Raw genomic sequence first — 288,358 nt, forward strand, 5'->3', positions numbered from 1 at the left:
AGATTGTGTTTGCAGTGATCATTTTTATCTCAAGGGAGATTCAAAAGCTTTCTCAATAATATCATGGAAGAATTTTATTTCTTGTTGCTAGAATTTTGCTATAAAATGAGTGTTCTCTTGTCGTGGTTCATTCGGTCGTTGTTATAATTTTAACACATGTATTGCCATTTTGCTTCTAAAAGCACCAGCAAAATTGTACTTGAAATAAATTTAAATGTGATTTGTGAGCCATAAAGCTAGAGACTTGTCAGAATTTCACACTTCATCTGTTTACACATAGAAGTAAACTAAATGCAAAAGAAGCCCTAACTTACCCTTGCAAGTACAACTGGTTTGTCATCGTTGACTGGTTTAATTAATAAGGTATTTACCCATCCAGAGGCAAAAAAGTTATAGGCTTCCATGGACTTATAAGCCTTCATTTGAGATTTGTCGACCCACGAAGTCTGCCAAACCAGATAGAACGCGACATCTGGGTACTCGATGGTCGGTAGAAGCATCTTATCCTCAAAAAAATGCGACTTTTTAAAATAATATGGGCCAAAACCACACATATCTATCTTCTCTTTGTATCGAATCTTCGTTCGACTGTTCAAATTGTGGTAATACTAAGAAAATTCAGCATTGTTTACAGACACGCTTTCAGTGGCTGCCATTCTAGTTGCTTTGTATATCCACCATTGTGGCAGAAGCTCATGATGTAGCACATTTTGATCATGTGGTTGCAAGTCATCTATACAGTGTCCTATGGGTTAGGGTTAAAGGTTAGGCTTATAGGAAGAACTGGACCTGCTGGTGGATTATCTCAGTTTGTTGTTAACATTAAATTTGCACATCAAAGCATTACATTTAGTAGACGCTCTTATCCAGCACAACGTACAGTGAAAAAAACACACACACAGCACCTGGGGTTAGGCGCCTTGCTCAAGGACACTTCAGCCATGGATTTTCCTGCCAGTCCTGGGAATCAAACCAGCAACTCTTTGGACCCAAGGCTGCTTCTCTAACCTTTAGGCCATGGCTGCCCCAAAGCAAAACATTATGGAATGAAACTCTTGAAACTCTGCTATATTGAAATTCACTCATTCTTAATCTCTACTGCTTATCCTTTGCAGGTCATGGCTGAGCTGGAGCCAATCCCATCTGACGTTGGGTGAGAGGCGGGGTACACCCTGGGCAGGTCGCCAATCTATTGTAGAGCTAACACTGAGAGACAGACAACCATTCACACTCATTCTTAGAGTAAACAGTTGACCTAATCTACATGTCCTTGGACTGTGGGAGGAAACCGGAGGCACAAGGAGAACATGGGAACGCCACACAGAAAGGCTCATTCGATGAGCAAGTTTAAATGAAGGGCCTGTTTGTTGTGAGGCAACAGTATGAACCACTGCACCACTGTGATGCCCCTATGTTCGAACTGGGAGGACAAAACTGCTGTGCAATTTTTTTCATACAAGAGCTCCAGAAATCTTTAGCTCTTCAAAACAGCCTTAATAAAAATACATATTTTCTCAGTGTTATATCACCTACATGAGGCATACAAAGATTATACTGGACTGTTTTACTGAACTTCATTAATAAACATCTTTTTAAAAATTAATTTAACAGCTCCGTTCCAAATGCTTGAATTGAATTGAATCTTGAAGAGGTGTGTGTGTGTGGGGGGGACAAAATTTATAAATAATTAAAAGCATGTGTTCTGTCTCAAATAGGTACTTTATTACACTCACCGGCCACTTTAATAGGAACTTGTTCTTGATTCTAAGATTCATGTTCTTGGCTGCAGGAGTGGAACCCAGTGTGGTCTTCTGCTGTTGCATGCTGAGATGCTTTTCTGCTCACCAGGGTTGTAAAGAGTGATTATATGAGTTACTATATCCTTCCTGGCAGCTCGAACCAATCTGGCCATTTTCCTCTGACCTCTCTTATCAACAAGGCATTTGTTTCCACCCACAGAACTGTTGCTCACTCAGTGTCTTTTGTTTTTGTACCATTCTGTGTAAACTCTAGAGACTGTTGTGTGTGAAAACCCCAGGAGATCAGCAGTTTCTGAAATACTCAAACCAGTCCATCTGGCACCAACACCCATGCCACAGTGAAAGTCACACTTTGAGATCACAATTTTTCCCATGCTGATGTTTGAAGTGAACATTAACTGAAGCTCTTGATTTGTATCTGCATGATTTTATGCATTTTGCATAAAATTGAATAAAACTAGCCACTCAAAACTATATACAGTGTCCACTCTAATATTCTCAAGCATTAAAGAATACAAAGTAAACAATTTACCTCAAAAACAAAATAAAGCATATGAAAGTTATATAAAGACCTAAGAGCTCCCATTTGTAAGACATTTGTAAGCTCTTCCCCTTTTTCCGATCTTTGGAATAATCCTGTTTTTTTTTCTTCGTCTCTTATTTAAAGACAATCGCAGACATTACAATGTAGGAAATGAAACACAGGTTTGTTATGTTACTTTCAAAGGCAGAAGCAGAACGGCACGAAGAGAGGATGATGGAAAAGCAGTTATGACTCAGTAACTGAAAGCACAGCTTTTCATCAATTATAAACACATAATTACAGGAACTTATTGGTACTATAGCTGGGCTTTTTACTGAGCTTCTGGGACAAATCAGACAAGAAATGAATAACAGGAAAGGAATAAGTGTAATATGATCTGTTAAGTGATACATTAATAAAAATAATAAATAATACAAAAGCATAATAAAAATAAGTGTGGTCTTACTGCCACGTAGGCTAATCTGGGAAGAGCACTGATAATGAACTGCATCTGATGTCAGAGAGGACAGGAGGAAATAATGTAAGTAGACTGAAGGTCCAAATACTGGATGTGTGGAGGTATAAAAATTATTCATATTGATATAAATATTAGCAGGACTCTTTCTGGAGCGGCACATTGGTGTAGTGATTAGCACTGTCGCCTCACAACAAGAAGGTTCTAGGTTTGAGCTCAGTGGCTGACAAGGGTTTCTGTGTGGAGTTTGCATATTCTCCCCGTGTCTGCGTGGGTTTCCTCCAGCTGCTCCGGTTTCCCCCACAGTCCAAAGACATGCAGGTTAGGCTAATTGGTAGCTCTAAATTGACCGTAGATGTGAGTGTGAATTGTTGTTTGTCTCTATGTGTCAGCCCTGTGAATGGTTGTTTTTTTCTGTGTTAGCCTTGTGATGATCTGGCGACTTGTCCAGGGTGTACCCCACCTCTCACTCATAATCAGCTGGGACAGGCACCAGCTTGCCTGCGACCCTGCACAGGATAAGTGGCTACGGATAATGAATGGACTGTTTTTGGCATCTATGATGAGGTGCCTGTAGAAAAGTCTATAGTTCAGTATGATGAGGAGCTGTACGAGATTTGAAAGCTGTTTCTCTTCCAGCATGCTGTGTCTCCTCATCCTCCTCCTCCTTTTTGTCCACAGGCTTTGCTTTAAGGTGCTGCTGAGCTGCATAACCTGGAGCCTCTTCATCCATAATGGCCAGAAAGTCATAAAAAGGCGCAGGGGGACGCCATGCTTTATCGGGAATCACACCTAAAGAAAACAGAAGGGGAGAACTGTCAGAAAGCACTCTTGTTTAAAAAAAAAAAGTATATACATATACAACCCCGATTCCAAAAAAGTTGGGACAAAGTACAAATTGTAAATAAAAACGGAATGCAATGATGTGGAAGTTTCAAAATTCCATATTTTATTCAGAATAGAACACAGATGACATATCAAATGTTTAAACTGAGAAAATGTATCATTTAAAGAGAAAAATTAGGTGATTTTAAATTTCATGACAACAACACATCTCAAAAAAGTTGGGACAAGGCCATGTTTACCACTGTGAGACATCCCCTTTTCTCTTTACAACAGTCTGTAAACGTCTGGGGACTGAGGAGACAAGTTGCTCAAGTTTAGGGATAGGAATGTTAACCCATTCTTGTCTAATGTAGGATTCTAGTTGCTCAACTGTCTTAGGTCTTTTTTGTCGTATCTTCTGTTTTATGATGCGCCAAATGTTTTCTATGGGTGAAAGATCTGGACTGCAGGCTGGCCAGTTCAGTACCCGGACCCTTCTTCTACGCAGCCATGATGCTGTAATTGATGCAGTATGTGGTTTGGCATTGTCATGTTGGAAAATGCAAGGTCTTCCCTGAAAGAGACGTCGTCTGGATGGGAGCATACTGTATGTTGCTCTAGAACCTGGATATACCTTTCAGCATTGATGGTGTCTTTCCAGATGTGTAAGCTGCCCATGCCACACGCACTAATGCAACCCCATACCATCAGAGATGCAGGCTTCTGAACTGAGCGCTGATAACAACTTGGGTCGTCCTTCTCCTCTTTAATCCGAATGACACCGCGTCCCTGATTTCCATAAAGAACTTCAAATTTTGATTTGTCTACCCACAGAACAGTTTTCCACTTTGCCACAGTCCATTTTAAATGAGCCTTGGCCCAGAGAAGACGTCTGTGCTTCTGGATCATGTTTAGATACGGCTTCTTCTTTGAACTATAGAGTTTTAGCTGGCAACGGCGGATGGCACGGTGAATTGTGTTCAAAGATAATGTTCTCTGGAAATATTCCTGAGCCCATTTTGTGATTTCCAATACAGAAGCATGCCTGTATGTGATGCAGTGCCGTCTAAGGGCCCGAAGATCACGGGCACCCAGTATGGTTTTCCGGCCTTGACCCTTACGCACAGAGATGCTTCCAGATTCTCTGAATCTTTTGATGATATTATGCACTGTAGATGATGATATGTTCAAACTCTTTGCAATTTTACACTGTCGAACTCCTTTCTGATACTGCTCCACTATTTGTCGGCGCAGAATTAGGGGGATTGGTGATCCTCTTCCCATCTTTACTTCTGAGAGCCGCTGCCACTCCAAGATGCTCTTTTAATACCCAGTCATGTTAATGACCTATTGCCAATTGACCTAATGAGTTGCAATTTGGTCCTCCAGCTGTTCCTTTTTTTGTACCTTTAACTCTTCCAGCCTCTTATTGCCCCTGTCCCAACTTTTTTGAGATGTGTTGCTGTCATGAAATTTCAAATGAGCCAATATTTGGCATGAAATTTCAAAATGTCTCACTTTCGACATTTGATATGTTGTCTATGTTCTATTGTGAATACAATATCAGTTTTTGAGATTTGTGAATTATTGCATTCCGTTTTTATTTACAATTTGTACTTTGTCCCAACTTTTTTGGAATCGGGGTTGTATATATATATATATATATATATATATATATATATATATATATATATATATATATATATATATAAATAAAAAACACACAACTGAACAGCCCTGAGCCTGATAAAATATTGATTCATTGTGCAATACGTCCAGATAATAGATAAAATTACCTTACATGCAACTAGTCATGGTCCAGTGTTGGACATACAGTTAAACAGCAAGTACAACATGATAGACACAGACCAGATTGGGGAAAAAAACTGTAGAGACTAACTTTGTGGAAAACCTTCAGAGACTCATTAATATGAACCCCAACTGATTGACTTCAAATTGTATAATCACCAGTCACTTTATTAGGAACACCCATCCACCTGCTGTTTTATGCAGTTCTCTAATCAGCCAATCCCTTGACAGCAGCACAATGCATAAAATCATGCAGATACAAATCAAGAGCTTCAGTTAATGTTCACTTCAAACATCAAAATGGAAAAAAATTGTGATCTCTGTCACTTTCACTGTGGCATGGGTGTTGGTTTGAGCCAGATGGACTGGTTTGAGTATTTCAGAAACTGCTGATCTCCTGGGGTTTTCACACACAACAGTCTCTAGAGTTTACATAGAATGGTGCAAAAAACAAAAACATCGAGTGAGCGACAGTTCTGTGGGTGGAAACAAACACCTTGTTGATAAGAGAGGTCAGAGGAAAACAGCCAGATTCGAGGTGGTTAGAACTGCCAGGAAGGATATGGTAACTCATAGCAACTTTTTACAACTGTGTTGAGCAGAAAAGCATCTCAGCATGCAACAGCAGAAGAACACATTGGCTTCCACTACTGCAGCCAAGAACAGGAATCTTACAATCAAGAACAAGTTCCTATTAAAGTGGCCAGTGAGTGTAAATACTGTATTTATTCAATTGCACACACAAATCTAATGAACAGTTTTTGAAACTCAAAGTAATAACTTGTAAGAAAGAAATGCAAGACAAATAAGGCTAGACATTCAGTTAGGACAAAAGTAAAAGGAGTTAGTATGTGTAGCTGATGTGCTGCAGTGGCTGAGCTACATTACTGGAAAATTTAGAGCATGCTGCAGAAAGAGGATTGACTGTGCAGTTGATTGAAATTTATTAATTTGAAATACAAATAAACAAACAAACTGAAATTACTGTATATCATCATCAACTTTGGACCATGCCTCTTACCCGAGTCTGGCTGGTTCAGCTTTAGATTCAGCTAACAGTTAGCTCTGTTGCATTGTTTTTGTCTGTTTGCACAGATACATACGTGTCTGAAATAATGTACTATAAGTCGAGAAAAATTTGTTTATTGTGACATGGACATACAATTTAAAGAATGCTAAGCTGGGAACTTTCTTTACTTGTTATCTACATTAGTTATGAAGCTCCGGTGCAAAACTAATTAAACTAAATAAGCAAACTTTGCACACCAAACATGTCCTGACTCACTGCCTACATTTGGAGAAAGGAGGAAATGGTGTACTTTTGATTTGGGGTCAATTCTCCTGTAATACACTTTAAGTGAAAGACCTATAAGTAGGTCTTTCCTACTGTATTGTTTGGAAAACTCATCTGGAGCAAAGTTCCAGTCATTGAGTAAACTGGTCTCATCTCAATTCCTGTCAAGCTCATGAAGCCAAACATCTCATTATTGGAAACTAACTGCAATCTGGCAGGAGTAAGAATATGCCAGTAAGGTCACCGTGCTGCGGCACATGACTGGAAAATGTTGAGAGAGATGCAAACTGAATATCTGCATCCAAATGGCCTATGAAAGATGTAAATAAACAAGGAGAGTATGAAAGCCAGTAAGCCAGAACGAAATCTAAATTGGCACTAGATTTAAGGAGATGGGAAATCAAAACAAGTTCCCATGAGTTTTAGTGCTGCAAGTCGATTCTGATATGTTCAAGTTCATCAGCAAGAGCAAGATGGGTTGTGACTTAACCTCCTGGAACATGTGTGAGAGATGGCACTAGGACTGAGTGAAAGGAACATCCAGTGCTCATGTTAAACAAAAGGAGAGAAGGTCAATCGAAGACAGCATGTCTCTAAAATGTTTACCTGACATTAAAGCCATTCTGAAATGTCATGGTTCTGTGATATAAACCACACATGCACAGTGAGAGTGTGTGTGTGTGTGTGTGTGTGTGTGTGTGTGTGTGTGTGTGTGTGTGTGTGTGTGTGTGTGTGGTTTATCTTGCAATCATTTCTGGTCACTCTGTGGTCTTGCAATAATAGCATCATTGCCAGCTCATTTAAGAGTTCTGTGCTTATATTGGGCTCTGAGAATAAAGGAGATTGCAATAAAGATTGAGAATAAAGAAGACAGCACCTTGCATAAGTAACCTTTGCGTGCACACACACACACACACACACACACACACACACACACACACACACACACACACATATGGATATTTATAGTATATTTCTATTGCAAGTGCATCTTATTATAGTACTATATAACAGTTATTCCACAAAATCAAGTCATACATGAACTGATAGCCGACAAGGCGCATAGCACCGAGCAGGGCTCTCAAGCCTCACGCACTGAGAGTGAGACACACGCATTTCAACAAGTTCACACGTTCACACGCCACACATGGTATTTCTCACTCTGAGCTTCTCCAATAATCGCACAGAAATTCCTTCAAGCTATTTACAAATGCCACAGCCGTAGGTCACAGTGCTCCTGGGGCAAGTTCAACCACTGCAACGGTTTGCTACGTTTTTCTAATTGTTCCTTATTGATTGGCTGAAACGTGCACCGTTCTGCAACTGTGTTGAAACGTTTCATGTGTCTTGAACTCGCCCCGTGCTCGGAGCAGCATCAGCCAATCAGAAAATAGATTGTTCTGTTGTCGGGGAGACGTGAGTTTCAGCTACAAGCATGCGCTGCACCTGCAAAATTGTGAGTGAACTAGAGAACGACCTGGAGCGAACGAGAGAATTGAAAGAACTGGAGAACTGTCGGGACTCAGGACCATCAGGTAATAATTTATATCAATACTTACCTAGTTACTTTGTAGTTTTACTCTATAGACCAATATTTCTGGTCTACACCTTGTTCAGTATCGAAAACCTGTCCATTTCAAGCTATCGTAGATAACTGTCTAACTAGCAAGCTAGATGTAAACCAGCTAAAATAGCATACTGTGCTGACAACGATTTAAATGTTTGTTTAGTCAAAGACTGTTCTTCTGGGGATTATAGAATGAATAACTTTGGTTAAGTCGCCTAGGAGCTGTCATGAACAGAGAGGCGTTTTATTTTTTTTAATCGTTTGTGTCATTTATTTTAGCATGTCAGGGAAGAAACAGAAGAGCTTCCTTTCCTTCTGGGAAGCCAAGGCTCAGAAAACAAAGGCAGGGAGGTCAGTTGATGTGCCAGAGACTGAGAGGGAGACTGTGACATCAGGTGAGATAGTGAATGTGCAGGAAGTGACAGAAGAGGAGACAGGGGAGGTGGACAAAGAGACAGTGGAAGACGAAGAAAGAATGGAGGTGAATGCAGAAGGTGGAGTGCCAGAAGAGGACAGGGTGACGGAAGAAGGCAGGGTGACTGAGGAAGACAGTGCAGAGGTCAGGGTAGTGGTGAAAAAAAAGGCCTTAACTGGAGCTGCCACCTACCGATCCACATTCAAAAGTGCATGGACTGCAAAATGGCCATGTATAACTGTAGGCACCACCAACTCCTACTACTGGTGCTCAGTACTGTATGTAGGCAGGAAAATTCCTGTGGCCATTAAGGTGTCGCAGATGTGCAGCGACACATTAAGAGTAAAGCACACCAGTCTAAAGAGCAGGCACTTCAGTCCACAAGTAGGATTGGACAGTTTTATCCCCTAGTGACTGTTGGTGGCATGACTGCACAAGAATCCAAGGTATTGTCCTGGTCAAAAGGACTACATGAAGCTCAGATTCTTGCATGAAATCTTGTTTTTCATCATTTCCGAATATAAAAAAAATCGTCTCGTCTCGTCTTCTTCCGCTTATCCAGGACCGGGTCGCGGAGGCAGCAGTCTAAGCATGGAAGCCCAAACTTCCCTTTCCCCAGACACCTCGGCCAGCTCCTCGGGAAGAACACCGAGGCGTTCCCAGGCCAGCCGAGAGACATAGTCCCTCCACCGTGTCCTGGGTCTTCCCCGGGGCCTCCTCCCGGGGGGACATGCCTGGAACACCTCCCCAGGGAGGCGTCCAGGAGGCATCCGAAAAAGATGCCCGAGCCACCTCAGCTGGTTCCTCTCGATGTGGAGGAGCAGCGGCTCTACTCCGAGCTCCTCCCGAGTGACTGTGCTTCTCACCCTATCTCTAAGGGAGCGCCCAGCCACCCTGCGAAGGAAACTCATTTCAGCCGCTTGTATCCGCGATCTTGTTCTTTCTGTCATTACCCAAAGCTCATGACCATTTTTTTTTTTTTAATCCCCTCCTAGAACTGCCACCTTATTGTGGTGGAGGGGTTTGTGTGCTTGAATGATCCTAGGAGCTATGTTGTCGGGGGCATTATGCCCCTGTTAGGGTTTCCCAAGGCAGACAGGTCCTAGGTGACAGGCCAGACCAAGAGCAGTTCACCAAAAAACCCCTATGGAGAAAAAATCCAGGACCGTGACGTCGCCCGGTAGGACGCAGCTGGGGCCCCACCCTGGAGCCAGGCCCGGGGTTGGGGCTCGTATGCGAGCGCTTGGTGGCCGGGCCTTTGCCCATGGGGCCCGGCCGGGCTCAGCCCGAAGAGGTGACGTGGGCCCGACCTCCTGTGGGTTCACCACCCACAGAGGTAGCAGTAGGGTTTTGGTGCAGTGTGGATTGGGTGGCAGTCGAAGGCAGGGGCCTCGACGACCTGATCCCCGGACACAGCGGCTGGCTGTTGGGACATGGAATGTCACTTCGCTGGGGGGGAAGGAGCCTGAGCTTGTGCGGGAGGTTGAGAGGTACCGGCTAGAGATAGTCGGGCTCACCTCCACGCACAGCTTGGGCTCTGGAACCCAGCTCCTCGAGAGGGGCTGGACTTTCCACTTCTCTGGAGTCGCCCATGGTGAGCGGCGGCGGGCTGGTGTGGGCTTCCTTATAGCTCCCCAGCTCAGCCGCCATGTGTTGGAGTTTACCCCAGTGAACGAGAGGGTCGCCTCTCTGCGCCTTCGGATTGGGGAGAGGGCTCTTGCTGTTGTTTGTGCCTATGGGCCAAATAGCAGTATAGAGTATCCGGCCTTCTTGGAGTCCCTGGGAGAGGTACTGAGGGGTGCTCAGACTGGGGACTCCATTGTGCTACTGGGGGACTTCAATGCTCACGTGGGCGATGACAGTGACACCTGGAGGGGCGTGGTTGGGAGGAACAGCCTCCCCGATCTGAACCCGAGTGGTGTTTTGTTATTGGACTTCTGTGCTAGTCACAGTTTGTCCATAACGAACACCATGTTCGAGCATAGGGGTGTCCATAAGTGCACGTGGCACCAGGACACCTTAGGTCGGAGGTCGATGATCGACTTTGTAGTCGTGTCATCTGATCTCCGACCCTATGTCTTGGACACTCGGGTGAAGAGAGGGGCTGAGTTGTCAACTGATCACCACCTGGTGGTGAGTTGGATCCGCTGGCGGAGGAGGAAGCTGGACAGACCTGGCAGGCCCAAACGTATGGTGAGGGTCTGCTGGGAACGTCTGGCCGAGCACTCTGTTGGGGAGGTCTTTAACTCCCACCTCCGGGAGAGCTTTTCCCAGCTTCCGAGGGAGGCGGGGGACATTGAGTCTGAGTGGACCATGTTCTCTACCTCCATTGTGGACGCAGCTGTTCGGAGCTGTGGCCGCAAGGTCTCCGGTGCCTGTCGTGGCGGCAATCCCCGAACCCAGTGGTGGACACCGGAAGTAAGGGATGCTGTCAAGCTGAAGAAGGAGTCCTATCGGGCCATGTTGACCTCCGGGACTCCTGAGGCAGCCGACGGGTATCGGCAGGCCAGGCGTGCTGCAGCTCAGGCAGTTGCGGAGGCAAAAACTCGGAACTGGGAGGAGTTCGGGGAGGCCATGGAGAAGGACTATCGGTCGGCCTCAAAGAAATTCTGGCAAACCGTCCGGCGCCTCAGGAGGGGGAAGCAGTACTCTGCCAACACTGTTTACAGTGCGGGTGGGGAGCTGTTGACCTCGACTGGGGACATTGTCGGGCGGTGGAAAGAATACTTTGAGGATCTCCTCAATCCCACCGTCATGTCTTCCACTGAGGAGACTGAGGCTGATGACTCAGAGGTGGACTCGTCCATTACCCAAGCCGAAGTCACTGAGGTGGTTTGCAAGCTCCTCGGTGGCAAGGCACCGGGGGTGGATGAGATCCGCCCTGAGTATCTCAAGTCTCTGGATGTTGTGGGGCTGTCTTGGTTGACACGCCTCTGCAACATCGCGTGGCGGTCGGGGACAGTGCCTCTGGAGTGGCAGACTGGGGTGGTGGTCCCTCTTTTTAAGAAAGGGGACCAGAGAGTGTGCTCCAATTATAGGGGAATCACACTTCTCAGCCTCCCAGGGAAAGTTTACTCCAGGGTACTGGAGAGGAGAATTCGACCAATAGTCGAACCTCGGATCCAGGAGGAACAATGCGGTTTTCGTCCTGGTCGCGGAACACTGGACCAGCTCTATACCCTTCATAGGGTGCTCGAGGGTTCATGGGAGTTTGCCCAACCAGTCCACATGTGCTTTGTGGATCTGGAGAAGGCATTCGACCGTGTCCCCCGTCGTATTCTGTGGGGGGTGCTTCGGGAGTATGGGGTTCGGGGCTCTTTGCTAAGGGCTGTCCGGTCCCTGTACGAACGGAGCAGGAGTCTGGTTCGCATTGCCGGCAGTAAGTCAGACCTGTTCCCAGTGCATGTTGGACTCCGTCAGGGCTGCCCTTTGTCACCGGTTCTGTTCATAATTTATATGGACAGAATTTCTAGGCGCAGCCAGGGGCCGGAAGGAATCCTGTTTGGGAACCACAGGATTTCATCTCTGCTTTTTGCGGATGATGTTGTCCTGTTGGCTTCTTCAAACCAGGACCTTCAGCATGCACTGGGGCGGTTTGCAGTCGAGTGTGAAGCGGCTGGGATGAGAATCAGCACCTCCAAGTCCGAGGCCATGGTTCTCGACCGGAAAAGGGTGGCTTGCCCTCTCCAGGTTGGTGGAGAAGTCCTGCCTCAAGTGGAGGAGTTTAAGTATAAAAAAAATATTACCATATATTTTAAATAATTATGAACAATTACCCGGTAGCTGATTGAGTTGTGTCTGTGTTTACCATAAATTACCTCTACAAATAAATTTGTCTTGAATGTCCTTTCTGCTGATAACATGGTTATCATTCTTTTCTGTTTAAGACAAGGAGAGCTGAGGTGAAAGTGGCTGTGGCCATGGTGCAGCACAATATGCCATTTGCCACGGCAGAACATTTTATTCCTTTGTTAAGGAATTGCTTTAGCAACTCCCCCACAGCACAGCAATAAAGTGTGCCAGCACAAAAACAACTTGCATAATAAATGAAGCTATGGCACCGCATTTCAGAGAGGAGCTGGTCACCAAAATGAAGACCAGGCCCTTCACTCTCATAACAGACGGCTCAAATGATACAGGTGTTGTATTGACAACCAATTAAGACATCCTCATTTTCCAGTACACATTTTTTACACATGTCAGTGGTTTAGGCTATGTGTGTAATGTTTCTAATGTGATGCTTAAACCTTTACCTTGCAGGACATGAGAAAATGAACCCCCTCACTGTCAGGGTGTTTGACGGCAAGGTTGTTCACCGATTTCTGGACATGTGCACAACAAGCGGGCAACGCTGTGGCACTGCCGAAGCCATTTTCCAGAAGATCAATGATGTCCTCGAAAAACACAACATACCTTGGAGTAACTGTGTTGCTTTGTCTATTGACAATGCCCCAGTCAATACAGGGGCAAGAAACTCGATTGCCTCTAGGATACTGGCAGAGAATCCCAGCGTGTACATCCATGGGTGCCCATGCCATATTCTGCATAACACAGCAAAACATGCTGGGCAGGGTTTTTTGGAAGTAAGTTTGTATTCTGGGCGGCACGGTGGTGTAGTGGTTAGCGCTGTCGCCTCACAGCAAGAAGGTCCTGGGTTCGAGCCCCAGGGCCGGCGAGGGCCTTTCTGTGTGGAGTTTGCATGTTCTCCCCGTGTCCGCGTGGGTTTCCTCCGGGTGCTCCGGTTTCCCCCACAGTCCAAAGACATGCAGGTTAGGTTAACTGGTGACTCTAAATTGACCATAGGTGTGAATGTGAGTGTGAATGGTTGTCTGTGTCTATGTGTCAGCCCTGTGATGACCTGGCGACTTGTCCAGGGTGTACCCCGCCTTTCGCCCATAGTCAGCTGGGATAGGCTCCAGCTTGCCTGCGACCCTGTAGAAGGATAAAGCGGCTAGAGATAATGAGATGAGATGAAGTTTGTATTCTTTCAGTAACCTTTAGATAGCTTGTTGTGCTGTGCTGTAATGAATTTGTGACCAAATTGTAACATAATTGAATTGAATCCAATGCAAAAACTTTCATGACACTGAAATGTAATATTCACATTGCAGAATTCTGTGACTTGCACGAGTCGGAGTATATGGAGATACTTTCAAATATCTCCATCCGTTGGCTGAGCCTGGAACGCTGCTTGAATCGGATTCTGCAGCAATACAAGCCACTCTCCAGCTATTTCAAGTCAGCAAGTAAGTTGCATATTTTACTAACATGAATTTGAGGTTCTTTAAGAGATTGCCATGTGAATGAATACTATGTATAATTGTGTTTTCTTTCCTTTTCAGATGAGAAACAACCACGCTTCACACAGCTTGCGCATGCATTCTCCAACCCAATAACAGAAGTCTACCTGCTTTTCTATCGGGCAACGTTGCCAGCCTTCTCCTCCCTTAATCTCCTCCTTCAGAAAGAGAAATCATCCGTCTTCCTTCTCTATGAAGAGGTAAAATATATGAGGGTTCAGCTCTGTTTATGCCATTGGTTTTTCATCTGCTGTCACTAACATCTTCAGTGAATTTTTCCTTCATAACTACTAACCCTACTCATCTTCACTAGCCTTGTTACGCTTGTGTACTCGCTTGGGATAAAACCGTCTCTTCAATGTAATGTAATGAATTGCAACTTTGCAGATGACCAAGTTCATTCGCAAGTTGTGCGGAAGATTCCTGCAAGTTCAGGCACTGCAGAGCAGAGCGGTGGAGGACATCAATTACACAGATCCATCCAACCAACTGTCTGGTAATGCTCCCCAAGTTTCTCCCTATATATGCAAATACATAAACTCTCTGTTTACTGACCACAAATGACTTATTCAGTTTTGACAGTGAGGATGTCACCAATGTGAAAGCAGAGATACTTTATGATACTTTGTCTGTAAAGATTCTGTTAAAACTGTGGGAGGTGTTTGCCTTTGTGGTTTAAGTGTCTGATGTTTACTGTATATGTTTGCAGTCTATGTACAGTAGTTAGTAGTTTTATATATTTATGTGTGCACTTTATGGAGCAGCTTTAAATGTTTTTATACTCTGTATAATGTCAATAGGCGGCACGGTGGTGTAGTGGTTAGCGCTGTCGCCTCACAGCAAGAAGGTCCTGGGTTCGAGCCCCGGGGCCGGCGAGGGCCTTTCTGTGTGGAGTTTGCATGTTCTCCCCGTGTCCGCGTGGGTTTCCTCCGGGTGCTCCGGTTTCCCCCACAGTCCAAAGACATGCAGGTTAGGTTAACTGGTGACTCTGAATTGACCGTAGGTGTGAATGTGGGTGTGAATGGTTGTCTGTGTCTATGTGTCAGCCCTGTGATGACCTGGCGACTTGTCCAGGGTGTGCCCCGCCTTTCGCCCGTAGTCAGCTGGGATAGGCTCCAGCTTGCCTGCGACCCTGTAGAAGGATAAAGCGGCTAGAGATAATGAGATGAGATGAGATAATGTCAATAAAGGCTTTCTATCCTATTCTATCCTATTCTATTCTATTCATAACTCTAATAGGACAAAAGCTGAATGTGGGTTTTACAACCAGGGCAACCCTCAACCGGCTCCTAGAGGCTGGAGATGTCACTCCACAGCAGGTGGAGAGATTCCACCAGGCTGTCTTGGCGTTTTTGACAGGGGCAGTTGAATATGCCATGGCAAAACTGCCCCTTAAAGAGAGTCTCCTGAAACATGCCAGGTTTGTGGATGTGCAGCAGAGGGCAGACTGTGAAGTCAATGATGTTGCATACTTTGTGGATCGGTAAGGGTTTAACATTTCAAATCTATTGCAAAGTTTGATCACATTTGCTGAAAAATTAGCCCTTTGTTTCTCCTGGTTAAGTACACATTGTATTCTTTAGGTTCACCAAACTGCTTCCATATCATGAACCCCAAGACCAAGACCAACTTGCAGAGGAGTTTCAGGACTACCAGTTAATGGAGGTCCCAATGCCCGAACACCAAACGGAATTTGACGTTGAGGCTTTCTGGGAAGGCATGAGTTCACTTAAGAATAGGGTAATAAATATCCAGCGCACACACACTGACATGAGCAATTTAATAAGTGTAAAATATGTAGGGATGTAATTAGGCTTCCTTGTTTTTTTCCCCCCAAAGGTGACTGGAATGAGCAGATTTCCCAGGCTGTCTGCAATTGGCAAATTAGTTTTAATTCTCCCCCACTCCAATGCAGATGCTGAGAGGGTTTTTTCCATGGTGGGCTTGAACAAGACCAAAACAAGAAACGCCTTGGCCCTGGACGGAACCCTCTCAGCAATCATGACAGTGAAAATGGCTGGCATTGAGCCTCATTGCTTTAAATGGGAGCCCCCAATGTCAGTAATTAAGGCATCTAAATCTGCCACAAACACTTACAACACACAGCATCACTCATAAACACACACACACACACAATATCCACCATTGTTCAGTGGGGCCCTTTGGGGCTATATTTGTGTTTTTTGCCTTTATTTAATTTGAAGTGCAAATGTTTATGCACAATAAAGAACAAAACATATTTTACTGTATTATTATTTGTTATAGAATAAACAAACAGTGTAATTGATCTAATCGAATTTGTTCTTTTTTTAAGTAGCTGGGTTGATGGGACACTAGGAGGGAGGGAGGGTCAATGGGACACTGGGAGGGAGGGAGGGTCGATGGGACACTGGGAGGGAGGGAGGGTCGATGGGACACTGGGAGGGAGGGAGGGTCGATGGGACACTAGGAGGGACCCCCCACCCCACCAGAAAACAAAACAAAAAAAAAACTCACTCCGAGCAAACTTCAAAACTTGAGAGCCCTGGCACCGAGTTTGCTATAAACCATGTACGACGAGATTGAGTGGAATAACTGTTTTATTCTATCCACATTCACTGGATTTTGAGAAACAGAGCATTTTTATTTTTAGCAAATGCGATAAATAAAAACTTTGTACAAAACGTCTGACGAAATAATTTCCGCTTACAATGTAAACAAACTAGCAAAATAACAGTAGCAATTTGTGAAAAATGCTATAATAATAATTCTTGGAAAATAAAAAAAGATACGGTTTTACCATCAAATACTTTTATTCCATATTTTGTTGCTTTTTTTGTATTTTTTGGGGTTTACTTCTTTTTCTTCTTTAGTGTTTTTTTGGTGGTTGGCAAACCAACTTAAAGGTGCATTACTGCCACTGCCTGGGCTGGAGTGTGGAACATGAGATTTGGGGGTGGGGGGTGCTTATATTCTTTTCACTATTTCTGTTTCTTTGAAATACTTGATGCTAATTTTTAGGGTTTTGTTTTCGAGTAGAGTTTTTATTTCATCCTCAGTTGGTTCAGCAACATGCTCTGCCATTTTGTTTTTCTCTACTCACAGTATAGATAGTTTTCACATGACGTCACAGAGTCGGGGATTCCCTAGTGGCGGCCATCTTGCGGGTCAAGCTTACCGTACGGGTGACTGAGCACACATTGTAACGCGCGAGTACAAAGTCTTCAAAAGAACCCAAGGAGGCTATTTAAAGCTAGCAATGGTGCACACCTGTTGTATTTACGGTTGTCGTAATAGGTCAAATGATGAAGTCAAGCGGAGCTTTTATGGAATTCCCACTGTACGGGAGCACGAAGCCGAGCAAACAAAGAAACTCAGCATACAAAGCATACAAATCTATGGCTTGCAAGAATCAACCGCAAGGATTATCAGCCTTCCAAACACAGCAAAGTCTGCTCCGATCATTTTATAAGTGGTAAGTTGTTTAAATAAACAATCAATTGTGTTTAAGTTTGTTTTTGGAAACCAAAACATCATGTGAACAATCTCTGGAGAATGTCTAACTGGAACCACTGAGTGTACGTTTACATTGTAATGTACACTTAATATCGCTCGTTTGTCACGTTTCTATTTGAAACTTGTCACTTCACTCACACAAGGGTCATTTTTGAAAAACATTTTAGGTCTATTCTGTATGATTTGATTTGTGTTTGGGATGCAAACAGCGCGCCTTTTGGCAGATGCCGCCTGAATCACGCAGATCCGATTTTTTTTTTTAGGGGGGGTGTTGGAGTGTCTGATTATAATTTCAAAGTAAATTCTGTATTAAAATTACTAAATAAGCAAATCCGTTACAGTCCATAAAACAGGAAGTATAAGGATGAGAAAAAAAACAGTTTAAATCGGAAAGCTGCGCACATTTGCGCAGCCCGAGCGGTGTGCAGGACTGCACAAATGTGCGCAGCTTTCCGATTTAAACTGTTTTTTTCTCATCCTTATACTTCCTGTTTCATGGACTGTAACGGATTTGCTTATTTAGTAATTAATACAGAAATTACTTTGAAATTATAATCAGACACTCCAACGCCCCCCCTAAAAAAAAATCGGATCTGCGCGATTCAGCCGTGAAAAAGGCGGCATCCCCCAAAAGGCGTGCTGTAGAATATATAAAGTTGTATATATCAGACAGCCTTTAAAGTTTGATGAAGTCAGTTTCAGGCTTTGGAGCAGGCTTTGGCAGTTTCAGGCTTTGGCAGCCCTGCATAGTCACTTGAAAATGCATCTTTGTCCACTTCGTAGGGGTCAATTCCCCCAATCAAGGCCAGTTTGGCTGGATACCGTTGTCGTGAGATGTCATCTAATGTATCAATGGAGCACTTGCATGTGACGTCACAGCCGATCCAGATTGTGACAGACGCCATCTTGTCGGTCAAACGCCATATTCCGCCTTCTACTTCTACTCCTGGTTCTACTTCTGCTTTTACTTCTACCTTTTCTTCTGGAAAACCTTACTATATACAATTCTACTACAACGGCTGCGGCTACAAGCTCTCCCTACCTGTGCACATTTTTTATGTTTTTTGTGTGTATTTTTGCGTGTTGTTCGTCTGTACCGGACTTCAATATCCACTACAACCGTATGGACTTACTGGACATTGGTTTCCAGCAGAAAATGACGGTTTGTAGCGATTTCCATCGCATGCACAACATTCCGGACGAGAAAAAAAAAACATTCCGGACGAGATAGCGAGACCAGCGGGGTCTCCGTGGATTGTTATCGGAAGCAAAGCGAAGGAGGCAGCGCCGGGAGCGGAAGCAAAAGCGAGGCTGCAGGCAGAGCCGGCCTGTTGACTAAGCTCAGAAAACAGCTACTCAAATCTTCACTGCCAAGCCTCTACCTCTCCAACGCCAGATCCATGTAAACAAGACGGACGATTTGGAATTACAGCTGGAATTACCTTATTCTATTCTATAATTGGCTGGTCAGTGCTATACTCAATACTTAAGTGACTTACCCATCCAATGAGGATTCTTATTTACAAGATGCCACATCTGAGTCGCTGACAAATCCTGAATTTCTGTAAAGATAACTGTCCAGAGATTTATAAGCACGCAGTGCTTCACCACTGAACAGCGAGGGAAAGTTAATGAGGTAATTATACACGTCTGGGTATTCCGCTGGCAGTTCAAAATCCGGTCGTGAAAACTCCGTCCAGTAAGCCATAAGGGTCACAAATCTGTAGATCGTTTATTTTAGACATATATCTAGTTATCTGTTCATTAGAAAAATGAGCCGTGTAGTCCGTCGGTTGAAATTGATCCATTCTGTACACGAGTGCAGCAGTATTCAACTGTGTTTTTGACCGACAAGATGGCGGTTGTGTACTTTCCGGTCATGTGACTGCAAGATCTCTATATACTTCTGTTTGCTTGATTTTGCCGACATTGATCTTTATTTTAGAAAACTGACTATATAACTTCATAAATTCGTCCGAGATAACGTAGCCGGTAATGGCGATGGTCCGTTTTGTTTGCCCCACAAGATGGCGGCTGGAGGGCGTTCCCCGGAATGCCGTGACGTCAGTGAAAACTATCTATACAAGCTGATAGCTGAGTAGTAGGGTAGCCAATCAGAGCACGCGATATTGCTCATATCTAGTGAATATGGATAGAATTAATAAATAAAATTATATATTTATATTTATTATTATTATTATTATTTTTTATTCATATCCTCTGGCTGGCTGGCCGACAAGAACAGGCTTGGTAGGCTTGTTGGGGTGAACCAAGAACCAAGCTCAGCTCTCTGACGTTTATGATCAGCAGGTTATAAGGAAGACCCATGCCATATTGAATTATACTGACCCCCTTCCCCTTCAGAGAGAGTTTGAGCTTCTACTTCAGGAAGAAGATACAGAGTTCAAACTTATAGAAACAAAAATTTTGTCTGACCTGAAAGTAGTAGGATGAATTTGCACAAATGATGGCACTAATGAAGATTTTTGCAAATCAGAATCGTTTGTCTTCTTGTGAAGGCATCCTGCATTGTACTGCATTGTATTGATGTCTCAGTGTCCCGTGTGGTATATTGTCATTTATGTTGTATTTATGAATGGATTCAATGTGATTTTAACACCTGGCTGCAATCAGATTTCCCACTTGTGGGATAATAAAAATTGACTTGACTTGAAAGTCTGCAAGGGACTTATACTTGGCAGGAGGTTCATCTTCCAACAGTACAATGACCCTGAGTACAATATCAAAGCTATAGTGGAGTGGTTCTGTAGAACAGGATAAGCAGCTACAGATAATGGATGGATGGATGGATGGATAGTGGAGTGGTTCAAAACCAAGAACCTGAATGTGTTATTCAAAGCCCAGGCCTCATTTAAATTGAGAATTTGTACCATGACTTGATACGCACTGTTCAACACCAGATTCCATTCAATCTGACAGAGCTTGAGCAATTTTGGCAAGAACAAAAACATTAGGATCCAGATGTGAAAAGCTGATGGAGACACATCCAAGAAGACTTGCAGGCATAACTGCAGCCAAAGGTGGTTTTTGATCCTGGAGTAAACTTAACAATAACAAACATCAAATAACAAATATCTAATTTATTTGTGCCACAATAAAAATATTTGGTGCCTTCAAATTATCAACAAACTCTGTAAATCAAATGGTAAATATCCCAGTGACGTCAATTTCAGTTCCAGGATGTAACAGTGCAAAATGTGGAGAAGTACAAGATGGTTCATTGTGTATTTACAGAAGTATAATGCTCTGGTTAGCCACAATACACGACCCATTAACAGTTTGGGGAAACTGTAATAGAAGTAAAACCACTAGTATAGTGCAAGTCATTTTCCCTAATAGCAAATGAGTAATAGTCCAATGCTGGCTCGAACTTATCAGTTCATCTGACCCATACGCCACCACTGAATGATGATTAACAATATAGAGCTCTGGAAAAAAATTAAGAGACCACTGGAAAATTATCAGTTTCTCTGGTTTTACTATTTATAGGCACGTTTGAGGAATATGAACATTTTTGTTTTATTCCCTAAACTACTGACAACATTTCCCCAAAATTCCACATCAAAAATATCATCACTTAGAGCATTTAATTACAGAAAATGACAATTGGTCAAAATAACAAAAAAGATTAAGTGTTATCTGATTGTGAATAATGCATAGAAATCAAGATCATATTCAATTTTAAACAACACAATACTAATGTTTGAACTTAGGATGAGTTCAGAAATCAATATTTGGTGGAATAACTCTGACATTTAATCACAGCTTTCATGCATCTTGGCATGCTCTCCACCAGTCTTCCACGTTGCTTTTGGGTGACTTTATGCCACTCCTGGTGCAAAAATTCAATCAGCTCAGCTTTGTTTAATGGCTGGTGACCATCCATCTTCCTCTTGATCACATTCCAGAGGTTTTCAATGGGGTTTAGGTCTGGAGATTGGGTTGGCCATGGCAGGGTCTTGATCTTGTGGTCTTCCATCCACATCCTGACTGACCTGGCTGTGTGGCATGGAGCATTGTCCTGCTGGGAAACCCATTCCTCAGAGTTAGTGAACAGTGTCAGAGCAGAAGAAAGCAAGTTTTCTTCCAGGATAACCTTCTATATGGCTTGATTCATGTGTTCTTCACAAACAAAAATCTGCCCCATTCCAGCCTTGCTGAAGCACCCCCAGATCATCACCGATCCTCCACCAAATTTCACAATGGGTGCAAGACACTGTGGCTTGTAGGCCTCTCCAGGTGTCTGTCTAACCATTAGATGACCAGGTGATGGGAAAAGCTGAAAATTGGACTCAGAGAAGATGACCATACTCCAGTCTTTTATAGTCCAATCCTTATGGTCTTTAGCAAACCTCAGCCTGGTTCTTTTTTGCTTCTCATTGATGAAAGGCTTTTTTCTAGCTTTGCATGTCTTCAGCCCCGCCGAGAGGAGCTTGTTTCGAACTGTCCTTGCCATGCACTTAACCCCAGCTGCCATTTGCCATTATTTTTGTAGGTCACTTGATGTCATCCTAAGGTTGTTGAGTGACATTTGAAGGAGTTGACAATCATTCCGGTCAGTGGAGAGTCGTTTTCGCCCTCTGCCATTCTGTAACTTTGTTGTCCCCAATGTCTGCTGCTTGACCTTGGTCTTTTGAACCGCTGTCTTTGAAATTGAGGATGGAAGCAACCTGACGCTCACTGTATCCCTCTGCCATTAAAGTCAGAATTAAACCCTTCTTTTTACCACTCAATACTTTTCTTTTTAATTATTTTGGCATGAAGATTTGTATTCCAATTAAATTTAAGGTACTACTAGCACTGCTTTTGCCATCCAAACTGGTCCTACTGCAAGAGGATAGCAATGACCACAGCGCTGTTTTGTTTTTGTTTGTTTTTTTAAATACTTTTCCTTGTTCAATAAGATTTGATTGAGGTGATCACCTAATCAGTACCTCATCTCATCTCATTATCTCTAGCCGCTTTATCCTTCTACAGGGTCGCAGGCAAGCTGGAGCCTATCCCAGCTGACTACGGGCGAAAGGCAGGGTACACCCTGGACAAGTTGCCAGGTCATCACAGTAATCAGTACCTCATTAAGTAAAATGATGTGTGCTTGTGTTGGAATTCCAGCACAGACACTAGAATGAAATGGCTGCCTAATATAGAGATATTGATTTAAGAAAAAAACTGAAGTGGTCTCTTAATTTTTTCCAGAGCTCTATTTGGCTGCAACACAATGACAAACCACCTTGGAGAGACATTATGGTAACAGCCTTGTCACATTTTTGGCACGGATTCCAAATGTGGTGAAAAACCTTAAGTGTGACTTATTTAAACATTCTCAGTCCTTTCTAAAATATCTTGCACTTGTTCTTCGTCAGTTGGTGAAAGCTTCTTTCAGCAGCACTTATCACTGTGTTTAGTTTTACGCTGCCTCACTGACAAGCAGGCCGTGACTGAACTTTATACACTCTTTCCAAAAAATAGTCTCTTAAACATCCTAATATGACATTGCTCAGGGAGCCAAGTAATGTTAAGGTGTATGATTACTTCGTTCCACTGTGCCAGGATGCACACTCTCACCGAGAGTCATGACCAGGTTGCGATCATGTGTTTTTGAACAGACACTCATGGAAATATCAGCTGCCATTAGCCCAGAACATCTGGGACAAAGTACAGCACACAGTGGAGACAGCTGTTTGGATTTCAGCAGCAGGTAAAAGCAGAGACTATAGACAGACTGACTCAAGTACGGTGGTAAAACCACCATTTAAAATGACGGATGGGTGAAAGTATGCTCTTAAATTACTGAAAGTTGGCACACCAAAACCAAAATGACATGGTCACAGGAGCTGGAGGATTTCAGGAAAATGGCTGGAAATGATCAGACACAATTAAGGGATATAGCTACTCAAACCTCATAGGAAGCAGATGGAATGACACAGGAGGGCATCTTGGCATGTAATGGCCTTTTTTGGGTGGATGACAGAAGAAGAGTGCTATTTGGATCAGCAGAATGTTAGCATAGCTGAAGAGGAAAATTTTTTTTTGGCACAAGGAACAATGGTGATTGTATTAGCGAATGCACAAGGGATTGGAATGAATAGAGGGACTAAGAGAATGCCCGAGTGTGGTTCACACACTTTCTTATGAGCAGAAATGAGAAGAATAACTGTGGGGCAGCATATAAAGACTGGGTACTCTATTCAGAAATGTTTTCACTGAATCACTTATCAAGAACGAAGAGACTCTCTGCATATGTAAATTTAAACTATTAAAACGAACCCTGCAATAGATTTAAAGTTACTTTTTGATGTAAATACCAGGCTTGAAGCATGAATATACCATCTGAAAACACTCCCATGTCACCTAGTACTCCCACATAACATAACATATTAACATTAACAACCGTAGCTAACAGGTTAGTTAATTGCTAGCAAGCTAGCCTGTATTTGTCACAGGTCAACAAGTGTGGGATTTCAGTATCTCTTTTGATTTGTACCTTCATATTCAAAGTGATTTATTGAACAGCAACCAAAGCCTCCAAATATACAATACAAATTTGGTTTTATTTTTATATGTGGTTTAAAACATGGTCCGACCAGCTGAGCGATGACCTGCAGGCTGCTGGCCTCAACATTGCCACCGCCTGGGAGGCTGCCAGGAACAGACCCACTTGGAGAGCCATATGCAGAGGTGCCACGCTCCCTTCGGGAGCATGCGGAGCTGATCTGATGATGTGGTTTAAAATTAGCAAAGTTAGCAAAGCCTGGCAGCTCACCTGTAGCTTGCTCCTGGTTGTTCCCAATCTGCTGAAGCCAATGAATGATGTTTTCAGACAGTAATGGGCGCTCTGTGGGGAAGTGATACACCTTTCCACCTGAGCTCAGCTGTGAGAGCACTAAAGCGGGGAGTGGAGGAACATAGCTAAGATACGTCTCTAAGACAGCCCTTCCAGCAGGTGTGCGACCTCTGCAACAAAACACAATCGAGGAATTTGATTAACTGCATATTAACTGTAGTTTTAGGGTACAATTTTAAAAAAAAACCCACACACAAGGATGGAACATGGTGAGAAATAATAAATGTGGTTCATGTTTGTTTAACTTTACATACATTTGGTTTTACTAAAATTGACAAAAAATATTTTTCTACTGTACTTTAAACCCTCAGAAAGATAGAGCCCTCACAGATGGATCCAGCATGGCAGTGCTGAGTCTAGCTGTCCCATTCTCTCAGTTTTCTTCATCTCCTCTAGAGATTGCAAAGTCTCTGGACTTTCTTCTCCCCCAACAAACATGATCAGCAAAGGCTTCCTGAGCTCCAGGTACCACGGCAGGTTCTCTACTGTCAGTTCAGGCTGATTGAGGTGAGAAGAGAGAAGAAGAAAGGAAACCACTGATGCATGTGGGTGTTACTGTCACCTTTTTGCAGACAAACAGGAAATAAACAGGATGTTGTTAAATTGATGGACAGTTCATATAAAACAAAACCACACTAAATGATTTCAGATCTTTTTCCATTGTTATTGTGATATGTCAAACAATAAAATTCAAATGGAGACAAATAGAAAAAGAAAAACTTACAAAAGCTCGGTTTTGCAAGTGTGTACAATCTTTTATAAGTCTGTGAATCACATTCAAACTAATTTTCAAAAGTAATTATCATGCACCTGTCAACAATTAAATGATTCTGATTAACCTCACATAAGGATCAGCTGTTTCTTTATAAAATAGAAGGATTTTCTTGATATCATCTTGGTTTTATCCAACTGCTGGTCCACATATAGTTTGCAAAGTACAGAATTGCACATGATATCTATCAGAAGAGGGGTAAAAAACAATTTCCAAAACATTAGATGTACCATGGAACACCATGAAGGCCATGGACAAAAATAGGCACCACAGGGACATTACCAAGAACAGAAGGTCACTCCAAAACTGACAAAAATACAAAACAAAAACTTATCATCAGGGAGGCAGCCAAGAGATCTATGGCAACATTAAAGGAGCTGCAGGAATAACTGGAAAGTACTGGTCACTAACTGCACGTGACAACAATCTCATGGATTCTTTACTTGTTTGGACTGTGGGTATGGTGGCTAGACAGAGGCCATTTCTTATGATAAAACAAAACAAACAAAAAAAAACATCTGAGCCTACTTAAGGTTACAGTCACACTACAACTCACGATGGGTTATCGATGAAAATGAGGTGATTGTGGCGATGCTTCCCCGAGCTTTGGGAAGTTTTCCCAAACCCATCTGCGAGTATTCGCCACTTGGTTTGCCGATGAAAACATCCATCCATTATCTGTAGCCACTTATCCTGTACAGGGTTGCAGGCAAGCTGGAACCTAGCCCAGCTGACTATGGGCGAGAGGCGGGGTACACCCTGGACAAGTCGCCAGGTCATCACAGGGCTGACACATAGAGACAAACAATAATTCACACTCACATCTACGGTCAATTTAGAGCCACCAATTAGCCTAACCTGCATGTCTTTGGACTGTGGGGGAAACCAGAGCACCCGGAGGAAACCCATGCAGACTCAGGGAGAACATGCAAACTCCACACAGAAAGGCCCTTGTCAGCTGCTGGGCTCAAACCCAGGACCTTCTTGTTGTGAGGTGACAGCGCTAACCACTACACCACCGTGCCAGCCCCAATGAAAACATTGCCACCAAATTTCAATGCATGCATTGAAATTTTTCACAATGTTTTAGGCCACTCACGAGGTGGAGATACATCAAAAAACAACTTGCGAAGCTTGGAGAACATTCACATTGCATCGCATGATTGGTGGTGACGCTACCAATTTTTCATCACCAAGTATTTGCAAACCCATTGTGAGCTATAGTGTGACTAGGGCCTAAGTCACTGCAAACCATGTGACAAAATGTGTTATGATCTGATGAGATCAAGGCAGAACGTCTTGGCCATAATTCTAAAAGATATATTTGGAACAAAAATAAGACAGCTTATCACCCAGAGAACACCATACCAACAGTGAAGCGTGGTGGTGGCAACATCATGCTATGGAGTTGCTTCTGCTCTTTAGCTAGGACTGGAGCTCTAGTCAAGATAGAGGGACTCATGGATAGTACCAAATACCAATATATTTTTGGTACAAAACCTGCAGGCTTCTATTAGACAGCTGAAAATGAAGAAAAAAATCTCCTTCCAGCACAATAACAGCCCCTCAACAAAATCAACACAGGAATGGCTTCAGAAGAAGGTCAAAGATTTGGAATGGCCCAGTCAAAGCCCAGATCAAAATCCTACTGAAAACCTGTGGAATGACTTTGCACAAGCTGTGCACAGGAGATCGCTTTGTAATTTGATAGATCTGGAGCATTTTTGCAAGGAAGAGTGGAATAAAGCTGCCAAATCAAGATGTGCTAAGTCTCTTTCCCAAAAAGACTTGAATGCTGTATTACAAGCAAAATATTAACAGTTGTGCATGATTGTTCAACCAGGTACTTGAACGGTTTCTTTCTTTCTTTCTTTCTTTCTTTCTTTCTTTCTTTCTTTCTTTCCCAAAAATATTTGTTTTTACATTTTGTATTTTTTGGTTGCTCTATCAAAGGCGGAAAAAGCTCTGATGTGATTTATCTTGAGTTTTTTTTTTACACTACTTGCACAAAACCCTGCAATTTTAACAGGGGTGTGTAGAATATTTTTATCCACCATATAATGAAAAATCATGAGGGATTACATCAAAATGACAATAATAGTATCAGTGCTTCCATTTGCGTCATCAGTAGCATTTTGGCTTTTCACCATTTCTAGTAAATCAGCAGAGATCGCCTTCTTCAAAGTAGACTTAGTTTTCATTAAATTCCACAATAAAACAAGGATTTACGAAGAAATTCTCAAAGCAGTTCAAGCCCACTGGCTTTCCTATTAAATGCTGTAAAGTCGAGTAGTTTAATAGCAGCAAATGATCATGTATCAGCAGAGCAGTTTTTATTCAAAAGGTCAAAATGATTCAGAACAATGATGTGACTCACAAATAACTGGTTCTTACAAATGTATCAAGTGCAGCTCTCCTGATGTGTGAGATCATCTCCTGTAATGTGGATAAAAAAAGGGAATGAGCTTTTCTCTGAACTCCAGGGCCATGAGACACCAGGAGAGCGGGCAGCGTTACAGAGCGTTCCTGAGCCCTGGGGGGAAAAAAACCACATAATAACCCTTTTATTATTCACATTTCACATGGTCACAGTTGGCTTCATGCACTCTCACATCTGGAATCCAACACTCACATTCAGCACCTCTTGCAATTTCCCGCTTACCTTTGCAGCTCATATTCAGCACTTTCATCTCACATTCAGCACTCTTACATTTTATATTTAGTGCTTTCACATCTACTATTCAGCACTCACATTCTTTTCTCTCACATCTAATATTCAGCACTCTCACATCTAATATTCAGTATTCTCACATTCTACACTCTTTTCTTATTTTCAGAGCTCTCACATCTCACATTCAGCACTCTCACATCTCACATTCAGTACTCTCACATCTTATATTCAGCGTACTCACGTTATTTTCAGTTCTCTCGCATCTTAAATTCAGCACTCTCACATTCAGTGCTCTCATGTTATTTTCAGCACTCTCATGTCACATTCAGCATCATCACATTCAGCATCATCACATCTTATATTAATGCTCTCTAATATTCAACACTCTCACATGTTATTTTCGGTGCTCTTGCATCTTTTAGCACTCTCCCATCTTACATACAGCACTCACATCTTACATTCAGTACTCACATCTCATATCCAGCACTCTCACTTTCAGCATTCTCAAATCTTAGTCAACACTCCCACAACTCACATTCATTACACTCATCTCATATTCAGCACTCTCACATCTCACATTCAGCACTCTCACATCTCACAACCAGAACTCTCACATCTCACATTCAGTGCTCTCACATGTTATTTTCAGCACACTCACATGTCACATTCAGAATCATCACATCTTATATTAAGTGCTCTCTAATATTCAGCACTCTCTCATGTTATTTTCAGTGCTCTCACATCTTATATTTAGCACTCTCACATCTAGCACTCACATCTTACATTCAGCACACTCACATCCAGCACTCTCACTTTCAGCATTCTCACTTCACAACTCACATTCATTACACTCATATCTTATATTTAGCACTCTCACATCTTATATTCAGCACTCTCCCATCTCGCCTACAGTGTGCATATATGCAGTCCATACCATCTCTCTGCCTCCTTATGCTCAAACAGCCCGAGAATCATTTCTCCCCTTAGATATTTTGCTGCTTCTTCAAAAATGCCCACATCTGTAACAGTCAAGAGGATGTGAAAAATTTAGATATAAACAAGTTAAAATCTGCTGCACCACACTTTGTTCCATAACAACTTTGTATACAAAATCTGTTTAGTTTTGTTTTCCAAATCGATAAACATAGCAGTTGTAGGAAAATACATGTTCTTTGATAACAATCTAAAGTGCTGGGGAGCCGAAGCCTCAGAAATGATTTGATTAGTTGAATGAGGTATGTTAAATGAGGCAGCATGTTAACGAATCTTAAAAAAATAAAATAATAAAACACACAAGTCTCTTTCGTGTTAGTTTCATACCCGGATCTCCAGGTGTGAAAAGACCAAGCACTCGGATGGGCGAGAGAGAAGAGTGTCTGTTATACAGATCTCCTTCCAAGAACGACAGGACTTCATCCGAGGAGAACAGAGAGAGAGGGATGGAGAGATGACTTCTGTGGACATGAAGGAAAAAAAGAGACTGAGATGAAGAGCGTCAGCCCAAATCCAAACACAGTAATGTACACATGTACATGACGCATAATTAAACAGATAACAGCACAAACAAAAACATCCCTCTAGCCCAGTTAAGTGAGTCAAAAAGCCCACACACTCTCCAGTAAACACAGTGATGGATAAGAGAAACACATATTTAGAGATACATAAAAACACACAAGCACGTACATCCATCCATCTATTATCTGTAGCTGCTTATCCTGTCCTACAGGGTCGCAGGCAAGCTGGAGCCTATCCCGGCTAACTATGGCCAAGAGGCGGGGTACACCCTGGACAAGTCGCCAGGTCATCGCAGGGCTGACATATAGACAGACAACCATTCACGCTCACGCTCAAGGTCCCAGGACCTTCTTTCTGTGAGGCGATAGTGCTAACCACTACACCACCGTGCCGCCCACATGCACAATTAAACACTCAGGTTATAGAGCAGCACAATAAAAATCTCTCTAACCATTTTATGACCGTCAGTCCGATGCTGCGTTATAAAACTGTGGGTGTAATTTCATACAATGTTGATTCATTAGGTCATAATACTGCCATACATCTTGATAAGAGGCCTATCTGCTTTCAGAGCGCGAGTCTAGACTCAGCATCAACCTTCATTACAATGCTGTTAAAGGAAAGTGCATTAAGTAGCTTTTAAAAGGCCTTAACAGATAATTACATCAACTAAAATGATCAATTTAATGAAACATCATGTGATCAGAGCAGAGCACAGCGCTGTGGTTATAGGACTATGCCAGAAACATATCAAAGGGGCTTCAAAGCAGACACATTTCCATGAAATAGTGGTGTTTATTTGACAGAAGTAATGTTCTTATTATGTCCCTAAAAGCTGGTATGTTGACTTTAGACTTAAGTCTGGCGCCATGATGTCATCATGAAGTTGAGTCGTAGCATATTTGCTCAACAAGCTCTCAAGAGGTACCTCTGCACTTGTTCATTTGATGCAAGCTAATCAGAGATTAACAAAAAATAATCGACACGTACTGTTTGAGGGTTTAGATAATGGTATTACCAGTGTAGATAAGAAACCAGACAAAGCATGTAAAAGTAACTTGATGTATTTGTTTTAAGGCATAACTTGTTGCAAATGTTGCACATCCTGCAAGTTCTGATGGCTGTTTTTAAACCATTTTCTTTAATTATTCCATAAACAGAGCCATAACTTTGTGCAGGTCAGGCACTTTATTACAACCCCAATTCCAAAAAAGTTGGGACACTGTGTAAAACATAAATAAAAAACAGAATGTGATGGTTTGCGAATCATGGAAACCCTATATTTCATTGAAGACAGTACAAAAGATAACATATCAAATGTTCAAACTGAGAAATTGTATTGTTTTTTGAAAAACAATATATATGCTCATTTTGAATTTAGTGCCACCAACACATTTCAAAAAAGTTGGGACGGGGCAACAAAAGACCAAAAGAGCTGTGTAATGCTAAAAAAAACTAGTTTGGTTAATTGGCAACAGGTGAGTAATGTGATTGGGGATAAAAAAGAGCATCCCAGAGAGGTGGAATCTCTCAGAAGTAAAGATGAGGATGGGTTCACTGCTCTGTGAAAGGTTGCATGGGCAAACAGTGTAAAAATTTAAGAATAATGTTCCTCAATGGCGGCGTAGTGGTTAGCGCTGTCGCCTCACAGCAAGAAGGTCTGGGTTCGAGCCCCGTGGCTGGCGAGGGCCTTTCTGTGCGGAGTTTGCATGTTCTCCCCATGGGTTTCCTCCGCGTGTTCCGGTTTCCCCCAAAGACATGCAGGTTAGGTTAACTGGTGACTCTAAATTGACCGTAGGTGTGAGTGTGAATGGTTGTCTGTGTCTGTGTCAGCCCTGTGATGACCTGGTGACTTGTCCAGGGTGTACCCCGCCTCTTGCCCGTAGTCAGCTGGGATAGGCTCCAGCTTGCCTGCGACCCTGTAAAACAGGATAAAGCGGCTAGAGATAATGAGATGAGATGAGACGTCGTCCTGTTTGTATCTGGCTATTCTGTCCTTAGGGTGGACTTTTTCCAAGAGCAGAAAAAAGAACATAACGGACAAGGAGGATAACAGGAACTAATGCAAGAACATTGTCATTCCCTACATTTCTGGTCTATCTGAGAAACTCAGGAGGATCTTTTACAAACACAACATTCCGGTACATTTCAGACCCAGTAACACCCTGAAGCAGAAACTGGTCCACCCTAAGGACAGAATAGCCAGACACAAACAGGACAACGTAGTGTATGCAATTCAGTGCAGCGAGGAATGCACGGTCTCGTATATTGGGGAAACAAAATAACCGCTTCATAGGCGCATGGCTCAACACAGGAGAGCCAGTTCCTCAGGCCAGGACTCTGCTGTCTATCTTCATCTTAACAATCTCATTTCAGGATTGCAACGTATGCATTTTAGCCAGAGAGGATCATTAGTATGAGCGAGGAGTTAAAGAAGCCATTTTGGTCAACCTGGAACGGCCATCACTGAACAGAGGTGGTGGTCTAAGACATCATTTATCAGCCACCTACAATGCAGTCCTTAGCACACTTCCCAGACAACTGAATGCACACCAAAACCCAGCTGTTTTCAGTGACTCACAAGAGGACAGAGAGAACCAACTATCCATTGATCATCCCAATGACTCTCTAGGCCGTTCACACCCAGCCCCCAGTGACCCACACCAACAGGATGACTCAACGACACCTTAGGATTGCTTTTCATCCATGAGAGGATAAATACCTGATACTCCCTATTAGTCAGACAGAACTGAAGAAGCCTTTCGGATGAGAGGTGAAACGTCTTCAAGAATCTTCAAGCAAGTGCAGTTGCTCTCTTTTACCACCCACAGTTTACTGTTCTGAAGCCTGCTTCCAGTTCCTCTGTTCCCCCAAAAGTCTGAGAATTGTTACAAGCCTACACCCTAAGTTCTGTTTCTTCTTATTAATCTGTATTTGAGAAGCCAAATATAACATACCAACACTATCAGCCAACCTGAGTCTCCATAAATGTCACCATTTCAATTTCAAGCAACAAAAAAATAAATGAGGTCAACTCGGGTTAAAAACAACAAAGTACTTTACATGTCATTTATAAGCTATGAACATCACTCAGGAGAACTGTTTGTCTAAGTTTAGAGATTTCTCACATGCTGTGTTTCATGTCACGATTCAGAACATTCTCACGTCTTACTACTGTGATCAGACACGCAACTATTTATTATAGTAATACCCTGTTCTTTTTGTGGCTTGGAGATGGAGAAAATGGAGTCAGAGAACACCAAAGAGGTACTAACTATGCTGATGATATTATCTGCAAAAATGTGATTCATGCTAATGATACTGTACGCTTTCATCCTGTCTTCCACAACCATGCTGACTGGTTAAACTGAGAACTTGAGAATGAGTGAAGGAGCATGCGCGTGGTGCTCTGCCATGGACTGACTTCCTATTCAGGGTGTATCTCCATCTTACATCCAGTGTTCCCAAAATTCCATGATCAAGATCAATGAATCACTAAATAAATGAATTAATTAATTTTTGCCACATAATTAAGCATTACCACAAGAGCAAGAGTGCTGTTCTACTGAATATCAGCATGTTTATGATTCACCTAGAGGCACAGTATCACAGCATGACTGTGAGTGCCATGTTGCTTTTATACAACAGTTTTATGAACAAGAAATGAATATCAGATTACTGATATTTCAGACACAATCTGGCCAAATATACTGTTTATTTTTGCTTTGCCAACAAAAGTAATTCTCAAAGAAGCCGCAGCTGAAATTGTGTTGTATGTTGCCATGCCAACACACAGACTAACTGACAGCCCATACTAAGCATAGTGACATTTCATCAAAGATCTTAGAATATATACAAAAATAGAGCAACATAATTCATCTCTATGGAAGCAAAAGTGGAACAGTTCCAGTTTCATAAGTGGACGTGTCTGTTGCCTTACGTCACAAACGGACCTCCTCACTGATTTGAATTGAGTGCTGGGTCATTTTAGTCTGCATAAAGATGGACCAGTCTCCCTTCCACCTTTCAAACATCGAACAAGCCAATGGTCATACATCTGATCTGCGGCTCTTGCTCCACCTCAATTGTCTCTGAGTTCATCGTTAAGAAATATTGTTAGAATTGGAATTTTACGTATTGAGCACAAACAAATGGAGTGACACTTGGAACACTGCTTGTCCAATCAAATTACTTTCCCAGTACTAGCTGCTGTATAATTAATATCAACACATACATTCACCAGCCACTTTATTAGGAACACCCATCCACCTGCTGTTATATGCAGTTCTCTAATCTCTAATCCCTTGACAATGGCACAATGCATAAAATCATGCAGATACAAATCAATAGCTTCAGTTAATGTTCACTACAAACATCAGAATGGGAAAATTATTATCTCAAAGTGTGACTTTGAGTCCTGATAACATTCCTGGTTGTGTCCTGAGAGACTGTGCTGAGGAGCTCACAGATATCTTTACAGACATCTTCAACATCTCGTTGAGCCAGGCTGTTGTCCCCACGTGCCTCAAAACCACCACCATCATCTCAGTCCCAAAGAAACCATCTCCCTCCTGCTTCAATGACTACCGCCCTGTCACACTCACTCCCATCCTCATGAAGTGCTTCGAGCGGCTAGTCATGCGGCATATCAAGTCTGCCCTCCCCCCTGCCCTGGACCCTTTCCAGTTTGCATATCAGTCCAACCGTTCGACCGATGACGCCATCTCCACTGCCCTCCACTCAGCCCTCACCCACCTGGAGACAAAAGACTCGTATGTCAGAATGCTGTTCATAGACTTTAGCTCAGCATTCAACACAATCATTCCTCAGCAGCTCATTCATAAACTGGACCAGCTGGGACTCAACACCTCCCTGTGCAACTGGCTGCTGGACTTCCTGACGGGGAGACCACAGGCTGTACGGGTCGGCAGCAACTCCTCCAGCACCATCACATTGAACACGGGGGCCCCCCAAGGATGTGTGCTAAGCCCCCTCCTCTTCACTCTGCTGACCCATGACTGCACACCAACATCCAACTCTAATCTCTTCATTAAGTTTGCGGATGACACGACTGTGGTGGGTCTCATCAACAATGGCGATGAGACACTCTACAGGAGTGAGGTGAGCCGCTTGGCCATGTGGTGCAAGGACAACAATCTCTGTCTGAATGTGGAGAAGATGAAGGAGATTGTTGTGGACTTCAGGAGAGAGCACAACCAGCATGCTCCACTATCTATCGACGGTGCTGCAGTGGAGAGGGTGAGCAGCACCAAGTTTCTGGGTGTGCACATCTCTGAAGACCTGTCCTGGAGCAACAATACTGCATCACTGGCCAAAAAAGCCCAACAGCGTCTGTACTTCCACCGCAAACTGAGGAGAGCAAGAGCCCCGGCCCCCATCATGCACACTTTCTACAGAGGCACCATCGAGAACATCCTGACCAGCTGCATGACCGTGTCGTACGGCGCCTGCACCGTGTCCTGCTGCAAGACTCTGCAGCGCATCGTGAGAGCAGCTGAGAGGATCATTGGTGTCTCTCTCCCTTCTCTAATGGATATTTATAACTCCCGCCTCACCCGCAAAGCCATCAGAATTGCAGGTGACCCCACCCACCCACCCATCTCACAACCTCTTCAGTTTGCTGCCGTCGGGGAGGAGACTGCGGAGTCTCCGGGCCAAAACCAGCAAGCTCAAGAACAGTTTCTTTCACCAGGCAGTCAGGAGGCTCAACTCCCTCCTCCCTCTGCCCCTCCTCCTCCCCCCTCTGCCCCTTGCCACAGATTCTGCTCGCACACCCCCCTGCCCCCCCTTCAGCATCTGACATGTCATCCTCACAGTTTCCCCCCCCAAACACACATACATCTCATCGTTCATTAACACACTGAACTCAGGGACCGCACATCTCACTTTACCTCGCTCATTTGCACTATCTCACCTTAACAGCTGCTAGTTTGTTTATACTGCTTATTTCATGTTTACCTGCTATACCTCAAGTGCCCTTGACTGTTTGTTTATTTGCACCAATTTACGTGTGCGTGTGTGCGCGCCTGTATATATATATATATATATATATATATATATATATATATATGAGTGTTTAGTCTATGTCTAGTTCTTATCTAGTGTTTATATTGTCTGAGTGTTTAGTCTTTGTCGAGTTCTTATCTAGGATGTTTATACTGTTTATATTGTTTGTGTTAGGGATTCGCTGGTGTGATAATCCAGCAAACCCCCACTAGGCCACCAGGTGGATGACTCAAGTGCAGAGGCGTGAGGCGGAAGTAGAAAAGTATCAAAAAGTTTATTTACAAAAATATATACAATCCAAGGGAAAAAACAAAAAGAATAATCCAAAGCTCAGAAGAGATACAAAAATAAAAATATCCCAAGGTTCAATGTCCAAAATCCAACTAAGAAAAGAAGAGGCAAAAACTCAAACGCTAAGAAGATTCAAAGGTCAAAACAAAATCCACAAAGTCCAAAAGAAAGCAACAAAACCAAGAATACTAAGACACAGGCAAGGTACATGGGACAGAGGGAACTAGCACTAATAGCATAGGAAAAAGACTCCATGACAAGGGAACAAACAGAGGGGTATTTATACACAAAACAATTAAGGAACAAGGCGGGGCAGGAAACAGGCAATCAAGACAAACACAAAAACACAGTGGCGGCCTCTAGAGGCCAAAACAAACATGACAAGATGGAAATAACAGCGGCCTCTAGAGGCCAAAACAGTCCCAGTCCTAACAGTTTGAGTGTTTAGTCTTTGTCTAGTTCTTATCTAGAGTTACTGTAGAATACTGTTTATATTGTTTTTTTTGTTTTTTCAATTATTCTATTTTTATTTATTGCATTGCCTTTTTGCACCATGGGTCAGAGAGGACTGAAATTTCATTTGTGCTGTATGTCGAGCATGTATAGCATATTTGACAATAAAGTTGACTTGACTTGACTTTCACTCTGGCATGGGTGTTGGTTTGAGCCGGATGGGCTGGTTTGAGTATTTCAGAAACTACTGATCTCCTGGGGTTTGCACACATAACAGTCTCTAGAGTTTACACAGAATGGTACAAAAACAAAAAAACATTGAGTGAGCAACAGTTCTGTGGGTGGAAACATCTTGTTGATAAGAGAGGTCAGAGGAAAATGGATAGATTGGTTTGAGCTGCCAGGAAGGATATAGTAACTCATATAATCACGCTTTACAACTGTAGTGAGCAGAAAAGCATTTCAGCATGCAACAGCAGAAGATCACATTGGGTTCAACTCCTGCAGCCGAAAACAGGAATCTTAGAATTAAGAACACATTCCTAATAAAGTGGCTGGTGAGTGTACATATGTGGCAGTGTTCATCACATGACACAACTCATCCTGTTTGGATTCCAGAGTGATTCCTAAACTATTTTCCTCCATTTCTTTTTTTTGTTTTTTGAAAAGGCACACAAGTGATTCATTCATTTATTCATACAGGAACATACTTTTTACTGATCTCAACCTTAAAACATTCTGTGTTTCTCTTGCAATATTATCTGAAATGTTCTGCCAAGCCAAGTCATTAATGTATTGATTGGGGGAAACGAGATGCACTCAGTGCAGATGATGAGGAAAGCATATAGACATCTGTTATAAACACAGTAGTGAGATTGGATCACTTGTCCCGAGGCTGATTATGCACATAAGAGATTGTGTGTTTATCCACAGTGCAAATGGGCCCTGAAATTGTTTTCAGTGGCCCTAGACTGAAGTGGCACAGCTGAAGTAAAAGAAAAAATGGTTATTACCAAGTGACCAAAAACAAGTGGTGAGTTGCAAAAAAGAAAGAAAAAGATTTAGATAATTCAAGTAAAATGGATTCCTGAATGCACTTTCCTTGCCCTGCCCTGCTCAGATTTAAAAAAAAATTCCAAACCAAAACACAATGATTAAAACAATGTATATACCAAAAAAAAAAGGAAAAAGAAAAAGTGGTTCTATTTCCTTCTGTTCCAGACCACCAAGGTGGCTTCCTTTGGAACTGTTTGATATACAGTATGCCATTTCATTTATGAATTCCAGTCATAAAGTCATCAACTTGTGAGCACAATCATAAAAGGTGATGTTGTCTCGATATTTCGTGCTTATCCCATTCTGATTTCCCATTCTCTTCTTGTCAGTGAGTTAAGGAATGGATTCAAAACACTAAAAATTTTCTGTTAATTCTGACTTTTCTTCATGGTTGCGTTAAAGTGCATATTAGGGGTAAATTCAGGAGCAAGATCAATGTAATTCTCCCATTTTATATTAAACTTTGGTCAAATATCTGTCACATTTTGCATTTTGTGCAATTTTTTACCTTGTGCAATACCAGAAAAATTCAATTGAAATCAAGCCATTTGAGGCAAATTCGTCCGCCTCTGAAAAAACTTGCCATTTGGATTTCCCGGCAAACACTGATTTTCGTGACGTCACGTGTGGGATGCCTCCCTCTGAATCCTACATCAGAGCTGGTTTGTTTATGAGAAAACAACCTGATAGTTTTCTGCAAATTTCTTCAACGTTATCACGTAATTATTAAAATGGTTAACAGATGTATCGTAGGAGGGTGTAGCAACACCAATCTTGATGGGATTAGTACTCATCGTTTTCCAAAAGACCGGACAATGAGAGAGAAATGGGAGCACTTTGTGCGATGCTCCCAGAAGCCGAGGATCAAAGCAAAGCCGAGAAAAAGACCAAGAAAATCGGTGATTCACAAGTTGACTGTTGCCAAGGAAAGAAATAAGAGAGACTATACTCTAAATTAGGTGTTCCTGTGTTTGTGTGGTACACGGATAATGTTATTTATTGACACACACAAAAGTAAACAGCACGAAAGCGCTGGGCGATAATACACTTACTTAGATTAGATAGAACTTTATTGATCCCTTTCGGAGGGTTCCCTCAGGGAAATTAAAAAGATACCGTCCACAGCCTGGTAAAAAGCAGCCAAAGTAGAGTCCAAAGTAGCATTTTTTAAAGTCCCCAGAAATGATGATAAATGCCTCAGGGTGCTGTGTCTGCAGCCTTGCTGTGACAGAGTGAATCCCTTCACATGTAGCGGCTGCGTCTGCCCTTGGAGCGATGTAAACACAGATGGTGATGCTAGCAGCTCCAAATCCGGGCAACATAAGACTGTCTTTACAGAGAAATGTCCCGGGTTACACCAGCGGCTGTTCATGTAAATGATGAGTCCCCCACCTTTGCCTTTCCCGCATGCTTTAGTGTCTCTGTCGGCTCTCACAGCAGTGAATCCCCACAGGTCCACGTTAGCATCCGGTCCAAGGTGTATTAGCCATGTTTCAGTAAAAATAAATAAGCTGCTCTCCCGGTAAATCTGCTGGTTGTTCAGTGTGGATAGCTCGTCGACCTTATTCAGCAGCGAGTTCACATTCTCCATGATAACGGAGGGAATGGATGGTTTGTAGCGCCACTGGTTGTCCGCTAGCCTAGCCTTTAGCTTAGCCCCGGCTTTGCAGCTCCTGGGTTTCCTCCTTAGCTTGGCCAGGATGGGGTGTCGTATCCCGGCTCATCCCATTGTTTTCAGGGCCAGCAGCTCCTCTCTCGAATAAGCGAGAAAACTGGCTCCTGGTTGCATGTTAAAGTTAAAAATATCCATGGGATATGAAGAAAAACACACTATGTCTTCATAAGAAGAGCAGAAAAGTAAAAAGGTGGGAAAAAAGAGGTTTAAAAAGCTAAAAACTACAGAGCTACTGGAGAGGCAGCCGTCTTCCACAGCACCCAAGGTCACATTTTCTTTATATTTTACTTCACATGTATCAAGGGATATGCGTGTCAGGGCTTGAGATCTTGGGACCTGTCAAACACATTAAATGTATACATGTACAACCCTGCTTAGCCGATTCCATGTGTGTAGCTTATGAAATCTTTCTCCTACAGTAGCCAGTAATCTTCTAAATGAAGAAATATATAAATACATAATAGTAATTAGAAAAAAATATGATTTGTGTAACAATAGATAGATGAGGGCGGCACAGTGGTGTGGTGGTTAGCGCCGTCGCCTCACAGCAAGAAGGTCCGGGTTCTAGCCCCGTGGCCGGTGAGGGCCTTTCTGTGTGGAGTTTGCATGTTCTCCCCGTGTCCGCGTGGGTTTCCTCCGGGTGCTCCGGTTTCCCCCACAGTCCAAAGACATGCAGGTTAGGTTAACTGGTGACTCTAAATTGACCGTAGGTGTGAATGTGAGTGTGAATGGTTGTCTGTGTCTATGTGTCAGCCCTGTGATGACCTGGCAACTTGTCCAGGGTGTACCCCGCCTTTCGCCCGTAGTCAGCTGGGATAGGCTCCAGCTTGCCTGCGACCCTGTAGAACAGGATAAAGCAGCTACAGATAATGAGATGAGAATAGATAGATGAGCATTGATACAGGAATCCATGGGTTTAGAAGCTGAAGGTGACAATTCCATATTTCAATGCAAAATCGCTAACTGCTAAACTTGGTCTACACAGGCTGTGCGCTGAACCCATGCAAGCTCTTGCAGCCTGCTGGCGGTTCCGCAGGTGACGTCATGAATCTGGCTCCAGATTCCTTTGGGATTTTTCCAGACACGTTTTATTTTATTTTTTTCTGTTGTAGACAGATGGCCTTGTGCAAAATTACCCTTCTGGACGAGTGTGTACAGGGACATACACTACCGTTCAAAAGTTTGGGGTCACCCAGACAATTTTGTGTTTTTCATGAAAAGTCACACTTTTATTTACCACCATAAGTTGTAAAATGAATAGAAAATATAGTCAAGACATGTCTCCGGCCATTTTGAGCATTTAATCGACCCCACAAATGTGATGCTCCAGAAACTCAATCTGCTAAAAGGAAGGTCAGTTTTATAGGTTCTCTAAAGAGCCAAACTGTTTTCAGCTGTGCTAACATGATTGTACAAGGGTTTTCTAATCATCCATTAGCCTTCTGAGGCAATGAGCAAACACATTGTACCATTAGAACACTGGAGTGATAATTGCTGGAAATGGGCCTCTATACACCTATGTAGATATTGCACCAAAAATCAGACTGTCGCAGTTCGTATGGGTGGGTGGAGCACAGAAGGACGGCAGGCCAGAACTGAGTTCACAAAACTCTTTTATTTTCACTTTTCAGTGCAAAATGTCACTCTCTCAGCCACACACGCACGCACACACTCAAGTCGTCTGGTTGGGGAGAGAGACCCTCTCCTCTCGCTCTCTCTCCTTAAATAGGGCGCGGTAACTGGGAAGACACACACAAACAGGTTAATTCATGTCAGGTGTATTGATTCTGCCACTTACCTTCCCTGACTCTGCCCTCCTGTCACAGACCGGCGCTTGACCACGCCCCCGCTGCCACATACCCCACCGCCCGACTCAGGCCGGGCGGCCGTCCAGCCTGCAGCCGACTCCCCCCCCCTTGACGGGAGAGGAAGTCCGCCACGACCATCTGCGCCCCCGGCCTGTGGACCACCTTGAAATTAAAGGGCTGGAGTGCCAGATACCAACGGGTGATCCGCGCGTTGGCATCCTTCATGCGGTGGAGCCACTGGAGGGGCGCGTGGTCCGAACAGAGGGTGAAAGGGCGCCCCAGTAGGTAGTAACGGAGGGCAAGGACCGCCCACTTGATGGCCAGACACTCTTTTTCTATTGTGCTGTAGCGCCCCTCACGCACCGACAGCTTCCTGCTGATGTACAGGACAGGGCGGTCCTCCCCCTCCACCTCCTGGGACAAAACCGCCCCCAGCCCTCTGTCCAACGCATCAGTCTGCAACATAAAGGGAGAGAAAAGTCAGGGGAGTGTAAAAGTGGCCCCCCACACAGTGCAGCCTTTACCTCAGAAAACGCCCGCTGGCATTGCTACGTCCACTGGACCGGATCTGGTGCCCCCTTTTTAGTGAGATCAGTCAGCGGGCTGGTGACGTCCGAATAATTAGGTATAAACCTCCGATAATAGCCAGCCAGCCCCAGGAACTGTCTCACCCCCTTTTTGGTCTTGGGCCTCGGGCAGGCCGCGATTGCTGCGGTCTTATTAATTTGGGGACGCACCTGCCTGTTGCCCAAGTGGAAGCCCAGATACCGTACTTCCACCCGCCCAATCGCACACTTCTTCGGGTTGGCTGTGAGACCCGCTCGCCTCAGCGACCTAAGGACGGCCCTTAGGTGTTCAAGGTGCCTCGCCCAGTCATTACTATATATGATGATGTCGTCGAGATAGGCGGCCGCATAGGTGGCGTGGGGGCGGAGGACCCTGTCCATCAGCCGCTGAAATGTAGCGGGCGCCCCAAACAGCCCAAACGGAAGTGTGACGAATTGGTGTAAACCAAACGGTGTGGAAAAGGCCGTTTTCTCTCGGGATAGTGGAGTCAAGGGGATCTGCCAATATCCCTTTGTCAAATCCAGTGTCGAATAAAAGCAAGCCGTGCTGAGTCGATCGAGCAACTCATCAATACGAGGCATTGGGTACGCGTCAAATTTAGACACCGCGTTGACTTTTCTATAGTCCACACAGAACCGGACCGACCCGTCGGCCTTGGGTACCAAGACCACCGGGCTGCTCCAGTCACTGTGGGACTCCTCAACGATGCCCATTTTGAGCATGGTCTCAAGTTCTTCCCGAACCACCTTTTTTTTGTGTTCGGGTAGCCTGTAAGGGCGGCTACGCACTACCACCCCCGGGGGCATCTCTATGTGGTGCTCTATGAGGTTAGTGCGACCGGGCAGGGGCGAGAACACATCCGAAAACTCGGTCTGCAACTGGGCGACCTCCGTGAGTTGGGTTGGGGAGAGGTGGTCTCCACAGGGGACCGGAGAGGTACGGGATGCCAATGCCCCTTTTTGAACCTCCGGCCCCAGCTCCGCCTTCTCTGGAACCACTGACACCAACGCCACGGGGACCTCCTCATTCCAGAGTTTCAGCAGATTGAGGTGGTAAATTTGTAGCGCCCCACCCCTGTCCGTTCGCCTCACCTCGTAGTCGACGTCCCCGACTCGCCGTGTGACCTCAAAGGGACCTTGCCACTTGGCGACCAATTTGGAGCTCGAAGTGGGCAACAGTACGAGTACTTTATCTCCCTGGGTGAACTCCCTAAGGTGCGTACCCTTGTTGTACAGGCGGGCTTGCCGTTCCTGGGCCTGCCGCAAATTCTCCTGAGTTAGGTGGGTGAGCGTGTGGAGTTTTGCGCGCAGGTCCATAACGTATTGAATTTCGTTCTTGCTTTGTGAAGGTCCCTCCTCCCAATTTTCCCGCAGCACATCTAGGATGCCGCGCAGCTTATGCCCATATAATAATTCGAATGGGGAGAACCCCGTGGAGGCTTGGGGAACCTCTCGCACTAAGAACAACAAGGGCTCGAGCCACTTATCCCAATTACGTGCATCCTCACTTACGAATTTTTTAATGATATTTTTGAGGGTGCGATTGAACCGTTCCACTAAACCGTCCGTTTGTGGGTTATACACACTGGTGCGGATCGGCTTAATCCCCAGTAACCCATACAGTTCGCGCAGTGTCCGTGACATAAATGTAGTGCCCTGATCAGTCAGAATCTCTTTCAGGAGTCCGACTTGGGAGATAACACGGAAGAGTGCCTCTGCAATACTGCGTGCTGAGATACTGCTCAGAGGCACTGCTTCCAGGTATCGCGTTGCATAGTCCACCAGAACTAATATAAAGCGGTACCCTTGTGCTGACCGATCTAATGGCCCGACGAGATCCATCCCAATTCTCTCAAACGGGGTCTCGATCAACGGCAGAGGGCGCAAAGGCGCTTTTGGAATGGCCGCTGGATTTACTAACTGGCATTCGCGGCATGCCGTACACCACCTATGGACATCGCCGCGAATCCCCGGCCAATAGAATCGGGCCATTATTCGGGCTAGTGTCTTATCCTGCCCTAAATGTCCAGCCATGGGATTAAAGTGAGCCGCCTGGAATACCAATTCCCGGTGGCTCTTCGGAATCAAAAGCTGCGTGACTCGCTCTTTAGTTTGAGTGTCCTGCGTCACTCGGTATAACCTATCCTTCATAACCGCGAAGTAGGGGAAGGACGGGGTGGCGTTCGGCTGGAGTGTTTGACCATCGATTACTCTTACTTGGTCAAACGCATGTCGCAGAGTCTCGTCTCGCGATTGTTCTAATGGGAAATCCGCGAGGGATTCCCCAATAGAGAGAGGAGGAGCCGGCGGCTCCTCACTCTGATGCGGAGATGACGTAGACGGCTCTGTGACAGCTGCTCCCTCCAAAGCAACACCGGGACCTCCCCCTGTCAAATGGCAGGACCCACTCTTTACTAAGCGTGTCATTAAACCCCGAAATCCCGGCCAATCAGTCCCCAAAATTAAAGAGTGGGTAAGGCGAGGATTAACCGCCGCCTTCACTATAAATTTTTCCCCTCTGAAAAGAATGTGGACCGACACCAAAGAGTAGCTGTGAACATCCCCGTGCACACACAACACCTTCACCCCCTGTGCTCCCCCCAATGCCTCATTTTGCACCAGGCGTTGGTGAATTGAGGTCTGGTTACAACCAGAATCCACCAATGCCTGATATGTATCCCCTTGGATACTCACTGGTATGCGATACGCTCCGGCCCGATCGAGGGCGGCCTCTGGTGCATCGGGGATCCGAACCACCGCGCCCACTTCCATCGCCGTGCACTGCTGTTGAAGGTGGCCCGGCTCCCTGCAGCACCAGCAGACCGGCCCGGGCTTTCCCTCTGCACCGGTGTTCTGGGGCTCACTCACCTGAGGTGGGGGAGAGACAGACACAGAAGGGAGAAACCGGAGGGCACCGCGGGTGCGGCGGGCCGGCTGGGGTGGTGCCGGCCCCCGCCTCCGCGGTGGGGGAATGGGGCGAGGACGGGACACAGGAGGATGGGGAGAGAGAGAGAGAAGAGAAGATGCCATCCGCTGTCCTGCCGCCGGGACAGCCGCCAAATGGTCCTCCGCCAGCTCGACTGCCTGATCCAGCGACGCCGGGCGGTGGCACTGGACTCACTCCGCAGTTCCTGCTGGTAAGCGAGCGACGAACTGTTCCAGCACCACCTGGTCGATGATTCCCTCGGTGTCGCAGTGGTCGGCCCTCAACCACCGCCAGCAGGCGTTCCGGAGCTGCTGGCCAAACGCGAACGGCCGGCCGACTTCCTCCAAGCGCAACGCGTGGAAGCGCTGGTGCTGCTGCTCTGGGGTGCACCCCACGCGCTGGAGGACAGCCTGGCGGAGGTCCGCGTAGGCCAACCGGCGGTCGGCGGGGAGCTGTAACGCGACCAGCTGTGCCTCTCCCGTTAGCAGGGGGAGGAGGTGCGCCGCGCGCTGCTCCATCGGCCACCCCGAGGCTTCGGCGACTTGCTCGAAGAGCGTGATGAACGCCTCGGGGTCGTCCTGCGGGCCCATCTTGGTGACGGTGAGGGGAGACGGGCCCGCGGTAGGTGCGCTGGGGGACCCCGCCGACGTGAGGAGGTGCCGGAACGCCTCCCGATCTTCTTGTTGGGCCAGCACCAGGGCCTCGAAGCGTCGCTCTTGCTCCTTCCGGAGGGTGATGAGTGCCTGGTGCTGGCTTTGCTGGGCCGTGGCGAGGGCGTGGACCAGGTCGGCGAACGGGGAAGACTCCATGGGGCTGTTAGGCTGGTGCTCCACGATCCCGGGTTTCGGCACCACTGTCGCAGTTCGTATGGGTGGGCGGAGCACAGAAGAACGGCAGGCCAGAATTGAGTTCACAAAACTCTTTTATTTTCACTTTTCAGTCCAAAATGTCACTCTCTCAGCCACACACGCATGCACACACTCAAGTCGTCTGGTTGGGGAGAGAGACACTCTGCTCTCACTCTCTCTCCTTAAATAGGGCGCGGTCACTGGGAAGGCACACACAAACAGGTTAATTCATGTCAGGTGTAGTGATTCTGCCACTTACCTTCCCTGACTCCGCCCTCCTGTCACAGACCGGCGCTTGACCACGCCCCCACTGCCACACAGACATTTAGTAGAATTTAGCTAGAATAGTCATTTACCACATTAGCAATGTATAGAGTGTATTTCTGATTAGTTTAAAGTGATCTTCATTGAAAAGAACAGTGCTTTTCTTTCAAAAATAAGGAAATTTCAAAGTGACCCCAAACTTTTGAACGGTAGTGTACTTTCATATAAAAAAACCTGAAATTGGTCCAGAATATGCACTTTAAAGGAGTCCTTAGAACAGACACATAATCTAATATTTCTGTCAGCATCGTAGTACCCATCCTCTATTACTGCACAAATTGTTTAGGACAAGAGCAATGCTAATGATGTTCCAAGCTATGTAAATACTGCTAACTAGTCATTATCTTTCTTTGATACTATGCGGACACAGCAGAGGGAGAACTACGAGACAGCAGATATGGATTCAGAGCTCTCTAAGAAGAAAAAAGGTGAGCTCCTTTGCTGTGTTGTTGCAGAAGGAAGAGAAAGGCTTGCCTGCTGGAACAAGAATGCAACTGCCTTTATAACTTGAACTTAATACAGCTGATTAACATACAGAAACAGACTCTGATCTACTCTCAGTGATCGCTTCTAATTTGTTAAACTTGAATATTTGTTATCCTGATGATCGGAGTGCAATGAATGAGTGCGACTCAGTAGCAGTGAAACGCTCTGCAGACTTGTATAACGGATGCTTTAGTGAAACTTGAAGCTGATTGATGGTCTCATTCATTCTGTGGTATAGTCACTGTGTGATGGCCCCTGTGCTTCAGTTTGATTAAAGAGCTCTCATGTGCATTCAAAAGCAGACTAGAGCTGATAGAACGGTACGCATACTGGCTACAGTGGCAGATGTTAGATTGATGAGACTGAGATTAATACCTTTGCTAGAGACGCTAGTGGCAAATCATACACGTGGTAGATCACTGAGATTTTAAATGTAGCCTGAAATTCAACCCAATACTATTATTGCACACACTAAAATGCTGGAAATCTCCTGAACAGGACACACTGATGATACTGATTCATTAATTTTAGTGAGTCAAGAATCGTTCACAAATAAAACATATCTTGCCATCATGTAAGAAAGTGTAGAACCTGAGCTCAGTAACTCATATTATTTCCCTCTCATACCTCATTTGAGAATGTCTTTGTAAGAAATGTGTGTGTGTGTGTGTGTGAGAGAGAGAGAGAGAGAGAGAGAGAGAGATAGACTCACAGCAGGATGAATTTATACAGGCTCTCAGTTCCCATCATCCCTCTGTAGTATCGAGCGTCCTCACCCAGGTGGAACAGTAAGACAGAAGGGAAAGAGGAGACATTCTGTTCATGACACATACACGTCCACTCACCACAGTCTAGTGAGGCCAGTGTGATATCACTCATACCTAAATAGATACACACACACACACGCAATCAAATGTACCGGTAAGCTTAAATTGGTGACTGTGGCTTCACTTATCGATCTGTACCTTCTTTACCTTCAAGCACATCAGCAACCTCAACATATGACTGCAGAAAAGCCATGGATACGGCATCCCCTGTATAAGACAAAGAAAAAGATGTCCACTTATAGTACTGCTTTTGCAGGAATTATTTAATAATTAATATATACAGTGCCTTGCAAAAGTATTCATCCCCCTTGGTGTTTGTCCTGTTTTGTTGCATTACAAGCTGGAATTAAAATGGTTTTTTGGGGGGTGAGCACCATTTGATTTACACAACATGCCTACCACTTTAAATGTGCACATTGTTTTTTTATTGTGACACAAACAATAATTAAGATGAAAAAACAGAAATCTGGAGTGTGCATAGGTATTCACCCCCTTTCGTATGAAACCTCTAAATAAGAGCCGGTCCAACCAATTCACTTCATAAGTAACATGATTAATTGATTAAGATCCACCTGTGTGCAATCAAAGTGTCACATGATCTGTCACATGATGTCTGTATAAATCAACCTGTTCTGGAAGGACTCTGACTCTGCAACACTACTAAGCAAGCAACATGAGAACCAAGGAGGCTCCAAACAGGTCAGAGACAAAGTTGTGGAGAAGTATAGATCAGGGTTGGGTCATAAAATATATCTCAGACTTTGAATATCCCATGGAGCACCATTAAATCCATTACAGCAAAATGGAAAGAACATGGCACCGCTACAAACCTGACAAGAGAAGGCCGCCCACCAAAACTCACAGACCGAGCAGGGAGGGCATTAATCAGAGATGCAACAAAGACACCAAAGATAACACTGAAGGAGCGGCAAAGATCCACAGCGGAGATGGGAGTATCTGTCCATAGGACCACTTTAAGCTGTACACCCCACAGAGCGGGGCTTTATGGAAGAGTGGCCAGAAAAAAAAGTCATTGCTGAAGAAAACACATTTGGAGTTTACCCAACAGCATGTGGCAGACTCCCCAAACACATGGAAGAAGATTCTCTGGTCAAATAAGACAAAAATGTAACTTTTTGGCCATCATGGGAAATGCCATGTGTGGTGCAAACCCAACACCCTGAGAACACTATCCCTACAATGAAGCATGGTGGTGGCAGCATCATGCTGTGGGGATGTTTTTCATCTGTAGGGACAGGAAAGCTGGTCAAGACTGAAGGAAAGATGGATGGCACTAAATGCAGGGCAATTCTGGAGGAAAAACCTGTTTAAGTCAGCCAGAGGTTTCAGACTGGGATGAAGGTTCACGGTCTAGCAGGACAATGACCCTAAACATACTGCTAAAGTGACACTGGAGTGGTTTAAAGGGAAACATTTAAATGCCTTGGAATGGCCTAATCAAAGCCCAGACCTCAATACAATTGAGAATCTGTGGCATAACTTGAAGATTGCTGTACACCAACAAAACACACCTAACTTGAAGGAATTAGAGCAGTTTTGCCTTGAGGAATGGGCAAAAATCCCAGTGGCTAGATGTGCTAAGCTAATAGAGACATACCCCAAGAGACTTGGAGCTGTAATTGTAGCAAAAGGTGGCTCTACAAAGTATTGACTTTGAGGGGGGTGAATACCTATGCACATTCCAGATTTCTGTTTTTTTCATCTTAATTATTGTTTGTGTCACAATAAAAAAAAAACGATGTGCACCTTTAAAGTGGTAGGCATGTTGTGTAAATCAAATGGTGCTAACCCTCCAAAGATCTATTTTAATACCAGCTTGTAATGCAACAAAACAGGACAAACACCAAGGGGGATGAATACTTTTGCAAGGCACTGTAACTCTCAAACAGAGGACACTTTCCACAGCATGCTTTGATTCTGCCACAGAAGAAGCTGGAACATAAAACTCACATTTAACATAGAACAGCACCACCGTGAGGCTGTTCTGTGCTACTGCAACACTGAAAGTGTCAGCTGTAAGTTCTGAGACAGACTCCATGTCCAGTGGTACGCCGCGGTCTCTGTACACTGACTCTGCCACCTCATCATCCAAAACATCTGACAGGGAATACACACACCTCTAGTTCATGTACTGTACATACAACATAAAAAGTCCACAATGTCCCTCTTACATCAAATGTCAATCAACCAAACATTTGGTGTCTGATTGATTTGTTTTCCAATTAGACTTCCATCACAAATATGTCACCTAAAGAAGCCCAGTGATGCTCCTCTTCCTCCTCTTCTTCTTCTTCCTTCTCCTCTTGAAACAGTTGTCCTCGGATGAGGTTAACGACTTCTTCAACATTCTTCAAAGTAAAATACGTCACTTCCTGTTAGGCATAAGGAGAAAATCACACATACCTACATGCTGACTAGTTCTTAAGAGATACCATAGAACCCAAATCCAATATATTCACGGTTTATTTGTGTATTAGATTTCAGCTCAGTGAGATTTGACCTGGAATTAAATTCTGATCAATAGCAAATCTAGATCAGGTTTACACAGATTGTTGGAATTTTATTCAAATATCTTCACCCATCTATCTATCTATCTATCTATCTATCTATCTATCTATCTATTTAACTTGTATCCAAATTCTGTTTGCCAACCTCAGTTACCCATGTTGCATGACCACCAGCAGCCCACCAGCTCACCAACTCTAACCAGCTAAAATATAGCACAGAGAGGGAAATAAAATAATCTCTGGATGCTCCCTATGTGTGTATTTTTTTTACATAACCTTTGTTCTTTGTGTATTTTTCAAAGTCAAGGTTTTTTTATTGTCATTTCAACCATATACAGTTGGTACAGTACACGGTTAAAATGAAATGTTTCTCCAGGACCATGGTGCTACATTAAACATCACAGGACTATAAATCTACAATACAACAAAGTGCAAGAGTGCAACGAGTGCAAACATTGCAGACAATAAACTACACAAACAACAAAAGTACAGACAACAAGGACAGTGCAAAAATGACAACTAGCACAAACAATAGTATATTGCCAACCAGTACCAGTTTTGCCAACCTGCTACTGTTAATGTGCAGAAAGTTGAGTGTGCATATTGAGGTAGTATATGAAAAAGGAATAAATAAATGTAAACCTTATGCATGTGTGATAGACACTGTAAACATTGTAAAGTAATAGTGCATCATTGTTCACTGTGCAAAGACTGTTCACTAGATGTGACCTGGTAGTGTTAGCACACTAGTCAAAAGACTATTCAGAGAAATAAATACAAGTTAGACACCAAATGCTAGCAGATGATTTACCCTTTTCTGATATAACAACTTCAGAAAAAGAAAAAAAAAATCTCACAGTAGTCATTCCTTAGCCCATATGGGTAGGTGACTGTGGTGCAATGGATCACACACTAGACTGTTAATCAAACACTAGTGCAGTGATTCAAAGGTTATGGGTTCAAATCCCACCAGAGTTGACCTTTAGGAGCAGTGGTAGCTCAATAGTTAAAGCTCAGGGTTACTGATCAGAAGGACAGGGGTTCAAGCTGCCACTGCTGAGCTTTTGAGCAAGAACCTTAACCCTCTCTGACCCCAACTTCCTAACAAGGTGGGATATGCGAAGAAAATTATTTCACTGTGCTGTAATATGTATACGTGACAAATAAAGGTTTCTTCTTCCAGTGTGATTGGCTCATGTCTTTGTGATCAAGCCTCACAGAGTGAAATATTTGATCAGTGTGAAATTTTCTGCTCAGATGATATACTGACCTCATGTGAGAGTCGATATGCAGCGTTATATCGGAGTGGAGTTTTTACCCTGGGACTGTCCCTAGAGTGCACGCGCACACACACACACACACACATACCTTAATTTAACAAACGGAACAGTTCAGATTAAAAAAAAATCAAAATGTACACAATGTCCACTGAATGTTATCATTTAACCAAGACATGGCATTTGCTTTTATACTTTTCTACATGGAGAAACATTTAGCCCAAGACTATAGCTACTGGTTAAGCATAGTACAAACTGCCTGTGTATGTCAACACACACTCACCACTAGAGTCATTGTCTGAATCAATAATACAATTTGGTGTAACAGAAAATCAATGAAGAAAATTAGATTTTTACCATGATTCTTTTAGGTATTAGGACAAAGGGTGGAAGAAGTACTGAGAAATTATACTTCAGTGAAAATACACGAGTGCATCTCAAAAATATTAGAATATTGTGAAAAAGTTCATTTTTTAGTAATTTAATTAAAAAAGGTAAACTTTCATATTTTCTATATTCATTACATGTAAAGTGAAATATTTCAAGGCTTTTCTATTTTAATTTTGATGATTATGGCTCATAAGCTCATGAAAATCAGAAATGTAGTCTCTCAAATTATTAGACTATTTCATTTCGAGTTTGAGCAAAACAGCATAAATAGCATGTATCTCTCTGTCTAGTTCAGTACACACAACCACTGCCATGGGGAAGACTGCTGACTTGACAGTTGTCCAGAAGATGACCATTGACACCCTCCACAAGCAGGGTAAGCCACAGAAGGTCATTGCTGAAAAGGCTGGCTGGAAAAGGTGCACAAGCAACAGGGGTGATCACAGCCCTGAAAGGATTGTCAAGAAAAGTCGATTCAAGAACTTCAGGAAAGGGGCTAGGTGGTGTAGTGGTTAGCGCTGTTGCCTCACAGCAAGAAGGTCTGGGTTTGAGCCCCGTGGCTGGCAAGGACCTTTCTGTGCGGAGTTTGCATGTTGTCTGTGTGGGTTTCCTCCAAAGACATGCAGGTTAGGTTAACTGGTGACTCTAAATTGACTGTAGGTGTGAATGATTGTCTGTGTCTATGAGTCAGCCCTGTGATGACCTGGCGACTTGTCCAGGGTGTACCCTGCCTTTCACCTGTAGTCAGCTGGGATCGGCTCCAGCTTGCCTGTGACCCTGTAACAGGATAAAGTGGCTAGAGGAGATGAGGAAAGGGGCTACAACTGTCACATTCCTAATATCAAGCCACTCCAGAACCAAAGACAACATCAGAAGCGTCTTACCTGGGCTAAGGAGAGAAAGAACTGGACTGTTGCTCAGTGGTCCAAAGTCCTCTTTTCAGATGAAAGTAAATTTTGCATTTCATTTGGAAATCAAGGTCCTAAAGTCTGGAGGAAGAGTGGAGAGGCACAGAATCCAAGGTGTTTGAAGTCCAGTGTGACGTTTCTGCAGTCTGTGATGATTTGGGGTGCCATGTCATCTGCTGGTGTTGGTCCACTGTGTTTTATCAAGTCTACTGAGCAACAGTCCAGTTATTTCTTTCCTTATTAAATTATGGAAATAAGATAACTTTTTCACAATATTCCAATATTTTGAGATGCACTAGTATATAATGTGTCAAAATCTTACTCAAATTAAAATGAAAAATATTCAGCCAAAAATGTACTTAAGTGAAAGTAAGAAAAAGTTGCTACTTTTAAATGCAGTTAAGTATTAAAAAGTAAATGTTTTGAACTTATGAAATTACTGTACTTCATGTTTTCATGTGAAAAGTAAATTTTTGAAAGCACTTATCTAAAAAAAAGTGTTCATGCTTTTCATTTTGAAGCAGTTGCATAGTTTTGCCTGAAAACAAATTTTCTAATTAATGCTAATTCATTAAATCCAGAATAAATTATCATGCAAATAACCATGATACCATGAGCTAGAATTTGGCTTGCTGCCTAGGCAATTTATTTTAACTACTGGAATTAATGCTAATTAGTTTTATCGAGACATCACTTTTAAAGGCATCACATGTCAGGATTAGGACACCTGTGGATTAGGACAAGGCCAATTTCTCCTCGTAGCCTCCAGGCCAAAGTCTCAGCCGTGTTTCGATCCATGTGCAGTGTCTCGGTCTGAGCGAACAGGAATAGGACAGGGACGTTCAGGTAATTATAGATCACAACCACGTCATCAGGATCTACGTCTGCCTCCATCTGTCATCAACAAGACATGAATTTTAAAGTTTTCTAAAAATATGATTAAAACTTCAGTGGTTGTGTTTGACAGAGAGAAATTCAGGTTCCTCTCACCAGGACCGGTGCCTCCATCAGCTGAAGGAAGGTGTGTATGTTGATGGTGCTCAGTGGCTTTCTCATGAGTGTGTGTGGACACGGTTCAGATGACTGAGACAAACTGGCGCAGTGGAGGAACCAGAGACGTGCCTGGACAGAGGATGCATCAGCAATCCTGCAATAAGAACAGCTTTCTTCTTATTTATTTATAAGTATAACTACAGTATGTATATTTAAATGTTTAGGTATACATATTTATTTCTAGAATTTATAAGTCAGTGACTGGGTAAACACCATTCCCACCATGAAGCATGGCGGTGGTAGCATGCTGAGAATTATCATTGGTTTGATAGCTTGTTGGTTTTCATGATGTTCTGTTTAGATATGTTCTCTAGCAAACTCTGGAGCCATCTAACATGTCAATTTAGGGGGTTATCTATCTTTTTATCTGTTTAAGCTTCAAAAATTTTTATTACTCAAACAATTTATTACTAAAACTTTTTTAATTACTTTAATAACATAAGTGTTGGCTGTTTTAATAGTGTAAAGCTTTGTCTTGCTCACTTGTAGGCTGTTAGAATATATGTACTGGGGTGGGTTTACTGAAAGCCTCTTAAGGCTAAGAGGCAGTTAAAGATGCTCTTAAGATCCATCATTAAGCTAACGTGGTTTTCCAAAAGAATGTCATAGCCAAAGTAGTCCTTTAGTTCACTCTTAATTTACAATGGACCTGGATCACTCTTTCAAAACCAAGAGTGTCTCCTCACAGCTGAATACACAGAATGTGCTGCACCTCCAAGGGACTCTCACAGTCAACAAGTGGAAACTGGTGTTGAATCTGCTGCCAGTGTTCAATTATTTTTCTTGTACATTGCAAGTGCATCGTTATTGTTAAATAAATATACAAAAAAACATTATAACTATTTTAATATGTTATGGAATTACGTATGGTTTAATATGTTATGGAATTACGTAATGTCACATTGATATCGCCACATTTTAATCAAACTTAACTCCATTAGGCAAGAGATTATCTCATTTAGTGGTATAAATGAGACATTTCTGTACCTGTTACATTGTGTGCATGCGCGTGTGTGTATTATATAAGGGAAAACATTTACTGAATTATTTAGCTTATTATTTGCTCAATCTTTTGTGTGAACATTTGTTCATTTAATTAAAAATAAAAACACTTGGAATAAAAAATGTTATTGCCCAACAATGTAAAATAGCTTCCATTATCAATTACCACATTATATATTGTGGCAGTGGGGGCATGGTCAAGCGGTGGTCTGTGAACGGAGGGCGGAGTCAGGGAAGGTAAGTGGCAGAATCACTACACCTGATGGTAGTTAACCTGTGTTTGTCTGTCTTCCCCAGTGACCGCGCCCTATGAAAGGAGAGAGAGGGCAGAAGAAGGGAGCTCTCTCCCCAACCAGATGACTTGTGTGTGTGCGTGCATGTGTGGCTGGGAGAGTGAAAAGTAGTCACTGAAAAGTGCAAATAAAGAGTTTTTGGAACTCAGTTCTGGCCTGCTGTACTTCTGTGCTCCACCCACCCGCTCTCATTCCTACAGTGGTGCCGAAACCCGGGATCGGAGCACAGAGGAGAACAGCCCCATGGAGTCCTCCCCCTTCAAGGACCTGATCCATGCCCTCGCCATGGCCCAACAGAGCTAGCACCAGGCGCTGGTCACCCTCTGGAAGGAGCAGGAGCAAAGGTTCGAGGCCCTGGTGCTGGCGCAGCAGGAAGATCGTCAGGCGTTCCGGCACCTCCTCGTGTCAGCGGGGTCCACCACTTCCACCGCCGTGGGCCCTCCCTACCTCACCCTAACGAAGATGGGCCCGCACGATGACCCCGAGGCCTTCCTCGCGCCCTTTGAGCAGGAAGCAGAGGCCTGGGGCTGGCCGGTGGAACAGCGCGTGGCGCACCTCCTCCCCCTGCTAACGGGTGAGGCGCAGTTGGCCGCGCTACAGCTCCCCACCGACAGCCGGCTGGTCTACGCAGACCTCCGCCGGGCCGTCCTCCAACGTGTGGGGTGCACCCTGGAACAACAATGACAGCGCTTCCGCGCTCTGCGCCTAGAGGAGGTCGGCCGGCCGTTCGCGTTTAGCCAGCAACTCCGGGACGCCTGCCAGCGGTGGCTGAGGGCTGACAACCATGATGCCGAGGGAATCGTCGATCTGGTGGTAGTGGAACAGTTCATCGCCCGACTTCGTGAAGGAACCGCGGAGTGGGTCCAGTGCCATCACCTGGCATCGCTGGATCAGGCCATCGAGCTGGCGGAGGACCATTTGGCGGCTGTTCCGACGGCAGGACAGCATGTCTCCCCTCCTCCCCTCTCTCTCTCTCCCCCCCTCCCCTTCTGTTCCTTGTCCTTGCCCCGTTCCCCCACCGCGGAGGGGGGGGCCGGCTCCACCCCAGCCAGTCCGCCGCACCCGCGGTGCCCTCCCAGTTCCCACTTCCGTGTCTGTCTACCCCCCCCTCAGGTGAGTGAGCTCCAGAACGCCGGTGCAGAGAGAGAGCCCGGGCTGGTTTGCTGGCGCTGCGGGGAGCCGGGGCACCTCCAGCATCAGTGCTCGGCAATGGAGGTGGGCACGGTGGTCCAGATCCCCGACGCACCAGGGACCGCCCTCAATCGGGCCGGAGCGTATCGCATACCGGTGAGTATCCAAGGGGATACGTATCAGGCTTTGGTGGACTCCGGCTGTAAATCAGACCTCAATTCACCCAAGCCTGGTGCAAGATGAGGCATTGGGGAGAGCACAATAGGTGGTGTTGTGTGTGCACGGGGATGTTCACAACTACCCTTTAGTGTTGGTCCACATTCTATTTCGAGGGGAGAAATTTAGTGTAAAGGCGGTGGTTAATCCTCGCCTTACCCACTCGATAATTTTGGGGACTGATTGGCTGGGATTTCGGGAATTAATGACTCATTTAGTGAAGAGTGGGGCCTGCCATAGTTCAGCAGGGGGAGGTCCCAGCGTGGCGTTGGCGGGAGCAGCTGTCACAGAGCTGTCTACATCATCACCACGTCAGAGTGAGGAGCAGCAGGCTCCTCCTCCCTCTCTCGGGGAATCCCTCGCGGATTTCCCGTTAAAGCAGTCGTGAGACAAGGCTCTGCGGCATGCGTTTGACTAAGTGAGAGTAATCAATGGTCAAACGCTCCAGCCAAACACCACCCCGTCCTTCCCCTATTTTTCCATTATGAAGTATAGATTATACCAAGTGACTCAGGACACTCAGACTAAGGAGCTGATAACACAGCTTTTGATCCCAAAGAGCCACCAGGAATTGGTATTCCAGGCGGCTCACTTTAATCCCATGGCTGGACACTTGGGGCAGGATAAGACACTAGCCCGAATAATGGCCTGGTTCTATTGGCCAGGGATTCACGGTGATGTCCGTAGGTGGTGTACGGTGTGCCGCGAATGCCAGTTAGTAAATCCAGTGGCCATTCCAAAAGCGCCTTTGCGCCCTCTGCCATTAATTGAGACACCGTTCGAAAGAATTGGGATGGATCTCGTCAGGCCATTAGAGCAGTCAACATGAGCATATCGCTTTATTTTAGTTCTGGTGGATTATGCAACGCGATATCGGGAAGCAGTGCCGCTTTGCAATATCTCAGCACGTAGTATTGCGGAAGCACTCTTCCACGTCATCTCCCGAGTTGGAATCCCCAAAGAGATTCTGACTGATCAAGGCACTACGTTTATGTCACGCAGACTGCGCGAACTGTATGGGTTACTGGGAATTAAGCCGATCCATACCAGCGTTTATCACCCACAAATGGACGGCTTAGTCGAACGGTTTAATCACACCCTCAAAACCATAATTAAAAAATTTGTAAGCGAGGACGCACATAACTGGGATAAATGGCTCGAGCCCCTGCTATTCGCAGTGCAAGAGGTCCCACAAGCCTCCACGGGGTTCTCCCCGTTCGAATTATTATATGGGCGTAAGCTGCATGGCATCCTAGATGTGCTGTGGGAAAATTGGGAGGAGGGACCTTCAACAAGCAAAAATGAAATTTAATACGTTATTGACCTGCGCGCAAAACCACACACTCGCACACCTAACCCAGGAGAATTTGCGGCAGGCCCAAGAACGGCAAATCTGCCTGTATGACAGGGGCACGCACCTTAGGGAGTTCGCACCGGGAGATAAAGTGCTCGTGCTGTTGCCCACGTTGAGCTCCAAATTGATTGCCAAGTGGCAAGGACCCTTTGAGGTCACACGGCGAGTCGGGGATGTCGATTATGAGGTGAAGCGAATGGACAAGGGTGGGGCGTTACAGATTTACCACCCGTTAAAACTCTGGAACGAGGAGGTCCCTGTGGCGTTGGTATCGTTGGTTCCAGAGAAGGCGGAGCTGGGGCTGGAGGTTCAAAGGGGAACATTGGCATCGCTTACCACTCCGGTCCCCTGTGGAGACCACCTCTCCTTGACCCAACTCACGGAGGTTGCCCAGTTGCAAGACGAATTTTGGGACGTTTTCTCCCCTGCCCGGCCGCACCCGCCTTATAGAACACCACATTGAGATGCCCCCGGGGGTGGTAGTGCGCAGCCGCCCTTACAGGCTGCCCGAACACAAGAAAAAGATGGTTCGGGAAGAACTCGAGGCCATGCTCGACATGGGCATCGTCAAGGAGTCCCACTGTGACTGGAGCAGCCCGGTGGTCTTGGTTCCCAAGGCCGATGGGTCGGTCCGGTTCTGTGTGGACTATAGAAAAGTCAACGCGGTGTCTAAATTCGATGCGTACCCAATGCCTTGTATTGACGAGTTGCTTGATCGACTAGGCACGGCTCGTTTTTATTCGACACTGGATTTGACAAAGGGATATTGGCAGATCCCCTTGATTCCATTATCCCGAGAAAAAACAGCCTTTTCCACACCATTTGGCTTACACCAGTTTGTCACAGTTCCTTTTGGGCTGTTTGGGGCACCCGCTACATTCCAGCGGCTTATGGATAGGGTCCTCCGCCCCCACGCCACCTATGCGGCCGCATACCTGGATGATATTATAATCTATAGTAATGTAAGTGCTGCGGCCAGTCAACACCTGAGGGCCGTCCTTAGGTCGCTGAGGCGAGCGGGTCTCACAGCCAACCCAAAGAAGCGTGCGATTGGGCGGGTGGAAGTACGGTATCTGGGCTTCCACTTGGGCAATGGGCAGGTGCGTCCCCAAATTAATAAGACAGCAGCGATTGTGGCCTGCCCAAGGCCCAAGTCCAAAAAGGGGGTGAGACAGTTCCTGGAGCTGGCTGGCTACTATTGTAGGTTTATACCTAATTATTCGGATATCACCAGCCCACTGACTGATCTCACTAAACAGGGGGCACCAGATCCGGTCCAGTGGACGGAGCAATGCCAACGGGCTTTCTCTGAGGTAAAGGCTGCACTGTGTGGGGGGGCCACTGTTACACTCCCCTGACTTCGCTCTCCCCTTTGTTTTGCAGACGGACGCGTCAGACAGGGGGCTGGGGGCTGTTCTGTCCCAGGAGGTGGAGGGGGAGGATCGCCCAGTGCTGTACATCAGCAGGAAGCTGTCGGTGCATGAGGGCTGCTACAGCACTATAGAAAAGGAGTGCCTGGCCATCAAGTGGGCGGTCCTCACCCTTCACTACTACCTACTGGGAAGCCCTTTCACCCTCTGTTTGGACCATGCGCCCTTCCAGTGGCTCCACCACATGAAGGATGCCAACGTGCGGATCACCTGTTGGTATCTGGCACTCCAGCCGTTTAAGTTCAAGGTGATCCACAGGCCAGGGGCGCAGATTGTCGTGGCAGATTTCCTCTCCCGTCGGGGGGGGAGTCGGCTGCAGGCCAGACGGCTCCCCGGCCTGAGTCAGGCGGTGGGGGTATGTGGCAGCGGAGGCGTGGTCAAGCATCGATCTGTGAACGGAGGGAGGAGTCAGGGAAGGTAAGTGGCAGAATCACTACACCTGATGGTAGTTAACCTGTGTTTGTGTGTCTTCCCCAGTGACCGCGCCCTATAAAAGGAGAGAGAGAGAGAGCAGAGGAAGGGAGCTCTCTCCCCAACCAGACAACTTGTGTGTGTGTGTGTGTGTGTGTGTGTGTGTGCGCGTGCGTGCGTGGCTGGGAGAGTGAAAAGTAGTCACTGAAAAGTGCAACTAAAGAGTTTTTGGAACTCAGTTCTGGCCTGCTGTACTTCTGTGCTCCACCCACCCGCTCTCATTCCTACATATATGTAATGCTTAATGATGATCCAATATATTAACACATTTTAACACTTTATATTTCCTTCATATTTGGTTAAAAACTAAAACCATGTGACCTCATTGGCTGGATTAATAACGACAGTATGAATGCCTTTAGCAACTACTAATGCCTATATTGAGGACACGCACTGCACAGACACTCTTTGTAATGCTGCGCTTAAGACTCCTTCTTACAAGTGAGTTTGGGAAAACCATGTACAGAGACCTCATTGCTTAAACTCGCTCTTTAGCACTAAAGTACAACGTTATTGGGAAACCTACCTCAGCTCTGGAAAAAATTATCAGTTTCTCTGGTTTTATTATCTACAGGTATGTGTTTGGGGAATATGAACATGTTTGTTTTATTCCATAAACTAATAACATTTGTTTTCACCCTCTGCCAGTCTGTAACTTTGTCGTCCACAGTGTATGCTGCTTGACCTTGTTCTTCTGAACTGCCATCTTTGAAACTTTGAGGATGAAAGCAACCTAACACTCACTGTATCCCTCTGCCAATAAAGCCAGAACCCTTCTTTTCCTCACTCAAAACTTTTCTTTTTACAGCCCCAATTTCAAAAAAGGTGGGACACTGTGTAAAACATAAATAAAAACAGAATGTGAAGATTTCCAAATCATGGAAACCCTATATTTCATTGAAAATAGTACAAAGACAACATATCAAATGTACAAACTGAGAAATTTTATTTTCATCTCATCTCATCATCTCTAGCTACTTTATCTTGTTCTACAGGGTCACAGGCAAGCTGGAGCCTATCCCAGCTGACTACAGGTAAAAGGCAGGGTACACCTAGTCTGGCTAACGCGACTTCAAAGCTCTCCGAGCTATTGGTCTGGCCAAGATATTAAGCCCAACCGTTTCCCAGAGCCCGTGGTTGACCCGCCTCCCTGAAATGCCTCAGTTTGCTACTGGTCGAAGCCAGAAAAGGCTGTGACGAAGCTTAAACCAATCACGTCACTCTTTCCTCTGACGTATGCGACGCGACGGGGCTAACTGGTAGATTAAACTCTTACCGAAGCCGGTCGGGAGCAAGGCGAAAACGTCCTTCCTTTCAATAAATACCTCCAGGGCTGCTTTTTGCTCCGTTTTCAATGAGAACTTCCCGGTGAATGCTTTCAATACAGCATCTATGCATAATAGATGTGGAAGCATGAATGAAGCGCTTCCGGCATAGATTCTGTAAACAATCTATGGCTTCCAGTCGCAGTTCTACTACGTCAGTGCCTTGAACACGCCTCTACCCAGGGCCATTGGAGATGCTCAAAATTGATTGGTTCCCGATTTTTCGGGAGCTTGGAAGAGCTGTAGATAGCTTGCCTGGCCAGACTAGTCTCGCAACAGGCCCTCGTGTTGCGTCACGCTTAGGATGAGCGGGCCCAGGCTAGGGTACACCCTGGACAAGTCACCAGGTCATCACAGGGCTGACACATAGACAACCATTCACACTCACAGTCAATTTAGAGTCACCAGTTAATCTAATCTGCATGTCTCTGGACTGTGGGGGAAACCAGAGCATGCAGAGGAAACCCACGCAGACAACATGCAAACTCCACACAGAAAGGCCCTCGCTGGCCACAGGGCTCGAACCCGTACCTTCTTGCTGTGAGGCGACAGCGCTAACCACTACACCACCATGCCGCCAATGGGACAACAGTTCTCTTTCAAAACCACAGCAATTGGTCTCCTCAGTTCCCAAATGTTTACAGTGTGTTGTTAAAAGTAGAGGTGATGCAACACAATGGTAACCATGCCCCTGTCTCAACTTTATTTTTTAAACATGTTGCTGACATCAAATTCAAAATGAGCATATATTTTTCAAAAAACAATAACATTTCTCAGGTGGCACGGTGGTGTAGTGGTTAGTGCTGTTGCCTCACAGCAAGAAGGTCCGGGTTCGAGCCCCATGGCCGGCGAGGGCCTTTCTGTGCAGAATTTGCATGTTGTCTGTGTGGGTTTGCTCCGGTTTCCCCCAAAGACAAGCAGGTTAGGTTAACTGATGACTCTAAATTGACTGTAGGTGTGAATGGTTGTCTGTGTTTATGTGTCAGCCCTGTGATGACCTGGCAACTTGTCCAGGGTGTACCCCACCTTTTGCCTGTAGTCAGCTGGGATAGGCTCCAGCTTGCCTGTGACCCTGTAGAACAGGATAAAGTGGCTAGAGATAATGAGATGAGGATAACATTTCTCAGTTTCAACATTTGATATGCTGTTGTAAGAACTTTCTAGCTTAGGCAAACAGAGGAACGGGAAGCAGGCTTCAGAACAAGTGAGTCCTTTTATTTTCGTACACTTTTTAGTAACATGTCACCAAACAAACACACATGACAGGGTGTCACAGCTCTCTCTCTCTCTCTCTCTCTCATTCCTGACTGCCTAAAAGACACACAGAAACACAGGTTAATAGACAGCCAGTAATTTGACACAGGTACACCTCATCACGTTACCTGCTGGTTCAACCTTCCTCCTCGCCATTCACAGCCGACGCTCGACCACACCCCCGCTGCCACATACCCACACCGTCCGACTCAGGCCAGGGAGCCATCCGGTCTGTGGCTGACTCCCCCCCGGTGGGAGAGGTAATCCGCCACCACCATCTGCACCCCCGGCCTGTGGACCACCTCGAATTTAAAGGGCTGAAGGGCCAGATACCAACGAGTAACCTGCGCATTGGCATCCTCCATGCAGTGGAGCCACTGGAACGGGGCATGGTCAGAACAGAGGGTGAATGAGTGTCCTAGCAGGTAGTAGCAGAGAGTGAGGACCGCCCACTTGCAGTGTTGCCAGATATTGCTAACGTTTTCCACCCCAAAATATGTTCAAAACCAGCCAAAAAGCACCTAAACCTGCCCAATCTGGCAACACTGCCCACTTGATGGCCAGACACTCCTTTTCTATTGTGCTGTACTTTGACTCTTGCATGGAGAGCTTGCAGCTGATGTACAGCACCGGACGCTCCTCCCCCTCCACCACGTGGGACAAAACGGCCCCCAGCCCTCTGTCTGACGCATCGGTCTATAAAACAAAAGGGAGAAAAAAGTCAGGAGAATGCAACAGCCGGCCCCCACACAAAACTGCCTTTACCTGAGCAAAAGCCTGTTCGCACAGCTCCGTCCACTGGACCGGATCTGGTGCCCCCTTTTTACTGAGGTCAGTCAGCGGGCTGGTGATGTCTGAAAAGTTAGCCATGAACCGTCTAATAATAGCCAGCCAGCCCCAGGAATTGCCTCACCCCCTTTTTGGTCTAAGGTCTCAGGCAGGCCGCAATCGCTGCAGTCTTATCAATTTGGGGATGCACCTGCCCATGACCCAAGTGGAAGCCCAGATACCGTACTTCCACCTGTCCAGTTGCACACTTCTTTGGGTTTGCTGTGAGCCCAGCGCGCCTCAGCAATTTCAGAACCGCCCTCAGATGTTGTGTCCCTCCCAATCATTACTATAAATGATTATATCATCTAAGTAGACGGCCGCATATGCATTGTGGGGACGGAGAATTTGGTCCATGAGATGCTGAAACGTTGCAGGCGCCCCAAACAACCTGAAAGGAAGGGTGACAAATTGGTGTAAACCAAATGGAGTGGAAAACACAGTTTTTCGTGGGATAATGGAGTCAAGGGGATCTGCCAATATCCCTTTGTCAAATCCAGTGTTGAGTAAAAGCGAGCCACACCTAACTGATTGAGCAGTTCATCAATGTGGGGCATCAGATATGCGTCAAATTTAGACACCGCATTGACTTTTCTATAGTCCACACAGAACCAGACCGACCCGTTGGTCTAGGGAACCAAGATCACCGGGCTGCTCCAGTCATTGTGCAACTCCTCAATTATACCCATCACAAGCAGTCTGAAGTTCATCCTGAACCACATTTTTCTTGTGTTCAGGGAGCCGATACGGGCGGCTGCGCACCACCACCCCTGAGGGAGTCCGATTGTGGTGTTCTGTGAGGTTAGTGCGACTGGGGGGGCAAGAACACATCGGAGAATTCCTCCTGCAACCTCATTACCTGTTTTCTCTGGGACGGTGTGAGGTGGTCTCCACAGGGGACTGGGGTGAATCAGGCCACACTTTTTGGACTTACCTCCGGTCCCAGCTCCACCCTCTCTGGAACTACCGTCGCCAGAGATACAGGAACCTCCTCTCTCCACGGTTTCAGGAGATTGAGGTGGTAAATGACGTGTCGCCCCTATCTGGCCGTTTGACCTCGTAGTCAACTTCCCCAATTCATCGTGTGACCTCATAAGGGCCCTTGCCACTTGGCGAGTAATTTTGAGCTTGAGGTGGGCAGTAAAATGAGGACTTTATCTCCTGGTGCAAATTCCCTTAGCTGTGCCCCTCTGTTGTACAGGCAAGCTTGACGTTCTTCGGCCTGTAGCAAATTCTCCAGTGCATGGAGTTTTGCTCTCAGGTCAAGAATGTACTGAATTTCATTTTTACTTTGAGAAGGCCCCTTCTCCCAATTTTGTTTAATGATGTCTAAGACACCACGGGGCTTGCGCCCATACAGCAATTCAAATGGGGAAAACCTAGTGGAGGCTTGTGTGACCTCGCGCACTGCAAACAGAGGGTTGAGCCATCTGTCCCAATTTTTAGCATCCCCGTGAACGAACTTACGAATCATGTTCTTAAGCATTTGATTAAATTGTTCAACCAGCCCGTCCGTTTGCAGATGATAAACACTAGTACGAATTGATTTAATCCCTGGTAATTTGTATAATTTGCGCAGCGTGCGTGACATAAACGTAGTGCCTTGATCGGTCAGGATTTCCTTCAGAATCCGGACTCGGGAGATAATGCGGAAGAGTGCCTCTGCAACACTACGTGCTGAGATGTTGCGGAGAGGCACTGCTTTATCGTGTTGCATAATCCACAATGACTAATACAAAGTGATATCCGTGTGCAGATCGATCTAATGGCTCAATGAGATCCATAACAATTCTTTTGAAGGGGATCTCAATCAGTGGCAATGGGCGCAATGGTGCTTTTGGTGTGGCTGCTGGATTTACCAGCTGACATTTGCGACAAGCTACACACCACCTGCGGACATCGGCGCAAATCCCTGGCCAATAGAAATGGGCCATGAGACGCTTTAGTGTTTTATCCTGCCCCAAATGCCCAGCCATAGGATTATGATGAGCCGCATGGAATAAAAGTTCCCTGCGGCTCTTTGGGACCAGCAACTGTATCATCTTTTCTTTAGTTTGAATGTCCTGAGTCACTCTATAAAGCCTATCCTTAATAATAGAAAAATACGGAAAGCGGAACGTTAGGCTGGAGGATTTGACCATGAATTACTTTCACTTGGTCAAAGGCGTGTCTCAGAGACTCATCACGCGCCTGCTCCAATGGGAAGTCCCCAAGGGATTCCCCAGAGAGGGAGGAGGACTCTCCCCACTCTCTGTGTCATCATGACACGGAGCTGATGCACGCGTGCCTGAGACTGCCTCCCTAGCCAACATTGCAGCGGGATTCCCCTGTGATGTGCTACTGCAGGACTCCTCCACTATTATTTGTTTCATTAATGTTTTAAACCCTGGCCAATCAGTGGGTGAGAGAGACTCAGACTAACCACGGTCTCTACGCTATGCTTTTCTCCCCAGAAGTAGAAAGTGATGGGCATCAGCAGATATTTATGTACATCACCGTGCACACATTTAACCTTCACCAAACGTGCATTTCCCAGTGCCCCGCATTGAGTCAGGCTTTGATGTATGGAGGACTGATTACAACCTGAATCCACCAAAGCCTGATGTGTACCCCCTTGAATACTCACAGTTATCCGGTACGCCCCCGCTCAGTCAGGGGAAGCCTGAAGTGCATCAGGGACACAAACCAGTAGCCCTGCCTCCTTGCGGAAGCGCTGATTCCCCTTCCCTCTGCACTTACAGGCTAACTCGTGGTTCTGGTAGGCATGGAGGAGTTCATCTGTGGTGAGAGAGAGGGGGTTAATGGTGGTACAGACACAGAAGGGAGAGTGGAAACACAGGGATAGACATAGGTGTGGGGAGTGGGTTTTGGTGGAGTTGGCCCCCATTTCCACGGGGCTGGGATAGGGGAAGGGTGAGGAGAGAGAGACAGGGAGAAGGAGAAAGCGAAAAAGTGGTTGAGAGAGAGAGACAGAGCCTGCTTCCAGATATGCAGTCAGATGATGCTCAGCCAGTGGGACCGCCTCCTTCAGCGACATCGGTCAGTGACACCAGAGCCACGCTGACGTCCCACTCAGCATCTGAGCAACGAACTGCTCCAGTGTCACTTGCTCGATGATGGCTACAGTGTCACACTCACCAGCGAGAAGCCACTGTTGGCAGGCATCCCAGAGCTGTTGGGCGAACACGAACAGCTGGCCCACTTCGCCATAAGCCAGCATGTGGAAGCGCTGGCGCTGCTCTTCTGGGCCACGTACAACCCGCTGTAGGATGGCTCGCTTCAGGTGGGGGTACTCCAGCATGCTGGATGCCAGGAGCTGTCGAGCTGTGAGCTGGGCCTCCCCCAATAGTAGCGGCAGAAAAAGAGCCGCCCACTGAGAGGTTGGCCAGGAACTTGTCTCCGCGACATGCTCAAACAGCTCGATGAAGGCATTGGGGTCATTCTGTGGCCACATCTTCACCAGCTGGACAGGCACACTGGCTGCAGGAACACTGGCTGGAGCACCCGCAGCTTGGACCCAGCTCAAAATCGCCTGTTGATCCTCTGCCTGGGCTGCAAGCAGATCCTGGAGGCTCCCGTCCAGGTCGATGGAAAACGCAACAAGGGCATGCTGCTGGCGCTGGAGGAATTCTTGGACTGGTTTGGATCCCATGGCGGAGTTCGTTCCTCTGTCCTGGGTTTCGGCACCAGTGTAACAACTTTCTAGCTTTGGGAAACAGAGGAACGGGAAGCAGGCTTCAGAACAAGTGAGTTATTTTATTTTCATACACTTTTTAGTGACACTTCACCAAATAAACACACATGACAGGGTGTCACAGCTCTCTCTCTCTCATTCCTGACTGCCTAAAAGACACACAGAGACACAGGTTAATAGACAGCCAGTAATTTGACACAGGTGCACCTCATCACATGTTACCTGCTGGTTCAACCTGACTCCTCGCAGTTCAGAGCCGACGCTCGACCACGCACCCGTTGCCACAGTTGTCTTTGTACTATTTTCAATGTAATATTGGGTTTCCATGATTTGCAAATGTTCACATTTGGGCAGCATGGTGGTATAAGTGCTTAGCACAGTCGCCTCACAGCAAGAAGGTTCTGGGTTCCAGCCCAGCGGCTGGCGGGGGCCTTTATGTGTGGAGTTTGCATGTTCTCCCCCTGTCTGTGTGGGTTTCCTCCGGGTGCTCCGGTTTCCCCCACAGTCCAAAGACATGCGGTTAGGTTAATATGGGACAGCCTTGGGCTGAGGTGCTCTTGAGCGAGTCACCTAACTCCCAACTGCTCCCCCTGGAGCTGTTAGCATGGCTGCCCACTGCTCTGGGTATGTGTGTGCATGTTCACTGCTTCAGACGGGTTAAATGCAGAGAGGAATTTCACAAGTGTGTGATGAATAAAGTTGTGCTTTCTTTCATTCTGTTTTATGTAAACTGTAATTTTTACACAGTGTCCCAACTTTTTTTGGAATTGGGGTTGTAATTCTTTTGGCATAATGAATAATATATAGATTTAGGCACTGCCTAAAAGCGGAGCTCCCATCTGTTTCTGGGTTGTAGAATTTTCTTATATCATAGCCAGTCTCTTTTGTTTTACAGGTAGTCATCGACTTACGACTGCGTTTGGTTACGACTGACCGGTCGTAAACTGATCTGGTCGTAAGTCGGCCTATGTTAAATGAACGTAAGTATATTGTGATGTGTAATGATATTGTAATCAGCTTAAAGTCTTATTTTATCACATTTTCTTATTTCATTACCTTGGCTCATTATTTGGTACAAGTCAAACACTGCATACTACACTGCATACAATTCGTTTAATATGTGCAAAACAGGGCGGCACGGTGGTGTAGTGGTTAGCGCTGTCGCCTCACAGCAAGAAGGTCCGGGTTCGAGCCCCGTGGCCGGCGAGGGCCTTTCTGTGCGGAGTTTGCATGTTCTCCCCGTGTCCGCGTGGGTTTCCTCTGGGTGCTCCGGTTTCCCCCACAGTCCAAAGACATGCAAGTTAGGTTAACTGGTGACTCTAAATTGACCATAGGTGTGAATGGTTGTCTGTGTCTATGTGTCAGCCCTGTGATGACCTGGCGACTTGTCCAGGGTGGACCCCGCCTTTTGCCCGTAGTCAGCTGGGATAGGCTCCAGCTTGCCTGCGACCCTGTAGAACAGGATAAAGCGGCTAGAGATGATGAGATGGGATGTGCAAAACAAAAAATACGAAATACAGGTGTGAAAAATAGAAAACATTTTAGTTTGAAACATACCAAAATACAAATGTAAAACATAGCAAAATACAAAATTTAGTGACCGCTGGCATCACTGGTGCTTGGCTGTGGGTCGTCTACGTCATCAGCTGTTGCAGCGCTCGGGCTGGCGGGAGCATTTGCTCGTTTCATAAACCAGGAGCTGGGGCAGAAACTGTATGACGGCATGCGTGAGGGAGCGCAAGAGAGACTGCACATGTGCCTGGAGCTGGGGCGGAAACTGTATGACCGAGTGCACGAGGGAGCGCGAGAGAGACTGTGCATGTGCCTGGAGCTGGGGCGGAAACTGTTGTACGCGGCGAGAGGCGCTGCCGGAAGCTGGGGCGGAAACTGTCGTACGCGGCGAGAGGCGCTGCCGGGAGCTGGGGCGGAAACTGTCGTACACTCAGCTAGCTCAGCTGGGAAACATTTGCCAGTCATAACCAGACGGTCGTAAAATCGATCGGTCGTAAGTCAACAACTATCTGTATTTCTTTACTGGCTAGCACTGGCCACTAGGCGGTGTGTCTCATCTCATTATCTCTAGCCGCTTTATCCTGTTCTACAGGGACGCAGGCAAGCTGGAGCCTTGGAGGAAATCCGGAGCACCTGGAGGAAATCCATGCGGACATGGGGAGAACATGCAAACTCCGCACAGAAAGGCCCTCGCCGGCCACGGGGCTTGAACCTGGACCTTCTTGCTGTGAGGCGACAGCGCTAACCACTACACCGCCGTGCCGCCCCTAGGCGGTGTGTATGACTGGTAATTACTAACGCTAACCACTAGGCAGTGGGTATCAAGTCAAGTCAAGTCAACTTTATTGTCAAATATGCTATACATGCTCGACATACAGTACAGATGAAATATCAGTCCTCTCTGACCCACGGTGCAAACAGGCAATGCAATAAATAAAAAATAGAATAATTGAAAAAAACAATATAAACAGTATAAACACTCTAGATAGGAACGAGACATAGACTAAACACTCAAACAATATAAACAGTATAAAGAGTATAAACACTAGATAAGAACAAGACAGACTAAACACTCAGACAATATAAACAGTGTAAACACTAGATAAGAACTACGCACAGACTCATATACACACACACACACACACACACACACACACACACACACACACATAAATTGGTTCAAATAACCAGTCAAGGGCACTTGAGGTATAGCAAGTAAACATGAAACATGAAATAAGATGAAATAAGCAGTATAAACAAACTAGCAGCTGTTAAGATGAGGTAGTGCGGAATAGTGCAAATGAGCGAGCTAAAGTGAGATGTGCGGTCCCTGAGTTCAGTGTGTTAATGAACGATGAGATGTATGTACGTATGTGTGTGCACGCGCGCGTGCGCGTTGGGGGGGGGGACTGTGAGAATGACATGTCAGATGCTGAAGGGGGGTGTGCGAGCAGAATCTGTGGCAGGGGGCAGAGGTGGGAGGAGGGGCAGAACAGGGAGGGAGTTGAGCCTCCTGACTGCCTGGTGAAAGAAACTGTTCTTGAGCCTGCTGTTTTTGGCCCGGAGACTCCGCAGTCTCCTCCCCGACAGCAGCAGGCTGAAGAGGCTGTGAGATGGGTGGGTGGGTGGGTGGGGTCACCTGCAACCCTGATGGCTTTGCGGGTGAGGTGGGAGTTATAAATATCCATTAGAGAAGGGAGAGAGACACCAATGATCCTCTCAGCTGCTCTCACGATGCGCTGCAGAGACTTGCAGCAGGACACGGTGCAGGCGCCGTACCACACGGTGATGCAGCTGGTCAGAATGTTCTCGATGGTGCCTCAGTAGAAAGTGTGCATGATGGGGGCCGGGGCTCTTGCTCTCCTCAGTTTGCGGAGGAAGTACAGACACTGTTGGGCTTTTTTGGCCAGTGATGCGGTGTTGTTGCTCCAGGACAGGTCTTCAGAGATGTGCACACCCAGAAACTTGGTGCTGCTCACCCTCTCCACTGCAGCACCGTCGATAGATAGTGGAGCATGCTGGTTGTGCTCTCTCCTGAAGTCCACAACAATCTCCTTCATCTTCTCCACGTTCAGACAGAGATTGTTGTCTTTGCACCACATGGCCAAGCGGCTCACCTCACTCCTGTAGATTGTCTCATCGCCATTGTTGATGAGACCCACCACAGTCGTGTCATCCGCAAACTTAATGAAGAGATTTGAGCTGGATGTTGGTGTGCAGTCGTGGGTCAGCAGAGTGAAGAGGAGGGGGCTTAGCACACATCCTTGGGGGGCCCCCGTGTTCAGTGTGATGGTGCTGGAGGAGTTGCTGCCAATCCGGACAGTCTGTGGTCTCCCCGTCAGGAAGTCCAGCAGCCAGTTGCACAGGGAGGTGTTGAGTCCCAGCTGGTCCAATTTATGAATGAGCTGCTGAGGAATGATTGTGTTGAATGCTGAGCTAAAGTCTATGAACAGCATTCTGACATACGAGTCTTTTGTCTCCAGGTGGGTGAGGGCTGAGTGGAGGGCAGTGGAGATGGAGTCATCGGTCGAACGGTTGGCCTGATATGCAAACTGGAAAGGATCCAGGGCAGGGGGGGAGGGCAGACTTGATATGCCTCATGACTAGCCGCTTGAAGCACTTCATGAGGATGGGAGTGAGTGCAACAGGGCGGTAGTCATTGAAGCAGGAGGGAGACGGCTTCTTCGGGACCGGGATGATGGTGGTGGTTTTGAGGCACATGGGGACAACAGCCCGGCTCAACGAGATGTTGAAGATGTCTGTAAAGACATCTGTGAGCTCCTCGGCACAGTCTCTCAGGACACGACCAGGAACGTTATCAGGACCCGGGGCTTTTCGTGCATTTGTCGTCCTGAGAGCTCTCCTCACGCTGTCTGGGGACAGCGTCAACACCTGGTCGCCGGGAGGTGGTGGGGTCTTCTGTGCCGTGGTGCTGTTGTCTGCCTCAGAGCGAGCGAAGAAGTCATTCAACTGATTCAGCTGAGACGTGGAGTTGTCACTGTGATGGTCTGAATCCCCCACCACAGGTTCCTGGTGTCTCTGCTGTCGTTGAAATGGTCAGCAATGTGCCTGGAATACTGTCTCTTGGTCACCCTGATGCCTCGTGACAGATTGGCCCTAGCTGTCCTCAGGCCCACCTCGTCCCCAGCTCTGAAGGCGGCGTCCCGAGCCCACAGGAGCCTATAGACGTCCCCTGTCAGCCATGGCTTCTGATTGGCCCGAATGGAGATGGTTCTGGTGACTGTAACGTCATCCATGCACTTCCTCATGTAGGCAGTGACGGTCTCCATGTACTCCTGGAGATCTGTGGAGTTGTTGTAGGTGGTCGCCTGTCTAAACATGCTCCAGTCAGTGGTGGAAAAACAGTCCTGGAGTGCCTCTGAGGACCCCTCTGGCCACACATGTATCTGTTTTGTAGCTGGTTTGGTGACTTTAACCAGCTGCCTGTATGCTGGCATTAGCATAACCGTGGAGTGATCTGAGGCCCCAAGGTGGGGAAGGAGTAGGAATTTGTAGGCATTTTTATGCATGGTGTAAACATTGTCCAGAGTATTGTTTCCACGTGTAGGAAAGTTGATATGTCCATAGAGTTTTGGAAACACGCTTTTGGGGTTTCCATGATTGAAATCCCCAGCCAGGATGAGGAAAGCATCTGGGTGGGCTGTCTGCTGCTCACTGATGTGCTGATAGAGTTCATTCAGTGCTTCACTCCTGTTGTTATTGGAGCCGGGAGGGATGTACATTGCTCCCAGCAATATGGCTGTGAATTCCCTCGGCAGATAGAATGGCCGGCACTTAATAATCATAAACTCCACCAGAGGTGAGCAGTGTTTGCAGACCACAACAGCATCACGGCACCAGGCATCACTGATGTAAACACAGAGTCCTCTGCCGCGAGTCTTCCCTCCCCTCGACTAGCGCTCTGTCTGACCGGTAGCATGTTAGCCAGGCTAGCTGAATGGCACAGTCCGGGACGCTGTCATTAAGCCATGTTTCCACAAACACAAGGACACAGCACTCACTCACAGACTCAAAAGATGAGCGGAGCAGGCGGACATAATCCAGCTTGTTGTCCAGAGAGCGTACGTTGGCCAGAGTGATGGTAGGGATAGCTGACTGGTGAGGGCTAGCCGCTAGCCTAGCTCGGATACCTCCGCATTTGCCTCTCTTCTGTTTCCGCATGTTCCGCCTGTGGCGCTTCCACTGCGGGCTGGATGCAGGAGTGGGGGTCAGTGATTGAGCAGGCCTCCGGAGCAAACCGTAGCCGCATAGCACTTCCGCGTCCGCTGGATTTATATCTGTGAATATAGTTCTGCGAATGTCGAGCAGAAACTCACGGGAGTATGTGCGCCTTGAGACTAATGGACGCGACAAAGACGAACAGATACACACTGTTTTAAAACACAAAAAACACGAAAACACTGTTCTGTCGGGACAGAGAGGAGCCGCTGCGTGTGCGCGCGCCACCATCTTGGAAACCAAGTGTATGACTAGTAATTACTAACGCTGACCACTCGGCGGTGTGTATGACTGGTAATTACTAACACTGGCCACTAGGCGGTGTGTATGACTGGTAATTACTAACACTGGCCACTAGGCAGTGTGTATGACTGGTAATTACTAACGCTGACCACCAGGCGGTGTGTATGACAGGTAATTACTAACACTAGCCACTAGGCGGTGCGCATGACAGGTAATTACTAACACTGACCACTAGGTGGTGTGTATGAGTGGTGGTACACATACAGACAAACCACAAAAAATCGACTCGATGGGTTTACCATTTTTTCTTAGGTATGGTGCTCCGCTCGCGCGGGCCGAGCTCATCTCATCTCATTATCTCTAGCCGCTTTATCCTGTTCTACAGGGTCACAGGCAAGCTGGAGCCTATCCCAGCTGACTACAGGCGAAAGGTGGGGTACACCCTGGACAAGTCGCCAGGTCATCACAGGGCACGGGCCGAGCTCCGCTATTATATTTTTTATTCCAATTAAATTTAAGGTACTACCAGCACTGTTTTTGCCATCCAAACTGGTCCTACTGCAAGAGGATAGTGATGACCACAGTAGTGGTTTTTATACTTTTCCTTGTTAATTAAGATTTGGTTTAGGTGTGATCACCTAATCAGTACCTCATTAAGTAAAATGAGGTGTGCTTGTGTTGGAATTCCAGCACAGACACTGGAATGAAATGACTGCCATACATCAAGATCCTGATTTACGAAACAGTTGAAGTGGTCTCTTAATTTTTTCCAGAGCTGTATATTCTGAATGAATGCGTGTAAATGTAAGTCTGCTCACACTTACCCCATGTGTTTGAGCAGAGGTGCTCCAGTGGTCTGCACAAACTGGTACTTTCCTCCGTAAACAAATGCTGTCTCCATTAAAGCCCTGTGCTCTGCTCAGAAATATTTAACATTTACTTTACTATGCTGTCCCATCATTAGCATCTCAAACAAATAAATACAATATGTACAGATATCGAAGACCTAAATGATTTTCAAAGTCATAAGAAGAGTTTGGGCAAAAATTAAATGCACAGGAGACAATTTTCAATGCATGCTATGTGCCAAAGAAATATACACATGAATCGAACCTGGAAGGCCGAGTGCAGGTATGTGACCCATCACAATATCCGTCTTCCCCTTCGCCACTCTTTCAACACTGACCAACTCAGCTGGTGTGTGAATGTAGCGAACCTCATTGAAGAGCACTGTGCTGTACACAAAGAGCAAATGGTCTGCGTCATGGACTGAATTATTACAGCATTGCAAATTAATAAATAAGGCAACTCACAATAGCATATGAGACACGATAGCATTGACGTCAAAAATGGTGTCAGTCTCGAAACTTCTCAAGACATCAGCACCTCTGAGAAAAAAAAGAAGTAATTAGGATGGAGTTTTCCTTTAATCTGTTATTTTCTGAAACCATAAACAAATTGTGTTTCTGGTGCCTTTTAAAGTTAAAGTGAATTACTTATTATTACATACATAGAGACATGCAGTGTTCACTAGGCTAAACTGGTAGCTCTACGCGTACCTTACTTTAAACAACATTAAAGAAGCAAACAAATGATTCTGCTAAATGCCATGTAATGTAATTATTAGAAATGAGTGTTGGTGATAATATGGATTAGTTTAAACCTGAATAAATAAGCTTTCCGTGTCACTTCCTCCTCTGTGCAGTAATCTGCGACATTTTCTTTGGAGCAGTTTACCTGAAGAGACACATATTGGTCAGGTAATAAATAATACATGAATTATCTCAGATACATTTTCGAGCGTAGAAATTAACGCAGCACTTTAGTAATACATTATGCTTGAACTTTTTCACTTCCCTTAGTCTACTCTACATAAGGCATGGAATTTTCATACCATATATCATCTCATTATCTCTAGCCGCTTTATCCTGTTCTACAGGGTCGCAGGCAAGCTGGAGCCTATCCCAGCTGACTACAGGCGAAAGGCAGGGTACACCCTGGACAAGTCGCCAGGTCATCACAGGGCTGACACATAGACACAGACAACCATTCACACCTACGGTCAATTTAGAGTCACCAGTTAACCTAACCTGCATGTTTTTGGACTGTGGGGGAAACCGGAGCACCCAGAGGAAACCCACACGGACACGGGGAGAACAAGCAAACTGCGCACAGAAAGGCCCTCGCTGGCCACAGGGCTCGAACCTGGACCTTCTTGCTGTGAGGCGACAGCGCTAACCACTACACCACCATGCCGCCCCCACATATCATCATATCGTAATCCATTTTCATGTCATTCTTAATTATAATTCTGTAGTCTGCAGACATACAGTCGACTATAAACTACAGCCCAGACAATCAGAGATGAGTATTATTATGGTAAAGAATAAAAGCATGATTTAACTGACCATCGCCACCAATATGCCGTAGTCCTCCAATGCCACAGCGGACGTCTCTAACTGCTCTATAAACGTCTGAATGGCAGGATCAGCTGTAAATAAGCAGAAAAACTCATGCTCAATACATTCAGACATAAAAGAAAAAACAGTGACATTACTGACTGACTGATGCAACGAGAATCAATGCAAATCTGACAGGATGATACAAAAGCATGGGGAAGCCATGGCCTAAAGGTTAGAGAAGCAGCTTTGGGACCAAAAGGTCACTGGTACAATTCCCTGGACCAATAGGTATGGCTGAAGTGCCCTTAAAGGAACAGTCCACCGTACTTCCATAATGAAATATGCTCTTATCTGAATTGAGACGAGCTGCTCCGTACCTCTCCGAGCTTTGCGCGACCTCCCAGTCAGTCAGACGCAGTCAGACGCGCTGTCACTCCTGTTAGCAATGTAGCTAGGCTCAGCATGGCCAATGGTATTTTTTGGGGCTGTAGTTAGATGCGACCAAACTCTTCCGCGTTTTTCCTGTTTACATAGGTTTATATGACCAGTGATATGAAACAAGTTCAGTTACACAAATTGAAACGTAGCGATTTTCTATGCTATGGAAAGTCCGCACTATAATGACAGGCGTACTAACACCTTCTGCGCGCTTCAGCAGTGCATTGATACGGAGCTCAGATATCAATGCGCTGCCGAAGCGCGTAGAAGGTGTTAGTACGCCTGTCATTATAGTGCGGACTTTCCATAGCATAGAAAATCGCTATGTTTCAATTTGTGTAACTGAACTTGTTTCATGTCACTGGTCATATAAACCTATGTAAACAGGAAAAACGCGGAAGAGTTTGGTCGCATCTAACTACAGCCCCAAAAAATACCACTGGCCATGCTGAGCCTAGCTACATTGCTAACAGGAGTGACAGCGCGTCTGACTGCGTCTGACTGACTGGGAGGTCGCGCAAAGCTTGGAGAGGTACGGAGCAGCTCGTCTCAATTCAGATAAGAGCATATTTCATTATGGAAGTACGGTGGACTGTTCCTTTAAGCAAGGCACCTAAACCCCAACTGCTCCTCAGGCTGCCCACTGCTGTCAGGGTCTTGTTGTACGTCACTCTGGATAAGAGCGTCTGCTAAATATTTGTAATGTAATGTAAAATTTTTAAAAAGCTGTCTGAAAGGAATTTAGTAGTAAATACAAATACAGTGAAGGAAATGTGCATCATTTCATCTGTAATCATTACAGCCTTAAAAGTGTGTATTTTTTTTATATGATGCTACCACCACCATGCCAAACCTTGCACTTTTTCATTTCCTGTTGTGTGTGTATATTATATATGTATAAAATATACATGTACACACACACACACACACACACACACACACACACACACTGTACTGTGCAAAAGTCTTAGGCACCCCTTTTTTTAAATATAAACTTTTTGTTATAGATTTCTATTTTATGACTTCTACATTATCAAGTCAGTACAAAAACATTTTAGGGTCCAAACGTTCATTTTCCAGCATAAAATTAAATGTTACAGAAAAAAAAAACGTTTGTGTCTGAACAGCATATTACATAAGAGAGAACTTTTCAGATTAAAAAAGAAAACCTAATGAAGGCTACTGGGTTTTGGTGCAAAATCAAGACGCAAGTGTGACAAAGTGTCCAGAAGAACTGTGGCTGGTTCTGCAAGATGCTCAGTAAAACCTACAGCTCATTTCCTTATAAAACTGCACTCATTGTACCGGAGACTACTATTTTTTTTTAAAGCAAAGGGTCGTCTCACACCAAATATTGACTTTGTTTCATTTATTATGGCTTACTGCTGTTTATAGTATTTTTATAATGTTAAACCTTTCATTTCATTATCTTAAAGTCATTTTTGGTCTACAGCATTTCTTTACATGTGCCTAAGACTTTTGCACAGTACTGTAAAACATTTTTTGAAATGACTATTGTTATTATTATTATTAAAATTATTTTTTCTCTCTTATTTTAACCATAATTAACAGAAACATGCGTTAAGTTAATGAAAAGTGCATGACATCTCACCATATTTGCCAAAGTAAATGAGAGATGTTTTTCCAGCCTGCAGATGCTCTTTAAAGCCCTCAGCAGTGAGCTGCAGCAGCTTTGCAGGATTTCCACAAGCACATTGCTCTGATCCAAAACACAGCACAAGTGCAGCAACACAAAAAGTGCTCATGAGCCCAATGTGGTCCATTCTTACATCACTATTTTATAGGTCATTCAAACCTGATCAGTTTCTGAATTCATTAAAAAATTCCTCTTCTTGGAAACCTGAAAAATATACATATATTTTGCATAACAAAAATAATTTTACATCAGCCTTTCACTGCAGATAAATACAGCTAAGAAAGAAATACAATATAAAATCCTCCAGTGTGTAATTTGTGGTTCACTGTTACTTCCTGAAACAGAGGCTGAATCCCCAACACTTCCTTTACCACTACAGAAGTGCACAATCTAGGGAACACACTAAACTCCTTTTGCATCCTTTGTAGTAGACTCTTCATCTATCAAGATGGTTTGGGATGCCATCAAAAATCACAAACTCTTACAGCCAATCAGAGACAGCGGCGGGACTTAGGAATAACCAATGAAGGACACAGCGGGTGGAGCTTTAACGGGTAAAAATTGAACGAATGCGACATTTTGGTTCAAAACACAGAGGACTGACGTACAGTGCAGATGTACAGTTGTGTCCAGATCCAAAATGGCGTTCCAGCAAAGTCAGTTTCCTACTATTGGTAAAGAGGCGGGGCACAAGCAGGGGCACTCTTCTTTCTGATTGGGCAGGAGGTGGGGGTTTAGCTGGAGCGTGCCATACCTGATTGGATAAGGGGCGTGTCCTAAACTGCAGTCTAACCCCAGCTGATTGTGCTCCTTTATTTTTTTCAGCTGGAGTTGTTTTTTTTTCTTGCACCGAGCTCCTTCCCCCCCTCTCTGGAGATGTTTTTTTTTCGTTGTTTGTTTGCTTTGGCTTGCCCGTTTTTAATCTCTCAGCTCTGTTTATATGACTGATCTTTTTAAAACGAGGAGCTTTCACTGTTAGTTTTATGTGTAACTTTGTCATGAGTCTGGTCGTTCTCCAGCCCGCTCTATGAGGAGTTTGTGGGTGTTTTAATGATAACAGTGGGACACTAACACACGGCGCATCTTGTGCACTCAGTCCGGTTGGCAGTAGTTTGTCTGGTCGCCATGGTGTCCCTGGAGGCTCCTCTCCGGCGGCTCTGCGCTCTGGCGGCTGAGGATGAGGATGAAGGCTCTGTATTGGAGCTGGCGCTCACGGCCGTCCACACGCTGCTCTACTCGCTGCTCTTCCTCTTCATCTACTCACAGCTCTGGCTCATCCTGCACTACGGACACAAGCGCCTCAGCTACCGGAGTGTGTTCCTGTTCCTGTGTCTGCTCTGGTCGGCCCTCAGGACCACGCTCTTCTCCTTCTACTTCAACAACATGGCCCAGGCGAGCCGCCTGCAGCCGCTGCCCTTCTGGCTCTTCTTCTGCTGCCCCGTGTGCCTTCAGTTCTGCACCCTCTGCCTCCTCAACCTCTACTTCGCTCAGGTCAGACAGGTCCTCCTGCAGCTGCACTCAGTCCGGCCACTGGGCTTCCAGACACATCTCTCTCTCTCTCACACACACACACTAGTGTAGACTGTACCCTGGGAGACAGAAATGAACTCCTCCTGTACCCTTATTCCTGTATGTGTAGGAGGATTATTATTATTATGAGGAGGAGTAATTGGAGAAGTAGGAGGCATTTTAGCAAGAACATCATTAGTATTAATAGGAGTAGTAGTAATAATAATAAATAATAGGCATTGGAGTAGGAGGAGTACTAGTAGTTGTTCAAGTAGGATTGGGTCCCCAAAGCTCAGCTTTGGGACCAAAACGTTGCTGGTTCGATTCCCTGGACCAGCAGGAATGGCTGAGCAATCCCTTGAGCAAGGCACCAAACCCCCAACTGCTCCCTGGGCTGCTCTGGGTGTGTTGTACATCACTCTGGATACGAGCATCTGCTAAATGCCATTAATGGAATTATTAATAGGACCTGATATATATTTATTAGTAGTGGTTGTTGAGCAGGAATATATATATATATATATATATATATATATATATATATATATGAATGAATGAATGAGTGGTGATTCCACGCTTATGGGGACATGAACTTATTTTTAAAAATTCACCTAAAACCATTTCTTTTTTTACCATCAGGTCACAAAACATGTAATCTTTAATGAATGATATGTTAAAAGATAACTTTAATTTTCTGAGATGTAATAAAAACGTATTTATATGCCACAGTCAGAACGTAACAGAAGTGTTGTGGACATATATATATTCTCAATTTTAACAATATAGAATTACTTTTTGAAACATAGGAAGGTGATGTTTTAGCAAATATAATTAATAAACATGTGTAGTAGAATAAACATACACATTCTTTCAATAAGATTAACATGGTATATAGCTAGATTGTAATTTGTAACAGACGCGAGATGGACAATTGTAACAGAAGTAATGTAACAGACATCATTTTGGAACTCATAGGCTTGACTTTGGCATATAAATATGTTTTTATTACATCTCAGAAAATTAAAGTTATCTTTTAACATATCATTCATTAAAGATTACATGTTTTGTGACCTGATGGTAAAAAAAGAAATGGTTTTAGGTGAATTTTTAAAAATAAGTTCATGTCCCCATTTCAGTACCCATAAGCGTGGAATCACTCATATATAAAATTTATTTATATATATATATATATATATATATATATATATATATATATATATATATATATACAAATACAATTTTTCTATTAGTAGTAGTTGTTCCAGCAGGATTATTTATTAATATGTAGTATTAATAGTTGTTCCAGCAGGATTATTATTAGTAGTAATTGTTCTAGAGTATTAGTATTAGAGTAATATTAGTTGGAGTATTAGTAGAATTATTATTATTATTATTGTGGTGGTGGTAGTATCAGCACTACCTCATCATGAGGTCCTCATGGGACATTTAAACTGGCAGCTTTACGCTTTGTTGCGCAAGTGTGTTTAGTTTGTTTACTTTTTTGTATAGGTTCCCTCTCCGTAATACATTTTGAATAGATCATTTACCCCTTTGTGCTTCTTTATTGTACTTTTGTTTTTATTGTATTTATCTATTTATTTATTTATTCTCATCCAGACCTCTACATGCTGGTTATTTCGGCATGGATAGTTCATATCTGCATTATTTATTTTTGTTCTGTGCATTGCTCTCAAACGCAGGAGGTGTGATAACCTGCGCTTCTCAATCCTTTCAAATTGCTGCGAGGACAAAATGCAATAACAACCTAGACTTTCAGTAAGGGCTGAAAGAGCAACAACTTTTATTCATCACATGCTTGTGAAAATTCCTCTCTGCATTTAACCCATCTGAAGCAGTGATCACACACGTGCGTGAGCACACACACATACCCAGAGCAGTGGGCAGCCATGCTAACAGCACCTGGGGAGCAGTTGGGAGTTGGGTGCTTCGCTCAAGGGCACCTCAGCCCAAGACCATCCCATATTAACCTAATCGCATGTCTTTGAACTGTGGGGGAAACCGGAGCACCCGGGGGAAACCCACATGGCATGCTGTTATAGGAAAACCATCAACGCCATTACCGTTACCACCCAAAAGTTGATAATTTTCTTATAACAGCATGTACCAAAGTGTTTTATTGTTCTTGTGCCATAGAAGTTTGCCAGGGATTATACAGTTTTTTAGTTGTTAAAGAAAGGCATGCCGTACATAAATTACATTATATATTTAATATAAACTACCATCAGAGCTGCTGCTGTAGAGAATCAACAATAATACTCGGTTCTTACAAATAACCATGGTATAAGAGGAATAAAATACATTGTCATGCTGTTGTAGGAAAATAATCAACTTTACTGTTGTAACAACAGTAGCTCTATGTTGTCTCCAGATGCATCACATGACCCTGTCAGTGATTATAACCGCATGCCCCAAGTGTTTTCTTTTATTACCCTATATGAAATACAGTAGAGGAGTCGGAGGTTTCTTTTTGTTTGTTTGTCCCCCCCCCCAAACTGTTCATCTCCTCAGACTCAGATAGCCAAATTATAACTACTACTTTTATACTGTCTAGGCAAAAATTAAAAAAAATAATCGGGGATCAATTTTGACATTATACTACTCAGTACTTGGGAAGCTTCTGGCTTTTTGTCACTCATGCTTGGTTTACATCATGTCACGTGCACACACTTGAGTCAGCTTTCAGAAATTTCCATAGTGATAATTGTAACCTCAGAGAAAGAAAAAAAACCACCCTGCATTATTGCTTTTTATTAGTTGGAAACTTCCCGTCGTCCTGAACACATTAACAGCGTAAGTGTATCCATGGAACCTGGTTATTAGTGCGCACACAAGGAGTGAAATGTGGTTCAACTACCAGTAGCAAAGCTGACACTTGCAAGTATCCAATGCAACAAAACTTCCTCATGCAAAGGCATAAATAAAATACATTTTTGAAATGAGCACAGTCACTAAACTCAGGTGGCACAGTGGTGTAGTGGTTCGCACTGTCACCTCACAGCAAGAAGGTTCTGGGTTCAAGCCCAGTGGCTGACATGGGCCTTTCTGTGTGGAGTTTGGATGTTCTCCCCGTGTCTGTGTGGGTTTCCTCCGGGTGCTCTGGTTTCCTCCACAGTCCAAAGACATGCAGGTTAGGGTAATTGGTGGCTCTAAATTGACCATAGGTGTGAATGTGAGTGTGAATGGTTGTCTCTGTGTCAGCCCTGCAATGACCTGGCAACTCGGGGTGTACCCTGCCTCTTGCCCATAGTCAGCTGGGATAGGTTCCAGCTTGCCTGAGTCCCTGCACAGGATAAGTGGTTATGGATAATGGATGCATGGATGTTGCTAAACTGTTGGACACGTAGGCCAAGCTCGCACTGTGAAATTCGATCTCTTCAAGGCTGTTATTTATTCAAGGAGAGGAAAGGTGCATGCATTGTGTGTGTGGGGGACGGGATTTTTTTTCCCCCCTCTTGAACGTAGTTGCTAAATGATGACCTGGGATCCTTCAGTCCCTTGACCCAAACATCATACTGACTACGTTTACATGCACATCCAAATCGAGCTGCTGTTGGTAATCGAGCAAAGGGTCCCAGCAGGGGTGCCAGAGAAATCCAATCCTACATGCACAAGTGAAATCGGGCTATTGTGCAAGGTGCATTGTGCACCCGAGCCACACGTGGCGCTACACGCCCCATCGTGTTGGTACACTTCCGGTTGTCGTCATGAAGAAGAGCTATAGTGTTGCCAGATACTGCTGACGTTTTCCAGCCCAAAACATGTTCAAATCTGCTAAAATGCACTTGAAACCCCCAATCTGGCAACACTGGCAGTTCCGTGTTCAAGCTGTTAGGCTTGCTCTAACAGACTATGGCTACAAACTGTCCGGCGCAGACCACTGCTTACAAAAAAATTTTTTTTCTTACAATTTAACTTGTCTTAATAAACACACAAAGTTCAATTGTTTTGTTTTTATTGACATTCTTCAGATGTTGGGCATATATATATATATATATATATATATATATATATATATATATATATATATATATCTCCAAATACAATGACTTGTTTATGTACACAATTCACAGCTATGCAACAGCTGTACAGATGTATTTGGTGATACAGTAAGTGAGCTAAATTTTAACAGTGCAAACAATGCCACAAAAAGAAAAGATTCATGCCGTTGTCATGATTCGTTGTCATGCCGACCGAGGCTGTTGTGTTTCCCGCTTGTGGTCTCGTCACTTCCGGAAGTAGCTCGACAACTAGCTCGATAGGGTATACATGCACAAAGTAGCTCGGCAGAAATCGCATAATCTAGGTCGTGTAGCTCGATTCCGAGAAATCAAGTTCGGTTCAATTTCACCCGAATTAAGGTGTATACATGGCATTTTGAACTTCGATTTCAGTCAAGCAACGGCAGAAATTCGATTCTCTCTATGTGCATGTAAACGTAGTGACTGTTTAGAGCAGGACTCAAGAGCTCTTGAGCTGTATGATAAATCACTATAAATTGATGGCTCTTACTCATCTGATGGTTCGAGCATTTTATTCTTTAACCTTCCGCTGACTTGAGCACATTAGATTTCAGTTGACTTGTTTGAGTTTTCGATGTCTGGGTTAAACCCATTTAACACGAGGCTAGTCAAATAGACGAACAATTATACCTATACTCAAAGTAGTTGGATGTCATTTGCGCTGCTGTAATTGAATGACTAAAGAAAATTACAGACTCCATTTTGAATACCACCAACGTAGAAAGCGTGCTTTATGGCCTGTTTTGTTGGTAATCCATTGTACTGACATTTAGTAAAGACCAAAGGTGTGATCTATAAATTAAGTGATTCCTTATGATTGCTCGTACGTTTAGGGAGTATGAACTTGTAGACATACAGTACCAGTCAGAAGTTTGGACACCTTCTAATTTAATTTTTCTTTATCATTAAGAAAGACACTTCATGTCTTAAAGTAATGATGGTTGTTGCTTCTCTTTACTAGTTGAGCAGTTCTTGATATAATGTGGATTATTCTATCTACATTCACTGGATATGAGCAATGGTGCGCTCTGATTGGCTACTCTACTACTAGGCTATCAGCTCTTATACTGTGAATAGAGAAACAAAATGGTGGTGTGTTGCTGACACAACCGAGGACGAAATAAAAACTCTACTTGAAAACAAAACCCCAAAAAATAGAAAAAAGCAACAAAATGTGGAATAAAAGTATTTGATGGTAAGAATGTATCTTATTTTTCAAGAATTATAGCATTTTTCACAAATTGCTACGGTCATTTTGCTGGTTTGTTTACATTCCAAGCGGAAATGATTTTGTTGGAAGTTTTGGATCAAGTTTCTATTTATTGAATTTGCAAAAAAAAAAAAGCTCTTTTTCAAAATCAAGTGACTGTGGATGGAATAAGTTATTCTACTCAATCTCATCGTACATGGCTTATAGCCAAGTCGGTGCTACGCTCCTCACTGGCTATCAGCTCATGTACGACTCGATTTTGTGGAATAACTGTTAATTACTATAGCTGTGGAATAGGGGTTTTTTTTTGTGTGTGTAATTTATTATTTACTGTTTGCTTTCAAACACATTAAGAAGGCAAGAAACTAGTCCACTAATGCCCCTTTTCCACTACAAACGCGGCTGAGTCAGGCTGAGCCGTGCCGTGCTGAGTTGGGCTGAGTCGAGCTGAGCGGGGCTATTGGAGTTGCATTTCGACTACAACCGCGCTGAACCGTGCTGGCTGGAAGTGGGTGGACACATTGGGTGGAGTTAGCGAAAGTGGGTGGACGTCACGTGATGTCGTTAAGCGGCGCAAACAGTGACATCAGTGATCTTTTAAGCGGTAGTCTCACGACCCGGATAGTAAACAATAAACATGGAGGACATGGAGTCGTTAGTGTTGCTGGTCTTGGTGCTGTGGCTTGTTGTCACCGACAACGCCAACAGATACTGGCAAGAGCGTATAGATGAGGCGAGGCGCACAAGGCTTCAGAAATTCTCGTAATTCTTCTTCTTCCGGGTTTACGGTGTTTACAGATCCCAGCGTGCTCGCGGGGCGTGTGTGGGCATGTGAGGACACTCCTCACCAATCAGTGCACAGGGGAGTGTCTGCTCACGCCCCCAGCCTCACTCAGCTCGGTTTGGCTCGCTTCAGCCCCACTCCAAAACCGTGCGAGTTTTGGGTGCTAAGCAGGGCTGAAGCGAGCTGAGTCGTGCTGTTTTGAGATAGTCGAAACGCAAGCCGTGTCGGGCTGAAGCGAGCTGAAAAAGGGTAGTGGAAAAGGGCCATAATTAACTTTTGATGAGGCATACCTGTTAATTGAAAAGCATTCCAGGTGACTACCTCATGAAGCTGGTTAAGACAATGGCAATAGCATCAAGGTAAATGCTGGATACTTAGAATCTAAAATATGAAACATTTTGTTTAACACTTTTTTTTTTGCTTGTTTGTTTACAGTGTAACATATGGAACATGTATGGAATTATTTTGTAGTTTTGATGTCCTCAGTATTGTTCGACAATGTAGAAAATGGTCAAAATGCAGAAACGCCTATGAATGAGTAGAGTAGGGGTGTACAAACTTTTTGACTGGTGGTATATACCAAAAAGTGTTCTGAGGTGGTGTGTGTGTGTGTGTGTCTGTCACTTCAACCCTGAGCACCTTCCAAAGCCAAACTTGCAAATTGAGAGTTCAGTTTTGTCTGTTAATCAGTAAATAGTAACACGTTTTCGAATCCCTTTTAATCTTTAGATAACAGTTGGATGCTATTATTAGGCATATCAGGTGAAAAATTCAATCCAAATTGCTTGAAGCTGTTCTTGAATTCAGAATTGAATGTGAAACTTTTTTACAGAATTAAAATGTTTATCTGTTCTTGAGATGCCACCAATCAAAGATTGAAAAATGGCTTAATTTTTAGAAAACTGACCTAATGTCAGGCCATCCTTAAAAAAAAAAAATCCGTTTCCTGTCCACCGGGTGAGCAAAAAAATTTTCAGTCTGGAGGGAGGGATAGATATATAGATAGATGGATGGATGAGAAATCGCAATGCTGTTTGCTTTTTCTTTCAGTACTTTTTTTTTATTACAAAAGCAGACACATTTAATAAAATGACAGTTTAATCAACTGAAACTTGTACAAAAACTTTAAGTTAGCATTTTAAATGCTGACTGCAACATTTGCAAAACTTTTACAAAGGTACTTAGTCCGTGTGTCGGACATTTTTTGTAGTTCTAAATCGACTGTTAGGCCTAGTTCGGATGAAATTACACTATTAAAATGATCACTGAATGATTTTTTTTCTGAATCTTTACTATTTTGTTGTTCGCTAGAATACCATTTTGCGATTTCACACTTAAGCAAATGTTTGAAAACTCCGGATCTCCTTCCTTCATGGTGGCTGCCATTTTTTTGTGCCACACGGCGCATACACAGAGCTGATTTTAATTCTATATTCTGCGTGGAATGCAGGGCTTTCCACAAGCGCCGGCTGCCGGCCATACAGCCGGCTACTTTAATGACTATTTTTGTAGCCCACAGGCTCTAAATATTAATTTTCGATTTTAATAAAATTAAATGTTTATCTAACGGACTGACGATAATGTCAAACTGAACCGCGCTCATTTGTGATTCGCGCTGTTTGTACCGATAATAACCACAAATTCCCCGCCGACTTCGTTGATCAAGGGAGAGTAACTCATCCGTGGCCCTGACACGCGGTGTGCGCGCGCACTCGGCGGAGGCAGTAGTGTGTCGGGGCCATCGGAGGGAACAGAAGCAGAGATGACGCTTATTTTGTCTCCGGTAAACCAGTCTTCTCTCATTCAATTACGTGCTGGCATCAAAAGACACGTTGGTTGTAAATTAAACTAAACTGAGTGGTTGGAGTGTATTTTCATACACAAATGGAGATGTTCGCTGAGTGTTTAATTGTGTAGCCCCACTGCAGACCGTTGTCGTTGTTAATTCATAGCATGCTCAGTTGCGTGAATGTGTCATGCACCGAAAATAAGAGATTTACAAGCCAGGAATGCCTCATGATGCAATACGCAAGAAAAGAAAGATGATTTACTGCCATTTTACTTTGTATTTGAGTCAAGTGAATAAATAAATGGTCTGTGGAAAATACATTTAATCCTGGGAACTGCGTGCACAGGAGTTTATTTTGTGTTTACCCCAGCCTGGCTGGCTACTTATGTCATGGCTGGCTAGTATGAGCCTTAGTGGAAAGCCCTGGGAATGCGTAAATGTCAAGTTCGATTTTAGATTTACGAACCCAAAAAAAATGTTGAAAAACCAGCATTAAAAAAAAAATTTCAACCGCACAAACGGCACTCCCCCGGCCGGTGGACCGGAAATAGAACATTTTTTAATAATGGCCCCATGTATGAGGATAACCTGGTCCAAAGTAGGCCTCATTAACCAATGAGATCAAACATTTTCTATTTTTCAAAAATATTTACATGGAAATTGGCAGGCACATAGATGGTTGTATAGTGAATACAAAGTTTGAAAAATTTAGTAAAAACCAATTGTACAAATTAGTATTCAGCTAATTGGGTAAAACTGTTAAATTGGTGCACACTCCTTCAAAGTTTCACCAAATGGATCTTTGTGCAATCTTACAGTGGTGCTTAAGTTTGTGAACCCTTTAGAGTTTTCTGCATTTCTGCATAAATATGACTTAAAACGTCAGATTTTCACACAAGTCCTAAAAGTACTGTAGATAAAGAGAACCCACTTAAACAAATGAGACAAAAATATTATACAACCCTGATTCCAAAAAAGTTGGGACAAAGTAGAAATTGTAAATAAAAATGGAATGCAATGATGTGGAAGTTTCGAAATTCCATATTTTATTCAGAATAGAACATAGATGACACATCAAATGTTTAAACTGAGAAAATGTATCATTTAAAGAGAAATTAGGTGATTTTTAAATTTCATGACAACACCACATCTCAAAGTTGGGACAAGGCCATGTTTCCCACTGTGAGACATCCCCTTTTCTCTTTACAACAGTCTGTAAACATCTGGGGACTGAAGAGACAAGTTGCTCAAGTTTAGGGATAGAAATGTTAACCCATTCTTGTCTAATGTAGGATTCTAGTTGCTCAACTGTCTTAGGTCTTTTTTGTCGTATCTTCCGTTTTATGATGTGCCAAATGTTTTCTATGGGTGAAAGATCTGGACTGCAGGCTGGCCAGTTCAGTACCCGGACCCTTCTACGCAGCTGTGATGCTGTAATTGATGCAGTATGTGGTTTGGCATTGTCATGTTGGAAAATGCAAGGTCTTCCCTGAAAGAGATGTCGTCTGGATGGGAGCATATGTTGCTCTAGAACCTGGATATACCTTTCAGCATTGATGGTGTCTTTCCAGATGTGTAAGCTGCCCATGCCACATGCACTAATACAACCCCATACCATCAGAGATACAGGCTTCTGAACTGAGCGCTGATGATAACTTGGGTCGTCCTTCTCCTCTTTAGTCCGAATGACACGGCGTCCCTGATTTCCATAAAGAACTTCAAATTTTGATTCGTCTGACCACAGAATGGTTTTCCACTTTGCCACAGTCCATTTTAAATGAGCCTTGGCCCAGAGAAGACGTCTGCGCTTCTGGATCATGTTTAGATACGGCTTCTTCTTTGAACTATAGAGTTTTAGCTGGCACCGGCGGATGGCACAGTGAATTGTGTTCACAGATAATGTTCTCTGGAAATATTCCTGAGCCCATTTTGTGATTTCCAATACAGAAGCATGCTTGTATGTGATGCAGTGCCGTCTAAGGGCCCGAAGATCACAGGCACCCAGTATGGTTTTCCGGCCTTGACCCTTACGCCCAGGGATTCTTCCAGATTCTCTGAATCTTTTGATGATGATATGCACTGTAGATGAGGATATGTTCAAACTCTTTGCAATTTGACACTGTCTAACTCCTTTCTGATATTGCTCCACTATTTGTCGGCACAGAATTGGGGGGGATTGGTGATCCTCCTCCCATCTTTACTTCTGAGAGCCGCTGCCACTCCAAGATGCTTTTTATACCCAGTCATGTTAATGACCTATTGCCAATTTGACCTAATGAGTTGCAATTTGGTCCTCTAGCTGTTCCTTTTTTGTACCTTTAACTTTTCCAGCCTCTTATTGCCCCTGTCCCAACTTTTTTGAAATGTGTTGCTGTCATGAAATTTCAAATGAGACAATATCTGGCATGAAATTTTAAAGTGTCTCACTTTCGACATTTGATATGTTGTCCATGTTCTATTGTGAATACAATATCAGTTTGAGATTTGTAAATTATTGCGTTCCGTTTATATTTACAATTTGTACTTTGTCCCAACTTTTTTGGAATCGGGGTTGTACTTGGTCATTTATTGAGGAAAATGATCCAATATTACTTATTTGTGAGTGGCAAAAGTATGTGAACCTCGAAGATTAGCAGTTAATTTGAAGGTGAAATTAGTCAGCTGTTTTCAATCAATGGGATGACAATCGGGTGTGAGTGGGCACCTTGTTTTATTTAAAGAACAGGGATCTATCAAGTCTGATCTTCACAACACATGTGAAGTGCATCATGGCACAAACAAAGGAGTTTTCTGAGGACCTCAGAAAAAGCGTTGTTGATGCTCATCAGGCTGGAAAAGGTTACAAAACCATCTCTAAACAGCTTGGACTCCACCAATCCACAGTCAGACAGATTGTGTACAAATGGAGGAAATTCAAGACCATTGTTACCCTCCCCAGGAGTGGTCGACCAACAAGGATCACTTCAAAAGCAAGTCGTGTAATAGTCAGTGAGGTCACAAAGGACCCCAGGGTAATTTCTAAGCAACTGAAGGCCTCTCTCACATTGGCTAATGTTAATGTTCGAGTCCACCATCAGGAGAACACTGAACAGCAGTGGTGTGTGTGGCAGTGTTGCAAGGAGAAAGCCACTGCCAAAAAGAACATTGCTGCTCGTCTGCAGTTTGCTAAAGATTACATGGACAACCCAGAAGGCTATTGGAAAAATGTTTTGTGGACTGATGAGACCAAAATAGAACTTTTTGGATTAAATGAGAAGCGTTGTTTGGGGAAAGGAAAACTCTGCGTTCTAGCATAAGAACCTTATCCCATCTGTGAAACATGGTGGTGGTGGTGGTGGTAGTATCATGATTTGGGCTTGTTTTTGCTGCATCTGGGCCAGGATGGCTTGCCATCATTGATGGAACAATGAATTCTGAATTATACCAGCAAATTCTAAAGGAAAATGTCAGGACATCTGTCCATGAACTGAATTTCAAGAGAAGGTGGGTCATGCAGCAAGACAATGACCCTAAGCACACAAGTCATTCTACCAAAGAATGGTTAAAGAAGAACAAAGTTAATGTTTGGAAATGGCCAAGTTAGGACTGATCAACAGTTACCGGAAACGTTTAGTTGCAGTTATTGCTGCACAAGGGGGTCACACCAGATACTGAAAGCAAAGGTTCACATACTTTTGCCACTCAGATATGCAAGATTTGGATCATTTTCCTCATTAAATAAATGACCGAGTATAATAATCTCATTTGTTTAACTGGGTTCTCTCTATCTACTTTTAGGACTTGTGTGACAATCTGATGTTTTACAGTAGGTCATATTTATGCAGGAATATAGAAAATTATAAAGGGTTCAGGCGGCACGGTGGTGTAGTGGTTAGCGCTGTCGCCTCACAGCAGGAAGGTCCTGGGTTTGAGCCCCGGGGCCGGCGAGGGCCTTTCTGTGCGGAGTTTGCATGTTCTCCCCGTGTCCGCGTGGGTTTCCTCCGGGTGCTCCGGTTTCCCCCACAGTCCAAAGACATGCAGGTTAGGTTAACTGGTGACTCTAAATTGACCGTAGGTGTGAATGGTTGTCTGTGTCAGCCCTGTGATGACCTGGCGACTTGTCCAGGGTGTACCCCGCCTTTCGCCCGTAGTCAGCTGGGATAGGCTCCAGCTTGCCTGCGACCCTGTAGAAGGATAAAGCGGCTAGAGATAATGTGATGTGATAAAGGGTTCACAAACTTTCAAGCACTACTGTATCGCTCACTTGTACATCACAAAGAAGGAGAAATCAATGTTAATTATAAAATATGCATAAATGTCATTCACATTTACCATTCTCTATCAAAATAAAGTAATAAGATTATTTGATACCCTCTTTGTGCTCTGTAGGGCTTTGTATGTCTCAAAAGTAGGGTCTACTAGTTCTTTTATATGAAAGAATATAAATTTTGTTTATTATTGTTTTCAAGGCTAACCTTGAAAAAAAAACTGAGTCACATCCAATAAATAATTCCAATTAATTGAATTGAAATTGACACTTGTTTTGACTTGCGTTTTTTTAAAATATCATTCTGACCACTAAGATCTCAGTATTTTTCATCAAAACAACTAGTTATATTCTAAAATATTTACATGTCAGTTTTATTTTGAAAAAATAAGTAGGTAAAGCTATGAAAACTCACTTCAAAGTCTTCCATGAATCATAACATGAAAACTAGCTGACAGAAAATTTTGCTGAATACTTCATCAGAAACAGAGAGCAAGAGTACATCCCTATAAAAGTTATCTGATATTCACGAGCAATCCAGTCAGAAACCAATCAAGAGAGCGAGTCTGACCAGGTTCCCATGACTCCATCACTGGCAGTTTCCTGATGTCGCGCAAGCAGAGAGCGTACTCTGTCGTACCAACTTCAACCTGCCGTTACTCCCAAAGTACTGAACAGATCTTAATGAGAGAGAATTTATTTGAAAAGCAGAAATTACAAGCTTTTTAATAATCGTATTCATATTAAGTAATAGTTGAGTTAAGTGACAGTTTTGGAAACTCAGATGAGCGTCTGCATGCACAATTTTCACAGCACAGCCAGTGAGCATCTGATATAAGCTAAAATAATTTTATTTATTTACTGTCACATTCATTTGACAGTAAATAAATAAAATTAAAAACCCTTTAATAGACCTATCCATGGCTCCGTTTTGTAAAAACCAGAACAAAGGTTGGTGCATTTCTAAATAATTTCCTGTCATGTTATTAAACAAAGCCTCTGGCCTTTGCACAAGACAACAAAAAATTGTGCACTAATATTACTAGGGCTGCACAATATCATTTGTGGCTCCTAACCATATTGTTGGCCTGCTAATGAAGAAGCCTGCAATATACAAAGTATTTGATATGTAAATATTTAAAGGTCCCATGGCATGAAATTTTCACTTTCTGAGGTTTTTTAACGTTAAAATGAGTTCCTCTGACCTTCTTAAGTCACCCCAGTGACTAGAAATGTCATAATGTGTAAACCAAACTATGCCCACCCTTTGTCAACATTTGAGAATGGCGCGTCAAAATGGCACGTTGATGGGCTCTTCCCTTTACTACGTCAGCAAGGGAGATGATCCCCACGCCCCCCCCCTCTGGATTCCCACCCACTGTATGGATTGCCTGCCCAGCTCAAAAGTTGCCACCATAGATACGTCACTTCAATTTTGTAGTGAGGAGACCATAGAGGACACAACAACATGGCACCACCTAAGTGAGCAAAACATGGAAATTGCACTGTACATGGATGTGACAACACAGAAAGGAGTCTGTTTTTACTGCTGACAGGAGAGCCCCTGAAGACGCAGTGGCTTAATTTTATTTACTCCAATAATACGCCGTCGAGTCTACCTAAGACGGTGTATGTTTGTCGGAAGCATTTTCCTGATGAATGTTTCCACAACTTGGGACAGTACAGGGCAGGTTTTGCACATCAACTGTCACTGAAGCCTGGGTCCGTACCAAGCATCCCTGCCGCATCAGCCACAAACACCGAACAAGTAAGTGTATAACTGTTAAGTCGTTTTGCCGTGTTTTAAAATCGGCGCGTTAGCCTTGCAATGGCTACATTAGCTGTGCAGCTAACCGCTTCCTGCAGTTAGCCAGGTACTCTGCACTACAAAACCAAAAAGCATGCAGCATGCTCTGTTAAACTGAGTTTAGTCTGGAAATTGACTGTAACTTATGAGCTTATGTTTGACTATTGCTCCGCAATGCATGTCTTCTGTTGGATAAGCGATATGTTGCTGTAGTCACTCTTTGGTTATGGAGTGCGTGTTCAAGCCTAGGGTATTATACGTTCGTAAACTACCACTCTGAACACTCTCTCTGTTCTCTGTGTCACGTTGAGTTTACGAAAGGAGTCCGAGGGAGAACGGGGTTTTGTCTTAGCAGCGTGGCTACAGGCGCTGATAGCAGCGAGTATGTGTGTGCACGCAAGCACTATACTACTATACTAGACTACTAGTGTTGTACACACATTTTCTCACTCCCTTATTTAGACTTGTGAAGGAACCTGATTAGTGGTCATTTCTTCTTATGTATTTCTCATATTTATTTTTGTGTGTCCATAATTTTCTGGTCAAGCCCCTCCCCCCATGGCCCACCCCCACCCTCTACCCTTCCCTGCCTCCATGCTTCTCATGAGCAAAACGACGCACTGGGAAAAGGGCTGAAATGGGGCTTTCTCCCAGGAGGCTATAGACCCTTTTCAGTCACGTGACCTTCGTAAACGCGACCACCATTTTGGACATGTAGCGGACTTCGGCTCGAATTGGTTTGAATGCGAGGAAGGCGACAAACGGAGAACATACAAGAAAAAGGAGCGAGATGCAGAAAACACCTTCGCTATCCAGCGACGTAGGGCATTTACAGGGCGAGCAGAGGGAGAAATAACAGTAACGACACATTAGCAACGCCGTACAGAAATAACGGTTTATGGCACAGACCCTTTCGGTTCTCGCTCATCTAGCTGCTACAATGACTGCTTAGACTGCAACAATAATGCCTAACACACATTTAAGTATCCGTCGTAAAGACGTGAAACTCGTCGAGTGACGAGTGTGTTCATTGATAAGCTAACACAATCTAAAAGTAGACATACCATCACACTGCCCTGGCGCTGTGTACAGTTTACCTTCTATGGTTTGTGCACTCACTATTTGCCATTACTTTCTCCAACCCAGTGTTACAGATTACAGGGAACGGCCTGGATTTAAGAGACAAATACATGTTCCTCTTGTTTTGAACACTTAGCCCATGTTTACATTAGACCGTATCAGCGGCTCATCAGATTAACGTTTTTAAAAGCGATTAGTCTGCACACAGCAACACCAATACACGATTCGTCTGCACACAGCAACACCAATACACGGATACGCTCGGCTCCGCAGGCATCCTGCGCTCCAAATCACTCCGCCCTGAACAGCGAGTGCCCTCTGGAGGGTGCGCACTCCGGCCCTGCGCAGCTCACACAGCGCGCGAGTGAAGTGCACGAGCCACGATTCGGGACTGAGCCGCTGTGTGTGTGATCCCAGCGCAGATCACTTACCACTCGCAAGTGGAAGGATGGCAAGCCTAAAGACAATCTTTTTTTTTTTTTTTTTTTTTTTTTGTTACGTAGTCGAGAGGTGTCGGATCACTGGATCCAGTGTAAATAGCTGCCGGAGCCAACGCCCGAGGTTCCGGAGCATGCTCCGGCTTGCTCCCCCTCAAATTAAGCGCTGTTTGTAGGACACTGCCTCTGATCTGTCCTACAGTCTACCAACAGCAAAGGAACACAACGCTAGCTAATGTCGTTAGCGAATAGCTACTACAGAAGAACAAAGAGGTTACAATGGGTTACTTTAGCCTATTTGGTTACACACTCGCCGCCACAGAATGTTAACAGCAATGTAATGCCTTTTCTGGCTAATTTTATTCGTCTTACCTCCAACAAAGTGGTCACTACACAAGCGCTGGTATGCCGAGGGCTGCCAATCGGTTAATGGCCGCTATCCATCTTCTCCATCGGGATCCGATAAAATGATAACCCTTGCCTTGTTTGTTGATGGTTACTACATCCAGGTGCACAACAATATAGTGGCATGATGGAAGTCTTGCTGAAAATAAACACTTTCTTTGCTGCCGTTCCTCAATGCTGGCTGTGGTAAACTACTGGTAGTACATGTCCAAAATGGCGGCCGCGTTTGTCGTGACGTCACGTGAAAAGGGTCCATATCTACGTGCCGAGGGTTCATTTCGAGAAAGGCTGCGGATATAACATCCGGAAACCTCCACGAGCCCGTTTAAAGCATCAACAAACCACCATGCCATGGGTCCTTTAACATTTTGATCTCACGATGCTGAGCACCGGTACGTTTTCTAGCATTGGTATGCATTGTGAAATGTCGTGGGTTCATCAGTATACAACCCCGATTCCAAAAAAGTTGGGATAAAGTACAAATTGTAAATAAAAACGGAATGCAATAATTTACAAATCTCAAAAAGTGATATTGTATTCACAATAGAACATAGACAACATATCAAATGTCAAAAGTGAGACATTTTGAAATTTCATGCCAAATATTGGCTCATTGAAATTTCATGACAGCAACACATCTCAAAGTTGGGATAGGGGCAATAAGAGGCTGGAAAAGTTAATGGTACAAAAAAGGAACAGCTGGAGGACCAAATTGCAACTCATTAGGTCAATTGGCAGTAGGTCATTAACATGACTGGGTATAAAAAGAGCATCTTGGAGTGGCAGCAGCTCTCAGAAGTAAAGATGGGAAGAGGATCACCAATCCCCCTAATTCTGCGATGACAAATAGTGGAGCAATATCAGAAAGGAGTTTGACAGTCACTACGTTTACATGCACATAGAGAGAATCGAATTTCTGCCGTTGCTCGACTGAAATCGAAGTTCAAAATGCCATGTATACACCTTAATTCGGCTGAAATTGAACCGAACTTGATTTCTCGGAATCGAGCTACACGACCTAGTTTATGCGATTTCTGCCGAGCTACTTTGTGCATGTATACCCTATCGAGCTAGTTGTCGAGCTACTTCCGGAAGTGACGAGTGACGAGACCACAAGCAGGAAACACAACAGCCTCGGTCGGCATGACAACAGTAGTAGCGAGCAGCAGAAGAGGTCAGGAGGAACAAACGAAGAAGAGAAAATGGCGATATAGAGCTCTCTGAAGTGTGGGTGGAGCACAGAGGACGGCAGGACAAAGCTTCTGGTACTAATAGGCTTTTTATTGTCAGGCTTTTTATTGTCCGACTTTTCAGTTTAACAGCCTACTTTTATTCTTGAGAGAAAAATGCACGCGCGCGTGCGTGCGCGCTGTGTTCTAGTCCCGGGATGAGCTGTCCCCTCTGCTCTCCCTCTGCCTCCTTAAATAGGGCGCGGTTACTGGGAAGAGACACAAACACAGGTTAATTACTGTCAGGTGAAGTGATTCTGCCACTCACCTTCCCTGGCTCCGCCCTCCTGTCACAGACCGGCGCTTGACCACGCCCCCACTGCCACAGGCAAGCAGAAACGTGCACTTCTGGAGCAATGAGGAGACAGACTTCATGCTCATTCAGCTTAAGGAGTTGAATATATTAAAACTCATGGACGGGAGAAAAACGCGCAATGGAGAACACGGAACTGATAACTTTGTTTACACTCTTGAATAGCTCTTCATGACGACAACCGGAAGTGTACCAACACGATGGGGCGTGTTGCGCCACCTGTGGCTCGGGTGCACAATGCACCTCACACAATAGCCCGATTTCATTGTGTGCATGTAGGATTGGATTTCTCTGGCACCCTGCTGGGACCTTCAGCTCGATTACCGACAGTAGCTCGATTTGGATGTGCATGTAAACGTAGTCAGTGTAAAATTGCAAAGAGTTTGAACATATCATCATCTACAGTGCATAATATCAAAAGGTTCAGAGAATCTGGAAGAATCTGTGCGTAAGGGTCAAGGCCGGAAAACCATACTGGGTGCCCGTGATCTTCGGGCCCTTAGATGGCACTGCATCACATACAGGCATGCTTCTCTATTGGAAATCACAAAATGGGCTCAGGAATATTTCCAGAGAACATTATCTGTGAACACAATTCACCGTGCCATCTAAAACTCTATAGTTCAAAGAAGAAGCCGTATCTAAACATGATCCAGAAGCGCAGACGTCTTCTCTGGGCCAAGGATCATTTAAAATGGACTGTGGCAAAGTGGAAAACTGTTCTGTGGTCAGACGAATCAAAATTTGAAGTTCTTTATGGCAATTAGGGACGCCGTGTCATTCGGACTAAAGAGGAGAAGGACGACCCGAGTCATCAGCGCTCAGTTCAGAAGCCTGCATCTCTGATGGTATGGGGTTGCATTAGTGCGTGTGGCATGGGCAGCTTACACATCTGGAAAGACGCCATCAATGCTGAAAGGTATATCCAGGTTCTAGAGCAACATGTGCTCCCATCCGGACGACGTCTCTTTCAGGGAAGACAGGCCTAGACATTAAGCATTTACCACTGGTGGCCCATTGGGCCAGTGGAATTGAAAAGTTACTGGCCCAAATGGAAAATGTGGTGGCCCGAATGCGTGCGGTACCCGCATTCAGGCCACCACATTTCATACAGTTCATAATACACTACGTCATTGATTTTTGGCTAGAAAAGTAGACTTTAGGGGTACATGTTGTTGCCGAGTGCAGCGAGGCTGAAAATTTTTGCAGAATATCCCCAAGCCACATCATTGTAGGAGGCAATAATCTCATCTCCATACAAAGTAGTGTCACTTTTTCATGACCCCCCCCCCCCCCCATAAATTCATAGCCCCCCTCCCCTATAAATAATGACCGCCCCCTAAAATTAAAAAGAGCCTTCTCAAGATTATCACAACTTATTTTGATTTTGTACCTGAAAACAATACTGACAAGACAGTAACTCGGTCCAAATTACCAGCAATGGTCTCCAAAACAGTCAAATCAAATTGAAATAAATATATAAAATGTTTTTGCTTCTGAAAATGTGCACTGCACTGAAATAGCAATAAAGTCAATTTAAGGTTTATAGTTTAGTGCAATAGCTTTCCTCTTCCACACACTCATCTAAAATGCCAGGGCTCTACGTTAACTTTTGAAACAGCTTGTCCTGTCAGGCAAGTTGAAAGGAAATTTAGGCTACATTCACACTGCAGGCTGAAGTGACTCAAATCCGATCTTTTCGCCCATATGTGGCCTGTATCCGATCTTTTATTGACAATATGAACGACACAGATCCGATTTTTTTCAAATCCGACCCAGGCCGTTTGGATATGTGGTCCTAATTCCGATTCCTATCCGCTCTTTTCATATGCGACTTCAGTCTGAACCGCCAGGTCGCATTCATCCGACTTAACACGTCATCAACAAGCCACAAACCTCACTATTCTGCGCTGAAGTAGGCGGCGGGTCTCTCAAAAAAAGTTACAACAACATGGCGCATAATCACGGGCGCAGATAGAGGGTGGGACTCATCCCACCCAGATTTAAATTCACCTCGTTCGGTCCCCCCCCACTTATAGGGAGGGAAAAACGTCTATGCTGTCTTTCTTTGCATAAGGCAAACCTCACGGAAAAATCAAAAGACTAATTACCATTCGGTTTATTGAGGTGCACAGCAGTACATACATAGTTGCAACAACTCACATAAAACAAAGACTGATATTCGGTTGGTTGAGCTGCGCAGACTGCACAGGTTGCGAGCTCAAGCTTGGTTGCTATGGTAACCCACAACAAGTTTGACAGGCATATCGGGGTTGGGGTTGGTTTGCTGGCAGCTTTGTCCCCCCCAGTTCAAAAAACGTATCTGCGTCCCTGCGCATGACGACAATGCGAGGGACGCTTCGGGCTGTGAAGGTTCTGAATCTTCTCAATGGAAGGACGCAGAGGTTAGGGAGCTGATTTCCATTTGCAGGGATGCAGCTATTCAAGCTAGATTGGATGGGTCATACCGCAACCGGGCGGTTTTACTTCCGTAAACACTGGCCATGTTCACTGCGTGTGACGTCGTCGTATCCTGCAATGCGCATGCGGAACACTTTTAGGTCGCTTTTCGTTCATACTGAGGATCACATACAAGTTGCATATATTTGTTAATGTGAACGACCTCACAAAAAAATCGGAATTGAGCATTAAGCCTTGCAGTGTGAACGTAGCGTTACTTGTCCGAATGTGAAGTTGACTTGTCCGAAGAAATATTTGAGAAAAAAAAAACCCCACAAACTATTAGTAACCCAATCTTTATGGCATTTGTTTCCGAATGCATAATATCTATGAATCAAAAGTAATCGATACTTGATATACTGAGGCAAAAGTTCAAAAATATAGTAAAACAGACTGATACAATAATTCACCAGTTATTATGCTGAAGTTCAGAAGCAATATATCCCAATAGAATAGAAATTATGAACATAAAATTAAGAACAAAATAACTATACTATGAGATCCAGAAACACTAACCATTATATATACACAGATCAGTACTCTGCAGTTCAGTAACAAATATCACAAAAAGTAACATCATAAAATTTATGACTTGAGATATCACTAGTTTGGACAAGAGAAACAAATAATGCTACAAATAAAAACAACTGATAACAAAATTGACTGATTTAATACTGTAAATCACTTATACACTGAAATCTAGTTATCAAATGACAAGATAATATATCTTAAAACCTCCACACCTCTATTGACTCGCAGATGAATGGATACAAATAAAGTTTCTATTCATCTTCATCTATCAACCCTTGAGTTCTGCTTCATCAATTGGACTCCATCAATCATTAATTTATTTTGAGAAATTGAAAACCAGAAAATTAGTTATATATATTTCATTTTTAAATTATTAATTTTGAATATATATCCTCCATTGATTAATTGATGTCTAATTATTCAGTGTGGCTCCTGTATGGTATTTAATGGTCAAAATATAATTTCAAATAATCCATAATTGTATCTAAATTAGAGCCCTGTTTCAAATTCCTAAACTCCCATTACTAATTAGTTAGTTAATACAGCTGGTAACCTAATTGGCAGCCATTTGACAGCTTGGATAGATGGATAACTTTCCCCACTCCTACCTCACTTCCTGTCAATCCACACGCACGCAGGCGCACATTCCCCGCCCAGCACACCCCGCTATACGTGCTCGGTTATATAACACCATCAACAACAATTCAAAGATTTGGAAATTACCACAACGTAAATATTCAGTTGAATAATGATCCTGCCAACAGAAATGTCAACAAATCCACATGTATGACACGATTAAAACCAATCATAAACGACCGTTTACTTTTCAGCTCAAATACACGAAGCGGTATTGGCCAGTTTCGCAAGTGGAATATTGCGCATGCGCACATCGCTCTTTCCGAAAAGAAACATCCGGCGATTCATCAAAACAATGTCAAGTGAGATGCTTCGGAAATCGTGAATAAACTGATAAATTTGATATGTAACCCGAATATCGGCGTATTTTGGCACTTGTCCAATCGGACAAGTAACGGAGACGATTAACTTGTCCGACATAAAGTATCACTTGTCCCGGACAAGCAGACAACCGTTAATGTCGAGCCCTGAATGTGTGCACATCCTGCTGCCATGGTGTCACTAAGTGTGTCCCGATGGTCATCTGAGACTTTGGTAAACTCAGCCCTTCTCTCCTCGATCTGATGCTCGACCAAAATGCCGCTTCCGAACATCTCCGAAGATGCACGAAGACGACACACTCCTACCGCGGAGCGTGACGTAAACAAAGACGGCGGACCTCGTATCGAAAAGGTGCATTTTACGAACAATTTCTTCACAATTCTGGGTAAAATATGAGTAATACAAATTAAATTTTATCGAAAACGTACTGGCCTGCCCGGGCCACTGTTTGGCCAAATTTAGTGGCCCGAACTGGCCCGAAAGATGTAAAAAAACACCGGCGGGCCATCGGGCAAGTGCTAATGTCAAGCCCTGCTTTTGGACACGGGCGCAGATAGAGGGGGGGGACGGGGGGATTCGTCCCACCCAAATTTAAATTCACCTCGTTCGGTCCCCCCCACTTAAAGGGAGGAAAAAACGTCTATGCTGTCTTTCTTTGCATAAGGCAAACCTCACGGAAAAATCAAAAGGCTAATTACCATTCTGTTTATTGAGGTGCACAGCAGTATATACATAGTTGCAACTGCGCAGACTGCACGGGTTGCGAGCTCGAGCTTGGTTGCTATGGTTACCCACAACAAGTTTGACAGGCATATCGGGGACAGCGCCTCCTAGTTCAGGACCCCAACACGGCATGATGAAGGGTGCCAAAAGGCAGAAAATGATTGCATCGTTTAAAAAAAAAAAAAAAAAAATGGCTGTAAGTAAACTGTGCCTTACTTTATCATATCACCTTGCAATTTTTTGATAGTCTGTTCAAAGTAATGTCGTAGTGAAAGTAAAATCGTACAGAGTAGAGATGCCTTTCTGGTAGCCTCCTTCTTTCGGTGGCAGCCTGTAGATACAGTGCTCAGAAGGCAGTTTTGATGTTTAATCTGGCGTTCCCTGCCATAATTTCAGCGAGCATATTGTTTCATAAGGAAACTTTGCGAAGAGTTGTTGACTGACTGCCGCTGACGCAACACACAGGCATAGTTAGAAAGTCAGGATGCACTGGTTTACACTTTACACACACACGTAGCCCAGCCTCTCACTATGTTTAACAGTTGGAACTTAGCGGTTTTAAAACTAGTTTTGCAGTTTTGCAATTTCTGTGCGTGATGATAATGTGTAAACTTTGGATTTCCATAGGCTATGTTAAAATGTTATCATTGTCCTGGCCTGCAGGTAGTTCCTGATGATGGCAGTGAGGGAGGTGAAATAACATGTATACACACTACCGTTCAAAAGTTTGGGGTCACCCAGACAATTTTGTGTTTTCCATGAAAAGTCACACTTTTATTTACCACCATAAGTTGTAAAATGAATAGAAAATATAGTCAAGACATTTTTCTGGCCATTTTGAGCATTTAATCGACCCCACAAATGTGATGCTCCAGAAACTCAATCTGCTCAAAGGAAGGTCAGTTTTATAGCTTCTCTAAAGAGCTCAACTGTTTTCAGCTGTGCTAACATGATTATACAAGGGTTTTCTAATCATCCATTAGCCTTCTGAGGCAATGAGCAAACACATTGTACCATTAGAACACTGGAGTGAGAGTTGCTGGAAATGGGCCTCTATACACCTATGGAGATACTGCACCAAAAACCACACATTTGCAGCTAGAATAGTCATTTACCACATTAGCAATGTATAGAGTGGATTTCTGATTAGTTTAAAGTGATCTTCATTGAAAAGAACAGTGCTTTTCTTTCAAAAATAAGGACATTTCAAAGTGACCCCAAACTTTTGTGTGTGTGTGTGTGTGTGTGTGTGTGTGTGTGTGTGTGTGTGTATACACAAAAAATGGAATCATTTGCTGACAGCTCAGTCCCCCCCAGTTCAAAAATCCTATCTGTGCCCCTGCTTTTGGACGTGCTTTATTCCTCTTAAACCACAGTAATTTGCCCAGGATCATAATTTTCCATCATTAAAGAATGTGGGGGAAAAAAGTTAATCTGCTTAAAGTTACATGTAATGATGTGGAAGTCCACGAAACGAGTGATAACAGGAATTAACTTAGTAACTATATACAGTTGTGTGGGGTATGGTTTTTTTTCCTTCTCCTGGAGTTAAGGCAAAAATGCAGCTTGACTCATTATAAAGAAAGCAGAAATGGTCGGAAAACTAACCTCTGCCTGTTACAAAGCACTGACACTGGGGACAGTCCACTGGAGAATGTCTCCTCACAGAAAATGTCGGTGTATATTAGAATGATGGAAGCAATAACGTATTTGGATTAATATAAATGTGAGGTTTGTAGTGCAGGTAGAACTACCACCAGGGCTGCAGGAATGGACAACTAATCAACATCTGACAAATTGCAATCGGGTCCTGAACGTAGGTGAAAAATGAGCTGTGAGAGATACTACTGACTACAAAATCTGGTAACTTTCACTTGTGAATTCTTCTCTTCTTGGTGTGTGACCCCTCTTGTAGCTTTCCCAGATGTCAGTCAGGACTTGCTCATTTAGCGTTTCCGTGTCACGCAGTCAGCATGTGGATCTGTGGCCCAGTGAAACCTGACTGACTCTCTGGACTTGGGGAAGCCATGGTCTAATGGTCAGAGAAGCGACTTTGGGAACAAAAGGTTGCTAGTTTGATTCCCTGGACTAGCTGGAATGGCTGAAGTGCCTTTGAGCAAGGCACCGAACTTGCCTGCTCTAGGTACACTGTACGTCACTCTGGATAGGAGCATCTGCTAAAAATGCAAGTGATATAATGGACTGCAAGTGATCTTTACTGCCTTTCTGTGGCTCTACAGTGGGGCCATTCTCAGAAAATGTGACTAGTAATGGTAAAGACTTTTTTTTTTTTTTTTTTTTTTTTTTTAAATAAGTTGTGTACACTAGCTTTAGTTAATCCCTGCAAATATATTTAATAGATAAAGTATATTTTATGGCGGCACGGTGGTGTAGTGGTTAGCGCTGTCGCCTCACAGCAAGAAGGTCTGGGTTCGAGCCCCATGGCCGGCGAGGGCCTTTCTGTGTGGAGTTTGCATGTTCTCCCCGTGTCCGGGTGCTCCAGTTTCCCCCACAGTCCAAAGACATGCAGGTTAGGTTAACTGGTGACTCTAAATTGACCGTAGGTGTGAGTGTGAATGGTTGTCTGTATCTATGTGTCAGCCCTGTGATGACCTGGCGACTTGTCCAGGGTGTACCCCGCCTTTCGCCCGTAGTCAGCTGGGATAGGCTCCAGCTTGCCTGCGACCCTGTAGAAGGATAAAGCGGCTAGAGATGATGAGTATATTTTATGAATTCACAAAGCAAGAGGTATCATTATGAAAAACTAATGCCCAGTTGTCTTTACTGTTACCCAGTATTGTCTTTACCATTACTTGATAGGGTAATGGTAAAGACATCACTGGGTAACGGTAAAGACATCTCGTGGCATTTTTGGGTCACTGAGTACAGAAAAAAAGATAAACAAATTATGCACTTATTAGCCCATCTTAACTTGCTACTTGGCTAGCTAAACTTTTTTCAACATGCAGCATCATCTTTTATCATTTGGGGGTAACGGCAAAGACGGTTAATTTCCCTGCCATCTCAAAATCCTAGATTCCAGCATTCATGCACCAGTGATTCCCCCCCCCCCCCCAAAAAAAAAAAAAAAAAATGGCTGCTCAACATTCTGGTCCTTCTTCCTGTAGCTACACTGCCCTCTATTGTCAAAACCCTGAGTTACAGTATGATTTTATCATTTGGATAACGGTAAAGACATCAAGAAAGTACACATTCTTGCCCATATATTTTAGGCTATACACCAAAAACCACTGATCATGATATTTTCCACAATAAAAAGTGAAGGTATAGGGGTAATATTTTGGAATGAAAAGTGAAAATTCCTTCATTATTTTCATTCAAATTTCACTGATCCTAATTTAGACACATGGTGGTAATGACATTTTGGTATGTTCAGGCTAAATAAAATTTTAGCAAATGCAGAGAAGTAACTTTTTTTTTTTTTTTTTTAAACTGCACTGTTAAATTCTTATTTAAATGTATAATGGAGGACTGGATTAATGGTTTTTTTTGGGGGGGACCTAACTTCATGTTTTTAAAACTGAATTTATCACATTTTCTGAGACTGGCCCAGTGTCCTCTCAGAGTTCTGACTTGTAAGCACTAACAAACGTGTGTGTGTTTCAGCATCTTGTGAAAAACACTTGGTTTTTAAAGTTGCAGGATGCAGTCAATAGCTGATGCAGGAGCATTGTCATGGTGTTGTTGCAGTCGTGTGTGTGTGGGGGGCACTTGAACACCATTCGCTCCCCTTTCTGAAATAAATCTGGACCAGTGTGTGCACAGGAGCGTGCTGTGTATCAGAATATCAAATCAGCATTTCTTCTCGTTGAATGTTTCTTGTCTTGTTCGGCTTGTCAGTGCTTCTTCTGATCACAACCAGCAAGGGTGACTAATTACTGTCCGAATTTGAATGTATGTTGCTGAAATCTAATGAGCTGATAGTTAGGAATTTTATGAATGTTCATAGCGATATAGACGATTTAACATGGTTACTGAAAACGACAGATGTGGTTTTGATTGGCTGCTGTTCATTAAATGCCACGGATCTTCACCAGACTCAGTATTGATCCGACATGTTCACTTTGGTCACCTTGATTGGTAACGTGTCTTTTTTTTTTTTTTTTTTTTTTTAAATGCCAACATTGAACAGAAGTATGTTTTTGTTTATTTCACAGTACCTGGAATTTAGCTCCACTTGTGGATGGTTCCACGAGATTAAATGTAACTATAAATGGTTAAAAAGTGCATGTTATTCACTTTAATCATTCTTTAAAAAAAAAAAAAAACACACACACAATGGTTAGGAAATTGCATTTGGATAAGAGGGGTAAAACGCTTTGGCATGTGCTGCTGTTGAACTCAGCTTTGCTTTGTGTCAGGCTGCATCACATCACTGAGTAGTTTCCTACAAAAACAGTTATTTAATCCTTAACCTAGTACCACAGTGCTGCATCGTGCATGGTTATGAAAATGATAAAGGGTTGAAATGATTGACTCGGACACTTCACATGAGCAAAGACTAACAATAAATGGACTTTTACCTCATTATTATTTTTTTTTTTAAAGGGAAACAGTGAAGTTTTCTGTTCATGTTTTTATTTTGAATTTATGAAAGGAGTCTCCAGTGTTAAAGGATGTTTCTGGGTAAAATGACAAGGTGGGCGTTTAAATGTATTTATTTTAATCTTAACATCAAGAGGCAGGAAAAAATGGAGTTTATAGGTATGAAAACGTCTGTAATAACGGGGACTAATGTTTCAGAATGTTAAATGTAGCCATAAGCGGGGGTTTATTTTTATTTATTTAAATAAATTAAAAGCATGCTCGGTCATTCATTAGTAAATTAAAAATTATAATGATTGACATCACGTTACACTGTTTTTCCTAAAACACCATATCCTGTTGTGCTAGTGCGAGTACTGGTATCTTTTGAAATGTTCATGCCAACGCTGCACAAGGAACATCTGATTTGATTTAATTCTTAATTTGTCAAAGATGACTGTTTTTGATGTTTACCGGGACAAAAGTGTGATTAATTCTGCCACCTGAGGGTTAATTTAGCCAACTGAAGCGTCATGTCACCCACACATGACTGTAAACATGTTCTGTTTGAACATGCTGGAATGTTTTCATTCCCAGTCCTTCCTGCGTGTAGTCACGAGATGCATGTGCGATCTCTTGTTTGTTTGAAAATGTCCCTGTGATTCACTCAGGAGGAGGTTGTGTAGGGGGTGGGGTGGGATTTTTTTTTTTTTTTTTTTTTTTTTTTTTTAAATAATGGCAGTGTTTGCACTTCTGAGGTAAATTTCCCTCCATTTTGAATTTTATTCCACTAAAACCCAACACACAGACGATTAACTGAAGGGAAAAGGACGTGAAAGACAAATTTTGCTTTTGATGGCAGTTCTTTCTTTTCTCAGTTTTACCTCTGTGAGCCAATAGAAACCTTGTGGGTGGGACTCTGGTTGGTAAAAATAGAATGGTGGAGCTGCATATTACCATACTGTCACCTTGGTTTCTTTGATTAGTTGGTTGATTTTGGGCTTTTTTATAGTGTGTGTGTGTGTGTGTGTATATATATACACATACATACATACATACATACATATATATATATATATATATATATATATATATATATATATATATATATATATATATATATATATGTGTGTGTGTGTGTGTGTATTTATTTTATTATTATTTATTTATTTTAATAAAAGTGTAAAGATCAGTTGTTCTGTCCTGATGCTCCGATCTGCAAACATCAGTATCTATAATTATACATACAGGACACTTTTTCGGTGGAATAAAAACATGTTCTATTCCCTTCTAGTGGGTTACATTCATTTGGCTCGATAGCGTGCAATATTGTTAGCATATCGCTTATCCTACATATATTATGTCACTCTACCCAATGGAGAATGAGCATTGAATATGGCTTACGGTATTGCATGGTTGTCAAGACACTGTTGCACATTGGAGCTGATGCGAATATCCAATGAGAAACTTTTCTGCTGCGCATGCACAGAAGCACTTCTATATTTGCTGGGAAAGGCTACCAAAACTACATTAGATATTCACGCATATTTACAAGAGAAAAACATACCAACGGACATCAAAAAGCTGGAAGAGAGACATGTTGGAGATGTAAAACTGCGCTAGTGAGGGACTGTGACCGTTTGTAAACAAACATGGCCGCCAGGTTTGCTTCATTAAATCCGAAAGATTTTGAAAGGGAGAGACATGTTGAACACCTGAAAGGAATGTGTATGTATAATAATATTGGCTTTTTTTTGTTTGTTTTTTTTTTGTGTGGTATATCCGATGTATTCCATTCAGCTAGCACGATGTTGAATGAGTCGAAGACGAGTGGTTGATTGGCTACTCTACTCCTAGGCTATCAGCTCGTATACCATGAGTAGAGAAACAAAATGGCGGAGTGTGTTGCTGAACCAACTGAGGATGAAAAAAAACTATTCAGAAACAACCCAAAAATGATAAAGTATTTTAAAAGAAACAGAGATTAGATTAGATACAACTTTATTGATCCCTTTGGGAGGGTTCCTTCAGGGAAATTAAGATTCCAGCAGCATCATTACAGATAAACAGAGAAAAGAAATGGAGAAAAACTTGTAGATAAATTAAAATAAATTATTTACATATACAAATATAAAAATAAGATATGGGGGAAAGGGGGGGGAGAAGTGGGGTTAAGGGAAGTGTGTGTGTGTGTGTGTGGGGGGGGGGGTCAGGAAAGATATTGCACTTTTATATTGCACATTGTCCAGTATTGCTTATTGTTGGGCTAGGCTACTGCTCCTTCCTGTCCTCCTGTTACCCCTCCTCCCCCCTCAGAGAGGAGTTGTACAGTCTGATGGCATGAGGGACAAAGGAGTTTGAGTTTGTTCATCCTGCACTTGGGAAGGAGCATTCGGTCACTGAACAGGCTCCTCTAGTTGCTGATGACTGTGCAGAGGGTGAGTGGCATTGTCCATGATGTTCAATAGTTTGTCCATAGACCTCTTCTCTGCCACTGTCACCAGAGAGTCCAGCTTCATGCTGACCACAGAGCCGGCCCACCTGATCAGTTTGTCCAGCCTGGATGTGTCCTTGGATGTGCTGCCCCCCCAGCACACCACGGTGTAAAACAGGACACTGGCGATCACAGACTGATAAAACATCCACAGGAGTTTCCTGCAGATGTTAAAGGACCGCAGCCTCCTAAGGAGGTATAGCCTGCTCTGTCCATTCCTGTATAAGTGATTGGTGTTGCAAGTCCAGTCCAGCTTGCTGTCCAGCCACAGCCCGAGGTACTTGTAGGAATCCACAGCCTCCACCTCGACTCCCTCGATCAGAACTGGTCATGATCTTGGTCTGGACCTTCCAAAGTCAATGACCAGCGCCTTGGTCTTTGAGGTGTTGAGCTACAGATGGTTCCTGTTGCACCACACAGCAAAGTCCCTCACCAGGCTCCTATACTCTTCCTCTCTGTCATCACTGATGCACCCAATGATGGCTGTGTCATCAGCAAATTTCTGAATGTGACACAGCTCAGAGTTGTAGCAGAAGTCCGTGGTGTACAGGGTGAAGAGAAGAGGGACCAGCACCATGCCCTGGGGTGCTCCGGTGCTGCTAATTAGTGTCAGACATGATGTCCTTCAGCCTGACGTACTGCGGCCTGTCAGTGAGGTAGCTGGAGATCCAGGTGACCAGGCAGGGGTCCACTCGCATCCTGTTCAGTTTGTCCTGAAGCAGTAGGGGCTGGATGGTGTTGAAGGCACTCGAGAAGTCCAAGAAGAGGATCCTCACTGTGCCATTTCCCTTATCCAGATGTGAGTGGGCTCGGTGTAGCAGGTAGAGGATGGCGTCTTCCACACCAACACCTGCCCGGTACGCAAACTGCAGGCATTCCTGGGCATGTTGTACCTGGGGTCTGAGGAGGCTGAGGAAGAGCCGCTCCAACGTCTTCATCATATGTGAAGTGAGTGCCATTGGTTGGAAGTCGTTCAGCTCACTGGGCCGATTCTTTTTGGGAACTGGAATGATACATGATGTCTTCCAGAGGGTTGACACTCTCCCCAGCTGCAGGCTGAGGTTGAAGATGCGTTGGAGTGGCTCACCCGGTTCAGCAGCGCAGGTCTTCAGTAGTCGTGGACACACCTTGTCCGGGCCTGATGCTTTCCTGGGGTGAAGCTTCCTCAGTTGACCTCTGACCTGGTCTGCAGTAATGCATAGAGGTGTCTGTGTTGAGGTGGGGGAGGAGGGGGCTGCTGTGATGACTGGGGGGAGGTGTGTTGAGGGAAGGAGAGATGGCTGCAGTGAGGGTGGGGGGACGTGGGCAGGTTGAACTGATTGAAGAAGTCATTCAACTCGTCTGCCCTCCACTGTCCCCTCAACGACTCTCTGGTCTTTGTATTGTGGCCTGTGATGGTTTTCACACCTTCCCAGACCTCCCTCATGCTGTTCTCCTTCAGCTTCTGCTCCACCTTTCTCGTGTAGCTGTCCTTAGCTTCCCTCACGCAGCGTTTCACCTCTGCTGTGCTGCTTTCATCGCCTCCCTATCCCTGCTCCTGAAGGTGGCCTCCTTGTTGAGGACAGCTTTGACTTCCTGTGTTACCCATGGCTTATTAAGGCCAATTTATGCTGACAACCCAGTCCTCGCAGATGGTGTCTGCATAGCCCCCCCACCTTCGCAGACGCTCTGCGCGCACCTCCCAAAAATTGTGACCACCACAGAAGCCTCGCAGACAGCGTCACAGACGAGGGCTCTGATTGGTCCACTCTACATCCGCTGTGCACACACTTCCGCTTCCCTTCTTTCCCGGTTGGGTTTGTTTTCACTACCGCCATTTTTAAAACCACGAGCGTAGCTGGAGCAGCACGAAGAGCGGTTGATCGAGGAAGTGAGGAAGTACGTACATCTATACGACTCCAGTTCTAGTCGTCATAAGTAACCAGAGGATAACCACTCCACTAACCACACCCACCAACTACTCCTAGCGATTTTGCGACTTCGCGCCCCCTTGTGTTGTGGCGGTGAATAACATCGCGCACGCCTATTACTCCCCGCTCAACGATAAATTACAACTGTCTGCGAAAAGCTGTCTGCGAAAGCCTTGTCGCAAGAGCATGCAGAGGCCTTTAGGGCAACACCATACAGTCTTAGCGGGGGAGACCACGTCTGCACAGAAGTTGAGGTAATCCATCAGACAATGTGTCAGCTCCTCCATGTCCTCACAGTGTGGGCTAAGCAGCACATCCCAGTCTGTGATGTTATAGCAGTCTCTGAGGGCATCTTCCATTTCAGGGGACCACCTCCTGATGGGGCTAGTTGTTGCAGGCCGCCTTTGAACCAGGGGGGTGTACTTCAGCTGTAGAAGAACCAGGTTGTGGTCAGACTTCCCTAGTGGGAGGGGGGAGGTGTGACACTGTATGCATCCCTCACATTTAGCATACAGCAAGTCAATTGTCCTGTTGTTCCTTGTTGGACAATCCACAGGCTGGTAAAAAGCAGCCAAAGTAGCGTGATTAAAGTCCCGATAAATGCCTCAGGGTGCTGTGTCTGCAGCCTTGCTGTGACAGAATGAATCCTCTCGCATGCAGTGGCTGCGTCTGCCCTCGGAGGGATGTAAACACAGATGGTGATCATGTGACTGAACTCCCTCGGCAGATAATATGGCCGAAGGCTAACGGCTAGCAGCTCCAAGTCCGGGCAACATAAAACTGTCTTTAAGGAGATGTGTCCCGGGTTACACCAGCGATTGTTAACCTAAATGATGAGTCCCCCACCTTTGCTTTTCCTGCATGTGTTAGTGTCTCTGTCGGCTCTCACAGCAGTGAATCCCCGCAGGTCCACGTTAGCATCCAGTACAAGGTGTGTTAGCCATGTCGCCGTAAAGATAAATAAGCTGCTTTCCCGGTAAATCTGCTGGTTGGTCAGAGCGGAAAGCTCATTGACTTTTTATTCGGCAGTGAGTTCACGTTTCCCATGATAATGGAGGGAATGGATGGTTTGCAGCGCCGCCGGTTGTCCACTAGCCTAGCCTTTAGCTTGGCTCCGGCTTTGCAGCCCCTGGGTTTCCCCCTCAGCTCCGCCGGGATGGGGTGTCATATCCCGGCTCGTCCCATTGTTTTCAGGGCCAGCAGCTCCTCTGTCGAATAAGTGAGAGAACTGGCTCCTGGTTGCGTGTTAAAGTTAAATATAGCTATGTTATATAGTAAAACACCATGTCTTCGTAAGAAGAGCAAAAAAGTAAAAAAAAAAAGTGTGGGGAAACAGGTTTAAAGAGCTAAAAACTACAGAGCTACTGGAGAGGCAGCCATCTCGCACAGTGCCCAAACACTATAATGGTGCAAAGAATAGTGGGGTGGGTTCCCCCTAATATCTCCTGTTTGACACTCCAACCCAGTCAGTTGCAGTAATGCATCTTTTTAAGTTGGTTTGCCAACTGCCAAAAAACCCTAAAGAAACCCCCCAAAAAAGCAACAAAACATTGAATGAGTAAAAGTATTTGATGGTAACGTATCTTATTTTTCAAGAATTATCGCATTTTTCACAAATTGCTACAGTCATTTCACCAGTTTAACATTCCAAGTGGAAATGATTATGGTGGACATTTTGAAATTTTTTATCAAATTTGCACAAAAAAATGCTCCATTTCTCAAAATCCAGTGAATGTGGATAGAATAAAATGGTTATTCCACTCAATCTCATCGTATATGGCTTATAGCCAAGTTGGTGCTATGCACCTCGTCAGTGATCAGCTCGTGTATGACTCAATTTCATGGAGTAACTGTTAAATACCACTCAACGCCAGCCAATGTTCTTTTGCTCCACTTTTGATTGTTTTTCTGTTATGCATTTATGTTAATTTTTCTTACAATTGTATGAAGGTGGTTTATACACAGGATGTTTTTATAAATCTAAGCATATCTGTAGCTTGTCGTTTTGTTAATGATGTTCATACCCTTATGTCATAAACTGAGTTTTTATATATATATATATATATATATATATATATATATATATATATATATATATACACACACACACACACACACACACACACACACACACTTTATATATATATATATAAGCTCCATAAGCTAGTGGAGTTGACTCTGAAGACCTACCATATCCCAGAGCGATTCCAGAAGCTCTTGCAGAACTACTTCGACAGATTTAACATGCGTTTCACCTGCGGAGAATTCACCACGAGTTGGCAGAGGCTAGAGGTGGGCATCGTCACTGGCTGCACAATTTCAGTGATTCTGTTTTCTGCAGCGATGAACCTTCTCGTCAAGTCAGCAGAGAAGTTGCGTCGAGGTGCAGTCCTGGCAAGCGGTATGCAGATGCTGCCTATAAGAGCGTTTATGGACGACCTCACCATCACAGCAAGATCAGTGCCAGAAGGAAGATGGATTTTGGAGGACTTGATTGAGCTCATAAATTGGGCAAGAATGGAGTTCAAACCGGCAAAATCCAGAAGCCTAGTTCTGAAAAAGGGGCGTGTCCAGGAACGATTTCGCTTCAAGATTGGAGAGGACATTATTCCATTTGTCCAAGAAAAACCTGTGAAGTGCTTGGGGAAGTGGTTTAGGTCAGACCTCAATGACAGACAGAGCGTGAAAGAGATGCTTAACCAAGCAGAAACCTGGATGACATCTCTGGAGAAGAGTGGTCTGCCGGGTAATTATAAGGCCTGGGGCTACCAACATGGGGTTCTCCCCAGACTGCTCTGGCCACTCCTGGTTTATGAGGTACCTGTTTCCACAGTGGAGAGGCTGGAGAGGAAGCTGAACACTTACTTGAGGAAATGGTTGGGTGTCCCAAGAAGCTTCTGCTCCATTGGCCTGTACAGCTCAGGCAGCAAGTTACAGCTGCCAATAACATCGGTGGTGGAGGAGTATAAGGTCGCAAAGATACGGCAGGTCATGATGCTACGAGATAGTAGAGATGAGAGAGTGCGGCAGGCGGGCATTGTTGTCAGAACAGGCCGGAAATGGTCAGCCAGTACAGCACTGAAGGAGGTGGAAGATCGACTGCATCATGCTGACATCATTGGGTCAGTAGCCCAGGGAAAGCTTGGGCTGGGTTGCTTCACCAGAACAAGCTGGAACAAAGCCGATCCAAAGGAGCATCGAGGCTTGGTGCAAAGGGAGCTGCGGAAGGCAGAGGAGGAAAGCCGGCATGTCAAGGCCGTGGCCATGAGCAAACAAGGCAGCTGGACTAAATGGGAGGGAGCGAGGGAGAGAGCTTTATCTTGGCGGGACATCTGGAGCATGGAAGGCCACCGGATTAAGTTCCTGTTGCGTTCCACATATGATGTCCTGCCGACTCCATCGAACCTCTACACCTGGGGAATGGTAGAGAGCCCGAGCTGCAAGCTCTGCGGAAGGACAGCTAACCTAGAGCATGTCCTCTCCTTGTGTCACTCAAGCCTTGCAGACGGGAAGTTCCGATGGCGACATGACCAGATCCTCGCACAGTTGGTCGATGGTGTTGAACAGGCGAGGAAAAAGGCAAGACAGCTTTCCAGGGGGCCTCGCTTCATCCATTTTGTCAGAGTGGGAGAAAGCTCTGTAGCAGGAGGGAGGAGCAAAGGGGTCCTTGCCACAGCAAGCGACTGGGAGATGCGGGCTGGCCTGAAAAAGCAGCTCAAATTCCCAGAGGAGATAGCCCACACTAGCCTGAGACCAGACATTGTACTGTGGTCTAAAGGTACCAAACAGGTGGTGCTCATAGAACTGAAGGTTCCCTGGGAAGAGAGGATAGAGGAGGCATATGAGCGTAAGCTTAAAAAATATCAAGCCCTCATCCTCGAGATCCAGCATAATGGATGGAAGGCCTGGAACTTGCCGGTGGAGGTGGGCTGCAGGGGTTTTGCTGGGCGGTCGCTCTGGAGAGCCCTTGGACTGTTGGGAATTGAAGGGTCAGCTAGGAAGCAGCTGGTGGCCAACACCACCAAGCGGGCAGAAGAAGCGTCACGCTGGATTTGGATCCAAAGGGAGGTGCGGTGGTAGAGCCGGCCTACCGAAGAACTGAAGGCATAGAGTTGGGTGGCGTTCAAGCGGGGGTAGAGCCAGGATGCTGGTTCTGCCGTCGAGCCCCTCCGAGGTGTCATGGGCTTAAATCGATGAAACACCAGTGAAGGGGGGTGCCCATTTGACAACCTGCTGAAGCCAGCCAACTCTTGTCTAGTTGTGGCATGCAGTCAAGCTTCGTCTTGGCTTAGGGAGGAGGGCGCCCTGCCACGCAGAGCCCCGCTGGTGCCTTGAGGGAAGGAGAAAGAGAGAGAGCGATGCCACTGGCTCACAGATGGTGCAGGGCCGAGTACCTGTAGAGGTGAGCCAGGTGCAATACCCCTATCGTATTTTGCATATAAAGGTTAGACAGCTATTGCAAGGTAAAAAGTGAATATTACACGATAATGTCTTACGATGATATTGAGTCTAATTCTTTACATGTATAAGCTACACTTGGTTGTTACTCTTTTCATGCCAGTATTTGAGTTGTGTGTTTTCTGTTTAGAAGAAGTGCTGAATGGCATGTCTTTTGTTCTGATATGGGGGGGGACCCCTGTGACCTCGTACCAATTCTAGCTAGTATCATCTAACGAACTCAACCATCGTGCCCTCGAGATTAAATCTCAGTAATAAAGTTTGGTGTAATGCTGCTGGTGTTGAGGAGGTTGTTTGACTTTGCCATAGTGTTGGAGGCAGAAAAGCAAGAGACGAGGAGCTGCTTGTGTGGCTTGACGGTATGTAGCCAAAGTTGAAGCGGAATGTCTGATTGCGTTCCAGTGAATGTCCCAAATGTATATTTTAATCAGCTTGCAATATTGGAGGGGTTTTTTTTAAGAAATTTGATATAGTTAAATTCACTCTTGATGAGTCAGCCACAGTTTTCCTCACGTCCCCTTCAACTCAACACCTCATTGGTCAAGAAATATGTGATATTGAGATGCTTTTCTGTAAAGATTATTATTATTATTTTTTTTTTTTTTAAATCTTTGGAAACAAGGTTAAGGATTCTGATCAGTAATTATAACTGAACCACATACAGTAATCATCATGATTGGCATTCTAGCTGTAAACAGCCACAGCCCTCCATGCTACTCTTATTAGAATAATTTCCCTCGACTTGCTCCAAGGCTTTTTCATGGAGTTGCAGTGTTTGTGTGTTTTTTAGATGTGTGGTTAATGTGCAACTAGGTCACTGGTTCGTTGGCAAAAGTTTCACGGTGTTGCATATTTGCTTGGCTAATAGAGGGGAATTGGGTAATGAGGTCAGTTGATGAGACTTCAGAGGAAAAGCAGCATTGAACCCATTAGTGTTGAGGATTTGGTGTGCAACCATGACACACCTCGTTTAACTAGCAAGTTGTGTGTGGGGAGTGTTAAATTCAGTCAGTGCTGGTGGAATTGGTTACTATCAGTTTAAAGATATTATGTTTTGACTAGTGTCTGAGAGAAACTTCTTTTTCCAGCTTTTCTAGGTAATGGCTGTCCTGTGAAGAGCTTCTCCTGTCTGACCTAATAATCGTTCCACGTTACTCGGTCTGACCTCGACCTTCACACTCCGTCTGAAATTTTTGACCACGCTCAGTCTGTATGCGCGAAGTGATTTGGGCATCATCTCTGGGGGGGGCGTTTTCAAGTCTGAGGCTCAAGCACGTGTATACATGTGGTCAGGCAGAAGTAAAACTGGAACTGAGCTGAGGTTATATCCTCTTAGCTTCTCAGTCTCGTGATAAAGGGTTTACGGAGGCCCCTTGTAACAGGATTTTTTTTTTTTTTTTTGGTTTTGTTTTGGGTCCCCCCCCCCCCCCCCCCCCCCCCAAAATAACTGAAGGCAAACAAGAAATAATGAGTTGGATCCTGTAAACATGTCGGATGGTGTGTGTTTGAGGGGGGGTATCAGGAGGAAAGGAGCATTGGGTGCCACCAATTTTAAAATGCTTTGAATCATTTGAAAGGGCAAGACAAAGCCCCAGCCGGCAAGTTGTTTACTTTGGTCGGGGGGGGGATGCTGGGCTAGGCAGACCAACAGAGCAGAATCTTGCACTGCTGTGTGTTATGTTTGTCATGTTTTCTGGGTGCCACTGCTTCTTCCTCTTCCTGGTCATTATGTTGTACAGTGCTGCATGAAGCTGTATTTTTGGATCACAAGACACTGAGCTTAAACTGTCCCTCTTCCGTTTTGCTACGCTGGCTATATTTAAAATTAATCTGAATGTAGTAATTCCAGACAGATGAAACGAAGAGTGTGTTCAGTAACATGACCAGACGGCATTCATTAATTCATCCTTAGTAACTGCCTGGTCAGGGGCACTGTTCAAATTAAACTACTAGTTTTTGTTTGTTTTGTGAAATACTGTGGGGTTTTTTTGTGTTTTTATATACAAATTCTCTATATAATTTTTTTTATATTATACACACGTACAGTGGTGCTTGAAAGTTTGTGAACCCTTTAGAATTTTCTATATTTCTCCATAAATATGACCTAAAACATCAGATTTTCACACAAGCCCCAAAAAATGTATATAAAGAGAACCCAGTTATACAAATGAGACAAAAATATTATCCTTGGTCATTTATTTATTGAGGAAAATGATCCAATATTGCATATCTGTGAGTGGCAAAAGTATGTGAACCTCTAGGATTAAGTTAATTTGAAGGTGAAATTAGTCAGGTGTTTGTCATCCCATTGATTGAAATCAGGTGTGAGTGGGCACCCTGTTTTATTTAAAGAACAGGGATCTATCAAAGTCTGATCTTGACAACACACATTTGTGGAAGTGTATCATGGCACAAAGGAGATTTCTGAGGACCTCAGAAAACGCGTTGTTGATGCTCATCAGGCTGGAAAAGGTTACAAAACCATCTCTAAAAAGTTTGGACTCCACCAATCCACAGTCACAGATTGTGTACAAATGGAGGAAATTCAAGACCATTGTTACCCTCCCCAGGAGTGGTCGACCAACAAGGATCACTCCAAGAGCAAGGCATGTAATAGTCGGCAAGGTCACAAAGGACCCCAGGGTAACTTCTAAGCAACTGAAGGCCTCTCTCACATTGGCTAATGTTCATGAGTCCACCATCAGGAGAACACTGAGCAACAATGGTGTGCATGGCAGGGTTGCAAGGAGAAAGCCACTGCTCTCCAAAAAGAACATTGCTGCTTGTCTGCGGTTTGCTAAAGATTACAGGGACAAGCCAGAAGGCTATTGGAAAAATGTTTTGTGGATGAATGAGACCAAAATGGAGCCTTTTTGGATTAAATGAGAAGCATTATGTTTGGAGAAAGGAGCACACTGCATTCCAGCATAAGAACCTTATCCCATCTGTGAAACATGGTGGTGGTATCATGGTTTGGGCCTGTTTTGCTTTATCTGGGCCAGGATGGCTTGCCATCATTGATGGAACCGCATCTCCCATAACCTGGTATGGAACAGAACGGGATGGAACAGTACTGTCACGTATTTTAATGTGGGGTCATGTATTTTCTTATTTGCCTTCCGGGTTTTTACAGTGCTCAGCATAAATGAGTACACCCCCTTTGAAAAGTAACATTTTAAACAATATCTCAGTGAACACAATTTCCAAAATGTTGACAAGACAAAGTTTAATATAACATCTGTTTAACTTATAACGTGAAAGTAAGGTTAATAATATAAACTTAGATGACACATTTTTTTTTCAGTTTTATTCAAATTAGGGTGGTGCAAAAATGAGTACACCCCACAACAAAAACTACATCTAGTACTCTGTATGGCCTCTATGATTTTTAATGACAGCACCAAGTCTTCTAGGCATGGAATGAACAAGTTGGTGACATTTTGCAACATCAATCTTTTTCCATTCTTCAACAAAGACCTCTTTTAGTGGCTGGATGGAGAGTGATGCTCTACAGGGAATTCTGAAGAGACAAGTTGGTGTTCGATTGGGTTCAGATCAGGAGACATACTTGGCCACTAAATCACTTTTCACCCTGTTCTTCAGAAATCCAACAGTGGCCTTAGATGTGTTTAGTCATGTTGGAAAAGTGCACAACGACCAAGGGCACGGAGTGATGGTAACATCATCTCTTTCAGTATAGAGCAATACATCTGTGAATTCATGATGCCATCAATGAAATGCAGCTCCCTGACACCAGCAGCACTCATGCAGCCCCACATAAGGACACTGCCACCACCATGTTTCACTGTAGGCACCATGCATTTTTCTTTGTATTCCTCACCTTTGTGATGCCATACAGTTTTGAAGTAATCAGTTCCAGAAACTTTTATCTTGGTCTCATCACTCCAGAGTAGTTCCAGTAGTCTTCATCTTTGTCAGCATGGGCCCTGGCAAACTCTTGGTGGGATTTTTTTTTTTTTTTTTGGGCTTTGAGAGGCTTCTTTCATGGACAGCATCCATGCATGCCATTTCTCTGCAGTGTACGCCGTATAGTGTCACGGGAAATAGTCACCCCAGTTTGGCTTTCTTCTACTTTAGATAACTGCAGTGAACTTGCATGCCGATTTTCTTCAGCCCTTCTCATCAGAAGACACTCCTGTCGAGGTGTTAACTTCCGTGGACAACCTGGACGTCTCTGTGAGATGGTTGCAGTTCCATCTTTCTTACATTTTTGTACCACTTTTGCTAAAGTATTCTGACTAAGTAAAGCTTTGCTGGTCAACTTGTAGCCTTTACCTTTGTGGTGGAAATAAATTTTCTTTGGGGAATTCTGAAGAGACAAGTTGAGCATCACTCTCCATCCAGCATCCAGTCACTAAAAGAGGTCATTGTTGAAGAATGGAAAAGATTGGTGTTGCAAAATGTCGCCAACTTGTTCATTCCATGCCTAGAAGACTTGGTGCTGTCATTAAAAATCATGGAGGCCATACAAAGTACTAGATGTAGTAGTTTTTGTTGTGGGGTGTACAAATTTTTGCACCACCCTAATTTGAGTAAAACTGGAAAAAATGTGCAATCTAAGTTATATTATTAACCTTACTTTCACGTTATAGGTTAAACAGATGTTATATTAAACTTTGTCTTGTCAACATTTTGGAAATTGTGTTCATTGAGATTTGTTTTAAAATGTTACTTTTCAAAGGGGGTGTACTCATTTTATGCTGAGCACTGTATATGCTGTTCTGTCCCATGTATAACGAGTGTTCCATCCCGCAATACCATTTTTTTTAGGCATTTGCATAATGTATAATCCTTTTTTTTTGTTCTAGTTTTACAGAGACCTTAATCACGTCCACCATCTTATTAATCAGTAATTAGGATGCAGTGCAAAGCACTGCAACTATTGTTCTTCTACGTGTTTCTTCTTCTTCTCTTCTTCTTCTTCTTCTTCCGTATTCTTCCTCCTACGCAAATTTTGATTTCGAATAACTCAATAACCATACATCGCACACAGACAAACAATATATCAAAACGTGCGGCTCGATCGGACTCGCTATGCTATTACTTTTCTCTATAGAATACGATTTTTTCGCGACGTAGTCGTGAAAAAATCCCCCCAAAAAACCCCATTCATTTCTATGGAATTAATTGAAAAAAAAGCACTTTTTCAACGTTTTTCAAACGTCCGCTGCTCTGGCATGCTTTCACCTAGAGACGTGATTCAAACTCTAAAACGTAGGAAAACTTCTCCTCTGTGGATCTGGCATTCAACTTTTCTGCTAGGTTCTACACTTTCGGATCAGTTCCGGCTCAAACGCCATGTGGGTTCCGGGAGAAAATCTGGCTTTTGAATGGGTGTCTATTGCGTTACACACCAGTGAAGCTCGTTAACTTAGAGTGGAGAGAGGTTGAAAATAAAGCTCAAACTTTCTCGCTTAAACTGTGTTTTCAGCCACAAATTTCACTCTACAGACATGATTTTCTCAAAAGTAGTAGGAAAACTTGTCCTGATTCACACAATGTGTCTACCTAAACGATAGGATTTACAGTTTTTGAATGAGAAGCCTCAAACTGAGAAGAGGGCAGCCGAGAGGCTTCATTGACACCCGTTATAAATGTGACCGAAAAGTCAGTCATTTTTAAATCGCTCTAGTGTCCTTATTTTTAACACTACAGACAAAAAAATACATCATTTTATTTAGGAGACCCTTCTAGCGCTCACTGTGAAAGAATTTTGTGAATAGCTGCTTTCGTGGTCGAGTTATTTGTCGTTGTTCGAGGCCTGGTCCTTCATAAAAAAAACAGCAGAAAACTCAATACCTTGTGTGTCTTAGCTCTCCTGAGGCCCGTCGCCATGCCGACTGGGGCCAATGACAGGGCAGGTGGGGGGGGGGGGTTGCTGTCTCAAGCACACACATAAATCATGCTCAAAATTTCAAACTTAAACTGTGTTTTCAGCCACAAATTTCACACTACAGACATCATTTTCTCAAAAGTAGTAGTCACACTTGTCCCAAAAAACCCCCATTCATTTCTATGGAATTAATTGAAAAAAAAGCACTTTTTCAAACATCCGCTGCTCTGGCATGCTTTCACCTAGAGACGTGATTCAAACTCTAAAACGTAGGAAAACTTCTCCGCTGTGGATCTGGCATTCAACTTTTCTGCTAGGTTCTACACTTTCGGCTCAGTCCCGGCTCAAACGCCATGTGGGTTCCAGGAGAAAATCCGGCTTTTGAATGGGTGTCTATTGCGTTACACACCAGTGAAGCTCGTTAAGTCAGAGTGGAGACGGCTTGGAAAAAAAGCTCAAACTTTCTCGCTTAAACTGTTTTCAGCCACAAATTTCACTCTACAGACATGATTTTCTCAAAAGTAGTAGGAAAACTTGTCCTGATTCACACAATGTGTCTATCTAAACGATAGGATTTACAGTTTTTGAATGAGAAGCCTCAAACTGAGAAGAGGGCAGCCGAATGGCCTCATTGACACCCATTATAAACGTGACAGAAAAACAGCCTCGGTCGGCATGACACTTCACCTTAGCTGCCCACTTTATTAGGAACACTTCTGTTCGTACATACAAACTACAACCACTCTTCTTAGAGTTTAGAGTTTATTTTATTTTTAAAAGGGACAGTGCACAAATTAAACATTATCCTTGTGGTAAGGACAGATGTCTGTCCCAGGTTATAGCAGTACATGCTAATTTCCGCCTGTAGTCACTTTGTTTATACTCTTGAATAGCTCTTCTTCATGACGGCTGCTGTCTCAAGCACACACACAATCATTGCATTGAAACATCATTGCGGGTCACACATTCACGGCCAGCAAACATGCATGACCGAATTGCTTCGTGCACTGCATCCTCTCAATTTCCCCCGGGGAATTGTCCGGTCTAGTTACATTAGTCATCCCGCCTTTATAGATGAACCCGTCACGTATGAAAGTTTTGAAGAAAAACATTGTATTTGTAGAAATCGTTCAAGGTGGGTGGAGCACAAAAGCACGGCAGGCCAGAACCAAGTTCTCTTCAACTCTTTATTTGCACTTTTCAGGGTCTACTTTACTCTCCCAGTCGCACGCGCGCACACAAGCATTCTGGTTGGGGGGGAGAGAGCTTCCTTCCTCTGCTCTCCCTCTCCTCTTATAGGGCACGGTCACTGGGGAAGACACACAAACATAGGTTAATTCCCGTCAGGTGCAGTGATTCTGCCACTTACCTTCCCTGACTCCACCCTCCATTCACAGACTGAGGCTTGACCACGCCCCCGCTGCCACAGTATTGTTTAGTTGTTTTATTGTCAAAACGTGTAACTCAACTATTTAGTCATCTATTTTACAGTTTCTTGCCTCTTCCTCTACCTTTTCATTTCTTCAGCCGACCATTGTATAGATTTCAATTTCTTATCTTAACAATTTCTTTGTGATGTCATGCCGAGGTATATTCTGTAATTGGAGTTCCGGGCTTTTGGATCAATTTCGAATGGAAATATCGTGAATATAACGTTAATACAATGTGATGGGATATAATAACTGGATAAAGAATGCATGACAGTGATGTGTGAGTACAAGATGTGAAGTATGAAACCCCTAAATATTTAGAAAACGTAATTGTGACGGTTCGTATGAGTGGGAGGAGCACAGAAGGACAGCAGGCCAGAACGGAGTTCACAAAAATATTTATTCAGCTTTTCAGCTTATCTAATTGTCTCCCAGTCATACACAGGCACACATAGAGGTCGTCTGGCTGGGGAGAGAGCTCTCCTCCTCTGCTCTCTCTCTTTAAGCCTAGGTCACAACCGGCTGTACGTGCTCCTACGGCCGGTCTACGTGCAAGAAACGCACGGAGGGCACGCGTGTGACGTGCTGATTTTCGAGTCGTAGACTGGCCGCAGACCGGCCACAGAGGTTCTTTGTCATGTCAAACAAACTCTACGGGCACTTGCGTTTTTTTTTTTTTTTTCCCAGGTTGCAAGACAAACTTACGGCCAACGTGCGTCTTTCTCCACGAACAAAAACGAAGCGATTTGGGAAATGCCAAAAATCACACGGCCAAAAAAATCGTACGCCCGGTTGTGACCTAAGCTTTAAATCGGGCGCGGTCACTGGGGAAGACACACAAACACATTAATAGACATCAGGTGCAGTGATTCTGCCACTTACCTTCCCTGACGCCACCCTCCGGTCACAGACCGATGCTTGACCACGCCCCCTCTGCCACAATAATGTTATTGTAATGTACCGTCCCGTTCTGGTTCATGTTTTACGTACTGAGTTATGGGAGACACTGATGGAACAGTGAGTTCTAAAGGAAAATGTCAGGACGTCTGTCCACGAACTGAATCTCAAGAGAAGGTGGGTCATGCAGCAAGACAATGACCCCAAGGACACAAGTCGTTCTACCAAAGAATGGCTAAAGAAGAATAAAGGTCATGTTTTGGAATTGCCAAGTCAAAGTCCTGACCTTAATTCAATCAAAATGTTGTGGTAGGACCTGAAGCAAGCAGTTCATGTGAAGAAACCCACCGACATCCCAGAGTTGAAGCTGTTCTGTATGGAGGAATGGGCTAAAATTCCTCCAAGCTCGTGTGCAGGACTGATAATCAGTTACCGGAGAAGTTTAATTGCAATTATTGCTGCACAAGGGGGTCACACCAGATACTGAAAGCAAAGGTTCACATACTTTTGCCACTCAGATTATGTAATATTGGATCATTTTTCCTCAATAAATAAATGACCATATGAGGGCGAGCACAGAATCATATTGATGTCTTTTGTTTGCCGTAGCATTAGTTTCCCTTCGCTGTAACAAAGGACCTGAAACCTGTTCCACCATAACAATGCCCCTGTGCACAAAGTGAACTCTATGAAGACTTGGTGTGCCTGTTCAGTACCTGACCTCATTAATGCTTTTGTGGTTGAATGGGCAAATCCTTATAGCCAGCTACACTCAAAGATCTAGTGAAAAGCCATCCCAGAAGATTGAAGGTTATTAGAACAGCAAAAGAATGGGATGCTTATCAAACATGTAAGGGCAGTGTGGGAAATGAGGCCGGACCAGCAGACATCTGATCGGTAGTTTTTGCGTTTGTCCGTCTGTATTTTAAAAGTATCAAACCAATGGTTCATGAAAAATTGTAAAGATATGGGTCTAATCTTTTCTTCCAAGTGTTACACTAGGTGAATATGTTGCTGTGAAACGGGGGCCCCCACAATTGTAAATTTTAAAATAATAATTAACTCTTGTTACTAATGGTCCTAGCCCTGCCAAAATTTATAAGCACCTTGTAATTTGCTCCAGAGCCCCTGAAAAACTTTTTGGCTTGAGCCAGGGCTCCTATTAAAGTTTTTCAGGGGCTCCAGGGCAAATAGCAGGCTGAGCCATGGTGGCAGCGGTCCATGTCTGGGCTGGTTCGAAAGGGTTTGGGTAGAGGGATGTGCCTGTGAAGTTTGGCGGGGCTAGGATTTTGGGTGGCCGAGTTATGAATTTTTAAAGGCTGGCTCAAGCCAGGGCAAAAGTGGCAAAAGTATGTGAACCTTTGCTTTTCAGTATCTGGTGTGACCCCCTTGTGCAGCAATAACTGCAACTAAACATTTCCGGTAACTGTTGATCAGTCTTGCACACTGGCTTGGAGGAATTTTAACCCATTCCTCCATACAGAACAGCTTCAACTCTGGGATGTTGGTGGGTTTCCTCACATTAACTGTTTGCTTCAGGTCCTTCCGCAACATTTCCATTGGATTAAGGTCAAGACTTTGACTTGGCCATTTCCAAAATATTTACCTTTTATTCTTTAACCATTCTTTGGTAGAACAACTTGTGTGCTTAGGGTTGTTGTCTTGCTGCATGACCCACCTTCTCTTGAGATTCAGTTCATAAACAGATGTCCTGATATTTTCCTTTAGGTTTCACTGGTATAATTCAGAATTCATTGTTCCATCAATGATGGAAAGCTGTCCTGGCCCAGATGCAGCAAAACAGGCCTAAACCATATTACCACCACCATGTTTTACAGATGGGATAAGGTTCTTATGCAGGAATGCAGTGTTTTTTCCTTTCTCCAAACATAATGCTTCTCATTTAAACCAAAAAGTTCTATTTTGGTCTCATCTGGCTATAAAGCATTTTTCCAGTAGCCTTCTGGCTTGTCCATGTGATCTTTAGCAAACTGCAGACAAGCAGCAATGTTCTTTTTGGAGAGCAGTGGCTTTCTCCTTGCAACCCTGCCATGCACACCATTGTTGTTCAGTGTTCTCCTGATGGTGGACTCATGAACATTAACATTAGCCAATGTGAGAGAGGCCTTCAGTTGCTTAGAAGTTACCCTGGGGTCCTTTGTGACCTTGCCGACTATTACATGCCTTGCTCTTGGAGTGATCTTTGTTGGTCGACCATTCCTGGGGAGGGTAACAATGGTCTTGAATTTCCTCCATTTGTACACAATCTGTCTGACTGTGAATTGGTGGAGTCCAAACTCTTTTTAGAGATGATGGTTTTGTAACCTTTTCCAGCCTGATGCGTTGTTGCTCTTTTTCTGAGGTCCTCAGAAATCTTCTTTGTTTGTGCCTTGATACACTTCCAGAAACGTGTTGTCAAGATCAGCCTTTGATAGCTCCCTGTTCTTTAAATAACAGGGTGCCCACTCACACCTGATTTCAATCAATGGGATGATAAACACCTGACTCAAATTTCTCCTTCAAATGAGCTGCTAATCCTAGAGGTTCACATACTTTTGCCACAAACAGATATGTAATATTGGATCATTTTCCTCAATAAATAAATGAGCAAGTATAATTTTGTCTCATTTAACTGGGTTCTCTTTATCTACTTTTAGGACTTGTGTGAAAATCTGATGCTTTTAGGTCATATTTATGCAGAAATATAGAAAATTCTAAAGGGTTCACAAACTTTCAAGCACCACTGTATGTAAGAACAGTTACATTGCTTAATTACTACATTTCTTATAGACTTGCGGTACTGTTAACATGGTATAACCAAATGGCGCACGCGCACACTTTTTTCGAGACATAGAACTGACCTGTGTGTACTCCTCCTGTTTTCTTGGGTTTAAGCATGTTTTTCTTGAATCTTCTGACATTTTTCTTGTAAATTGTTTGATTTGTAGTGTAATTAGCAACTAATGCCTAGTGTAATTTGGCCTTTGAAGATTCCAAAAACGTGCCTGGAAATGGCTGAGAAGCCATCTCCAGGCATCTGAAGCCCTTCAGCTTCAGGACCCGTGGCCACATTTGTTCTGGGCCTTTGGCTCATCATTTGGCCAGGCTGAGCTTTGGACAGACAGACATTTCAGACTTGTCTGTCCTGTGACAGTCTGCTTAAAATTTATTTCCCCACACTATAAGGGTGTCCATGTACTTTTGGCCATATAGTGTACAATCAACTAAACATGTTGGGGGGGAAATATCACAGCCAGGTACAAGCAAAACTAATAACTGTACAGGTAGAATTTTAAAAAGTCCCATGTTGGGACTAATTATGAACTGGAGGGCTGAGGAACTGTCAGACAGAATTCCTGCACCATTCTGATAGTGACTGAGTTCAGTATGTTCAGCTTTTTTAAAACTGTGTACAAATTGAGTTTAAAATATTTCCCTCTCAGCAGAAAGTCATCCAAATGTCATTATTGAACGGGCAGAGAGAAGAGGAATTTGGAACAGCAGTAAAGTTACTCAACGTTTGATATTTGCCCCGACGTTCAGGAACGAATAAATGCGCACCATCATTAAAGCAAATGGTGCCTGCCACAGTTATTGGCACCCCTGTAGAGAGAGTTGGGGGGAATCCACCTTTTGGTGAAGTTGCTTCATCTCACATCTGAAAAAATGGGGGGGAGAATCCAACCTTTAATTGAAATTTATTCAGAGGAAAACAGGAAACTTTCAACAAAAACAAATGTGCTGATCTTTTTGGCACCCCTCCATTTAATACTTTTTGTACAGCCTCCCTTTACCAATTAAACAGCACCGAGTCTCTCCTATAAGATTTTATAAGGTTGAAGATGCAGGGCATCGGAGACCATTCCTCTTTGTGCGCGCTCGCTCTCTCACTCACCTCACTCACTCACTCACTCTCTAGATCATCCAGGATCCTCAGCCCTCTCCTTGTCAGCTCACCCCACAGGTTTTTACTGGGGTTCAGGTTAGGGGACTGAGATGGCCATGACAGAAGCTTGATTCTGTGCTCAGAGAACCGTTTTTGCTTTGATATGGACACATGCTTCAGATCATTGTCCTGCTGGAAGATCTAATGATGGGCCAGTTTTGGTTTCTTGACAGAGGCAGCCAGATTCTGATTTAAAATGTCCTGGTATTTCATGGAGTCCATGATGCCATGAACCCTTAAAGTTTCCAGGGCCTTTGGAGGAAAAACGGCCCCAAAACATCACAGATCTTCAGTATTTTACAGTTGGGATCAGGTGCTTTTTCATTATAACCATCCTTCTTTTTTACATCAAACCCACCTTGAGTGTTTATTGCCAAAAAGCTCCATTTTTGTTCCATTGGACCAGAGACCACTGTTCCAGTCAAAGTTGTAGTAGCATTTCACAAACTTCAGGTGCTTGTTTGTGGTTAACTGACAAAGGCTTAATTTTTTTTTTTTCCTCCTCTGAGACCTTCCAAATAATCTGTTGGCATGGCGGTGGAGTCTGATGGTTGTTTTGGAGACTTGGAAACCCCAAGACTTTACTTTTTCTTGTAATTCACCAAAATAAACTTGGGTTGTCTTCCAGGCAAGTTTGTAACAGTTCCAGTTGGTGTCCACTTTATTATTGCCCTAATAGTAGAAATGGACATTTTCAGGTGAGTATAATCACCATTCCCTGACCTTATGAAGGTCGACACACTTCCTTTGGTTTGTGTGTTCTTTGGCCTCTGTTGCCTCATATTTGTTCCCCAGTTCATCAGGAAGTCATGGATTACAGCTTGAAAGGCAACTCAAACATGTACAATTTAAATTGAAACATGCTTCTGTTACATTGTGTTAATGATGATTTCCAGTGCCACCAATAATCTGAGCCCGTCTACTGTGGTTAATTCACATCAATTGTATTAGTCTAATATGAAGTTTTTTCCCCACAGGGTTTAACCCCCCCCCCCCCCCCCCCCCCCCAAAAAAAAAGCACGTCTCAGATGCACATGCACAGAACATACGCAGTGAGATTCCAATAGTGAAAGTAATCACCCATAAAAGTTTGCAAAATTGTTCTTATATTTCATACGTTTATTAAAAAGAGTACCCATTGGTTTAAGTGGATCGTAATACATCATTCCAGTTAGCCTTGGTTGGTTTCCTCTAATGCGATGGAGGTGCAAATATGAATAAAAGCATTCGATTGAGTTAGGAGTCGGATTATTAAAAGTACTGTTGGGTTGTATGTAAAGGTAGCTTGTGAATGCTTAATTATTTATTGGCTGGCTTTTTTTTTTTTTGTGGTATATCGCGATATATTCCATTCAGCTAGTGTGATATTGAACTCGTCTTCAACTTTTTCAATATCATGCTCGCTGAATGGAATATATGATGTACCATAAAGCCAGCAATAAGTCAATGGAACAAATTTTATTTATTTATTTTTTTAAAATATAAATTGTCATTTACTAGCATGGAAGTTTTACATGTCATACATATCTTGTGGCGGTTTCAGTTTACTTCAACAGTTTACCACAGGTATTGCCGGCGGACCGAGAAATGCTTCTGTGCATGCACAGCAGAAAACTCTCATTGAATATTCACATCAGCTCCGACATGTGACGTCCTGTTTTAACAACCATGCAAGATCATAAACCATATTCAAGGCTCATTCTCTATTGGGTAGAATGACTTGCACACACACGGCAAGCAATATGCTAACAATATTGCATACTATTGAACCAAATGAATGAAACGCATTAGAAGGAAATAGAACGCATGTTTTTATTCCATGGAAAAAAATTCCCTGAATGTATAATCAACAGGGTATCATTTCTGGTGGGCTGGAGAGCATTTTTTTACTGACTCTCTGGCTGAATCTGACAAAAGTTGATCATTTTGTCAGTGAGTCACTCACTCACTCACTGAGTCACTCATTAACTGACTCTCAGACTGACCGAATCAGTGACGTGTTGACAACTCATTCACTGACTAACTCACTGAGCAATACATAGTCGGTCAGTCTATGTCCCGCTCCCTGACACACTGACTCCCTGGCTGACCAACTCACTGACAGACACAGACCAGTACAGTGTCAAACTGATGCACTGACCAACTTTTGGAATCAATCTCTCTCGCTCTCGTGTATGTGCGTGCACACGTGTGCTTGCAGTTGTGTTGATTTCCTCTTCTTGGCATAAACTCTGAATCTTGCATTTTGGCTGAATTTATTTATTTATTTATTTATTTTTTAATGGCAGACTGAGGCTCACATTCAGCAGCAGACCAGTGTGCTGATCCTTCCCCTACCCCCTGTGTGTGGAGAGCTAAGGCAGCGCTCACTTGGTGAAAGAATGCTCAGGGGAACCTGGCCTCGCTCTCTTAGGAAGACTGAGCCTTCAGTACCCTTTTTTTTTTTTTTTTTAAACTGTTTATTTTGGGACCATTTTTGTATGAACACAAAATGGAGGCTAGGTCACGCTGTAGCAAGAACATGTGATCCAGGCTTATATTACGCTCCATCATATCCTGAACAGGGAGGGGGGAAAAAAAAAAAAACACTGGCATGAGATGCAGTTATAACACGAGCTAAGAGTTTCTTTCCAACTTTTAATGATTAGTGATCCAAAACAAATTAAAACGAGCAAGCCAAGTCATTCTGATTGGACAAAAGTAATGGCACCCTATAAAAGGACCAAGCATGTTGTGTGTCTGCAGTAGTGGAGGTGTTCGAAAGAGTGAACTGTATTAACGGGTTTAAGATTTTTAGCACTTGGACAGTTTTTCACAGTTTAGTCATCATTTTGTCATTGAGACTTGCCTTTTATGGCGTTTTGTGAGCATTGCTAAATATGTTCTATGAATTTGTATGGTAAGTTTGAGTTCCACATACATCCACTGGTCATTTGCAGTACGCATCATGGGTTTTGTATCATATGATTTGCCAAGACGTACAGCAGGAGACATGGAAATTGTGTTTCATGACTTGTTTTTCCATTGCTGCGATTCAACCTTGTCTAAAAATGTCAGTTTTCTGACTTTGAAAATAACTAATTCCATATCACTTAGAGCCAGAATTATTGGCACCCTTGGAGCAAGCTGAAGTGGGGAAATGGGACCTTGGAGGACATGGAGAGATTGTGTATCAAGGAGCTCAGTCCTGTTGTGTTGCAAAGGGAAGCCGCACAAAGTGCGAAATGCTGGGGTGACAAAACTGTGATTTCCCCCCGGATATGGTTAAAGTAAGACGTCCTTCCGATTTTCATAAAATCGGTGAAATTTAGTTCCCTCTGAAATTTTCTCATTGTGATGTTATTCTGTGAGAGATTATTTCTGTAATCAGGCCATTCTGTGGCTGGGAAGTTATTTAATTTGAGGGGATTCCCTAGCAAATGTGCATAAAATCACTTGCTTCACGCAGTCAAGCAGATCGAGGAAGTCAGTGTGCGCATGTGCAGGTTTACCTTGACTGTGCACTGAGTTACAGCTGATCAGAGGTGCTCGCTGACCGCCGATTATTTATTAGTTTGGTCCTGCATTTTCTTTCCTTCACAACATAGCATCTCACTTTGTTAGTCAGGCTTTCATGTTCCATTTGCACACTTGCATTTGCCATTTTTCTCTCCTGTTTCAAATTTGTATCCCTCAATGCCTTGCACGAACAGGGAAAGGCCACCATGTGATCCATGAAGTAGTATCTTGAATTGGGTCATGTTGAAGCAGGCAAAAATGGAGAATTTAGGGCTACATGGTCCTAAATTCATTAATTTTGTTCTGTGTATATTTAAAAAAATTAAATAAAATTACAAGTCTGTAATTCTAATTAATTCAGTAGCTTTCAGGCAACTAAACGAAAACAATTGGGTGTTAGGGAAAATTCCTTTTATGACCTACACTTGAAAAATCTGAAAGGCAGTCAGCCTTTGAGGTAATTAAACATGTTTTTGTCCCACCTCTTTCGATGTATATCATTGTGTTAAAACTTGTGCTTTTTACTTTTATTATTATTATTATTATTATTAGTAGTAGTAGTATTAGGCACCAACTGGCAAGAAGTACCATGGCTCTTCAGTGTTGCGTATACTGCAGAATTGATGGTGTTTTGTGTCCCTGAAAGTGAAATGGTATGGAGAAACACTCCTTCTGTAGCATTCAAGAATGAGAAATGGGTTGTGAAATATTTCCTTTCTCAATTCTCCATTTGTTGGAGACAACAAATGGAGAAGCATGGTGGGGTTCCCCCCCCCCCCCCCTTAAATCGCTGATCAAATGCTGCATGTTTATGATGAAATGAAGAGGAAAATTTTGTTCTGCTGCGTTAGTTTTGCTTAGATGTTAATTTTTATTTCCTTCTCTGGAGGGTTGGAGCGCAACAGTTTTATTATATGGGTCAGTCCATGAAATGGGGTTACCAAAATGTGACATAGAGGGAGTCACTTAAAACAATTTACAACTGAAAACAACTTTTATTTCCATGAAGCATTGACCATATAAGAAAATATAACATGGTTGTTAAGATAACTCCTGCTCTACAATGTATGATAAAATCCATAAATATTTACCCGGTTGCTAATGTAACAAGGACACGAACAAGCTTTTAAAAATAAAGGAAAAATATTGATTAAATCAATTTTTTGCTTTTATTTGCTTACTTTAAACATTAACACTGAATAAGAATTCATTAGAAATATTAGTTCAACATCATAAACACTGAAAATATGAAATACCAGTATTTCACAAACTTCATAAAATCTCTTAAGATTTGAACAATAACAACAGTCATTAACAGGAAACAATTTCATCCTATATGGGGTAAATGAGATTATTGAATTCATTACTTTACTTAGTCACACTTATATCTGCACTTCTCTAGCTTAATTTCTTAAAATAACAAGAACTTGCACCCTACCCCACGAAGTTGCGCGTGTAACGAAGACAAACTTTTCAAAATGTCCCAGAAATGTTTGATATAGGTTAAAAGGTCTCAAAACACAATTTCAGAACAAAACTGTGAGGCATTGTGACTAATGCAGATCCTTTTTTAGTGTTTTATGAATAGATCTGATTGAGCACATTACTTTCTCCTCGATAAGAAATGGATCGTGGCCAATATGCTGGATGGGTCCATAAAAGACACGGTCAGCAGTTATAACATCCACATCTTCTCGTTTTGGCCAAACAAACTTTGACGAGCCTGACTGATGTAGAAACGTAAAATCATATGCTCCATCCTCCGTTTCATGAAGTACTCGGCCAACATAAAAGTGACGAGAAAAGTAGACGGCATAATAAGATCCCACCTCTATCTTGACCTAAAATTGAAAAAAAAAAAAAATAAGGAAACTGGACCTTTTAGGCTATCATGCATATACACTTAAAAGGCAGGGTCTTAAGCATAGTGTATGAGAATAAAAAATTGAAATTCTGTTGATGTAGGCCTTTTTTTTTTTTTTTTTGGGTATCTTCAAAAGCTAATGACTTACCTTTTTTTTCATTACAGCATTACAGGTGTTTGTTGTTTCGTCTGAGTCCTGTGAAGTATGGGCATCACTTGGGGGTTTGAGGCTGCCTAAGTCAATATTATTCATAGCGATATCTAAGCATGCATCTTTCAAATTTGGTTAAGGATAATCAATTTCAATCATCAATAAACAAAAATCCAATACAAGTCCGAATGAAAAGGCAAAGACTGCAAAAATAGTAAAAATCATGTGACCTGACAGTGCTTCTCATTGCAAAAGTATAATTTTTTTCAGGAAATCTTTTTTTCAGCAAAAAAGGATACCAGGGTCATCTAGCTCCTCTAGAAGTTCTGACAGTCCTGAAAGGTCCATATTCTCTGGTACTGGATCATCATTACTTGGAATATTCATCGCTATGAGGAAGTTAAGGAATATACATATGTAAAAATCTTTTATCTCATTTATTATACTGAAATTGGGTGAAAATAAATCAAATCACTAAAAGGATACAAGGAGAATTTTCTGAATCTCCATCAGGTTCAGTTTCAAGGTATTTTACTTTCAGCCTTTTCTCAAACCATGGCTCTACATACAGACTGTTCTCACAGTCTTGGGTACCAGCGCCTGTACAGCTTGGACGGAAGCAACTCAGCTTTCGTGTGCCAATGATACCATCAATTGCCTTGACACTATGCAACAAGCGTGTTCCTGGTACGGTAGAAACCTCTGCTGGTCCATTTTCCCGATTCACGGCTCCATCAGGGACCCAAAAGAATGTCCTGAGAAAATGAGATTTACAGGACCCGTCATCCTCATATGCCGGTGATCTTGTGAGGTTGTCGCTGCAAAACTTGAACATCTCTTTTGCATTAGTGATGTCTGCCATATGTGATTTAACTGCAGCTGCAGCTCTGGATTTTATGACTGCTGACTCGCCATCTGACGGCCCCTTCCCATGCCTAGACCCAAAGAAGGCCCTTTCAATTTCAAAACCTGATTTGTTTTTTGTTTGAGACAGGGAGTAGAATGCCCATTTTGACTTGTATTGGGCAGCGCACCCATCTGTGAAATGGACTTCTTTTATCAACTCTAGTTTTCGGTTCCCCTGTAAATGAGAATTCGCTACTGAGACAAAAGTCGACAGCATGGTGGTCATGTTTCCTATCATTGGATAAGAATACCATGGACTCAGTCACTAACTTGTTGCAGCCGTTGTGAGGACACCAGTAGTATGTGACAATGGGATGCACAGTGGCCTGTTCGTGGTGCCAATGTGCAGACTGCACTTCATCTTGTTGAGTACATGTGTAATTTTCACCAAAGCCCAGGACCATTGTTACCCATCCCTGGGGTAAGTTATTCTTTACATACTGGAACTGAGTATGTTGCCACAAAGCAACATGGAGGTGATTGGCTAGAAATTCCACTTCCTCTGTTAGATTTTGAACTCGTTCACTCATGCTACCAGTCTTAGTAGAAAAAACCTTACGGGTTTGTTTAGCTGGATCTTCGGAACTAACCCACTGTTTCCATGATACCTCAGTATCTTTGCCAACTTTATCAATGAGACTACCTAGCTTGGTTTGTATGGATTTGCTGGAACACTTGTCACATGATCTGTCAAGACACTCATTCTTGAAGAATTTGCTTTCTGGTGCTTTAGGACACATTATGATCTCCACTACCCTGTACACATCTGGAATTTTACAATCTTGAACCTTGAGTATCTGCCAATCTGTTGATAGCACGGAGCTTTAGGTTTGTGTTTGTGCTAAATATTCACAGAGACCCTGATCTAAGGTTTGTTCACTTGCCAATTTCACATTTGCAGGACGAAGCTTATGAAACATGGACCGCCCAACAGTAGTCAACGGATACTCAAGTTTGAAATCCTTGTACAGAGTATCGATTGTCTTTGAGACAAACAGTTTTGTTTTGCCTGTCTTTTTACAATATGCCTTCTTGTAAGGAAGTGGAGTGGCATTCATTATGTAGAAGGACTGAACACTGTCAACAGTATCTTTTGGCAAGGATAACTTATGACGGGGTGGTTCATTCTGTGGTTTTTTACTATGGCACCGACGCATCATCCGCCGCCAACTAACACCGAGAGTGCAGCTGACTTGTCTCTGCAGTCTACACTTTTTCATTGTTCTAAATGTCGCCAACAGTTCGTTGTTGATATGCTGATCTTGACGACTTCTAGCAGATCGTAGTTCTCTGTCTTTTTTGCAAGGCTTCAACTAGTTTCTGATGAGCATGTGATGGTTTGTTAACACCAGCCTTAGCAAGGGCACCTTTTTTTCTCGGAGAACAGGAGTCAATTAACTTTCCCACAGTGTTGGCGAAAGCTGCTGGATTTTTTGGTAAACTCTGACGTGTCCGCTGCAATGCTTTTCGCTTTGCATCATCACTTCTACAGTCACTCTGGTTAGTCATATCAGTCACTGGTAATTCCCTTAGTGGTGTTGAAGGTGCAGATGCACGACGAATTGCTGCAACGGACTCCCTATATTTAGCGCGACGCTTTTCATTTATTCTTCTACATTTTTGAGCTGTCATCCTGGACCGATATAACCTCTTTTCAGTCTTCCACTTTTCTCTCTGCTTTTGAACTTTCTCCTCATCACTTCTTGTAACTGGTTTTACTGTTTGTGTTTCAGTAGTAGAATTATTTTCTTGCTGAGCAGCCAGCTTCTTCTTTTCTCTCATTTTACGCATTCTATTCTTTGCTTTTTCATTATATAGCAGCCGTTGTTCTGCAGACAGACTTTCACGGTAGCTGTGTGATCGAATTTTGGCTTCTGATAAGTATGCAGCATACAACTCAGGATGCTTTTTGATATTGGAACGAAAACGTCTGCTTTTCATCTTTGATGAATTACGATTAGTGGGTGAAGCCTGGCGGTCCTGAGCAGGTTGCTGAATGTTATGATGTTGACGTAGTCTAATCCTCAGCTCATATGAGGGTGCCATCCTGAAAAGACAAATTAGAAAGCCCTGAGTACAGAATAACACCTAAACATTTTTACAATGCAAAGCCGGTGTCTTGGTTACATTTAACAACCAGGCCGAGAGTTTTGAGAAGCCCAAGACAGTGAGGATTGCTAACATTAACTTCCATACAGTTAATCATCACTGATAATATTAGCCTAGAAGTGTATGTAGCCATTACCCAATTAGGTTGATTGTACAGATATAAAGACTTGAATGTAACCTGGACACAAAGCTAAAAGTGTCTGTTGTTACATTAGCAACTCTTGTACGGTTATCTCTTGAGAGACAGGTCAAGGTACAATTTTAGTGCTTTTAGTTTCATCAAAGGATTTAATTTTGGACCAATAGCCCAAAAATCTACTAATAAGTCAAAATTACAGGCCAGAATCCAGGTTCAGATATGGATACAAGTGTAACATGGACACCGAGTCTGAGTTACATTCAAAACCATTCAGCTTGAAAGGGGTGTTGCTTAAAAGAGACCCTGTTATTTACAGCCAGTTTTTCTCAAATTCATTAAAACCTGTAAAAAAAAAAAAAAATTTTCTTTGAAATATCTTCATAAGCCTTCATTTTCTTTTTAATTCATCAACTAGGGTTTCGATTGTAACTATAGACACCATGTTCAAAAAGAGTCTAGTCGAAACCTGTTACGTTCGCAACCGCTGGTCGGCAAGGAGTCTACAAGGGTGGTAGGAAGTAAAATTTATGATGCATTTTCAATTTTTAATGACCTTTAAAACTATCGGTAGTTTATCACTGATAATTAAATTAAATGAGCCGATCATGCACCAAAACGGCTGATAAACGTAACAAAGACACGACAGCGAATAGTGTCTGAAAACAGAAGTCAAAATCTTCCCGTCAAAACAGGCGATCAGATTGTCGGCGTTGTGACAAATGTTTAGCTGTAAGATGATATCGTCGTGTTATACAAGTCACAATAACATAGTAGACTTCCTTATCACATATCACCAACTGTCGGTCGAACGCAACATGGTTTTAAGCGTAACTTTGCTGGACACGCTGATATCACCTACCTGCTCTTGCTGGCCGCCATTTTGATGCCATTGATGGCGACGAGAGCACTTGTTGTGGTGTGTGAGATCCCGCGAGAAGTTATCTCGCGTCAGTTCAGCCGACCTAGATTGAGTAAATTGGTCTCGCAGGTTGTGAACGAACCAGGAAGTGAGTGGACGCCAAGTTAGGATGTGAGAAAAAACATCGATAATTTCTTTTATTGCCGTTTGTTTAAATTTCTTTCTACCTACATCGTTTTATAGTATATTCTTCTTTATATTAAAAACATCAATCATGATTTCAACTCGTTTTATCATTTTTTATAAGCCTGGTTTCTAACGTAACACGGTAGGACATCACAATGTTACGTTCACAACCTATTTTTAGTGGATGAATTCGAAGCTAAATAGTTTATAGAACCTTCTTAACTTTATGTGAGTGTAAAACTAAATTGCAAGTACCATGAAACTAATTTTATTGAAATTCTCAGAAAGTAATGAAGGTTTATTTAAGCTCAAAGTCAGCAAATATTCCATGTCACAAAAAACGTGTCATCTGTGTCCAGTCACAGGGGAAGAAAATGTTTCACATTTCTTTATTTCAAAAGAGAACGTCATTTTTTAATTTATTTTATTTCTTCAAACAATATTTATGGATAATCTGCTAAATATTTCTTTAAATCATGGAAATTAAAGATGAAATGATTATGTAAACAAGGACCAATGAAAAGTAACATTTCATGGACTGACCCATATCACTGTTTAAATCAGGAATTCAGATCAACAGCTAATTACCAGGTTTAGTAGGTATGAAATCCTTTTTTTGTAAAAGATTATGTATGTATGTATGTACCAATATAATATATATATACCAATATAAGCAGATGGAATTAGCTGTTACTATGGATGCATGCATGCATCCATAGTAACAGCTAATTCCATCTGCTTATATTGGTCCATATAATCCTGTAGCCCATCCTTACAGTGGTGCTTGAAAGTTTGTGAACCCTTGAGAATTTTATATATTTCTGCATAAATATGACCTAAAACATCAGATTTTCACACAAGTCCTGAAAGTAGATAAAGAGAACCCAGTTAAACAAATGAGACAAAACTATTATACTTGGTCATTTATTTATTGAGGAAAATGATCCAATATTACATATCTGTGAGTGGCAAAAGTATGTGAACCTTTGCTTTCAGCATCTGGTGTGACCCCCCCCTTGTGCAGCAATAACTGCAACTAAACATTTCCAGTAACTGTTGATCAGTCCTGCACATTGGCTTGGAGGAATTTTAGCCCATTCCTCCGTACAGAACAGCTTCAACTCTGGGATGTTGATGGGTTTCCTCACATGAACTGCTTGCTTCAGGTCCTTCCACGACATTTCAATTGGATTAAGGTCAGCACTTTGACTTGGCCATTCCAAAACATTTAACTTTTATTCTTCTTTCACCATTCTTTGGTAGAATGACTTGTGTGCTTAGGGTTGTTGTCTTGCTGCATGACCCACCTTCTCTTGAGATTCAGTTCATGGACAGATGTCCTGACATTTTTCCTTTAGAATTCACTAGTATAATTCAGAATTCATTGATGGAACAATGATGGCAAGCCATCTTGGCCCAGATGCAGCAAAACAGGCCCAAACCATGATACTACCACCACCATGTTTCACAGATGGGATAAGGTTCTTATGCTGGAATGCAGAGATTTCCTTTTTCCAAACATAATGCTTCTCATTTAAACTAAAAATTCTATTTTGGTCTCATCCGTCCACAAAACATTTTTCCAGTAGCCTTCTGGCTTGTCCATGTGATCTTTTTGGAGAGCAGTGGCTTTCTCCTTGCTACCCTGCCATGCACACCATTGTTGTTCAGTGTTCTCTTGATGGTGGACTCGTGAACATTTAACCAGTGTGAGAGAGGCCTTCAGTTGCTTAGATGTTACCCTGGGGTCCTTTGTGACTTCGCTGACTATTACACACCTTGCTCTTGGAGTGATCTTTGTTGGTTGACCACTCTTGGGGAGGGTAACAATGGTCTTGAATTTTCTCCATTTGTCCACAATCTGTCTGACTATGGATTGGTGGAGTCCAAACTCTTTAGAGATGGTTTTGTAACCTTTTTCCAGCCTTATGAGCATCAACAACGCTTTTTCTGAGGTCCTCAGAAATCTCCCTTTGTTCGTGCCATGATGCACTTCCACAAACATGTGTTGTGAAGATCAGACTTTGATAGATCCCTGTTCTTTAAATAAAACAGGGTGCCCACTCACACCTGATTGTCATCCCATTGATTGAAAACACCTGACTCTAATTTCACCTTCAAATTAATTGCTAATCCTCGAGGTTCACATACTTTTGCCACTCAGATATGTAATATTGGATCATTTTCTTCAATAAATAAATGACCAAGTATAATATTTTTTGTCTCATTTGTTTAAGTGGGTTCTCTTTATCTACTTTTAGGACTTGTGTGAAAACCTGATTGTTTTAGGTCATTTTTTATGCAAAAATCTGGAAAATTCTCAAGGGTTCACAAACTTTCGTGTGTGTGGAAAAAAAAAATGGATGGATTAATGATGTGAAAGTCGTAACAGGAAATAACTTGTTTCATGGGTGGATATTATGTATAATTAAATATGGATAAGTTTGATTAATGAATGCTAATTGTAATCCTTGGAAAATCAATTTTGGCTGTAACAGTAACTTTTGTCTAATCACAGAACCCAATCATTTTTTTTTCCAATAACTGCATGTCCCAATGTGAATGTCATTTTTTTTTTTTTTTAAACTAAGAATGTCCGCTTCAGGTTCTTCAGGGCAACTCGTGTAGAAAAACATTTTTAATATCTTTCCCTGAGTGAAGAGTTGAATTTGCAGCTCAACATATTTAAAAATGGTTAAAAAAATACAACATATCGTAATATTAGCATTAACCTAATACAGAACATGTGCAGCATATTGTGCTGAGTATTTATACTGTATTTCTCCTACTGTAATTTCATTAAACTGGGTCATTTTGTTGGTGTGCGTAGTTTTTTTTTTTTTTTGGAAATAATGTATGCTGTACATTCTGCCACAGAAAGAATAATTCAAATAAATTACTGAAAGCCCAAATATTGCCATGACATTCATATCCAAGATGACATGTCACTGTATGTAAACGTCTGACCACAACTGTACATATGAGTGGTGGATTTGTGCAAGATCTCCCATAACTTAAAACATTTCGCAGATGGAGGAATTGGTCCAGAATGACTTCACTGCACCATCCTTGTGAACCAACACCTTGGCAGCACTAGAAGGACCTCAGATGGGGGAGTGCTTTTGTTAGGAAAGGCCAAGGTATTTGTTAGCTTTTGGAGCAGTTCTGGAGCAGTCACACTGTAGAAACTATAGCTGTTTGCTCAGAGAGTACAGGCATTTGTTTGAACAGATCTGCAGATAATGATCCTGTTTGTGGACCAAACAATTATCAGCATTTTATGATATGATATTGATGAACAATTTAGACAATCAAGCTTTATTGCTCTTAATGACTTTGGTCCCTTGTTATGGGTACCAAATTGGCCATTTTGAAAGTAAACAATTTAAACTTTAGCTATTAAATAACCAACACTCAAGGGCATGCTGATATAGTTTTCACTGACGTCGCGGCATTCCGGGGAACGCCCCCCCAGCCGCCATCTTGCAGGGCAAACAAAACGGACCATCGCCACTACCGGCTACGTTATCTCGGACGAATTTATTAAGTTATATAGTCAGTTTTCTAAAATAAAGATCAATGTCGGCAAAATCAAGCAAACGGAAGTATATGGATACATTGGACGACATCTCACGACAACGGTATGCAGCCAAACTGGCCTTGATTGGGGGAATTGACCCCTACGAAGTGGACAAAGAAGCATTTTCAAGTGACCATGCAGGGCTGCCATCCATATCGTACCCTGATATTGTGAACTATTTTGTGAATACTAAAAGCACCTACACACTTGATGACCTCAAAGCATACCTCGCTGGAGTCATACAATTATTTTGTCTGTGGCTGGGTCCGTGAAGTCCACCAAAAACAAGTGACAGTCATGTCCTAATTACAGCCAAGGTATGTACACATTGGAGTTTTAGAGCTCTCAACACTGCATATAAATGTGTGTATAATATCGAGTTGATTTAAGACAAATTTTACATCCATTAGTGGTATTACAGTACCATGTCAGTATAAACTTTGTAATATAATTAACTGCTATGTAGGCTTGTTACACAATTGTTTATTTAAACAACTTGCCACTTATAAAATGATCGGCACAGACTTTGCTGTGTTTGGAAGGCTGAAAATCCTTGTGGTTGATTCTCGCAAGCCATAGATTTCTCCTTTGTATGCGGAGTTTCTTTGTTTGCTCGCCTTCGTGCTCCCGTACAGTGGGAATTCCATAAAAGCTCCACTTGACGTCATCATCTGACCTATTATGACAGCTGTGAATACAACAGGTGTGCACCATTGCTAGCTTTAAATAGTGATAATGTAACTATAAATGTAAATAATATATAAATGTGGGCGGCACGGTGGTGTAGTGGTTAGCGCTGTCGCCTCACAGCAAGAAGGTCCTGGGTTCGAGCCCCAGGGCCGGCGAGGGCCTTTCTGTGTGGAGTTTGCATGTTCTCCCCATGTCCGCGTGGGTTTCCTCCGGGTGCTCCGGTTTCCCCCACAGTCCCAAGACATGCAGGTTAGGTTAACTGGTGACTCTAAATTGACCGTAGGTGTGAATGTGAGTGTGAATGGGTGTCTGTGTCAGCCCTGTGATGACCTGGCGACTTGTCCAGGGTGTACCCCGCCTTTCGCCCGTAGTCAGCTGGGATAGGCTCCAGCTTGCCTGCGACCCTGTAGAAGGATAAAGCGGCTAGAGATAATGAGATGAGATATATAAATGTAACTCGCGCGTTACAATGTGTGCTCAGTGACCCGTACGGTAAGCTTGCCCTACAAGATGGCCACCACCAAGGAATCCCTGACTCTGACGCCATGTGAAAAACTATCTATAGGAAGATAACTAGCAGTGTGCTTTTGCGTTGTCAATTTATTTGTATAGTGCATTTAACAATAGACATTGTCACAAAGTAGCTTTACAGAAAGTTAGATTTTAAACATATGAATGTATAAACTTGTCCCTAATGAGGTGATTGTGGCAAGGAAAAACCCCAAGACCTTATGAGGAAGAAACGCAGAGGAACCAGACTTAAAAGGGAACCCCCTCCTCATTTGGGTGATTTAAATAGCAGGATTTATAAATAACTTCCTTCTATAAGGTGTCTCCTATCTGGTCAGAAAGTGCACTGTTCACTGATGGAGATTCGAGTGCGAAACTGTTCATGACAACTGCAGTCCTAAGCCACTGTAGCAAAACTTTCTATTAAGTGTCCAGAGCTATCTTCTAAGTGCATCATTATGCCATTCATATGGGGCCATCCTCCACAGGGCCAAAGCAATGAGAAACCCCAGCTAGAAGTAAAGAGTCAGGATGGATCGGGGCTGTACATATGGGGCCATCCTCAACAGGAGCGAGGTGATGAGAACTCCAGCTAGAAGTAAGGCATCAAGATGGATCAGGCAGGTCTGGAGAGCAAGAGAGGTCAGCATTACTAGTATCTCAGGATTGTCATGTGTAACTAGGGACAGAAAGAAACACATTAAGTTTGCCCTTGTCACCTAATGGTTAAGAACAGTGTCCATTGTGCCCTGAGTGCAAGCAGGGACTCTGGCAAGACTAATTTGATAGCAGAGAATCCCTGAGGACCTTCCAGATCTGCTCCTTTACCTAATAAAAAGCTATTAACAAGACTTGACTAAAGATGTTTTCAGCCTTGACTTAAACACTGAGACTGTGCCTGAGTCCAAAACACTACTTGGAAGGCTGTTCCAGAACTGTTGGGCTTGTAAGGAAAGGGTCTGCCCCCTGATGATTTGAGGTACCAACAATTGGCCTGCACCTTTTGATTGAAATAGGTGTGGTGAGTCCTAAAGGACCAGAAGTTCACTCAGGTACTGTGATGCAAGACCATTCAGTGTTTTTATAGGTCCATAGTAGTGTTTTCTAATCAGTGAAAAACTTGATTGGACCAGTACATCGGGGAAGGTATCATTTATGCTGAATTGTGTGTGTTTGTTTCAGAGCAATATGCTGCCATCCAGACAAAATCTTTCAGGGAAGGCCTGCCTTATTTTAGCAAGACCATGGTCTTTCCAAACCACTTTCTGCGCGTATTAAAACTGCATGGCTCTGTAGTAAGAGTCCTGGTGCTAAACTGGCCCGCCTGCAGTCCAGACTGGTCTCCCATTTTAAAACATTTGGTGCATTATGAAGCACAAAATACAACAAAGGAGACTTTAAATTGTTGAGCAACTGAAATTATAGATCAGGCAAGAATGGGAGAACATGTCTCTTTCAAAACTACAGCAATTGGTCTCCTCAGTTCCCAAACGTTTATAGGGTGTTGACAACACAGTGGTAAGCAGGTCCCTGTCCCAACTTTTTTTTTTTTTTTTTTTTTAAATGTGCTGCTGATGCCAAATTCAAAATGAGCATATATTTTTCAAAAAACAATTAAATTTCTCAGTTTAAACACTTTGATATGTTGTCTTTGTACCATTTTTCAATGAAATATAGGGTTTCCATGATTTTGCAAATTCTTATTCCGTTTATGTATATTTTAGTGTTCCAAATTTCTGGAATTGGGGTTGTAAATTTTGGACATGTATGCGGTTTTCAGAGGGTCTTCTGGGTTATCAAAGTGAATATTAAAATCTCCAACAAATAAGACTTTGTCTAATGAAACAACCAAGTTTTGAGATGAAATTCAGAATATGGCCCCAGGGGTCTGTAAAAAATGAGTAGAATTGACCGGGAAGTAAGTGTGTGTGGGGGGGGTTGTGGCTACATATGTTCATAAAAGGAGCTTCTTCAAATGCATTGAATTTATAACCAGGTTTTTGTGCAACACTGAAATTTCATTATAAATAACACTGCCAAGTTGATAAGGCTGGTGTACAAGTGCGTCTCAAACAATTAGAATATGAAGAAAAATTTTTTCATAGTTTACCTCTTCAAATTAAATTTTTATATTCTATATTAATCACACACAAAGTGAAATATTTCAATCCCTTTTTTGTTTTGTTTTAATTTTGATGATTTATGGCTTACTGCTCATGAAAATCAGAAATCCAGTATCACAAATTATTTTAATATTTCAGCTCAAAGTATTGACCATACAGAAATGTCCAACTTCTGAAAAGTATGTTCATTTATACACTCAATACTTGGTTGGGGCTCCTTTACCATGAATTATTGCATCAATATGGCATGGAGGCGATCAGCCTGTGGCACTGCTGAGGTGTTCTTGAAGCCCAGGATGCTTTGATGGCTGCCTTCAGCTAGTCTTTTTTTTTGGGGGGGGCAGGCGTTCTCTTCTTCCTCTTGACAGTAGCCTATAGATTCTCTCTGGGGTTCAGGTCCGGCAAGTTGGCTGGCTAGTGAAGCACCATATGGTCAGCAAACCACTTGGGAGTAGTTTTGGCACTGTGAGCAGGTTCTAAGTCTTGCTGGAAAAGGAAATCAGCCTCTTCATAAAGCTTGCCAGCAGATGGAAGCATGAAGTGCTCTAAAATATCCTGGTAGATGGCTTCTTTGACTTTGGACTTGATAAAACACAATAAACCAACATCAGCAGATGACATGGCACCCCAAATCATCACAGACTGCAGAAACTTCACACTGGGCTTCAAACACCTTGGATTCTGTGCCTCTCCACTCTCCCTCCAGACTCTCAGACCTTGATTTCCAAATGTAATGCAAAATTTACTTTCATCTGAAAAGAGGATTTTGGACTACAGACCAACAGTCCAGTTCTTTCTCTCCTTAGCCCAGGTAAGATGCTTCAGATGTCTCTGGTTCAGGAGGGGCTTGATTATTAGGAATACGACAGTTGTAGCCCCTTTCCTGAAGATGCCTGTACTTGTTGGCTCTTGATGCACAGACACCAGCCTCAGTCCACTCCTTGTGAAGCTCTCCCAAGTTCTTGAATTGACCCATCTTGACAATCCTCTCAAGGCTGCAGTCATCCCTGTAACTTGTGCACCTTTTCCAGGCAGCCTTTCCAGCAGTGACCTCCTGTGGCTTACCCTCCTTGTGGAGGGCATCGATGACTTGATTGTCTTCTGGACAACTGTCAAGTCAGCAGTCTTCTCCATGACTATGGTTGTGTGTACTGAATTGGACCAAGAGATGCACGGTATTTATACTGTTTTACTCACTCGAAATGAAATTCTCTTTTTGACTTTTTTGCACTATAGGCCATAATTCACTCACTCCATTTGCGTCAATGTTTCCCCCACTGTGGGTTTGACGGCACATGGTATTTATTTCCTTCCACAAATTGTGATTCGCAGCATCTCTGGCAGCGCTCAAAACTAACGGTGTCCCGATGTCCCGGGGACCATAAAAAATGTCATCGAGACACAAAATTATCATATCTGGGACAATCCCGGGACAATGGAAAAAAATAGATCTAGAAAAAAAGTTCTACATTAATATTATTTACAAAGCCGTAACACCATACGTAGACATTCACCTAATTTGTCAATTTTAGTTTTAAAACGTTAACAGCGAAAAATACATAGTAGCTACACTTTCGATGCACCTGTATCCGTAGGCTACAGAGCAGCGCATTCTGTTCTAGAATCTTCGGCCGGTGTCCGCATTATATGGACTTGGAATGGAATTGCTACCGCACACGCTGCGCCGACTCTTGCCAGAACAAAAATGCTTAAGTGGTTGAAGCGGACCGACCGCGGGGAAGAAACTGAAAGCCCAGACATAACGTCTCTGGGACCTTCAGGATCCAAAGTGTCATCGCCTGGTCTGCAGGCAACGCTAGCAACTGAATGAACTTAATGAACACTGTTAGACACGTTATAAAATACAACAGGAATGATGTGGATGATATTTACGGAAGATACCGTTCAACAGTGAGTTTTCTTGGTGTCTTTCTAGTTCAGAAAGTTTAGTCAGTCAGCAGCACAACTAGGCTAGGACCTGGCACTATGTTGATGTTGCTAACATTTGCACCCACGTTTCGGCAGCGAAAGTTCATAAAAATGGATAACGGAAAGTTCATAAAAATGGATAACGGAAAGTTCATAAAAATGGATAACGGAAAGTTCATAATGGATAACGGTAATGGTGAAAATTATAAGTTGGCCTTATAAGTGCCAACAGATATTCAAGGTATAAGTAGATGAAATGAACATAAAAGGGGTCTTATTTTCAACTAAAGTGTACTGCAGATGTAGGGAGTTGAAACATTTTCTGAATGAGCTAGTTGGCCCCTTTAAATAAACGGGTATCTATTCATACAGTGAGATCGCCAAAGTTTAATAAACTGAAAATGCAATAACTGTAATTTTGAAGTAGATGATGTATAGGACATGTGTCGCTTGTGTCTTGTGACTTATTGTAAAAATGATATAAAGGGTTCAAAATCGCATAGTTATAAATATAATAGTAACTTCGTATGATAATATTAACCACTGGTTATTTCAGAGAGGAAAAAAATGGGGACACTATTGCTTCCATTCGGGACAATACAACACAGAATTCGGGACCACTGGGGGACACAAAGAAAAAAAGTTAATTTTGAGCCCTGATCTCTGGTATCTAGTCCAGATAACTTAAGATCTTCTCGCAACACCTCTTGCCAGCTCTTTCGTGGCCTTCCGCGTGTCTTGCGTCCATGCACCTGGAGGGAACCAATCTTCTTGGTCCAAGACACTCCGCTGGACATGGCCAAACCATCTAAGACGGTTCTGCCTGAGGACTAGATCAAGATCTTTTATGTTTAGCCTCAGGCGGAGGTCATGTGTACTGATGTTATTTGTAGGCTTGATAGCACACATCCAACGGAGCATGGCCCTCTCATTCCTCTGGAGACGTGCCAGGTCAGATCTTTTCAAGGGCCAGCTTTCACAAGCATAAAGCAAGGCCCCCCAACACAGCTATCTTAGACTTTGCTACAGGTGTGCAGGAACAGACTCTTAGCGCGGAGTATCAGCATCAGCTCCCTGAACATTCCCAAGGCAGCTCTGACCCTGGTTATTATGGCAGCCTCACAGCCACCACCCGCAGATATGCTATCTCCTAGATAGCAAAAAGAATCGACAACTGCAAGCTGATGGTCATCGGCTGTCTAGGAGTCAAGTGGTCTGCCATCGATGGGATGGGTTCCTGCACACACCCAGAAGGATGTTCACCAGAGTCCTTCAGTGTTTCCAGGTTTGGTCCGGAGATCATGATCTTAGTCTTCTGCATGTTAACACTGAGGCCTCTTGACTCCATTCCAGCTTTCCAAGAACTCAATTTCTGCTCTAGTCCCACTAAGGAATCCGATGCAAGTACAAGGTTGTCAGTGTACAGCAGCTCCCAAGGGCACCCAGAACAAAAATCACAAGACAAGGCCTCAAGAACAATGATGGACAACAGAGGACTCAATACTGAGCCCTGGTGGACCCTGACTTGGACATCAAAACTGTCACTGAAGGAGTTGCCAACCCTGACCCTACTCATCGCTTTTGAGTACATAGCTTTCATAGTACAAATTAGCCATTCTGGTATACCCAGTCTCCTCATCGCCCACCATAGTACCTCACGAGGGACACGATTGAAAGCTTTTTCTAGATCAACAAAGGCAAGATGCAGGTTCTTGCTTTTCTCCAGATGTTTTTCTTGCAGCTGACGCAAGATGAAAATAGCATCGTTGGTACCCTTGCATACATGTCAACCTATATGGAATGTCCGTATTTTATACGGATTTGATTCAATAAACGTAATATACGGGCGTATAAATAAAGTTATACGGATTCTTTAAAAAAACTTCAATATTTATTTAGAGCTATAATCAATTCCCACGACAGCCAGTAAAGAGTCTTATGAAATCGCGCATTATCTTGTGGTAGCGAGACTTCGTTCCACTTTTGATCATGCGCACACCGCATTGCGAGAATCCCACCAACCTGGAAGTCATAGACATAAACATAGACGCCGCCTTCTGCGTAGAATCATATGTCATCCTCGCCGCCAAATTGGATGTGGCAAAGTGGTGATTCTGAGAATAAAGATGCCTCATTCATGTGCTGCGTTTAACTGTACCAACAGGTTTACCATCCAAACGAGATCACATGGGATTACCTTTCACAGGTGAGACTGGAAAAATACTTTTCATTGTATTTGGTCATTATAGCGTAATTTTACGAACAGATTTTTCTGACTTTGTGGCTAATATGAAGTCCCGCGCATAATAGCCGCTCGGTGAAACCTGTCTCCAAACAACGAAGTATTTCCTTTGTAACTACACTGATAACACTTTGTGTTTTTGTCAAACATTGGAGCTTTGTATTCATTCTGAAGGTTTGTTATTAATATTGAATAAAAAGTAACTTGGATATATCATTGTTAATTATCATTCAAATTTTAGGTAAATTATTTTAATTTGCATCTTATACGGATTTTATAAGGAAAATACGGATTTTGGAGGTTGGTTATACAGGTTTGATTGACCAAAGGTTGACATGTATGCCCTTGCCAGGTACGAAACCAAACTGCATTTCCTCCATTTCCACCAGTGAATGAATGATCTTCTCCAGCACCCTCTCAACTACCTTAAGACAGTGCTCTGTTAGCTTTAGCCCTCAGTAACTTCCTCCATCCAAAGCATCACCTTTGCCCTTATACAGATTGATTATATGATTCATGTTCCAATCATCTGGAATTACTTTCTCAGTGATTATGGCATTTGCAAGGTCACAAAGAAGTGGGCAACTGACTTCGGCCGAGGCTTTTAACATTTCGGTCACAATGCCAGAGGGACCAGGAGCTTTCCTTTGCTTCATCTTATTGATTGCCTCTGCCATCATTTCAGTGGGAATGAGGATGGGGGGACCAAGTACTGGTTCTGCTGTTGGAAGGTCATCAACCGACCAAGGGAACTCCACATTTAATGATCACTCATAATCTTTCCAAGCCTTCACTTTTGCCTCAGTACTGAGTGTGAGGTTTCTGCAATCATCCCTGACACAGCACTCACCCACCACATCCTTATTTACCTTCATCTGCTTCGCAATTCGAAAGATAGCTTCACCTTTCTCTATATTTGCAAAACTGCCCACCTCAGGTCCCCCCCCCCCCCCCCCCCCCCCCCCCCATGTAAACTGCTTTTTTAGCTATATGTTGAGCTTGCAGATAATCTTCTTTACTGCCACCCTTCTTCCAGGCTTTCCACCTGCACCTTTTCTCTTCAGTGGCAGAACTGACAGTCATCCCACCACCAGGTTTCTTTTTTCCAATTGCCTTTTTTAGTGTACCCACAGATTGTCACTGACTTTCAGGAGGTTGTCTCTCAATAGTTGCCATTGACCATCCACTGAAGAGGGATAGGGACTTTTGTTAACTTCCAACTTCACCTCACTCAGGAATTCTCTTTTCACCACAGGATCTTTCAGCTTCCACACATGAAGCTTGGGAGTAAAGGATTGTTTCCGTTGCTTCTGGAAAATAAGACTGATCACAAATAAGCAGCTTGTGCTGGGAAGCACATTCCTCGTTAGGCAGGACTTTCACGTTACGAACTGATTTGAAATCACGTTTTTAGTTAAAATATAATCGACCTGAGTTGAGGCACCTCCCGATTTGGTAAGTAACAAGGTGGCTTTTCCTTTTCTGAAAAAAGGAGTTGCAGATGACGGTCATTGGCTACAGAGAGTTCAAGAATCCTCTCCCCCTCGATGTTGCGTTCACCGTAGCCAAACCCACCATCTACACCATCATATGCAGAGGACTCACTTCCAATGTGACCATTAAAGTCACCACAGACAAATAAGCACTCTGGGTCAGCAATCTTTGAAACAGTACATTGAAGCAGATCGTAAAAGGCATCTTTAGTTCTTTCATCGAGACCAGATTGTGGGGCATACACGGAGAGAACAGTGAGTATTGATACACCAACGTTGATCTTGATTGTACAGATTCTGTCAGAGACACGATTAATCTCTACAACTTTCTCCACCCACCTCTCAGCAAGGAGAAAACCTTTATTTTAATTCTCAAAATAAAATGGAAAAAGGCTTGAAATGTTTGTGTAAGGAATCTAGAATTTTCACTTTCTTAAATGACTGATGGAAAATATTGGACTTTCACGATATTCTAGTTGTTTGAGGTGTGTGTGTGTGTGTGTGTGTGTGTGTGTGTGTGTAACTATATCCAATATTTTTATTTAAAGCTACATACTCCTTTGGTTTAATCCCTGTTTCTGTTACACAGTACATTAAACTTGTACATTACCTGATCAGTAGTAATTTCATTAACAATTAGTGCTTTAGATAAACGAGGTCTAATAATAGTCCTATCTTTAGATCAAAGTTGCTGGCAGTGGATGTACAGTCAGTATGGTCTCAGTTTATTTGAGCAAACTGTGGAGTTTTGTTTTTTGGGTTTTTTTTTTTTTTCTTTCCGGTCACACTTTTTTTTTTTTTTTTTTTTAAGCTTGGGCAACAGACAGTCTCGATATGGTGGAACCTGAGTGACGACTCTGTACAGCTAGCAGACAGTCGGTTTAGCCTGTTCGGCTGCTGTCTGGCCTTGGCTCTGGATTAAGTTAATTAGGCCTGTTCTGAGACTGCGCTATGCTTCAAGAAATGAGAGCAGCACCTTCCACAGGCCAGCAGTGCCCTCAAAACTACTCCAATTCAGTTCAGCAACCATAACCTGCTGTAAGCTATGTCACCATGCCACATTGGGATGGGGCCTTACTATATTGGTACAGTGGTGCTTGAAAGTTTGTGAACCCTTTAGAATTTTCTATATTTCTGCATAAATATGACCTAAAACATCAGATTTTCACGCAAGTCCTAAAAGTAGATAAAGAGAACCCAGTTAAACAAATGAGACAAAAATATTATACTTGGCCATTTATTTATTGAGGAAAATAATCCAATATTATATGAGTGGCAAAAGTATGTGAACCTCTAGGATTAGCAGTTAATTTGAAGGTGAAATTAGTCAGGTGTTTTCAATCAATGGGTTGACAATCAGGTGTGAGTGGGCACCGTTTTATTTAAAGCACAGGTATCTATCAAAGTCTGATCTTCACAACACATGTTTGTGGAAGTGCATCATGGCACAAACAAAGGGGATTTCTGAGGACCTCAGAAAAAGTGTTGTTGATGCTCATCAGGCTGGAAAAGGTTACAAAACCATCTCTAGAGAGTTTGGACTCCACCAGTCCACAGTCAGACAGATTGTGTAAAAATGGAGGAAATTCAAGACCATTGTTACCCTCCCCAGGAGTGGTCAACCAACAAAGATCACTCCAAGAGCAAGGTGTGTAATAGTCGGCAAGGTCACAAAGGACCCCAGGGTAACTTCTAAGCAACTGAAGGCCTCTCTCACATTGGCTAATGTTAATGTTCGAGTCCACCATCAGGAGAACACTGAACAACAATGGTGTGCATGGCAGGGTTGCAAGGAGAGAGCCACTGCTCTTCAAAAAGAACATTGCTGCTCGTCTGCAGTTTGCTAAAGATCATGTGGACGAACCAAAAGGCTATTTGAAAAATGTTTTGTGGAGGGATGAGACCAAAATGGAACTTTTTGGTTTAAATGAGAAGCGTTATGTTTGGAGAAAGGAAAATGTTGCATTCCAGCATAAGAACCTTATCCCATCTGTGAAACATGGTGGTGGTAGTATCATGGTTTGGGCCTGTTTTGCTGCATCTGGGCCAGGACGGCTTGCCATCATTGATGGAACAATGAATTCTGAATGATGCTGGCGAATTCTAAAGGAAAATGTCAGGACATCTGTTCATGAACTGAATCTCAAGAGGAGGTGGGTCATGCAGCAAGACAACGACCCTAAGCACACAAGTCGTTCTACCAAAGAATGGCTAAAGAAGAATAAAGTTAATGTTTTGGAATGGCCAAGTCAAAGTCCTGACCTTAATCCAATGGAAATGTTGTGGAAGGACCTGAAGTGAGCAGTTCATGTGAGGAAACCCACCAACATCCCAGAGTTGAAGTTGTTCTGTACGGAGGAATGGGCTAAAATTCCTCCAAGCCGGTGTGTAGGACTGATCAACAGTTACCGGAAACGTTTAGTTGCAGCTATTGCCGCACAAGGGGGTCACACCAGATGCTGAAAGCAAAGGTTCACATACTTTTGCCACTCAGATATGTAATGGATCATTTTCCTCAATAAATAAATGACCAAGTATAATAATTTTGTCACATTTGTTTAACTGGGTTCTCTTTATCTACTTTTAGGACTTGTGTGAAAATCTGATGTTTTAGGTCTGATTTATTCAGAAATGTAGAAAATTCTAAAGGGTTCACAAACTTTCAAGCACCACTGTATATGGTAATGTTTCAGTCCAACGTGAAAGTTACTGCTGATTTAATTTCCTATCCCAAAGTCTTTTATTCCTCATACTCCAGCATTTTCTTAAAGTACAGGGTGTGTGTATGTATGTGTGTGTGTGTGTGTGTGTATATATAATATATATATATATATATATATATATATATATATATATATATATATATATATATAAATAAAATGAGCCGTGTAGTCCGTTGGTTGAAATTGATCCATTCTGTACACGAGTTTTATATATTTATACTTTTCACGGTAGATAATGCAAATAACCCTCTGTATTTAATCCTTCGTTTGTCTAATTTTTATTTCAGTTTTATTTATCTGTTTGACATTTTCTTGCTACTGTAACACGTGAATTTCCCAGATGTGGGATGAATAAAGTGAATCTAATCTAATTATTTTAGAAATTATTTTAATAGAGTAAATGAAGTTCACCGCTATTCCACTAGGAGAAGCTTAACAGATTTTGTACCACCCAGAGTTAAGATGAATTTGGGTAAAGAGTCTTTTCTTTATGTTGGAACTACCCTTTGGAACAAGTTACCTGATTCACTCAAATCAGTTAGAAGCATAGGCAGTTTTAAACAGGACTTGAAAAAATGGCTTAGACACCAATCTTGGGCATTTGGCAATTTGTATTTATGTATTATGTAACTGTAATTCTGTTTCTGTGACGTGTGGTCTACTGCTACTTGCCCTTGTCTCCTGTTCTATAGGGACCACAGTGGAAATAAGCCTGTGGGCTTTGTGTTATCCCTGACTATTTAATGCATGCATGCATACATACATACATACATACATACATACATACATACTAACTATATCTCTAGCCGCTTTATCCTGTTCTACAGGGTCGCAGGCAAGCTGGAGCCTATCCCAGCTGACTACTGGCGAAAGGCGAGGTACACTCTGGACAAGTCGCCAGGTCTTTTTTTTATATATAAAAATTAAACTGATTCAAGTGACATTTGATGTTGAACATCCACAAAACAAGTTGGTTCTTATCACTTGGGTTATAGCACCTATAAACAAGTGTTCCCTCACTAGCTTCTCTTTTTTCACCCTCTCCTGGAAGTTTCATATTCTTGAACCTGCAATGCCCAGTTTTGAAGACTTTCCTGACTGAGAAAGTGTAAAGGAACTGTTTTAGCTACTAGAAAGCGTGAACACTGGAGACTTCTTCCACGAATACTGCATAAACGGCTTACAAAAAATTTCACCATATCAATAGTTATTGTACATTGATTAATAAATGTATGTGAAATGTCTGCCAAAAGTCCCAATATAATTTACTATAGAAACGATAATGTATTGGCATGTTAATAATGAGCAGGCACTTTAATATAAACCTGTGATATTTGCTTTGCAGCCAGAACTACTTTTTGAGCTACTGTTATAGAAAATGAAACACCTTCTGTACAATAAGTGGTTGGTTGGTTGGTTGGTTGGTTGCATGGTCTTGGTTAGCCTGCTCTGATGTGGCCTTAGAAAAACCAACTTAAACCTACCCTGAGCATTGTCTTTCATCATGCTAATCCAGATCTCTCTCTCTCTCTCTCTCTCTCTCTCTCTCTCTCTCTCTCTCTCTCTCTCTCCCTTCCAACAGACGATATGTAAAGCCAAAGCGAAATATTCCCCGGAACTCAACAAATACAAGTAAGTATTGCGTTTAAAATGACCTGGATGACTACAAAACAGTCAATCATAAGTCAAATGAGTGACCGTTGTCTTATGTTGGTCCCAGCGAGGGGCAAATCACATTTTGTATTGAATTGTTGGTTACGGATTAAGATGAAGGGGATAATGACTACAAATGAAACGTGTATAGATAAACACGCCATGAGACTGTAGACTGACTGACTGGCACCTGGATAAAAACTAAATGGACCAATTAGGTATATGAATATGGCTTCGATTCACATTTTGTGAATTTTTCCAGTTGAAGTGATTTTCACATCATGATAAGTTAATGGTATTGTAAGAATGCAACTGGAACAAAAGATGTATACAAAATATTTTTAACATTTGACAGCACCTTTGATTATTAAATATTTTATTCTCCAAATAAAAGTTTCTTGAGACTTAAATTGCAAATCCTGTCTAAGCAGACTTCTACTTGGTATCAATACCTTTGAATTAGTGGAGAAATGTCTTCTAAATGGCAACCAATCAAATTCAAGTTCATTTGCTTTGGCTCCCTACTACTAGATAAAGAAATCACTTTTGTGAGATGCTTGCAGAGTCAGACAAGAGAAAGGGGGATAGTGATGTGCAGTCAGCTTGAGAATTCTTGACGGATACTTAGTTTGTCACAGAACAAATAAGAGCTTAGATCACGTGACTTCAGTCCTGAAAAATCCCTATATACTGGCTGAGAGTTACGGTTAAGGTAGCCATTATTTTTGTACCCTTTTCTGGCAACAAACTTGAGAATGTCCAGACCTGAAAATTATATCAAAGGACAAGATGATCAACTTGGCAAGGTAGAAAGAAGGTATACATGTTGCTTAGATGGCAGTGTTGTAGTCACGAAACCTTGAGTCTGAGGCCCTGTCCACACGAGTACATTTTTGTCGAATCCGCATAAATACTTTATCGTTTCGGCCTCGCATCCAGACAGAGCTGGCTTTTTCGAGGTGTGAAACCGGTATTTTTTGAAAATGGGTCCCAGAGTGGGAAAATCCTAAAATGCCGGATAGCCCGGAGTCGTCTGGACGGCGAAGTGGATTTTTTTCAGAAACGATGACATATAAGCCCCGCCTCTCTAACCTTTAACCTCAGCCGCCGCCGCTAGATGCATCATAATGGCGAACTACAGGCTTGTGCTCGTACTGCAGAAACAACTCGGTCTATTACGGCTGCTACAACAAAACCTTCTGTTTTTATATTACTGTGAGGAGCAACAAAACTTCTCGTGTTATGAGCTTGTTTTGTAAACAGCGCGTGACCTTTATATGCATGCTCCATGGCTTCTCTTCCGGTTTTAGTGTATTGGTGTGGCGGCGTCACAGCACCACATACAGGCCTGGCATATGTACGACAGCGTTTTGGGTTGTTTCCAGTGAATCGAAACGACACTGTTTACGGAGATTTTTTTTCAAAACGACAGCGTATTGGGTGAGGCTGCGTACTCGTGTGGATGGGGCCTGAGTCCAGTCTTGTTTCCCCAGTGTTCAAGTCCAAGTCATGAAAGGAAATTTCGAGTCAAGTCCACTATTGATGAGAGTTGAGTCTGAGGCTACGTTTACATTAGACCGTATCTGTCTCGTTTTCTTCGCGGATGCACTGTCCGTTTTTACATTAAACCGCCGGGAAACGGGAATATGCCAGCGTCCACGTATTCAATCCAGATCGTGTCAGCGCCGGTGCTGTGTAAACATTCAGAATACGCGGATACGCTGTGCTGAGCTCTAGCTGGCGTCTCATTGGACAACGTCACTGTGACCTCCACCTTCCTGATTCGCTGGCGTTGGTCATGTGACGCGACTGCTGAAAAACGGCACGGACTTCCGCCTTGTATCACCTTTCATTAAAGAGTATAAAAGTATGAAAATACTGCAAATACTGATGCAAATACTGCCCATTGTGTAGTTATGATTGTCTTTAGGCTTGCCATCCTTCCACTTGCAAGTAGTAAGTGATATGCGCTGGGATCACACACACAGCGGCTCAGTCCCGAATCATGGCTTGTGCACTTCACTCGCGCGCTGTGTGAGCTGTGCAGGGCCGGAGTGCGCACCCTCCAGAGGGCACTCGCTGTTCAGGGCGGAGTGATTTGGAGCGCAGGATGCCTGCGGAGCCGAGTGTATCCGTGTATTGGCATTGCTATGTGCACGCAAATCGTGTATTGGTGTTGCTGTGTGCACACTAATCATTTTAAAAACATTAATCTGATGATCCGCTGATACGGTCTAATGTAAACATGGGCTGAGAACAAGACTCCAATTGCACCGTTTGATGGTGGCTGTTGCTGCTTTTATGTGAAACAGTCTCTGCTACGGTGTTGGACTAATGTTACTGCTTGACTGCCCCATTTTAGTTAATAGGCTACAGATAAAAAGCTTGTTCATTGCTCAGCAAGTCCCTCTATCAACAGGGCAAATAACATGAGAGGGTTAACACTAGCTATTCATCGCTCAGCATGCCCCGCTATCAACAGAGCAATGAACATACGGAACACGTGCATTCCACCTCCCCACGAGAAGTCTGTATAAGCAAAGTGGACAATCCTAGGGGCATTCTCTCCAGGTATTTTAGCACTATTAACGCTAGTTTGTTCCTGGATGTGACGCATGAACAAGTGAATGTGCATTCTCTTGCACAAAATTAGTATAAAACTTAATGTAGATATAAATATCTTATGCAAAATTATTATGGCATGTTACAAAAAAAGGGGGGGGGGGGGAATAAATCCGTCCTCGTCTCCAATTTACGAGTCCAAATGCAGTTAATTTGAGTCCAAGTCATCAGTGCTCGTCAAGTCACGAGTCCTTAAAAATTAGGACACAAGTTGGACTTGAGTCAGAGTCCTGTATTACAAGCCTGGGACAAGATAAACGTAGCGAGGTAGAAAGAGGATATACTGTCAAAGCAGCATGTATTACATCGAGCTAAATTTCATGAGTCAAAGTGGTAACACTAATTGCTAATGTCAGCAAATGTGCAGAAACATTGTGGTAAAATTTAAGCACAACATTGGATTTGTTTTTGGTATCTTTCCTTCACAATGGTTCTATTGATGGCTGTATCATTGGCGTATACTCTGCACTGATGATGTTTTTTATGACCCGGTGTTTGCACAGGACTCCCCTGAAGTTGGTCTTCTTGTTCATCAGTGTCGTCTTCTTGGTGGTGAACATTACATGCTCTCTGATGGTGCTGACCCATAAGAACATGGATACTAGCAATATAAAACACATAGTTCTGGCTCGCGTGCTAATCAACGACAGCCTCTTCGTGCTTTGTGCCATATCACTCGCCACTTGCATCTGTAAACTAGCCAAGATGTCCTCTGCGAACGTTTATTTGGAGTCTAAGGTAAGATGGTAAGATATCGGGGGGGGGGGGAGTAAATTCTCTTTTTTTGTTTGCTTGGCTCATTCACAGAAAATGTGAAACAGTCCTTTGGTCAGGGTGCTAATTTCTTTAAAAGTAGACGGCCTTTCGATTTCATAAAATCGGTACATTTTAGTTCCCTCTGAAATTTGGTCATTGTGTTTATTTTTGTAGTGTCTATAAATAAATAAAACCCCAGGCCATTCTGTGGCTGGGAAGTTATTTAATTTGAGGATTCCCTAGCAAATAATGTGCATGAAATGGCTCGCTTCGCACAGTCAAGCAGACGGATGAAGTCCGTGTGTGCATGTGCACGCTTACCTTAGTCGTCTTCATCGTCTTCACCTTTAGGCTTTTATGGCAGCTGGCATCCAGTGTTGCATTACTGCCATCTACAGGTTTACCTTGACCGTGCACTGACGCATCATTCTGTCGCTAAACGAACAGCTGATCACACCGAGGTGCTCGCTGACCGTTATTTATTATTTTGGTCCTGCATTTCCTTTCCTTCGCAACACATCTTTTCGCGTTCCGTTACTGTAGTCGGTCTTTCCAGTTTCATTCACACATTCGCGTCTTCCATTTTTTGTCTCCTGTTTCAAATTTGTATCCCACAATCCCTTGCGCGAACGGGGAAAGCCCACCATGTAACGCATGACGTAGTATCTTGAATTGGGTCACAGTAAAGCAAGGAAAAAATAGTGGAGAATTTAGGGCCACGTGGCCCTAAATTCTTTTTTTTTTTAAATAAAATAAAATTGGAAGTCTGTGATATTGAATTCTGTAGCTTTCGGTCCACTAAACAAAAATAACTGGGTGTCAGGGAAAAGTCTTTTTATGACCTACACTTGAAAAATCTGAAAGGCAGTCTACCTTCAAGTACTAGCATGATAGAACTGTTGACTGTAGATTATATCTATAGATAACCATTATAGTGAATTCCTATGATAAAATACTACTGAATATACACACAATTATCTTCTCATCCCAAGACTTTTCAATTTTGGTGTATAAAAACATAATTTGTATACAGATCACTGAAATCATTAAAATGAAAGTTTACAAGAGAATTACAAATGCATAAACGCACACCAAACACGTTAGCTGGTTGACTAATGGTCCGAGTGCATTTGTGTGCTTCAGGGGACATCCGTGCGTCAGGCCACAGCCACTGGAGCAGCAGTTGTCCTACTCTACACATCAAGAGCATGTTATAATCTCATTGTATTGGCCGTATGCCCCAAAGACTGGGCCACTCCATTCAGCTTCGGCTGGTACAGCTTCTCCGACCAGGTACCATCACTGGCAATTTCTTTTCTTGCTGAGCAAAACCTATTTCTGTTTAGCAGACCCTCATGCAGCCTGCCTTTGGTAAAGCAGGTTCTGAAGATGAATAAAGGAACTTGAACAATAGTCAGCCAAAGGCAGCTCAGCTAAAGCAAACACAAATGCTAGCAAGGCGTGAGGATAGTTCAGACTACATGACTGATTCACGAACACTGAACTGACCAGGGAAATTTGTTCATGGTTGTATTAAGTATATTTTAAAAATAATGCTGATGGGAAAGGGTACCCAAAGCCCTTCTTGTGCTTAAGTCCTGATGGTAGGTTTGTTTTGAGAAGGAAGCAGGAGAGGGAATGGGAAATTCAATCGCATTGTGTTTTTGTTAATTTTATTTGGTGAACTCAAGAATCCCAGAAAATTGCCTATATGCGTGAGTGAAAGTGTAAATGTGTCTGTGTTTCCGCTCACATACTGTACGTGATGTTTGGCCAGGGTGCCTAATTATGGGTTGTTTTACAATCAGGGTATGCAAGCTAAAAATCACATTTAACACTTATCTTCAATATCAAAAGGCTTGACGAAATAAACTTGGTTGTTTATTGTAGCCCTGTGATAGCTCTATTTACCATGCAAAAAAAATTTGGTGATAACGTTATTTTTGGTGAATGTATGGCAATATGTCATATTTAGCAAAATTACTCGTGTCATTTAGAAAAAGTGCTTTTTTTTTTTTTTTAAACCACAGGTAGCTCCAAAAGGGATGCACTTAAATCATTCTTTATACCATAAAACAAATATTTGGTTCCATATAATTGGAAACATAGTTAAGTTTTAATGTTGAATGCCAATAAGTTTTCAGACTATTTTGATCAAATTAGTATGTAATTGTGTCAAAAAAAAGTCCTCTCCGAGACAGCTAATTTTTCAATATAAAATAACATATCTAAAATGATTATTTTCATCCTAAAATGTGGTCAAGATATTGGGACATAAATATTAGAGACGACTAACACAAAGCTTGTATTTAAAAGCACTATGGAAAGCCTTGTATTTAAAAGCACTATGGAAGCAGTGGATTCTGAATTGTCAAAAATGTCCTCTCCGAGAATCACTTCATTTGTTTCTCCCATCTTGTAGCAGATTACACAAAACTACCATACACATGTCAAAAAATTACCTGAAATCTGGGGGCGTCGTGGCTCAGGTGGATAAGGCGCCATACCATAAATCCGGGGACCCGGGTTCGATTCCGGCCCGAGGTCATTTCCCGATCCCTCTCCCGCTCATTTCCTGTCTCTACACTGTCCTATCCAATAAAGGTGAAAAAAAAAAAAAAAAGCCCCCAAAAAATCTTAAATTACCTGAAATCTGTTCTTTAACTTGTCCTTCACTTTCAAACTGGTTCTTGTACTAGTTTTTATCAATTTGAATTTTGGACCCCTGTGACGCAAACTTTGTACCCTGATTGTAAAACAACCCTTATATTAATGCTTGCCTAAATGTATTTCATCAAATTAAAAATGAAGCATTTCAAAACAGAGGGGGACAAGTGATGGATCAAGTGAATGAACTATCGACAAAGCGGTTTAGAAGTGTTGTTTTTTTCCAAATGGCAAGGCTAAAATTTGGTGTTGTCCTGATGGGTTTGGCTGAAATATTCCAGACTAGCCTGCAGTTTGTGGTTCAGACGGGAGCGGAGGTTATGATGGCCACATCATGCCTTTCTCAGAACTTTCGAGTGCCTTGAGCGATTATGCATCGCTATGGGGGGGAAGTGCCTCAACCATCTCAAATGTGACCATCCTCCATAAAAACACCTACATTCTTCACAGCATAAACAACCAGATCAATTCCTAGGTGTATACAGTACTCAAGCTAAAAGCACAGGATTTCTTGAAATGCAGTTCTACAATGTTCATAAGGTGGTGTTCAAATTTATATTTTTAAAAAAAAAGTTTCCTGAATATTTTCCTTTTCCACCAAGTTACAGAGGATCTCTTTCAGACTTTTACTGAAAATTCATGAACTAGAAGTAATGATTTATCAAGCAGATTGTGGGGTATAAAAGAGATGAAGTGTTAAAAAAAAAGGCTTAGAGAGATTATGCATGCATGCATACGATATATTGATAGTAACTGACATGTTAACATCTAAAAATGTTAACGTTTATGAAAGCCACACCTTAGAGTTGCCTTGTGTTTCTGAGAGACTGTAAAGATTCACTCTGGAGTACTTATGGTACACTAAATGCAGACAGTATGCAAAAATCCTGGGCATATTGGAAATTGGCATAAATACGCAGGTGATATTTATTGGAAATTGTGTGCACTGGTTGGTCAAGAAATTTGGACTATTTCTCAATAATCACCTCAAGCGACTTGGCAAAATGGCGCCCAATCACTTTGTCACCATTAGTGAGGAAGAATTAGAAAGGAAAAAGAAAATGCAGTTCCCAAAAGCAATAAAGATGCACTGAAGATTGGTCTAAAACTATTCAAAGGTAAGGTGGAAATGTGGTGATTTGATTTGATCAATTTCAAAACAAAGTATTTTATGTGAGTCTGCGTAGATAAGTGTGACAAGTCTGCGTAGCGCTATTACATTTGCATGCTACTTTTGAAATCGGTGTTTTTTTTAATTAACTAATTTAAATAATCACCTGTGTTTTATCCTAAAACAATTATCCGGTTCAGTGAATAATTGTTAAAATATGGGAATTGGAACACTGATTGCCTTTTCAAACAAAAGGGAAATTATATTTTAATCCTAACTTTCGTTGCGGTTTTATTTTCTTGCTTATTTTTGTAATGAATTCTACTCCTTTGCATTCAGTCTGGGGGGGGGGTTTGTTTTTTTGTTTTTTTATATATATATATATATATATATATATATATATATATATATATATATATAAATAAAAAATATGGAAGTCTTTTAATTCATTTATTTATTTAATTTATTTTTTGTGTGCGTGCACTTGCAGGCTGATGTAGAGATTGGTGGGAAGGCCTACATGGTGTTTGGGATCATCCTGTTTTTCTGGGAGTTTGTCCCCACCACCCTCCTCGTGGTGTTTTTCAGAGTTCAGCGGCCTAATCAGAACCTGGTGAGATGTCCAGCTCCTCTCATTCTGACCCTGACTGGCCCTTTATTGTGCTACCTGGTGTTTCCTCTATAATGACTCACACTCATCTGCTGCTTTTGGCTCCACAGGAGATTGAGTCACATCAGTCTTGAGTCAGTCAAGTGGAAAAATCCACTGAGAAGCACTACTGAACAGATGTTTGTGTGTATTTTCTCAGGCACCAGGTGGAATGATACACAGTCACAGTTTCAACTCCAGGGCGTATTTCTTTGATAATCCAAGGCGCTATGATAGCGATGATGACCTGTCCAGAAGCATCAGTTCCAGGGGTGAACGGGGAAGGTTTGTGTGTGCACACTGATCATAGAACACATGAAATGATAAATGAGTAACATATTCAGTTATAACTGAGGTTATTTACAAAGCAGCAGATAACCAGTACTTTTCTGTGTAGCATGTGCATGGCATGATTTTTTTTAATCCTGTTAAAAAAAAAAAAAAAGGAACTCAAGTTAGCAGGCATAAAGTTAAAATGAAACAAAACAGAATAAAAATGACTGCAGGAAAATACTTGCAATGTGTACAGTTATTCGCTAACATTTAGGTTTAAAGAATTATAGGGGTGGGGGGGTTGTATGGGTTTCTATACACGAGGGTCAGTTAAAAAGTTCTAAGACAGATGTTATTTCAAAAGGAATTTTAAAAAAGCAATACAAAGAAGGGATTCTCTGATGGAAAAATTGCTTGCAGAAGTGTTTAGACTTAAATGGAGGATATATGGAGAAATAGCTTTATTTTCATAAAGATTTTTTTCATTTGTCTTAGAACTTTTTGACTTGCCCTCGTGTGCTTATATTATATATAAATATGTTGATGTCCAAAATTATAGAAACTTTTTTATTTATACACCCCCAAATCAGAAAAAGTTGACAGCATGAAAAATAGAAATAAAAAGAAAGCAGTGATTTTCAAGATTTACTTAATTTCATTTGTTAATATACATCCATTCGTGTTTCAGGCTTGCGGCACATTCCAAAAAAAGTTGGGACATGGGCAGTTTAGGGCAGTAATGAGGTAAAACAATTACATGTGATTTTGAAATGGGTGATGACAAGTACAGTCACCTGTTATGATTTGGAACAAAATCGGTATCCAGGAAAGGCCTAGTGTTTGAGGAGCAAAGATGGGAAGAGGATCTGCAGTTTGTCAACAGATATGTGAGGAAATTATTGAAATGTTTAAGAACAAATGTTCCTCAAAAGATGGGAAGGGATTTGGATATGAAGGAATCTGGAGGAAATTTGAAGCATAAAGGGCAAGGGAGGGCGGCACGGTGGTGTAGTGGTTAGCGCTGTCGCCTCACAGCAAGAAGGTCCGGGTTCGAGCCCCGTGGCCGGCAAGGGCCTTTCTGTGCGGAGTTTGTATGTTCTCCCCGTGTCCGCGTGGGTTTCCTCCGGGTGCTCCGGTTTCCCCCACAGTCCAAAGACATGCAGGTTAGGTTAACTGGTGACTCTAAATTGACCGTAGGTGTGAGTGTGAATGGTTGTCTGTGTCAGCCCTGTGATGACCTGGCAACTTGTCCAGGGTGTACCCTGCCTTTTGCCCGTAGTCAGCTGGGATAGGCTCCAGCTTGCCTGCGACCCTGTAGAACAGGATAAAGTGGCTAGAGATGATGAGATGAGATGAGAAAGGGCAAGGGAGCAAATCTGTACAGGTACAATACAGGTCAAAGATTATTCACCCCCCCCCCCCCCCCCTTTTTTTTTTAAATTTCAGTTTCAATATGCCAACTTTTTTCCCTAATTTGGAAAAAAATATTGTAAAATTTTGAAAGTATTTAGTATGGACGAAAAGTATTTATCTATCCATCTGTGTTCTATTCAGTACTGCCACTTTTGGACTGTCTTTTCTTTCATCACGATTCTTGTTTTTAGCACTGTTAATGCACATTCACCTGCACGTGTGTGTATGTGTAGAACCCTTTAGAATTTTATATATTTCTGCATAAATATGACCTAAAACATCAGATTTTCACACAAGTCCTAAAAGTAGATAAAGAGAACCCAGTTAAACAAGTGAGACAAAAAATATTATACTTGGTTATTTATTTATTGAGGAAAATGATCCAATATTGCATATCTGTGAGTGGCAAAAGTATGTGAACCTCTAAGATTAGCAGTTAATTTGAAGGTGAAATTAGTCAGGTGTTTTCAATCAATGGAATGACAATCAGGTGTGAGTGAGCACCCTGTTTTATTTAAAGAACAGGGATCTATCAAAGTCTGATCTTCACAACACATGTTTGTGGAAGTGTATCATGGCATGAGCAAAGGAGATTTCTAAGGACCTCAGAAAAAGTGTTGTCGATGCTCATCAGGCTGGAAAAGGTTACAAAACCATCTCTAAACAGCTTGGACTCCACCAATCCACAGACAGACAGATTCTGTACAAATGGAGGAAATTCAAGACCATTGCTACCCTCCCCAGGAGTGGTCGACCAGCAAAGATCACTCCAAGAGCAAGGCATGTAATAGTCGGTGAGGTCACAAAAGACCCCAGGGTAACTTCTAAGCAACTGAAGGCTTCTCTCACATTGGCTATTGGAAAAATGTTTTGTGGGCGGATGAGACCAAAATAGAACTTTTTGGTTTAAATGAGAAGCGTTATGTTTGGAGAAAGGAAAACACTGCATTCCTGCATAAGAACCTTATCCCATCTGTGAAGCATGGTGGTGGTAGTATCATGGTTTAGGCCTGTTTTGCTGCATACCAGCGAATTCTAAAGGAAAATGTCCGGACATCTGTCCATGAACTGAATCTCAAGAGAAGGTGGGTCATGCAGCAAGACTAAAGACTACAACCCTAAGCACACAAGTTGTTCTACCAAAGAATGGTTAAAGAAGAATAAAGTTAATGTTTTGGAATGCCCAAGTCAAAGTCCTGACCTTAATCCAATGAAAATGTCGTGGAAGGACCTGAAGCGAGCAGTTCATGTGAGGAAACCCACCAACATCTCAGAGTTGAAGCTGTTCTGTACGGAGGAATGGGCTAAAATTCCTCCAAGCCGGTGTGCAGGACTGATCAACATTCTTAATTTCCCTGAGGGAACCCTCCCAAAGGGATCAATAAAGTTTTATCTAATTTATCTTTTATTTATCAGTTACTGGAAACATTTAGTTGCAGTTATTGCTGCACAAGGGGGTCACACTAGATACTGAAAGCAAAGGTTCACATACAGATCTGAGAGTGGCAAAAGTAATATTGGATCATTTTCCTCAATAAATAAATGACCAAGTATAATATTTTTGTCTCATTTGTTTAAGTGGGTTCTCTATCTACGTTTCGGACTTGTGTGAAAATCTGATGATGTTAGGTCATATTTATGCAGAAATATAGAAAATTCTAAAGGGTTCACAAACTTTAAAGCACCAGTGTGTGAGAGAGAGATGATTATTATTATTATTTAGTGGAGCTCCATAGGCAGTGTGTGGATACATAAAGAAGCCCATAGTTTTCTGATGGTTTCAGTCCTCTGTGTGCCTGCCACCATACCAGTGTTGGTAATTACCAGTCATACACACCGCCTAGTGGCCAGTGTTAGCTGGTAAAGAGATAAAACAAAAGAGGCTGGCTATGATGTAAGAAAATTCTACAACCCAGAAACAGATGGGAGCGCTGCTTTTAGGCAGTGCCTAAATCTATATATTATCGTTACTTTATTGTATAGTCAGCTTGTTCTTGGGAGGTTTTTTAAATTCTATTTTGTTGTACAGTGTGCCATATGTTTGCAAAGGTTCTCAGTCATCCAGGTCATTGTAAACTGTAGGTGCTAAAGAAGGCAACTGGACTTGTTTGAAATCCTTGAAGACATTTCACTTGTCATCTGAAAGGCTGCTTCAGTTCTGTCTGACTAGTGGGGAGTTTCAGGTATTTATCCTCTAATGGACCAAAAGTAACCCTCAGGAGAACTTGGAGCGACTATTACTGAACAGAGGAGGTGATCTGAGAGACCACTTATCAGCCACCAACCATGTAGTCCTTGGCACACTTCCCAGAAAACTGAATACACATCCACACCAAGACTCAGCTGACTCCAATGACTCCCATGATGACAGAGAGAGCCAACGATGTACAGATCATGCTAACGACCCTTTAGGCTGCTAACACTGTTTACACCCAGCCTCCAGTGACCTTAAGGCTACATCCACACGACAACGGCAACGAGATGTTATTAAAAAAAAATATCGCGTCCACATGGGCAACGGATCAGTAAAATGTCAGGTACATATGGCAACGCAACGCTTGCTGAAAACGATGCAATACACATGCCACACCTCTAGGGGCGCTGTAAGACGGTCCCTTCGGAGACACCAGAACAATAGAAGTAAGGATGCATGCACATAAACTATTATGCGCGAGACTTCATATTAGCCACAAAGTCAGAAAAATCTGTTTGTAAAATTACATTATAATGACCAAATACAATGAAAAGTATTTTTTCCAGTCTCACCTGTGAAAGGTAATCCCATGTGATCTCGTTTGGACGGCAAACCTGTTGGTACAGTTAAACGCAGCACATGAATGAGGCATCTTTATTCTCCGCTTTGACCCATCCAATATGGCGGCGAGGATGACGTATGATTCTACGCGGAAGGCGGTGTCTTTAATGGTCCGGAATAAATTGAATGCTACACGTTGATGGATTAATTTGTTCTTCTATGCCCTTTTTGAGGAATGTATTGTAGGACTTAAACCAACATCTGAAGAGGTGAGATCGCTCCTTTTTTTTTTTTTCCCTATTTTTTCTGGCGGGATTGACTCTGCCCTAAGAGCTATTCTCTCTCTCTCACTTTGCACCATTACACAATAAATATTCACAGTGAAAATATTTTGTAAGCGTGTTTCATGAACCAAGTTATAGGATTTGTTGACAACTCGCATCGAGTTCGTTACACTTCTACCTGGCGTGAAGCACGTGGTTGTGACGTCATCGTAAACAAATCCGTTCTACTCATCCAGACGACTTCGCAATGGTGCCGTTGCCAGATCTTTCCACTCTGGAACCCGTTCTCAAAAGATTTTATTTTGGGGCACCCAAAATGCCGGTGCCGTGTGGACGCCAGGCCAAAACGATAAACAATTTTATCGGATTCACCTGAGTCCGTTGCCGTGTGGACAGGGCCTAAGACCTACAGGATGGCTGAGAAGGTCAATGATCCATGTGACCTCAATGACTATCCTGAGGGTTGCTTTTGGTCCACTAGAGGATAAATACTAGGAGCTGCTCTCTAGTCAGACAGAACTGAAGAAGCCTTTTGGATGAGGGATGAAACGTCTTCAAGGATTTCAAGCAAGTCTAGTTGCCTTCTTTTGCACCTATGGTGTACAGTGTGTGTAGGACATGGCCCTTTTATACACAATTATTTACACAATAAAAGGTCATGTCCCACTCTCACATACGTGTCATCAGTCCCCCCCCCCCCCCAATCTATCGATCTACCTGAGAGAAGCCTGCACTCCATAAATATGAAGTTGTTCTGAGAGGAGAATGGCCATATGGAGGGATGTATGCAAGAACCATAAGATATCGTAAATCAACCAAGACAACGTGCACACCAGAAATTTTCTATTGAACCTAACCTTTCAAAAAATTTTTACACATGTCCCTTTTAAGGGGCTCCATAGTAATTCCTTATTGCATTACATTTCACTTTCGCCAGTGTGTTGCAGGAGTAGCAGACTGAAATGGAACCACGGCCAAATCAATGTTTAGCTGAGGCTGAAAACATCATCTAAAAGCCATATAAAGAAACATCCTTTATAGTTTTCTTGCAGTATCAGTCTGTTGATGTACTAGTCCAGCTCTAATTTGCTCCCACTTGAAATAATTTTAAAGAGCTTTGAAATTCACAGATCATGGTCAAGTCATGTATAATGAGCTCCTGCTAAAACGTAACTTTTTTTTCCTCCTCTCGTCATTTTTCCTGCAGTAGTACAATGTCTTCAACATCTCAGCTAGGCGCAAGTTGGTACGGTTCCTTCCAGAAGACAGGCAGTTTCACGTTCACCACCCCCCATACCTCCACTGCTCCACTTCTCCTCTCCTATGGAAGCATCCAGACCAGCCAGAACCACAACTACTACTCCACCCCGCAGGACTACTACATCACACCACAGAACTGAACAACCAGCCTGGAGTCTTAATTTGTCAGGCACGGACTAGACCGCTCTGTGGACCTTAACGGGACTGTTGCAGGAGATGTGCATGGTAATCCTCCACATATTTTCAAATGGAAAGAAATGATCTGGTAAGGTGGTTAGTTGGTGCTGCTGCTTCTCATACTACTCCCAGTTCAGTACTTCACCAAGGATTCAATTAATATGTGGATCAATCATGATTCTTGTAGCGTCTCCCTAATCTGCACAATTCCCTAATCTCCAATGTTCAGCATGGTCATTTCCTGAAGTCCCTCTGCATAGATCACAAGACCCCTTATAACCTTTCAGAAGCCTGCTCATGGCACTGAGAAATTCAGTGCGTAGTATGGAAGTGTTCTCCTGGATGGCCTGAAGGAAGAAGTCAACTACGGCCAATTAGCAAAGACGGTAAAGATGCTTGTTTGGTGCCAGAACAGATGTGCGGAATGAAGATTCAGATGTGTTTGTTGGTTGTTCTTGGAAAGGTCTATTTTTATGAAGTGTGAATGAGTATATAGGTGTATGTGATTTAATGGTACTAACACTACTAAGCATAAAATTCAACGTGGGTGCCATTTTTATGTTTTCTTTAGGGATGCACTAATCCAATACCAAGCATCACTGATGGACCAGTGCTAGTGTGAAACACTGGCTTAGTATTGGACCATTTTTGGGAACATTTGACTGAATTATCTTGCATAGGGCTACGCAACACTTTCGTGATGGACACCAGAGTTCAGAAAGACCATTTCTGACATTTTGATCGATAGGATTTCAAATTCCAAAGTCATGTAATGCTGTATCATAGCAAGTGAGGCTAATTGGGCAAAACAAAGCCAGCCAGAATGCATCATTAATACAAGCTAGACTTACTGACCATTGTTCATTCATGTAATCCTCCAATCCTGTGGAAGCAGCTGTCTGTTTCAGTATGCACTGTAGCCTCAGATTCTTGATCTTGGCTGAACCCAATGTGGTCTATTGTTCATCCACTTTAGGGTTCGATATGTGATTTCAGAGATGCTCTTCTGCTTATGGTTGTAAAGAGTGGTTACTTGAGTTAATGTAGACTTCCTGTTGGCTTGAACCAGTCTGGCTGTTCACATCTGCTCTCGCTCATTGACGAGGCATTTCTGCTCTCAGAACTGCTGCGCACTGGGTTTTTTTTTTTTTTGGGGGGGGGGGTTGTTTTTTAAATAAATGGTTTATATAAACTATTGAGGCTGCCATTTGTGAAAATCCTAGATCAGCAGTATCTGAAGTCCTCAAAGAAATCTGGCAAAAAGATCATTTCTCCCCGTTCTGATGTGTGATAAGAACATGATTTTGTACATTGTGCTGAATGAGTAGTTGTACAGGTCTTCCTCTCTCCTGTGTCATTGTCTGTCTGTAAATTGACAGACTGACACCTTGAGGAATGTTTCTGTAAGTTTACATCAGTTTGCATGATAGGTTTGTGTTAAGTGAATGCTGATTGACAACACAGAGGAGACAGATTGTCTTAAAGCACTTCTTGAACCAAAACACCAAAATGCAATGTTCTCGACCACAGCAACAGTACTTTTTTTTTCTCTCCTCCTCTTCTCTCTTTTCTTTTAAAAATGGAAAGACATTATATGGATTGCTATCTGGTGTCGGGTGAGAATCAGGCTTCTGATATTATCTATTATCAGTGTTGTATAAAAAATGGATTGGTGCATCCCTAAATGGTGTGTGGGTGGGTTTTTTTTTTTTTTTTGGTAAAGCCTAAAATTGTGCACATAATTTCATAGGCAGCATGCCATAATTCTGCATTGTTGTTGGGGGGTTAAGTCATTATCATAGCATACTGAGCGTAAGCTCAGTATGCTGTGAGAGACTGACTGACTGAGTTCTTTCACTGACGGTTTATGATTGACCCAAAAGCTTTTGCCTCAGTCATGAGGAAAGGCTATATTAAATCAGCCAGGGGCTTGTGTCCAAAGTTTGCTTCTTTTAAGACTTTTTGCAGTGGAGCTAGACAGCTAATGTAGATAAGTACTAGAAGTCCTTCATGTGAGAAGGGGGAAAAAATGCTGGTATAGCTCCACCATTTAGCTTTGAGAAGTGGGGCTTGGGTTTGTTTGTTTTTTTGCATAATTGGTAGTTGGCATAATTTTGTTAGTAATAGATCAGGCTTGCTTGCTCTTAAGTGAAATGGTGCAATTACACTGAGAATTCCATTTGGGCTTTCCAAAATGGCCACCCATCATGCAAGGTATAAAAAAAAAATAATAATAATAATAAATGGAGTACTGTTACCACCTCAGAATTTTTATTTCTAACAATGTCCTGATGTCTTTTCCTTTTATACCACAGCAATTTCCCAATGATTACAACTTATTTATTTAATAATGACATATTTAATGTTTGAAAAACAGTTAGTTCCTAACAGCGATTAGTCATTTACCTTATTGGTGTCTCTTGTTTTCAAGTTATTAAGCCAAAAAAATCTAGCATGTTACCATTCCCAAAAATTTCAAAGCACAAGGTCCTCTGTCTTGGACTGTCCTGTGGAGGAAAATGTATTCACTGAGACAGGACACTCCTTCCATAAATGCAAATCAGACATCTCAATTAACATACACACAGATTAATCTTTATCAGGTTTGTTGCATCCATGTGAATTAGTTGTTACTATAGAAACCATACTGTGAGAGCTGCTGTTATCTCACCAGTCAAATTGAAGGATTCAACAACGTTGTGGTATAAGACAATATAACATTTAGGTAGTATTTTAGACCTGCTTTTGTTAGATCCATTGGCTTTATAATATAGCATCAGTGCAAAACTAAAGAAGCAGACGTTGCACACAATGTTTTTATGGCCTGACTACAGTTTACATCATGGGGAAGATGGTGAACACTTAATAAATCTGATTCATTCCTATGCCTTGTGTGTTTTTTGTTTTACTTGAATTGTTTTATGTGACTTGTTTGGGCACAAAATATCAACAATCAGTAAGTGAAAGCAATCATGATTGTATTAATCATCTTTTTTTCCCTCTATGATGTATCCTCTATAATATTGCACATGTGATGGATGTCTGTCTTTTACGGATGTTTTTAACTTTTACATTTTGGTTCTGCAGGGTTTGTCAGTGTTGGGTAAGAGTTTGTGTTTTGACTTGGTCTTCTGAGTTGTGAAGCATCTGTTTGAAACACTTCTTTCCCCCCCCAAAAAAAAAAAAACAGAACACAGGTGAAAGGATGCAGCTACAATCCCCAGAAGATTACACAGGAACGTTTTGTAAAATGTCAGTTTACGTTTGCAAAATGGGTCTGTTTATGACTCCATAACGTTGGCCATATCTGCTCTTTTCTGTTAAAAATATCAAGAGAGCCTGTATTTCTTTTAAAATGTTTTGTTCAGTGAATGTAATACCTTTATCCATTTTCATAGTTTAAAATGTGAGCACTACCAAGACAAATCAAATAAAGTTTATTGCACTGTTTTTGAAAATTCTTTTTTTCACTGGAAAAATGCTGAAAAACATTGCATAAGAGTATGCTGCTACGAGTTATTCACATGCACAAAACCCTTCTGACTTTTTTTTTTTTTTTTTGGCTCCAATTTTGACAAGAAACCCAGGTTTTTTTGGGGGGGAGTGTCTCAAGTGCATGATGCTGCCACCACCATGTTTCACTGTAGAGATGGCGCTAACTGAAGTGTGGCCTGCATTACGTTTACAACACACACCGACCTCTAAAACTTGGCCAAATACAGTATCCTTATCTGAAGAAGTTCATCACACTACAAAAAAAAATTTGAAAGAGCCCCCTCAGGGTCATAATGGGTGGGATTTTTTTTTAAGCTACTTTTGCATGAGCCCTAACCCCTCATGGTTTCCCCTAAAGCGTTCTAGTGTAGTGGCCCTGCGACGCTTAATTCATTGACCAGTACACTTGGTAACGTTACCCATCAAACCGTCGGCACAACACTTACAATTTAGATCTATCAGGGATTGCGTTAACGCAGAAATCATGGATTTTTCTGCACAAAAACGTGCATGTTCAGAATTTTAATGCATCCTGGGTTGCAGGGATCCTCCTTGAATTTTTCCCGATTTTGCCTTGGTAAATCTGTTAGATTATGTTTAACAAAGCAAAAGTGAACAGAATGAAAAGGTCCCAGCATTGTGGTCACGTTTGTGATGTCATGGCAACTGCAAGGTATCTGGATGTGGGCTTTGGACACATTAAATTTAATGCTTGAGACTTGCAGCATGGTTTTTGTACTGATTTAATGTAGACTCATCTAAACACCATAAAATATGCTCGCTCTGGCTTGTTTATTACTGTTAGAAGTCCATGTTTGAGCTTGCCTTTGTCATGAAAGTATTTTTTTTCTTGATTGGGAATTTCCCATAACATTCTGGCCTGAAACCTGTCTATTGGTAGGCATCAATACTTTTGTAAGCCTTTAGCATCTCGTGTATTTAGAAGTCCAAATATTAAATAGCTAATGTCGTAGTGTCCCAAATCCGGTAGCTGGTTCCCTGAACAACTTTTCAAGTGGAATATAAACATTTATGGGCAAATTAAGAAAGCCTTAAATGTATTGATTTCTTGTCTAATGTAAACTCAAGCACAACTAAATTCCTCCTCTGCATTTAACCCATCTGAAGCAGTGAATCAGTAAGTGGTGTGCACACAGGGAGAGGGTGCAGGCAAGCAGTGTGCAGAATAAATGCATTTTGTGGGTAAATTGAGAATCTGTGTCTGCATATTTCAGCTTTTGAAGGTAAAACAGTCTGCTGCTATAAAATAAATTTAAATCGTGTCAGAGGTTGTACTGACTGCAGTCATCTTGATTTCCACACTATTGCCAAAATTTAATGATCAGTATTTTAGACAACTTGTGCCATGTTGCATCACCATTCACTTTGATGTGAAATAAACTGCAGTCTCCTTTGGAAAAGTACATGGCTTGTGAGATGCAAGCAGGTGTTGTATTGCCTTTTTTTTTTTTTTAAAGGGTGGGAATTCAGTAAAATATAGCCTTTTCCCTAACATGTTGAACTGGTACAAATCAGCTCTCAATGCCTTGGGTTGGGCTGCTATGCTTTCCAGTTTTTCTAGAGGAAACCCTGTCCTTATTCTGAGGTAACACAAAAGTAGCACCAATAAATAAGTGTATATTTTATATATAATTTTCCCCCCTCTCATTCTGGTTATTGGCAAGTATTTTATTGGTTTATTACAAAACTTCTTTCTAGCCACCCTCCTTTAACGTCAAAATATAGCCACTGTCCCATTGTGGGATTTCTCCAATGAGGAATAATGTAGCAAAACTTTTTTTTTTTAGATGCAGTTTTGTAATATAGTAAACCATAAAATATTAGCCAATAACTGGAATGAGAATATATAATATTGTACACATGCTGACTTGTGGGCTAAACATGTGTTGATTACACCCTGACTTTTTTTTTTTTTTTAAACATCCTCTCTCTCAAACATTTGTTCCCATTCCAAGAACTTCATCCCTACCAGTATTTGTGCTTTTGTGTCTGTCTTGGTTGAACTCTTAAATCCAACTGGCTGTTGATCAGGACAGGACTCGGTCACATGCCTGCCTCCCAGACACTGAGCTTCTACATTGTAGATTAATGAAATGTGGCTAGATTAAATTCTGACAGAGAGGCTATTACACTTCATCCAACTCTACTACAAACACCAGTCACATCACACATCAGACCATTTTTATTCATTTTACATAGCAGTGGTAGTTCAGTGTATCTGTTTCCATACCAAGAACGTTGTGTGCTTAAATCCCATAAAGATGAGTTTAAATTGGTTTCTGCCACATGTGTAAGGCAGTTTAACTAGAACAAAATCAGCCAACTGAAGGCATAAGAATTTTATGAACACGTTTCCAGGGCTGTTGTCAAATTGTGGTAGAAAATTTTTGTAAACAACTGTAGGTAACATGACATCACAACAGTTCATGTCTCTATGCATGTATCAGGGATGAGAGTTTTCCGCTTTTTCTGAGCGAAAATCGATATTATGCCAAATCCGTTGAGATGTTTTCATTGAGGGGGCTTGGGGTATGTTCCTTCGTGATACTCAAGCGTACGATGATGTTACATGTTTACATTTTCGCCATCTTTAGTCTCGCGGTAGAATACGTGTTATCTACAATGTAATTGGCGACAGCATGATAGCCAATCATAACAGTTGTTACAAGAGTGTGGGAGAGAACAAAAGCCAATCATAACAGTTCTTACAAAAGTACCCGCATCTGTGCTATTTTATCGAAACTTGCACATGTTCATCGTTGCTGCGCTTCAAAAATACGTTTCTCTTTCGTATCGGCTTTTTTACTCAAAATGCCGAATACAATTGACAAGCGAGACGAAGCGAAAGGTACATGAAATCGATGCTGGTATAAAAAGAGAGGACTGACAAGCTCTTGTCTTTGGCCAAAAGGCTGAAGAAGTCGAAATGATTAAATGAAAATGAGAAGTGACTGAACTATAAATAATTGTATAAAGTGTACATAGACATTATCCCATAAACTTAGTATTCGTTTGATTTAATACACTGAACATGTATATGATGGTCAGTAAATCTGAATTAATGCTGACAGTTTTGAAAACTTAAATATTTCAAAAGACTTTGAAATCATATGCAACTAATGAGGACATAGGGTGACTGACCTTTTCTCCCTAAGAAATTTTATTTAATGTGAATTTAGTTTGTCATTTTTGTTGATCATAAATTATAACCATACCCTTGAATGTAGAATGTGATTTTATTTTGAATTCAAAAACAATACTCCTATTGATTTGAAACACATTTTCATGTAAATATATATAAAAAAAGACTTTTATCTACTACAGCTCAGATTGCAGGAAAAGTGGTTTGTAAGGCCTTATTTTTCAAAATTTTCCTGGGGGGGTATCCCTCCCAGACCCCCGGCTTCGGGCACCATCTTGTTTTCTGCTTTTTTGGTGACCACCCACTCTCATCCCTGATGTATTAGTTTTCTTTATGTTCCATATTTTAAAGATGACCTATCTAACGTACAACTAATCATGATACATAATGTGAATTATGGATATGGCTATTATAATACAATACACAAAAAAAAAAACAGTGCAGTAGAAAAATAATCCAAAAGTTATCATGATTCATCAGTAGGACTGGACTCGAGAATGACAAGCTTTTCACATTCTCTGATTGGTTTCAAAATTTTCATTTAAATCTCAAAGGAGGGGGACAAGCAAATAAGGGAAAAAAAACAAACCTTATCTGTCTATTCGGGAGCAGTCATAATTCTTATTTCCTCCACAAACACTTCTGCGAAATACATTCCATAGTCATGTCATAGTGCAAACATGGAAATACATTCCATAGTCATGTAAGTGCTCAGTTAGTTTAAGGGCATGCATGAACGAACTCTCAGATGGATGTGCATGTTTCAATGGACATCTCTAACACTGAATTTCTCTTTCAATTATAAAGTTTCTCATGATTTTCAACCACACTTCCTGAGTCTAGCGTAAATAAATCCCCCCCCATTATCAACCAATACATGTTTGGTGGTTGAAGTTTTCTCCTGCAGTTAACAGTTAAACAAGTGAGCTTATAGCTACCAGTTCACCATCACACCTAAAATGACACCAAAGTATGCGCTGAGAGAGAACACAACTCTGCTTTAAAATATCCACTAGTACCGTTTTTAGTTCTACATCATTTTGTCCATTTTTACAGATAAGTGTCTGAAAGCATGTAAACAAGTCTGGTGGTAATAGCTGAACTGGTAGCTACAATCTCCTCTTAACTCCTATGGAAAACTAAAGAAGCAAACTTGGAATGTCGGACGTGGCTGATGGACAGCAGGCTGAGATCACCTCATTGCTTGAACTCTGATAAGAGTTTCCGGAAGTTTTCCAGTTCTTGTATACTGGTTGAAATTCTGGGAAAAAAACAAATTATTAGTAACAGTTTACATGACCGTTCACTTCACTGATATTACACATTAGTTAACTAAATAAACCCTAACTAACATTCACAAAGTAACACAGTTTTAAAAAAAAAAAAAGTGTAATAAACTGATTAAGCCAAATAATTAGGACCAGCATTAAACTGATGTTCATCACTTTGTTTATTCAACTACCTTGTCTTGTGGATGTTACACAACATTAAAAGGTGGGGTATGAGATTTTTTTCAGGAGTATTTTTTACCATATTGCTTGAAAAGCTCCTCACACCCATGTTGCAAGCAGTACAATAGAAGGTTTGACCCAAAAACGAAATATTTTAATCCAGTCTACAGTGTAAAATAAAGGAAAAACGCCATCCAATCATATCGAGGTACCACCTCAAAATGATTGGATACTGACACATCAATCAGACTGAAGCCCGCGACCAGCCCGTCCCTTCTGTGTGTGTGTGTGTGAGAGAGAGAGAGGGAGAGCGAGCAGCCCCTCCCCCAACCCGCGCTCAGCAGGGAGAGACAGAAATGCACAGAAAAAGGTCCCTCCAAACAACGGGGATTTACACGAAAACGGAAGGAGATATTCACAAAATTCTTTCACAGTGAGCGCCACAAGGCTCTCCTGAACACAGTGATGTAATTTTTTTGTCTGTAGTGTAAAAAGTGAGGTCACTAGAGCGAGTTAAAAATGAGTGACTTTTCTGCCAAGTTTATAATGGAAATCTATGGGGCTGCGTGCCTGTCCTCTCCTCACTTTCAGGCTTCTCATTCAAAAACTGCAAGTCCTATCATGTAGGTAGACACATTGTGTGAATCAGGACAAGTGTGGCTACTACTTTTGAGAAAATGATGTGTGTGGAGTGAAAATTGGGGCTGAAAACACAGTTTAAATGAGAAAGTTTGAGCTATTTTTCCAAGCTCTCTAAACTCTAACTTAACGAGACGCGGGGGGTGGGAGCATGGCGAGGGCGGGCTTGTTTCTTTTCAAAATATGGCTTGCGGGAACCGTTATTCCAAAATCTCCTACCCCACCTTTAAATGTAACTATAAATATGAAAAATTATGACGTTCATTAAATTTAAATCTAATCATTGGCAAACTGCTGTAGTATAAAAGGGGGGAAAAAACAACACTGTTGGACATGCTGTTTAATTATTTGCTGAAGGTGAAATGAATACCTGTGAATAATAACTGAGATGAACATGAGGTTAGTATTCACTGATATTTGCTGAGCCTGAGGCGGATAATTCTATTAGTATAAATACACAAGTGATTATTTAAAAAAAAAAAATTATTCAAACTTCACAAGTGGCATGCAAATGTAATAAAGGCGCGACGCAGACTTGTGGCACTTACCTATGCTGAGTCACATAAAATATTTTGTTTTGAAACAGATAAAATCAAATCACAATTCCACCTTGTCTTGGAATGGTTTTAGACCAAACCAGCATCTTTAGTGTTTTTAGGAACAGCATTTTTTTCATAATTTGTAATTGTTTCTCACTTACAGTGACAAAGTGATTAGCCGCCATTTTGCCAAGTTGCCCGAGGTGATTATCGAGAAATAGTCAGAAGCTCTCGACCAATCAGCGCACGCAATTTATCATCACCTCCATATTTATACCAAAGAAAAAATTCAACTGCAGAATAGTTACTGTAACACCACCTTGTATCACTGATTACTTTCCCAATAACAACATGCCCCATTGTGTTTTATTGCTTACTTAATGTTTAGTTAATAGAACATTAGTTTTCTAAATTCTGTTATTATACTGATTTAGAAGTGAAAGTATCTGTACCTCCCGAAAGCATTGAAGAGAGAAACGATCTCTTGCCGACTCAGCTGGAAGGACGGTTTGGCGCTGTTGGACTGAGGAAGTGCTTCAATTTGCTTCTCTGAGAACAGGATCTTGAGAGCTGTACCTAAACCTTGGGTCTAAAGAAATACATGACTAACCATCAAGCATGTGATGTTCATAGATCTCTCATTCAAATCAGTCAAAGAAACAGACTTGAAAAAGACTTTGTACCTGCAGTTTGCCCCACAGTCTACACTTAAAGCAGCCTACACAATCCATGATCCTGGAGATGTTCTTAAAAGTCAACCTGAAGTCATCCTGATGAACAGACGAGTAATGAATCCAGTGATCACAGTGCAATACATTAACGCTTTCTTCTACTTAAATGAACTGTAGGTGCCATACACTGACCTTTAGTTTTGCTGCTTCTGTCTTATCACCTGCAAACAGTGTGGTTTCATCAAAATGCAATGGGAAAGACCTGGAAATGATAAATTGGTTGCCTTTAAAACATGAATGTACAGCAGTCACATGAATAAACATGGAGAGTGTTACACCATAATCTGCACTGCTCTTGTACTGGTCCTGGTTAATTACCGTGCATTTATTAACCTCAACTTCGGTTCTTCCTCTAACTCACTCTTTCAAACTTTCTTCCATTTTCCCAAAATGGTTAACAAAATAACTTTTGATGGAGCTGGAGGCAGAACCACCATTAGGAGAGTCCTACATCATCATGGCCTGAAAGGCTGCCATGCAAGGAAGATGCCTCTATTCCAATACCAGCGTTTTAAAAAAAAAAAAAAAGCCAGACTGGAGTTCACAGGTGGTCGCTAGACTTTTGGAAGAGTGTTCTCTGGCCAGATGACACAAAAAAAGAGAACTGTTTGGCCATAATGATCAGTGTTAGGTATGGAAGAATAAGGGTGAGGCTTTTAATCAGGCGGGGGAGCATTAAGTATGAAGCATGGGAGTGGTAGCATCATAGTGCAGGGGTGTTTTACTGGAAAAGGGACAGCTGCACTTAAGAAAATAGATAAAGAAAAACCTCAAAGTTTAAACCTGGTCACAACTGGGTCTTCCAGCAGGACAATGATCCAAAGCATATGTCCAAAGTTGTAACAAAATACAACCAAGAGAAAATATTGGTGGTTATGACTTGAATCCCATACAAACTTTATGGACTGAACTGAAAAAGCAGGTCTGAGCAAGGAAGCCCACAAACCTGTCTTAGATACACCAGTTCTCTCAGGAGCAATGAGCAAAAATCCCAGCAAAGTATTGTGGGAAGCTTGTGTAAGACTACCTCAAGCATTTGATTCAAGTTAAGCAATTCAAGGGTACCACCAAGTACACACACAAAAAAAAATTGTATATTAACTTTTAACTCACTGAAAATCTGATGTACTAAAATAAAGGCTTGAAATCTGTCTCATCTATTATTTTAATATACAGTACCAGTCAAAAGTTTGTACACCCCTACTCTACTTATTCGTAGGTGTTTTTGTATTTTGACTATTTTCTACATTGTAGAACAATACTGAAGACGACATCAAAACTATGAAATAACATATGCAGCATGTATGGAATTATGCTGTAAACAAAAAGTGTTAAAAAACAAAGTATGTTTGATATTTTAGATTCTTCATAGTATCCAGTGTTTACCTTGATGATGCGTTGCACACTATTGGCATTATCTTAACCAGCTTCATGAGGTAGTCACGTGGAATGCTTTTCAATTAACAGGTATGCCTTGTCAAAAGTTAATTACTGCACTAGTTTCTTGCCTTCTTGCATTTGAGATCAAACAGTAAATAATAAAAATACAGTAAATAGCACTATTCCGCAACTGTAATAATCCATATGTCAAGAACCACTCAGCTAAATAAAGAGAAATGACATCCATCATTACTTTCAGACACAAAGTGTCTTAATTCATAAAAATAAAGAAAAAACATTGAATTAGAAGGTGTGTCCAAACTTTTGACTGGTACTGTGTGCTGATTATTTTCCTAACTAAATTACTGAAGACTAAGAAAGATTTCCTTAACAAGTTCACTTTAAACTCTATTATAATTGTATAATTGACTATTTTAATTGCAATGTGAATATTAAATTATGTTGGGCTTTACAGTTATTATACCATGAATTTACTTTCAGAAAAATCTACCCCCTGTGTAAACGACTGTTTGTCATCCTCTTACTTGGCCATACGGAGGAGCTCTAAGAGCAACTCTTTAACCTGCTTGTCTTGTTCTGCGTCTCCTGTGTACAGATGGACAGAGGGACGCTCAAAGAAAGGCAGGACTTTAGCCAGGGCACGGAGCTCAATCAGATAGAGGAAGTAGAGATTTCTCAGACGCTTGGGTCCTTCTCCTTTTGTCAGTTCTTCATCAAATCTCAGCTGGAACTCAGTGATATTAGGACCCCACTTCCTCTCAAACCAGTTATCTGATCAACAGCAAACAGGAAACAATGTTTAACAGTACTAGATAAGAGAGAGGGACCAAGACATGTATTGCCATCAAAGCTCTGATTCAAATTTCGAAAACAGTTTCTCAGCTCGAGATGATGCAGTGGGGCAAAAAAGTATTTAGTCAGCCACCAATTGTGCAAGTTCTCCCACTTAAAAAGATGAGAGAGGCCTGTAATTTTCATCACTTCAACTATGAGAGACAGAATGGGGGGAAAGAATCCAGGAAATCACATTGTAGGGTTTTTAATGAATTAATTGGTAAATTCCTCTGTAAAATAAGTATTTGGTCACCTACAAACAAGCAAGATTTCTGGCTCTCACAGACCTTCTTTAGGAGGCTCCTCTGTCCTCCACTCGTTACCTGTATTAATGGAACCTGTTTGAACTCGTTATCAGTATAAAAGACCACAACCTCAAACAGTCACACTCCAAACTCCACTATGGCCAAGACCAAAAAGCTATCAAAGGACACCAGAAACAAAATTGTAGACCTGCACCAGGCTGGGAAGACTGAATCTGCAATAGGTAAGCAGCTTGGTGTGAAGAAATCAACTGTGGGAGCAATTATTAGAAAATGGAAGACATACAAGACCACTGATAATCTCCCTCGATCTGGGGCTCCACGCAAGATCTCACCCCGTGGGGTCAAAATGATCACAAGAACGGTGAGCAAAAATCCCAGAACCACACAGGGGGACCTAGTGAATGACCTGCAGAGAGCTGGGACCAAAGTAACAAAGGCTACCATCAGTAACACACTACGCCGCCAAGGACTCAAATCCTGCAGTGCCAGACGTGTCCCCCTGCTTAAGCCAGTACATGTCCAGGCCCGTCTGAAGTTTGCTAGAGAGCATTTGGATGATCCAGAAGAGGATTGGGAGAATGTCATATGGTCAGATGAAACCAAAATAGAACTTTTTGGTAAAACTCAACTTGTCGTGTTTGGAGGACAAAGAATGCTGAGTTGCATCCAAAGAACACCATACCTACTGTGAAGCATGGGGGTGCAAACATCATGCTTTGGGGCTGTTTTTCTGCAAAGGGACCAGGACGACTGATCCGTGTAAAGGAAAGAATGAATGGAGCCATGTACCGTGAGATTTTGAGTGAAAACCTCCTTCCATCAGCAAGGGCATTGAAGATGAAACGTGGCTGGGTCTTTCAGCATGACAATGATCCCAAACACACCGCCCGGGCAATGAAGGAGTGGCTTCGTAAGAAGCATTTCAAGGTCCTGGAGTGGCCTAGCCAGTCTCCAGATCTCAACCCCATAGAAAATCTTTGGAGGGAGCTGAAAGTCCGTGTTGCCCAGCGACAGCCCCAAAACATCACTGCTCTAGAGGAGATCTGCATGGAGGAATGGGCCAAAATACCAGCAACAGTGTATGAAAACCTTGTGAAGACTTACAGAAAACGTTTGACCTCTGTCATTGCCAACAAAGGGTATATAACAAAGTATTGAGATGAACTTTTGTTATTGACCAAATACTTATTTTCCACCATAATTTGCAAATAAATTCTTTAAAAATCAGACAATGTGACTTTCTGGATTTTTTTTTTCCTCATTTTGTCTCTCATAGTTGAGGTATACCTATGATGAAAATTACAGGCCTCTCATCTTTTTAAGTGGGAGAACTTGCACAATTGGTGACTAAATCCTTTTTTGCCCCACTGTATGTAAATTAATGTGTACAGTGAATGTACAGAACATTAATGTGACTCACCATCCAGCAGGTACCTGGAACTCAGGTGCACATTTATGCTCGCATGCAGTCCTGAGACAAGCCTGAAGAAAGCTCTTTTCTCCACACACAGTCCTACATACAGAGGGAAGGCATGTTAAAGAACAAGACGTGCACTTGTGCGCACACACGTACGAGTGGCAAGTGCTGCTTACCTTCCAGCCACTTGTAGAATCTCCTTCCTGAAATACAAAAAAGCTTTACAACTGGATGCTCAGTTACACCAAAATTCATTCATTCATTATCTCTAGCCGCTTTATCCTTCTACAGGGTCGCAGGCAAGCTGGAGCCTATCCCAGCTGACTACGGGCGAAAGGCGGGGTACACCCTGGACAAGTCGCCAGGTTACACCAAAATTTAGTTTGTAAAATTAATAAAGGCAACCCTTAATTTCAACTACAGTGTATTAAGGCAACGTTTATAACATGTGGACAGTCAATGTTATAAGCAACCAAGTCAGATTCTAAAACTATGGAACAATTATGTCAGCCTTTAGAACTTTACAGTTAAACTTTCCAATAATAAAAGATAATCTTTAGAATTTTACATTTAAAAAAAACAACTGAGTCAGCCTTTAGAATATTAGAACAGTTAATATCTTTGAACTTGACAAAAATTAATAGACGCTGTAGAACATTATGTTAAAACTTTGGAACAAATAAACACCCTACAGAAGTTTATGTAAAATCATTTATGTAAAGTTTTAAGTCAGCCTCTGGAGGTCTGTGAAAAGTACAGCAGAAGAGCTTTACTTTTCAGCAATTATGCCAAACTAGCAATTTTATAAACGCTATGTCAATCATTAGAACTTTTAAGACCATTACAGCAACATCCAAATTAATACTATTTTACAGATGTTTTCCTTACCTTCACTGTCTCCTGCAACACAAACAAGAATACTGAATTAATGAAAGCTTTACATTTGTGCGCCTCCAAAATCACTGCAAATATAGTCCAATATTTAAGATTCATTTTATTTAGGTTTTTTTGTATTTATTTTAAAGATAAAACCACACAACACACATAGAAACCCAAAGTCTTACCACTGCTCGACACCAGAGGGTTCAGTGGCCGTTGAACTGTATATGGTCTGAAAGTGGAATACAAGAAGAAGAACTCATTATCTGCTTAAAAACTAAAAAGCAAAAGTGGAGCATTTAGGAAATACATTAACATGCTAATTTATCAGGTAAACATACAATATATCGTAAGTCATATTGTAAGTGTACAATTATCTGTTGCTTTCATACAGTTGGGGCCAGAAGATTACATACAGGGACACGAACATCATCATGGACATAAATGTCATGTCAGTACTGGGCATTCAAAGTTTCCTTTGAACTGTTCTTTTTTTGTGGCAGAATGATTGTACAGCATACATCTATAATACAACCCCAAATAAGAAAATGTTGGGATGGTAAGGAAAATGCAAATAAAATAAGAAAGCAGTGATTTCTAAATTTACTTTGACTTGTATTTCACTGCAGACATAATGAACCCAAGATATTTCATGTTTTGTCTGGTCAACTTCATTTCATTTGCTGATATTCATCCATTCCTGCGTTTCAGGCCTGCAACACATTCCAAAAAAAGTTGGGATGGGGCAATTTAAGGCTAGTAATGAGGTGAAACAAATATTAAATGTGATTTGAAACAGGTGATGTCAACAGGTGACTGTAATCATGATTGAGTACAAAATCAGTATCCAGGAAAAGCCTAGTCTTACGTGAGAAAATGATCAAAATGTTGAAAAACAAATGTTCTTCAAAGAAAGATAGGAAAGGATTTGGATATTTTACCCTCTATAGTAATAATATTAAATAATTCAAGGAATCTAAAGGAATTTTGGTGCATAAAGGACAAGGGCCCAAGCCTAAGCTGACCACCCGTGATCTTCGATCCCTCAGACGGCATTGCATCAAGAACCATCATTCATCTATAGCTGATATAACTAATGGGCTCGGGATTACTTTGGCAAACCTTTGAGTTACATCTACAAATACCAGTTAAAACTTTACTGTGCAAAAAAGTAAGCCTTATGTTAACTGTGTCCAGAAACACTGCCAACTTCTCTGGGCTCTGAGGCATTTTGGATGGACCATCACACAGTGAAAATGTGCATTCCGGTCGGACGAATCAATATTCCAGGACTTTTTTTGTAAGAAATGGACACCATGTGCCCCAGACCAAAGACAAAAAGGACCATCCAGACTGCTACCAGGAACAAGTCTAAAAGCCAGGGTCTGTCATGGTATGGGGTTGTGTCAGTGCCCTTGGCAAAGGTAACTTACACTTCTGTATTGAAGCATTAATGCAGAAAAGTACATTTAAATTTTGGAGGAACATATGCTGCCTTCAAGACAAAATCATCAGGGATATTTGAACAAGACAATGCAAAACCACATTCTGCACACATTACAAAAGGTATGGCTGCGGAAGAAGAGGGTATGGGTGCTGGATTAGCCTGCCTGCAGTCCTGATCTTTCCCTAATAGAGAATGGGTGGCAAATTTTGAAAAAAAATAAATAAATCTGACAAGAACTCAGCACACCTTAAGACCTGTTTGCAGGAAGAATGGCACAAAATAACACCTGAAACACTTCATAACTTGGTGTTTTCAGTCCATAAATATCTTTAACTGCTGTGAGCAGGAATGGCAACATTATGAAGTGGTAAATGTTTTACTGTCCCAACTTTTTTGAAATGTGCTTATTTTTGAATAAATAAATATTATTATTATTATTATTATTGAGGTAAAACATCAAGTAATATGCTGTTGTATTTTGAGTGCAATACAGGTCAAAGATTATTTACCTTCCCCCCGTTTTAATTTCAAATTTCAACATACCATCCCAACTTTTTTCTGATTTGGGCTTGTAGGGTAGGTAAGTAAGTAAATACATACATACAGTACATAAATAGAATTCAGTGCACAAATTTTAAACTTATTTTGGGTTTTCTGAAATCAACACAGGGTCAAAAATTTGCATACAACACACCTAATATGTGGTTAAATGTCCCTTAGCAAGTTTCACCTTGACCAGATGCTTCTGGTTGCCATCAAGAAGCTTCTGGAAGATTTCTGGTTGGATATTTGAGTACAGCTGTTATCTTCTCTGTGCACACCATAAAAAGGGTTTGTTTGACACTCACTGGATTGACCAACACACAGTACAATGGGGAAATTCCAAGGAGTTCAGTGCAGATCTACATATATAGATTTACACAACTCAGGAATGCCTCTTGGAGACATTTCTAAAACAACTGCAGATTCCAAGATCATCAGTTCAAATTCCTCCAGATTCCTTGAATTGTTTAATGATATTGTCCTGTTGGAACACCCAATTGTGTCCAAGTTTCTGATGGTTTGAGGTTATGCTGAAGAATTCTGAGGCAGTCCTCTTTCTTCATTATTCCATCCACTTTACACAATGCATCAGTTCCACTGGCAGCAAAACAGCTCCAGAGTATGATGCAACCACCACCATGTTTAACAGTTGGTACAGTGTTCCTCTGTACCTCTAGTTATTGTGGTCAAACAACTCAATCTTTGTCTCATCGGACCATAAAACTTTCCTCCAGAAGGCTTTTTCTTTGTCCATGTGGTCCACTGCAAACTTTACTTGAGGCTGAAAGTGTCGATTTTGGAGCAGGGGCTTCTTGGATGGCAGCCTCTCAGTCCATTGCAATGTAAATCTTGCTTGACTGTAGACAGTATTCCAGCGGCTTCCAGTTCATGGCAGGCCTGTGCCTTGGTGGTTCCTGATCATCTAAACCAATTTCCTCTCAGCAGAGGGTGACAGTTTGGGTCTTCTTCTTGCAAAGTAGCTTGGCAAAATGGCTAAAACTCCCAATAACTTGGACTCATGTACAATGTTTGAACTGATGATCTTGGAATCAGCAGTTGTTTAGAAATAACTCCAGGGGACATTCCCAAGTGTGTAAATCTATGATCCTCTTTCCCAGATCTGCACTGAGCTCCTTGGACTTTCCCATTGTACTATGTGTTGGTCAATCCAATTAATGCTATCAAACAAACCCCTTTTTATGCTGTACACAGAGAAGATGCCAGGTTTAGTCAATCATGGTCACTGACAGGAAGTTAAGAGCACCACTGAATTACGTTGGCGTATGTACATTTTTGACCTTGTATGTATAAATTTGCCCTGTATTGATTTCAGAAAACCCTAAATAAATTACCACAAGACCACTGCTGAGCAGATGTGTGTGTGTTGAACTATTCTCAGCACAGACATTACACTGACATGGTGGTGTGTTGTGTTTCTATGAGTGCATCACATGGAGTCATGGTGGGCTCTGGGATTTAACTAACAAACATTCAGTCAGCCACCTCAAAAGCTCCAGCCAGCAGTGAACAGTCCATGGTCAGAAACTGACACTAATTAAGGCTAAAGGACAATTAACATACATTGTGAATGGAAAAAAGATAACCTGCAGTCTCAAACATTCACATCATACACTCACCGGCCACTTTAATAGCAACTTGTTCTTGATTCTAAGATTCCTGTTCTTGGCTGCAGGAGTGGACCCCAATGTGGTCTTCTGCTGTTGCATACTGAGATACTTTTCTGCTCACCACGGTTGTAATGAGTGATTATATGAGTTGCTATATCCTTCCTGGCAGCTCGGACAAATCTGGTCATTTTCCTCTCACCTCTCTTACCAACAAGACATTTATTTCCACCCACAGAACTGTCACTGACTCAGTGGGGTTTTTTTGTTTTTTGCACCATTCTGTGTAAACTATAGAAACTGTTGTGTGTGAAAGCCCCAAGAGATCAACAGTTTCTGAAATACTCAAACCAGTCCATCTGGCACCAACACCCATGCCACAGTGAAAGTCACAGAGATCACAATTTTTCCCATTCAGATGTTTGACATGAACAGTAACTGAAGCTCTTGATTTGTATCTGCATGACTGTATGCATTGTGCTGCTGTCAAGGGATTGGCTGATTAGAGAACTGCATAAAACAGCAGGTGTATGGGTGTACCTAATAAAGTGACCAGCAAGTGTAGTCTAGTACAGTGATTCTCAAACTGTGGTACGCGTACCACTAGTGGTATGCGGGCTCCATTCTAGTGGTACGCCAAAGAATCACTTAATTAAATATAAATAAAATTTAAAAAATAAAATAAAACGTGAAATACTATCCATAATATCTGAATGGATGAAAATATCTTATCAACCGATGACAAGAAAATGAAAGGAGATACAAATTAAGTTAATAATTTTAAAAAGTTTGCAAGTGCTTCTGGGTAGCCATACGTAGCGTACGTACGCATTCCCGCCGGTTCCGCTGACAGACGGTTATCCGCCATTGGTAGACTAGGCTGTGATGGGAAAAGGTGGAGGTGGCTTTGCTAATTATGACGAGTACGACAAAATTACTGTCGTGGCTTAAATCCGCGAATGGGAGCGTGGATCAGGGGAGAGGGAGAACTGAAAAGGACGTGTGTGAGCCGAGCGCAGATGCTAATGACAGTGGCAAAACCAGCCCCAAAACTGCTAGCAAACGGCAGAAACCAGTGAGGAGGAAGTATGACGAAAAATACATAAAACTGGGATTTATTTGGAGCGGGACAGAGGAGCTGCCCAGGCCGCAGTGTGTTGTATGCGGGGACGTTCTGAGCAATGAGTCCATGAAACCATCGCATCTCAAACGGCATCTTACAACCAAACACACAGCACTAAAGGACAAACCAATGGATTTTTTTTACGAAAACATGATGAACTGAAGCAGTCCAAGTCCACCATTCTGTCCTATGGTACACCCGTAGCCAAAGCACAGGAAGCTTCATATCGTGCCAGCCTCCTGATCGCCAGAGCCGGTAAGCCACACACAATTGGGGAACTGCTGTGTTTGCCATTAGCCAAAGAGATGACACGTATCATGTGTGGAGAGAAAGCTGCCAGAGAGTTAAACTTGGTGCCGCTTTCAAATGACACCGTGTCAAGGAGAATAAATGACATGGCTGACGATGTTAAAAAGACACTGATTGAGCGCATTAAGAACAGTAGATATTTTACCATACAGCTTGATGAGACTACAGATGTTGCAGATTTGGCCAATTTATTTGATTCATTATTTAAGTACAGTGTTTTATTTTCCTATATTTAAACACAGTGTTACTGTTCAAAGTACTGTGTGTAATGTTACAGTGGCCAACAATATTAAATATACTTGGTAAATAAAACCTCCGCCTTGTTTTTAATGAATACTTAGGCCTACTACGCTACTGTATTTTAATGTTGGTCATTATGGTGGTACTTGGAGAGCCAAGTATTTTCTGAGGTGGTACTTGGTGAAAAAAGTTTGAGAACCACTGGTCTAGTAAATTGGCCAGGATGTGTGCACTGTGTTTCAATCCACCATTAAATCTGTTGCACCCGATTCAATCATGTAATTGAAAAGGGAAAAAAAAAAAAAAGAAAATGCATACTGTTATAGGGGGGAAAATTAATAATAATAATAAATAATAATAATAATAGTGAAATTACTGTTCACAAATGTGTTACAAGCATGTTTTATTCCTCTTATACCCCAGCAATTTGCTGTGCTATCATGTCATGAAATGCCTGAAAACAAGTTCACACTGAACACAGTCATCCCAAAATAACTTTGTAATACTTTTGGGAAACTCAGCCCTGAGCACTTCAATATAAAACTATGTCTCAAAGTATTTTCTTGCACTTTACACTCTCCTTCTCCGATCCTGATTCTAATCTAAGTTGCTGAAACTAACTTATTTCCTGTGAGAGATGAACGATGTGTTATCTCTACACCATTTACTGTGACCTTACTTGAAACAGTTTTCTTCATATATACTGTTCCATATCTGCCAGGCCTCAGGACCCTTATATCCAGTGTATCGCTCAGGGTTCAGGAGGAGATCGACATACTGCGAATCTGGAGACTCTTCATCTGAGAGAAATATAACCAAGTTAATAAAGGCGCTCTGGGAGGACCGATAAAACAAGGTATTTGAGTCTGTCTTTGCACGTATATGGAAGCAAAAAATAAATAAATATTTAAAAATAAAAAATAAATAAAAGGAGGACAACATTTCATGTTAAAAAGGTATTAAATTCTTAATAATGAAAAGGAATCAGTACTGAATTAATGTCATTTACATTATTAATACTTGTCTGTATTTAATTATTTTGCATTAACATCCTTGAAATTCAAAGTCATTTTCAGTTATCAGAAACATTTTCACAAATTATAAATTCAAGTTCAAAAATCAAGCATCAATGTTTAAATATGTTTTATCAATGGTTTTTAGACTTGTAATGATATATTGTGTGATGATAAATCACGAAACAAATTTATGACTATTTGAATCCATGAAATAATAAATAAATTGTGTTTACTATCATGCTCCATAATTTAGTTTTTCCCTCGCTGTAATAGTGGTGTTCAGACAGCAGAGGGTGCAATAACGCAAGAGCAAGAATACATGTGACTTCACCACAGGTGGAAGTAACACAGCTCTAATGCCATGAAAAAACAAACAAAAAACAGATCTAAAATGGGAAAGAGCTGCTGTGTGATTGACTGTACAAATAGATTTAACAAGAAATCAGCTCTCTTTTTACAAACTGCTGAAATAAAGAAAAGAGAAGCAAATGGAGGGAGTACAAATGTTCATAAAGGTTTATTAAGAAAAAGCATATTGTTATGAGCTTATTTTAATTTTTAATTAAAAAATATATTTCAGTTAATAGGCTATTATACTTTACTCCAACATTTACAAATGTGGGTAAATTATTGTTGGTTATTAAGAAAATGAAAAAAAGGTGTTTGTTTTTTTTTATTTAACAAAAAGAATACTTAAGTTGATAAAGAATAGGAAAAAACACTTTTTTTATTTAAAGTCTTGATTTATTTTCAAAAACATGGTGGGAAAATCAAACTGTGAGCCCAAAATTGTGAACAGAATTGAATCGTGAATTGGGCAAATAATTACATGCCTACTGTTTTTTGTTTTTTAACTGGAAAAAAAATTATTACTGAATATTGCATTTCAAGGAGGTTTGACGCAATGTCACAATAATCTTGTAAACAGTGATAAAAGGTAAGGCACTTATCGAACAAACAATATATCCAGGAGCAGAACAGGATTTTTGGATAGATGGCAAGTTCTTAACAAGAATTCTACCACTACTAAAATGGATTAAAGGGTTCTTTTGTAAATCATAAAATATAAACAGACCTTGGCAGTGGACTTAGTGTTTAGTAATGCATGTTGTAGTTAATAGTTTGATTCCTATGTAAATGTTTTTGTTTTGCAAAATTACCATCGTGCATGCAGAAACGGTCGGCCTCATCATCGTGCCGGTTCCACTCGAGCAGAGCCTGGCGGGTTTCATCACTGTACAATACACACTCGGAGTCAGAACTTGCACAATACAGCTTACAACACAAAAAGCCTTGTCTCCATGAGAAACATGAGTGGCAGGGCTGTTGCATTACTTTATATTTTTAGTTTGTTAGATGACGGTTAATGAGGGATGATTTCACAAAACTCTAGATTTCAGAAGCAGAACTTCCTCAGAACGCTGCGGATTAGAAAATCTTAGCAGGCAGACAAAGTAATATTGAATCTTACATGAGAAACCTGAGCATTTGTCACCTCGACAGATGGGACTGCGATCAGAGGTCAAGGGGATAAAGCTGTTTATAACCATACAATACCAAAGATTTAATACTATTTGCTTTTGTATTTATCATTGTATTTGCAACTGTTGGGATTCTCATCTCATCTCATTATCTCTAGCCGCTTTATCTTGTTCTACAGGGTCGCAGGCAAGCTGGAGCCTATCCCAGCTGACTACGGGCGAGAGGCGGGGTACACCCTGGACAAGTCGCCAGGTCATCACAGGGCTGACACATAGACACAGACAACCATTCACACTCACATTCACAGCTACGGTCAATTTAGAGCCACCAGTTAACCTAACCTGCATGTCTTTGGACTGTGGGGGAAACCGGAGCACCTGGAGGAAACCCACGCGGACACGGGGAGAACATGCAAACTCCGCACAGAAAGGCCCTCGCTGGCCACGGGGCTCGAACCCGGACCTTCTTGCTGTGAAGCGACAGCGCTAACCACTACACCTCTGTGCCGCCACTGTTGGCATTTTATAAGCTAATTAGCGACTTAGTTAACAAAGTCAAAGTCCCTTCCCACGCCATGTGGCACATAGGACAGCGCCGATCTCTGTTTCCATAGCCCTCGGCCTCTCGCCTCTTACATAGCTAGGGTTACAGTGGGGGGGGGCTGGTCCTCTGGTAACCGCGAGAGTTTGACTCCCCACTCACATCTGTGTTGCAGCGTGCCTCACCAGACGGCAGGAGGTACCATTTTTATGATGGTCTTTGGTATGACCTGGCCGTGAATAGAACTCACAACCTCCCGATCGAGAGGCAGACACGCTAACCACTAGGCCAACTCTTGGTGACTTAGTTAACACACCTGCTATTTTACTGAAACTTTACAATACTACACAGCATTATAACTTAAAATTCACTCGCCCAACTTTCATAAGGAAATTAATGATGATAGATTTTAATCCATAGGTGACTCCAAGTGTGACAGATACACTTACACTACTGCATCACACACACTATCTGTAGAGGTAAACAGCCCATGTGAACATTTCAGGTTAGGTGTTGAGCATAACTCCCCATTGTTTACCTTAGAGAGCTATTGACAGCACCAAGCTTCTCTGCCATTTCACACTCCTCTGTGTGCTGGTTGGCCTTTAATGAATACTGTTCTCACACACACACACACCCATTACACACAGTCTCCAAGGCACTTATTACAAAAGTGATGTGTTTCATTAGCTAGCATTGCTCATACCTTATAGCTGCTGGATTTCAGTCCCTCAGGTACTTCATTCTGTACAATATAATTAATATAATACATTACACCAACAAAGAACAACAAAGATGATTATTTTTTATCCACACTAGGGCTGAACAACTGTACTTTTACATTACAAGTATTATAGCACAATTAAGACAATATATTCTAGAGATGCGTTAAAAGTAGCTAGTAACCCAGTGTGGTATGATTTAAAGCTTGTGTGATGCAATTCAGTGTCATACAACCTGTGTGATTAAATACAATTTAATCACAATACAATTTTAACTTTGAAGAGTGGAAGGCCACGCCTCCTTCGCCAGAACTGACAGGATCGGAGGCCACGCCTCCTTTGCCAGAATTGACAGGATCAGAGGCCACGCCTCCTTTGCCAGAACTGACAGAACTTTGATATATTGTGCAGCACTAGTTATATAAATGAAGAGTGAAAATGCTCACAGGTTTGCACGGTTTAACAGCGCAGTCTCTGAGACCACAGTGTCCGCTGTCTGTCCAGAACGGACATGGTTTATTTAGATTCACCTGAACAGGAGAAAGTTAGCCATACAGGAATAAATGCTACTGCAAATAATCCATTAAAATACAATTACTGCAGAAGATTAAACTTCAGAAATGTCCAGAAAGGCATCCTACCTTATAGAACCTGAAGTAATCAGACAAAAGGAGTTCCTGAAGTTGGGGGAAGAGCTTCCTGTTGTTGAAGCCATCGATTGTTTCCACATCACAGGCGCAGTCATCCAAACTACCAGTGACCTAAGATGGGAAATAAACAGGTATGCAAATAAGTTATTACATTTAATTCCAAACCAATTCCACTACACAAGTAAGCAGTACCAAGCATCACTAAAATGTTACTGTTTACTGATTAACATTTTACTGTTTACAACTGCGATGTAACTAAACACGCCTCCCTGCCAACCAATCAGCATTCACCTGAAATCTGATTGACGCGCAGCACCACAGATACTCACAGGTCTCAGAGAACAGCACGTGAGTGTGTCTCTGCACCCTATGCTTACCCATAAACGCCCTCTCTGTGTCACACACAATGACTGTCTAGATATTCTTCACACATATTTACAAGAGAAAAACATACCAACAGACATCGAAAAACTGGAAGAGAGACACGTTGGAGATGTAAAACTTCTGTGCTAACGAGCGACTGTGATAGTTTGTAAACAAACATGACCGTCAAGTTTGCTTCAGTAAATATGGAAGATTTTGAGATAATTTTGGCTGCCAGGTCACTCTGTTGTGTGTAGTTGTCAATATTGATTTTAAAAGTAACTAAGTAAATTATACAAGGAAACGAATACTTAAGTCCGAGTGAAATGTACTGTGGCAAGCGTGTGTGGAAGAAGAGTCTGGAAACAGAAAACTTAGTTTCTTGGTTGTTAGCCTGTGCTACTTGCTCTCGATAGCACTGGCCTGACTGCTTTATTAGCATTTGCTAACACTACTGATGAACGCTACACTGGCTGGAAGGGGACTTCACTGCTGCGCTAACAACAGCACCAAGTAAGCTAGCATTGACCTTTGAGAATGCTGATATGCAGTTATGAAGTGTGTGTGTGTATATAATAATAATAATAATAAATGGCTTTTTTTCATGGTCTATCAGATATTCCATTCAGCTAGCATGATACTGAACTCATCTTCGACTCATTCATTATCATGCTAGCTGAATGGAATATATCTGATAGACTACTCAATGCCAACCAATATTATTTAAACGTCACTCAGATCTGCAGTGCATTTTGCATGAAAAATCCGAGTTTTTCCAACATGAGAAGATAAACTTCATATCTTCAAGCCAAGGTGTGAATTTCTTTTTATTATATCGACACATTCACAAACAAAAAGTACCTACATTTATCAAAAATAATTCATTGATATCCTCGCAAGTGCCATATAGAGATTTGTCACGGTTTTGGTTCTCGATGTTCCGGATGTAGCTTGTATGAAAAATACAAGTGGTGTATTTCCCAATGAAACACTCGTTTCCATATAATTTAAAAAATAATTATACGAGAGAGAGGGAGCAGTAATCCATGCAAAGTATATTATTTAACGTAGATCAAGTCTATAATCACATTAGCTCGTTTTCATTATGTGTAGATTTAGACACCCTCAGGAGCACAAGTAGGTTATGAACACTTTTTTGAATTTCTTGTACAACCCCGATTCCAAAAAAGTTGGGACAAAGTACAAATTGTAAATAAAAATGGAATGCAATAATTTACAATTCTCAAAAACCGATATTGTATTCACAATAGAACATAGACAACATATCAAATGTCGAAAGTGAGACATTTTGAAATTTCATGCCAAATATTGGCTCATTTGAAATTTCATGACAGCAACACATCTCAAAAAAGTTGGGACAGGGGCAATAAGAGGGTGGAAAAGTTAAAGGTACAAAAAAAGAACAGCTGGAGGACCAAATTGCAACTCATTAGGTGAATTGGCAATAGGTCATTAACATGACTGGGTATAAAAAGAGCATCTTGGAGTGGCAGCGGCTCTCAGAAGTAAAGATGGGAAGAGGATCACCAATCCCCCTAATTCTGCGCCACAAATAGTGGGGCAATATCAGAAAGGAGTTCGACAGTGTCAAATTGCAAAGGATTTGAACATATCATCATCTCCAGTGCATAATATCATCAAAAAATTCAGAGAATCTGGAAGAATCTCTGTGGGTAAGGGTCAAGGCCCGAAAACCATACTGGGTGCCCGTGATCTTTGGGCCCTTAGACGCCACTGCATCACATACAGGCATGCTTCTGTATTGGAAATCACAAAATGGGCTCAGGAATATTTCCAGAGAACATTATCTGTGAACACAATTCACCGCGCCATCTGCCGTTGCCAGCTAAAACTCTATAGTTCAAAGAAGAAGCTGTATCTAAACATGATCCAGAAGCGCAGACGTCTTCTCTGGGCCAAGGCTCATTTAAAATGGACTGTGGCAAAGTGGAAAACTGTTCTGTGGTCAGGTGAATCAAAATTTGAAGTTCTTTATGGAAATCAGGGATGCCGTGTCATTCGGACTAAAGAGGAGAAGGACGACCCAAGTTGTTATCAGTGCTCAGTTCAGAAGCCTGCATCTCTGATGGTATGGGGTTGCATTAGTGCGTGTGGCATGGGCAGCTTACACATCTGGAAAGACACCATCAATGCTGAAAGGTATATCCAGGTTCTAGAGCAACATATGCTCCCATCCAGACGACGTCTCTTTCAGGGAAGACCTTGCGTTTTCCAACATGACAATGCCAAACCACATACTGCGTCAGTTACAGCATCATGGCTGCGTAGAAGAAGGGTCCGGGTACTGAACTGGCCAGCCTGCAGTCCAGATCTTTCACCCATAGAAAACATTTGGTGCATCATATAACAGAAGATACGACTAAAAAGACCTAAGACAGTTGAGCAACTAGAATCCTACATTCGACAAGAATGGGTTAACATTCCTATCCCTAAGCTTGAGCAACTTGTCTCCTCAGTCCCCAGACGTTTACAGACTGTTGTAAAGAGAAAAGGGGATGTCTCACAGTGGTAAACATGGCCTTGTCCCAACTTTTTTGAGATGTGTTGTTGTCATGAAATTTAAAATCACCTAATTTTTCTCTTTAAATGATACATTTTCTCAGTTTAAACATTTGATATGTCATCTATGTTCTATTCTGAATAAAATATGGAATTTTGAAACTTCTACATCATTGCACTCCGTTTTTATTTACAATTTGTACTTTGTCCCAACTTTTTTGGAATCGGGGTTGTATAAGCACTCATATGAATGACCCAGCTTGATAAACGAGGTCCATTAGGAGTAAATGGCATCATGTTGTCTACTCATACTGTATACACAGCCATTGGTCATCACACAGACACACTTCAACACAGAAGAATAAATAAGCCATGAGCTTTAAAGGACATTTCCAAAGACATTTCCTTTTTGGTTCGTCCTTTAACCTGAACACTGAGTACATAGACCACCATGTGTACAATTAACACAAATGTTAAAAACAAACACCATCCAGTAGAGCAACCTGACAGTATCTCAGAGGGAAAGAGTTTCACTACACATACTACAAATATACTACTACTATTAATACAATTAATACTAATAATACCACTGCTACTCATACAATTAATACTCATCTCATCATCTCTAGCCGCTTTATCCTTCTACAGGGTCGCAGGCAAGCTGGAGCCTATCCCAGCTGACTACGGGCGAAAGGCGGGGTACACCCTGGACAAGTCGCCAGGTCATCACAGGGCTGACACATAGACACAGACAACCATTCACACTCACATTCACACCTACGGTCAATTTAGAGTCACCAGTTAACCTAACCTGCATGTCTTTGGACTGTGGGGGAAACCGGAGCACCCGGAGGAAACCCACGCGGACACGGGGAGAACATGCAAACTCCGCCCAGAAGGGCCCTCGCCAGCCCCGGGGCTCGAACCCAGGACCTTCTTGCTGTGAGGCGACAGCGCTAACCACTACACCACCGTGCCGCCACAATTAATACTAATAAACAAAAATAATAATAATAATAAAAATAAAAAACAACTAATACTAATACCATCACTACTACTAATACAACTACTACTGCTGCTAATACTACTAAAACAACTACTATTACTAATACAACTAATACTACAACTATTACTACTATATATAGGTATTGTATATTTATTATAGTGTGTAATGTCTATTTTTCTTATATTTTACACACACACACACTAATACAACTAATATTCTACTAGACTACTAATACAACTAATACTACTACCACCAATACAACAACTAATAATAATAATAATAATAATAATAGACAATCAAACCAAACCCGGAAGTAAAATAAGCAGAGGATTATACAGAAATGAAGACAGAGGTGAATGCTGTGCGGTTGTAGATGGAAAGTGTTTCTGTTTAATGACACTTACTTTGCAGAAACATCTGTGTGCAGCAGAGCTCTCCAAACCGCCTGGGACAGGAAATACAAACACACTGAGGGTTATACAAAACAATACTAATCTCATTTTACTGCAGTAAATCTTCAAAATCAAACACGGAGCTCTGAACTCAACGAATCGTTTGTAATCTGGAGCTAAAACGCGCTCTCTCGCTGTGTGTATGATGGTGTACGTGATGCCTCACTCCTACCTTCAGTAACTTCCTGTTTCCTACGTGAAAGACGTGACTCGTGATCCTGAACCCAAACTGCTCCCTATGAGATATTAAGTGAACTACTCTGTGTGTTTAGAAGCCGCTGTCGCACCCTACTGAGTGCACTAATGTAGGGAGGAGGGAGGTTTTTAGGATTTTACTCTAGATAATGGGAAGAACTACTTTAAATACTTTAAAATGTTCAAATAATAAATAAAAACACATAATATAATATAATATAATATAATATAATATAATATAATATAATATAATATAATAAACCCCCTATGGAGAAAAAATCTAGGACTGTGACGTCGCCCGGTAGGACGCAGACGGGGCCCCACCCTGGAGCCAGGCCCGGGGTTGGGGCTCGTATGCGAGCGCTTGGTGGCCAGGCCTTTGCCCATGGGGCCCGGCCGGGCTCAGCCCGAAGAGGTGACGTGGGCCCGACCTCCTGTGGGTTCACCACCCACAGAGGTAGCAGTAGGGGTTTGGTGCAGTGTGGATTGGGTGGCAGTCGAAGGCAGGGGCCTCGACAACCTGATCCCCGGACACAGCGGCTGGCTGTTGGGACATGGAATGTCACTTCGCTGGGGGGGAAAGAGCCTGAGCTTGTGCGGGAGGTTGAGAGGTACCGGCTAGAGATAGTCGGGCTCACCTCCACGCACAGCTTGGGCTCTGGAACCCAGCTCCTCGAGAGGGGCTGGACTTTCCACTTCTCTGGAGTCGCCCGTGGTGAGCGGCGGCAGGCTGGTGTGGGCTTGCTTATAGCTCCCCAGCTCAGCCGCCATGTGTTGGAGTTTACCCCAGTGAACGAGAGGGTCGCCTCTCTGCGCCTTCGGATTGGGGAGAGGGCTCTTGCTGTTGTTTGTGCCTACGGGCCAAATAGCAGTATAGAGTATCCGGCCTTCTTGGAGTCCCTGGGAGAGGTACTGAGGGGTGCTCAGACTGGGGACTCCATTGTGCTACTGGGGGACTTCAATGCTCACGTGGGCGACGACAGTGACACCTGGAGGGGCGTGGTTGGGAGGAACAGCCTCCCCAATCTGAACCCGAGTGGTGTTTTGTTATTGGACTTCTGTGCTAGTCACAGTTTGTCCATAACGAACACCATGTTCGAGCATAGGGGTGTCCATAAGTGCACGTGGCACCAGGACACCTTAGGTCGGAGGTCGATGATCGACTTTGTAGTCGTTTCATCTGATCTCCGGCCCTATGTCTCGGACACTCAGGTGAAGAGAGGGGCTGAGTTGTCAACTGATCACCACCTGGTGGTGAGTTGGATCCGCTGGCGGAGGAGGAAGCTGGACAGACCTGGCAGGCCCAAACGTATGGTGAGAGTCTGCTGGGAACGTCTGGCCGAGCACTCTGTTGGGGAGGTCTTTAACTCCCACCTCCGGGAGAGCTTTTCCCAGCTTCCGAGGGAGGCGGGGGACATTGAGTCTGAGTGGACCATGTTCTCTACCTCCATTGTGGACGCAGCTGTTCGGAGCTGTGGCCGCAAGGTCTCCGGTGCCTGTCATGGCGGCAATCCCCGAACCCGGTGGTGGACACCGGAAGTAAGGGATGCCGTCAAGCTGAAGAAGGAGTCCTATCGGGCCATGTTGACCTCCAGGACTCCTGAGGCAGCCGACGGGTATCGGCAGGCCAGGCGTGCTGCAGCTCGGGCAGTTGCGGAGGCAAAAACTCGGAACTGGGAGGAGTTCGGGGAGGCCATGGAGAAGGACTATCGGTCGGCCTCGAAGAAATTCTGGCAAACCGTCCAGCGCCTCAGGAGGGGGAAGCAGTACTCTGCCAACACTGTTTACAGTGCGGGTGGGGAGCTGTTGACCTCGACTGGGGACATTGTTGGGCGGTGGAAGGAATAGGGCGGTGGAAGGATCTCCTCAATCCCACCGTCATGTCTTCCACTGAGGAGACTGAGGCTGATGACTCAGAGGTGGACTCGTCCATTACCCAAGCCGAAGTCACTGAGGTGGTTTGCAAGCTCCTCGGTGGCAAGGCTCCGGGGGTGGATGAGATCCGCCCTGAGTATCTCAAGTCTCTGGATGTTGTGGGGCTGTCTTGGTTGACACGCCTCTGCAACATCGCATGGCGGTCGGGGACAGTGCCTCTGGAGTGGCAGACTGGGGTGGTGGTCCCTCTTTTTAAGAAAGGGGACCGGAGAGTGTGCTCCAATTATAGGGGAATCACACTTCTCAGCCTCCCAGGGAAAGTTTACTCCAGGGTACTGGAGAGGAGAATTCGACCAATAGTCGAATCTCGGATCCAGGAGGAACAATGCGGTTTTTGTCCTGGTCGCGGAACACTGGACCAGCTCTATACCCTTCATAGGGTGCTCGAGGGTTCATGGGAGTTTGCCCAACCAGTCCACATGTGCTTTGTGGATCTGGAGAAGGCATTCGACCGTGTCCCCTGTGGTATTCTGTGGGGGGTGCTTCGGGAGTATGGGGTTCGGGGCTCTTTGCTAAGGGCTGTCCGGTCCCTGTACGAACGGAGCAGGAGTCTGGTTCGCATTGCCGGCAGTAAGTCAGACCTGTTCCCAGTGCATGTTGGACTCCGGCAGGGCTGCCCTTTGTCACCGGTTCTGTTCATAATTTTTATGGACAGAATTTCTAGGCGCAGCCAGGGGCCGGAAGGAATCCTGTTTGGGAACCACAGGATTTCATCTCTGCTTTTTGCGGATGATGTTGTCCTGTTGGCTTCTTCAAACCAGGACCTTCAGCATGCACTGGGGCGGTTTGCAGTTGAGTGTGAAGCGGCTGGGATGAGAATCAGCACCTCCAAGTCCGAGGCCATGGTTCTCGACCGGAAAAGGGCGGCTTGCCCTCTCCAGGTTGGTGGAGAAGTCCTGCCTCAAGTGGAGGAGTTTAAGTATCTCGGGATCTTGTTCACGAGTGAGGGAAGGATGGAGCGTGAGATCGACAGGCGGATCGGTGCAGCCTCCGCAGTGATGCGGTCGCTTTACCGGTCTGTCGTGGTGAAGAAGGAGCTGAGCCAAAAGGTGAAGCTCTCAATTTACCAGTCGATCTACGTTCCGACTCTCACCTATGGTCATGAGCTTTGGGTAATGACAGAAAGAACAAGATTGCGGATACAAGCGGCTGAAATGAGTTTCCTTCGCAGGGTGGCTGGGCGCTCCCTTAGAGATAGGGTGAGAAGCACAGTCACTCGGGAGGAGCTCGGAGTAGAGCCGCTGCTCCTCCACATCGAGAGGAACCAGCTGAGGTGGCTCGGGCATCTTTTTCGGATGCCTCCTGGACGCCTCCCTGAGGAGGTGTTCCAGGCATGTCCCCCCGGGAGGAGGCCCCGGGGAAGACCCAGGACACGCTGGAGGGACTATGTCTCTCGGCTGGCCTGGGAACGCCTCGGTGTTCTTCCCGAGGAGCTGGCCGAGGTGTCTGGGGAAAGGGAAGTTTGGGCTTCCATGCTTAGACTACTGCCTCCGCGACCCGGTCCCGGATAAGCGGAAGAAGACGAGATAATATAATATAATATAATATAATATAATATAATATAATATAATATAATATAATATAATATAATATAATATAATATAATAAATTAATTTATCTATTTAAACATTTAAAGAAATATAACTTATTTAGTTTATTTAATAATATGTTTTTGGATTGATTTATTTATAAACTTATTGAAGGATATATCGAACGATAGATTTCTTTAGAAATTTTCTAAAGATTTTTAGATAAATTTAGAGATTTTCTAAAGAAATCTATCAATAGATATAAAAAGTTATACACTGTGTGCACAATTATTAGGCAAGTTGTATTCCTGATGATTAATTTTATCATTGAACAAATACAGTGCTCTCAGTCAATCCAAATTGTTAATAAACCTAAAACCAGAATGATTAACAAAGGAAAGGGGAGTTTAGGCATTCTCAGGGGAATATACAAGTGTGCAGAATTATTAGGCAACATTTAGTGTGCAGAATTATTATGCAACTAAATGAAAAGCTTAAAGTTTCCCATCTCACTTGTTTATTTTAATTTTCAGTGTAACAAATAAACAACTCAGAATTAACAAATAAACACTTCTAGCATTTCAAAAATATTCAGTGACCAATATAGCCACCCTTCTTTTCAATAACTGCCATGAGCCTTCCATCCAGTCTGTTAGTTTTTTGATTTGTTGACGATCAACTTTTTGTGCAGGAGCAACCATGGCCTCCCAAATGCTATTCAGAGTGGTGTATTGTCTTCCCTCGCTGTAAATCTCATGCTTAAGAAGGGGCCACAAGTACTCAATAGGGTTTAAGTCAGGTGAGGAAGGGGGCCATGTCATTACTTTGTCATCTTTAAGGCCTTTGTGGGCTCGCCAAGCAGTGGAGTACTTGGGTGCATGTGATGGTGCATTGTTCTGCATAACAATCATGGCCTTCTTGAATGATGCAGACTTCTTCCCATACCACTGCTTGAAGAATGTATCTTTTAGAAACTGGCAGTAGGTTTGGGAGTTGATGTTAAGTCCATCTTCAACCTGAAATGGTCAAACTAGCTCATCCTTAATAATAGCAGCCCATGCCATTACCCCTCCACCACCTTGCTGGTGTCTGAGTCAAAGTGCCCGGTGTCCATTAGTTATCCAGCTATAGGCCCATCCATCTGGTCTATCCAGAGTCACTCTCATTTCATCCGTCCATAAAACCTTTGGAAAATCTGTCTTCAGATATTTCTTGGCCCAATCTTCACATTTCAACTTGTGAGTCTTGTTTAGTGGTGGTCGTGTTTCAGCCTTCCTTACCTTGGCCATGTCTCTGAGCACCGAACACCTTGTCCTTCTGGACACTCCAGGTCGGTTGCAGTTCTAGAATATTGTGGCACTGGAGGATAATGCGTTCCTGGTACAGTGGTGCTTGAAAGTTTGTGAACCCCTTAGAATTTTCTATATTTCTGCAGAAATATGACCTAAAACATAATCAGATTTTCACACAAGTCCTAAAAGTAGATAAAGAGAACCCAGTTAAGCAAATGAGACAAAAATATTATACTTGGTCATTTATTTATTGAGGAAAATGATCCAATATTACATATCTGTGAGTGGCAAAAGTATGTGAACCTTTGCTTTCAGTATCTGGTGTGACCCCCTTGTGCAGCAATAACTGCAACTAAACATTTCTGGTAACTGTTGATCAGTCCTGCACACCAGCTTGGAGGAATTTTAGCCCATTCCTCCGTACAGAACAGCTTCAACTCTGGGATGTTGCTGGGTTTCCTCACATGAACTGCTCGCTTCAGGTCCTTCCACAACATTTCAATTGGATTAAGGTCAGGACTTTGACTTGGCCATTCCAAAACATTAAATGTATTCTTCTTTAACCATTCTTTGGTAGAATGACTTGTGTGCTTTGGGTCATTGTCTTGCTGCATGACCCACCTTCTCTTGAGATTCAGTTCATGGACAGATGTCCTGACATTTTCCTTTAGAATTCACTGGTATAATTCAGAATTCATTGTTCCATCAATGATGGTAAGCCATCCTGGCCCAGATGCAGCAAAACAGGCCCAAACCATGATACTACCACCACCATGTTTCACAGATGGGATAAGGTTCTTATGCTGGAATGCAGTGTTTTCCTTTCTCCAAACATAACGCTTCTCATTTAAACCAAAGAGTTCTATTTTGGTCTCATCCATCCACAAAACATTTTCCAATAGCCTTCTGGCTTGTCCATGTGATCTTTAGCAAACTGCAGATGAGCAGCAATCTCGTTTTGGAGAGCAGTGGCTTTCTCCTTGCAACCCTGCCATGCACACCATTGTTGTTCAGTGTTCTCCTGATGGTGGACTCATGAACATTAACATTAGCCAATGTGAGAGAGACCTTCAGTTGCTTAGAAGTTATCCTGGGGTCCTTTGTGACCTTGGTGACTATTACACGCCTTGCTCTTGGAGTGATCTTTGTTGGTCGACCACTCCTGGGGAGGCTAACAATGGTCTTGAATTTCCTCCATTTGTACACAATCTGTCTGACTGTGGATTGGTGGAGTCCAAACTCTTTAGAGATGGTTGTGTAGCCTTTTCCAGCCTGATGAGCATCAACAATGCTTTTTCTGAGGTCCTCAGAAATCTCCTTTGTTCGTGCCATGATACACTTCCACAAACATGTGTTGTGAAGATCAGACTTTGATAGACCCCTGTTCTTTAAATAAAACAAGGTGCCCACTCACACCTGATTGTCATCCCATTGATTGAAAACACCTGAGATCTAATTTCACCTTCAAATTAACTGCTAATCCTAGAGGTTCACATACTTTTGCCACTCACAGATATGTAATATTGGATCATTTTCCTCAATAAATAAATGACCAAGTATAATTTTTTTGTCTCATTTGTTTAACTGGGTTCTCTTTATCTACTTTTAGGACTTGTGTGAAAATCTGATGATGCTTTAGGTCATATTTATGCAGAAATATAGAAAATTCTAAAGGGTTCACAAACTTTCAAGCACCACTGTAGCTTCATGTTTAATCCTTCTCAAGTCTTTTGCGGTTAATTTGTGTCTTTTCTTCTCCACACATTTTTTGCGACCCTGTTGACTATTTGCAACAAAACGTTTGATTGTTTTGTGCTCACATTTCTATAGCTTAGCTATTTCAAGAGTGCTGCATCCCTCTGATAGGCATTTTACAATTTTTGTCTTTTCAGTGTCTGTTAAATCTCTTTTTTGGCCCATTTTGCCTGAGATAAAGAAGCTGCCTAATAATTATGCACACCTTAATATAGGGTATTAATGACTTTAGGTCACACCCTCCCTCATTACACAAATAAATACCACCTGAGAATGCTTAAATCCAATTAGCATTCAAGTGTATCTAGCTTGCGGTTGGAAAACATGCATAGAAATAATGGTAGGGTCAGAGTACTCACTTGCCTAATAATTGTGCACACAGTGTATTTCTTTAAATGTTTAAATAGATAAATTAATTCATTAATATGGGTGGCACGGTGGTGTAGTGGTTAGCGCTGTCGCCTCACAGCAAGAAGGTCCTGGGTTCAAGCCCCGGGGCCGGCGAGGGCCTTTCTGTGTGGAGTTTGCATGTTGTCCGTGTGGGTTTCCTTCGGGTGCTCCGGTTTCCCCCACAGTCCAAAGACATGCAGGTTAGGTTAACTGGTGACTCTAAATTGACCGTAGGTGTGAATGTGAGTGTGAATGGTTGTCTGTGTCTATGTGTCAGCCCTGTGATGACCTGGCGACTTGTCCAGGGTGTACCCCGCCTTTCGCCCATAGTCAGCTGCCTGCGACCCTGTAGAAGGATAAAGCGGCTAGAGATAATGAGATGAATTCATTAATATATTATATTATAATGGGTTTTTTTCGAAACGGTAGGTTTCTAAAGAAATCTATCATTTCTTTAGAAATTGGCAAATCTAATAATAAATCCTTAAATAAACACACAAAGTTAAGAAGAACTTTATTCATCACACGCTTGTGAAATTCTTCTCTGCATTTAACCCACCTGAAGCAGTGAACACACACATACCCAGAGCAGTGGGCAGCCATACTAACAGCGCCCGGGGAGCAGTTGGGGCCATCTTAAGGGCACCTCAGCCCAAGGCCATCCCATATTAACCTAACTGCATGCCTTTGGACTGCAGTTAGGTTAATATGGGATAGACAACTGATAGAGTTAATAGCTAGCTTTCCGAATGGGTTCAGATATTCACAAATTTATTTTGAGTTTATTGATTCATTGGGGGGTGGCACGGTGGTGTAGTGGTTAGCGCTGTCGCCTCACAGCAAGAAGGTCTGGGTTTGAGCCCCGTGGCCGGCAAGGGCCTTTCTGTGCAGAGTTTGCATGTTCTTCCCGTGTCCGCGTGGGTTTGCTCCAGTTTCCTCCACAGTCCAAAGACATGCAGGTTAGGTTAACTGGTGACTCTAAATCAGGGCTGCCAACTTTTTGAAATTCCTTGGAGTCGACGGCAAAATTTTTCCGCACACCATGCAGTAAGTGGGAATTTTGTATTCAGTTTGATATTCACTTGCCCCCCTGCATTCTGGTGTTTTGTTTGTGGGTCGTCCAGCTGTAGATGGGGGGGGGGGGGGGGTGAGATTTTGGATTTAGTAGATGTTCCTGCATTCTGGTGGATTTTTGGAGTGGCCTGCTGTCCCATACCTACATTCTTACACACCCTGACTTGCCAGGCCTTCAGCTTGTGGCCAGCAAAAGCACCAAGTTTTGGCTTAAAAGCCCCCACTCTAGAAAACTACAGATGACTGCCAATGTTCCTGTAGCCCTTTAGACCTGTGTTTCAGATTTAAAGGCAAGTTCATGTTTGAAATTTTTTCATCAGCTAAGCCTAAACACCTTCTGAATTGAAACTAAATGTTAAGTTTTTAATAACTGTTGCAAAAAATAAGATTGTCCCTCACTGACTATTCATTATGCATTTAAGGGCTTTCCCCACCACTGGGTTCAGCAGAAGATTGGCATGGGGAAAAATATCAACAGCAAAAGAACAAATAAAATGCTTAAACAGTAAGCAAAATGTGCATGTGCTACAAGAAACATTAAAATGATTAAGTTTGAACAGTATTGAAACACAAAAAGCTGAACCTTGGCCATAGGTGGGAATGTGCACACAAAGTTGGGCTTAAAAATTTTGGTCATACTTAAATAAGCTATATTAATATATTTCTTATTAATTTATTTCTTATCTATGTTTCTTATTAGTAATAGAGCATTCGTCAGGGCCTGTTATCTGACAAATATTCTCTACCTGTCTTGCCCTCTTTGAAACCCTGTCTCCTCAGTATATTGTTCTCTGTCTTTTTTTTTAATTATTCACAAGTTCAAGTTCTTTGATATTACAGGTGACCATGCTTTATTTACTTTAACTGAGCAATTACATATATCATAAATAATTAAAAATAAATACCCTGTAAATAAACAATAGGTATGGTGGCTAATGGCTCTTCTTACATTTGTAATATTATCTCTTACTTGCTTTATTTTACAACATTTCCAGTATGGCTTCAAATAAAGTCATAAAGTATGATAACATACAGTAAACAAACTAAAAATGCGCCTTAATAAATGTGTGCTAAGGAGGTGCTCTCCCGTGCTGCTTGTTGGAGAAGATAGAGGCTGTGGCACGGCAGGAGGCCTATAATGATTTAGCATGCCCAGTGCACAGCTCTCGATATGGCATTAAATATTCTCACAACACTTATAGGCTAAAACGATTAAGAAATTTTATATAAGTTCATAATTACGCCAGTAACACCACACATTGGCGTGCATATGTACAAACCTGTCTGAGACACCCGTCTTCAACTCGGATACCTTTTTCTCTCTCCTCTTCCTCTAAATTGACGGTAGGCAATTATCCAACTTCCGGCGAGTGCAGCATCATTAGATGCGCCACCTACCATAGGGGAGTGTGTACAGAAGGGAACACCTCTCTGCCTGTTTAGCCGTGCGTAAGGCGTAATTGATCAATCGCAAGTGGTTGGCACGACGCAATGGGTAGCCTAGATTAGATAGATAAACTAGATTTTTTTCTAGCGTGAGAAATCGGAGGTATGGCGTGTGAGTGTGTGAAGACAATAAATGCGTGTGTCTCACGCTCATTGCGTGAGAGTTGGCAGCCCAGTCTAAATTGACCATAGGTGTGAATGTGAGTGTGAATGGTTGTCTGTGTCTATGTGTCAGCCCTGTGATGACCTGGCGACTTGTCCAGGGTGTACCCCACCTTTCGCCCGTAGTCAGCTGGGATAGGCTCCAGCTTGCCTGCGACCCTGTAGAACAGGATAAAGCGGCTAGAGATAATGAGATGAGATGATTCATTGGGATTTAATAGCGGAGCTCCCGCTACTAAAGAAAAAGAAAAGATGGTAAACCCATTGAGTCGATTATTTGTGGTTTGTCCGTGTACGTGTATGACCAGTCATACACACCGCCTAGTGGCTAGTGTTAGTAATTACCAGTCATACACACCGCCTAGTGGCCAGTGCTAACCAGTAAAGAAATAAAACAAAAGAGACTGGCTATGATATAAGAAAATTCTACAACCCAGAAACAGATGGGAGCTCCGCTTTTAGGCAGTGCCTAAACCTATATATTAATCTTCACACAACAGGAAACTTTGCGTAACTTATCTGTGCATGATTATTACGCCATGCCTAGCAACCTCTCATCTCGATGTAAAATATCTGGAGAGCTCAGAGCCTATTGAGGTATTTCACTCACGTGACCAAGTCATGTGACACTGCCATTTTGGACGGCACGGCTCGAATCAGTTTGAAAGCGAGGAAGGCGATGAACGAGAAACATAAAAGAAAAAGGAGCAAGATGCAGAAAACACCTTCACTATCCAGTGACGTAGGGCATTTACAGGGCGAGCAGAGGGAGAGGTATTTGCAAAAATTGAGGTTAGCAGGCTTAGAGAACGACGTTTACCTGCTTCCACCAGGATTGTTCACTGACAGCTAAGGTTTGTTCACATTTTCATTTACTTTCGGTCCTCAGGATAAACAAAATGTTATTAAATGTCATTGAAATAACTTCTTAGTCTGTTGAGACATGGCCCGTTATAAGTTTTTCCTTTACTGTATTTACTAGTTTACTGAGCGCGCTCCGGGGCGGGCTGGCTGGCGCTAGCTAGCTAGCGCTCCGGGGCTGGCTGGCTGGCTGGCTAGCTAGCGCTCCGGGGCTGGCTGGCTGGCTGGCTAGCTAGCGCTCCGGGGCTGGCTGGCTGGCTGGCTGGCTAGCTAGCGCTCCAGGGCTGGCTGGCTGGCTGGCTGGCTGGCTAGCTAGCGCTCCGGGGCTGGCTGGCTGGCGCTCCGGGGCTGGCTGGCTGGCTGGCTAGCTAGCGCTCCGGGGCTAGCTAGCACTCCGGGGCTGGCTAGCTAGCGCTCCGGGGCTGGCTGGCTGGCTGGCTGGCTAGTTAGCGCTCCGGGGCTGGCTGGCTGGCACTAGCTAGCTAGCGCTCCGGGGCTGGCTGGCGCTAGCTAGCTAGCGCTCCGGGGCTGGCTGGCACTAGCTAGCTAGCGCTCCGGGGCTGGCTGGCTGGCTGGCTAGCTAGCGCTCCGGGGCTGGCTGGCTGGCTGGCTAGCTAGCGCTCCGGGGCTGGCTGGCTGGCTGGCGCTCCGGGGCTGGCTGGCTGGCTAGCTAGCGCTCCGGGGCTGGCTGGCTGGCTAGCTAGCGCTCCGGGGCTAGCTAGCGCTCCGGGGCTGGCTGGCTAGCGCTCCGGGGCTGGCTGGCTAGCGCTCCGGGGCTGGCTGGCCGGCTGGCTGGCGCTCCGGGGCCGGCTGGCTGGCGCTCCGGGGCCGGCTAGCTAGCGCTCCGGGGCTGGCTAGCTAGCGCTCTGGGGCTGGCTAGCTAGCGCTCCAGGGCTGGCTAGCTAGCGCTCCGGGGCTAGCGCTCCGGGGCCGGCTGGCTAGCTAGCGCTCCGGGGCTGGCTGGCTGGCTGCCGCTCCGGGGCTGGCTGGCTGGCTAGCTAGCGCTCCGGGGCTGGCTGGCTGGCTAGCTAGCGCTCCGGGGCTAGCTAGCGCTCCGGGGCTGGCTAGCTAGCGCTCCGGGGCTGGCTGGCTGGCTAGCGCTCCGGGGCTGGCTGGCCGGCTGGCTGGCGCTCCGGGGCCGGCTGGCTGGCGCTCCGGGGCCGGCTGGCTGGCGCTCCGGGGCTAGCGCTCTGGGGCTGGCTGGCTGGCTAGCTAGCGCTCCGGGGCTGGCTGGCTGGCTAGCTAGCGCTCCGGGGCTAGCTAGCGCTCCGGGGCTGGCTAGCTAGCGCTCCGGGGCTGGCTGGCTGGCTAGCGCTCCGGGGCTGGCTGGCCGGCTGGCTGGCGCTCCGGGGCCGGCTGGCTGGCGCTCCGGGGCTGGCTGGCTGGCGCTCCGGGGCCGGCTAGCTAGCGCTCCAGGGCTAGCGCTCCGGGGCTGGCTGGCTGGCTAGCTAGCGCTCCGGGGCTAGCTAGCGCTCCGGGGCTGGCTAGCTAGCGCTCCGGGGCTGGCTGGCTGGCTGGCTAGCACTCCGGGGCTGGCTGGCCGGCTGGCTGGCGCTCCGGGGCCGGCTGGCTGGCGCTCCGGGGCCGGCTAGCTAGCGCTCCGGGGCTGGCTAGCTAGTGCTCCGGGGCTAGCGCTCCGGGGCTGGCTGGCTGGCTAGCTAGCGCTCTGGGGCTAGCTAGCGCTCCGGGGCTGGCTGGCTGGCTGGCTGGCGCTCCGGGGCCGGCTGGCTGGCGCTCCGGGGCCGGCTGGCTGGCGCTCCGGGGCCGGCTAGCTAGCGCTCCGGGGCTGGCTAGCTAGCGCTCCGGGGCTAGCGCTCCGGGGCCGGCTGGCTAGCTAGCGCTCCGGGGCTGGCTGGCTGGCTGGCGCTCCGGGGCTGGCTGGCTGGCTAGCTAGCGCTCCGGGGCTGGCTGGCTGGCTAGCTAGCGCTCCGGGGCTGGCTAGTGCTCCGGGGCTGGCTAGCTAGCGCTCCGGGGCTGGCTGGCCGGCTGGCTAGCGCTCCGGGGCTGGCTGGCCGGCTGGCTGGCGCTCCGGGGCCGGCTGGCTGGCGCTCCGGGGCCGGCTAGCTAGCGCTCCGGGGCCGGCTAGCTAGCGCTCCGGGGCTAGCGCTCCGGGGCTAGCTAGCGCTCCGGGGCTAGCGCTCCGGGGCTGGCTGGCTAGCGCTCCGGGGCTGGCTGGCTGGCTGGCGCTCCGGGGCCGGCTGGCTGGCGCTCCGGGGCTGGCTGGCTGGCTAGCTAGCGCTCCGGGGCTGGCTAGCTAGCGCTCCGGGGCTGGCTGGCTGGCTAGCACTCCGGGGCTGGCTGGCTGGCTGGCTAGCGCTATGGGGCTGGCTGGCCGGCTGGCTGGTGCTCCGGGGCCGGCTGGCTGGCGCTCCGGGGCTGGCTAGCTAGCGCTCCAGGGCTGGCTAGCTAGCGCTCCGGGGCTAGCGCTCCGAGGCCGGCTGGCTGGCTAGCGCTCCGGGGCCGGCTGGCCGGCTGGCTAGCGCTCCGGGGCCGGCTGGCTAGCGCTCCGGGGCTGGCTGGCTGGCTAGCCCTCCGGGGCTGGCTGGCTGGCTAGCCCTCCGGGGCTGGCTGGCTGGCTAGCACTCCGGGGCTGGCTGGCTGGCTGGCTAGCGCTATGGGGCTGGCTGGCCGGCTGGCGCTCCGGGGCTGGCTAGCTAGCGCTCCGGGGCTGGCTAGCTAGCGCTCCAGGGCTGGCTAGCTAGCGCTCCGGGGCTAGCGCTCCGGGGCCGGCTGGCTAGCTAGCGCTCCGGGGCTGGCTGGCTGGCTGGCGCTCCGGGGCTGGCTGGCTGGCTGGCTAGCTAGCGCTCCGGGGCTGGCTGGCTGGCTAGCTAGCGCTCCGGGGCTAGCTAGCGCTCCGGGGCTGGCTAGCTAGCGCTCCGGGGCTGGCTGGCCGGCTGGCTAGCGCTCCGGGGCTGGCTGGCCGGCTGGCTGGCGCTCCGGGGCCGGCTGGCTGGCGCTCCGGGGCCGGCTAGCTAGCGCTCCGGGGCCGGCTAGCTAGCGCTCCGGGGCTAGCGCTCCGGGGCTAGCTAGCGCTCCGGGGCTAGCGCTCCGGGGCTGGCTGGCTAGCGCTCCGGGGCTGGCTGGCTGGCTAGCACTCCGGGGCTGGCTGGCCGGCTGGCTGGCGCTCCGGGGCCGGCTGGCTGGCGCTCCGGGGCTGGCTAGCTAGCGCTCCGGGCCCGGCTAGCTAGCGCTCCGGGGCTAGCGCTCCGGGGCTGGCTGGCTGGCTAGCTAGCGCTCCGGGGCTGGCTAGCTAGCGCTCCGGGGCTGGCTGGCTGGCTAGCACTCCGGGGCTGGCTGGCTGGCTGGCTAGCGCTATGGGGCTGGCTGGCCGGCTGGCTGGCGCTCCGGGGCTGGCTAGCTAGCGCTCCAGGGCTGGCTAGCTAGCGCTCCGGGGCTAGCGCTCCGAGGCCGGCTGGCTGGCTAGCGCTCCGGGGCCGGCTGGCCGGCTGGCTAGCGCTCCGGGGCCGGCTGGCTAGCGCTCCGGGGCCGGCTGGCTGGCTAGCGCTCCGGGGCTGGCTGGCTGGCTAGCTAGTGCTCCGGGGCTGGCTGGCTCAGTAAACTAGTAAATCCAGTAAAGGAAAAACTTGAGACTAAAAGGTTTTAACAGTCATCCAAATGACTGAACGTAAACATTGCTACAGTAACATACCAGCTACTGTTGACATTAGCTAGCTTGCCGTCCAAAATGGCGGACACCGGGGTGTCACGTGACCCTGTGACGTCAGGTGAAATACCTCAATTCCCCGCTGTAGAGACGAGTGAAGCCATCTGGCCGCCATCTTACCACTCCCATCGCGTGTATTTGGTTTGATCGTATCCAATCAAATTCGCCCCAAGAAAAGTATTTCCTGACTTTCCCCCCCTTCATTACCTCCTCTTATTTCCTCAACTTTACCCACATTCCTTACATATCTTTATAGCGCTCCCCTTCACTGTTATTGTTTGTTTGTGTTTGTTTTAATTGTCCAGTTCGGTCTCTGATCATTTTTTGAAGGGCTCTTTTACTCCTATAATTATTTTTACAGAGATTATTTCAGGGTTTTTTTTTTCTCTTATACAGTGTATCTTTCTCTTTCGAATATTTTTTCTTCCTTTCTATTTAGGACAGTTGTTGAAACTGTTTCTCATGTTATTTGCCATTCTCACTTCATTCTCACAATCATGTCTTAACAGTATCTATTAGTCACATAATTCACATCACACATGAATCAATCCTGATAGAGTTCAACAGTTTATAGATTATTCCTCAGTGCTCACACTAATATCTTATTTTCTTGAATACACATTGGCTTTTTATACTATTAAATTGTTATAGTGATCTTATTTTTGTTTGATATAGTTATAAATAGATATTGCCTGATGTTATTTAGGTTTTCTTGAAATTTATGTAAATTTTTTTAATGTTTTGGAAATATTAATTTGTATGGAAATATTTTCTAATAAATTGAGTCTTAGAATAATTTATTGTTTTGTTATAATTATGCAGTAAATTGTAATTAATGAAGGACCTGTTTGATTTTATTATTATTATTATTATTATTATTATTATTATTATTATTATATCATTGTGCATAATTTGTAACTATAGCTATGGATTGTTAACAATCTGTTTCTAAATATTTAATTTGTAATATCTACCTGTAACTCTCTGTTCCATCCATTATTTGCATGATTTGTTTCATTTCATTTTTCATTCTGTGTAGTAGGGTTCACAGGCATCTGGTAACAGGAAATGACGTTACTTTTGTTAGACCCTGATCCACATGCTGTCTCCATCTCTGTGGAAACCAGAATTGTCCTGTCATGTTGTAATGTACACTTTGTTTTCTTCTCTGTTATGTATGCACTGTCTATGTAGTTTCTATTTGGCCGAATAAATAATAATAATAATAATAATAATAATAATAATAATAATAATAATAATAATAATAATAAGTTAATCTCCAGTAATCTTCCTGAATGTAAACACCCCACAAAAATCAACCATTCACACACACGCGTGTATAAATAACATGTCCAGTTTTTGTTTTATTTCCCCTCAACAATTAGAAATAACACGTCCAGTTTTGTGTAGCTGCCGAGGCAGAGATATGACTGTACCGATCCGATGTGCGTGGTAATATGGCGGCCAGATCGCTTCACTCTGATGAGCCAATGATCAGTGGGTTCAACATGGTTGCATTCCTATCTGCGCATGCGCAGATCATTTTTAGTCGTTAATTCTAACAGAAAATGGTTTTAATTAGACTCCTCACAATTAATGAAAGCTTAGAGGAAAGCTTAGAGATCATTTTATTTCTAATTATGTATTTCTTCTCAGCAATGTACGTAGTTAAGTACAGATTACATGTTTTTGACGGCAACTCACCTGAGTCATGCGCTAGTTTCACCACTAGATGGCGCCAAAGTCTAAAGTTTATTTAAGTTGCAACTATTCTCACAATTATTCTGATTTTTTAAAACATATTTACATTTTCTTAATGCAGTTGATGCTTCGTAGGTTTTAAAATGCATCTTCAAAAGTCTTTTTTAATGTTGTTGTAATTAAAATATTTATTTCACTGTAGAGTCATTCTTTACAGAAGTTTATTGGAGTATAATTTCTTTGTGGTTTAATCGATAAAAAAAATATTTTGTGCAAGTTTTCAGTGTAGAATCTATCTTAAATTCAACAATAATCATCATTTTGGGAAATTCCTCAGTAATTGCTTCAAACTAAGAATATAAATGAATGCAGGTCATTTCAAAACCTTGACAGGGGCGGTCTTACCATAGAGGCGTAGGTAGGCGGCTGCTTGGGGCCCCCCACCAGCGGTCGTAGTAGGGGGGCCCCCAACCAACCACAAAAAAAAAAAAGCCCCTTATCATGATTCATGAACACTTCAAAAGTATGGTACATTTTACTAATATTCCTAAGAAATACGTTTAAGTAGTAGTTAAAATGTCCAGTTCATGGTTATCTGTCCCTACACATACACCCCAAACTTTCACAATGAAATGGACTAGTCCATAACGCTGCGCAGCGCAGCGCGAAAGGTAAACATATAGTGACCGGAGTCTGAACAACGCGAAAATGAAAAGGAGTTACCCAAGCGGATCAAAAAAAAAAAAAAGCGAAAAGATGCTGAGATGTGACAATGCTGCCTAAGTTGGGAAACTTTTTTACAACTACTGTTAGCAATAGAGACCGCGACAACAACGTCAACGTCATTCAAAATGTTGAACATGATGCCGGTGCAGCAGCAGCAGCAGCTCGCTGCTGTGAAGTGGCACTAGCTGAGGAGGATAACGTCAAGCAAGACACGTTGTTGCCACCTTCCATCACCAACAGTGTCAACGTTGACACAAATGAGGTGGAAGAGTTATCCAGTGATGGCCATTTTGACACCGATGATGACAATAGTTTTATTGTTTTATTGTTAGTTGGTGACAATGTTTTTTTTTATTATTATTATTTTACATTTTCCTACATCTGGCTGTGCATCATGTACGTGTGAAGACCTGTGAGAAGACATCAACAAGTAGGACTCTGTGATGTGGAGAACAATCTCTCTTTTCTCTCTCATAGACGCTCTCATTCACTCACCCTCTCTGTCTCACACACACAACACTCTCTCTCTCTCTCTCTCTCTCTCTCTCTCTCTCTCTCTCACTGTCTCATTCTCTCTCACTCACTCACTGACACATACACTCATGGATATGGAGTTGCTTAGAGCCAAATGCCACCTCATCTCTCCTCAGTCCACACTTCTTACCTCCCCTCACTCACTCACTCACTCACACACACACACACACACACTCACTGACTCACTCACTCACTCACTCACTCACTCACTCTCACACACACACAGAGAAACACTCACTCACACAAACACACACAATCATGTACATAGTTTTATTTATAGAATGTTTGAAATGTTCTGATCTTTAAAAAAAATAAACAGTGCTGGTTTTCCTGGCATTTTGGCAAAGACAGATGTTATCTGAAATCTTGTTCTCTGTTGGGTTTCATCATGACTATTAGTTTGTGTAGTGCTACACTTTGTGTGTTCTCTGCTTTCCATCTTCATTTTGGAGTAAAGAAGTGTATGCAGGGTTTAAAGGGGAATGTTTTTTTTTCTCCTCTCCAACCTTTACTTCCCTATAGATTAGCTTTACCTGCCTATCCACCATGCAGTCGGTACATTGTTTTGTTTTTTATTTTTTGTTTCGGAACGGATTTGGGGGAGCCCATACATACCTTCGCCTGGGGCCCCCAATTTGCTAAATCCGCCGCTGAACCTAGAATTATGGTTATGAATATAGAGGGGGAAATGATCTTGAGGAATTTCTTCATTGTTATTACTTCATATGTTTTCACTCTATTTTATAAGGCTTATAAGATTTATAAATGAAACTGACCTGCACACTATATGGCCAAATGGTTATGGACACCTGATCATCACATCCACATGTGGTTCTTCCTCAAACTGTTGACACAAAATTGTAAACACACAATTGTATATGATGTCTTTGTATGATGTAGCATTATAATTTCCCTTCACTGGAAGTAAGAGGCCCAAATCTGTTCCGCTTTATCCTGTTCTACAGGGTCGCAGGCAAGCTGGAGCCTATCCCAGCTGACTACGGGCGAAAGGCGGGGGACAAGTCGCCAGGTCATCACAGGGCTGACACATAGACACAGACAACCATTCACACGGGAAACCGGAGGAAACCCACGCGGACACGGGGAGAACATGCAAACTCCGCACAGAAAGGCCACGGAGCTCGAACCCGGACCTTCTTCCTGTGAGGCGACAGCGCTAACCACTACACCATCGTGCCGCCCTAGATAATCCTGCTCAGTAATGTGTTCATTTATCCACAAGATGGCGCCAAAGACTAAAATGTGTGTTATTAAGCCCAATTGAAGTGTATTTCCAGTTTACATCAATTAGCTTTTGTTCATTACTTACTTTGCAGTCAAATGTGTAGGGAGCATATTCAAAATTTACCCACTTGACAGTAAAGTGAGTAAGTGGGCTTGATGAATGATTGGATTTCAGGAAAAATACTGTAATTAGATTTTGGCTGAACTTTTATATTGAGGCCACACTGGAGAGCTGGATCATCAATGAGATTCCTATACTGCTCTGTAGCCTTGTGTGATTCGGTCACAAAGAATATATGGATTTAGCTGTACAACAAATCTAAACCCAAGCTACAGGACATTCTTCTGTGTTGATTAGAAGCGCTTTATCTGGTGTTGTCCTCAACGCCACTGGTCCAAGCAAATTACAAACACAGCTTAAGTTCAAGCTGATCTAAAACTCCTAATGTCTCCAGTGAGCCTTGGATCAGAATTATGTAGGAATGGATGAGAAATATGTACATAGATACAGATGTACAAGGGATTTCATGCCTTTCATGGTAGTTCTGTTTAATGACTTGCAAATATTATGTATATTTTTATATTATATGGAAACAATGTTTTACTGGGAAATACACCACTCGTATTTTTCAAAAGTGCTACATCTGGGACATGGAGAACCAAACCCATGACATAAATCTCTATATGTAAGGAAATCGACTAATTGTTCTGAGAAATTTGGGTACTTTTTGTTTGTGAATGTGTCAATACAATAAAGAGAAAATCATACACTGGCTTGAAGATATGAAGTTTATCTTCTTGTGTTGAAAAACTTGCATTTTTCACATGAAATACATCACGGATCGGAGTGACATATTTAAATAATATTGGCTGGCGTTGAGTGGTCTATCAGATATATTCCATTCAGCTAGCACGATACTGAATGAGTCAAAGATGAGTTCAATATCATGCTAGCTGAATGGAATATATCTGATATACCATAAAAAAAGACAGGCAATATTATTATTATACATATACATTTGATGGAACAATTATAGATTTTACAAAAAGTTAAGAACAGGGTTTACAAATTGTCACAGTTGCTCACTAGTGCCAAAGTTTTACGTGTAATACGTATCTTATGGCATTTTTAATTCACTGCGGCAGTTTACTGTGGGTGCCACTGGTGAATGAAGAAATGCTTCTGCGTATGTGCAGCAGAAAAGTTTCTCATTGGATATTCACATCACTGCCAACATCATGTTGTTACAACCATGCACTATCGTAAACTATATTCAATGCTCATTCTTCACTGGGTAGAGTGACGTAATATACACGTAGGATAAGTGATATGCTAACAATATTGCATGCTATCAAACCAAATGAATGGAACCCGCTAGAAGGGAATAGAATACATGTTTTTATTCCATCAAAAAAGTGTCCTGCATGTATAATAATTCCCAATATTTTACTCCGATGACATCACTCCCAGTGTTTTCCCGCTGACAAGACACACACTGTCAAAATGGAGAACTGGTTCAAAATGTAAAATATTTGATTAACTTGCTTTTTTTGTGTGGATGTGTCCATACAATATAAAGAACATTACATGGTGGCGCGCAGATATGAAGTTTATCTTCTCGTGTTGAAAGTATTTTCATTTGTTCGCTTTGTTCACTCATGAATATGTTCACCACTCAAAGATAAACTTCAAATCTTCATGCCACCATGTAATATCTTCTATATATACATTATTCCACAATTATTCAAATGTCACCAATTATGATTAGAACCCATGATTTACTTTCTCACTAGGCTACGTTGTGAAAATATCATTTAGAGACTTTCATGTTAAGTATGTTGGATATTGTATTGGAGCTGGGTCAGTATCAGATCAGTTATGATAATGTTTACTGACAAGAGACAGCTGTTATATGAATATCCAAACAGAACATAGAAATAGAAATGGTTTTAAAAGTATTCAACCTCTCGTGATCTCCTTAGTGCCTCATGATCTGTACATCTTAGTTGTTATCCTGTTCAAGCATTACTATTGAAACCACCAGTTACTGGGATGAATTAGGTGGTATAGCAGGAAAACACTAAATCATACATTCTTTAGTTATTTTCAATACACCTTTTTTTTTTTTTAATCAGGATCTTACACTTGCAGGAGGGAAGCATGTGAAGGCAGGATATGTATTGAACTTTTAAGCTCACATGGATGGGATGATAATAACTACTTTACTACTTAATGGAGAGAAAGTGTAGTGCTGTAATGAACTTCAAATTAAAACCAGGGGTCAAAGCTTAGTGGACATGGCTGCCTCCTACTGGAAGGAATTTGTCACTACAGTATACCTTATACAATGAAGAACTCAAGGGGGGTATCAAATGGATCCTAAATATAATGTTGTCCTTTTGTATGGCTTTTGATGGAGAATATTTCTTGGGTTGAAGATATAAATGGTGGGTGGTGGATAGTTGACGATGGATGATATTGTATCTACATACAAGCAAACAGGGATATGGTGTAAGCTCTCACTCCTAAACTTCTTCTCCTTCATCTCTGTTTTCCATGACTTTCATTTTACACACTTCAACTTGGACCATATTCTGATACAACCCAAAGTATTTTGTCATATGGGAACTCCTTTTCTTTACCAATTTTTTAAAGGACTAATCCCAGGTCAGTGGTCTCAGTGTGATCTGTTCCTGTAACTCCATTCTCTATTTTTGTGCTTGCGTGTGCTGCCAAGCCCCTGACGTAATGCTCCCTGTTAATGATTCGCATGTGGGAAGCAAAAGCAATGCTGAGTCTCTCCTCTGGACTGGAGGGAGGAGGAAGAAGAAGAAGAAGCAGAAGAAGAAGAGGAAGAAGAAGAAGAAGAAAAGCAAACCCAAGCAATGCTGAGTCTTTGCTTTGGACTGGGGGCAGCAGAAAAGTAAAAGCAAGCCTGAGCCTCTGAACTGGGACTGTTCAGATAGAAAGAAGAAATGTTAGGACTCCTTTGTGGATTTTAGGGAGGAAAAGCAAAGCAAGGAAAGGAAAGTCAAAGCAATGCTGGGCTTCTGGTCAGGAGTGTAAGGAGAAAATATAGCAATGTATATAGTGTGTTGTCTGGACTGAGAAAACTTGGTCAACATGGCCAAACCCTGGAGTGAGCCTGAGTGAATTGGGGCTTCTTCTTTTTTTTTGCTCCACTCCAACTTTGGACACATGCATACTGGACCTCAATGTGGGTATTATTATTATTATTATTATTATTATTATTATTATTAGTAGTAGTAGTAGTAGTAGTAGTAGTAGTAGTAGTATACTGTAGCTATATATTGGCTATAGACTATCTCTGTTTCCCTTACCTCCTACCTCCAGCTCTCTCTCTCTCTCTCTCTCTCGTTTCTAAAACAACATATCATCTAAATGTCCGTCTGTCTGTCTGGCGTCCATAGGCAGTCTATTTTAAGGCTCAGTGAAAATAGCCTGTATATGGGAAATTATACACATATTTGTCCTGAGAGTCAGCAGCTTTACTGAGTCCTGGACGCCTCCAGTACAGGAAATAAACGGGTAAGCTCGCTCTCTCTCTCTCTCTCTCTCCAGCTGAAATGCAATAGCAGGATATAAAAATGCAGAATGATTATTCCAGATGTGCAACAGTTCCAAATCTTCGGGGCGCAGTTTTATTTTCTAAACGCGACCAAGGATCTGGAGCTGTGTGTGTGTGTAGTAATCTAATCTAATAAACCGAATCTAACCCAGTCGAAAGCTTTTTCATGTTGGTTGTTTTGGAAGTAATATTATATTACACCTTATACACGGCGAATTTTGTCAGAAAGACTATTCTAGAAAAAACCCAAACCGAAAGAAGTCTCTCGATATAAATAATTTCGCCTGTCAGGTCTTTATTCTCGAATTTTCGACTAGTTTTCTTTGTGTTTCTGTTTCTGAGCTGCTCCCAAACCCATGACTGAAGCTCCGGTTATTTTTATCGGTGCTAATAATGTAGCCTGGAAAGAGAGGACACGATAAACGGCTCTGTTATGATAGGATTAGATGTGGATATCTGGCTGGAAATGTTGAACCTGGTCTGCTTTCATGCCAAGATGACAGCCCTGATCGACAGGAATCTCTCTCTCTCTCTCTCTCTCTCTCTCTCTGTATGTGTGTTAATTAGGTATATCACGATTTCCGGTTGTACTAACAATCACGATATTAAACAAGGTTATCATGAACTTCCAAATATCGAGTGACACTTGAAACTAGGCTGCCTAAGAAGATAAAGTCCTAACCTCCTCCTCTTCCTTCTGCTTCTTCTTCTTCTTCTTGCATCTTTTCCCCACTTCTATAGTGCTGTGCAAAAGTCTTAGGCACATGTAAAGAAATGCTGTAGACCAAAAATGGCTGAAAAAAGTAACGAAATGAAATGTTTCAATACTATAAACAGTAAGCCATAATAAATGAAACAAAGTTGATATTTGGTGTGAGACGACCCTTTGTTTTAAACACAATAGTATAGTCTCAGATACAGTGAGTGCAGTTTTATAAGGAAATGAGCTGTAGGTTTTACTGAGCATCTTGCAGAACCAGCCACAGTTCTTTTGGAGACTTTGATTGGCACACTTCATTCATCTCATCTCATCTCATTATCTCTAGCCGCTTTATCCTGTTCTACAGGGTCGCAGGGAAGCTGGAGCCTATCCCAGCTGACTACAGGCGAAAGGCAGGGTACACCCTGGACAAGTCGCCAGGTCATCACAGGGCTGACACATAGACACAGACAACCATTCACACTCACATTCACACCTACGGTCAATTTAGAGTCACCAGTTAACCTAACCTGCATGTCTTTGGACTGTGGAGGAAACCCACACGGACACGGGGAGAACATGCAAACTCCGCACAGAAAGGCCCTCACCGGCCACGGGGATTGGCACACTTGCTTCTTAATTTTACAGCAACACCCAGTTGCCTTCATTATGTTTTCTTTTTTAAAGGGATCCTCCAACGGATTTACTCTTAAACTTACGTTAAGTAAAAGTGTTCGTAGATTTCAACAGTCAAACATTCATTTTCAGAGACCAAATAGTGTTCTAGAAAAAATAATTGTTATTAAAATACCAGATGGACCTCTCGCAGAAGTGATGTATGCGATGACATGGTGTGGTGGAAGCTTGGAGCAACTCGGCTGTTTATATCCTTTGCTTGCAACATAGTTTTGCTAGTAGAGTTCAAACGAATCACCTAATGTGACACTTTCATTTCTCAAGAAAGAACACTGGATAAACTTGCCTTTGAAGACAACTGTCTCTGTCTGGATTTCAACACTGACTGGTTCATCTGTTTGCACAGCAATATCCTCCTTTCCAGTCCATTCACGTTCCTAGGACATAAATGAAAATTAAACTACCATGAAATAAAACTTTGGAAATTTCAAATGAGTGAGTTTCATGCAAAATGTTCTGAGTAATTCTTTTATCTGGAGTGTAGTCTACCGTACCTGAAGCTCAATTGAATGCTTCGTCTCTTGATCTGTCAGTGCTTGTTCTTTAACATCAGTGTTTTCTTTGTTACCCGTATTTTCTTCCAGTTATACGCTGAAGAGCCTACAACGCATCGGAATACTGATTACAATTCACCAGGTAAGACACCAATAATATACTACAAAGAATCACAGTAGAACAAAGTCGAAAATAACCTCCTGATGGTGTTGTCTCTGTTGCCGCTCAACACTGCATCGGCGGAATTTTAGAGCTGAATGATGGGAAAATATTGTTGGCACGGCTTTGTCTTTTATCTTTCTTTTTATTCTGGAAGCCCCCATTAATCTTGCTTTTAATTCCGTCAATTCTTCGAAACAGGATGATTCAAAATGTTCAGAGTATATGTAAGGCACCACAGACAGATTGTTTTGAGGTCTTCTGATGGCATGAATCCATTTCTTGCGAATAGTCAGACGATTCTGGCCAGGTAAATGGTGAAAAGATATCTTCTTGTCCTTCTTTTTAGCATCATTTTGGCATTTATATGCTGCACAATGACGCATACTTTACTTATTTAAAAACCTATAAATTCAGTAAAAATACTTGTAAAACTAGCAAAACCACATTGTAAGCAGAGGATATAAATAGCCGAGTTGCTCCAAGCGCCCACTACCTGACGTCATTGCATACGTCACTTCCGCTGGAGGCCCATCTGGTATTTTAATAAAAATAAATTTTTCTAGAACACTATTTGGTCTCTGAAAATTAATGTTTGACTCTTGAAATCTACGAATACTTTTACTTAACATAAGTTTAAGAGTAAATCCGCTGGAGGATCCCTTTAATCTGAAAAATGGTCTCTTATGTAATATACTGCTCAGATACAACCTTTTTTTCCTGTAACATTTAATTTTGTGCTGGAAAACGAATGTCTGGAACTCTGAAATGTTTTTGTACTGACTCGATAATGTAGAAGTCATAAAATAGAACTCTATAACAAAGTTTGTTGGAAAAAAAAATAGGGTGCCTAAGACTTTTGCACAGTACTGTATTTGGGGTTAATGTTGGACAGGCCCACCAAGCTAATGTGGTTAAGGGTCCAACAGTGGCAGCTCAGTAGTGCGCGGGTTCGAACCTCCAACCCTTCACTCAGTAACCTGTAACCACTGCCTCAAAGCCCTACTGTCTTGGGACAGTTTAACTATTAATATCGAAAAGGCATTACCTGCTCTCCAGACCTGCCTGATCCATCCTGATGCCCTACTTCTGGCTAAAGTTCTCACCACTTTGCTCCTGTGTTGGATGGCTCCATACGGACAGTCGAAAGATACACTTAGAAAATGGCTCTGGAAAACTTAGAGCTTTGCTATGATGGTTTAGGACTACAACTGATGAGATAACTTCACTCAAGTCTCCCTCAATGAACAGTTGATACCTTCAACAAAACAGACTTCATGAATTTCCTGGCTACACAATTGTATTTTATTCCTATATAGGATACAGTTATAGAAGTGAGTTATTTATAATCACGCTTTCTGTTGTCACCCAAGTGATTACGGGTTCCCTTTTGAGTCTGGTTCCTGTCAAGGTTTCTTCCTCATGTGGTCTGAGGGAGTTTTTCCTTGCCACTATCACCTCAGGCTTGATCATCAGGGATAAATAAATTTATTAGGGATAAAATTAGTTCATATATTCAAAGTCTTTATTTTTCTGTCAAGCTCCTTTGTGACAATGTCTGTTGTTAAAAGTGCTATACAAATAAACTGGCTTGACATTACATCCTAATATCAGTAGGAAGAAAACATAATGAGAGGGTGTGCAACAATAGGAAAATAATCAACACTGAAGTAGTGTCATGCTTCACATTAACACCCCAAACCCTAACATTCTTTATTAAATAGCTACATGTCATACTTTTTATCTGTTTATACAGTAGCTACGCTATTTATCTGGTTATAGTTAACGTCCCCAAAACAAGTTAGCTCTTGTTATCACTTATAACAAATATAAACAGTATTTCCTTCATCACTCAGGCTGCCCCCCATAGAAGAACAACGTATTCGAATGAGCGCATTAATATTAACCTGTGATTTGCCTTGCAGTCGGAACTATCATAAGAGCTGCTGTTATAGAAAATTAATCAACGCATTTTGAGCAATCAGATTTGTGAATGCAGCAGCACTGTGTTTTAAGTAGTATTAATACGCATGCTGTGAATTAAAAAGTTAAAGAATTAGATTAACATTTGAGAAAAAACAGGTGTAATAAGTCAATCATTAAAGCATCCATCCATCCATCCATCCATCCATCCATCCATCCATCCATCCATCCATCCACCCATTGGCTCTAACAGTTTGTCACTTCCTCTTTGCAGATCAAAGGTGTTCCTAGTGAAAAATGACAGCAGCAGTAAATCTACATTAACACAGGACAGCCATCACGGAGTTTCATTGTCGGGTTTTTACTCATTGCCAAAATCTTGGAGGAGAACACCATCTCATATCATAACAGAACCAAGAATGATGAAACAACCCTTGAGTCCTCATTAACCACGCTCAACCCCAAGAGTTCACACCAGATAAATCAGAGCTTTTCCAGGATCTGTTTGCGAAGCAATTCCCACAAAGTTAAATACATCCATCTCTGTCATTAAACCCACGTTGCAGTCTTCAAGTGCGGCCCACCAGACCATGATGTTTCGTGACCAGGTGGGTGTCTTGGCCAGCTGGTTTAAGGGCTGGAACGAGTGTGAACAGACCGTGGCTCTGCTATCACTGTTGAAGAGGGTGAGTCGGACCCAAGCCCGGTTCCTGCAGCTCTGTCTGGAGCATTCGTTAGCTGAGTGCACGGAGCTGCATGTTCTTGAAGTGGAAGCCAACAACCCAGGTCAGTACAGCATGCCTGTGTCTGTCAAATCTTCCCACAATCTTTGCACTGCGACTATGAAAAAAGGAGAGGCGTTGAGATTACTATGAAATAATCAAACGTTCTTCAGATTCTTAGTGATGGCTGGTTGTCTATCAGTAGCTAGATAATGAAGATATTAGGGTTCAGCATTGCATCACATCACAAGATCTCATCAATGGTAGCTATAATAATGATTTGGGGCAAACTATTACATGCACTTAAAGACAGAGGCAGATGCATTCATGGTTTCTAAGTGTTTCAAGTTTGTCATGTCTTATTGGCTTCATACCGTGTTTCCTCCAAATAACAAATATCATAAACAGAAACGTTGTAACCGAATCAAGCTATTCAAAAAACAAAACAAAAACCCTCAAAGCATCTGTCTTTAGTGGTCTAGGGTGTTGCTTGAAAAGAGACTGTGGGCATGGAAACAAAAACCTTGGTAACCCAATCATCTGGTTGAAAAACGTATAGTGATGTCTAGTCTACTGACGAGCAGATTGACAATGTAATCAGCTAAAGGGATATCTTGGGGTTTATAGCTGTGTTGCTCAGCTGTGTGATGCTGATATACTGGATCTATACCGTATACACAACACACACATGAGATTCATTTCAGAGTGTTTAGTGAAAGAGCTTTCCTATAAAGTACTCCTTATTCTATAATATATTTAAGGAATAAAACACTTCAGGATGTACAGCTATTGGAAAATCATCAACTTGACTTCGTGTCTGGCTGCATCACATTATTTTATAGTGCTTCTTATAACACAGAAATTTGCAACCAATTAAATTTTTCTATTTATTAATAAGTGACATGATACTTTTTTTTGCTTGAAATGCAATACATCTTACTAATCAGCACATATGTAAGGAAGGAAACAAGATCTCGGAAACACATTTCTGACCCCACATGTCTCAGCTGATGGACTACACGATTTTGTAAAATAGATTTTTCCACTGAATCGTTCCTTTAACTCCATTATAAAGATTAACTCATGATATATAGGTGGTTTGGAAATGAGAATGTGCTGAGGCCATGATTTGTTGTACCGAGTGCCATGAAGCTGTGTGATGAATTTAGCCGTTGATGGTTTGACTACACAGGCGTGTATGTGTACAGCACGGTTTTGCATATGTCCGGCCTCTCCACAATCCAGGGCGACTTTGTGGAGTTTGCAAATCACTGCATTTGCATGCATGTATGTATTTCTAACTTCCTGAGTCAATCCATCATTACTAGATGTGTGTGTTTATATGTGATGGACTTCATCTCCCCGGGCCTTGTTAGTCAGTCTTACCTGTGTCAGCAAGTGCTCATGTCAGCTTCCTCTGACTCACTTGAGAGAGAAGTGTGACTCTTTTGTTACAGTACTTTTTTGCACCAGTGATATGCAGTCCCTAGTTTCACTATGAGATTTTGGTGAATGTCTTTTGTTGGATAAGCCTTTAAAGAAAAATATTATCATGTGCTGGATCAAGTGCTATTTTATAAGCTGCTGAATAATGAGTGTGGAAGCCATATTACTGAATTAAACCAAAATTTGCAGTGATAAATGTGATAATTGTTGGGTGGCATGGTAGTGTAGTGGTTAGCACTGTTGCCTCACAGCAAGAAGGTTCTGGGTTCGAGCCCAGTGGTGGATGGGGGCCTTTCTGTGTGGAGTTTGCATGTTCTCCCCGTGTCTGCGCTCCGGTTTCCCCCACAGTCCAAAGGCATGCGGTTAGGTTAACATGGGGCGGCCTTGGGCTGAAATACCCTTGAGCAAGGCACCTAACCCCCAACTGCTCCCTGGACGCTGTAGCATAACTGCCCACTGTTCTGGATATGTGTGTGTATGCTCATTGCTCACTTGTGTGTGTGCATGTGTGTGTTCACTGCTTCCAATGGGTTAAATGCAGAGGATGAGTTTCACTGTGCTTGAGTGTGTATGTGACAAATAAAGGTTTCTTCTTCTTCTATAACCAGCTACATACTGGCAATATACTAGAAGCTTATTAAATGTTTATTTCAAAGCTTGTCATGTTCTCATTTATGTTTAATGTTATATTGCATTACATTTGACAACAAAGAAAGAAAAATACTATTTCCTTCTTCAGTCCACATTTTCTATCCCTGTTTTTTTTTTTTACTTCAAGGCAGTTGCTTGTGTTTAACGACATACATCTAATTTAAATAATCAGATTGGTGAGCCTGTGAAAATCAATTCACGCAGGTGTTCAACTCATCTCTGAATACACGTAACTTTCTCCTGGATAAATATTGTCATAACTTTTGGACTCAAGTCACCCACTTTGAGTACAGCCGTACTTATGTAAATATCACCTCACACAAAATACCAATATTATAAAGAAAGAATGATTACAATATGCTAAAAGTTTCCAGATAATTTTATGATTAGAGGGTTGCCATAATATAAAATAGCCAAAAATAGCTTATTATGAATTTATTTATTGACAATTCTGTACCCTAAAATGTGTAACCCAGTTTATTGTAGTGTATCCTAAAACGGAGCTTAGCTACAGGTTTGTTATTTTGATTTTTTTTTCTGTGATAGGCTGAAAAACATTATGCTTAGGAATATCTCATCTCATTATCTCTAGCCGCTTTATCCATACAGGGTCGCAGGCAAGCTGGAGCCTATCGCAGCTGACTACAGGCGAAAGGCGGGGTACACCCTGGACAAGTCGCCAGGTCATCACAGGGCTGACACATAGACACAGACAACCACTCACACTCACATTCACACCTACGGTCAATTTAGAGTCACCAGTTAACCTAACCTGCATGTCTTTGGACTGTGGGGGAAACCGGAGCACCCGGAGGAAACCCACGCGGACACGGGGAGAACATGCAAACTCCGCACAGAAAGGCCCTCGCTGGCCACAGGGCTCGAACCCGGACCTTCTTGCTGTGAGGCGACAGCGCTAACCACTACACCACGGTGCTGCCCGCTTAGGAATATATTACACACAAATGTACAATACAAATGTAATTTAGTTGGCTGTCTTGATATTTAGCTTCTCAACATAGAAATTTATCTCACTAACTTATCTCAACCTGTCAGGTATTACATGTGACTACCTAGCGCTAGTTTATAGCTATATACGGTATACTTGTCAAGTCATGAGGTGATTTTTCAGTTTCAATGAGTTCTTATAAGGTCATAACAAGTCTGAACTTTAACAGATGTGAAAACAAGAATGACGAGTAATATCGAGTACTTTTTAGTCTTTATGAAAACTATTTGTATTAGCATTTGGCTAGTTTTGTATGGTCAGAATTATTACCAACTATTATTGTGCTAGTAACATTTGAGAAGTTAGCATATAACTATTGTTAGTTAGCATTCTAGGTGATATTTTATTCGTCTTTCTTTTAGTTTTACTTTCATATTTTAATTCAATTTAAGAGTGTATTCATTCCTACGTTAACTTGAGTGAAGAACTTGAAACTGTACTTCAGCTTTTACATGAGTATTTATTTAGATGAGTAATCGTACTTTGATTTGAGTAAAGAATTTTGGTATTTTTTAATTACCTCTCAAAGAATATTGCAGTATTTTTAGATTTGCAAAAATGTTGCCAGTAAAACGGTAATGTTATATTATTGACAAAAATATTTTGCAAGGAACATGAGGTACCAGCTAGTTACATGTTGCTGTAAAACATGATACCTCAATACGTCCAGAAAATGTAACATGCTGTTCACAATATATCACAGTATCACAGTGATTATAAACACTTTTAGCTACTATAAGCTAAAAGTGTACACATTTTCTGTACTAAATTGACTAATGTAGACATAATAAATTTGCAGTGAAAAGAGAATGTGTTACTCTTCAAAGAAGTGTAATGTTATTTTTGGATATGAATTGCATTGGATATGAAAAAGACATTTTGTGTTCCTTCAATTTTCACACAAACTATGTTTAAATGTACACCTAATAATCGGCATTTGGTTGACAGATTACGCTACACTAAAGTTCTTTTTTTCCCCCACTTCATAATGATGTTTCAAAGGCCCTGTGAGTGGTACTTACAGCTGGTTAACTTTCAGCTGGAAGTTCGAGTGGAAAGGCGCAAATATTTGGAAGGAACTGTACTAATGAAAGGAATCCACAGTGACCTACTTATTTGAGTCTGTGAAGAAGCAGCCTTGTTCTCTGACCCAAAGTGATGTAACGTATTAGCTGTTCGTCTCAGCATCCCACAATACACTGATTTAGACTTTGAGATAAGTGTTTACACTGAATAATGTAATTTCAAATTGAAGCTTGAACATTAAAGAGAAACCAAAAAAGTACTGGAAACTCGTGTCTTACACTGACGAGTTTTTGTCTGCATACATTATTCTTTCTTTATTCGATGGTTTTCTTCATATCTTATGGGTTATGGGTTAAATTGAATGTGTGTGTGTGACATACCAATAATTAGCAATATACAGTATATAGTATCTATTGCAAAGGATATCTTTCCTCGAAGGGTCAGTCTTTTGGAATTCAAAGCACCATTGAAGACAATAATTCTGCCCTCCTGAAATGTCAGATCTGATTGGTCAAGAAGTCTTGATTAATTTTCCATAACAGCAGCTCTGCCGGTAGCTCTGGCGGTAGCATAGTTAATAGGCTCATTCTACTACTTGTGTATACACTCACCGGCCACTTTATTAGGAACACCCATCCACCTGCTGTCTTGTACAGTTCTCTAATCAGCCAATCCCTTGACGGCAGCACAATGTATAAAATCATGCAGATACAAATCAAGAGCTTCAGGTAATGTTCACTTCAATCATCAGAATGGGAAAAATTGTGATCTCTGTGACTTTCACTGTGGCATGGGCATTGGTGCCAGATGGACTGGTTTGAGTATTTCAGAAACTGCTGATCTCCTGGGGTTTTCACACACAACAGTCTCTAGAGTTTACACAGAATGGTGTGAAAAACAAAAAACATAAAGTGAACGACAGTTCTGTGGGTGGAAACATCTTGTTGATAAGAGAGGTCAGAGGAAAATAGACAGATTGGTTCGAGCTGCCAGGAAGGATACAATAACTCATATAATCACTCTTTACAACCGTGGTGAGCAGAAAAGCATCTCAGCATGCAACAGCAGAAGACCACATTGGGTTCAACTCCTGTAGCCAAGAACAGGAATCTTAGAATCAAGAACAAGTTGCTATTAAAGTGGCCAGTGAGTGTATATAGTAACAGCTAATTATTGAGTAATTCGACTTCACAAACACTCATGATAAACGTTACTTAATATATGAGAAACATTAAAGATCGATGAACATGATGGCGAGAACTGCTGCTCTCACTGAGGAATGTGTTTACAAATGGAAGAACTAGCTGCCTACACATCGCTAGCTTGTAAATTTACGTAGGTAATGTAAGAAGGCATTATAGTTTGTTATTTTATAGTGATAGTGATCTTGTTTGTTTGTTTATATATTTTAAATAAAAATAAAGCTTTTTAGCTAGTGTGTGTGGAGATGGTGCCCATGCCATGGTGCTGTTTAGACCCGAGTTGATTTTCCACCATGGTGCCCTCCCTGGGAGATGGATACCATGCCCCCCCCCCCACACACACACACACACACACAGGGTGTTAGTACCCAGCTGCTGCCCTCCACTCTCATTTCGCCTCCATTCCCTGCTGTAACAGTCAGACGGGATATGCTGAGTCTCAGCAGGGGAGAAGGCCATTACAAACACACTGCTTTTCAGACTGTGCACTTTATCTGTACACAAAGTGACAAGATTTTTGTCATTATTGATAAATGTCATGAGGAATAACAAGACTCTTGTAGGTAGGTAAGTCGATCCTTGTTGCAGTGTTCCAGGCTCTCTTTTGTCTTTTGTATCTTTTGCTTTAGGACTTGGACAAAGTAGTGCACTTTTAAAACTCACTAAATGTCCAGAATTAGACGTTAAGGTCCAATGCTGTACCTTTGGGAGTACATTTTACATTTTTTTTTTTTATACCTTGGAGGACAAAAATGTACCTGTGCTCTGCATAGTTCCTGACAGTTTAATCCAGTACAGAATATTGTTTTGAATATTCTGAAATTTGACTGCTGCTACGGAAATGTTTTAATACTTAATTGGAAAATTCACTAAAGTGTCTGAGTGTATTTTTGAGCCTCCTCCATTAACTCCTGTTTTTTTAGGTGAAAAAATAAATTAAAGTACAGTTGAACAAGTGACAAGTAAGTACACTACTTTGTACTGTGTGCTCTACAAATGCTCTACACTTACATACTGATCAGTTTCTTTTCTTACACAGTTCCTGCTGCATCCCATCCAATACCATCCAACCGACAAGTGTTTAGAAAAACGAAACAAATGTATTTGTCATTACTCATTCAAGGTCTTTACTCATTCGCCATGTTTCTTATAAGGAATCATTTTGCTTAAAATGATCAAACACAGTGTAGTGTGCAGCTCTGTGAAAATAATCTGTAGTTGGGTGATGTTAAAATTGGCAAGTAGCGTAGTGGTTAGCATGTCCGCCTCTCGATCAGGAGATCACAAGTTTGACTCACGGTTGGGTCATACCATAGACCATCATAAAAAATGGTACCTGCTGCCGTCTGGCAAGGCACACTGCAATACAGATGTGAGTGGGGAGTCAAACTCTCATGGTTACCAGAGGACTAGCTCCCCACTGTAACCCTAGCTATGTAATAGGCGAGAGGCCGAGGGCTACAGAGATTGGCGCCGCCCTATACGCCACTTGGCGTGGGAAGGACTTTTTGGGTGATGTTATGGTGCTTGACACTGTTTACTTTCCAGTAATGTCCTAGAGTGTTTTATTACTCTTATCCTGCAGCAATTTGCCAACAGTTGCACTTTTGATTGATTAAAAAAAACTTATTATGAATGACAGTATACTTACACAGCATTTTATCCATTTTTAGTTATATTTAATGTTGAAAATCCACAAGACAAGTCATCCCTTCACCAGCCTCCCTTTTTGCCTCTTTCTTGAAGTTAATAAGACAGCTTGTCATGTTACCAAGAAACCAGAAAGTGCAAAGTCCTGAGGACTTTAATGTGGTAGAAAACGTATCGACTGTCACAAAGCACGAGTGCTAGAGACTCCTTCTTTAAATGTTAGACATTTTTCTTTGTTAAACAGCATTTTTTTGTTTGTTGTTTACTTTGTTTAGTATTAGGTGTTGCTTATGTGGAGTGCCCTTTTACAAAAGTATTGTATTGTCAGAGTTGCTGTGAGAGAAAATTACTCAAAATTACTCAACTGTCCTCATGTTAAAACTGTTACTGTCCTCATGTTAAAACTGTTAATATTATAGTCAGGCTGTCTGTTGTTGCCCAAATGAGGATGGGTTCCCTTTTGAGTCTGGTTCCTCTCGAGGTTTCTTCCTCGTGTTGTCTGAGGGAGTTTTTCCTTGCCACCGTCGCCACAGGCTTGCTCATTGGGGATAGATTAGGGATAAAATTAGCTCATGTTTTAAGTCATTCAAATTCTGTAAAGCTGCTTTGCGACAATGTTTATTGTTAAAAGCGCTATACAAATAAACTTGACTTGACTTGACTTGACTCAACACCTACTGACCAATCAAATTCAAGAATTCAGAAGCATTATGGATCATTTTAAATGATGCAGATTTTCCATGTGATGACCATTACAACCGAAGCAGTGTCTGAAGAGGTTAATAATCATTGAGCATTTTCATACCAGTAGTCTAGATGTATTGGAAGCCAAATCCCCCATTTCTCCATTCACTGGCTTTATAAAATGTTTTTCCAAGCCAACACCCAAACACTTGCTCTGACATGGCTGTCCACCCTTCTGGTTTCTCCTAACAGAATTTTTGTGCTGTCTGGGAAGAAATTGTTCTTCTTTAGAGGTGGTGAGCTGTTTCATCACAGCCACACAAAAGCAAACTGTTTCTTTCTGGCACATAATGCTTTACTTCAGACACGTAATGCTTTACTTCAGGCATATAATGCTTTACTTCAGGCATTTGGGAACAGAATGGGAAAGAGAACCTGCTTACAATGTTGTGATCTAAACAAAACATTGCTTTTATCACCATCTTATAGGTGTATGACAATAATCAGTTATACTGTACAATGTATCACAATCGTGTTATTGGAGAACCTTGACAATATCACTGCTATTCCTACATTATACTCAGAAAGATGATGTTAGGACTGTAGTCAAGACTGCCATTGTCAAGTCCAAGACCAGGACTAGCCAGGATCAAGTAAAGACAGACTAAAGGAGGTTGAGGAGACCAAGATCAAGTCCAAATGAAAGTAAGACAAAGTTAAAACCATCAAGCTAAGCCTTTACTTCTAGTGAAGCTAGTTGGTTTCATTCATGGACTGCGCCAATGATTTGGCTCTGTTTTCTAGAAGAAGCAATTCCTGTCGAACATTGTGCACACAGAATAAAAAGATAAAAAAAAAAAACATGACATTTTATATACTTTCAGCCAAGACCAAGATAGTATTCAGCAAGCTCAACGCCCAAGACCAAGACAAAGCCAAGTACAAAAGTCAGTACAGCAAGGCATTTCCAGTGCACACAGCTTAAGAACCAATGTCTTGTAAGAGCTGAACGTTCAGGATTGGGATAATATCTGACATGTTTGGGAAATGATCATGACACATCTACCCCAGGGCGGCACCATGGTGTAGTGGTTAGCGCTGTCGCCTCACAGCAAGAAGGTCCGGGTTCGAGCCCTGTGGCCGGCGAGGGCCTTTCTGTGTGGAGTTTGCATGTTCTCTCCATGTCCGCGTGGGTTTCCTCCGGGTGCTCCGGTTTCCCCCACAGTCCAAAGACATGCAGGTTAGGTTAACTGGTGACTCTAAATTGACCATAGGTGTGAGTGTGAATGGTTGTCTATGTGTCAGCCCTGTGATGACCTGGCGACTTGTCCAGGGTGTACCTCGCCTTTTGCCCGTAGTCAGCTGGGATAGGCTCCAGCTTGCCTGCGATAGAACAGGATAAAGCAGCTAGAGATAATGAGATGAGATGAGACATCTACCCCATAACATTGTTCAGCAAAAGATCAGCTCAAGGTTGGTACTCTTTTTCTTTGTAATCACAGCTAACATTTTAATACAATTTCCATTTAGCTGACTTTAGCAGAAGCTATGGTCTAATGGTTAGAGAAGCAGTTTTGGGACCAAAAGGTTACTGGTTTGATTCCCTAGACTAGCAGGAATGGCTGAAGTGCCCTTGAGCAAAGCACCTAACTACTGCTCTGGATATATTGTATGTATATAGTGTCTGCTAAATCCCAGTAATGTAATTTTACCCAGGTGTATCAGAACAGTATACTGTAATAATAGAGGCTTATAGGTACCTGTTCAGCATTTATTGCATTTATTTGCTTTAAGTCAAGTTTATTTGTATAGCGCTTTTAACAATAAACATTGTTGCAAAGCAGCTTTACACAATTTGAACGACTTAAAACATGAGCTAATTTTATCCCTAATCTATCCCCAACGAGCACGCCTGTGGCGACGGTGGCAAGGAAAAACTCCCTCAGACGACATGAGGAAGAAACCTCGAGAGGAACCAGACTCAAAAGGGAACCCATCCTCATTTGGGCAACAACAGACAGCATGACTATAACATTAACAGTTTTAACAAGAAGTCAGTTTTGTTGATGTTATAAACTCTTCATTGATGGAAACTTGAGTGCAAAACTGTTCATGACAACTGCAGTCCTAAAGTTAGCAAGTCAACTGTAGTCCTCAGCCATAAAAGCATTACTGTAAGAGTCCAGAGCGTCCTCCAAGTGTGACTTTCAACTGTCCTCATGGGGCCATCCTCCACAGGAGTGATGCGATGAGACTCCAACCAGACACAGGGCACCAGGATGGATCAGGCAGGTCCGAGGAGCAGAAGAGGTCACCATCTCAATCCTAGGACCAACATGTAACTCAGGCCAAGTTTACATTAGACCGTATCTGTCTCGTTTTCTTCGCGGATGCACTGTCCGTTTACATTAAAACGCCTGGAAACGCCGGGAAACGGAAATCTGCCAGGGTCCACGTATTCAATCCAGATCGTGTCTGGTCCGGTGCTGTGTAAACATTGAGAATACGCGGATACGCTGTGCTGAGCTCTAGCTGACGTCGTCATTGGACAACGTCACTGTGACATCCACCTTCCTGATTCGCTGGCGTTGGGATCACACACACAGCGGCTCAGTCCCGAATCACTGCTCGTGTGCTTCACTCGCTCGCTCTGTGAGCTGCGCAGGGCCGGAGTGCGCACCCTCCAGAGGGCACTCGCTGTTCAGGGCGGAGTGATTTGGAGCGCAGGAGGAAGCGCTGAGCTGCACTGAGGTTTATTTACACATTTCAACCTCCTTCAGGCGCTTAAACTCAGTGAGAACATGAACATCACAGCCAGGTGTGTTTATCTGCTGGAGAAGGTGTTCGCTTGCCATCCTTCCACTTGCAAGTGGTGAGTGACTTGCGCATGCCCGATATGCACTGGGATCATGTGACGTGCCGTCTAATTAGTCATGTGATTAGTGTATCTGTGTATTGGCGTTGCTATGTGCACGCGACTCGTGTATTGGCGTTGCTGTGTGCACGCGAATCGTTTTAAAAACGTTAATCTGATGATCCGCTGATTCAAAATAATGTAAACAGGGCCTCAGAGGGACAGATTTGGGGGAAGGGGGGAGAGAGAGAGAGAGAGAGAGAGAGAGAAAACACAGGTTGTTAGGTATGCCCAATGTCACCTGAATAAGTAGGAACAGTATACATATTGCACTGAGTACAAGCAGGGACTCCGGCAACTAACTATGACAGCATAACTAAAAGGGGAGAGCCAGAAGGTAACACCTTCTGAAGGTAATGAGGGAGCCCCGGGACATAAAGCAGCCAGCCACTACACCATCAGCAAACTCGAGTGAGCAAGCGAGTGGGGACTGACAGCATCCATACATCCCAGTTTACCAAAACACTCTATGTCTGAGGACCCTTGAGATCTACACCTTTACCTCAAACACCATTAACAAAAGGCTTGACTAAACAGATATGTTTTCAGCCTAGACTTAGGCCCTGTCCACACGGCAATGGATTCAGGTGAATCCGATAAAATTGTTTATTGTTTCGGCCTGGCGTCCACACGGCACCGGCGTTTTGGGTGTCCCAAAACGAAATCTTTTGAGAACGGGTTCCAGAGTGGAAAGATCTGTCAACGGCGCCGTTGCGAAGTCGTCTGGATGAGTAGAACGGTTTTGTTTATGATAACGTCACAACCACATGTGCTTCACGCCGGGTAGAAGTGTAACGAACTCGATGCGAGTTGTCAACAAATCCTATAACTTGGTTCATGAAACGCGCTTACAAAATATTTTCACTGTGAATATTTATTGTGTAATGGTGCAAAGTGAGAGAGAGAGAGAGAGAGAGAGAGAGAGAATAGCCCTTAGGGCAGAGTCAATCCCGCCAGCAAAAATAGGGAAAAAAAGGAGCGATCTCACCTCTTCAGATGTTGGTTTAAGTCTTACAATACATTCCTCAAAAAGGGCGTAGAAGAACAAATTAATCCATCAATGTGTAGCATTCAATTTATTCCAGAAAATTAAAGACGCCGCCTTCCGCGTAGAATCATACGTCATCCTCGCCGCCATATTGGATGGGTCAAAGCGGAGAATAAAGATGCCTCATTCATGTGCTGCGTTTAACTGTACCAACAGGTTTGCCGTCCAAACGAGATCACATGGGATTACCTTTCACAGGTGAGACTGGAAAAATACTTTTCATTGTATTTGGTCATTATAATGTAATTTTACGAACAGATTTTTCTGACTTTGTGGCTAATATGAAGTCTCGCGCATAATAGTTTATGTGCATGGGTCCTTACTTCTTCTATTGTTCTGGTGTCTCTGAAGGGACCGTCTTACAGCGCCCCTAGAGGTGTGGCATGTGTATTGCATCATTTTCAGCAAGCGTTGCGTTGCCATATGTACCTGATATTTTACTGATCCGTTGCCCATGTGGACGCGATATTTTTTTTAATAACATCTCGTTGCCGTTGTCGTGTGGATGTAGCCTTAGTGCTTTAAAGGTCAATAGCAGTATTTTATAATCAATACGAATAATAGACTTTAATAGACTATAAATCTCAACTAAGGATTAGTAGCTAGGTCTGGTTTGGTAAATATCAGTGTTAAAACATCAATATGGCTGCATGAAGATTGTGCTTATACATGTCAATATGCAGTTTTGTAACACAATGCTGTTATATTCTTGACTTTGATTGGTCAGAAGGTTGAAATATGTTTAAATCTGATATCATTTCTAAAGCATCAACTTACACAAGATTTGTATGACAGACACGAATGGATTAAAAAGCATGTGCAACTTATTTATCATTTATTGAAGGAGTCTCCAGTGTCAGCTCTTTGTATACACCAATATGTATGTTGATTTGAAAAGAATCCTTTTGTTGTGATTCTGAAAAGGATGTGCTTTTGATTTTATACCTAATCTCAGATACATGGATTCATGAGTTGGTAACACTAAATGTCTGCCTTCATAAGGACTTCATATCCTGTGCATAACCATTACAGAACACTTACATAATGTACTTGTGCTGATGTAAGAGAATGTAAAGATTTGTGTAATACAGTGTCTTGCAAAAGTATTCATCCCTCTTTGTGTTTGTCCTGTTTTGTCGTATTACAAGCTGGAATTAAAATGAATTTTTGGGGGGTTAGCACCACTTCATTTATACAACATGCCTACAGCTTTAAAGGTGAAAATTGTTTTATTGCGATACAAACAATAATTAAGATGAAAAAGCAGAAATCTGGAGTATATATAGGTATTCACACACACACACACCCCACTCCCCAAAATCAATACTTTGTAGAGCCACCTTTTGCTACAATTACAGCTGCAAGTCTCTTGGGCTATGTCTCTATTAGCTTAGCACATCTAGCCACTGGGATTTTTGCCCATTCCTCAAGGCAAAACTGCTCCAACTCCTTCAAGTTAGATGGGTTGCGTTGGTGGACAGCAATCTTCAAATTATGCCACAGATTGTCAGTTGGATTGAGGTCTGGGCTTAGATTAGGCCATTCCAAGACATTTAAATGTTTCCCTTTAAACCACTCCAGTGTAGCTTTAGCAGTATGTTTAGAGTCATTGTCCTGCTGGAATGTGAACCTCGTCCCAGTCTCAAACCTCTGGCTGACTCAAGCAGGTTTTCCTCTAGAATTGCCCTGTATTTAGTGCCATCCATCTTTCCTTCAGTCCTGACCAGCTTTTCTGTTTTCTGTCCCTGTAGATGAAAATCATCCCCACAGCGTGATGCTGCCACCACCATGCCTCACTGTAGGAATGGTGTTTTCAGGGTGATGGATTTGCACCACACGTGGCATTTCCCATGATGGCCAAAAAGATCAATTTTAGTTTCATATGACCAGAGGATCTTCTTCCATGTGTTTGGGGAGTCTGTCACATGCTGTTGGGCAAACTCCAAACATGTTTTCTTAAACAGTTACTTTTTTCTGGCCACTCTTCCATTAAGCCCCACTCTGGAGTGTACGGCTTAAAGTGGACAGATACTCCCATCTCCAGTGTGGATCTTTGCTGCTCCTTCAGTGTTATCTTTGGTGTCTTTGTAGCATCTCTGATTAATGCCCTCCTTGCCCGGTCTGTAAGTTTTGGTGGGCGGCCTTCTCTTGTCAGGTTTGTAGTGGTGCCATATTCTTTCCATTTTGCTATAATAGACTTAATGGTGCTCCGTGGGATATTCAAAGTTTGAGATTTTTTATAACCCAACCCTGATCCATACTTCTTCACAACTTTGCCTCCAACATGTTTGGAGTGCTCCTTGGTTTTCATGTTGCTTGCTTAGTAGTGTTGCAGAGTCAGGGTCCTTCCAGAACAGATTGATTTATACAGACATCATGTGACAGATCATGTGACACTTTGATTGCACACAGGTGGAGCTTAATCAACTAATTATGTGACTTATGAAGTAAATTGGTTGGACCAGCTCTTATTTAAGGGTTTCATACGAAAGGGGGTGAATACCGATGCTCACTCCAGATTTCTGTTTTTTCATCTTAATTATTGTTTGTGTCACAATAAAAAAAAACAATCTGCACCTTTAAAGCTGTAGGCATGTTGTGTAACTCAAATGGTGCTCACCCCCCAAAAAATCCATTTTAATTCCAGCTTGCAATGCGACAAAACAGGACAAACACCAAGGGGGATGAATAATTTTGCAAGATACTGTGGCATTAAATGTATTTGTGCATGAACATTTATGAGTAGCTTACACCAATATTCTCAAAATGGCATGGAATTTATTTTAAAGTAACTTTTGCGCTGATAAATTTTGTCCTTTTTTTTTCAAAAAGTTTCGAAAATATTTCATCTTTAAAAAACATTTGATTATATTTTAGCAAATACAAATATCTTCAATATAGACAAATTCAGCTCTTCAAATTTCTCTTTTAGTTTGGTTTAAAACTAATCTAAAACCTGAGATTTATACATCTTAGTTTTAGATTAGTTTTAAACCAAACTAAAGGAGAAATCTGAAGAGTTGGATTTGTCCATATTGAAGATATTTGTACTTGCTAAAATATAATCAATTTCTTTTTAAAGATGAAATATTTTTGAGACTTTTTTTGAAAAAAAAGTCTGTTTCTCGAAAAAAGCCTGTTTCTAGACATATCTTTTATGAAATTTTAAGCTTGAACTTGCTCTTATTCTATGGGCAGATAATTGTGCTTATTTAAAACTTTTCCGTATTTCTAGAAAGAAGCAAAACTTTCTGCTAATAGAATAAGACAAATTTAAGCTTGAATATGTCTAGAAACAGGCTTAATTATCTTACATTTATTATGTTCTAATATAATAATAAGAAATATTAGGTAACTTGTGCTTTATTCAAGATATCTTTACTTGCTAAGATGAGCAGTGAGTACATCGTGTAAATACAGACATATGTACAAAAACATATAACTCCATATAAAGTCAGCTATAAAAAGTTAGAACAAATAAAATGAAAAGTAATTGGATAGCAAGAAAGTTTTCATCGACTGAGCTGTGTATTGTTGAAAAGCAGCTCAATAGTGTGTATTATGTAATGACATTAGTAGCTGATCTTGCAGTTTTGAAACGAGAGCTGCGTATTTTTATAACACACCTCGAGCCAGACTTTGAGGCATTCAGTGCCACACCTAGTTTTCTACTGGAAAAGCTGACACAAAATGGTTCAGTTTGTACAAAGGACCCTGTATCCAAATTTCATTTTTGCTAAGTTGTCAAAGCTACACCAAGTTTGTGGAACTTCCCATTCCATATTTAGTCTTCCCTTTACTTTTATAATAACCTCTACTCTTCTGGGAAAACTTTCCACTCGATTTCGGAGCGTGGCTGAGGGGATTTCTGCTCATTCAGCAAGAGCAGTAGTGAGGTCAGGCACTGATATCAGGTGAAAAGTCCTGGCCTGTAGTTGACGTTCCAGTTCATCCCAAAGGTGTACAATGGGCTGAGGTCAGGGATCTGTTCAGGACACTTGAGTTCTTCTACTCCAACATTTGCAAACCATGGAACAGGCTTGGGCATAATTTGAGTGTAAGAAAAATCCACCAGATGGTATGAAGCTGAAGAAGTAAGGCTGGGTCTGAATTCTTTCTAGCCCAGACTGTAGATACATGCATGTAGATTCAGATAATTACATAGTGAAACAATACCTAGATCTGATCTCTGATATTTTAACATTTTTCAACCTGCATAGCTGACGAACTTGTAACACGTCATCAGCCATGATTGAGAAGGTGCATGTGAAATACAGTTGTGAGTGTAAGGAAAGGTGAACAAGGTAGACTGTTTACTCTGTCATCCTTTTTTACCCAAAAAGGAGGAGAAACTAAAAGCAGATAGACTAAAAACACTAAGAATTTTAAATTTCACAGATATGGCACGAACCCAAAAGAGTGCAACAGAAAAAAATTCCAACTCAAATGCAGAAGCACATTTATCTTTGTGTTTACATTTGTTTAAATGTGTTTAAAAGCACTACTTTAGCTAGTGATCAATATTAGATCACAGCCCACCGTTACTGAACCTCATTACTGAGCTGACGACCAACAAATTGGTGTGTTTCAATTGAGTGTAAACTGAAAACCTTTCCAGCAGGGATTAATCATGTAAGAGCAGTCTAACTACAACTTTCATTCTACGTTCTGAGTGAATTATGCATAGTTATAGCTGTATCTGTCTGAAATTAAACTAGTAGTAAAGTAGTAGTCTGCTTGACCGACAAGTCATATAGTTGTTTCATAGTTAGCAAGAAGTCTATCGCTTTCACTGGTAGCTGCCTCAAGCAAAGATAGAGAAACTCTAGTGGAGCAAAAGGAATGTCAGAGCAGAGTGAATAAGGCACTTTTTTAACGGAATAAAACTAAGGTAAAAGATGCACTTTATGATTAGCGTTAGGATCTAGTGCACACACAGTGGCTTGTTCGCCTTCTGTGTGTGCACTAGTCCAGCTAAAATACTTGACTGGTTAATATTTTATTCAATAAAAGTGCACATCTGTGGGGTTCATGGATGACGTTTTGTTCTCCTGTAATATGTTTTGTACTTGGGTAGTTGTAGCTCAGCAGTTAAGGTTTTCCCAGAGCTGCCAGGCTTTGTACCCTCCGTGTGTCTCAATTCACATACTTCCATACTTACACTTACTATTGTTTTTTTCTGTGTGTGATAAGTGCGTTCACACTGACAAGCACTGTGTGCACTATGAGTACTCTGATTGAGTACTCCTCACCTACCTCCTTACCTAGGTTGTCCCATGGGACGCCCTACATCTTTGGCACAGTTAATCCAGACTGAGCGGTCCATCATGATGGTTTTTAGATCCTGCACACTTTCACATCCTGTGTCATCCAGCAGGTTGTCAATGTATGTTATACGTCTTCTGCCACACCAGGGTTTTCCATCAGTGGGTTGCCATAGTACAAGCTTGTTTGCAACTTCGTCACTGTGGCATACAAGGTGTCCTGCCAAGCGCATTCTTCATTGCTGTACTTTTGTGGATGCAGCTGGGAGATCTCCATATAGCTCTGCATTTGTTGTGTGGCTCTTTCAAGACACATTCAGAGCCATCCTGAGCATTCGTGTGTAGCAGCCATCCAATTACTTTTTCAATGATTTTGTCATTGTCCAGGTTTCAGCACCATATAACAATACAGTTTCTACTATAGCAGTGAATAATGTGTACTCAAAATGGTTAAAATATAGCACATTCAACACTGAACACGTCTTACCCTTGATGGCCGCCATCTTGGCTATGTAAAAGAAGGAGAGGGACAACCAACCTATTTTTAGTCAGTTGGAGGAAGGTGTGTCATCAACACTGATGGCAACGTAATTTCGATTTGTAATTTCAAGTAGAGACAACACTCATCCATCCATTTTCTACCGCTTATCCGGATCTGGGTCACGGGGGTAGCAGCCTAAGCAGAGCAGCCCAGACTTCCCTCTCCCCAGCCACCTCCACCAGCTCTTCCGGGGGAATACTGAGGCGTTCCCAGGCCAGCTGAGAGATGTAATCTCTCCAGCATGTCCTGGGTCTGCCCCAGGGTCTCTTCCCGGTGGGGCATGCCCAGAGAACCTCCCTTGGGAGGCGTCCAGGGGGCATCCTAAGAAGGTGCCTGAACCACCTCAAATGACTCCTTTCGATGTGGAGGAGCAGCGGTTCTACTCTGTGTCTCTCCCAAATGACCAAGCTTCTCACCCTAGAGACAACACTACCCTGTCAAAATTCACACACTATGCAGGTAGTATACAAAGCGTTCTACATTGGAAGTGTACTAATGGAAGTAATGCAAATAGAAACATAGCACCTGTACTGCTCAGCTATTAGCTAAGGCTGGATTCTTCCTCACTTAGAGGTGGATTTGGATACTTCCTATTCCTTAATACCAAATGATTAACCTTAGGGTTTGGAAAATGTAACAAAGGAGGTTAAAGAAAAAAATACCCTAGAGATATAATTGAACAGGCTAAAAACTTTTTTCAATATGTTCCCTCTTAAGTAAATGTGTCAAGAACACTAGTGCACTCACTGTAAAACATTTCAGCCTTGTTTAGTTCTGTCCACTTACTTTTTCTCTTTAACTCAATGAGCTCTGAAAAGTGTTTTAATTTGAACTAATCTGTGCAAGTTTTCAAAGGTTATACTTGAATTACTTAGTTGTCTTGACTAATTGAGACTTTTTCTGAGTTGAAACAAAGATAATCGTCAAATCGAGTTAACTTGCATTTTCAAGGCAGCAGTTGAACTTGCATTTCCAAGTTAAACCAATTTGAAATGTTTTACAGTGCTTTTCTAACCTTTGAAAATATGCTGAAGATAAATTACAGCTGACTTCTTACTATAAGCAAATTCAACAGTTCAAGAGTGAAAAGAACAACTTGAGGGCATTTGGGTTTGGTAAACAGGGTTTATATGAAATTTGGGACTCTAGAGTTCTTTTTGACTTTGAGAGCGTCCTGCGTTAGTTAAAAGGTGGAGTGTGGGGTTGGTTTTTTTTTTTTTGAATGGGACTCTAGCCATATGCATCCAGAATATGAAAGAGAGAGAGTTCCTCATTTTCTCTTGGTTACGTCTCGACCTGTGTCTGACATCTGGGAGGGAAGAGGGGGCTGGGCAAGCTGGAAGAGTTTCCTGCTTTCTCCTCAGCAGATGGAGTAGCCAGACTTGCCTGTGCTTTTCCACTTTAGTTCAATGGGTGAAAACGATTGACGTTTCTGAAAAAGACACTTTGCTGGTCAGTTACACCACAGAGGAATTACCCTTCACTGTCTAAGGGTCATCTTGCTAAGAGATCTGTGACTTGCCCAGTTACCCCATGCAGTCAGACCGGTTCTGTAACTCCCCCAGCTGTTAGAGCATGCTCAATTCTAATGGATCTTGCACTCTGGAGACATCTCTACCTTTATATACACGCCAAAACACTCAATACTGTGCTTCAGGGCTGTACATCTTGTGAGGTCATTTCTCTTCACACTGTTGCATTTGTACATTTGGCTTGAGCTGCCGATCATCTGGCACATCTGTGTTGTTTGTACTGCAGGACACAATGCTCTACTGTGTGCTGGGTTCAAAAAGTGCTGATTGAGCATGAGCTCAGCCTGAAGATCATCACCACAGCTCCTTTCCCATTCCACACAAGGATGCGTTCATATTAAATATAGCATATTCCTATCAAGTCCTCTGAGCTCAGTCAAGTTAATTCTTCAATTTTTTTTGCAGCAATCCTGGCTCCTCCATGGAAGAGTCCACAGTTTTGTTCATCTCCCAGTATGGATTATAGAAATAAAGATTTCTTCCAGACAGGAAGTGAATGAGCATGGGGTGAGCTAGGGGATACTGGGGACCCAAATATTTCCTTAAATAATACCCTTAGCTCTCAAATTCGCAGACTTGAGGCTTATATTCCAGACATAATTCTAACTGCAACATTCAGCCCTGCATAAAAACCCAACCTCTGAAGTTTTCTACAGGTAGATAAAGTAGTAGCTCCTTCTTCCCTTCATTTCAGCCTCAGTTTTATGGCACTTACTCTCATTGGGTTGCAGCAGCACTTCCTGGGGAAAAGAAGATTAGTCAGACCTTGTGATTTTCTCTGAGTGGATTTGGGTGAAGTACAACCCCAATTCCAAAAAAGTTGGGACAAAGTACAAATTGTAAATAAAAACGGAATGCAATCATTTACAAATCTCAAAAACTGATATTGTATTCACAATAGAACATAGACAACATATCAAATGTCGAAAGTGAGACATTTTGAAATTTCATGCCAAATATTGGCTCATTTGAAATTTCATGACAGCAACACATCTCAAAAAAGTTGGGACAGGGGCAATAAGAGGCTGGAAAAGTTAAAGGTACAAAAAAGGAACAGCTGGAGGACCAAATTGCAACTCATTAGGTCAATTGGCAATAGGTCATTAACATGACTGGGTATAAAAAGAGCATCTTGGAGTGGCAGTGGCTCTCAGAAGTAAAGATGGGAAGAGGATCACCAATCCCCCTAATTCTGCGCCGACAAATAGTGGAGCAATATCAGAAAGGAGTTCGACAGTGTAAAATTGCAAAGAGTTTAAACATATCATCATCTACAGTGCATAATATCATCAAAAGATTCAGAGAATCTGGAAGAATCTCTGCGCGTAAGGGGCAAGGCCGGAAAACCATACTGGGTGCCCGTGATCTTCGGGCCCTTAGATGGCACTGCATCACATACAGGCATGCTTCTGTATTGGAAATCACAAAATGGGCTCAGGAATATTTCCAGAGAACATTATCTGTGAACACAATTCACCGTACCATCCGCCGTTGCCAGCTAAAACTCTATAGTTCAAAGAAGAAGCCGTATCTAAACATGATTCAGAAGTGCAGACGTCTTCTCTGGGCCAAGGCTCATTTAAAAATGGACTGTGGCAAAGTGGAAAACTGTTCTGTGGTCAGACGAATCAAAATTTGAAGTTCTTTATGGAAATCAGGGACGCCGTGTCATTCGGACTAAAGAGGAGAAGGACGACCAAAGTTGTTATCAGCGCTCAGTTCAGAAGCCTGCATCTCTGATGGTATGGGGTTGCATTAGTGCGTGTGGCATGGGCAGCTTACACATCTGGAAAGACACCATCAATGCTGAAAGGTATATCCAGGTTCTAGAGCAACATATGCTCCCATCCAGACAACGTCTCTTTCAGGGAAGACCTTGCATTTTCCAACATGACAATGCCAAACCACATACTGCATCAATTACAGCATCATGGCTGCGTAGAAGAAGGGTCCGGGTACTGAACTGGCCAGCCTGCAGTCCAGATCTTTCACCCATAGAAAGCATTTGGCGCATCATAAAACGGAAGATACGACAAAAAAACCTAAGACAGTTGAGCAACTAGAATCTTACATTAGACAAGAATGGGTTAACATTCCTATCCCTAAACTTGAGCAACTTGTCTCCTCAGTCCCCAGACGTTTACAGACTGTTGTAAAGAGAAAAGGGGATGTCTCACAGTGGTAAACATGGCCTTGTCCCAACTTTTTTGAGATGTGTTGTTGTCATGAAATTTAAAATCACCTAATTTTTCTCTTTAAATGATACATTTTCTCAGTTTAAACATTTGATATGTCATCTATGTTCTATTCTGAATAAAATATGGAATTTTGAAACTTCCACATCATTGCATTCCGTTTTTATTTACAATTTGTACTTTGTCCCAACTTTTTTGGAATCGGGGTTGTATTAGAGCAGTGTCACTAAATATTAATAACTATTCAGAGTTGATCATTGATAGCATACACGGTGAGGATTTAATAACAAAACTGTGCACGTTAGTATTCTGACCTCAAACGTAACTACAGATTTAAGTCTCAGAAGTTACGTGAAAGTTATGCACACAGGGTAGAGTTTGAGTAAATTGTCTCAGCTACACACAATTTTGATCTTGGGATTAAGTGCATTTTTTATGCACAATATCAGCTTGAGAGGAGCATAATCAGGGTATTATCTCAAAATTGAGAGAAGGGTATCTGATGGCTGAGCAAAGACCTGCTAGGGGGGTCCGGGGGCATGTTCCCCCGTGAAAATGTGAAATATTTGGGGCCCTCTGGTGCAATCTTGGCATGAAAGCAATTGGAAGAAGCTCTTAAAATAAGGTGTGTCAGGTAGTGAATTTCTGAAAAAGGAATCAGTCAACTCAAATAATTTCAAGAAAATTCTTTATTTTATGCCATTTTATTGCACATGTAGCCTTTGTGCCTAATCTTGCAATGCTCAGTCCTGATGTAGCATGATGTGGTAAATTGGTAATGGCTGTCCCAACGACAGAAGCTAACCTTTACATGCACATATTGAGCGTGTGTAAACATTAGACAGCATTCTCCAAAAAATCTGAAGTAGGCAGCTAATGCTAATTCTAATGGTAGGGGGATCTGAGGGCATGGCCCCCCCCCAGAAAATTTTGAAATTTACATGCCTTCTGCTGCATTCTCAATTAATAAATTACTAACCATTTCCCTGTAAAATACTTACAAAATATGTATGAAATTTCCCTCTAGATGTATGTGTGCTCAGCTTTCTCACTTACCCTCTGTAGTATGTTGCTTGGCTCTGTAACATAACTACATACGCTATGGTGTGGTCATGCGATCCAGCTCAGCCAATCAGAGTGCGAGAATCGATCGCTTCCAGTCATGGCCCGAATCAAAGACAGCTTCGTGGTGGAATAATTGGATTTGCAGCAGAGACGTTATAAATCGCTCAAACATTGAAAGGCAAGTTTTTATTTTTTTCTGGGCTCGAGTAGCTGACACAGACCGTCTGTGTAGGTGGAGAAAACTGCCGGTCACCAGCACTTTTGGACATCAGAGATTTCACACGTGTCTCAGATGAGGTTGCATGAAAAGTTCTGTGGCTTCCTCAAATGTGAAGTCCTCAATGGCTATCTTGGCATAGCTTAGATGAACAAGGCGGTCCAATGTACAGATACTAAGTTGGTTGTGGAGATCAACCTTTATTCTGCTGCTACAGCTGAACCTGGCTGTAGTATGAAACAAGGACTATGGTTGGCTTCAGAAATAAGGGAGAGCAAACATTGCTCTGGATAAACATGCACGTGGGATGAAGATTTATTGTGTTGTTTGGGGTCCCCACTCATCCACTGGCGTTTATTTTGATCTGCCAATGCACCTAATATTGCTTATTTTTGTTTCATCATAATTTTCTCTAATAGGAATTTTGAAGCCTGTCGTTGCAGAAAATTACCCGTCAACTTCTAGTATTGGCCATCGAAAAGACGGGTCGACAGGTCTCTAAATAACGTGTAATAAGTCCAGTGCATCTGACACTTTTTGAAACTACAGTACCGGTATGTCACGGTGAAATTCATGTTTTGCGCTGCAAATACACTGAAAAAATATGGAGTGCCATTTGACGCCAATATTAAATATTAATAAACATGATGCTGTTAATTAATTCTTAGTATCATCCCTTTAAATAAAAGTTGATACGTTTTTTTCTTCCCGCACTGAGCCCATCGCAGGGATGAGAATTCCGATTGGCGGATTTCCGACTTTTTCAGACCAAAATGATCGTTTTTGAGATCGATGTAAATCCGTTGAGAAATTTTTTTTTTTTTTGGGGGGGGGGATGATTAACGATCTGTGGTCACCTTATAACGCAGACATCCCAAGTGTCCCGGAAGTTCCGGGAGTCTCCTGCATATTGATAGAAGCGAGCAAGAGCGTGCGCGCGCAACATTAAGGTCTGCATCACGCATCTTAGAATGTGCGCGCGTGAGGGGGTGCGCGAGGGAGACTGTGTGCAGTGTTGCCAGATACTGCTGACGTTTTCCAGCCCAAAATATGTTCAAAACCCGCCAAAATGCACTTAAAACCACCCAATCTGGCAACATTGATTGTGTGCCTGTTCATGTAGCGCATGCCAGACAAAGAGCATCTTGATTGGGTTACTCAGCAAAATAAGCCAATCAGCTTTCAGTGTGGGCGGGCTTTTATCTCTTTTCTCGAGGACCGGAGTTTTCAGTTGAGTCAGTGCAGCCTACAGGATCGGCATGGCAGAGAGAGAGCGCGCGCCCCAAAAAATATATATCAATTACATGTCATATATAGGTGTGTATCTTTTATAAATGGGGTTAGCTTATCTAATGTAGCATGTTGGGGAGAATCATAGTATCATATCTATATTTCTGATGAAATTTTAAGTATGATGGCATGTATAACTCTCCTACTTATTGCTCATTTCATAGGGGGATGGAATTGCTGGCATGTGCCGCGCGGGAGCGTCTGCCCAAATTTTTTAGGCCGAGATGAACTTATAGTTTTTGATTTAAAAAAAAATTTCAATATGCTTGCCCATTGTACATGCCTGTTCTTTAATTCAAAATTACCATCTCGATCTTCAAATTGACCATATGGTATCTGTATTACATTACACAACATCCTGTCCAGATAAATCCTAGTTAGTCCACACAACAGTTGAAAGGGAAGTGATAAGTGATGTTGAATGTTGCCTGCTTAATATGCAAGACCTCCTGCTACCATGATAACATCAGAAGAAAGCTTAAGAGAATTATATGATAGAACTTTTTTCTGGTTTGCACTTCATTTTAAAGGATTAGAGTATTCAAAGACATGAATAGCTAAAATGCAGAAATATAACACTGTAGAGCTCGTTTATATTAAAAGGTGCATTGATTTTTTGAAATCATCAAATGTGAATTGATTAAAAACAAGTCTCTTGTACCATATTACTCATTTTCACCTGGGAGTCCCCCAAGAAGGGGAATTTATTTCCAAATAAATTGCAAATTTTTGCTGATAAAATTAATGGTTTTGGGGTAAAAAAAAAAGCCAAAAATCATTAGCCCCATGGCCCCCCCCCACCCGGGCCCCGCCCCGGTTTTTTCAGACTTTTAAAATATTTTTCATTCTCATCCCTGCCATCGGAAGAGATATTGCTTATCTGTATTTCAAGGGCTGTTTATTAATATATAAAGTTATGCATTTTTTTAAAGCAAGCTTTAAGAGTAGCACATGAGTGCTGGGTCAGATTATCCTTCAAACCATGGGCATGTCTGTCGTCACAGGAGAGCACAAAAAAAACTGGCATTAATTGATTAATTCTGGAAATGAAAATGATTAATTAAAAGCATGATCAAATAACCTTCATCAAGTTGTATGGACAATTAAGTATCAGTGCACAATATAAGAAAAATAAAATGGAAAAAATAATTTGTAGGGATATTTTACAAGTTTCCAAATAATAAAATGGTAATTCAACTAGAACTATTCATGCAGCAAAATTTTGACAATGTATACCATATTCTCAATCATATATCATCATATTAGTCTATTTTCTGCTTTTAAGTTGCATCAATATTTCATTTGATAGCAAAGACAAAACATCATTTCGTTCTTCTGTCCGCATTTTCTATCCCAGTTTTTTTTTTTCAGACTTGTGTTTAAGGGTGTACATGGGCTATTGAAAGCCCCCTTTCTGATATACAGTATCTACTTGTGAAAAGTCAACCTCTTAGGTGTGAAGTACAGGCAGGCCATTTGCATTGCAACATCTCACTTCAGAGCCTGGAAAATCAACTCTAGTTTTAAGACGGCAGTACTGAACATGGTCTTAGATTGTGAAAGAAAACGATGTCAAGTCAGGATTGTGTATTATTATTATTATTATTATTATTATTATTATTATTATTATTAATGTAATATGTCAACGTGCACATTCATACAAAACAAACTAATTTTTTTCCTCACAGAAAAACTAACCACACCATAATTAAATTTTTTGACTGAATATGTAGATTAGATTATCTAATCTAATCTAATCTAATCTAATCTAATCTAATCTAATCTAATCTATTATTATAGATATAATATAGGCTTTCATTTTTTATTTTTAGTCTGCACTGTCTGAAAGCTTTGTTGCTAAAATAGAAGCAGGGTGAACACTAAATGGTGCATGTGCATGCCCTGACAGACTTCCTGTGACCCAGAAAGCTGTAAGAGAGACACAGACAGAAGGAGAGACAAATTGAGAGAGGAAAATGGACAGAGAGAGCAACTGAGCTCATCATGTGTGTGGGAACAATAGTGACTCGGTGCCTATGTGGCTGCTTCTGGCAGGTGTTTCCCTCTCTGTCCATCCAGATAACCAGTATATACACACACACATGTCAGTCCAGCACAGCACAAATCCAAAGGTCACAAATAGACACGGCTGGAAGGAAGAGAGGAAGAAACCGCACGCTCAAAGCCAGACAAACTCGCAAACCTCACAAATTGTTTTTTTTTTTCTTCCTTGAGCTAAAATTAGAATGGCGCTCCTCTCTGATTTGACACGGCAGACATAACAGTGTGGCTGTGTGTGTGATTCACAGCCGTCTGAGTTGTGAGAGAAGCCCAGGCTGGGTAAGCAGGAGGCAGGATTGGTCCAAATGGTTTCAGTGTGTGAGTCATACACTCCAGGTTTTAGCAGTGTCAGGAAGTCTGTGGTGATGTCTGCACTTGTTTAGTGCTATATCAAAGTGTCCGTATTATAGGAAATGTGCTAAAAATGTATCTACATAAACTCAACAGAAGCCACACCCCTAATAAACTGGTAACTGTGTATCTGTGTCTCCCTTACTACAGTATAATGGACTATATTATGGGTTTTACTTTAGTGTGCTGTTTTATTATAGTGTGATGTAGTATAGTGCAGTGTGATATAGAGTGTTCTAGTAGTGTTTGTTGTATGATTATAGTATTTGTATAGTGTGTTACAGTATGAATATACTGTGTTGCATTTTAGTATGCTGTATGATTATAGTATGATGGACTGTAGTGTAGTATGCTCTAGTATGATTAGAGTGTGTTCTAATAGTGTTTGATGTAATATGATTATAGTGTTAGTATAGTGTAGTGTGCCATAGTATGGGTGTATTGTATTATATTTTAGTGTGCTGTATGATTATAGTATGATGGAGTATAGTGTAATATGCTCTCATTTGATTATAGTGTGTTTTAATAGTGTTTGTTGTAGTATCGTTACAGTGTTTTGTATAGTGTAGTGTGTTATAGTATGGATACACTACTGTATTTTTGTGTGCTGTATGATTATAGTACATTGGCATATAGTGCTCTAGTATGATTATAATGTGTTCTAAAACTGTTTGTTGCATGATTGTAGGGTTTTTGTGTAGTGGAGTGTGCTATAGTTTGGGTGAACTGTGTTGTATTTTAGTGTGCTGTATGATTATAGTATGATGGACTGTAGTGTAGTATGCTCTTGTATGATTAGAGTGTGTTCTAATAGTGGTTATTGTAATATGATTATTATGTTTTAGTATTGTGTAGTGTGTTATAGTATGGATACACTACTGTATATTAGTGTGCTGTATGATTATAGTACATTGGCATATAGTGTGGTATGATCCAGTATGATTATAGTGTGTTTTAATCGTGTTTGTTGTAGTATGATTATAGGGTTTTTGTATAGTGTAGTGTGCTATAGTATGGGTGTACTGTGTTGTATTTTAGTGTGCTGTATGATTATAGTATCATGGGGTGTAGTGTAGTATGCTCTCGTTTGATTATAGTGTGTTTTAATAGTGTTTGTTGTAGTATGGTTACAATATTTTGTATAGTGTAGTGTGTTATAGTATGGATATACTACTGTATTTTTGTGTGCTGTATGATTGTAGTACATTGGTGTATAGTGCAGTATGCTCTAATATGATTATAGTGTGTTCTAAAAGTGGTTTGCATGATTGTAGGGTTTTTGTGTAGTGGAGTGTGCTATAGTTTGGGTGTACTGTGTTGTATTTTAGTGTGCTGTATGATTATAGTATGATAGAGTATAGTGTAGTATGCTCTAGTATGATTAGAGTGTGTTGTAATAGTGGTTATTATAGTATGATTATCATGTTTTAGTATAGTGTAGTGTGTTATAGCATGGATACACTACTGTATATTAGTGTGCTGTATGATTATACTAAGATAGAGTGTAGTGTAGTATGCTTTCGTGTGATTATAGTGTGTTTTAAAAGTGTTTGTTGTAGTATGATTATAGTGTTTTAGTATAGTGTAATGTGTTATAGTATGGATACACTACTGTGTTTTTGTGTGCTGTATGATTATAGTACATTGGCATATAGTGTAGTATGCTCCAGTATGATCATAGTGTGTTTAAATTGTGTTTGTTGTAGTATGATTATAGGGTTTTTGTATAGTGTAATGTGCCATAGTATGGATGTACTGTATTGTATTTTAGTGTGCTGTATGATTATAGTATGATGGAATATAGTGTAGTATGCTCTCGTATGATTATAGTGTGTTTTAATAGTGTTTGTTGTAGTATGGTTACAGTGTTTTGTATCGTGTAGTGTACTGTAGTATGGGTGTACTGTATTGTATTTTAGTGTACTGTATGATTGAGTACAGTGTAGTATGCTCTTGTATGATTATAGTGTGTTTAATAGTGTTTGTTGTAGTATAATTATAGTCTTTTAGTATAGTGTAATGTGTTATAGTATGGATATACAGTGGTGCTTGAAAGTTTGTGAACCCTTTAGAATTTTCTATATTTCTGCATAAACATGACCTAAAACATCATCAGATTTTCACACAAGTGCGAAAAGTAGATAAAGAGAACCCAGTTAAACAAATGAGACAAAAATATTATACTTGGTCATTTATTTATTGGGGAAAATAATCCATTCTTACATATCTGTGAGTGGCAAAAGTATGTGAACCTTTGCTTTCAGTATCTGGTGTGACCCCCTTGTGCAGCAATAACTGCAACTAAACGTTTCCGGTAACTGTTGATCAGTCCTGCACACCAGCTTGGAGGAATTTTAGCCCATTCCTCCATACAGAACAGCTTCAACTCTGGGATGTTGGTGGGCTTCCTCGCATGAACTGCTCGCTTCAGGTCCTTACACAACATTTTGATTGGATTAAGACCAGGACTTTTACTTGGCCATTCCAGAACATTCACTTTATTCTTCTTTAACCATTCTTTGGTAGAACAACTTGTGTGCTTAGGGTCATTGTCTTGCTGCATGACCCACCTTCTCTTGAGATTCAGTTCATGGACAGATGTCCTGACATTTTCCTTTAGAATTCGCTGGTATAATTCAGAATTCATTGTTCCATCAATGATGGCAAGCCGTCCTGGCCCAGATGCAGCAAAACAGGCCCAAACCATGATACTACCACCACTGTGTTTCACAGATGGGATAAGGTTCTTATGCTGGAATGCAGTGTTTTCTTTTATCCAAACATAATGCTTCTCATTTAAGCCAAAAAGTTCTATTTTGGTCTCATCTGTCCACAAAACATTTTTCCAATAGGCTTCTGGCTTGTCCATGCAATCTTTAGCAAACTGCAGATGAGCAGCAATGTTCTTTTTGGAGAGCAGTGGTTTTCTCCTTGCAACCCTGCCATGCACACCATTTGTTGTTCAGTGTGCTCCTGGTGGTGGACTCATGAACATTAACATTAGCCAATGTGAGAGAGGCCTTCAGTTGCTTAGAAGTCACCCTGGGGTCCTTTGTGACCTCACCGACTATTACACGCCTTGCTCTTGGAGTGATCTTTGTTGGTCGACCACTTTTGGGGAGGGTAACAATGGTCTTGAATTTCCTCCATTTGTACACAATCTGTCTGACTGTGGATTGGTGGAGTCCAAACTCTTTAGACATGGTTTTGTAACCTTTTCCAGCCTGTTGAGCATCAACAATGCTTTTTCTGAGGTCCTCAGAAATCTCCTTTGTTCATGCCATGATACACTTCCACAAACATGTGTTGTGAAGATCAGACTTTGATAGATCCCTGTTCTTTAAATAAAACAGGGTGCCCACTCACACCTGATTGTCATTCCATTGATTGAAAACACCTGACTCTAATTTCACCTTCAAATTAACTGCTAATCCTAGAGGTTCACATAGTTTTGCCACTCACAGATATGTAATATTGGATAATTTTCCTCAGTAAATAAATGACCAAGTATAATATTTTTGTCTCATTTGTTTAACTGGGTTCTCTTTACCTACTTTTAGGACTTGTGAAAATCTGATGATGTTTTAGGTCATTTTTATGCAGAAATATAGAAAATTCTTAAGGGTTCACAAACTTTCAAGCACCACTGTACTACTGTATTTTTGTGTGCTGTATGATTATAGTGCATTGGTATATAGTGTAGTATGCTCCAGTATGATTATAGTGTGCTGTATGATTATAGTGTGATGAAGTATAGTGTATTATGCTCTAGTATGATTATAGTGTTTTCTAATAGTAGTTATTGTGGTATCAGTATAGTGTGAGTGTCGTGTATTATGGATATACTGTATTGTATTTTAGTGTTCTGTTTGATTATCATGTAACTGAGTATAATGCAGTATGTTCTAGTATGATTATAGTGTGTTCTAATAGTGTTTGTTGTATGATTTTAATCATGTTTGTTGTAGTATGATTAAAGGGTTTTTGTATAGTGTAGTGTGCCATAGTATGGGTGAACTGTGTTGTATTTTAGTGTGCTGTATGATTATAGTATGATGGAGTGTAGTGTAGTATGCTCTAGTATGATTATGGTGTGTTCTAATAGTGTTTGTTGCATGATTGTAGGGTTTTTGTGTAGTGTAGTGTGCTATAGTATGGGTGAACTGTGCTGTATTTTCGTGTGCTGCATGATTATAGTATGATGCAGTGTAGTGCATTATGCTCTAGTATGATTATGGTGTGTTCTAATAGTGCTTGTTGTATGATTATGGTATTTGTATAGTATGTTATAGTATGGATACACTGTGTTGCATTTTAGGGTGCCACATGATTATAGGATGATGGGGAATAGTGTAGTATACTATAGTATATTATAGTGTCTTCTAATAGTGTTTGTTGTAGTATGAGTGTTGTGTTTTTGTATAGTGTAGTGTGTTGTAGTATGGATACACCACTGTATTTTAGTGTGCTGTATGATTATAGTGTGATGAAGTATAGTGTATTATGCTCTAGTATGATTATAGTGTTTTCTAATAGTAGTTATTGTGGTATCAGTATAGTGTGAGTGTCGTGTATTATGGATATACTGTATTGTATTTTAGTGTTCTGTTTGATTATCATGTAACTGAGTATAATGCAGTATGTTCTAGTATGATTATAGTGTGTTCTAATAGTGTTTGTTGTATGATTTCATATAGTATGTTATAGTATAGATATACTGTGTTTTATTTTAGTGTGCTCTAGTATGATTATAGTGTGACTAAGTATAGTGTAGTGTGCTTTAGTATGATTACAGTGTGTTCTATTAGTGTTTGTTGTACGATTATAGTTTTTATAGTACATTATGGATATACTGTGTTTTATTTTAGTGTGCTGTATGATTATGGCATTTCTGTATGGTGGAATACACTATAGTAAGGCTATATTGTACTGTTTGGGTATAGTGTAGTGTCCTATACTATGCAGTGGGTTCTAATATGTGTAGTAGTATGATTATTGCTTTAGTGTGCTATAGTATGGTATACTGTGTTGTATTTTTGTGTGCTCTATGATTATAGTGTGATGGAATATAGTGCATTATTATATATACGGGCCATTTTTTCCATGGAGTAAAAACATGCATTCTATTCCATTCTAGCTGGTTTATTGATGGCATGCAATTTTGTTATATCACTTATCCTACATGTATTATGCCACTCTCCCCAATGGAGAATGAGCGTGCAATATTGCTACAATATTGCGCGTTGTCAAGACAACACAACGTCATACTTCAGAGCTCATGTGAAGATTCAGTGACAAAACTTTTCTGCTGCACATGCGCACAATCATTTCTTTGTCAGCCGGGAAAGAGAGAAGATCCAGTGCTAGGTTTAAAGGTCATAGGCAAGGGTCGGAGGTGGAACGTAGAATATCAACTTTATTTTCTAGAAGAACAACCCAAAAGCAAATTCAATCTTCCTGGTGTCTAATTTACACCCTAAAATTGAATAAAATGGTTAAAATATACTGGCTTGCGCAAGTTCCAAAGGTTTGTTTACATCTCACTTGTTTACATCTCACTCTTTTACCGCCAGGGGGCAGTCATCGTGACATCATTCAAGGCAAACAGACTGGGAGCAGTTCTGTGTTTAGTTGTGAACCGAGCACACGTGTATGGACTTTGGTCGTGAGAGGTTGTGTAAAATGTCTGAAAGCAATAGCGATTTTGAAGTAGGAACTCTCCAAATTGAATATCGAGAGGTGAAACCATATATGTATGAACTTATGGCCGTTGCGAAGCAGTTGGTGAATGTGGCTCACTGGTTTGACCACACAGCCTCGGAATCAGACAGTGATTCGGCCGACTCTGATCGCGGTGACCCCGGACCTCAACAAGACTTGCATCCAAACGATTTATCCTGGTAATTATGATAAATTCTTACTTTCGTCGTAATACTAAATAAGAGCCCTTTTGAAGAATAATTAAACCGCCCTCCCTAGTGGATATAGGTAATGATTACTTGACAGTGCGCCAGTAGGCCACATTAGCCTGCCATCCGCGGCATTATACTATTTATAGCCTACTCTAAGCGAGGAAATATCCCTTTTGTCTCATTTCCACAATGATTGTACAGGATCCCTCAGGATTCTTGACTTGTCAATTTCAAGGCAAAGGTAAAAATGTTTTTACCTCCGATCTTCTCCTTTTTGCTTGAGCATTGCTGGTCCGTTTCTTCTTTGACTGCTTGATTTTGTGTTTGAATTTTGTCGGAACAGCGTCAGGTTTGAGCCTTCTCTGTCCGACGCTGACACCTAAACTCTCCAACAGATGGGGATTCTTCAAAAAGTGATCGGAGCACAGAGTGGCGTATTTACCTGGCTGCCAACCCTCTCGCTTCACGCGCACAATCCACTCTCTCCGACCCTTCTCCTCTCTCGGAAAAAGCCAACCCTCTCACTGCACGCACACAATCCACTCTCTCCGCCTCTTCTCCTCTCTCGGAAAAAGGTAAAAACTTCTTCCTGAACCAGTCCCGTTGTTACAGTTCACTGCACAACAATAAGGCATGTTTTTTCTTTCGAAACTCCTGAACGCATGTCTGAACTCAAGCTGAACGGCAATGCAAATAAATGGAAGTGGACTCAACTCAAGCGATTTGTTTGTCTAGAATGATGTCACGCGCCGAGTGGTCACGAAAATCGCCGAGCAGAAATTCACCGCGATCCACACTAACTTATTCTCTCATTCATCTCATTATCTCTAGCTGCTTTATCCTGTTCTACAGGGTCGCAGGCAAGCTGGAGCCTATGCCAGCTGACTACGGGCGAAAGGCGGGGTACACCCTGGACAAGTCGCCAGGTCATCACAGGGCTGACACATAGACACAGACAACCATTCACACCTACGGTCAATTTAGAGTCACCAGTTAACCTAACCTGCATGTCTTGGACTGTGGAGGAAACCGGAGCACCCAGAGGAAACCCACGCGGACAACATGCAAACTCCGCACGGAAAGGCCCTCGCTGGCCACGGGGCTCGAACCCGGACCTTCTTGCTGTGAGGCGACAGCGCTAACCACTACACCACTGTGCCGCCGCTAACTTATTCTAACTTATTTTAATTATTACTTATTAACAATACTTCTTGGGACCAGAAGAAAATTACCAAGGGTTTTTTAACATATAAAGTTTCAAATGTACATAAATTTAAAACCTTTGCCTATGACCTTTAAGCACTAAATAACTAAACTGAAACCTGAAACTAAAGATGCGCTGAACACCCGAAAGGCTACCAAAACTTCATTATATATTCTTCACACATATTTACAAGAGAAAAACATGCCAACAGACATTGAAAAACTGGAAAAGAGACACGTCGGAGACATAAAACTTCCATGCTAGCAAGTGACTGTGACAGTTTGTACACAAACATGGCCACGAGGTTTGTTTCTTTAAAAGCGGAAGATTTAGAGAGAATTTTGAAAGAGAAAGACGTGCTGAACACCCGAAAGGCTACCAAAACTTCTCGAGATATTTTTCACGCATTTAATCTTCTGCATTAAATATATGGAAAAACTGGAAAAGAGACACGTCAGAGATGTAAAACCTCTGCGCTAGCGAGGTTTGCTTCATTAAAAATGGAAAATTTAAAGAGAAAGACGCGCTGAACACCCGAAAGGCTACAAAAACTTCACTGGATATTCTTCATGCATATTTACAGAAGAAAAACATACCAACGGACATAGAAAAACTGGAAAAGAGAACAATAGTGGAAATATTGTCAAAGTTCTACTTGGAGGTGAGGAAAAGTGACGGAGACTTTTACAAGAGGACTTCATTCGTGGACTTCACTCAGCAAAGACCTTTTGTTTTGAACAACTGCAGTGTAACAATTAACTACTCCCAAAAGTAACTTTGAACTTGAACTGTCAACCTGGATATAGCTTGTATATAAGTTGGGTTGTTGTTCAGGCTTTTTGGACTTGTACCATTTTTATTGTTAGAACTTTGACTTTGTACATGTACACTGGATTGACAGAACTTTGAATTACATTTGATCAGCATTCAATATTGGTAAGTTACCCCCTTGTTCTTAACTTTTTGTAAAATCTGTAATTGTTCCATCGAATGTCTATGTAGTATAATAATAATAATAATAATAATAATAATGGACAGCCGGGTGTGTACCAGAATCAATGCCCAGAACACAACTCCATAGTCTCCCAGGACTGAAGGATGCCTATAAAAAAATTGGGCGGCACAGTGGTGTAGTGCTTAGCAATGTCGCCTCACAGCAAGAAGGTCCTGGGTTTGAGCCCAGCGGCCGATGAGGGCCTTTTTGTGTGGAGTTTGCATGTTCTCCCTGTGTCTGCGTGGGTTTCCTCCGGGTGCTCTGGTTTCCCCAAAGACATGCAGGTTAGGCTAATTGGTGGCTCTAAATTGACTGTAGGTGTGAATTGCCCCTTTTCCACCAAAGCAGTTCCAGGGCTGGTTTGGGGCCAGTGCTTAGTTTGGAACCGGGTTTTCTGTTTCCACTGACAAAGAACTGGCTCTGGGGCCAGAAAAAACGGTTCCAGGCTAGCACCAACTCTTTGCTGGGCCAGAGGAAAGAAGCACTTACATCAGCAGGGGGGCGGAGTTGTTAAGACCAACAACAATAGCAAGACCGCGAAAGGTCGCCATTTTTAAGCGACGAGAAGCAGCAGCTGTACAAACGCGAAGTCATCCATTATTGTTGTTGTTGCTGCTTCTTCTTCTCCGTGTTGTTGTTGCTTTGATGTTCGCGCCAAGGTTTATGCAAACGCAGCAACGTAACTGATGTATACAGCGACGTAATGACGTGGCTCCCCTTAGCACCCCAAGCTATGGAAAAGCAAACTGGTTCTCAGCTGGCTCGCAAGTTGAACGAGTTGTGAACCAGCACCAGCACTGGCCCCGGACCAGCCCTGGAACTGATTTGGTGGAAAAGGGGTAAATGTGAATGGTTGTTTGTCTCTATGTGTTAGCCCTGCAATTACCTGGCAACTTGTCCAGGGTGTACCCCGCCTTTCGCCCATAGTCAGCTGGGATAGGCTCCATCTTGCCTGCGACCCTGCACAGAAAAAGTGGCTACAGATGATGGATGGATGGAATAATAATATTGGCTGTCTTTTTCATGGTATATCAGATATATTCCATTCAGCTAGCATGATATTGAACGAGTCGAAGACGAGTTCAATATCATGCTAGCTGAATGGAATATATCTCATATACCACTCAAAGCCAGCCAATATTATTTAAGTATGCTATGGTATGATGGTGGTGTGCTCTAATAACGTTATCTGTTGTAGTATGATCATGGTGTTAATAAAATGTAATGTTTAATTATTATTGTGTTTTACTGAGGTGTGTCCCCTGGTATGATTACAGTGTAATAGAGTATATTCATCTCATCTCATTTCATTATCTCTAGCCGCTTTATCCTGTTCTACAGGGTCGCAGGCAAGCTGGAGCCTATCCCAGCTGACTACGGGCGAAAGGCGGGGTACACCCTGGACAATTCACCAGGTCATCACAGGGCTGACACATAGACACAGACAACCATTCACACTCACATTCACACCTACGGTCAATTTAGAGTCACCAGTTAACCTAACCTGCATGTCTTTGGACTGTGGGGGAAACCGGAGCACCCGGAGAAAACCCACGCAGACACGGGGAGAACATGTAAACTCCACACAGAAAGGCCCTCGCCGGCCATGGGGCTCGAACCCGGACCTTCTTGCTGTTAGGCGACAGCGCTAACCACTACACCACCGTGCCGCCCCATAGAGTATATTGTAGTGTGTAATATATTATAGTGTAGTGTGATTATAGTGTGTTCTAGTAATGGTGTGTGTGTGTGTGTGTGTGTGTGTGTGTGTGTGTGTGTGTGTAACACTATGTATAATATGAACATAGTGTTAGGAGAGTGTAGTGTGTTTAATTATTATAGTGTGTTATAATAAGGTGTGTCCTGTAGTATGATTAGTGTCTTGTAGTCTGCTCTAATCTTGTTTATACAGTCATGTACTAAAGTGTGGTATGCTGATATGTATTCTAACGGATTGTAGTATTGTGTTGTTTGTGTTATAGTATGCTGTGCTATTCTCAAATGTGCTGTGTTGACTGATAGTGTGCTACTGTACTGAACTGTTATGTTCCATTTAGAAGTATACTCTATGATGCTTTAGTGTGCTTTAAACGAAACTGCTGCTGCTTTCATAGACATCACACACAGGCCATGTCTGTGATATGGCTTACACTCATCTTCTCTCTTTTCTTGCCCTTTCATTCCTCTGTTTGGAGTCATTCTTCTGATAAGTACTGTGTGCTCTCTCTCTCCCCATCCCCTCCACTCTGCTAAATGCATTAGGAGTCCGTTTAAGGTAGTGTGCTTTATCGTAACGTCTGGTCGAATGATCTCACAGTGAAACTATGCATCTCAGCAACGTGGTTTGGGACGCGGCAGCTCCGTTTGGAAAACTGTTCATTCTTCCGCTGAACGAGTGGATGTGTGGAACGCAGCACATTCCTCTGAGCTGAGCTGGAGAGAGGAGAGGAGGAACAGAGAGAAGGGTGGGGGATACTCTCTCTCTCTGTCTTTCTATTTCTGTCTATTTGTCTCTGTCTTTTCTTCCTCTCACTTTTTCTCCCTCTTTCAAACATTCCTTCATTCTGACCCTCTATCTATCTATCTTCTCCTCTTTTCCTTACATCTTGTTCCCCCCTTCTCTCTGTCTTTCTCTCTTTTTTCCATTACGCCTCTTCAGCCACCATAGACCCAGTCCTGATTTGTGTGTGTGTGTGTGTGTGTGTGTGTGTGTGTGTGTGTGTGTGTGTGTAAGCAAATAAGTACAGATTGATTCTTCAGATAAACATTAGATCTTTCCTCCCCCAAGTCACTCCATTCTCCACATTCTTGATGTTTTGCTGGTTCTGATGGTCAGTAGTTGAACTCAGCGTGTCATGCTGGGGGCTTAAAGGTGGTGTGTCATTCTTGTGGGAACACGCCATGCCCTTGTTGTGTTGACTCAACAACTATAAAAAGGAATGGTCACACACATACACACACCGCAGCGGCTCTGTCTCTCTCCGTCTCTGTTTGTAGTGCTAACATGTCATATGATGGAGGCTGTTCTTCTTACACCATCATGCCCTACACTTGTGATTTCATTATTCCATCTGAATGGATAGTGTACTGAGTGGTGTGTGTGTTTGTGCGTGGTTGAACTTGTAAAAATAGGGTGTTATCTCTGCGCCATGGGGTGTTGGGGTGTGTTTGTGTGATGTGGAGGATCTGTAAATAGAAGGGAATCATGTGTCTGACAAACAACTCACCGCACATTTAGATGGATGTGTGTGTGTGTGTGTGTGTGTGTGTGTGTGAGAGAGAGAGAGAGAGAGAGAGAGAGAGAGATGTTAGAGAAGAACTTAGTGTCATTTGTCAGCTTTTAACCATGTCAGTACTCTGTATAAATCACTGACTGTCGGTGATGACGCTACAGAGTTGTCTCGTGTGTGTACTGGCCACTAGTGTCATTGCTTGTGGGCGGGGCTTGTCCAGCCTTCTTTAAACTCCCAGCACTATGTAACCTTTCTTAAAATATTTCTTAGTTTGTTTGTAATTCACTGGATTTTAATATTAATTTTAAAAAGATAAAAAAAAAGTCTGTCATGCTTTGCTTATTTTTTTTTTTTACTTCAGATTTGTGCCAAATGCTGGTGGATAGGAACTAAACACAGGAAAGAATGGCGAGTTCAGAATTGGCTGTGCAATTATTTCAATTTGTGACCTCACATCTTCGTCATAACCGATTTGCATAAAACATGTCCTGATGTTGCGACATCCATCCATAGAGAGCAAAATTGTCAGTGTCATATGTGTAGGAGGGTATTCTCTTTCTTCCCTGTCAATCATAGCGACAATAGCTAATCATGTATGCGGAAGAAGGCGGATAGCACTTTCCTTTGAATGTGTTACGCTGATAAAAATCAATCAATAAATAAACATCCACCTGTTATTATGAACAAGCCAGTCAGTCACAGTACAATGGTTTTAATTTGATTTTCTATCCAATTTACACTTTGATAATTTTTCCAAAAGCTTTCCAGTGTCACTCCATAACAATCACAGACGTTGCAATATTTTAAAATGTCTTTTAATTTTGCAACTAAAATCTGACAGGTTTTATGTCGCATGAGTGGGTCATTGGTGTGACTGGATGATTGACACAAGCAGCAGCCAATTCGAAAAAATGATTTGCGACAATAAAAATGAAACATAATATATTTCCTTTGCTTAATTGTCTAGTGTGCTGACAAAAAGAGATTTTCTGAGAAACTTATGCAAGTGTTTTTATTTTTTTAATAAACTGTGTAGTGTAAACCAGCTTTAGATGCTCATGCTGAAATTAAAAATGTCTCGAATTTGATCCAATGAAAAGGAGAAAATGTGTGTGTATGGTCGGGTTAATAAGCTCTTAACAGGCCTCACGCAGACACACCCATGAAATAGCTGACATTGCATGGTTTGGAAAACACATCTGCTATATTCTACTCATGTTTTTAGCTTGAGGCCAGAGATGTGCTCAGATCAGCGTGCTAGGCCTGACTGGATGAGCATGTTAGATGAAAATGCCAGCGTATTGATGCTCAGAGGCTTGGCATTGCTGGAGTGGACACACACACACACACACTTTTGCACATGAAGATGAGATTATTGTTGTTCGAAAAGAAAATCATATACATCATAGAACATCAAATTAGTAGTTCAAGATCAGCCATGTGTTAATAATCAATTTAAAGTCCACTACACCATGATGTTTTTTTTTCCCCAAAGTCCCTGTTTTCTCCCTTTAACTTGACTGATAAAGCATTTAAGCAGGGCTTTCCTCACACTCCACCTCTGACTACTTTGTGATTCACAGATTCCAAATCTCTCTCTCTCTCTCTCTCTCTCTCTCTCTCTCTCTCTCTTTTTTCCCCTCGGGCTCTCTTCTTCATGACTCATGCAGATGACCACATGGTATGTTCTGGCCTTTCAGCGTACATTTACCTCCCGTCTATGAGAGAGTGGAATGGAAAAGAGAGAGGGTAAGAGTGTATGGGAGACTCTTAGAGGAATGAATGAGTGTAAGTGTGTGTGTAAGAGACAGAGAGAGGGAAAGTGGGGGGTTAAGGAAGGGTTTACATAAATGCTTGGAGGGGACGTAGAGAAAGTCTGCTCACTGTTTCCATCCGTCCTCTCCAACAGCCCTACAGCTCTGGATGGCTCCTGAAGTAACTGAGTGTTTAGTACTGCAGGGTCAGGACAAAGAAACAGCAAGGGAGATGGACAGAGTGTGATGAAAAGACAAGAATCTGACATAATTCTGCATTCTAGCAAAAAACAGAAATTGAAGTTCCCCTCATTTTGAAATGGGGTCAGGCATTATACATGCTGGATTTGGAAATTTGTTTAAAAATATTAGAATTAGTTAATATTGGTTTGTTTTATAGTCAATATAAAATATGATGTCAATAGGATGTACTTCCTCCTTCACTGAGACTGAAAGCCAAAGAGACCACACCTCCTTGAGTGGAACTGACAGACACACCTCCTTCACTGGGACTGACATGCCCAAAGGCCACACCTCCTTCACTGGGACTGACATGCCCAAAGGCCACACCTCCTTCACTGGGACTGACATGTCCAAAGGCCACACCTCCTTTACTGTGACTGGCATTCCCAAAGGCCACACCTCCTTCACTGGGACTGATATGCCCAAAGGCCACGCCTTCACTGTGACTGACATGCTGACAGGTCACACCTCTTTCACTGGGACTGACATGCCCAAAGGCCACACCTCCTTCACTGGGATTGACATGCCCAAAGGCCACACCTTCACTGTGACTGACATGCTGAAAGGTCACACCTCTTTCACTGAGACTGACATGCCCAAAGGCCACACCTCCTTCACTGGGACTGACATGCCTAAAGGCCACACCTTCACTGGGACTGACATGCTGAAAGGTCACACCTCCTTCACTGGGACTGACATGCCCAAAGGCCACACCTCCTTCACTGGGACTGACATGCTGACAGGTCACACCTCTTTCACTGGGACTGACATGCTGACAGGTCACACCTCTTTCACTGGGACTGACATGCCCAAAGGCCACACCTCTTTCACTGGGACTGACATGCCCAAAGGCCACACCTTCACTGTGACTGACATGCTGTAAGGTCATACTTCTTTCGCTGGGACTGACATGCCCAAAGGTCACACCTCCTTCACTGGGACTGACATGCTGACAGGTCACACCTCTTTCACTGGGACTGACATGCTGAAAAGTCACACCTCTTTCACTGGGACTGACATGCCCAAAGGCCACACCTCCTTCACTGGTTCTGACATGCTGAAAAGCCACACCTCCTTCACTGAGACTGATATGCCCGAAGACCACACCTCTTCCACTGTGACTAAAATGCCCAAAGGCCACACCTGATGACCACATGGTATGTTGTGGCCTTTCAGCATACATTTACCTCCTGTCTATGAGAGAGTGGAATGGAAAAGAGAGAGAGTAAGAGTGTATGCTGAATGCAATTATACACTTGGACTGGCATGCTCAAAAGCCACACCTCTTTCACTGGGACTGACATGCCCAAAGACCACACAGTCCTTCACTGGGACTGAGATCCTGAAGCCAATCAATCACAATCAAACAACTTTTTGACCCCATTTGTTGGGTGCATCAATTTTCTGAAAGGAAGGTAAACAACTCTAAATGATGATTCAGTTAGCAATACAAGAAAGAGACTTAGTGTGAGTGTATCTGAATGTGTGAGGGGGAGCACGAGCAGGCTGTGGAGGAAGTGAATTAGCGGGAGAGTGACAGCGGAAGTCTAAGAGATGAGGAGAAGCCTTTACTGTATTAGCAGCTCATATCATCAACTGGGCTGAAGGGAAGGAGTGACGGAGGGAGAGGTGGAGAAGTACAGAAGGATGGAAGAGTGGGGCCGATGAATAGTGTGATGAGGTTTAAATAGTTTTATTAGTGTTCTTGCCAAGGTCCTTATTTGTTGACTTCTTTGTATGTTTTCTCCGCATGTGACGTATGACATGTTTTTTAAAAAGCTTTGAGTTCATATCCCGATATGATTTATTTTAGAGCCATCTTGACACACACCTGTGGTGCTAACTTAGGAGAGCGCTAACAGTATCCCAAGCCTCCAATTGTGCTAAATCAGTCTGAGATTGAATGTTTCCAGAATGTAGCCCATCTGCGTGCGATGTCAGGACTTCATAAGTAACCCTGCCATGTTGAAGCTCATAGCTTTTACAAATAACGCATGGCATCACCCATGACCCTGTAAAAATGGAAGTGCCAGAAAGTCATCCAATTGGAATGTTTAATCAGACCTAAACAGCTGTATGTTGGTCTGAGTGTTGGGGGATATTAGTGTTATTTGTGTTGCGCACGCGCGCGCGCGCGCGTGTGTGTGTGTGTGTGTGTGTTCTAAACACTCCCAGTGGACTCAGCCCTCCATAATGTTCTGTTTAAAAAAACAAACAAACAAAAAAAGTTCCTACACATTAGACCATTAATGAACTGGAGAGATGTAGCTGAGGTTGAGGAACTGTCAGAGCCAGAATTCACACACCAGTTCTCATCTCATCTCATTATCTCTAGCCGCTTTATCCTGTTCTACAGGGTCGCAGGCAAGCTGGAGCCTATCCCAGCTGACTACGGGCGAAAGGCGGGGTACACCCTGGACAAGTCGCCAGGTCATCACAGGGCTGACACATAGAGACAAACAACCATTCACACTCACATTCACACCTACGGTCAATTTAGAGTCACCAGTTAACCTAACCTGCATGTCTTTGGACTGTGGGGGAAACCGGAGCACCCGGAGGAAACCCACGCGGACACGGGGAGAACATGCAAACTCCGCACAGAAAGGCCCTCGCCAGCCACGGGGCTCGAACCCAGGACCTTCTTGCTGTGAGGCGACAGCGCTAACCACTACACCACCGTGCCGCCCCACACACCAGTTGTCATTTTTAAAAAATTCCTTATGGTTTAAGCCATGCCCACTGTGGGTTTAATCTAGATTCCGATATGGATATACAGCACACTAAACAGATACAGATGCATTATGCTAAACACACACTATTGACATATGCAACACGTAACACTCTTCTTCTCCCCTAGTTAATATGTTTCAGGAAGCAGTCCATGATTCTACTGGTGTGACTCGAACAATTACCTCATCTGATTTCAGAGTTTAGTAATGAACAGAGTAAAATAATAACCATTTTACATGTTTGGCTTTGTGAACATCTTAAGACCTAATCTTAAGTGCTTACACACAATACAAAGATGCTGCCAAAGTTTTCACACACAGTTGTACACAAAATGAGATGTACAAGTTTTAATTCTTTACTTTTCTTCATGACAACTGCAATTTGAATTATTTTTGCCATTTTAATGGCAGTCATGTTCAGTGTCTTGCAAAAATATTCATCCTCCTTTGTCCTGTTCTGTCACATTACAAGGTGGTATTAAAATGGAAAAAACAGAAGTCTGGAGTATGCATACCGTAGGTATTCACCCCCCAAAGTCAATACTTTGTAGAGCCACCTTTTGCTGCAATTACAGCTGCAAGTCTCTTGGGGTATGTCTCTATTAGCTTAGCACATCTACTCACTGGGATTTTTGCCCATTCCTCAAAGCAAAACTGCTCCAATTCCTTCAAGTTAGATGGGTTGCACTGGTGTACAGCAATCTTCAAGTTTTGCCACAGATTCTCAATTGGATTGAGGTCTGGGCTTTGACTAGGCCATTACAAGACATTTTAAATATTTCCCTTTAAACCACTCCAGTGTAGCTTTTAGCAGTATGTTTAAGGTCATTGTTCTGCTGGATCATGAACCTTCATCCCAGTCTCAAACCTCTGGCTGACTCAAGCAGGATTTCCTCTAGAATTGCCCTGTATTTAGTGCCATCCATCTTTCCTTCAGTCCTGATTAGCTTTTCTGTCCCTGTAGATGAAAAACATCCCCACAGCATGATGCTGCCACTACCATGCTTCACTGTAGGAATGGTGTTCTCAGGGTGTTGGGTTTGCACCACACACGCCATTTCCCATGATGGCCAAAAAGATTAATTTTAGTCTCATTTGATCAGAGAATCTTCTTCCATGTGTTTGCAGAGTCTGCCACATGCTGTTGGGCAAACTCCAAATGTGTTTCTTATTTTTTTTTTATTTAAGCAATGGCTTTTTTCTGGCTACTCTTCCATAAAGCCCCACTCTGTGGAGTGTATGGCTTAAAGTCGTCCTATGGATAGATACTCCCATCTCCGCTGTGGATCTTTGCCACTCCTTCAGTGTTATCTTTGGTGTCTTTGTTGCATCTCTGATTAATGCCCTCCTTGCCCCATCTGTGAGTTTTGGTGGGCAGTCTTCTCTTGTCAGGTTTGTAGTGGTGCCATATTCTTTCCATTTTGCTCTAATGGATTTAATGGTGCTCCATGGGATATTCAAAGTTTGGGATATTTTTTTATAACCCAACTCTGAGCCATACAATCTTCTTCTACAATCCACAACTTTGTCTCTGACCTGTTTGGAGTGTTCCTTAGTTCTCATGTTGCTTGCTTAGTAGTGTTGCAGAGTCAGGGTCCTTCCAGAACAGGTTGATTTATACAGACATCATGTGACGGATCATGTGACACTGATTGCACATAGGTGGATCTTAATCAACTAATTATGTGACTTATGAAGTGAATTGGTTGGACCAGCTCTTATTTAGGGGTTTCATACGAGAGGGGGTGAATACCTATGCACACTCCAGATTTCTGTTGTTTCATCTTAATTATTGTTTGTGTCACAATAAAACAACAATTTGCACCTTTAAAATAGTAGGCATGTTGTGTAAATCAAATGGTGCTAAACCCCCCCCAAATTCCATTTTAATTCCACCTTGCAATGCAACAAAACAGGACAAACACAAAGGAGGATGAATACTTTTACAAGACACTGTAAATACCATGAGCAAGTCAAGTTGTCAAGGTAAAAAAAGAAACCATCTCAAGCCTCTGATATTTCTTATTTTGGACAAATTCTTTTTTTATCCCATAATTCTGTTTCTCAGACTGCATAAAACTGCAATGTCTGAGATGAAGGATCACATGTTAAGTCGGTAGTATTTGGACAGAGGGAGGAAATATAAAAAAAACCCCAGAAATGACCAAAAGTGAGAGACAAAAATTAAATGGTTGAGAAGTAGGGCGGCATGGTGGTGTAGAGTTTAGCACTGTCACCTCACAGCAAGAATGTCCTGGGTTCGAGCCCAGCAGCCGGCAAGGGCCTTTCTGTGTGGAGTTTGCATGTTCTCCCTGTGTCTGCGTGGGTTTCCTCCAGGTGCTCCGGTTTCCTCCAAAGACATGCAGGTTAGGGTAATTGGTGGCTCTAAATTGACTGAATGAGAACCAGAACCAGAGACCAGAGGTTTAAGCTGTGATATGTGGAACGTGGGGTGGATGCGTCGCATGGTGAGTGGTAATGCCAGTCTGACAGAACATGAGTTGATTACCTTTTTGATGAGGAAGGGTCCTAGGTACCTGGGAGGCAGCTTGCGGGAGACGGTTCTGAGTGGCAGATGGCATGTGGAGAGCATGACTTGTTGCCCCACCCGGTAAATGGGCACCTTAGAGCGGCATTTGTCGGCCTGCCTCTTGGATGCTAGGGTGGAGTGAATGAGTTTTCTCCGGGCCAATGTCCATGTCCTCCTGCAGCGGCGTATGAAGATCTGGGCAGAGGGTACGGTGACCTCCTCCTCTTGGTTGGGGAAGAGTGGTGGTTGGTAACCTAGGGAGCACTGGAAGGGTGAGAGACCTGTGGCAGATGAAGGAAGAGTGTTACGAGTGTACTCGATCCAGGGTAGGTACTTACTCCAAGAACTGGCATCCCTGGATGCCATGCACCTGAGTGCAACCTCCAAAGCCTGGTTCACCCGTTCTGCCTGACCGTTGGTCTATGGGTGGAAGCCTGAGGAGAGACTACAGGTGGCCCCGATGAGTTTGCAGAAAGCCCTCGCAGTGAACTGAGGACCCCGGTCAGAAACGATGTCAGTGGGCAGTCCATGTAGACGGAAAATGTGCTGGATGAGAAGTTCAGCAGTTTCTTTGGCTGAGGGGAGCTTGGGCAGAGGGATGAAATGAATGGTCTTGGAGAAACGGTCAATGACAGTGAGAATGCATGTGTTGCCACCTGAGTTGGGGAGTCCTGTGACGAAGTCCAGGGCAATGTGAGACCAAGGTCGATGTGGAGTTGGGAGGGGTCTTAGCAAGCCGGCAGGGGGTCGATTGGCTGTCTTGTTCCAGGAACATGTGTCGCAAGCTGCCACGAACTCCTGGACATCCTCCTTGATGGATGGCCACCAAAAGCACTGCTGGATGAGTGCCAGGGTTCAGGCAGCTCCCGGATGACAGGCCAGATTGGAGCCATGACCCTACTGCAGTACCTGGGTTCACACAGGACCAGGAACAAACAGATGGTTAGGAGGAATGTTGTTGGGGTTACCTTCACCAGGGTCCTGCTCCAAGGCCTTCTGCACAAGTGTCTCAACCTCTAGAATGGCAGCTCTCACCAGGCAGCGTGGAGGAAGGATGGTCTCAGGCGGCTTGGACTCCTCTTGGTGGGAGGAGAACATCCTGGACAGGGCAGGTCTGCCATTCTTGGAGCCTGGGCAGTAGGAAAGCGTGAAGTTGAACCGGGAGAAGAAGAGAGACCAACTGGCTTGACGGGAATGAAGGTGTTTGGTGGACTTGAGGTACTCCAGATTCTTATTGTCGGTCCAGACTAGGAAGGGGAACTCTGACCCCTCGAGCCAGTGCCTCCACTCCTCCAAGGCTAGTTTTACAGCCAGTCGTTCTTGGTCGCCAATGTCGTAATTCTGTTTGGCGGGGGATAGCCGACGGGAGAAGAAGGAGCATGGGTAGACCTTGTCATCACTGGCCCTTTGGGAAAGTATAGCTCCGACCCCTGACTTGGAAGCGTTGACCTTGACAATAAACTGCTTGGTTGGATTGGGTATGGTGAGAATGGGTGCTGTGGTAAACCTGTGCTTGAGCGTGGAAAAGGCTTTCTCTGCTTCCTCCCCCCACTTGAATTGGGTCTTGGTTGAGGTCAGGGCTGAGAGAGGTCCGGCCACCGTGCTGAAGTTGCAAATGAAGCGCCTGTAGAAGTTGCCGAATCCTAAGAAGTGCTGAAGCTCTCATCTCGAAGATGGGGTGGGCCAATCGGCAACTGCCTCGAGCTTGAGGGGGTCCATCTGGATCCTTGCCGGGGAAATGATGAATCCCAGAAACAAGACAGAGCTTTGGTGAAATTCGCTCTTTTCTGCCTTGACAAACAACTTGTTCTCTAGCAGGCGCTGGAGGACCTGCCGGACATGACCCCGATGTTCCTCCAGGGAGCGGGAGAAGATCAGGATGTCATCCAGTACACGAAAACGAAGATGTTTAGGAAGTCCCTTAAGACGTCATTAACGAGTGCCTGGAAGACTGCGGGCACGTTGGTCAGGCCAAAAGGGACCACGAGGTACTCATAGTAACCAGTGGTGGTGTTAAAGGCTGTCTTCCACTCGTCCCCCTCCCTGATCCTGAGGAGATGGTATGCATTGCGTAGATCTAGCTTGGTGAATACCTTGGCTCCCTGGAGTAGTTCAAAGGCCATGGTCATGAGTGGTAGTGAGTAGCGGTTCTTGACCATGATGGCATTGAAATCCCGATAGTCAATGCAGGGGCAGAGTGACTTGTCCTTCTTTTCAATGAAGAAGAACCCCGCCCCTGCTGGGGAGGAGGAAGGGCGGATGATCCCAGCTGCCAGTGATTCGGTGATGTACTTTTCCATGGCTTGTCTTTCAGCGGGAGAAAGAGAATAGAGGCGTCCCTTGGGTGGTGCTGTCCCGGGCAGGAGGTCAATACCACAGTCGTAGGGTCTGTGAGGAGGGAGGGACACTGCTCAGGTCTTACTGAAAACTAGCTTAAGGTCCAGATATTCCGGAGGCATGTGAGAGAGGTCGGGAAACTTGCTGGCTGAGGGCTGTGGTGGTTTGGCGGGAGACAGAACAGAGTTCAGACAGGACGCCAGGCAGGAAGAACTCCAGTCTAGGATGGTGTTATTAGTCCAGTTAAGGTGGGGATTGTGCTGCATTAACCATGGTAATCCTAGGACGATGTGTACATGGGGGTTGTTCATGACGTGAAGCTGGATGGTTTCTGAGTGGTTACCGGAAATCCTTAGGGTGAGCGGGGCGGTAAGGTGGGTGATGCTGGTCAAGCCGGTGCCATTGAGTGTCAGGACAGTGAGAGGGACGTCAAGAGCAAGTAGTGGGATTCCCAGACACTTGGCAGTGGCAGAGCAGATCAGGTTCCTGTCCGCCCCTGAGTCGACAAGGGCCAGAACGTACTGTTAGGACTGGTGGAGGTATGGTGAAGTTAGGACCCACAAGCAGAACACAGACAGTAATCCAATAAATAATATGCTTTAATTCAGGGGGGAAAAGGGCGTGGCAAAAAGGTAAACAAACGGGACAAAAAACAAATGGCAAAAGTAGTCTGGACAAAATAAGAAAAACAACTTGACAAAAACATGAGACAGGTAAAGACAAAAACACTGGTTCAAAAAACCATGAACAAGAAAAGACCCTTAGTGCAATAAACCATGAATCTGAGATAACCCTTAGTGCAAAAATACACCATGAACCAGAAGAGTGCTAGTGCAAAAACCATGAACAAGAAAAAGTCATTAGAGAGAATAACCATGACCAGTAAGAGAGGCACAGAAACAGCTAAAGAAGCAAACAAGACATTCTGGCAAATTCTGAGTTTGAAACCGGCTTATTTATACACAGCAGTGAAACCCAGGAAGTGAATTCAGGTGAGAGGGAGTTCCTGTCCCGGATCCGGATCGGTGCTGGCGTGAGAGATCCATAATCTCCGGAGTGGATGTCCAGGGCGGAGCATGACATTCTCTTTACCTACTTTTAGGACTTGTGTGAAAATCTGATGTTGTTTTAGGTCATATTTATGTAGATAGAAAATTCTAAAGGGTTCACAAACTTTCAAGCACCACTGTATATACCAATCATTACTTTTTTCATTAATTAATGAATGTCTTACAATTTGTCCATTTAGAGTTACAGTAACATGTTGTGAAACATCCATGAACAAGATTGTCATGTTACTGAGAAATCAGAAACCACAAAACCATCTATCAAGAAAAGTCTCCCGTAGCTAAAAAAAAAAATACTGACTGTTACAACGCACTGACACTGGAGACTCCTTACATAAATGTTACATAAACAAATTAAAAAACTTCAGCGTACCAATGATTATCCTCTTTTTTCTTGGTAAATAACAGCATGTTCTTGAATCAGTTTATTATTTGTCTTTGATTTGAGTACGCACTATACAAGTCACCGTGAATGAGCTGTTACTATAGAAATGATAACGTATTAGAATGAGCGCATTATTGGTACCCTTTGAAAGTTGTAAAAAAAATTGCACTGTAGTGATAGTTTGAGCAGACTTTTTAGATTTAATTAGTAGTAGAATCTTTTTCAATCTTTTTTTCAGTCATGCAGCAATTTTAATTGGATGTCATTCCTCGTCTAGCTGTCTGTGGATATCACACTGAACATGGCAAACAGAAGGAAAAACCAGAGAGTGGTCTGAGGTCATAGCCAAGCATGCTCAATGTAAATGTTACAAGATCATTTCGAAAGAGCTTGATGTTCCTGTGACCACTTACCAATATTATACTGTATTATAAAGAATTTTAAGGTCTATGTGACTGGAGCCAACATCTGTGGATGAGGTCTCAAGAGAAAATTTATTCCACAATTGAACAGATTGTTGGAATGGTTAAAAAAAGAACAAAGAAAAATGTCAAAACAGCTCCAAAGGGACCTTCAAGCTCAAGGTACAACCATTTCAAATCACATCATCCATGGGTGTCTGAATGAACATGGGCTTCATGGAAAAAGTCCTAGGAGGACCCTTTTTCTAAAAGCAACTCATAAAAAGGCCAGACTGGACTTGTTGACAAACCACAGTCCTTCTGGCAGTATGTGCTTTGGATAGACGAAATAGAATTAGAGGTTTTTGGAAAATTCCGTCCAATGAATGTCGACAGGAGAAGCTTTCAAGGACAGGAACAGTGTGCCTACTGTGAAACATGGAGGAGGCTCAGCAATGTTTTGGGGTTGCTTTGCTGCCTCATGTACTGGGTGCCTTGAATCTGTGCAGGGCACAATGAAGTCAGAAGACTATCAAGGCATTTTGGAGAGGAACATGCAGACCAGTGTCAGAAAGCTATGACTCAGTCACAGGTTATGGGACTTTCAGCAGGATAACGAACTGAGGCACACATCAAGAAGCAACCAAGGATGGATAAGTATGTATCCTAGGATAAGTAATGTCCTATGTCTGGTTGGAGTTGTCATCACCACCTGAGATACCAGTGACCCCAGTAGTCTCCAGACCTGCCTGATCCACCTCGCTCCTGCTGAGGATGGCTCCACTGGACAGCCTAAAGATGCACTTAGAAATCGGGAAGATGACTTTGGACTGCAATTGATACAAACAGCTTTGTTTACGATGACTTAGGACTACAACTGCCATGGTAACTTTAGGACTGTGGCCTTGCTAATTAGGGATACATTTGATAAATTCATAGATGTAAAATTTATATCAGGAATTTATATATTTCTGTTAACCTGCTGTGTGACAGTGTCCATTGTTAAAAGCGCAATGCAAATAAAATTGAATTGAATAAGGAGAACACATTGGATCCCTCTGAAATGCCCATCCATGAGTCCTGATCAGAATCCTATTAAATATTTGTGAAAAAAGTTTAATTCTTGCTGCTTGGAGATGGTACCCCTCAAACTTGAGAAAGCTGGAAAAGTTTGCTGAAGAAGAATTTGTCAAACTACCAGCAAAGAAATCTTATTCAGAACTACAGAAAAGGTAGAGAGATTCCAATATATTTGGCCCCGTCTCTATAGTATCTCTACAACATTAACCAGCTAATGATGAAGTGACTCAAATAGTTTTAAAGTTGTCACTATGTACGTAAATCCAGGCCATCACGAGAAGCAAACTGACTCTAGCCCTGTCCCTAAAAGTGCCCCAAGCCCTGACATGCTCCTTCTAGTCTGAACTGTGGTGACATCAAGCAAAGCATGACATATCGTGTGTTAGACCTTGAGGGTTCTTGAATTAACCATGCAATCCAGTCCATACAAACAGAGCCTGTTCCACTTCTGCTATAACATTAACAGTATTTGAGTCAGACACGAGTGCATATTGTTCATTTTAAACTAAAGTACAGTATTTGTGCATATGCTAGCTAGATTGTACCATTAGTCTTTTATTTTTAACCCAGACTGAACTTACAGCTTTCAGTTGCTATCACGGGTTTTCAGGTCAACTAGCTAATATGAAGCAAATCTAACTAGCATATCCTGTGTATATACTGTAACTAGCAAACTAGTATTAGTAACTAGCTAACATGCATGTCTATATAGCAGTGGCGAACCGTTACTATTAGAGCTGGGACTTCAGTTCAGCCAAAACTTAGCCAGACACACCAAAAAAGAAACAAGGCAAAAGATTTTGCAAGGGATTAGCGGCAGGGTGCCAGGTAGCTCTGTTGTGTGTAGTTGTCAATGTTGATTTTAAAAGTAACTAAGTAAATTACACAGGTAAATGAGTATGAGTGAAAAATACTGGGGCGAGTGTGTGTAACCGACTATAACCAGTCAGTTACTCTAATAATAACTAAAAGTCTCTGTGTGGCTAATAGATGATGCAGAGGAGGCCAAGAGTTCGTCTGTCAACCTTTACTCTGGAAAACAATGAATGACTGAGCTATCAACACATGGAGACAGGGGAAAGAATTCTGGTATCCCCTGTTCCAGACATCCCAAGCATGATAAAAAAAAAAAATTACCTTACTGTAAGCTACATACTGTTCAGTAGGCTGGCTACATTACACTGTGTGAGATAAAACAGCCTTTAACAGTCGAGCACTTAATATTGATCGTATAGTATAGTTTACATTGTACAATAAATTGTCATGCTCTGCCCCGGACATCCACTCCGGAGATTACGGATCTCCCACGCCAGCGCCGATCCAGATCCGGGATGGGAATTCCATCCCACCTGAATTCACTTTCTGGTTTTCACCTGCTTATTGTTCTCAGACTCTGACTTTGCTAGAATGTCTTGTTTGTTTTCTCTAGCTGTTTCTGTGCAGTTCATGCTTTTTATGGTTTTTCCCTCTAGCTGTTTTTCTAGTTCATGTTTTTTGCACCAAGGGTTTTTTCTTGTTCATGGTTTTTTGCTTTAGTGTTTTTGTCCTTACCTGTCTCGTGTTTTTGTCAGGTTTTTGTCTCTTGTTACCCAGACTATTTTTGCCATTTGTGTTTTTGTCCTATTTTGCTACCTTTTTGCCACGCCCTTTTTCCCCTGGATTAAATCACCTTATTTATTGGATTACTGTCTGTTGTGTGTTTTTCTGCTTCTGGATACTTCTACTTCACCTCCACCACCCATAACAGTACCACACGATGTCACCAACGTCCGGAACTCGACGGCATAGTTTGAGATAGACCGGGACCCCTGCCGCAGCTGGGCAGGGGTAGGCATGGCTTGAAAGTGCTGAATCTGTGTGGTGAGGAGGTTGAGTAAGTCAGACAGGGTGGTGAGGTTCTGGGTAATTTGCTGTAGGTCTTGTTGGTGGGTCCCGAGGAGAATCCCTCATTGCTGGACAGTCGTTCTCAGATGGGCGAGTTCCGCTGGATCCATGTTGGCCAGAACGTACTGTTATGGGTGGTGAGGTTTGGATCCAGAAGCAGAAAAACGCACAACAGACAGTAATCCAATAAATAAGGTGATTTAATCCAGGGAAAAAAGGGCATGGCAAAAAGGTAGCAAAACAGGACAAAAACACAAATGGCAAAAATAGTCTGGGTAACAAGAGACAAAAACCTGACAAAAACATGAGACAGGTAAGGACAAAAACACTAAAGCAAAAAACCATGAACAAGAGAAAACCCTTGGTGCAAAAAACATGAACTAGAAAAATAGCTGGGGGGGGAACCATGAAAAGCATAAACGGCACAGAAATGGCTAAAGAAAACAAACGAGCCATTCTGGCAAAGTCAGAGTCTGAGAACGGCCTTTAAATAAGCAGCGGTGAAAACCAGGAAGGTCTGGATCGGCGCTGGCGTGATAGATCCGTAATCTCCAGAGTGGATGTCTGGGGCGGAACATGACATAAATTAAATAAACCATACAGTAATGAATAAAATTTGATAGATCTTAAGAGTTTTCTTAACATAGGCAAACATACCTGAAAAACAATGAATGACAGGGCTATCAACACACAGAGATAGGGGAAAGAATTCTGACATCCCGACAACATTATCACCAGTTAGCACCTAGCCAAATGGTTACTCAGATAAACACTCGACTTTTCACACAGAATTTTACAACACTAATTTACATATTTGATCCAATGCAAACAGCAGATGTGTGTAAAAGCATTCTTACATCAAAATATAAGCATCATATCTTGGGAAATATAAAAAATATATACTGTATTAATGAATATTATCCATACAGTATTCATGAAGCCAGCTTACCCCTTTCCAGACATCCCAAGCATGATAAGAAAAAGAAATCTTTATTTGTCACATGCACACTTCAAGCACAGTGAAATTCATCCTCTGCATTGAACTCATCTGAAGCAGTGAACACACACACACACACACACACACACACACACACACACACACACCCAGAGCAGTGGACAGCCATACTCCAGTGAGCAGTCAGGGGTTAGGTACCTTGCTCAAGGGCACTTCAGCCCAAGGCTGCCCCATATTAACCTAACTGCATGTCTTTGAACTATGGGGGAAACCGAAGCACCCGGAGAAAACCCTTGCAGACGCAGAGAGAACATGCAAATTCCACAGAGAAAGGCCCCTGCCAGTCGCTGGGCTCGAATCCAGAACCTTCTTGCTGTGAGGCAACAGTGCTAACCACTACACCACCATGCCACCCTGATAATGTCCACAGGTGTGTTACACTAATTAATGCCCCATCAGAACCAATAGTGGAACCATTAACGGAACCAAGCAAATTAACATATTTTACAATAGAGGTCTTTGGGGAAGTTCACAAAAAAAAAAAAAATTATTCATATGAAATTACGACAGAAATCTTAGTTTCTTGGTCGTTAGCGTGTGCTACTTGCTCTTCAAGTCGCGGTTAAGCTCGCATTGGCCTTCCAGAAGGCTTAGGGTGAGAAATGTTTGGTCCCTCCCACTATAAATAAAAATCTGATTGGTTAATTCATCTGTCACTGCCTACATAAACATACACTGCCATGGCCTTCTGTCCTGGCAATGAGGGAACCAGCTCTAAACTCTTCTCAGCCTAGAGACAAACAAAGAAATCTCATTGGATAACTCTGTTTTAATGCTTTCAGGACAGTAACCCTTTCATTTCTGAAGAAAATTTGATAGAAAGAAAATGAGGCCAAATTAAAATTTGAAGAGAATATTTATAATGAAATTATGAAAGAAATTAAAGAATGAAACAAATTAAATATAACATTTGAAATGCTCATATGTTTAGGCCTTCTCTGAAGGCCTAGAAGGCTCTAACGATTCCCCTCTGCTATATAGATATAAATATCTAGTTACCTATGCAGTATATTTGAATAGCTAATGTGCAGTGTATACAGTATAAATAGCTAACTAGCATTTGTAAGTAGCTAATACACAGTGCATTTACAGTGTCTTGCAAATGTATTCATCCCCCTTGGTGTTTGTCCTGTTTTGTCGCATTACAAGCTGGAATTAAAATGGATTTTTTTAGGGGGTGAGCACCATTTGATTTACACAACATGCCTACCACTTTAAAGGTGCAAATTTTTCTCTTATTGTGACACAAACAATAATTAAGATGAAAAAACAGAAATCTGGAGTGTGCATAGGTACAGTATTCACCCCCTCTCGTATGAAACCCCTAAATAAGAGCTGGTCCAACCAATTCACTTCATAAGTCACATAATTAGTTGATTAAGATCCACCTGTGTGCAATCAAAGTGTCACATGATCTGTCACATGATGTCTGTATAAATCAACCTGTTCTGGAAGGACCCTGACTGCAACACTACTAAGCAAGCAACATGAAACCCAAGGAGCCTCCAAACAGGTCAGAGACAAAGTTGTGGAGAAGTATGGCTCAGAGTTGGGTTATAAAAAATATCCCAAACTTTGAATATCCCACGGAGCACCATTAAATCCATTAGAGCAAAATGGAAAGAATATGGCACCACTACAAAACTGACAAGAGAAGGCCGCCCACCAAAACTCACAGACCGGGCAAAGACGGCAGTAAACAGAGATACAACAAAAACACCAAAGATAACACTGAAGGAGCTGCAAAGATCCACAGTGGAGATGGGAGTATCTGTCCATAGGACCACTTTAAGCCATACACTCCACAGAGCGGGGCTTTATGGAAGATTGGCCAGAAAAAAAGCCATTGCTTAAGAAAACATGACTATGGGCGAGAGGCAGGGTACACCCTGGACAAGTCGCCAGGTCATCGCAGGGCTAACACATAGAGACAAACAACTATTCACACATACGGTCAATTTATAGCCACCAACTAGCCTAATCTGCATGTCTTCGGGGGAAACCGGAGCACCCAGAGGAAACCCACGCAGACACAGGGAGAACATGCAAACTCCACACAGAAAGGCCCTCGTCAGCCGCTGGGCTCGAACCCAGGACCTTCTTGCTGTGAAACGACAGTGCTAACCACTACACCACCATGCCACCCATTATTATTATTATTATTATTATTATTATTATTATTAAACTACTACATAGACATTCGATAGAACAATTATAGATTTTACAAAAAGTTAAGAACAGGGGGGTAACTCATCAATATTGAATGCTGATTCTGATCAAATGTAATTCAATGTTCTGTCAATCCAATGTACGGTATATGTACAAAGTCAAATGTTATAGCCATTTCTTATTTTTCTTTGAATTATTACTTTTTGTTTTGAAGTATAGTCGTTTTTGTATGATTTATGGTTTTAAACTACATTTCCCTGCCTGACGTGGTGACCAGCCATCTTTGATGTGACAGTGAAGGGGCAAAGGGTATATGGTGTTGGGCACAGGTGTTAGTTGGAGGCTGATGGATAATGGGAGGGCGGGCAATCACACTGTTTTTGACCACTCTCTAGTTTACATTCATTTCAAAACAGCTTTTTTGTCGGCATTACATCTATGGACTAATTTTACCACCACTTTTCTTTCAAGTTTATGTTTTGTTAACAGACAATAAATTCAATTTTCAACATAAACAAAGAGGTGCGTTCATCCCGCCTGGCTCTCTGTTGTTCATGGCTCATGGAAACTTGGACTTTAAAAATGGGCATCACATCAAAGTTCTAACAATAAAATGGTACAAGTCCAGAAAGCCTGAACAACCCAACTTATATCCAAGCTATATCCAGGTTGACAATTCAAGTTCAAAGTTACTTTTGGTAGTAGTTAATTGTTACATTGCAGTTGTTCAAAACTAAAGGGATTTGCTGAGTGAAGTCCACGAATGAAGTCCTCTTGTAATAGTCTCCGTCACTTTTCCTCACCTCCAAGTATAACTTTATATTTCCACTATTGCTCTCTTTTCCAGTTTTTCAATGTCCATTGGTATGTTTTTCTCTTGTAAATATGCATAAAGAATATCCAGTGAAGTTTTTGTAGCCTTTTGGGTGTTGAGCGCATCTTTCTCTTTAAATCTTCCGCTTTTAATGAAGCAAACCTCACCACCATTTTTGTTTACAAACTGTCACAGTCACTCACAAGTGCGGAAGTTTTACGTCTCCGACGTGTCTCTTTTCCATTTTTTTTTTATGTCCGTTGGTTTGTTTTTCTCTTGTATGCGTGAAGAATATATAATGAAGTTTTCGTAGCCTTTCGGGTGTTCAGCGCGTCTTTAGTTTCAGTTTATTTATTGAGTGCTTAACCCGAGTACTGAATTAACCCCATCTTCTCTCTTTCCCAGCTGACAAAGAAATGATTGTGTACATGCGCAACAGAAATGTTTTGTCATTGGATCTTTGCATGTAACCTCATGTTGTCTTGATAATGTGCAATATTATAACAATTTTGCACGCTCATTCTCCATTGGGGAGCGTGGCATAATACATGTAGGATAAGAGATATATATATATATATATATATATATATATATATATATATATATATATATATATATAAAATTTACAATTTACCAGCTGGGAGGTCCGTATTGTGAAATACCGAGGCCTCTGGGCCGAGGTCAGTATTCTCAAGGCCGAGGTCACGGTATTTCACGATATGGACTAACCTCAAGCTGGTAAATAATATATCCAGTCACTAAAAGAGGTCATTGTTGAAGAATGGAAAAAGATTGATGTTGCAAAATGTCGCCAACTTGTTCATTCCATGCCTAGAAGACTTGGTGCTGTCATTAAAAATCATGGAGGCCATACAAACTACTAGATGTAGTAGTTTTTGTTATAGGGTGTACTCATTTTTGCACCACCCTAACTTGAGTAAAACTGAAAAATGTGTAATCTAAGTTTATATTATTAACCTTACTTTCCCGTTATAAGTTAAACAGATGTTATATTAAACTTTGTCTTGTCAACATTTTGGAAATTGTGTTCATTGAGATATTGTTTAAAATGTTACTTTTCAAAGGGGGTGTACTCATTTATGCTGAGCACTGTGTGTATTTGGCTAATATGTGGTATATGCAGTGATGGGAATAACGGCGTTAGAAATAAACGGCGTTACTAACAGCGTTACTTTTTTTAGTAACGAGTAATCTAACTAATTACTTTTTACATCGTTATAACGCCGTTCCCGTTACTTACAATAAAATACTATGCGTTACTTTATTAAAGCTGTTTTCATCTGGCACGCTGCTCGTTCACCCTTTCTTTACTCTGCTTTAGTGTGGGGCGGGGAGACACGAGACAACGGCATAGTCAGCCAATCAGAGTAGATTTGGACAGCATATGTAGGTAGGCTCCGCCTACTGCACTACTGTGCACACTTTCAATGAGAAGACCCAGCGATGGCGAGCGGTCAGCCCAGCACTGTGCTTTCACATTGGAAATACAGCCATTACTTGAAATAAAAGGCAAAAATGTGTACGTGCAATGCACATTATGTCGAGGAACAAAGCGTTTGTCCTCGTCAGTGGCCAGTAATTAGTAACAATTTTAATAACTACAAAAATATATTAAATTTGATAGATGTCTTATCTCACATTGTCCCACAAAAATATTAATATAGTGTAGATAACGTTACTAACTGGTTCTGTTAAGTGTCCATTTCAGTCATTAAACACATTTAACATTCACTTTTATTATGATTAATTGAATTTGATTTTTTTTTTTTTTTGGGGGGACACACAAAATGTAACGGAATAATTACTTTCCCTGGTAATTAGTTACTTTTATGACAAAGTAACTCCGTTACTAACTCAGTTACTTTTTGGGAAAAGCAACTAGTAACTATAACTAATTACTTTTTGAAAGTAGCGTGCCCAACACTGGGTATATGTAACCAGCTAATAGGCAATGTATATTAGTAGCTAACTAGTAATGGTAATGAGATATGAAACATATGTAACTAGCTAATATACAGTGTATATAATTAGCTAACTTGGGCAGATTGCTAATCACATCTGTTTGGGATATTTTATCAAAGCTAAGATGTTAGCAGGTTTGAGATTTGCTTTGTTTTTATTTTTAAATTCAGTACTGTAATACTATTAAGCTTTGATAAATGGAAACTATTGTGATAGAGTTTCATTTTAGAGCATACCTAATCAGGACACATTTGCTGATGTGTATACCGTTCTTTAACCAGTCCTCTATTTGTGGTGTTGGACAAAGTGTCCATGACCTCAGAGTATCTATAGCTGAAGCTGGACAGGACAAGTGTTTCTGAGACATGCCTCAATCGGTTGGATATGTATAGCTGCTTGGACACTGTGTAATAGTGTAGACATAGCGCTGTGGCAACTGGTTTGGGCAAAAAGTAAAATAAAGAAATGATCTTTCCCTGTCCTCTTGCAGCGGAGAAGCTAGCCACGTTTGTCTGTGGATGCTTTAATAGCTTGTATTGATGTTATTTGGGGTTTTCTCATGATAAAAAAAAACACACAAAGGTCCTCTGTCCTGAATAATTTCCAGTACAATTTTCAGGTAAATTGAATGCATTTATGAAAATAAATATATCCTAAATATATTTCCCATCTCTCTTCCTCAGCGGTGATTGGCCAGTGGCAGGCCGAGCCAAAAGAGCGTCTCATCTCTCTGGTCTTGACCCACCTGCCCCTCCTCAAGCCAGGCAACGGCGAAGCAAAAAGCGAGTACATGCGGCTACTTCCCAAAATCCTCACTCACACAATCGAGTTTGGGCGGCACCTTGAGGAGAGTAGGCAGCTGCTCTCGTATGCGCTCATCCACCCGGCCACATCTCTGGAGGACCGGGCTGATCTCGCTCTCTGGCTCAACCACCTGGAGGAACGGGCAGCCACTCGCAGTGCTGGAGGAGGAGGAGGAGGAGGAGGAGGAGATTCACTGGAGCGAGTGACTTCTTCTCATCATCTCTATGCCCAGCATCAGCGTTACGGCTCTGATGACCGCCTCAACGGCTGGCAGGGATCACGAGACTCGGGCATTGCTACCTGGCACACACAGCAACAACAGCAGGGTTGTGAGAATGGACATCTTCTTCTATATCCATCATCATCAGTCCCTTCTACCATCAATACAGTTGGCACAGGAAGTGGAAGCAACTCCAGTGAGTTGATTTATGTTTATGTTGGGTCTGCCATACATTCAGAATACATTCATTTGACATATTAGAGCATTAGGTCTGATTGGTGTGTTTCTGTTGTGTCTGATCAGCATGTTTACCTTATTTACCTTAGGTCTGATAAGCACCTGTACCTTTATGTGAGGTCTGATCAGCATTTCTTGTTAAGTCTGTTTTGTTGTGTGTACTTTAGGTCTAATCAGGGTTTGTATATTGTAGCTGATCAGTGTGATTGCATTGGGTCTAATCAGTGATTTAACATTGGGTTTGATCATACCGTCATCTTAGGTCTGATCAGTATTTTTTGTTAGATCAGTTTGGAGTGTTTACACTGAATCTAATCAGTGTGTTTACATTGGGTCTTGATTATTGTTTTAATGTTGAGTCTTGTTAGTGTTTGGTCTGATCAGTATTTTAACTTTAAGACTGATCTTTGCCTATAAATCGTGTCTGATCATTGTGCTTTTGGTGGGTCTGATTAGTGTACCGATGTTGGATTTAATAACAATGTTCAAGCTGATATGGGATGGTCATTGTGTGTATACTGGAGTTTGACATCTCTTTACATTGGGTCTGATCAATGGGTTAACAAAAAGTCTGGTCAGTGCAAAAAATATCAGTCTGATCATTTTGTATGATCAGTGTTTGAAATTTAGATCTGATTAGGTTACTTTCAGTGAAGCTGATCTATAGGTTTATGTTGGATCTTGTGTGTGTATGTTGACTTTTATTTCTTTAATGTTAGGTCTGGGGAGTGTATTTAAGTTACAGTGGGGAAAATAATTATTTGATCCCCTGCTGATTTTGTATGTTTGCCTGGTTACAAAGAAATGAGCAGTCTATAATTTTTATGGTACTTTTATTTTAGCAGATAGAGACAGAATATCAACAAAAAAGTCCAGAAAAACCACATTATATAAATGTTATAAATTCATTTGCATTTGATCGAATGAAATAAGTATTTGATCCCCTACAAACCAGCAAGAATTCTGGCTCCCACTGACTGGTTACTGTATGTGCCCATGAGGCACACAGATTAGTCTGTCACTTTAAGAAAGTACTTCTAATTTTTACTCATTATGGTTATAAAAGACACCTGTCAACAGAATCAACCTCTTTCAACCTCTCCACCACCATGGGCAAGACCAAAGAACTTTCAAAGGACACCAGGGACAAGATTGTAGACCTGCACAAGACTGGAATGGCCTACAAGACCATCAGCAAGAACCTTGGTGAGAAGGAGACAACTGTTAGTGCAATTATTAGAAAATGGAAGAAATACAAAATGACCATCAATCGCCCTCGACCTGGAGCTCCATGCAAGATCTCGCCTCGTAGGGTAAGGATGATCATGAGAAGGGTGAGGGATCAGCCCAGAACTACATGGGAGGAGCTTGTTAATGATCTCAAGGCAGCTGGGACCATATTCACCAAGAAAACCATTGGTAACGTACTACGCCGTAATGGATTGAAATCCTGCAGTGCCCGCAAGGTCCCTCTGCTCAAGAAGGCACATGTACAGGCCCGTCTGAATTTTGCCAGTGAGCACCTAAATGATTCAGAGAAGGCTTGGGAGAAGGTGATGTGGTCAGATGAGATCAAAATTGAACTCTCTGGCATCAACTCAACTCGTCACATTTGGAGGGAGAGAAATGCTGAATACAATCCCAAGAACACCATCCCCACCATCAAGCACAGAGGTGGAAACATTATGCTTTGGGGCTGTTTCTCTGCTAAGGGTACAGGACAACTTCACCGCATTAAGGGGCCGATGGATGGGGCCATGTACCGTAAGATCTTGGAAGAGAACCTCCTTCCCTCAGTCAGAGCACTGAAGATGGGTCGTGGATGGGGCTTCCAGCATGACAACGACCCAAAACATACAACCAAGGCAACAAAGGAGTGGCTCAAGAAGAAGCACATTAAAGTCATGGAGTGGCCTAGCCTGTCTGCAGACCATAACCCTATAGAAAATTTGTGGAGGGAGCTGAAACTTCGTGTTGCCAAGCGACAGCCTCGAAACCTTCAGAATTTGGAGAGGATCTGTAAAGAGGAGTGGACCAAAATCCCTCCTGAGATGTGTGCAAACCTGGTGATCAACTACAAGAAACGTCTGACTTCTGTGCTTGCCAACAAGGGTTTCTCCACCAAGTACTAAGTCATGTTTTGCATAGGGACCAAATACTTATTTCACTCAATCAAATACAAATTAATTTATAACCTTTATACTGTATGTTTTTTTTTCCTGGACTTTTTTGTTGATATTCTGTCTATTTGTTAAAATAAAAGTGCCATAAAAATTATAGACCGCTCATTTCTTTGTAACTGGGCAAACGTACAAAATCAGCAGGGGATCAAATAATTATTTTCCCCACTGTAGGTCTAAATGGTGTATTGACATTGGATCTAATCAGTGCTTTCCTAAAGTCTGAACTGTTTGTAGTCTTTTAATGTGTGTTTTATTAAATTTGAATGCTCGTTTAATGGCTCTGAACAGTGTGTTTATATTGCATTAAGTGTTTATGTTGAGTCTGATCAGTGTGTTTGTTTACACGGAGTCTGAGTTTACAGTGGGTCTGATAAGTGTGTTTATGCTCGTTCTGTTCAGTGTCCTTACTTTGAGTTGATATTTATGCTGAGTCTAATTAGTTTGTTTACATTGAATCTAATAAGTGTGTTTACCATGAGTCTGATTATTATATTTACTGAGTTTGATCAGTGTGTGTGTTTGTTGAGTCTAAGTACATTTGTTTTGAGACTGATAAGTGTTTACATGTTGAGTCTGATCAGCATGTTTCCATTGAGCCTAATCAGTGTTTATGTTGAGTCTGATTAGTGTGTGTATGTTGAGTCTGATGAAGGTTTTTATGTTGAGTCTGATCAGCATGTTTACATTCAGAGGCGGTGGCAGAACGTTTTGGATGGGGGGGTGACGTGTCGCATGGAGAAGGCACATCAAATCTAGGGGGGTCAGGGGGCATGCTCCCCAGTGAAATTTTGGAATTTTTAACCCTCTAAAACATTATTTCCCGCATTTTGAGAGGCAAATTTTAGTGGAGTAAAGCTAAGAAATGTAATAGAAATGTCTTTATTAGAGTACATTTTGTCCATGTATTTTTTTCTATATGAAACAGAACCAATGATACTACAACATAATTACGTCTCCTTAGTATTGTTGAGAGGATGACACCCTCTTACCATGGGTTTGGTCAGGGCAGCAAGCGAATTCATGTAGATCTAGAGCAGCATCAAGTTTTTGGGCCCCCAAAACTACTTGTACGGCTCGTGAACGCTATCTAGCCATCCGGACAGGAAACAAGTTATCAGTCAGATACAAATGTAGCGACACTGTCATAGCCTTGCTGTCACAGGGTCCCCACTTTGGCGCGGGTACCCAAGGAGACCAGACATGTCTAGACAGTTGCCACAGCAACGGGTTAATTAGTCTACAGAATATTCATAAATCAGCTTGTCTACTAAAAATGATGGGTTTTCCAGTTCTGCGTAAGCCAAATAAGGAAAATCCCAGAAAGCGGAGGCAATCGGTGACGTCAGGGCCAGGCTAATTTGCATTGGTTTTGGTGCGAATGGGTGCTACCAATCTACAGTACAAAGGGATGCTGCCGGAGCGCCGGGATGAAGGGATGCAGCGGGATTTAATCAGGGAAAACAAAGGCATGCAGCGGGCTGTTTATTCACACTACTCTCTCCTTTTCTTCCTTGTAAATAGCCAAAGGACTCCCATCGTAACTTGGGGGGCGGTCGCCCCCCCGCTGCCACCGCCACTGACCTTGAGTCTGATCAATGTGTACATGCTGAATCTAATCAGCATGTTCACTGTAAGTCTGATCAGTGTGGATATGCTAAGTGTGATTTGTGTTTCCCTTGAGTCTAATCAGACATTATGTTGAGTCTGATCAGTGTGTTTCCCTTGAGTCTAATCGGTGTTTATGCTAAGTCTGATCAGCGTGTTTCCATTGATTCTAATGAGCATGTATGTTGTTTATCTGTGTGTGTGCGCGTGTGTGCGCTGAGTCTGATCAGTGTATTTATGTTGAGTTTGATCACTGTGGATTTGCTGAATCTAATCAGCATTGTAAGTCCTAAGTGCATTTCTTTTGATTCTTTCTTGATCCGTTGTGTCATCTGATCAGTCTGTGTATACTGATTCTGACACATGCTTACATTGAATCTGATCAGTGTGTTTAGAGTGAATGTGATCACTCTAAACACACTGATTCTAATCAATGTATGTTGAGTCTGATCTTTTCTTTTTGCATGAAGTTCTTACGTATGTGCCACCTCTCATTAATGTGTTTACACTGAGTCTGATTTGAGATCTGAGATCTGATTAACATAGCTGCTTAAATTCTTGTCAAATATGATTTAAAAGCCAGCTCAGGTCAGTATTGGTATAAAGGTTATAATGAGATGAGATCATTGTAATTAGACAGCTCTTTTAAAGATTTTTGATCAATTAAAGAATTAATAGTTGATTCCTGAGACTTGTTTGCTGAAGCTCTGATTGCGGGTCATAGTTCAGATCTCAGATCAGACAGACAGTCCTTGTCACATCTGCCCAGATCAAACAAATAATGTGACGTGTTTACACTTACGCAATGTTACGATCCTCAGCTGGGCTTGTAGTCAGCTCACACTCAGTGACGCTCAGCTGGCCACAAAACTGTAACTTTTATTTTTAGGATCTATGCCTTAGAATATTTGCTTCTTTTTAAACACACATGAACTCAGTCTGATAAACTCAAGGGACAGCCAAAAATTAAACACACACAGTTACCAGATTTGCATGTTTACGTTTTAATACAAACTGTACTAAATAAAGGTGAGTGTGTGATGATCATCATCTACATCTGAGGTTGAAGGAAGAAAATTGTGTTCACTTCACTTTTGGCCAGACTCTCATGATAAAACCCCTGTAACAACAGTGTGGAGAAGATGATAAACATACTCACAGTGTGTGCCAGTGAAGTGGATGTGACAAAGATATTGGGATTGAACATATCTGTGGTTAGAGTGGGATATTTCCAGCGTAGAATGTGAGGCTCCTTTTTTTCCTGATGAAGGAGACAGCTGAAGATATAAATAAGGGCCCATTTAATGCATGGCTCCACAAGATCCCCTTTATTTGAGACCGTTTGGAGTCGGAGTAGCATAAAAGCCTTTTTTTTAGCCTCCCATCATTCTGTCATTCACCACAAACACACGCTTATTAGAATTATAATCAGCTCAGCTTGTGTAAGCTGAAATAATATTTTCCTTTTGACAGAATGGGTGCTTGTCTAGCATTTAATACATGCTGTTTTTTCCGAGGTATTAAAAATGCTGTTTATATGTCAGGAAAAAAATGTTGAGATGAATAACAGGTAAAGATGACAACAGTGCCTGTGGTCTGTCCCATATCCCAACCTGTTATATTAATGGTCAAAAGCATCATTTCAATTTTTAGCTTGGCATCTCGTCTCCTCTTTGCCACACACAGACAAACAGACGCTTCCACACCTCCCAGTCCATAGTCCATCCCCAGCCGTGCACCGCATGCCATTCCTTCCCTTCCCTTGTAGGGTAGTCTTTTGTGGGGTCTGTATTTAGGGGAAATGGCTAATATTTAGGAACTGGAGCATGTAATGTTAGCTGGGCACCTATTTTAAACCGGTCCTGGAAAGCCTAAACATAGGACAAACTGCTAGTCCACTGCTTATAGGTTTTTCATCCTGTCCTGCCCCCTCCTGCCACCTGCCCTATACTCTGGCTCCCTATAAACTCTAGTGGGCTTGATGCCTCAGAACAGGCCCTAAGGCTTGAAAAAGTCCATCTTTACAGATGCTACAGCAGCCAGATTTCGTTCAATTATTGTATGTGGGAATAGTGAGGAGTTGATCCTGAAATTGTGCACAACAGTATGTAGACCTAACTACAGACTTATGCATTATTCAGTGAGTTGTGTGAAATTTGCATGTCTCTATTGTGATTCTGACTGGGGATTCAACTGAAATTTTCTTGCACAATATCAGCTCTAATAAGAACCACTGTCTGACTGTTGAAATTTAGGTTTTAAGCAAATACTAAATGGCCAATCAAGGCTAATATTAAATACATAAATATGATAATATTAATTTGTAAATTAATAATATTGTCTCTTTTAAGTCTATAAGTCCTGCTCATGATATATATAAAATCCCGATTCCAAAAAAGTTGGGACAAAGTACAAATTGTAAATAAAAATGGAATGCAATGATGTGGAAGTTTCAAAATTCTATATTTTATTCAGAATAGAACATAGATGAAATATCAAATGTTTAAACTGAGAAAATGTATCATTTAAAGAGAAAAATTAGGTGATTTTAAATTTCATGACAACAACACATCTCAAAAAAGTTGGGATAAGGCCATGTTTACCACTGTGAGACATCCCCTTTTCTCTTTACAACAGTCTGTAAACATCTGGGGACTGAGGAGACAAGTTGCTCAAGTTTAGGGATAGGAATGTTAACCCATTCTTTTCTAATGTAGGATTCTAGTTGCTCAACTTTCTTAGGTCTTTTTTGTTGTATCTTCCGTTTTATGATGCACCAAATGTTTTCTATGGGTGAAAGATCTGGACTGCAGGCTGGCCAGTTCAGTACCCGGACCCTTCTTCTATGCAGCCATGATGCTGTAATTGATGCAGTATGTGGTTTGGCATTGTCATGTTGGAAAATGCAAGGTCTTCCCTGAAAGAGACGTTGTCTGGATGGGAGCATATGTTGCTCTAGAACCTGGATATACCTTTCAGCATTGATGGTGTCTTTCCAGATGTGTAAACTGCCCATGCCACATGCACTAATGCAACCCCATACCATCAGGGATGCAGGCTTCTGAACTGAGCGCTGATAACAACTTGGGTCGTCCTTCTCCTGTTTAGTCCGAATGACACCGCGTCCCTGATTTCCATAAAGAACTTCAAATTTTGATTCGTCTGACCACAGAACAGTTTTCTGCTTTGCCACAGTCCATTTTTAAATGAGCCTTGGCCCAGAGAAGACGTCTGCGCTTCTGGATCATGTTTAGATATGGCTTCTTCTTTGAACTATAGAGTTTTAGCTGGCAATGGCGGATGGCACGGTGAATTGTGTTCACAGATAATGTTCTCTGGAAATATTCCTGAGCCCATTTTGTGATTTCCAATACAGAAGCATGCCTGTATGTGATGCAGTGCCGTCTAAGGGCCCAAAGATCACATGCACCCAGTATGGTTTTCCGGCCTTGACCCTTACGCACAGAGATTCTTCCAGATTCTCTGAATCTTTTGATGATATTATGCGCTGTAGATGATGATATGTTCAAACTCTTTGCAATTTTACACTGTCAAACTCCTTTCTGATATTGCTCCAGTATTTGTCGGCGCAGAATTAGGGGGATTGGTGATCCTCTTCCCATCTTTACTTCTGAGAGCCGCTGCCACTCCAAGATGCTCTTTTTATACTCAGTCATGTTAATGACCTATTGCCAATTGACCTAATGAGTTGCAATTTGGTCCTCCAGCTGTTCTTTTTTTGTACCTTTAACTTTTCCAGCCTCTTATTGCCCCTGTCCCAACTTTTTTGAGATGTGTTGCTGTCATGAAATTTCAAATGAGCCAATATTTGGCATGAAATTTCAAAATATCTCACTTTCGACA

At 42.5% G+C, this 288,358-nt stretch overlaps 4 protein-coding genes across 15 annotated transcripts in view; 2 read left to right on the plus strand and 2 right to left on the minus strand.

Moving 5' to 3' along the window:
* Nucleotides 1–248: 248 nt before the first annotated feature.
* txndc16 (thioredoxin domain containing 16) lies at nt 249–76,471 on the minus strand. Of its 4 annotated transcripts, none has more exons than XM_060933652.1 (20): nt 76,174–76,471; nt 74,130–74,212; nt 73,385–73,458; nt 73,035–73,109; nt 72,835–72,956; nt 72,546–72,636; nt 52,667–52,823; nt 52,404–52,570; nt 50,372–50,432; nt 48,843–48,942; nt 48,545–48,691; nt 46,721–46,780; nt 46,459–46,627; nt 45,196–45,246; nt 29,092–29,225; nt 28,706–28,790; nt 27,495–27,633; nt 24,657–24,826; nt 24,248–24,438; nt 249–3,550 (listed from the first exon to the last, which is right to left on the minus strand). In XM_060933652.1, exons 1-20 carry the CDS (start codon nt 76,343–76,345, stop codon nt 3,342–3,344), a joined length of 2,457 nt encoding a protein of 818 aa, XP_060789635.1. In that variant the 5' UTR covers nt 76,346–76,471; the 3' UTR covers nt 249–3,341. The 4 variants fall into 4 exon arrangements, with proteins under 4 accessions (XP_060789635.1, XP_060789634.1, XP_060789636.1 ...); XM_060933651.1 differs by having other exon boundaries at nt 48,843–48,966; XM_060933653.1 differs by lacking the exon at nt 45,196–45,246 and having other exon boundaries at nt 48,843–48,966.
* Nucleotides 76,472–77,060: 589 nt separating this feature from the next.
* On the plus strand, nt 77,061–169,332 carry gpr137c (G protein-coupled receptor 137c). The gene is made up of 7 exons (XM_060933667.1): nt 77,061–77,709; nt 151,857–151,906; nt 155,053–155,287; nt 156,449–156,598; nt 159,574–159,696; nt 159,893–160,017; nt 165,665–169,332. The coding sequence occupies exons 1-7, from the start codon at nt 77,344–77,346 to the stop codon at nt 165,855–165,857; spliced, it is 1,242 nt and encodes a 413-aa protein (XP_060789650.1). The 5' UTR covers nt 77,061–77,343; the 3' UTR covers nt 165,858–169,332.
* Nucleotides 169,333–171,574: 2,242 nt separating this feature from the next.
* Nucleotides 171,575–194,929, minus strand: ero1a (endoplasmic reticulum oxidoreductase 1 alpha). The gene is made up of 16 exons (XM_060933655.1): nt 194,721–194,929; nt 190,398–190,517; nt 190,203–190,286; nt 189,741–189,779; nt 189,573–189,649; nt 188,173–188,246; nt 186,676–186,796; nt 180,895–180,941; nt 180,719–180,730; nt 180,007–180,033; nt 179,834–179,926; nt 177,838–178,084; nt 176,045–176,114; nt 175,865–175,951; nt 175,634–175,770; nt 171,575–173,813 (listed from the first exon to the last, which is right to left on the minus strand). Exons 1-16 carry the CDS (start codon nt 194,814–194,816, stop codon nt 173,750–173,752), a joined length of 1,395 nt encoding a protein of 464 aa, XP_060789638.1. The 5' UTR covers nt 194,817–194,929; the 3' UTR covers nt 171,575–173,749.
* Nucleotides 194,930–216,057: 21,128 nt separating this feature from the next.
* Nucleotides 216,058–288,358, plus strand: part of samd4a (sterile alpha motif domain containing 4A) — a 165,482-nt gene continuing 93,181 nt past the window's right edge. For 6 of the 9 annotated variants that reach the window (XR_009655630.1, XR_009655629.1, XM_060933659.1 and 3 more), the window contains exons 1-4: nt 216,058–216,495; nt 218,848–218,899; nt 221,115–221,626; nt 280,129–280,665. Coding sequence is in view for 7 of the 9 variants with exons in the window: in XM_060933659.1 (XP_060789642.1) it covers nt 221,431–221,626; nt 280,129–280,665 (733 nt within the window). In the remaining 2 variants the exon portion in view is untranslated. Of the gene's footprint in view, nt 216,496–216,709; nt 216,828–218,847; nt 218,900–221,114; nt 221,627–234,943; nt 235,011–280,128; nt 280,666–288,358 lie in introns of those variants that run through there. The other 3 variants (XM_060933661.1, XM_060933662.1, XM_060933665.1) reach the window with 3 other exon arrangements.

The sequence above is a fragment of the Neoarius graeffei genome, chromosome 11 (assembly GCF_027579695.1).
Source record: "Neoarius graeffei isolate fNeoGra1 chromosome 11, fNeoGra1.pri, whole genome shotgun sequence".
NCBI classification, from domain to species: Eukaryota; Metazoa; Chordata; class Actinopteri; order Siluriformes; family Ariidae; genus Neoarius; species Neoarius graeffei.

Excerpts from the sequence above, each read along its gene's own strand:
- txndc16 (XM_060933651.1), bottom strand. The coding sequence starts at position 76,345 with ATGGACCACATTGGGCTCATGAGCACTTTTTGTGTTGCTGCACTTGTG. Across the intron at positions 74,213-76,173 it reads CATTTACTTTGGCAAATATG|CTGATCCTGCCATTCAGACG; the intron begins GTGAGATGTCAT and ends GCTTATTTACAG. Across the intron at positions 29,226-45,195 it reads GGAGGGCGGAGTCAGGGAAG|AAGTCATCTCTCCATCCCTC; the intron begins GTAAGTGGCAGA and ends TCATGTCCACAG.
- gpr137c (XM_060933667.1), top strand. The coding sequence starts at position 77,344 with ATGGTGTCCCTGGAGGCTCCTCTCCGGCGGCTCTGCGCTCTGGCGGCT. Across the intron at positions 77,710-151,856 it reads TCAACCTCTACTTCGCTCAG|ACGATATGTAAAGCCAAAGC; the intron begins GTCAGACAGGTC and ends CCCTTCCAACAG. Across the intron at positions 156,599-159,573 it reads GGTACAGCTTCTCCGACCAG|GCTGATGTAGAGATTGGTGG; the intron begins GTACCATCACTG and ends GTGCACTTGCAG.
- ero1a (XM_060933655.1), bottom strand. The coding sequence starts at position 194,816 with ATGAGATTAGTATTGTTTTGTATAACCCTCAGTGTGTTTGTATTTCCT. Across the intron at positions 186,797-188,172 it reads CCGTTTCTGCATGCACGATG|ATGAAGAGTCTCCAGATTCG; the intron begins GTAATTTTGCAA and ends TATTTCTCTCAG. Across the intron at positions 176,115-177,837 it reads GAGCTCCTCCGTATGGCCAA|GTCTTTCCCATTGCATTTTG; the intron begins GTAAGAGGATGA and ends TATCATTTCCAG.